Below are 288,358 nucleotides of genomic sequence, written 5' to 3'. Positions count from 1 at the left end.
CAGCACGGCCACGACTCCAGAGCACAGAAACCAATTTCTTAACTATCTGACTTTCAGTAGAAATACTTCCAGGGTCAATAGGTAAAATAACAGAAATCCAAAACCAACATTTAATTCTTGAACCCAGCTGTAGAAAGCAAATCACTTCACAATGCTTTTTCAGCATGTCTGATTTGGGGGGGGGGTAAACTCTAAATAATAGAGGTGAATCTTTTATTGAAACAATGAATCTAATCAAAGCAGATAGAGTGTTAACTAGAATTCATCTGCCTCACAGGGACTGGGAGGGGTGGGGGGTGGGGTTTTATTGGGGTTCTTCATGGTAAAAAATAAGTATTGGTAAAGGGAAATGTGTTTGATATTTGCATGACTGAGACCTAAACCTGAAAGCTTTGTAACCTTTCCCACAGTGATTCAATAGCACAGCGGGTAGGGCGTTCGCCTTACAAGCGGCCAACATGGCCGACCCGAGTTCGATTCCTCCGCCCCTCTCAGAGAGCCTGGCAAGCTACCGAGAGTATTCAATATGCCAGACACAGTAACAACAAAGTCTCCAATGGAGACGTTACTGGGCCCGCTCGAGCAAATCGACGATCAACGGGAGGGCCTTTACTTTACTTTACTTTTAATAATAAAAAAAAAAGAACACTTTGCCAGACTGACACTCCCTGAGGGGCTTGCTTCACACTGGACAAAGATCGCAGATTGCAGTTGGCAGGAAGGTGTTGCTCCTCTCCTAGGGCTCCAAGTCTATGTCCTGCCCTTGGTTTGTTGTTCGCCAGGTATGTACGTGGCGTTCCAACACATTTGCCACTGTGATAGAATCTTTTGGAGGGTAGTTATCACCCCCACCCTTCCCCATTCATGGCTGTGCCTTATTTCTCCTTGCATAGTGTAGAGAGAGTAAGCACTTAATGGCACTTGAGTAATCTCTTTATTTATTCATTTTTTTTGAAAACTAGTTCTAAATGGCATTTCATGATAACATGGAACTAGAAGGGATCATGCTCATTGAAATAAGTCAGAAAGAGATAAGGAAAGACTATACGATCATATTCACATATGTGATCACGATCATGATCACGATCATCCTGTTGTTCGTCGATTGCCTCGAGCAGGCACCAGTAACGTCTCCTTTGCCCTAGCCCTGAGATTTTAAAAAGTGCCATATTCAAGTCTCTTTCAGGGTTATGAGAATGAGACCCATCATAGTTACTGGTATTTGGCATATTGGGCACACCACAGGGAGTTTGCCAGACTCTGCTGTGTGGGCAGGTTACATTCGGTAGCCTGCCAGGTTGTTCAAAGTAAGAATAAAATAATAAGATGTCACGCAGCCGCATTTGTGGCTGCGTGCTTCCGCAGCTGGGTTTTATAGTCTCTGGGTCTTGGCCATTGATGGGATTACATGGTGCCAGGGGGCCAGTTGGTGGGTGTGACCCCTGCCTACTGGAAGATGGAGGATCTGGGTGGAGGATGCTCAGCCCCGATCTGAGCAGGCTTGGAGATCTCAGCCCCGGGACCCGCATGCCTTTGTTCCTCTGCCAGTACCTTCATGCGTGTGGAGAGTAGTCTCAGCACGGTTGTGGCTGACAGCTGAAGACCTTCAAAACCAGTCACAGCCACATGTGTGATATGAGAGATCAAAGGAGGGAAGCAGACAAGTGTGAAGGAGAAAAATAACTCTTAAAACAGATCAACAGAGGGGGTGGGGGAGGTGATGAAAGGGAACCTGGGGACTGGTGCTAGGAAATCTACACTGGTGGAGGGATGGGTGTTGGAACACTGTATAACTGAAATCTAGTCATGAACAGCTTTGTAAGGGTCTATCTCACAGTGTTTCAAAACAAAAATTAAAATAAAACCCAAAACAGATCAAAAGAGGGGTAGCAAGAGGGAGATCTCGGGAGGGGGTGTCCAGTGGATCGTGGTAGAAGGATATTGGCATTTTAGTGGTAGGCACAGTGTGGTAACTTAAAATTAACTGAATTGTCGACCAGAGATGACGTAGGGACAGCAGTGGAGAGCCATGGGCATTTTGGTGGTGGTAGTGGGAGAGGTACATCAATATCAATACTTCAATATCATAAACGTTAACACTTTCATAATCATATTACCTAAACTATAATTAAAAATTTTTATATTGGGGGTGCGGTACCACCAGCAGGTCAACCTGTACCCGTGGGGCAGGTGCATCAGCAGCCGGATGGTGCCTCACACTTCCTTATACCCTAAATTGCCGCTGTGCCACTGGCCGAACCCCAACAACTCAGGAGTAAGTTTTCTGAGAAATTGTAGCACCGTAGCACTGTCATCGTCTTGTTCATTGTCACCGATTTGTTCTCTGTAGCATTGTTCAACGATTTGCTTGAGCAGGCACCAGTAATGTCTCCATTGTGAGACTTCTTGTTACGTGTTTGGCATATCAAATACGTCACAGGTAGCTTGCCAGGCTTTGTGTGTGGGCACGACACTCTCAGTAGCTTGCCAGGCTCTCTGAGAGGGGCGGAGGAATAGAACCTGGGTCGGCCGCGTACAAGGCAAACGCCCTACCACTTTGCTATAGCTCCAGCCCCTCTGAGAAATTAAATGGCCAAAAATTAGGTATTCAGGAGTCACACCTACAAAGCACCTCCAGCTCAGGTGTATAAACTCATTTATTGGCCTTGCTTCAAACACCCACAAATAAGTCTTAAAAGAGAGCAAAGGCTGCAATTATTCTCGGACCTGTGCAGGGCTCAACAGACCAGGGTGAATCAGAATAGGGCAAGTCAGCCCGGTGCCCGCTAATCAGTCAAACAGAGCCCCTGGTATCTGTGTGCTTGCTCCTACAATCCAAAATCACCACCATGCCTCTCACCAGATTCCACCATTTCAGGACAGACCCCAATGAGATAGTAACCTGTTGAAAGTTGGGATATACGGGTTTTGTGACTGAAATCTCCAGGCTTTCTTGGGTCAGGATGGGCTACCTTCCTCCACATCCCTGTACTTCTGGAGCCTTGACAATCACGTCCACATGCCAAGCTGCCAACCAGTTTAAAAAAAGCTACTACAGCTTTACCTTCCTGATGAAAATACTGAACGCCCTGAAAAAAACATGATGACCTCTTCGTACCTCTGTTGCAAACCATAATACACAAAAGGAAAGAGAGAAAGAAGAAAAAGTGCCTGCTATAGAGGCAGGCTGAGGGACGGGGGTGGGGGTGGGGGTGGGGAATGGGGGACATTGGTGATGGGAAATGTATACTGGTAGAGGGATAGGTGTTGGATCATTGTATGAATGAATCCCAATCATGAGCAGCTTTGCAATGATCTATCTCACAGATATTCAATTAAAAATTTTTTTAATAAAAAATTTAAAAATCTTTATGTTCCACAGGTAAGCAAACAAAAGTCAAATACAAATTAAAATGGGTTTCTGCCAGCTTTTCTTTGGTGTTGCAGATACACACCAGAGCTCATACACAGGCATGATGTGTTGTTAACATGCATAGTTGTGCTGGCCAGGGTTGCACACCTTTATTGTGGTGCTCATACATTTGGTGATAGTATGCTACATGCAGAACACTGGGTGGTGACATGGGGATCCCAGACAGCAGTGCCATCTGGATCGCACTCAGTGTGGAGAATGATGCCAGGAATCAAATTTGTGACCTCACACCTGCTAAGCAGATGCTCTCACACTGATATGTCCCTGGACCCACCTGCCAACAGCAGATTTTTTTAGTACGTTATACTCTAGCAGATGCTAATATAGATGTATATATCTAAAAAGACACAAAATGTATAATACCAAAATCAAAGAAGGCCTGGTGGAAGAAGAGAGGAAGAAGAGAAGCTTGAAAGAATGAAGGAGGGCTGGATTGATAGTACACTGGGGAGGGTGTTTATGGTCAACCAGGGTTAGATCCTCAGCATCCCATCTGATCCCCCCAAGCACCACCAGGAGGAATTCCTGAGTGCAGAGCCAGAAGTAACCACTAAGCATCAGTGGGTGTGACCCCAAAAGAAAAAAATAAGGAAGGAAAAGCAAAATAAATATGGTTACTGGTGGGGCCAGAGTAATAGTATAGCAATATGGTGTTTGCCTTGCATACAGCCGACAAGGGTTCAATCCCCGGCATCCCATATGGTCCCCCAGGCACCACCAAGAGTAATTTCTGAGTGCAGAGCCAGAAATAACCCCTGAGCATCGCTGGGTGTGACCCCCCCAAATAATAATAATAATAATGATTACTGGGTGCTGGGGTTATAGCATGAGGGTTTTCATGCATACCTTGCATGCAGTGTGCCCTAGGTTTTGACCCATGGCACTGCATGATCTGCTGAACACAGGCCCAAAATTGAGCCATCCGGCCTGTACAGTTGTCTCAAAATGGCTGGCACTGTCCCTCAGCTCCAGGCACTGCCAAGGAGCACTTCCGCAACACACCCCGCCAGCAAAAACAAGAAAATGAGTACTAGGTAGCTGCAATGATGCAAGTATATTTGGGGCAAGCAGGGGAAGGATGACTGGGGTGTGTATAGTTGGCTGCCAACGGATTCACATTCACAGCAGGTCAAGAAATGGGTGTAGGGGCCTACAAGATGCCTCAAAGGACTGAGCGTGTACTTGTACATAAGGGGTCTGGTTCCATCCACACACAGCTTGATCCCTCGGGCACTATCAGGAGCAATCCCTGAGCAAAAAGTGAGGAGAAACCCCTGAACAACCACTTAGTGAAACCCCCAAACCAAAAATGAATAAACGAAAAGGAAAAAAGAAATTGGTTTGGAGGCTAGAGATATGATAGAGAATGTGTCTTGCATTTTAGAGGCTCTGGGTTCAGTCCCTAGCACCGAATGTCCCTGTGCTTTCCCTCACAGGGGCTGGAGCAATAGTACAGCTGGGAGGGCATTTGCCTTGCACACAGCAAGCCAGGTTCCATCCCCAGCATCCTGTATGGTTCCCCAAGCACTGCTAGGAGTAATTCCTGAGTGTAGAGCCAAGAGTAATCCCTGAGCATCGCATCACTGGGTCTGACCAAAAAAATGCTAAAAAAAAAAAAAAAAAAAAAAAAAGGAAGTGGACCCGCAACACTAAAGAAAATAGTCAAAAGAAACTGGGGCCAAAGAGAAAGTATAGTAGTTAAGGTGTTTGTGCCCCACATGTGGCCAACTCTGGTTCAGTCCCCTGCACCACATAAGATCCCCTGAGCATCTCCAGGAGTAAACCCTGAGCACAGACAGTTATGACCCAAACAATGTTCCACCGCACCCCCTCCACCCCCCCCAACACACACAAAATGAAGTATTAAGACTGAATACTGTATACCGAGACATGATTGTGACTATATACACATAGACCTTGGGATGGTTCAGACAAGAAACTTGCAACACTGTATGACTGAAACCCCATCTCGAAAGCTTTGTAACTGAATCTCCGGGTGACTAATTTAAAAAAAAATTTTTTTTTTGAAAAAGCACATAAAACAAACTTGCAAAAATGTCTCCTGAGGGGCTGGAGCAATTAGTACAGTGGGTAGGGCGTTTGCCTTGCATGTGGCCGACCCAGGTTTGATTCCCAGCATCCCATATGGTCCCCCGAGTACCACCAGGAGTGATTCCTGAGTACATGAACCAGGAGTAATTCCTGTGCATCACCAGGTGTGACTGCCCCCCCCCGTACCCCCAAAAAAGCAAAACAATGTCTCCTGGGAAGGGATTAGGGGTGGGGAATTGAGACGAAAGTGACTTCAGACTGTGCTTTTGTATCATCTACACTTTCTTTGAGGTGGGGTTCCCAAACAGTGCTCTGGGATAGGGCCGGGGGACACTTCTGATACTACTGTCTGCAGGGTTAGAATCTTCTACGCTAAAACCAAAGGACGCAGAGCTCATGCCTTTGGTGCAGGACTGGTCAGTGGACACCAGAGTCAAACCTGGTGTTTTTCAGAGGCTTCAGGGCTGTACCTGGAGATGCTCGAGGGGCCATTTGGTGCTGGCTATGGACCTGGGAGTCATGCACCCCTAACACCTATGCTATCTTTGCAGCCCCTCATTTGCATTTTGATGGATTTATCTACTGAGCATATATGCATAAGCATTAATTTTAAAATATTGATATGAGAGTGATGCTCCTTGCTCTGCACTCAGGAATTACTCCTGGCAGTGTTCGAAGAACCAAATCGGATACCTGGGATTGAACCTAGGCCGGCCACATGCAAGGCAAGTTCCCTACCTGCTGTACTACCTCTCTGGTCCCTTTTTAAAAATATTGATTTTTGACAATAGTGGGAACCTTGGAATATAGATCTAACATATGAAAAGAAACCTCACCAGTTTTTTATTTTGGGGCCACATTGAGCTGTGCTCAGGATGTGGGTGATCAAACCCCAAAAGATTATATGAAAGGCAAGTGCCCTGCCTGCCATCCTATTGCTCTAGTTTATCTCACCAGTTTTCTGCTGCCTGACACACTGGTGTTTTGTCCAGGTTGCCATTTGACCAAGTTAAACATTCCAAAGAAAACGTGTGTGCATATAAGCCGCTTAGAGGAAACCCACAACACCATAGGCGTTTATGAAAACAAGGGGATATTCTGGCCTTTAGCTAACGTGGGAAATACTTTTCAGCTGTCAAAATTCTCCAGATAAGGTTTCAACAAATGCCTACGGCAGTTTCATTTCATACAATAGACACTGTTGAAACAGGTGCCCACAGCTGCATTTGGCTTCAGGGTTTTTGTGTTTCTTGTAGAACTCACTTTTATAGGGTTTTAAACCTGAGTTGATCCACTCTGTAGCAAATATTTGGAATTTGAAACCTGAACTTGGGAGTTTTGTCATAGACTTTTTAAACAGTTGGTGTTTTTTTGGTTCTTTTGTTGCTGTTGTTTCTTAGGTCACAATCAGTGGCGTGTTCAGGGATTACTCCTTGCTCTGTAATCAGGGATCACTCCTAGCCTTGCTTTGGGAACCATATGTAGTGCTGGGGATCAATCACATACAAGGCTCTACCCACTGCACTATCTCTCTGGCCCTGCAGATTCAAAAATCTTTATAGACTCACAGGTAGCTGTCAGACAAAATAGAGCTCTGTATTTTCCCTGCATTAGTGACTGACTTCCTGGGAAACTACATATAGAGCAGTATCACTACAAGGATTCTGACATTGATAGAATCTCATCTCATGGCCAGTGTTCTTAGTGGCCAGTGTTCTTAGTTCTATTAACTCTATCACATGTAGGCTCGTGTACATCTGGCATCCGTCAAGATATTGCAAAGTTCTTTTGGTTTGGTTTTGTGCCACATCAATGGTACTTGCAGGCTGCTCCTAGCTCTCTGCTCAAGGATCATTCCTGGCAGTGCGTGGCCTCATACATGCTTGGCATGCACTCACTCAGTTGAACTAGACCTCTGGCTCCTATCGTAATGTTTTTGCTTGTTTATTTTTGTGCATGGGGTCGGGTGAGCAGGGTTAGGGCCAAGTCCAATGGTGCTGATGTGTCACTCCTGGCTCTGTTCTTAGAAATCACTATCAGCAGCACTAGGGGGACCATGAGCAGTAACAGGGGTTGAACTGGGGTCTACTGCATGCAAGACGAATGTCTGTCTCTGCAAAGTTGTTTTATTTTGCTTTTAGCGATGATCAGGGGTTACTCCTGGCTCTGTATTCAGGAAATACTCCTGGTGGTGTTTTGGGGAACCATATGTAATGATGGGAACAAACCTGAGTTGGCCCTGTGCAAGGCAAAGAAACAGATAAGCAGCAAGAATACTTGTTTGAGGGAGAAGATGGGACTGAAGAACAAGCTGACACGGGGAATTCTGAACAAAGGCAGGATTCTCCTTCCTCTTATTAAATGCCAGCTATAGGCAGTTCTTGATACTTGATACAGTAACTTTTACCATGTAACTACTCCCCAAATTAGCTGTTTAAGCTTAATTTTTCACTTTGTTGCTTCTTAGAGGGTGCTGGGGAGCAATAGCTCAAAAGGCTAATGTGTAGACTTGGCATGTGGGAGGCCTGGTTAGATCCCCAGAACTGCATGGTCCCCTGAGCACAACATGGAATAATGTTCCTGAGCTCTACCAGGTGTGGTTCCCAAAGCAAAAACAGAGTTGGTAGGCTAGAAAGTACAGCAGGTACCCAGCTGCTCTGGGTTTGATATCCTTGGCATCACATATTGGTCCCTTGAGCACTGCGGGTAATTTTTTCTTAAGTGGAGATAGAAGTATGTCCTGGGCGCCACTGGGTGTGGCCCAAAATATGAAAAAAGTAGGTGAGGGAGTGAGAGTGTAGAAAATCTTGGGACACAATCCTGCCCAGTTCTAGAAGAGCAAGGGAAATGTAGTGAGCTAAGAGAACAGGAGAGATACCTGAAGATTAATAATGTAAACTGGCTTGAAACTAAAAAGGGGAACTGGTGAAAGACCCCTTTATTCCCTGACAGAAAGCTCCAGAAACGTGCATGCAGTAGGAGCCATTGGTAACATGCACATGCACATTCTAACCTGGCAAACTGTCAGGAAGTCCAGAGGGACCAAAGAGATAGAGGAAATATGTAACCCTCAGACTACACAACTAAAAACAATCTAGAAATATCTTATCTAGAAAGAAAAAAATACCACTCATTCAGGGGGAAAAGTGGCCAAAAGTATTGCCACAGCCTTAAACAGGAAAACTTATAGCAACTGTTGTCAAAGATAGCCAAATATTTCCAATACTTAACAGAGCTTCAATCCCCAACATGCTCATTCTATTTTTTTTTTGGGGGGGTGGTCATACCCGGCAATGCACAGGGGACCATATGGGATGCAGGAATTGAAAGGCAAACGTCCTACCTGCTGTGCTATCGCTCCAGCCCCTCTTCTAGATATTCTTTAACTTACTGAGAATACCTGACAGGTGTATATATATACCCCCCCCCCCATTTTAATTTTTTTTTTATAAGTGAATGATGGGTCTCATTTCCTAAAGAGCCTTGAATATAATCTCAGGGCTAGGATGAAAGAGACGTTACTGGGGCCTGCTCGAGGCAATCGACGAATAACAGGATGATGAATGAATGAATGAATGAAGTGAAACACCATGAGGTACAGTTGTAGACTTGTTTGGGTTTCAGTCATCCACCAGTGCCCATTCTCCACCACCCATCCTTCCACCAGTGCCCATTCTCCACCACCAATGATCCCAGTAGCCCTCCCACCCTCACCCCACCCCTGTGGCAGGGCATTCTCTTTTGCTCACTCTTTACTTTAGGGTATTGTAGTTTGCAATAGAGGTATTGAGTGGCTATTGTGTTTGGTCTATAGTCTACATTCAGCACGCATCTGGCATCCCGAGCGATTCCTCCAAACATCCTTTACTTGGTGTTCCCTTCTCTATCTGAGCTGCCTTTTCCCCCAACAGGTGAGGCCAGCTTCCAAGCCCTGGAGCAGACCTCCTGGTACTTATCTCAACTATTCTTGGGTGTTCAACTCCCATTCTGTTACTTTATGTTCCCCAAATGAATGCAGTCTATGTCTGACAGGTTTATATTGATTCTGTCATAAACACCACTTACTAAGAACTGCTTCTCTCAGTTAGTGTCCAGATCGGAGATTTGTACTAACTGGGCGTAAGGAAGTTAGTGAAACAGCTTTAGGGTAGTCCTTACGCAACCTATTTTCAACCAAAGGTTGTTCTAGAAAATAGTTGCTGCATTCCAAGCAATACGCTTTTTAAATAAAACCTCAAGACTACCCAGGTGTCTTCTGCATCAGTGTTATCTTTAAGATACGAATACCAGCACACACTTTCTGAACATCCTAATTTAACAGCTCTACCCCCAAATGTCAACCTAAAAATACACCACCTTATTATCATCTCTAGGTACTATTTTTCATAAAATCAAAATGGTATTGGAATTTCATTACTTTTTTATTTTCCAAGTCTTTGAATCTCAATCAGGGTTGATTAAAAAAATGGTTGATTGGGTACACTGAATCTGCTTAGAATACCATGGAATTAAGGATATCCTAATGTTAGTGCAGGCTTTTCTATCTTACAGGATTTCTCTCTCTTGCTGTTTTGAAAAAGATAAAGGTTCATGTTCATTCTATATATTATAGTTGTGACCTCAATACATGCTCCACTATTACCAGGTGTGTTCCACAAAGAGCAAAAAACCCAAAGGAATTAACCTGAAGCCAAACTCAACAAATATGTTGAACTGTAAATTGAGGGTGTGAACTCTCAAGTTTTAGAAGGTATGAGGGGTGTCTTTTTGAGACTACATGGATAGAGATTGCCCAGCTTGTCTGGTCAAACCCAGGCACCTCACTTGTGCTCCCATCCCTGTTGCCCAGCTTGAGCAATGTCACTTTAAACATTTCAGCCCTCAGAAACGGACAGTCCTGTTTTCGTCATAAGATTCCGGTACCAAAACTTCCCAATGAATAGTACCTTAAAAAATGAAACAAATCATATGACCAGGGGAATAAATGCAACATACAAGGAAAAAGCAAAGAAGGGGTTGAACAAAATCTAACACCTATTCATGAGAAAAACTAAAATGCTGTAAAACAAAAGACTGTGTCAAAGGTATCTATCTAGGCACTAGACAATTAAGTATGCAAACTTTTATTGAAGCTTAAATTGTGGTACAGAAATACATTTCAACTGATTTAAGTCCAACACCACGAAGAGAGAATTTATGGCACCAAAAATTTCCCTCCTCTATGTACATAACCATACTAGGATTTAGATTACTATTCAATCTATAGTTTTCATTCTTCTAAGCTTTGTTCCATAAAAATTTGTGTAATCTTAGTATTAGATATAAATCTTAACTCTATTAGAGAAAAAAAAGATCAGACCTCAAAGCCCACAAATGTCATCAATTCAGCTGGGATACTGTTCAAGAACAAAAATCCACTTTCAACATTGGTCCTCAGAACAGTACCAAAACCCTAGGTACCGTGAACTTGTACAAATCAATCTCCCTTATTGATCAAAAGCTTCTTCAATGAAACTTTCCATCAACAACTTTAAAAAAAATGTCCAAAGTGTTCCCACCACTTGATTTCAAACCAAGTAGATTTCATGCTTAGAAACACTCAAAAAAGTGTTTCATTAAAAAATACGGAAGGAACCAAAATACCATTACATCAAATCCAGAAACAAAAATTTTTTTGAGGACAAGATATACAAACTTCAGTCAACCTTGCTATTTTCTCAACTGTTTTTATCTTATTATTTGCAAAAATAGTTAAATGCATATTAAGATCCAGCTCTTGAAACTCTGCATTTCTAGTTATTTCCCATTGAACACTTGGAATTTTTTGTTTTGGTTTATGAATAGCATTTGGGTTCACTGTGTATGTATGAATAACCTCAACAATTCTCATTCACTTAATCCTATGACGACATGGTGAAGATAGGAACAGAAAGTCAGAACACTATCACATGAATCATAAAGTCAGAACAGTCACAAGATGACAAAGACAATGATTCTGCTTTAATCCAAGCTTACACTATGTTACTAATAGAAATTTGTGGAAATGTCTGCTAAGTAATATGGATAATGATCTGAGTTGAATTATTAAATCCAGGTATAACCTCTCTTAATCTCCCTGCTTAATGACAAAAAAAATTTATTACGACTTAGGAAGTCAGAAAGGGAATGGTATCCATGAAAGCTAGTTTCATTTACTGGTGAGCAAAGAATGGCATGTTTCCACACAGCTCTCCCAGTATAAATGAAAATCAAGCACCCTACCCACTGTACTATCACTCCAGCCCCTGTAAGAGCTCGTGCTGATTAATAAGGTCAAAATCTCTCGACCATGAAAATGAAGTCTAGGGTCTGACCCTTCCCCATCCTGGGGTGTAAGATTAGTATAAACCCACAGTGTAATAGTGTATTGCTTTATTGGGGTGGATGGGGTGGGAGGAGGGTAGGAGACAAGGTGGTTGGGAGAACAGTCAATTAAGGGAATACAAATGTAGGAAGCAATGTTAAAATAGTAATACACAACAGACGGCAATCAATTTTCTTAAGAGGACTCGACTCATGGAAGAAAACTTTTAATTGCTGTTGCAAAAACATCTGTATGAAGTAGAAATTGATTTCAATAATATTAGTAGAGAATATGTTTTAGAAAGTGGAGGTAACGGGATGTAAAAATCCTGGCAGCAATTTAATAGAACAGTCCCAGACAGTTAGGCTGAGGCCAACACCTAATGAGGACGAAAGCCTTGTCTGTGGGGGATTTTGGGTGATACCTGGAGAAATATTACGCTGTGCGTAAACCAAATTGAATTGTTTTCACAAGTGTTGTAATGTTTTATATAGTAAAAGTTTTTTTCTACATGCACTTCAATTTCACAGCAAGAGTGGCATAGGATACCTAAACACAGAAGAGAGCATTCATGCAAGATACCTAACTCCTTGATATAATAATGCATACAATTCAAAATGATTACACTATCTTTACATCTAGGGCTTTCTGCAACTATGAGGTGGTGATTATGGAAAGCATGGCCCCCGGTATCAACATCTAAAAAGCAGCTACCACCTTCAATGTGTGTTCTCTTTTTGCGTTTTTTCTTCATTTTTCTTAATCAACTCTGCTGTTGTTGCTGCTTTTTAGCGAAACTGGTAAAAACAAAATTGTAATCATTAAACATAGCACTCTGGCAATCAAGACGTTTAAAACCTTCAATCTTCTGGGGCGAAGAAAGCACTGCACGACATTTAGAACTCTGAAAGAAAATAAACAATGTTTCCAGTATGCAGAAGTAACAAAACAGTCATGACAATAAAGAATTAAAACTACTAATTTAATGGAAACTGGGGTACTTGTATTCTTCAGCTGCTTTGAATATGGGCAAGTTGGAGAGTGAAATTTTACAGATTTCAGACTGTTGTCAGGGGAAAGAGGATAGACAGGATAGAAAAACTCCAAAAGGACATCAGTAAGAGTAATTGCCCAGCACATACATACGAGTCCTGCTTTGACCAACACATAAAAATTTTAAAAACTCATGGGCCAGAGAGGTAGTATAGCAGGTAGGGTGCTTGCCTTGTGTACACAGCCAATTCAGGTTCCCTCCCAAGCATCTCAGATGGTCTCTCTGAGCCCTGCTAGGATTCATCCCTGAGTGATGAAGAGAAAGCTTTGACCACTGCAGGGTGCCCCTGCCCCAAAAGTATTAATAATTTTGGGGCTGTAGATGCTCAAAGGGCTGTAGAGCATGCAGAAATTCTGAGTTCGACCCCCCAGTACAGCATAATCCCAAACACAAGAGTGCAAAACCCCAAAATAAATAATAAATCAGATAATCAATAAAAACATCTAATGGAATATATAAGCTTCTTATTTACCAGTTGCCTCAATAAGCAGCACCTCTGGGTGTCTAAAAGCTAGGTAAGTAGATGTCAGCTTAGAATATATCTCATATTATGACTCATGTTATGATTTTACTTTTAATTTTTTAAAAAAATTACCTGATTTACAAACAGGGTGGTCACAAATTTTCCTGGCTTGAAGACTTCCACCACTTTCCTAATCAGGTCATCATAGGAGGTCTGACTTAAGTTTGTTTCAAAGCTAACATAAGAAAATTCTGGTTCTGGAGTGATGTGAATAGTCCAATAAGTTCCCTGAGAGAAATAATATTGTGTTATTACTGGAAAGGGTCCATTTATTTAAGAATTTTTTAAGAAAAATCTAACTTACATCTGATTTCATTCCATTCATTGAATACCCACAAGGATTGAACAGTGTGGCATCAATGACAGAACCTGGTATCAGGTCACAAATTCCACTCTCCTGGAAGACAAGGGGGGTGGGGGCGCGTGGTGGAGAATTAACAAATTTGGAAAACTGTAGAAGAAGAATGTAGAACTGCTATGGGCAATACTTACACGAGTGACATCCTTTGCAGTAACACCATCTTTCATGTAGAACTGGTCCATAACTGCTGGGTCAAGCTCACTCATCAGAATTTCCAGGGTTTGATCTGGCTGACTGATTACCCGACTCTCTGGGAAATCCAAAGTATATAAGTACCTACATAAAAGGAGAAATTCGTTTGGAAAAATTTTTTTTTTAACTTTGAGTAAAGCTATAATAACAAAGATTCATAAAACTGGGCAGGAATGATAGCACAGTGGGTAGGGTAGTACATTTGCTTTGCTCATGGTAGGCCCAAGTTTAATCCCTTAGTGCAGAGAGCCAAGAGTAAATCCTGAGGTACAGCTCTGTAGAAAAAAAAAAAACAACAAAACACCAAAGATACATAAAGCTGAATCCAACCTACCAACAGTCAGAATTCATGCGTCCCATACAATATGCTGCTCCATCTGTTTGAGGGAAGAGAATGCAATAAATGTTAAGAGGTTCATTTGATAAAGTGTCTTATTTCTACTATTATAGATAGAATGTTACTATCTGACTCCTATCATAAATTAGGAAAAGGATTTTTCTTTTCTCCCCTTATCATCTAAGAAAAGTTTTATTGGCCTATCTTTTATAGCTATTTTAGTCAAGGGGCTGGAGAGATATTACAGAGGGCAGGACACTTGCCTTCCATGTCACAAGGCCAGTACTTGATCCCTGGAACGACATAAGGTTTCCCAAGCCCTCCAGGAGTGATTACTGAGTGCAGAGCCAGGAATAACCCCTGAACACTGTAAAGCATGGTCCAAAAAACAAAAACAAAAAATATAAGGAGCTTGCCTGGCAGGCAGCTATAAGCTGGGTTTAATCCACCCTCCTGTAGTGATCCAAGAGTGCAGAGCATTAAGCCTTGAACACACCTGATGCAACCCAAAAGACAAAATAAAATCACGTAACTTTGCGTCAAGTTACTAAATCATTCTAGGTATCTATAAAATGTTAAGAGGACTTAAAATTTAATCTAAAACACAATGCACTGTAGCACTGTCCTCCCGTTGTTCATCGATTTGCTTGAGCAGGCCCAGAAACGCCTCCGTTGTGAGATTTGTTGTTACTGTGTTTGGCATATCGAATGCGTCATGGGGAGCTTGCCTGTCTTTGCCGTGCCGGCGAGATACTCTTGGTAGCTTGCCGGGCTCTCTGAGAGGGGTGGAGATATAGAACTCAGATTGGCCAAGTTGGCCATGTGCAAGGCAAACGCCCTACCACTGTGCTATTGCTCCAGCACAATGCATTATTAGAAAATATTAGATAACCTCTAGTTCCCTTATCTTGAAGCTCAAAATGTTCTACAATTAGTAAAAAGAAAAATTTTCCAATTTGGTTCAATTGGCACTATGTTGATCACTTTAAAGTTGACTCAATTCTTATATAGAATGTTAGTTCGGATCTTAACACAAGTCTATGAAGTCATGGGCATTTTTCTGAATAAAGGAACCACATCCTTAACAGAAATCAAAATACAAATTAACAGCTGCGATAGCGGCTGCGCGACATCATCTGATTCTTGTAACCAGCTGTAGAAAACAAATTATTTCACAATGCCTTTTCAGCATGTCTGACTTGGGGGTGTAAACTCTAAATAATAATGGTGCATCTTTTGTCGAAACAATGAATCTAATCAAAGTAGATAGAGTGTTAACTAGAATTCATCTGCTTCACAGGCATTAGGAGGGTGGGGGGGGGAGGTTATTGGGTTCTTGGTGGTGAAAAAAAAGTATTGGTGAAGGGAAATGTGTTTGATAATTGCATGACCAAGACTTAAACCTGAAAGCTTTGTAACTTTTCCCACAGTGATTCAATAAATAAATTAAAAAAATATTAACTTGTCAATAGGTTTTACAGTTATAAATAAACTTTGGTTACGTGGGTAAAAAAAAAATAATACAAATTAAAGCAACTGGCTAGATACAGACAAAATCTCCCCTCTGGAAAGTAATCAATTTCTTGCTTTCTCTTATTTATGTGCCACCCTCAAACAAGTTCTGGGCTTCTCCTGGCAGTGGTCAGGCCATATACAGCAGAGTGCAAAGCAAGCACTTTAACCCATCTGCCATTTTTAACTTTTCTGGTAGCAATGACTTGAAGTACAGAAATAATTAAACATTGCAATATGCTACATTTTTACATATGTACATTCATATACATACATATGTACATATACACACCCATACACAGAAAAATAGGTCTCAATCCTGCATAATTTAAGTTGGGAATGGGTCAGAGAGATACAGCTGGTAGGGTGCTTGCCTTGGACGTGGTAACACAGCATAGCATCCATATGGTTCCCTGAGCCCTACCAGGAGTAATTCCTGAGTGCAGAGCCAGAAATAACACCTAACCATTGCCGGGTGTGGACCCAAAACACACGCAAAAAAAAAAACCACAGTAATAACAAGAAAAAGCTTACTTGGGAAAATTGCATTCAGAAACTCTATTTCTTCCTGGAAATTCCGGTGTGGGTACCCTTGGTGAGAAGGCTTCATGAAATTCTTACGAGAATAAAAGAAGCTCTAAAAAAGATGGAGAGTTAACTTAAAAAAAAAAAAAACTCTAAAGTTAACTTCACACATAAAATTTAAAATTTAATCATCTTCCTTAACAATTTTATGCTTATCAAAACTACAACTGTCCGTACAAATATTTCCCCAAAGATATTAACAATGCTTTCACTTTGACATCTTGAGTAGATGTTTTCCTGGCCAAATAAAGCAAAATGAAGGTCACCGTGTGAGAGGGCAAGATTTCTAATTATCTATGAGATGGCCTAAAGAACTACTTTTGTGCTGTAGAGAAGCATATTAAGATGTTTCAGAGGCAGTTCACAAACCTTCTAAGCACTAAATTCAATCCACAGCACTGCTCATGGTGTCTGGAGATAAAAGGGAGGAGGCCCTTGGGGGCAAGGAATTTGCCTCATTGTAGACTCAAACCTCATTTGTGTTTGTGTTTGTGTTTGTGTGTGTGTGTGGGGGGGGGGGGGCCTGCCGGCCAACATAGTACAGCAGGTAAGGTGCTTGCCTCATAAGTGACTGATGCAGATTTGGTTCCTGGCACTCCATAAGATTCCCCAAGTCCACCAGGAGTGATACCCGAGAACAGAGCAAGGAAGGAGCAAGTTGTATGGCCCAAAATATGAAAGTAAATGTTGAGTCCCTTTTGGTTTGAAGCCCAGCATTGTGGACCTGAGAAATACTTTTATGTCATTAAGTTTCATGTCCATGGTTACAGAGATATATTTACTGGGAATAATTCCCAAATACTGCTAGGTGTGACTCAAGATTCAGTAAGGTAAAAACACATTAGCAAAAATGCACATAAAAAACAAAATAAAAAAACAAAAACAAAAAAACAGCCCACTCAATGCCTCTTTTGCAAACCACAACACCCCAAAGGAGAGAACAAAAGGGAATGCCCTGCCACAGAGGCAGGGCGGGAGGGGGTGGGGGGGATACTAAGATCAGTGGTGGTGGAGAATGGGCACTGGTGGAGGAATGGGTACTCGATCACTGTATAACTGAAACCCAAGCACAAAAATTTGTAAGTCTACATACAACTGTACCCCATGGTGTTTCACTAATAAAAATTAAAAAACAAAAATCGTTCAAATAAAATTTGTAAAAATCGTATCTTTAAAAAAAAAAAGTAATTTTTTCCTAGTAGAACATGTGCATTTAGCTTAGAAATGTGGTCTATGGCCAGGGAGCTACCTTAAATGGTATCACACAGTCTCTTCCTTAAAAACACTTGCCACACCCTCCCAAATAAAATACATCATCTGTGGCTCAGAGGTTTGGAGCACATGTTTTGTACAGGGAAGTGCCAGTTTCAGCCCCCAGCCTTGCATGTTCCCCTGCCACTGAGCCCCACTAGATGTGACTACTCACCCACTCAAATAAAAATTGTTGCTCACAAAGACTTTGACATAAACGCTCTAATTCTTATTTCCTGTGACAATTTAGGACAATAGTGCCTTTTTTTTTTTCTTTTTCAACCTTTTTTTTCCTTTTTCTTTTTGCTTTTTGGGTCACACCCGGCAATGCACAGGTGTTATTCCTGGCTCTGCACTAAGGAATTACTCCTGGCAGTGCTCAGGGGACCATATGGGATGCTGGGAATCGAACCCGTGTCGGCCACTTGCAAGGCAAAGGCCCTATCGGTGGTGCTATCGTTCCAGCCCCCAACAATCAACCTTTCTTAAGTGTCTCTACCACTCATAGCAAATAATGAATTAACACAAGGTCTCTAAGTTTCTTCATTTCTTTGTTTCAACCCTACTCAATCCTCTGCTCTTTCCAAATTTTCCACTGTTCTTACGCAAAGGCAGAACATTCTTTCAAATGATAAGCATCCTACATTACCCCCCCAGCCAAAATCAAACCCATAAATTTGTACCTGATAATAAAGATGAGGAAAAAAATATTATACTTACTTGAATTGAGTCAAACCCACTGTAGTCCCTAGCAAGTTTCAACAGGGGAACCAGTGCTTTCAGCAAGAGGGTGGTACCACATGTCTTCAAAATGAAACGTCTCTTGGAGACAAACATGCTACTCTCACTGTGGTTAAAAAAAAAGTTACTCATGTATTATCGGACTATCATTCACAATGCAAACTTTTGTATTATCACTAGATATAAAACACAGCTCATTAAGAAACACACCTCCTTTACTATATTAAACTTTCCTTCCCACTGGTATGCTAGGACACTGTTACTAAATCTACACACTTTGTCCCATATCCTTAGCGCCCACTCACACTCCAGTTTTATAATCATCTTATTCTTTTAGTAAGTTACGTAAGAAATGGAATTGTTGATTTTATATCCCTAGGGCCTCACACATAAACTTCTGATAAACATCTGCATTTGCCAAAAACAGGGTACCATGCACCTTATTCAAAGTAATAGGCCCTTTAGAGTATCTATTATAAAGCACTGCATCTATAGTAGACCCACAAATACTCAACTGGGGAGGTTCACTTTCACCTAGAATTTCTTGTAAACACAACAGTACAGTATCTTATTTCACCACATAATCATAGTCACTGCATAATCATTTGGGGTGGGGGGCACACTTAGCGCTGCTCAGGGGACCACATTTGTGGAACTAGGGTTTTAACCAGTTTTATGGCTACTGGCACAATTTTTTCTTAAATTTCCTGTTTTTGGGGGGATCACACCAAGCAAGACTTACAGGTTACTCCTGGTGGTGCTCAGGGGACTATATTGGAATGCCAGGATCAAACCCAGGTTGGGCATGTGCAAGGCAAATACCCTACCAATTATGCCATCTTTCTGGCCCCTACAGGCACAATTTAAAAATCAAACCCAACTTTCACACAATACCAGCACCCCATATCATTGGAACTCGATACTATTTTTTGGTATAAAACCTGCAACTATCATGGAGTGAAATATAGCACTCTTTTGGAAAAAATGTGCACTACTAAATATTTTCCTGGGCTGAATTAGGGCACGAGGTAGGGCACCTGTTTTGCATGCAGTCAACTCTGGCCTGATCCTGAGCATAGGTGGTATGGCCACAAAAACAAACAAATCAAAACCAAAACCAGTTAGCTAAACAATGCTTGCTTTATAGGACTTACCTGAGTACATAAGCTTCCTGCTTGTCAGTTTTTGTCACACTTATGATTGAACATTGCACATCCTTCAAAAGTATGTCCCATTCGGATCTATTATTTAATAGTGACAACAAAAGATGATTAATTCAAAACAGCACTTGTCTACCCTCAAAAACAAAAACAGAACAAAACACCAAATTTAGTTTTCTTGGTGATTAAGACTGCATTCCTGGGAGCATAGAGATTAACTCAAAAGTTTAAAATGTCAGTCTTTGAAAGGTGAAGCTAAGAGTTGGAATCCCAGTGATGCTGTCCTGGCAAGTCAACTCTCTGGTATCACATGTGCAAAGAAGTTCCAGATACACTGCAGCCTGATGAGCAGTGTGTGCAATCACCTCGTGATCCCTAGCACGCAGTACAACCAAACCTGAGGAACCCCAGGTCACTGTGACAAGAGCAGCCAAGTGAAGGGGAAAAATAAAAAAGCAAACTAGAACAGAAAGCCATACAACTACAATTTACTTAGGGGAAAAAAATGAATAAACCACTTACAGATAACAATCAAAAGTTCTATAAACCAAAGAGAATCATTACTTCTCACTTATAAATGACTAAAGAAATACAAGTTGGGGCCTAAGTGATAGTACAGAGGGCAGTGTGCTTGCTTTGCTCGGGGTGACCCAGCTTTTCAATCCCCAGTAACATGTGGTATGGAGCCAGGAGCAGACCCCTTATTTCCTCTCTTTTCTTTCCTCATATATATCTTTTTATGTAAGTTTAATTAAAGAACTGTGGTCTACCAAGTAACTGTCTGAGTCTTGAGCATACCAATCCCAGACCAATGTGAACTTTCCTTCACCTGAATTCCCATGTCCCCTCCTACCCCCTCTTCTGTCACCTTGACAGGTAGATTGTAAAGTTCAGTGGCTGGGTCTATACTCTGGATATATAGCAATACCACTCACATCCCCCTCTCTTCCTTTTCCCTCACACTAAGTAAATTTTACTCAACAACCACTTTGTTGGACCAGAGTGGTAGTACAGCGGGGAGGGTTTTGCCTTGCACACAGCCAACTGGTGTCCAATCCCAGCATCCCATATGGTAACCCGAGCATTGCCAAGAGCAACTCCTGAAAACAGAGACAGGAGTAATCCCTGAGCATCACCAGATGTGACTAAAAAAAAAAAAAAAACAAACAAACCCTTGCTAAACACACACAGCCATCAAACTAAAAATTCCCACCAAAATCCATTCTCAACAAAGTAAAAATAGTCAGTACAGGCAATAACAAAATGGGAGTCAATGGAATCAATAATACAGCTTTACTGAGATCTAAGAAATTCTTTGGTGTGCCTTTTTAAATAGCTTCAGGGAGTCAGATATAGCATTATGGGTAGGCTGCTTGCTGTGCTTGTGGCAGAACCAGGTTTGATTTCTGAGCAGAGCCAGGAGTAAGCCCTGAGCACCAGCTAGTTGTGATCCAAATAAAACAAACAAAATTTCAGGGGACAGTTTAAATTCACCAGGTTAAAAGATAGTAATGTTTTATTGGGCTGGAGCGATAGCACAGCACGTCCCTCTCGGAGAGCCCGGCAAGCTACCTGAGAATATCCCTCCGCCTGCACAGCAGAGCCTGGCAAGCTCCCTGTGGAGTATTCGATATGCCAAAAACAGCAACAACTCTCACAATGGAGACATTAGTGGTGCCCGCTTGAGCAAATTGATGAACAATGGGACAACAGTGCTACAGTGCCATGTTTTAAGCTCTTGGTATTTGACAGGCAATTCTCTTGTAATACTGACAAAAAGCAGCTTAGATTTTATAAAAACAGTTACTATTTTTAAACCAGGGCTACAGATAGTACAGATAGTACAGAGAAAAGGGCATTTGCCTTGCACATGGCTAGCATGGGTTTAATCCCCAGTACCCCATGTCCTATTTTTCCTTTTAAAGTGTGTTCACCACCAAGTAAAGGATGTTTGGAGGACTCGCTCGGGATGCGAGATGCATGCTGAAAGTAGACTACAGACCAAACACAATGGCCACTCAAAACCTCTATTGCAAACTACAACACCCTAAAGGTAAGAGTGAGCAAAAGGGAATGTCCTGCCACAGAGGCGGGGAGGGGTAGGGGGGGATGGAGTGTGGGGTGGGAGGGCTACTGGGATCACTGGTGGTGGAGAATGGGCGCTGGTGGAGGGATAGGTACTTGATCATCATTTACCGTTCGTGATGCCTTGGACTAAACCGATGATCTCACATATGCAAAGCAACTGCTCTATTACTTAATTACATTCCCTACACCCTGCTCTTTCACTTCTGAGATCATAGCCTCTCTCTTCAAAAAGTATCCTCACCCCGGCCCCAACCCTCTGAATCTTAGTTATAGTTCTGGCTGCTTAACTGCTTGAGTGGAGAGGAATGGTTAAAGGTAAATAAATAAAAATCAGAGGGGACAGAAGAGATATTATAGTGGGCAGGATATTTGCCCTGCATGTGGTTAACCCACGTTCGATTACCAGTATCCCCTGAGCCTGCCAGAAATGATCCCCAAGCCCACCCACTCCCCAAAAGAAGAAAAAAAAATCAGAAACAAAATAAGGATTTCCCCAATATCTCTGACCCAGAGTTACCCTCCCCCCACCTCTTTTTCATCTTTGTACCTAGTGTGCAATTCTGTTTTGTTTTTGTTTTGTAGCATTTGACTTTCTCCAGAAAATACCAGAGGAAAAAATAAAATGGGAAATCACAACGATTTCAGTGGTTTTATTTAATATTAGTTTTTTTTTTTTTTTGCTTTTTGGGTCACACCCGGCGATGCTCAGGGGTTACTCCTGGCTCATGCACTCAGGAATTACTCCTGGCGGTGCTCGGGGGACCATATGGGATGCTGGGAATCGAACCTGGATCGGCCATGTTGGCTGCGTGTAAGGCAAACACCCTACCCGCTGTGCTATTGCTCCAGCCCCAATATTAGTTTTCTTTTCCAACTCACTGAACATTTACTTTTCAGGATTCTCAGGTGTTCCATGCATTGTTTTTGCTATTCCTTAAGAAGAGAGTATGCCTATTCAATGAGATGGAAACCAAGACTAAATTTGCACTCGCTCATTTATACCAAGTCTAGGGTTGCTTTTCACCCCAAGGCAGAATGGAGTAGATGAGTACAGACTTGCAAAAAGATTTTTCCCTCTGGCCCCTGACAAAATATTTGCTAGCTCCCATTTCAATGGAAAGGGTTTCGTTTTGGTGGTTATGCCACACCTGCGGAACTCAGCACAGAGATCCCTGACTAAGGGACCACTTAAGGTGGGGCTTAGGGGACCTAATGTGGTGCAGGGGACTGAACCTTGTCATCCAAGTGCAAGACAAGTGCCTTCCCCACTGTACTTTCTGGTCCCAAGAGGAACAGTTTTGAAGTATCCTACTTTGTTCCTAAACTTAAAGAAAAAGACAAAGACAAACCATTTTCTAAATGATTTGGAAGCGAAACAGCTACAAATTAGAAAGTCAGCAGCAGGCTCAACAATGAGGAAGGTATCTGCTATGTTCTAAAACTAGTAGGGTCTCCGTAAATAATAGTAAAGCAGGTAGGGCACTCGCAAAGCAAACAGCCAACCCAGGTTCTATCTTGGGCACCACATATGTTCCTGAGCCCATCAAACTGACCCTTGAGGACAGAACCAGTAGAAAACCCTGACCAGCAAAGCAGACCTGGCAACCTGGCACCCCAAATATACCAACACCTAGACTGAAAATTACTAGGCAAACAAGACAGACCTGGTAACTGAGGTGGGCTTTTTTTTGTTTTTGTTTTTGTTTTTAAAGGAAATAATGGAACTAAGAAGAAACGGCCTCATCCTAAGTAGCCCAAGGAAATGAGGATCACATCCCTTTGAGATGCTAAGAGTTAAGGCTTCTTAAGAACCTGGCTGGTCACCTGTTTATGATGAAAACTCTCAGCAAAATGGGCATCCAAGGAACTTTCCTCAATATAGTCAAAGCCATCTGCCACAAGCCCATGGCAAGTATCATTCTTAATGGGAAAAACTAAAAGCCTTCCCTCTAAGATCGGGCACAAGACAAGGTTGCCCACTTTCACCACTCTTATTCAATATAGTACTAAAGTCCTGGCCATAGCAGTTAGGTAAGAAAGATATCAAGGGCATAAAGATAGGAAAGGAAGAGGTCAAGCTATCACTATTTGCAGATGATATGATACTATACTTAGAAAACCCTAAAGACTCTACAGAAAAACTTCTAGAAACAATAGGTCGATATAGTAAAGTGGCAGGGTACAAAATCAACACGCGAAAGTCCATGGCTTTCTTATACACAAATAACGAAAGAGAAGAGACATTTAAAAAACAATCCTGTTCACAACTGTACCTCAGAAAATCAAGTATCTTGGAATCAGTCTAACCAAAGAGGTGAAGGACCTATACAAGGAAAACTACAAAACACTTCTTCAAGAAATAAAAAGAGGACACCAGGAAATGGAGACACATCCCCTGCTCATGGATACAGAGGATTAACATTATCAAAATGGCAATACTGCCCAAAGCACTATACAAACTTAATGCGGTCTCTGTCAGGATACCCATGACATTTTTCAAAGAAATAAACAAAACACTCCTGAAATTCATATGGAACCCCCAGTAGAAATGACAGCTGTACCTATGTGTTCATTGCAGCACTGTTCATAATAGCCAAAATCTGGAAACAACCCAAGTGCCCTAGAACAGACGACTGGTTAAAGAAATTTTGTTATATCTACACAATGGAATACTATGCAGCTATTAGCTATCACGAAATTTGCTTATATGTGGATAGACATGGCGAGTATCATGCTAAGTGAAATGAGTCAGAAAGAGGGACAGACGTAGGACTGCACTCATTTGTAGAGTATAGAATAACATAACATTAGGTTGACACCTAAGAACAGTAGACACAAGGGCTGGGAGACTGCCCCATAGCTGGAAGCCTGCCTCATGAGTGGAGGGGAGAATGCAGATGGAAGAGAAGGAATCACTAAGAAAATGATGGCTGGAGGAATCAGTCGGGATGGGAGATGTGTGCCGAAAGTAGATAATGGACCAAACATGATTGATCTCTCAGTGTCTGTATTGCAAACCATAATGCCCAAAAGTAGAGAGTATGGGGAACATTGTCTGTCATGAAGGCACAGGGGGCAGGGGGGTGGAGGTGGGGGAGAGGGCAGAGGGTAGGATGGGGGATATACTGGGGAGACTGGTGGTGGGGAATGTGCACTGGTAGAAGGATGGGGGTGTTCGATCATTGTGTGATTATAACCTAACATGAAAGCTGGTAACTTTCTCAAGAACCTGGCTGATGAGGACCAGTTCTCAAGTGCAGAGTCAGGTGTAGCTTGACAAACTGCCTTATATGGCCCAGTCCGTATCACATAGGTGACTCTAGAAGATTTTACCAGACCTAAACCTTGGTGACTAAGGTGTGTCTTCCTCAGTCCTCAATTCACCCAAGTCATCTATAACTCTTAGGGAGATAGCCAGGAGTCAGGTGATCTATAACACAAATTGCAAGCTGCCCGTGAAACTCTACTTCTCAGTCCCTTCTCACACTTGCACATCAATGTTCATTTTTATTCACAGTGTGTCAGTGGGAGGGGTGGAGGTTAAAGTGACCCAGAAATCCACACCAAGGCATTAATAAAGAATGTGGCATACATCAAATGGATTATGCAGTCTTAAAAAAAAAGCCCAATCACAAGTTACAGTGTAATTGTTATCTTGAGAACATTACATTTCTTAAGTACGTAATTAAATCAAAATAGAAATGCTGTAGGTAAGACTTTATTCACAAGGGTGTTTGCTAAGGATGAGAACAGGTGAAGGAATATTAGTGTCAAGTAGGTGAATGAAAAAGAATGAAAAAGGTCTAGCAATCTGTACCAACAACAGCAAAATTTCAAGGTCAGATTTTTATTCACCACAATTTAACAAAGTAAACGAGAGAATAGAAAACGGCTGGCAGATGGCTGTGTTTCATTCATCACCTTTTTTTGAATTCAGATCTTCAGCATGCAAGGTCTATCTCCCCAGAACGCCATTCTCTGATTTTTGGGTCATACCATCAATGCTGGAAAACTACTGTGTCCCAGAATGCATGGGATTAAACTCAGGAATGTGGATGCAAAGAACGTGCTCCAGCACCTTTGAGCCATCTCCTAGCCATGGGTCTTGGAGACCACCTTTATGGGCTGACATGCATTCTTGGTAAGTCACAGTGTGGTGCAGTGCAGTGGAAGTCCAAAGTCTCTGGGTGAGGAACTGAAGAGACAGTACAGTAGGCAAGGTACCTTATTGTGATCTGGGTTTGATTCCTGGCACTACATATGGCCCCAAATTCCACCAGATATGATCCCTCAGAACAAGAGCCAGGAGTAAACCCACAGTACTGCCTGGTGTGATCCCCAAACAAAAAGAAACAAAAGGCCTCTAAGTGCAGACTGTATCTCTGAGTACACCTTGCATATATAAAACCCACGGTTCCATTCACCCCCACCACCATAAAAAAAAAAGAACCCCACGACCCCAAAACCGAAATTTACCTGCAGTTAATTTAACCTCTAATGGATTGTTTCCTTAAGTAAAAACTTAGTTAGCAATCATTCTATATGAAAAAAACAATACCTCACTCCCAAAGTATCTGCCGTTTGTGACCCTAGCTGATACGCCATCATTTCAGAACTCTTCCTTACTAATTAAAATTACATTACTTCTACACCTCATCCAAGCCTTTAATTCAAAAGTATCTTGGGACTAGAGTGCTGATACAATGTGATATACAATCAGTAGGGTGCTTGCCTTGAATGTTGCTGACCTGTGTTCAATCCCCATCATCCCATATAGTCCCCAATGGCCTTCAAGAGTGAGTTCTGCAGTCCCTGAGCACAGAGCCAGGACTAAGTTCTGAGCACCACTGGGTGCTCAAAAACAAAACAAAACAAAACAAAACAAAAAGTATCTTTAAGGGAAGCCAGAGATAGTACAGGGGTATCTTCTGTTGCATGCAACTGACCCTAGTTTGATGCCTTTGATACACTGATACTGCAAGTCTCAGTTTCAACTGCCCATCTTCTCCCAGCACTGCCAAGAGTAATCTCAGCTAATCTCAACAATCTCCCCTGCCCCTGAAGTCAAGCCCCGAATCCCCCTTTCCCCAATGCACCCCAAAGGTTAAAACCGGAAATTACGGTCTGTCTAGAAGGTAGCTCAAAAAGCTGTAGCACATGCCCTGCATAGTAGAGCCCTGGGTTTGATACTAGGCACTGCATGGAAGGACAATGGAGTTTGGCACAAAAACAACAGGGCCAAAAAGATAGCTCAGAGCTATGTGCACACTTTGCATGCAGGAAGCCTGGGGTGGATCCCTGAGTACAGAGCTGGAAGTAGTTGTGTTCTCTGCCCCCCCCCATGGTAAGTTAGTGTGCCCCTCCCCCCAAAAATTCAATTAAAAAAAATATACAAGAACCACCCAAATAAACCAAGGCTGACTGGAAGTTAAATTCAAAGGACCAGAAGTTAAATTCGGAGTACTTCAAATCCTTCCCAGGGCAATTTAGATGTCCAGAGTTTTTGCCCTTTTTGGGTTCAAATAAGTCAACCTATAATACACTAATTATAATCATAGCATTAAAATTCCATCTTGGGCTTGATATACTTACTTGCCTTGCACAGAGTCCTGGCTCTGTGCTCAGGGACTGCAGAACTCACTCTTGAAGGCCATACCTGATCCAATCCCCAGAACCATACCTGATCCCCCAAACACTGCCGGGAGTGATCCCTGAACACAGAGCCAGGAATGAGTCCTGGGCACCACCGTGTATAAATAAGCCCTGAGCAGTGGGGTGTGACCCAAAAGCAAAAACCACAAATTAAACTTCCATCCCAAATTTTACCCAAAATTTAAGTCATTATCAGTACAACTACGTCTATATCCCCTTTATTATTGTTTTCAATGTGTCCTTAAAATAATGGGTGGTTTGGGGACTGGGGAAATGGCTCAAGGGACAGAGTGTCTCCTGGGAGGCCCAGGTTAGATCCCTGATCCCTGTTAGTAGGCCTCTAAAAATAAAAGAGAAAACTGTTGTGAAGTTGAATTCAATAGGAAGCGTTTCTACTTCAAACTTTAACACTAAAAGGTTTTCTGGCAATGCCTTGTAAATTCCTTCAACGTAAATTACAGATAGCAAAACCTGGCAATGATATAGTCATGGCATGAGTTCCGGGAATACAAGTCTTTTCAAGTGTCCCTAATTCTGTAATGGAAAATTGTATTGTCACTTATAAAACTGAAAAAGTAAGGAAACATTACTAGCACAAATTAACTTCAGAAATTTTAGTTTTGGGGGCGAGAGAGAGAGAGAGAGAGAGAGAGAGAGAGAGAGAGAGAGAGAGAGAGAGAGAGAGAATAGCAGGTAGGGGGCTTGCCTTGCAAGTGGCTGGGTTCAATTCCCAGCATCCTACATACTGCGCGGCCTCACTGAGCACACCAGAGTCATTCCTGAGTGAGAAGCAAAGAGTAACCCTGACCCAAAAACAAAACAAAAAAAATCTAGTTTTTCATATTTTCACATTAACTGTCAATAATATGTCCCTGTCCAGTTAATATTATCAGGTCTACAACTATGGAAAGAAAAAAAAGACAATCTGATCCTGAAAGAGCAAACTTTCAGGCATCTCACTCCGATTTCACTGTTTACTTAGGGGGTGGAGGGCACTGCTGTAGTACTCAGGGATCTACCTAGAGTGAGGAATCAGACCTGGGGCTCAGGCACACAGAATCTAAGCAAAGGATCTACAGAGCACTTAAGCTGTCTCCCTGGCTCCGAAATTTATTTTCTGGTATTTCTAGCAAGATACTCTTGTTTGTTCCAACACTTTGGCAAAGCTATTTTATGTTTATTGATTTTCAGTCAATATACTTCTGAAATCCAGAAATTTAAGGGAAAACTGCAAGTTAGATCGAAGATATCATTCCCTCTGATTTTTCACATTCCAAATTTAAATGCTGGGGTTGTTTTGTTTTGCAGTCACACTTGGCAGGCTCAGAGGACCATATGGGATGCTGGGGATCAAACCTGGGAACCGAACCTGGGTCAACCCAAGGCAAGTGCCCTATCTGCTGTATTATCCCTCAGCTCCGCATTTAAACATTCTGTAAAATATTCTCTTTCAATATACCTGTTATCATTTCTCCAAGATACCAACAATCAGTATTCTTTAACCCAAGCCATACCAGTACAAGGCTACCTTCCAATCTATAGGAAAGCAAAAGCATACTGAGAAATCAGTAAAATCTTCTTTCAGCTCAAAGAGCTGGAACACAAACTTTGTGTAGAACCCCCTGGCACAGCATAGTCTCCTGGGCACTGCTGGGAGGAGCATCCCTAAACTCAGTTGGGAATAACTTCAGGGTGTGGTCATTAACCAGAAACAAAAAACCCAGAGTGAATGTGTTCATGTGGGAGATTCTGGTTCCATCAAGAACACCCCCCCCCCTCCACCAAAGCACTGTCAGGAGTGACACCACACCTCTCAAAGAGCTGAGACGTAATCCCCAAGTGTCATTTGGTGCAAATTAAGTTAAAAACGCAATATACTAAAGAGTTGAAAGAGATGCAAACTCTATAGAAATAAGTTACTGTAGCACTGTTCTCCCGTTGTTTATCGATTTGCTCGGGCAGGCACCAGTAAGGTCTCACAACAAATTGTGAGACTTGCTGTTACTGTTTTTGGCATATGGAATACGTCACAGGGAGATTGCCAGGAGATATGCACCCATCTATTTTCATATCAGTTACAGATCTTAAACTGCTTAAACTGTAATTTTTGTTTTAGGACTACTTACTCTTCCTGGCAGTGACCAGCACAGAGCCCTAAATCTCTCTGGAGTCATCTACCCATCTTCTATATTAGTACTGGCAATTAGTGCATGAGGTCTACTATTACAGTGCTATAGCTATATAGCTATATAATCCTAATCCCTTATTTACATTTCTTGTCTTTGGTTTTGGGGCCCCACCTTGCAGGGCTCAGGGAGCTACTTCTGGCTGTGCTTAACTTCTGGTGGTGTTCCCTAACCCCTTTACACTTTAAAAGATTCTGACATGAGGGCCAAAAAGATAGCATAGGTGCACAGGTCTAATCTTCCTGTGATGTTCCTGGCCTCATAGGATCCGGAGACTGAACTGCCTCTACCTGGATGCCCAAGTACTACCCAAGGAGGCTCTCAGGGTCCCTTGAGAAATGCTAGTGAGGGCCTTGCTCACCAATAAAAGACTTTGATGGGGGTTGGAGAGATATTACAGTAGGTAGGGCACTTGCCAGACACAGCCAATCTGGAGTTCCATCCCAGTATCCTTTATGATTATCCTACCCCCACCGCCAGTACAATTCCTGAGCACAGAGCCAGTAGTAAGCCCTGAGTATCTCCAGGTGAGGCTCAAAAACAAAAAGATTTTGACAAGTACATTAAAATGAACACCAGGGGGGCTGGAGAAATAGCACAGAAGGTAGGACGTGTGCCTTGAATGCCCTGGGTTCAATTGTCAGCATTCCGTACGGTTCCCTGAGCACCGCCAGGAGTAATTCCTGAGTGCATGAATTAGGAGTAGCCCCTGTGCATCGCTGGGTGTGACCCAAAAACAAAAACAAAACAAAACAAAAAAAAATAAGTAAAATGAACACCAGAGATAGACTTCTTCACTTCCAACCAATCCCAAAAGGTCCTTTATGCCTCTGTAATCTACAAAACTCTCAAGCATGCATTTATTTCTCATTTAGAAACGCATAGTTTTTTCATTCTACAACAATTATTGTTAGGTATAACAACTTGGTTTTTATTATTGATAATTATTCTTTTGTAAATCCACTTCACAATTTATCTATTTGCACTCTTTGGGGTCCTTACAAATAAAAGTATTATGGACACTCAGATATGAACAAATATTTCATGTTCTCCAGGGTAAAGGTGCCATCAAACTGACTGGGTCATGTGAAAGACATATTTAAGAAACTGTCAAACCACAGAGATACAGTACAGAGGTTAAGAAGCTCATATTGCAAACCGCAGACACACTGAGGCACCAGGACTGCTTACCTGAGCACTGTTAGGGGTCAATCTTGAGGAGAGCCCTTGAGCACCACTGGGGCTAGAGCCAAGGAAACTATCAAATCACGTAACAACTGAGCAAAATTGACTTCAAGTGTCTTCATTTGTCAAGATTTCTAATCAATTATGTTAATACTGAAATAAGCTGGTTAGTGTCCCCTTTACTAATTATTTCCTGGGCTGAGTGAATGCTCTGTATGTTTGATCACTGGCACATGATCAAGCCCTGCTAAGGCCAGGCGGTTAGCCCAGAACCAAAAAAGGAATCATCTCTTCCTTGTGTGTTCTAGGATATCTGACCCTTGACTGTGTTTTGGAGATGGCAGATATTAACTCAAACGACGTCTCACATATGCAAGGTAAGATCTCTACATCTGACCCTTAGAGTTTTCTTTATGGTATGAATAATGACTAATTCATGATGTGATGGTTTGAGGGTCATTCAGATTTTCTATTTCTAGTATCTGCATCATTTTGGGAAAGGTGTTTTTTTTTTTTGCGTGCTTTGAACCTTGAATCAAATTCATGACCCATGCTTCATCACTGACCCATATTCCCTGGCTCCTAGAAAAAAGCCTTTCCCTTTAACACCTCCAATGGTACCTCTCAGAACACTTGTGTGAAGCATGCACTCTGCCATTGAGCAGCCTCCTCAGTCCCTATGTACCCCCTTTCATGTCCCTACATTATTTAATAAACTGCAATTAACTGATTGAAATACGGTCCTTTTGTTTCTACAACCCTACAGTTATAATTCTACTTAACATTTTCAATAGAATAGACCTATGAGAGAAGGACTATCTAGGCCAGAAGTTCCTAAACTTATTGTCCCACTATCCCCTGGGGAGGTGGGTTGGGGGGAGAGAACACTTAGCACCTGCTCTTAGGGGCAAATATTGACTTCTTTGGGAATCATCGTTGTAGCCTTTTTGTATCAACTAAAAACAAAACCGCTACAAAGTTTTCTACTTTTAAGCAAAAAGATAAAATGAAGCAAGCTAAAATTCCCCGAGGCTTTATCTCCTTTACTTCCCCTTTTGCACTACAATCGGGTACATTTCTTTTTCTGGTTACTGGAAAGAGGAGGAAGAGGGAAGAAAAGTGTCCAAGAGCAAAGACAAAAAGGTTATTAACATCTAATTCAAATAGTAGTTACTATGTCTCAGACACTTTAAACCTATTATCTACTTAATCCTCAACTACCCCAAGAGGTAGGTACCAATGCCTCCATTTCAGAGATGAAGAAACAGAAAGCAGAATTAAATGCTGTTTAAATTAAAATCTAACATTCCAAATCACACAATCAACCATTTTAATTTTGTGTTGAATGAATGATTGAGTATTTCAAGGTATCTGGATCTGGCAACCTTCCTCAGAAAGCAGTATCCACTGGGTCTTCTTGATAGGCTATGGATTTTTAGATGACTTAACATCTATTAATTTTCTAGTTTTTTTTTAAACCCTCAGTAACTAAACTAACATCAGATCCATGTGGCAGGTCACTGAAAATGTTGAGGATGATGAGTAATGGACTTCTCAGTTAAAACCAACTTTTCAGTTCTTACTTGCTGTCAACAGCTTGAATATGCTACCTGTCAAAATAATTTTTAATGAAATTAAGTTTCTACAAAATATATAGTACTAAATCACAGACTTCAAAGATATATTCTGTCCTTCAAAGTTTAACTTTTGACACTGTGGTAGCAATACTATTTTAACCTGATTAAAGAAGAAACGAAAGTGTCGAGGATGTGGCTCAGGCCATAATGGAATCATTAGTCGGCAGACATGTGCAAGGTCTTGGGTTCAATTCCTAGCAACACACACACAGAGCAAAGCTAAAGCTAAGTTGCCCTTACAAGTTTCTCCCTCACCTTCACTCAGGAAACTCAATCTTTAAGAAAGACTTCTTGGTTTAATTCTAGAATTTTGTTCAGGAACTCGAAGTAAAACCCCGCATGCAAAGCAAGCACTTATGCCCTTTGAGCCATCTCTTCGGCCCCTATTAAGATCTTCTAACAAATACGCCTGGTAGCATTTAATGTGCCAGAGTAAAACAATTTGTTATTCACTTAATAAGACAGTTCCTAAGTCATGAGTTCTTCTGTGCCAAGACTTCCTAGATAATGCGATTACAACCGTTCCACCAAAGGCATATTACCCGACACTGGCTAAGTTTTCCCCCTACGAAATGGAGGCAATACTAAGCTTCCCCATTTTTTGCAAGTAACAGCTTCCTATAGTGATTAAAGGGGGAAAAAAGAACCACAAAACAGATTAAAGAAAAAAAAAAAAACACAGAACAGCCGAGCACGATGCTAAGTTAGGCATTAAGCGACACACAAAGGTTGGGGGGTGGGAAAAAAACCAGACCAAGAAGCTGTGATATTTTAGCTAAAGGCATGCTTTTTTTTTTCTAGGCGTGCTTCAAAAGATCTCTGCCTTAAGGTCCCCGGCGAAGCACGTGTCCGCCCAGATTCCCTTCTTCAGTCGTTTTTTTTTTTTTTTTTGGTCGGGGCCAGCAGCGAACGCGGCCCAGCATTCCTGAACCGCCCATTGGCCCACACCCAGGGGCCAGGCGCTCGGTGGGGCCGGGAGAGCTCATTGGCCACCGCGTCTCAATGAAGCGGCCACGCGGGTGCCTCGGCCGCCCCGCCACTCGCACTCCGGGAGCACGCGGGAGCGGGAGAGCCCCGCCGCACAGGCCCCGCTCGCTACCTCCCGCCTGCGTCGGGGGGCTCGACTTTGGGGCGCGACCCCGGGCACCCCGCTCCGGGCCGCAGCGGGCCCCAATCGCCGGCGCCTGCCTGGTGGTGGAGGAGGGGGGGGGAGCGGGACCGGGAGGGGAGGAGGGGGGTCGGAGGTGGGAGGCCGGGCCCCCTCCCCCCCCCCCCCAGATTCCTTCGCAGGCTGCTCCTGCAAGCCTTTCACGGTCCCAGCTCGCGGCCGGGGCCCTCGCTCTCGAGTCCGCCCCGCTCCCCGGACCCCCGCGGCCTGGGAAGCAGGTTACACAACCCAAGGTCAAGGGACGGCTTGGGAGCCGGCTGCGGCCCGGGGCGCTGGGGGGCCGGCCCGAAACGGGGTTTTTGGTGCAGAACCCGCGAGGAGGGCGGCGGCGGCGGCGGTGGTGGCTGGTGGCCCCCCCCCCCCCCGCCACTGCGCCAAGCACCGGCTCCCGCCCAATCCCCGGCGCCCCGTGCTGTCAGCGCGCCCACGGGCCGGGAGGAGGCCTCGCGGGCGAGCTCGGCAGCCCCGGCCCCAGGCCCTGGCCCCGCGCCCTCCTCCACGGCCCCGAGGGGTGGGAACTGGGGGGTGGGGGGAAGACACGCCCGAATTAGCGCCTGACTAAGCCCGCCGAGCCACACCTGCCGGCAGGGAACACGCGCAACCCCCCCTCTCCCCCACCACCACCCGGTCCAGGGCAAACTACCTGGGCAGCATGTGCCGAGGGACCGGTCCCTTCCCCCGGCGGCCCGCAGCCCCGCCGGGGACGTTACCTGAGCACGCGGCGGCCGCCTCCCCTCCCCTCCCCCAGCCGCGGGCAGCGCCCGGTGGCAACGGCGGCGGGACTCGTCGGTTCGGGCCCGGCGGGGACGCGGCCGCCTCCCTCCGCCCGGGGAACCCCCCCCCCCTACTCCTCTCCGGGTGCGGGAACCAGGCCCGCCGGGCTAACTGCACCCCACCACCCACCCACCCACCAACCTGAGACGCCGCGAAGCCGGGGCCCAACCCCCGGCAGCAGCCCTAAGGAGAGGGAAGCGCCGACGGTGGGCGAGCGAGCCCTACCACCCCACCCCACCCCACCCCGGAGCACCCACCTTGGAATGGTGCGAAGATCCCCAGATCCTTGGTTTGCGTCGGCTTGCTGCCGGGAGAACCAAACCTCCAGCAGCTTCTCGGTTCCTTCGAAAAAATGTGCAGCTTCCATCACCGTGAGACGAGCGAACAAACCAACAACCACAGAAAATCAACTAAATTAAAAATTTTTTTTTTCTCTCCCGCCGCTGCTGCCGCCGCCGCCGCTGCGGATTGTTCCAGCTGTGTTACTTAAAAGTTCAGGTTCCTTTTTTTTTTTCTTTTTCTTTTTGCTATAATTTTATATTAACTTTTTTTTTTTAGAAAAAAAGGACTAATAAAATTTCCCCGGCTTTTTTCGTGAGTGTGTTTGTGAGCGAAAGTTGAACGAGTCTGTTGGAAAAGAGGCAGATTAGAGTTCAGTCTCTTGTAGTCCGCTGTTTCCCCGTTAAAGAGAGCAGAGCGAGCGCTAGCTAATGTCGCCGGCCATACTGTGGAAGCGAGAGCACTGCGCGAGCAGCGCCTTTATATACACCGCCGGCGCCCCCCCGCGCCCACCCCCGACGAGACAGGAAGTGACGTCAGGTCCCGCCCCTGCCTCCCATAGCTGCGGCGGGCTGTCCGTCACCCGTCGCCCAGTTGCGGCTGGCTGGCCGCTGGCCTGCTGGGAGCGCGGGGAACTGCCCGCCGCTGTGCGGTTCGGCTTCGCTTTCGCGCTGTCCCCTGGGGGCGGGAGACGGCGCTATCTTCTCCGGCGGGGTACGACGGCTCCGGGGCCGAAGGATGCGGCCCGAGCAGGGGAAGAATGGGCACCGAGTGAGGGAAGGCTTTTTTTTTGGGGGGGGGGGGGGAGCGATGCGTGAAATATCTGGTTAGTTTAGCACAGGCTGGGTCCTTCCCAGGGTGGACGGGGTTCGGTGGGGGCGGTGGCCCCTGCTGGGCTGGCACATTAGTGGCTTTTTTTTTTTTTTTTTTTTTTTTTTGGTCCTGTGCGGTCACCGAGAGGATGGCTTGGGCCATTCTCTGAATTGTGTTTTCTCGGAGGCGCACGCAGCCGGGAATTCAAACTCCAACATTTGTCCGTGACGCACGACGCCGCTCAGGGTCGGATTAGAAGGCGCTTTAATTCTGCTCACGCCGCCTAAGCCCATGTGGGAGCGAACGCCATCCTCGACCCGTTGGGTTTTTTTTTTTTTAACACAATAGCCAGTAGCGTTGTCTCCCGGTTTAAAAAGAGAAAAGCAACGTGGCGGCCAGCCTTGGAAGACTCCCACTCGACCATGTGGCTCGCCGAGCCTGAAAGTTGCATGAGCGCGCAGCTGCGGGGGGAAGCCCTGACAATTGCGTGCTCTCTTGGATCAACTGGTGCGAATTTATCCCGCGAATACTCTTTGTAGAAACCATAATTTTAAATCGATCACATTTTTCTCTGCATTTTCTGAAGCCGATAATTGATTGAAATAGTGTTTTCCCCAACGCCCCCCCCCAATTTACTGATCTGTCGTCTCCTACCTAAGAGAAATCTACATGGAAATTAACAATTCAAAAGAGCCATCAATGTTCAGTAACCAACGTACACTCTGAAATGGATGTCAACTCTTAACAGGTTTAGAACCTCAGGTGGTAAAATTGTGGTAACTAAGTTACAACTTTTCCTCGGTTGTTATAAGGAGGGAAAAAAAATCAGCCTGACACAATAATCACCATAGTCCACCCCCTCCACCACCCATCCTGTGTCAAAATTGAAATAAGATCATCTAAGTGTGAAATATCTACTGGAAACATTAAAAAAAAAAACCTGGTTTGAGTCTGCACTCTAGATTGCTCCGAGGTAATAACGACTTACAGGAAGGTGGATTTGTTTGCTTTGCTCTGTGAAATCTGTTGAAAGAAGCCATGTCCCGTGGTGGTACATAGACTATGTTATTTTGCAATGTCTTAAAAGCATCTAACTCAAACTGGGGATTGGGACAAAAGATAATAATCGTTGCTTATTTTATTATAATAATAATTAATGGAATGTGGTGGTTACTCTTGGAATAAAGATTAAAGAAGTATATGTTTTACAAGCTCTTCAATTATTTGATGGCTGCTTATTGAAGAATCTACTAAACCACCTCAAACACTAATTGTGGTATAAACATAATTTGACTTATAATTGCTTATAATTAGTTGCTTTTCAACTACTATTATGCCTTTTCCCAATGTAATTTATGTTAGTACAAAAGTGTCAAGAATGTTGGCAATGTAAATCCTTGTAATTTGATATAGGATAAATTAAATAGTCTTAACTTGTTCTTTATGAAATCTATTCTTTTTCTTTTTTTAACTTTTACTAAAGTACTGTGATTTACCAAGTTTTTCATAGTTGGGTTTTTGACATACAGTGTTCTAGTCTGTCTAGAATAGCACCAGGGCTTGCAACCAGTGAACTTCCCTCTATCAGTGTTCCTAGGTTCCCTCTCCTACTCTCTACTTGAAAATTTTTGGGGGGAAGTCACACCCAGCGATGCTCAAGGGTTACTCATGTCTCTGTACTCAGGAATCACTGCTGCAGATCCCCCAAGGGATTCTATGGGAAGTCGGAAACTGAACCTGTGTCTGCCACGTCAAGGCAAATGCCCTACCTACTATACTATAGCTCCGGCTCTAATATATTCTTTTTCTTAAGCATTCCTGTTATCTTGAAACTCATAGTCAGTGATCTTATTTTCAGTTGGTTGGTTAATCTGAAGTACTTCAGTATATTTTTATTCCTTTTTTTATCTGCCCCATCATTTTTCCCACATTGCCAGTCTTATAAAAAAGAACGCTTCTTGAACATTTTGCCCTTTGCACCTAAAGAATCACTTAAAGAACTTAAGTAAACTTCTAGACCTTCCTCAGTCTCCTCTGAGTGTACACACATACTTCTTATTTGACCCAACTTCTTCCTTTAGCTAAGATCCAACTGCTCTGCCCTTTCTCATGGCAAAAGTCCCTAAGAGCAGTAGTAAACAGCAGGTAAGGCACTTGCCTTGAACACAGCCAACTCAGGCTCTGTCCCCAGTGTCCAATATGGTCCCACGAGCCCTCCAGGAGTAATACCTGAGTGCAGAGCCAGGAGTAACTCCTGAGCACCGCTGGATGTGACCCCAAAACAAATTTTTTTAAAAAGTCCCTAACAGATAAAATTACATGCTTAGAATTTCAGCTCTCACCTCATCTCTACTTCAGACTATCCAAGCTGAGAATGAAATGACACTTCTCAAGGCCATTTCTTGTCTAAAGCAATGGTTCAGAGAATGGTGTCAGGGCCGGAGATAGAGCTCAGTGGGCTGAGCACATGCTCTCTCTGTGGGAGGCTCATCCCCTGGGATGAAGCACAGAGCTGGGAGGAGCCCTGCACATCACTGCCAGGTGTGGCCCCAGAACAAAACAAAACCAAACAATAGTGTCACCCCTTATTTTACTCAATCATTCAATAGCTTGTGATAGAATTAATTACAGCTTCTGAAAACAATTCTCCAAGTTTTTGTGACACCTCTTTCTTAGTTCTCTTCTCCCTGTCTGGATTCTTCCCAGCTTTGTCCTTTTAAAGTGCACTTTCTCCATAAATAACCTACTTGTCCAATTCAGTCTTTATGATATTCATATGCTAATGATTTCAAATCTATCTCCAGATCAGACTTCTTCATTGTATCCCAGACCTTTGAGACTTTTTGGCCAACGATACTAGCCTTTTTTGTTTGTTTACCTTTTGGGCCATACCTAGCAGTGTTCAGGAATCATTCCTGCCGTGCTCAGGGAACCATATGGAGTATTGGGGATCGAACTCAAGTCTGCCCCATGCAAGGACAGTGCCCTACTATGGCTCTGCTCTTTTAATGCATAACATGCACATCAAAACTAATGTTAAAAAAAATTTATGTGTCTGAAAGAAAACTTTTTTCACTGAGAAATCTGCCTTTCTACAAACAAAACCCAACTGTCCTCAATTCAAGCTTCTGACTAATCTTTCTACTCTTATCTCTGTACAGGCTTTCTTCAGGAGGCAACTCTCCCATTTGATAACAGTTACCCAAGCCCAAAGTCAACTTTTGCCTTGCTCAGCCACATATGCCACTCTTTTCTGGATCCTTTTGCTACTTGAATTTAATCTAGTTCCTACTGTGTGTTGCGGACACGTTTTTGTTTCACTAATTTGATATAGCCGCTACCCCCAATCTATCATTAGTCCTTTGATGACACTTCTAAAACATTTCAATAATTCAGGACTGGAGCAATAGTACTGCAGACAGGGCAGTTGCCCTGTATAGGGCCAACCTGGGTTTGATCCTCAGCATACCATATGGTTGCTCAAGCCTGCCAGGAGTGATCCCTGAGTGTGGAATGAGTAGTAAGCCAGAACAATGCTGGGTGTGTACCAAAAACCCAACAAATAAAAATTTTCAACAATTTGTCCTCTCTGTCTCTCTTTTTTTTTTTTTTTTGCATTTTTGTTTTGTTTTGTTTTGTTTTTAAGCCATACTCAGCGATACTCAGGGGTTACTCCTGGTTCTGCACTCAAAACCCAGTGTGCTTTGGGGACCATATGGGATGCCAAGGATCAAACTCACTTTGGCTGCATGCAAGGCAAATGCCCTACCTACTGTACTATTTCTCTAGCCCCCTTGTTCTCTTTCCTTGCTGTTATTACTATCCTAGTTCAGAGCACAAATTTCTCTGACCATTGCAAGTAGATTTCTAACTAACGATAGCACAGCGGTAGGGTGTTTCCCTTGCACGCAGCCAGCCTGGCCGAGCCGGGTTCGATTCCTCTGCCCCTCTCAGAGCCTGGCAAGCTACTGAGAGTATCTCGCCCACATGGCAAAGCCTGGCAAGCTACCCGTGATGTATTCAATATGCCAAACACAGTAACAACAAGTCTCACAATGGAGATGTTACTGGGCCCACTCAAGCAAATCGATGAACTACAGGAGGACAGTGACCGTGTTCTTTGCCTTCACTTAGACCCTTTCCCATGTTTTATCACAGAGCACCAGTGATTTTTTTTAAGTTCAAATTATGACACTTTTTTTAATCTTTGGGGCTATAATCAGCAGTATTTTGGAGCTGCTACCAGTTTAGCACTCAGAGGATGCACTCAGCAGTACATGAGGGACTATGTGGTATTGGGAATCCAATCCAGGGCCTCACACATGTAATCAAGTGTTTTACCCCTGAGCTACATACCCCATACCCCATGACATTTGTTTTACTATTAAATTACCAAATGTTTTTCTGTCTCGCTTGATTTAAAAATATTCCTGCCTCCCAGGGCTAGAGGGAGAGTACAGTGGTTTCCCTTGTACACAGTCACCCGGGTTCAATCCCTGGCAATGCATTTGGTCCCCTGAGCTCTGCCCCGAGTGATCTCTGAGTACAGAGCCAGAAGTAAGCCCTGAACACTGCCAGATATGACCCAAAATTAAACAAAAATTTACCGCCTTCTAAACATGTCCTTTGGGCTGGGGATGTGGCTCAATTGCAAAAATGTATTCTTTGCACGTGTGAGATCTGGGTTTGATTCTAGGCACTACCATAACCCTCATTTGTGGACACCAGAGATATAGTGCAGGGTAGGGGAGACTGACTCATTTCAATCCCTAGTACTGCATGTGGTCCCCCACAAACTGCCAAGAGTGACTCTTGTGCACTGCCGTTTTTTTAAAACCCTGCCAAAAGATCAAAAACTCATGTCCTTTTTCCTCACCTTCCCTTTTTCTCTTCTTTTCTTTTCTATCATATGATATGTGGCTGACTTTGTTTATTTCTCACTAGGTCTTCTCAAAAGACTTTGAAAATCAAACAATTCCTGGCCAAGAAACAAAAGGAAAAACATTTCATTCCCCAGTGGATTCAGATGAAAATGGATGGTAAAATCAGATACAATTCCAGGAGGAAACATTGGAGAAAAGCCAAGGGGAGTCATGGAGGAGATGGTACACATTTATTCTGTATCTTGATCAGTAGCATCGTGCTACAACATTACGAAAAATCACTATTATTTGGAAATGTTTGCTTTTTATTCTTCTCTCCATATCATCTGCACTAGAAAGTTGGTTCTGTAATAAATATGTGAGACATTTGTTTTTAAAAAAATTATATTGAATCATGGGACTGTGGAGCTAGCACACAGGGCCAGTGTGCATGTTTGCATGTGGGAGGTCTGGGTTGGATCCCCTGGACACTGCCCAGAGCAACCCCATGACAACTGACAGGTGTGTCCCCAGAACAAAAACAAAATCATATTAACTCAAAATTACGTGTCTCAGCCCCAGACCCCACCATGATTTGAACCAGGTCTAATTGTTATTCACTCCTTGTGCCTTGCCATTCTGGCCTTTCTTCTTTTAGGTCCCTTTCATGTCTAAAATATTCTCTTTGTTCCTTTCCTTTTGGCATGTTCTTTCTTGTTATTTATATCTGTTTAAATGTTTCCTTTTAAAAAGAAGTTACCTGTAGTAGTAGGTACAAGGGAAACTATTGTAGTAGAGTTTCCCAAATATAGTAACTAAAAGATTAAAAGTTATTTCTTTCAGATAAACAGAGTTTTTGTTTGTTGTGTTTGGACTTTTGAGCCATACCTGGAAATGCTGAGGAGGTGGGACTGGGGGATGTCAATTTCTGGCTCTGTACTTGGAGGAGGTGCTCAGGGGTTTGACATACTGGGAGTGATTCCTGAGCACGGAACCAGGAGGAATCCCTGAGCATTGCCGGGTGTGGCCCAAAAACAAACCAAAAAAATCTTTCTTAAGACTATTAATCAACAATACATCAAAAGGATCATACACCATGACCAACTAGGATTTTTCCCAGAGATGCAAGGATGGTTTTTTTGGGAAGACCACACCTGGCATTTCTCAGTGTTTATTTCTGACTCTGTTGTCAGGGATCACTCCTGGCAGGGATCAGGAGACCATATAGGGTATGGGGAATGGAACCTGGATTAGTGGATGCAAGGCATGCACCTTACCCGCTGTACTGTTTCTCTCACCCTCATGGACGGTTTAATATACGCAAATCAACCAACATAATATGCAATATCAATACAAGGAAAAATAAAAGCCATGTGATCATATCAGTAGATGCAGAGAAAGCATTTGACAAGATCCAATATTCAGGGTCAGAAAGATAGTATAGTGGGTAGAACATTTGCCTTGCATGTGTCAGACACAAGTTTGATCCCTGGTATCCTGTATTGTCCCCTCAACACTTTCAGATGTAATTGTTGAGGGCAGGACCAGGATTAAACCCTGAGCATCACTGGGTGTGACCCAAAAATGCCAAAATATAAAACAACAATCTCCCCCCCAAGCCTATTCATAATTGTAGCACTGTAGCACTGTCCTCCCATTGTTCATCGATTTACTCAAGTGGGCACCAGTAACATCTTCATTGTGAGACTTGTTGTTACTGTTTTTGGCATATCAAATATGCCATGGGGAGCTTGCCACAAAAAAGAAATACCCAGAATCAACATAGATGAAAGACAAAGAAAACTACAAATCACTATTAAAAGAAATAATAGAAGACCTAAGGAAATCATAACATCTGCTCATGCATTGGAAGGATTAGCAGTCTCAAGATGACAATAGTATCCAAGGCCTTATACAGATTCATAGAAATATCCATGAAAACACCCTTACATTTTTTTAAAAGATAAAGGGCAAACAAGTAAAATTTATATGGAATAACAAAGCACAGCCAAAGCAATCTTAGGGGAAAAGATAGTGGGAAGCTTTTCTCGTCCAACTTTTATATTATAAAGCTATAGCCCTCAAAACAGTGTGGCACTGATGACTCTCCAATGGAATAGAATTGAAAGCTCAGAGATAGACCCTCGGTTTAAGTTAGCTACTCTTTGAAAAAGGAGGTAAGAGCATGAAGTGGATCAAGAGAAGGCTCTCTAACAAATGGTGTTAGGATAATCGGTCAATCACATGTACAAAAATAAATTTAGACCCCGATCTCACACCATGTATAAAAGCAATTCAAAATGAATTAATGTCCTTGATATTGAACCTGTATTTATAAATTTTATTGAAGAAAATACAGGCATACCTACTCATGACATTGAACCTAGAGGTATCTCAGCCATTGGTAAAGCAAATAAAGCAAAAATAAATAAATTGGACTGCAATAAATTAAGAAGCTTCTGCACTATAAAAAGAAATAATAAGCAGAATGAAAAAACAACCCACAGATTGGGAGAAAATATGTTCCCACCAATCGTTTCATAAAGCGTTAATTTCTGGGCTGAAGGGATAGTACAGCAGGTAGGGCATTTGCTTTGCAAGTTGCCAACCTGGGTTCAATTCCTGGCATCCCATCTGGTTCCCAGAGCACCAACAGGAGTAATTTCTGAGTGCAGAGTCAGGAGTATCCAACCCCTGAGCATTGATGGTGTAACCTCCTCTCCCCCCCAAAAAAAGATTATATTTCATGATATATAAAACATTAGTAAAGTGTAACAAGAATATAACAAACAACCCCATCAAAAATATTGGGGAGGTAGGACTGGAGTGGTAGCACAGCGGGTAGGGTATTTGCCTTGCACGCAGCCGACCCAGGTTCGATTCCCAGCATCCCATGTGCTCCCCTGAGCACTGACAAGAATAATTACTGAGTGCAGAGCCAGGAGTAACCCCAGTGCAACGCCGGGTGTGACCCAAAAAGAAAAAAATGAAATAATAATGGGGAGAAGAGCCGTCTTGCCAGCAGAGAAACGGCCCAGCATCATGTCTCCAATGGAACATGGTACTGCTGAATCTTTTTGGTAGATTATTCTGAGAACTCTGGGGCTTCTCATCATGAGCACTGACAGATTTCCCCCTTTTTGCCTGAAGTCACAGCAGCCTACAACTGTACCCAGCCACGTCCAACATAGACTTTGGCCCTGGGGCTGGAGTGATAGCACAGCGGGTAAGGTGTTTGCCTTGCATGCGGCCAACCCGGGCTCAAATCCCAGCATCCCATATGGTGCCCTGAGCACCACCAGGAGTAATTTCTGAGTGCAGAGCCAGGACTAACCCCTGCGCATCGCTGGGTGTGACCCAAAAAGAAAAAATATATAGAAATGGTCCTGTTTCACAGCTGAACCTCATCTAACTGCCAGGACACCAAGTTGTTTAATATCTAAAACTCCTGAAAATTATATAATATTATCAGTCCCTTGGGGCGGGGAGGGCTCTCACCTGCCCAACTCTGGGGCACCTTGAGTGAAAACAGCCACTGCGAAGTCTGGTGGCATGGTTATGGGAGCCTCGTTTTATGCTCCCTTCTGGTGAGTTCTGGAGGGTGGCCAATGAGGAGATTATCTGGTGCCGCAGGGAGTGGCTTATGGGTGTGACCCCTGGATCAGCAGAGAGTGGGGGAAGCAGTCAGAGGATCTCTGCTCCTGGGTCCCGTTGAGCCCAGAGTCTAAGGTCACAAAAAGGACCCAGCCCCGGTAGCCAACCTCCACTACCCAACCACTGCCACGCTCCAGGACACTTTCCAGACACATCATAAGACACTTCCTTCCCAATTTCCATAATTACCACAGTAGGCAATAAATCATAGAGGGGGAAAGGAGGACATATATATATATATATATATATATATATATATATATATATATTTGCCTCTCAGAGAGCCCGGCAAGCTACCAAGAGTATCCTGCCTGCACGGGCAGAACCTGGCAAGCTTCCCGTGACATATTTGATATGCCAAAAACAGTAACGATAACAGGTCTCATTCTCCTGACCCAGAAAGAGACTCCAATCATTGGAAAAGATGAGTAAGGAGAGGCTGCTAACATCTCAGGACTGGGAGGAATAGAGATGTTACTAGTGCTCACTGGAGTAAATTGATGAACAATGGGATGACAGTGATACAGTGATACAGTGATTATCAGCCCAGTAGTATCACAACAAATCTGATTGGAAAGTTGAAAAGACCACCAAACTCAATGAGCCTAAACAATAACACAGAAGACTCAACTAACCAGCACAGTAGGTCCTCAGACAATGACTTTAGTAATATCATCATGAGATATAATAATTACTATAAATTAACACATATTGACCTATGTTTTCAAAATATTTTATAGCAAAAGACACAACTACTTATATAACAAAGCTCCAATATTAAAATTGGTAACTATAAAATTTTTTAAATGTAAAAAGTATTTTATCTCATCACAGGGTTGTTAAGTCCTTATTTAAGAATTTGCTAAGCGGGGCTGGAGCAAGAGTACAATAAGTAGGGAATTTGCCTTGCATGCAGCTGACCCCGGTTCAATCCCCAGCATCCCATATGATCCCCTAAGCAATGCCATGAGTAATTTCTGAGTGCAGAGACAGGACTAACCCCTGAGCATAACTGGGTGTGACCCTAAAAGCTCCCCTCCCCCGAATTTACTAAGCTGTCCGTTGCTAGTTGAGCCTTCTGTGTTATTGTGTGGCCACATATGTAGTGCAAAGTCCAGAAGATTTTAGGATCTATGGTCGGGGCCAATGGTGGTGGCTGTGGGAGGTGGGCATGCTGTCCAGGGCTGCTGAAAGTACAGGTAGGCAGACTGCCCGTCCCCACTCCAAGAAACACCAAAGTTCTCAGTCTAGGCACCACGTACCTGAAATTATGCTTATATTGGTGTCTCTACAGAGAATATTAATGAAGAAGTGGTGGAGTTAAGCCATTGACATGACTGCAGTAGTGGAGTGTAAGGGCGGCTGCCAGGGCTTGGCAGGGTAGTACTAGTCGTGCACCCTCTCAAGGATGCCTCAGTTTTCAATTGCAGGGATCAGTGTGTCCATGAATTTTAGTTGCTTTTTGTTAGCTTGCCAGCCCCTCTTGGAGAGCCCGGCAAGCTACCAAGAGTATCTCACCCCCACGGCAAAGCCTGACAAGCTACCCGTGATGTGTTTGATATGCCAAACACAGTAACAATAAGTCTCACAGTGTTACTGGGCCCGCTCGAGCAAACTGATGAACAATGGGAGGACAGTGGACAATGGACAATCTCGTACCTCCTTGGAAATTTAGTGAATTGGTAAAGAGCCTGGCAAGCTACCGAGAGTATTCAGTATGCCAAACACAGTAATAAGAAGTCTCACAATGGAGACGTTACTGGTAAAGCAGGGCAGATGGGTGAATCAACATGGTGGTGGGTATGGGAGCTGGGCCTGATTTATGCTTTGATGGCTCCATTTGCCTTTGTGTTGTAACAGACAATGTAAACTTAATTGTGCCTGAAAGGGGGCAAGCTGGAGTGATGGGTGGAAAACTGGAGACATTGGTGGAGGGAAGTTCACTCTGGTAGTGGGGTTAGTAGTGGGATTGGTATTTAATGCCTGAAACAACTTCTATTACAGCAACAACAAGTTGTATCATTAAAAGAACAGTATTCCAAACAACTTGGTAAATCAGTGTTATAATAAAAAATAAATAAATGTTTAAATGAGGAGGGACTAGAGAGATAATACAGTGGATAAGGCACTTACCTTGCATGCAGTTGACCGGAGTTTGAGCCATAGCATCCCAGATGTCTGCTGAGCACCACCAGGAGTAATTTCTGAGTAAAGAGCCAGGAATAAACCCTGAGCATTGTCAGGTGTGGCCCCAAAACCAATTTTTAAAATTGTGAGAAGAGATGAACAGAAGCTTCCTCAAATAAGAGATACAGAAAACTAAGAGGTATATGGAAAATGCTCTACACCACTGATAATCAGGGAAATGCAAATTTTTTTTAAAAAATGAGATATTATTTCACACCAGTAAAATTGTCACACACCACAAGAATTGCAAAAACCAGTGTGGGGAAAAATTCTCACAACTAGTGGCAATGTTGACTGGTCCAACCCTCTTGGAAAATAATATGGACATCTTTCAAAAAACTTTGAATTGAGCTTCCATATAACCCAGCAATTTTACTGCTGGGCATCTACCACCAAGGCCCCAAAACTCTACTCGGAAAAGACTTTTGTGCTCCTATGTTCATTGCAGCAGTATCTAAAATAGCCAAAATCTGGAAACAACCTAAATATCCAAGAATATCCAAATTCCCAGATGACTGAATAAAGAAACTATGGCATTTAAACACAATGGAATACTACTTGGCAATAAGAAAAGAAGAAATCACACATTTTTCTGCTACGTGGGTGGAACTGGAGGGTATTATGTTGAGTGAAGTCAACCCGAGGGGGAGAGACAGACACAGAATGATCTCTCTTCAATGTGAAATTAAAAAACCCATAATAAGGGAGCAACAACGGCCCAAAACTACAGACTTTAAGAATTGGTCTACAGAATGGAACTTACCAAGGCAGTGAGACTGGAATAGGATGGAGTGAGGTGGGATGGAGGGGAGTGGAGGGGGGATATTGAAGCAGGTGAGGGGTGAGGCGACCATGAGACAATGGGGGGCGAAGGGGGTACACTGGTGGTGGGTTTGTTGTTGGAATGTTGCATGCATAAAACCAACCATTGACAGCGTTGTAGTATGGTGTATGGTGGTAGCTGAAATAAAGTTAAAGGGAGCTGGAGAGAGATTATTTAGGGATTAAGACTTGCATGCAGCCCTCCCTAGCTCGATCCCCAGCACCCCATATGGTTCCCTAAATTCTGTCAAGAGTGGTCCCTGAGCATAGAGCCAGGAATAAGCCCTGAGCACTGCTGGATGTGGCCACATAATAAATAAATAAATAAATCACGATCGATCACGACCACCCTGTTGTTCGTCGATTGCCTCGAGCAGGTGCCAGTAACGTCTTCTTCGTCCTAGCCCTGAGATTTTTTTTTTTTAAAGTGCCATATTCAAGGCTTTTTCAGGGTTAGGAGAATGAGACCCATCATTGTTACTGGTATTTGGCATATTGGGTATACCACGGGGAGTTTGCCAGACTCTGCCGTGTGGGCATGTTACATTTGGTAGCCTGCCAGTTTGACCGAATTAGGAATGAGATGATAAGATGTCGCGCAGCCGCGAATGCGGCCGCGCGCTTCCAGGAGCTGAGTGTGATGATCTCTGGATCCTGGCCGTTGTTGGAGTTACACGGCAGTTGGTGGGTGTAACTGTCTAGTTACTGGCAGGTCCAGTCCCAAACTGTACAGGCTTGGAGATCTCAGCCCCGGGTCCCACACACCTGGGTTCCTCTGTCAGTTCTTTTATGTGTGAGGCTCATCCAAGTGTGTGGAGAGTGCTCTCAGCAAGGCCTTGGCTGGGCCTCGGTGGTCTTCAGCTGTTGGGCCCTGGTGGAGACAGTCAGGCATAGGGTAGGAGACTCTGTCTTGTTCTCTCCCAGGAGCTGAGTGTGATGATCTCTGGATAAATAAATAAATATATAGATAAAATTTAAATAGTCAAATAAATTAATATTAATGCTTTCCTGGGCTGGAGCGATAGCACAGCGGGTAGGGTGTTTGCCTTGCAAGTGGCCAACATGGCCGACCCGAGTTCGATTCCTCCACCCCTCTCGGAGAACCCAGCAAGCTACCGACAGTATCTCGCCCACACGGCAAAGCCTGCAAGCTGCCTGTGACATATTTGTTCTGCCAAACACAGTAACAATTGTCACAATGGAAGACGTTACTGGGCCTGCTCGAGCAAACAGATGAACAATGGGAGGACAGTGACAGTGAATGCTTTACTAACAGGACCTACTTTTTCACACTAACCTTACCTTACCATTTCCTCAAGTTCCATTTCTCCCATTTCTTATGCTATCAAAATTTATTCAACTTACAGAGGCCAAAGAGATAGTACAGGGGTGAGGCTCCTGTATTCATGCAGCTGACCCTTGTTTGATCCCTGATACCACAGTGTACCGGGCACCACTAGTGATCTTTGAGCAGAGAACTACTCTTTGAGAGTAGCTCCTGAGCACCATCAGCGTGGCCATACACTCCCCAACACCCCCAGCCAATTTCATTCAACTTTCAATCACTTGATCACTTGACATTCCATGACTCATTGATTTGCTCAAGCGGGAACCAGTAATGTCTCCATTCATCCCTGTTGCGTGCTAGTGTAGCCCAATGGTGTCTGCTCACTCCAGGAACACGAAGAGCCTCAAACTGATAGTTCAGGGTCTTGACAAAGAAGTCTGACCATGTCGTAGGTGGGCGGCCATGTGATCTTTCGCTGTCCTGTGGAATCCAGTCGGTAATGGCTCTAGTCCAGCAGTCGTCTCCAAATCTCATTACGTGTCCAGCCCACCTGATTTTTGACGCCTTGGCAAACAACAGAGCGTCCCTGATTTTCGATTGTTGATGGAGGTCGGAACTTTGGATTCTTTCTGTCACTTGAGTGAAGCGTGATACTGAAAGCATAGCTCTTTCGAATCCTCTTTGGAGACCCGAATAGCGCTGTCATCCTGTTTTCGTAGGGCCCAGGTCTCTGAGGCATTTGTTAATGCAGGAAGAACAGTGGAATCAAAGAGATGTGCCCAGAGTCAGAGGTTCTTTGTCCTCATAGCTATTTCTTCGATCCTCTTGAAGGTGTTCCAAGCCGCTCTCTTCCTCCTGTGCAACTCAGGTGCCAGGTCATTAGTCATGTTGACTTCTCAACCTAGGTACACATAACTGTTTCATTTGGAGATGTTCATTCCATTGAGAGTGAATGGAATGTCAGGAATGAGTCTGTTTCTCATGAACACTGTCTTCGTGAGATTCAACTGCAATCCAACCTTTCCACACTCACGGTCGAAGTTGGCTAGCATTTGTGCCACTTGGCTAATGTTTGGTGTTATGAGAACGATATCATCAGCGAAGCGGAGTTGGTGTACTTGCCGACAGTCTATCTTCACTCCCATTCCTTCCCATTCCAGTTGTCACATGATGTTCTCGAGGGTGGCACTGAAGAGTTTTGGTGAAATGGTATCATTCTGCTGAACCCCTCTCTTGACATGAATGATCACTTCCTTCTAGAATGGTGAGATCCTGGTAGTAAATCCATAATACAGCTCACAGAGGATCCTGATGTATTGAGTTTGAATGCCCTGTTTGGCCAGGGCTTCAAGGACTGCTTCAGTATCAACAGAATCAAAGGTCTTCTTTAAACCAATGAACGTTAGAGTGGCATCTTGAACTCCCGAGAAACTTCAGTGAGCTTGGTTACTGTGTGGATATGGTCGATCATGCTGAATCCTTTGCAGAACCCGGCTTGCTTGCATGGTAGTCCTTCATCTAGTGTTCTGCCAATCCTATTCAGGATGACTCAAGTGAACAGCTTGTAGATGATGGACAACAGGCAGATCAGGCGATAGTTGCCAATGTCATGGTTGTCTCCCTTCTTGTACAGTAGGACAGTCCTGCTGGTTTTCCATTGGGACAGAACCTTGCATTTAGACAGGTAGTGTGTGAAGAGCGAGCCAATATATTGATGAGTACTGCCAGCAGATTCTTCAGGTGTTCGGGTCTGACCTTGCCTGGGCCAGGTGCTGTTTGTTTCTTTGCTGACGAAATGGCATGTCGTATTTCGGAAGGGAGAATGTTGGGAACAACATAGCCATCCTGAGGAATTTGGTATGTGGGCAGGTAGATGTGGCTATTGAAGAGATCTGAGTAGAAGTCATGGATAATCTTTTCCATTGCCCTCCTGGAAGATGTGATAGATCCATCAGGACATTGGAGGGCAGTCATCTTGGCCTTGTAGTTGGCAAAAGACAGGTGGGTGTTGCGAATGCTTTTCCCAGCTTCTGCTGCACAGACCAGTACTGCTACTCTTCTCTCTTTTAGGTCTTCCTTTATCGCTTCTCTGCACTGCTTTGTGAGCTCTGACGTTAGCTTGTGGTTGCCTGAGGCTTGCACCAAGCCATGTTGGTGAATGAGCTCGAGAGTTTCTGAAGACAGGCGTCTTTCTGTGACTTTCTCTCTCTCTCAGCGTTCCTCACACAATCATGGAGATGTTGAACCAGTCGATCGTATTCCTCATCAATGTTGTCAACGACAGCATCTTCCCATGTTGCCGCAATAGTGCCAAAGAGCTTCCAGTTGGTGGTCGTTCTGGGAGTTCTCTTCTTAAGCTTTGCAGCCCTTTCTCCCCACTCCGTGAAATAGAATTTTGCACAAAGGAGAAAGTGGTCTGATCCCGTTCGGAATTTTGGGACAACAGCGACATCAGTCAGCAAAGTCATCAATTGAATATGATGTGGTCAGTTTTATTGTGGAACCGTCCACTGGGAGACTCCCAAGTCCAACATTTAGATTTAGCCTTCTTGGAACTGTGAGTTACCATGAATTGTCTTGGTCGACATGATGAACTCAGACAATCTCTCACCCTGTTCGTTCCATTCTAGGCCATGGGTCCCGATGTGGAGTTCTGCTGATCTTCTCAGTCCTATCTTGGCATTAAAATCACCAACAATGATCTTGTAGAAGGTGTGGTCTTCTTTTTAGAACTTCTCCAGCGCCACGTAGAATGTCTTAATTTTTTCTTCATCATAATTGGATGTTGGTGCCTAGATAACAAAGATAGAAACTACTGGCAGTGGGCCACAGCTATTCAAGTATAATCATCTGATTCAGGTTGTTAGGTATTTGAATGAATCAATGCTCATGGCCAAGTTCGTGTTGACAAGGACACCGATACCACTGACACCTCTTTTGTTGCATGAACAGAAGAACAGTTCTTCTCCAGTGTTGAAAATGGCGTGATGTGATTGACACCTTCTCATCTCAGTCAAATCAATGATGTCTTACTTGATCTTTTGCACTTGCACCATCAGGTCCTTGATGGATGCATCCAATGCCAGTGTACATGCATTGAAAGTACAGAGATTCATTTATGTCCTTTTTCATTTTGGCAGCCTAGTTCAGCCTTGAGATTTTATCAGCCTTCCCTTCCTCATCCTTCTTAACGCTGCTGTATTGTTGGCTCTTTCAGGGTCAGGAGAATGAGACCCATTGCACTTACCATTTTTGGCATATCAAATACTCCAAGAACAGTACCTCCACCGCCACGCTCCAGGCTGCTTTCCAGACATCTTAAGACACTTAATACCCATCTTTCAAGATTACCGCACCATATATGATTGGGTTCAAACATGGTTTGAACCAGGGGAACACCTGCAAGGGCGATTAGAGGCTGCCCTAAAAGCCTCTATCCCTCTCAGAAAGCCTGGCAAGCTACTGAGAGTATCCCACCCGCACGGCAGAGCCTGGCAACTTTCAATATTAGCTGAAATTACAATTTCATAAAATGGTCCCTAGGACAATACGGCAGCACATGCTGATGTTATTTATTTGTACACACATTATCTAAATCTAGCGACTTACAACGTGGCAAACTACACACGTGGATTATTTTACTACTTATGTGGATCCTCTCTGCTCAGGGCCTCTAGAAGATGATTAAGTAGGTCAGGTCCCAGCAGCTGTCTCAATCTCAAGGTTTGAATGGGAAAGGATCTGTTTCTAGTTCATACAGTTGTGGGCTGGAGCGATAGCACAGCGGTAGGGCGTTCGCCTTACAAGCGGCCAACATGGCCGACCCAAGTTCGATTCCTCCGCTCCTCTCGGAAAGCTCGGCAAGCTACCGAGAGTATCTCGCCCGCACGGCAGAGCCTGGCAAGCTCCCCGTGACGTATTCGATATGCCAAACACAGTAACAACAAAGCCTCCAATGGAGAATGTTACTGGGCCCGCTAGAGCAAATCGACAATCAACGGGAGGGCCTTTACCTTTACCTTTACAGTTGTGGGCAAAATTCACTTACTTGCAAGCTGAGGTCCTTGGACTATGGACTTCAGTTTCTTGCCGTGTGTACTTCTTCCTTGGCAGCCCATACCATAATAGAAGTTTGCTCTGGCAAAGCCAAAAGCAGAGTCTACTTACAAAACAAATTCAAATCTAGGGCCAGAGATACAGCTGGTAGGGCATTTGCCTCGGTGCAATCAATTAGGATAGATCCCCAATGCTGTATATAGTCTCTTAAGCACTGCCAGGAATGATCTCTGAACATAGCGCCAGGAATAAGCCCTGAGCACAGCTGGGTGTGGCCCCAAAGCAAAACAAAATAAAAAAACCGCTGCTATGCTAGCACAACATATTTAATCAACTAAAATTAGTCATTGCTGGGTGTGGCCCCCCAAACCAAACAAAATTAAAAAAAAAAAGAAAGATAACCAAACAAAATAAAAAAAAAGAAATTATAGTCTTACAAACCATTATCAGGGAAGTGATCTCCAATGTGCTTCCACTTTGGCCTCCTTTTGGCTAAGATTAGCAGATAATCACAAGTTTGTTTATGGTGAAGTGAGAGGGTTCCACTGGGGTATGAATATTGTAAGGAAGCATAGAGGACCAGTTTAGAAATTTCTCTTCATGCTTACATCCTCCTGGGAACTAAAAAAAAAATGTGTAATTAAGATCACAGAACTTATCATTTTTTAATAAATTCATTATGGGGCTGGAGACATAATAGGTAAGTTATTTGCCTTACACGTGGCTGAACTGATTTAGATCCACATATAACCCTCCTCACCCCAAGCCCAGTTCCTGTCAGAAGTGATCCCTGTAAGGCCTGAGCATGGCCAGACTGGTGTGACTCCAAAACAGAAAAACAAAATAGATTTCTTGCTGATTTAACCTGCCAACTACTCTAGTACTAGCATTTCCATCTTTTCTGAGGGGGAAGGTGGGGCTCATTGAACCCAGAACCTCATATATACAAGGCATGTGCTCTTCCACGGAATGATCTCTCCAGACCATATTTTGACTCTTAAAATGAGGCACCTAGATACATTTGTTTGTTTATGATGTGTGTGTGTGTGTGGGGGGGAATCCCATGCAATGCTCAGGCCTTGCTCTTGGTTCTGCTCTCTGGGATCACTACTGGCAGGTTTGGGAGACCACATAGGGTTCTGGGGATAGAAGCCAGGTGGGCTACTTGCAAAGCAAATGCCCTACCCACTGTACTATTGTTCTGGCCCACTGGTATATTTTTATACCCAGATCCCTTTCAATTTTTTTGAGGTGACAGGATACACTTTATTTAACATAATTAATTCAACACATCGAGATTTAAACACAAAAACAATATTAATAGTATTCATAAAATAGTCTATATTTTCTAGGCAAAGTCTTTGAAACATAAAATGTATTTTGCATAATAGGCTACCTGCAGTTCTTCCCTGATATTTGAATGTAAAGTATTCCTCTTTGTTATAATTTGTTAAGTTATTTAATTTTTTTACATTTAAAGCAATTTAAAGAACAGTGATTTACAATAGATGCATCTTAGGTAAACATATTCCAACACTAATCCCATTACCAGTGTCAACTTCCCACCAGCAGAATTCCCATGATCTCTCCTGCCTCTCCCATTTCCCCCCTAGAAACCACCACCTTGCACTCAGGAATCACTCCTGGTGGGCTCAGGTGTCCATCCTGGGTTGATCTTGTGCCAAGTGAAAACCCTATCTGCTCTACTCTCTGCCCCCTGATAACACACACACTTGAAAGTATTGCCAGGTGTGACCCAAAAAAAGCCTCCCCCAAAAAAGAGAAAATAGCAAAATTGCAAAAATAGAAAATAGCAAAATAGAAATTATATTCTAATTTGAGAGTCTCTGGGATCATGGAGAAGAAAAAATATAGATACTTGATTTTATGAAAAGATATTTTATGATACCCCAAATTAGTGCATTCATAAAGAGAGGAATTCATAAATTCATAAATTTTGTCTTTTTTCTTATCTGTTTCAGCTTTTCCAATCCTCTCCACGTTTCAAAGCAAGGTCTTTCTCCTGTGTCAGTAGGAGCATAGAACATAAACCTTTAGGGCATTGCAGCTCCCTTTGGTATTATGGACAGAGGGAAGAGATAAGGAGAAATTTTTCCTGAGGGCATGATTGGTGTTATTTTCCTAGGAGTGGATGTTTATATTGTTGAGTCATAATCTTTCTATGGGAATTCCAAGGAGTAGAAGTTCCTAGGTAATATTTAATAAATTCATTTCTGAATATGTTTGTGGCATCCAAGGATCAAGTTTTCCTCTTGCTTGCTCTAAGATTCCAAAGTTCAGAAAAGCATTATTTCTGGAAAAGCTTCTAATAGCCTTTATCAGTTGTTGCTTAAAGTCCTAACCCCTGATCTTCCCAGATTTGGGGTTGATTTCCCAGATTTCCCAGGTTGATCCAGATTGCTTAGAGATTTTTAATCTTGCAGCTCCTACCAGACCTCCTATCTCAAAATACCTGCCTGATTAAAGTTTTGGAAGTTCACATTTTCTAAACAAATATTTTCAGAAATTCAGTTATTGCCTTCGATAAATTTAAAAATTAAGTTACTAAGGGAAATACTTTTGAATATTGCATTTATATGTTCTTAGGAAAAATTAGTTCTATGTCTCTACCCACAAATCTAAGGTCTAATTTCAGAGGATCAAGTTTGCACCTCTCAGAATTCAGCCTTCTCTACCCTGCAGAAACTGAGTAGCTCTAACTTAAAGACCCTTAGATAGATATTATCTTTTTAGATTCCCTCCAATAAAAAACTCAACTTATCCTTTTGTGGACTGTCCCTAATATTAGACTCCAAGCAGGTATGAGTGTCCTTGGAAAGCCCCCGGGCTTGGTGTCAAAGTCCGTACTTGCCAATTCACCATGTCCATCCTGTCCAAGCTGCAAACCAAGCACCGTGTGACTGAAGCTTTACATCAGCTCAAATTCAAGTTTTCTTTAGGGCAGAACAGCCACATCTACAAGAAGTGGGGCTTTTCCAGATTAATTACGGTTGAGTTTGGAGACATGGTAGCTAAAACGTGGCTTATGGGGCTGGAGGGAATCGTAGAGTGGTTAAGACTTACCTTGCATGCAGCTGACCTGAGTTCAATCCCTGGCATTCCATATGGTCCCCCAGAGTTCACCAAGAGTGGTCCCCCTTTTTTTATTTTTTGTCTTTTTGCGTTACACTCAGCAATGCTCAGGGTTTACTCCTGACCCTGGCTCTACATTCAGAAATTACTCCTGGAGGTGCTCAGGGCCTCATAGGGGATGCCGGCGATCAGGCACAAACACTTGACCTGCTGTACTATTGCCCCAGCCCCACCAGGAGTAATTCTGAGCGCTGAGACAAGAGTAATCCCCGAGCACTGCTGGGTGTAGCACTGTAGCACTGTTCTCCCATTGTTCATTGATTTGCTCGAGCGGGCCCAGTAACGTCTCCATTGTGAGACTTGTTGTTGCTGTGTTTGGCATATTGAATACATCACGGGTAGCTTGCTGGGCTTTGCTGTGTGAGCGAGATATTCTTGGTAGCTTGCCAGGCGTCCGAGAGGGAAGGAGGAATTGAACCTGGTATGCCGGGCCACATGCAAGGCAAAAGCCCTACCCGCTTGGCTACCACCCCAGCCCACTGCTGTGTGTAACCAACAAAATCAGTAACTGCATTTTAAAGGGGTGTGGTCTTCAGGCCTTTGGGCTACTTCAGGGCGTGTGACTTAGTAAATTCTGGCAAGTTATTTCTTGGTTTTATTACTTCCTGAAAAACGTATTGCCAGGGGCCTCTTCTGGTCTATTTGCCTGCAACATCAGGGCTTCAGATACGGGACTTTCCCTTTTAACTTAATGACGGCTCCACTCTGGGATGGCCAGAATCCTGGTGGGGGTGTATCATCTCTTCTTAACAACACTCCACCTTGGAGCTGTTCATGTCCTTCAAGCACAAAATTTCTTTACTTTTTTTTTTTTTTTGGCTATTTTGGTCACACCCAGAGATGCTCAGGAATTATTCCTGGATTTGCACTCAAGAATTACTCAGAACAGTGCTCTAGGGAGCACATGTGATGCTGGGGATAGAACCCAGGTTTGCTGTGCACCAGGCAAACACCCTTCCCACTATACTATCACTACGGCTCCCTTTCTTTACTTTTTTTATACCTCTCTTTCTTTCCACCTACCTATTACAATTCTCCTTATAATTAGCACTCTCCTTCAAAAAAACAAATTTTATTTTAAAACAAATAAGTGCCAAAAGAGTTTTCACAACTTTGTGGCTTCTTCAGAGGTTGGACAAATAATCCAACAGGTATTGGACAGATAGGAGAAAAAAATGAAAACTTTATTGATAGCACTGATATCTCCTGTGTACACAGGAGAGACCCAGAAAAACCAAGTAGCTCACCATGTGGGCTTAGAGGCCATCTTTACATAGCATAGTGACTCAGAGAATTTTGGGAAGTATAGAAAGTTCAATTAGGGAGGTGAGTGAGGAATGCAAGTAAAAACAAGTATAATAAAAGCTGCTGAGATGCTTCACCAGGGGCCTATCCAGGAGATAGCCTAAGAGTTAAGGCCTTTGCCCCAGGTCTGTTTTTGAATCCTCTGCATTGACTTGGGCTCTGAAAAGTCAAAGTCATCATTTTTCTTGCACTCAGAGCGAGGAATAGACCCTTGGGTGTGGTCCCCCCCAAAAGCAAACATATAACAACCAACCCTCCCACCAAGGTATACATAGTTCAGTTCTATTTCAGACCTTAAAAAGAAAGAAATCAGATGTTCTGGTGATTCTGGTGAGAAGCTTTTTTTTGGGGGCGGGGGGGCGGGTCATATCTGGAGATGCTCAGGGGTTATTCTTGACTCTGCACTCAGGAATCTCTCATGGTTGTGCACAGGGGACCATATGGGAAGCCAGGAATCAACCCCGGGTCTTCCATGTGCAAGAACAAATGTCCTATCCACACACTGTACTCGGATAAGACATTTTTAAGAAGGTATTTTTAAGAACATAAATCTTGGGGCTAGAGCAATAGCACAGCAGGTAGGGCATTTACCTTGCACAAGGCCAACCCAGGTTCGATCCCCAGCATTTCATGTGGTCCCCTGAGCACCACCAGGAGTAATTTTTGAGTGCAGAGCCAGGAGTAAAACCTGTACATTGAGAGGTGTGACCCAAAAAAGAAAAAAAAAAACCATAAATCTTGGGGCCCTGACCAATTGTACAGTATGGCAGGAAGGACTCTCTTGCCTTGCACTTGGCCAATCTGGATTCGATCCATATAGTCCCCAGAGGTCACCAGGAGTGATTCCTGAGCACAGAGCCAAAAGTAAGCCCTGAGTATCACACGTTGTGGTACCCTAAAAACAAAACAAAATAAAACAAATATACATACATCTTTCTCAAAAGAGCTTAATCCTGCCATTAGGGCTTTCCCCATGAAATTAGCTAAAGATATATTTTGTGTAAGGGAAGTTGGGGGGGGGGCAGATTTTTGTCACTCTTCAGTATTAATATTTCTATTTGATTCTCTATTTGAGAAAACTGAAAAATTATCAAAATTGATTTCCCCCCAATCATGTACACAGGGGTTGTGAAGGGAATCTATTCATTAATATATCTAGCCCTTCACATTTTTTTCCCATTTTCGTATTTCTTGCTCTAAGTTGATAAGTAGCATCTGTGTATTTAGCACTACATAAAACCATGAGGTCAGGACCCATAAAATATCCTTTCATGAAACTCACAAATCAGAAATTCATGCATTTTAGAATAAAACTAAAGGATTTTATTCTACAGGGGCCAGAAAGATAGCACAATGGATAGGGTACTTGCTTTGCACAAGGTCCACCTGAGTTTGATCCCCAGCACCCCAGTTCCCTGAGCCTGCAAGGAGTGATCTCTGAGCACAGAGCCAGAAATAAGCCCTGAATACTGCCAGGTGTAGCCCCTTCCCCCAAAAGTTCTATTCTACAGAATGTTAAAATTGTAAGATATGATTAGTTATTTTATTGTTAAGAATAGTGTAATAGATAGCTTTTTATATGGGCCAATGTCAGCTAGTTATAAATACTTTAGAAACTTGACACATCACAAGATGTTTTTTTGGGGGTAGAGGGTTAGAGGAGGGTGGATTGTTCCTGGCTCTATACTCAGGAGTAACCCTTCACAGTTCTTAGGAAACTGTGGCACTAGGGATTCAAACCAGGGTGCTGCTGTGGTAGTTGCATACAAGGCAAATGCCTTATTTCCTGTCTACTATCTCTTAGAACCTAAAGCATGCATTTTACTGATTTATTTTGCTTTTGGGTCACATCTGGCAGTGCTCAGAGATTACTCCTGCCTTGCTCAGGGATCACTCCCGGTAGGCCAGGGGTGGGAGGGTGGGGACCATATGAAGTGTTTGGAATTGAGCGTGGGGTGGACATGTACAAGACAAATACCTTACCTACTGTACTATCTCTCTGACCCCAAAGCATATATTTTATTTTATTTTTTATTTTTAGTTAAAAATACACAATCCTTTTATTTTATATAGCAATAAAAGAAAGGAACATCACAGGGGGGAAAAGTGTATATTTTAAATGTAGATTACTTTTATTTTCTTTTATATTTTGGGCTACACCCGGTGGTGCTCATGGACTACTCCTGGCTCTGCACATAGGAATAACTCCTGACAGTGCTCAGAGGACCATACCAGAGATTGAACCCAGGTTGGCCATGTACAAGGCATGCATTCTACCCACTGTACTATCACTCTAGCCCCTAAAGTAGATTTGATTTTAAGTAACTTTCAACTATATTCAGAGATAACAAAAATCACATTTATTTATAAGTCTATGACACTGTTTACAATCATTGTATCTTTACGAAAATAAGGAAGTGTGAAAATTAAAATCATCGCAATTTTGATGAAAAGAAATGTTATGGGCCAAGAAGATGGCTCAAAGGACTGGAGTGTAGGCTTTGCATATAGAAGACTTGAGTCCAATTCTCTCTCTCTCTCTCTATCTCTCTCTCTTTAATCATTCATCAATCATTTTTTAAATCATTTAATCACAATTTTTATTTTTTTGCAATTTTTTATACATTTTCTTCACAAAGTAGTTCACAATAGTTTATTAAAGCACGGTCGGTCCTCCCGTTGTTCATCGATTTGCTTGAGCGGGTCCAGTAACGTCTCCATCATGAGACTTGTTACTGTGTTTGGCATATTGAATACGTCACGGGTAGCTTGCCAGGCTCTGCCGTCTGGGCGAGATACTCTCGGTAGCTTGCCGGGCTCTCCGAGAGGGGCAGAGGAATCGAACTCGGGTCGGCCATGCTGGCCGCTTGTAAGGCAAATGCCCTACCACTGTGCTATCGCTCCAGCCCACAATAGTTTATTACATATAATAATTCAAACACTCACCCAACCATCAAGCATCTTCCCACCACAATAAGAAGGAAGTGTGTAAAGGTTGTTGATTTCATTCTGGGGCCCTTTAAGCCCATATGTAAATGAATACAAGCAAGTACGTTAAAACTGAACACATGTGTGCAGCTTTAGGTACATCAGTGGGCTAGAGTATAAGAGGTCGCACGGCCGTGAGCTCCAGGAAAAACTGCATCACTTGGGAGAAGCATGCTGAAAGTAGACTACAGACCAAACATGATTGCCACTCAATGCCTCTTTTGAAAACCACAATACCCAAAAGGAGAGAGAGAACAAAAGGGAATGCCCTGCCACAGAGGCAGGGTGGGACGGGGAGATGGGGGTGGGAGGGATACTGGGATCCGTGGTAGTGGAAAATGGGCACTGGTGGAGGGATGGGTACTTGATCATTGTATAATTGAAACCCAAGCACAAAAATTTGTACGTCTACAACTGTACCTCATGTTGTTTCACTAATAAAAATTTAAAAAAAAACTGCATCACTTTCTTCTGGGAATTTTGTTGTATAGTCTCTGGATTTTGGCCGTTGATGAGATTGCATGGTGCAGGGGGAAATTTGTGGGTGTGGCTACCCAACTACTGGAAAACTGGGGATCTGCGTGGAGGAGGCCCAGTCCCGATCCAACCAGGCTTGGAGATCTCAGCCATGGGTCTGAGTTCAATTCTCAACAATGTAGGGCCCATGAAAGCAACTCTTGAGCACCAAACTGGAGTAGACTAAAAAGTAGCCTGGAATATCACTACAAATGTGGCCCCTGAACTTAGCTAAACTCACTGAGAATGAAATAAAAAGAAATTATGGGGCCAGAATCAGAGTGGAGTGGGTTGGGCACTTGCCTGGCATGCAGCTAACCCATTTTCAATTTCCAGCACCCCCTTATGATCCTCAGAGTCTAAGAGTGATCTCTGAGCACAGAGCTAAGAGTAAACTCTGAGTACACTCAGGTGTGGTCCAAAAGTAAAAAAAAAAGTAGCAAATAAATAATAAGCTAAAAATATTTCTACCCCTTATTCCCCTCGGCAGCAGCATGGTGACCACCATCTTTCAGAGCCTGTTCGACTGAAGTACAAGCCTGCAGTGACAAGAGACGTGGGGCCTCATGGGTTGGGGGGTAGGACGGCCGCTCTCCCTGCCCAGACAAGACTCCAAGTTGCCGCCCACAAACGGCTCCTCCGACTCCGGAATGGCCATGATCCCAGAGGCACACAAACCAATCTCGGAACCCAGTGGCTTCTGGTAAAAATACCTCTGGATTTAATTTCTAAAATATCAGAAATCCAAAATTGTGTGGCTGCTGTTGCAGTTGCGACATCATAAAGGTAAAGGTAAAGGCCCTCCCGTTGATCGTCGATTTGCTCGAGCGGGCCCAGTAACGTCTCCATTGGAGACTTTGTTGTTACTGTGTCTGGCATATCGAATACTCTCGGTAGCTTGCCGGGCTCTCCGAGAGGGGCAGAGGAATCGAACTCGGGTCGGCCGCGTTGGCCGCTTGTAAGGCGAACGCCCTACCCGCTGTGCTATTGCTCCAGCCCTGCGACATCATATGCTCTTCATTATCAGCAATAGAAAACAAATTATTAAATGATGACGTTTTGGCAGGTCTTATTGTTGGGAGAAAATTCCAAATAATAATGGTGGGTCTTCTGTCAAAAAATTGAATGTAATCAAAGTAGAGAGAGAGAGAGTAAAGTGGAAATCACCTGCCACACAAGTAGGGGGAGGGATGGGATGGGGAGTATACTGGGGTTCTTGGTGGTGGAACACTTGCACTGGTGAAAGGATGGATGTTTGATCATTGTATGACTGAGACTTAAACCTAAAAGTCTTGTAACTGTTCTCACGGTGAATCAATAAAAAAAAATTAAATTAAAAAATATTTCTACCCTTGTTTATTCAAGAAATATATATGTTAATCAAGAAATTTATTTCAGGAAGAAATCACACTCATAAACATGTATGTACCCAATGAGGGATAAGCAAAATGCTTAAAACAATTGCTAGTATATTTCAAGTAGTACGTTGATAACAGCACAATAGTAGATGGAGATTTCAAAACTGCTCTATCACCTTTTGGTAGATCAACCCAACTAAAAATCAGCAAGGGAATATTGGCTTTGAAGGAAGAAATGGAAGAAAGGGAGTTAGTAGATGGATATCGGGTTTTTCTTCCCCCAAAAGCCAAATACACATTCTTCTCCCATGCACGTGGGCCATTCTCCAAGATAAACCACATGCAAAACATAGCTCCATGAAATCAAGAGGATAGAAATTGTATCAACTATCTTCTCAGACTATGATGCATTCAATGATGTGCTGAAAATAGAAGTTAATCATAAAAAGAAACAGAGAATTAAATCAAACACCTGGAAATAAAGCAACTCATTACTGAACTACCAGTGGTTCAGAGAGGAAATCAAAGAGGAACTCAAAATATTACTAGGAACAAAAGAGAACGAGAACATGAGCTACCTGAACTTGTGGAACATGGCAAAAAGCAGTATTAAGGGGAAAGTTTATAGCTCTGCAAGCATTCACCAGGAAGGAAGAAAGGACTCACATAAATAATTTAACAGCATAGCATGAGAAATTGGAAAATAACCAACAAAAGAAGCCCAAAGCAGTCAGGAAGAAGGAAAATAAAAACAGAGCCAAAATTAATGAACTGGAATTCCAAAAACCAATTCAAAAGATCAATGGAACCAAGAACTGTTTTCTTTGAAAACATAAACAAGATTGATAAATCACTAGCAAGGCTCACAAAAAAAAAAGAGAGAAACCTAATAAATCAAATCAGAAATGAGAGAGGGGATGTGACTACAGACACCAGAGAAATTCAAAAGACCATAGATTACTTTTTGAATCTTCATGCGACAAAATGAGAGAAATTGGAAGAAAAAGATAAATTCTTGGATTCCTAGAACCTCCCAAAGCTGGACTAATATGATTTGAAATACTTGAACAGGTCTATATATATCGAGGAAATTGAAATGTAATCAAAAGCCTTCCACAAAAAAATCCCCGGACCCAGATGGATTCACCAGTGAATTCTTTTAAATCTTCAAAGAGGACCTACTGTCAATCCATTCAGGCTCTTCCAGGAACTGAGGAAACAGAAGCACTCCCAGTTTATATGAAGCAAACATCAAACCGATACCAATAGCAGACAGAGACATCACAGAGAGAGAGAGAGAGAGAGAGAGAGAGAGAGAGAGAGAGAGAGAGAGAGAGAGAGAGAACTAAGGGCTGATAAACACAGATGCAAAGATGCTTAACAATATACTACCAAATAGAATTTAACAATTCATCAAAAAGATTATGTACCATAACCAAGTATGTTTCATCCGAGGGATGCAAGAATGGCTCAACAGATGAAAGCCAATCAACATAATAAACCATATTAATAAAAGAAAATAAAAATCAATTGATTATGTCAATAGATGCAGAAAAAGCACTTGCAAGATCCAGCACCCATTCATGATAAAAACACTCAACAAGGGGGCTGGAGTGATAGCACAGTGAGTAGGGCGTTTGCCTTGCATGAGGCCTACCCGGGTTCTATTCCCAGCATCCCATATGGTCCCCCGAGTATCGCCAGGAGTAATTCCTGAGTGCAGAGCCAGAAGTAACCTCTGTGCATCGCCGTGTGACCCAAAAAGAAAAAAAAAACTCTCAACAAAATGGGAATTGAAGTAACTTTCCTCAAGATAGTTAAAACCATTTACCACAAGTTCATGGCAACTATTATGCTCAATGGGGGAAAACTAAAAGCCTTCCATTAGGTACAAGACAAAGTTGTCAGGGGTATGGTGCCAACAGCAGGTCAATCTGTACCTGTGAGGTGAATGCATTAGCATCCTGATGGCGCCTTCAGACTTCCAGATACCCCAAAATTGCTGCTTTGCCTTTGGTCAGGCCCCAAAAACTTGGAGCAAACTTTACCAAGAAAGTAAACGGACAAAAGTTAGGTATGTGGAAGACACACCCACAAACCACCTCCGGCTCAGCTATATAATTGGAGGCAAGGCTTCTCTGGTCCCTGATTTAACTGTGTAATGGCCATGATCCCCGAGACTCAGAAACAAATCTTGAAACCCAGCAGCTTTTGCAGAAATGCGTGTGGATCGCACAGTAGGTTACTGTTGCCAGGCCACCCCAGGTGGAGAAGGGTGTTGTTCCTCTGCCTGCTCCCCCTAGGCAGCTAAGTGGATGCCATCTTCCAGAGGCCACTGGACAGTCAGGTTTGGGCCCTCAGTGGCGAGACACATGGGGCCTCATGGGATGGTGTTGGAGCAGGCCCTTTCCTCCCCATCCCAATGAGACCCTGAGTCACCATCCACGAATGGCCTCTCTGGCTCCTGATCAAGCTGCTTAATGGCCATGATCCCAGAGACTCAAAAACAAATCTTGAAACCCAGCGGCTTTTGGCAGAAAAGCGTCCAGATCGTGCAGTAGGTTGCTGTCACTGGGCCATCCCAGGGGGGAAAGGGTGTTGTCCCTTCGCCTGCTCCCTCTAGGCGGCTCGGTGGCCGCCATCTGCCAGAGGCCATTGGACAGTCAGGTTTGGGCCCGCAGTGACAAGACACTTGGGGCCTCAAGGGATGGTGGTGGAGCCAGCCCTTTACTCCCCATCCAAACGAGACCCCTAGTTGCTGCCCACAAACAGCCTCTCTGGCTCCTCATCAAATTGCTTAAAGGGCATGATCCCAGAGGCTCAGAAACAAATCCAGCGGCTTTTGGCAGAAATGCATCCAGATCGCACAGTAGGTTGCTGTCACTGGGCCATTCCGGGGGGAAAGGGTGCTGTCCCTCCGCCTGCTCCCCCTTGGTGGTTCAGTGGCCGCCATCCGCCAGAAGCCATTGGACAGTCAGGTTTGGGCCCATGGTGATGAGATGTGCGGGGCCTCACAGGATGGGGGTGGAGCCGGTCCTTTTCTCCCCATCCCAACAAGACCCCAAGTCACCGCCCACAAACAGCCTTTCTGGCTCCTGATCAAGCTGCTTAATGGCCATGATCCCAGAGACTCAGGAACAAATCTTGGAACCTAACAGGTTTTGGCAAGAAATCCCTCCAGATTTAATTGTTGAAATTTCGGAATTTCAAAATCATGTGGCCACTACTGCAGCCACACGGCATCATATGTTATTCATAACCAGTAATAGAAAACAAATTGTCTACTGTTGCCTTTTTGGCAGATCTGAGTGTGGGGGTAAAATACCAAATAATAATGGTGGGTGTGGTGTCGAAATGTTGAGTGTAATCAAAGTATAGAGAGAGTAATTTGGAAATCATCTGCCCCACAGATAGGGGGAGGGTATGGGGATTTTGGTGGTGGATAGTGGGCACTGGTGAAGGGATGAGTGTTTCATTGTATGACCGAGAATTAAACCCGAAGCTTTGTAACTGCTCTCACAGTGATTCAATAAACAAAATTATAAAAAATGGGGGGAAAAAGTAAGGTGAAGTTCATGCATAATTCAATCAGCCTAATCAGTGGCTGAATAAATAGTAGTACTCCTACATAAAAAAAAAATGACATAGTTGTCCACTCTTGTCACTTCTGTTCAATAACTGTAGAAACTGTGACAAGTTAGGAATAATGTGTAGCAAGATGAGATGAGTAGGACAAGAGGAAAGGGAAACACATCCCTTGCTCATGGATTGGGAGGATTTATATAACCAAAATGGCAATACTCACTGAGGTCTTAGACAGATTCAGTGAAGTCCCAATAAGAATTTCCATGTCATTTTTAAAAGAAATAGATTCTTATGGAACAATAAAGCACCCCCCACTCCCCCAAGTAACTAAAGTCCATGGGATAAAGAAGATAGGAGACATTACTTTTCCCACCTTTAAACTATACTATAAAACAGTAGGTACTTGAATAAAGAGAGACCTTCAGATCAATGGAATAGAGTTGTACATCCTGAGACAAACTCTCAGTTATATGATCAGGTAATTTTCAAAAAGGGAGCAAAAATTATGTAGTGGAGCAAGGAAATTCTCTTCAACAAGTGGTGTTAGGAACACTGGTCAGCTACATGCATAAAAATGCACACAGACCTCTTTCTAATGCCATACATAAAAATTAAATTAAGATGACTTAAATAACTTGATATCAGACCTGAATCCATAAGGTTCATAGAGGGAAACATAGGCATAACTCCCCATGACTCCCCATTAAAGCTATGGACACACATTAAGGATGAAACACCACTGACAAAGAAAGTGGAAGCAAAGATAAACAAAAGTTACTACATTAATCTAAGAAGTTTCTGTACTTTATAGGAAATGATGACCAGGATTCAAAGACAGCACACAGAATGGGAGAAATTATTTACTTATAACTCATCTAGGGGCAGGAGCACAGCAGGTAGGGTGTTTGCCTTTCATGAGACCACCCTGGGTTCCATTCCCAGCATCCCATATGGTCCCCTGCGCACCGCCAGGAGTAATTCCTTCGTGCATGAGCCAGGAGTAACCCCGTGCATTGCCGGGTGTGACCCAAAAAGAAAAAAAACTCATCTAATAAGGGGTTAATATCCAATATATATAAGACACTGGCAGAACTTTATAAGTAAAAACAGCAACCCTATTAAATAATGGGAAGAAAGACATGAACAGAAACTTCCTCAAAGAAGAAATACAAATGGCCAAAAGGCACATGAAAAATGCCTGTATCACTAATCATCAGGAAGATGCAAATCAAAACAACAATGAGATACCATCTCACACCACAGAGATCGGCACACATGAAAAAGAACAAGAACTACAAGTGCTGGACCAGATGCAGGGAGAAAGGCACTCTTATTCACTGCTGGTAGAAATGTTGACTGGTCCAGCCTTTTTGTAAAACAATATGGACATTCCTCTAAGGCCTAGAAACTGAGCCTCCATATGATCCAGCAATACTGTTCCTGAGAATAAACCCTAGAGGCCCAAAAACACAATGCAGAAAAGCCATCTGTACCCCGATGTTTATTCCAACACTGTTAACAATAGATGGAAGCTGGAAACAACTCCAGTGCCTAAGAAAAAAAGGTGTGAATAAATTATGGTATCTGCATCTACTAATAGAAATCTATAGTCATTAGGAAAAATGAAGTCATGAAGTTTGCTCTATAGATTGACATGGCGAGTGTCATGCTGAATAAAATGATTCATAGGGAGAGGGATAGACATAGAATGATTGCACTCAATTGTAGAATATCAAAAAGCATAGTATGAGAATGATACCCAATGATAGTAGAAAGATGGTCCAGGGGGACTGGCCCATGATAGGAAGCTTGCCACAAGGCAGGGGTAGGGGAGAGTGGTGGATGTGGGCTGGGGATAAGGAGGAATGCAGTAAGGACAGAGAAGGGACCACTATGACAATGATAGTTGGAAATGATTACTGAACAAGAACTGGTTGCTGAATGGAGATAAAATGATATGCATGATACCCTCTCAGTAACAGTATTGCAAGCCATAGTACCTAAAAGGAAAATAAGAGAGAGAGAAGAAAAATGTCTGCCACAGAGGCAGGGTGTGTAGGTGGTGGGGGTGGGAGGGAAACTGGAGACATTGGTGGTGGGAAATGGGCATTGGTGAAGGGACAGATGTTGGAATATTGCATAACTGAAACTCAATAATGAACAAATTAGTAGCTCCATATCTCATAGTGATTAAACAAAAAATTTTTTAAAAATTATATGATAAGCTCATTATGGCAATTTAATTTTCCCCTATTCTGTAAAGGTATATTTCTGTTTCAGTTTCACTAAATGTGAAAGCAAAACCAGTATATAAAATTTCCTTTTTTATTGGTATTTTAAAGTCTTTTTCATATTTGGCAATACTTTCACTTCATCTTTTTTTTGGTGGGGGGGGGTATGCTCAAGACTTACTTCTGGCTCTCTGTTCAGGGATCACTCCTGGTGAGCTCAGGGGACTATTTAGAGTGCTGGGTCAGCTATGTGCAAAGTATATGCCCTACTCTCTGTATATTTTGCTCTGGCCCCGTTTTCACTTCATCTTTAAAAGAATATGTTTTTCCTAACAAAAACAATAGTAAAGGAGGTATAATTAGCTTTATCTAATTATTATTTTAGTTTTCTAGCAGGTATTTTGAAGTTTAGTTTTTAAAAAGTTAGCAATTATATGAACGAAGAACTACAGTCACGTTAGCTTAGTTTCTTCCAAATAGACTGATACTAATGTATAGCTTTTCAGAATTATAGTACCTAAGGAGTTCTACAGAAAGAAGAGCTAGTGGTGCTGGAGTGGATAGCACAGCAGGTAGGGTGCTTGCCTTGCACGCAGCCAACCCAGGTTCTATCTCTGGCATCCCATATGATTGTCACAAGCACCACCAAGATTAATTCCCAAGTGCAGAGATAGGAGAAACCTCTGAGCATTGCTTGGTATGCTCCCTTACCCACCCCAACCTCCCCAAAAACAAAACCAAGAAGCAGAAAAAATGAGGAAGAAATAAAGAAGATATTGTACAGTACATGGGGTCACTATGATAGTACAGAGGTAAAGGCACTTGTCTGGCATGTAGCTGACCTAGATTTGATCCGCAGCACCACAAATAGGTCCCTTGAGCACCATTAGGAGTGATCCTTGAGCACAGAACAAGGAGTAAGTCCTGGGCAGAGCTGGGTGTGGCCCACAAGTGAAGAAGAAGAAAGTATCCTTTTCTCCTTTGTACTCATTTTTTTTTAGACTTAAATTTTTTTTTTATTAGTGAAACACCATGAGGTACAATTATAGACTTACAAATTTTTGTGCTTGGGTTTCAGTTATACAATGATCGAGTACCCATCCCTCCACCAGTGCCCATTCTCCACCTCCAATGCTCCCAGTATCCCTTCCCCCCCACCCCCCTCATCCCACCCCACCCCTGTGGCAGGGCATTCCCTTTTGTTCTCTCTCTCCTTTTGGGTGCTGTGGTTTGCAAAAGAGGCACTGAGTGGCAATCATGTTCGGTCTATGGTCTACTTTCAGCTTGCATCTCCCATCCTGGGAGGATCCTTGTAGTCATATGTTTAACTCTCTTTTCTCTTTTCATTTTTGGTTATTTTGGGGGGCACATTTGACTGTCCTCAGGGGTTACTCCAGTCTTGGTGCTGAGGGGTTACTTGTTGCTGTTAGGCGGACCATGCAGTGCCGGAGAACAAACCTGGTTCTCCCAATTGCAAAGCAGGCCCCAACCTATTGGGACCTCACTGCAGTCTCATATCCCTTCCTACTCATGCACCTTGCTGACCTACATAAAAGTTAGTTGTCACTCATTAAAATTCAGGTCTCCAGTGTGAAGGAGCACATTGCTTAACTCGAAGACCTGTGACCCCCTTCTGTGTGAGCAGGGGAGTGTCAGCATTTCCCAGGTGCAGTGTCTTTAGCAATTAAGGTGTGTCATCCCCTGTGCTAAAAGGAGCCCCATTCCAGTCAAACATGTTTGTGTCCTGCATCTTCCATTGTGCTGTAAATGCTCTAATAGATATGTCCTAATCCTTAAATGAGGGGGAAAAGGTTAGAAAGAAAAACAAAAACCACCATCCAAGTCATCAACAGTCTCTGGAAATTCCTGAACCCAATGCATCAGTCACTGGCCTTGCCTTGACCCGGGCCACGTTCTACAGCCTGAGAGCAGGTTTCCCAGTAGGAGGTGACAGGGTGGCAGGGAGCTGGTGCTAAATGAAACAAGGCACAGCCAACAACACGGGCCTATTAGGTGGCATAACCCTGTGCTTGTTCAAACCATTCCACAATAGAATACTAGCTGCACTCTTATGTCAGTACAGGAAATAAAGAATTCCGAAGGAAATAAAGAGTTCCTTTGGTTAGTTCCAAAGGTCAGGTAATCTAACAACAATTAAGTTTTTTATACCTAGGATATTTTTTCTTGTTCGTCTTATATTTTACCCAGGACACTTTTTTTTTGTTTTTTTTTGGGGTCACACCCGGCAATGCACAGGGTTTACTCCTGGCTCTGTACTCAGAAATTACCCATGGCGGTGCTCAGGGGACCATATGGGATGCTGGGAATTGAACCTGGGTTGGCCTCGTGCAAGGCACATGCCCTACCTGCTGTGCTATTGCTCCAGCCCCCTCCCCAGAACACTCTTTTTTTTTTTTAAAGATAGTAAAATTTTATTAAAATTGACCCCCAACAATTCCATATTTGATATAAATGCAAATTTTTATAAAACCCAGAAACTGGTATGAAATTGTATTTATTTATACCCAAGGTTAGAGTCAATACCCAGAACACTCTTAAGTTTAAGTATTATCTTTTTTTATTCCTGAATTAATTAATAATGTCATTCTTTCAACATGTTGAGTACCAACATATGGCATTGTTTTTAGGGTAGGTTTTAAAAAAAATATTAAAACTGGGTTTGGCACCATAGTGCAGTGGGTTGCACATTTGCCTTGCACACAGCTGACTTGGGTTCAATCCCTGGCATCCCACATGGTTCCCCAAGCACTGCAGGAGTAATTCCCGAATGCAGAGCCAGGAGTAACCCTTGGGCATCGTGGGGTGTGACTCAAAAAAGCCAATAAACAAATAAAAAATAAAATAAGTAAACAAATATTAAAATTGGCTTTGTTTGGTGGTGGGTGGGAGGGAGGAGGGGTTTGTGTCCTACCTGACAGTGCTCAAGGGGTACTTTTGTGTGGTGCTGGAGGTGGAACCCAGGTTTTAAAACAGGAGAATTGGTCTTTAGAGGAAACTTGCCACTGGGGAGGGGGCAGGGAGGGGGATGGGGACATAAGTTAGGGAAGGAAACACTAGGGAAACAGGGGATGAAAAAGGTGCCTGCCATAGAGGTAGCCTCAGGCAGGGGTACAGGGGTGGTGGGAGGGAACATGGTACATTGGCCAAGGGTAGAGAACAGTAGTGAAGGGATTGGAACATTGTACACCAGAAACTCAATCACAAATATTTTTGTAACTTTGTAGTTTACATGATTCAATAATAATAAAAAAAAATTCCAGTGCTTCTGCATAGGAAGCATGCAGTCCAGCCTCTGAGTCCTCTCTCTAATCTTCTGCATAGATTGCCTTTATGGTGACATTATGAGATTTTCGTAAAAAATTTATAAAAATCAAATGCAGGCAACCCAGTTCAATCTTTGGCTTCCCATATGGTTTCCCCAGCACCACCAGGAGTAAATCTTGAGAATAGAGCAAGGAGTAAGCCCTGAACAGAACCAGGTATGTCCTAACGTACTAACAGCAATAACAACAAAACACCTGTAGAAGAAGTCCGAGAACTCAGAGTCAGTAATGTAACATTCCCCGCCTCCCCCCCAAATAAAGTAGGAGCTGGAGCGATAGTGCAGTGGGTAGGGTGTTCGCCATGCATGCTGCTGACCCAGGATTGATTCCTGGTACCCCATGTAGTTCCTTGAGCACTACCAGGAGTGATCCTTGAGCAATTCTGGGTGTGGGCCCAAACCAAAAGCAACAACAACAACATAAAGTAAATAAAAGGAAAATTTGACTGGAGTGAAAGTTCAGGGGTTAAACACTTGCTCTGCATGCAGTCGACCCTAGTTCAGTCCTTGGCACCACACACCAACCAGGAGTGATCTCTGAGTCCAGAGCTAGGAGTAACCCCTGAGTACTGCTGGGTGTAGTCCAAATCCTCTCCCCAAAAGTAGAGAGCACAAAACAAACAATTTCTTGAATTACCAATTATTGTTAGAATTTTTCTTTTACATTTATAACAGTTTCATTTTGTGAAACTATAGACTCACATTGTTAAACTTAATTTATGTTTAGGAGATAGTCTGCAAGACTTTAATTTATTTATTTGGTTATTTGGTCTTGGGGCTATGCCAGGTAATGCTCCAGGCTTACTACTTTGTTTTGTCTGTTTATCAATATTTTTGTTTTTGTTGGGAGGCTGGTGAAGTTCTTCCCTCAGGATGACAGGTTCTCAGGAAGCCAGGTGGCGCCAAGGATTGAACCCAGGACATTATGAATGCTAGGCATGAGCTCCAGCTAACTCCCCAGCCCTGTCATTGATTTTTATTAGATATTTTTAGATCTTTCAAGTGGTTCTCAGGAGTCCTGGGGGACCCTACCTTCATTCTTGGCCTATGGTGGTTCAATATAAGGGTCGGAGAAAATCAATAATATAACTCACTGTCACTGTCACTGTCCTCCCGTTGTTCATCGAGTTGTTCCAATGGGCCCAGTAAGTTAAATAATCCAATACTTGCCTTCTTTATTTCTGACTTTCTCTCTGCAGTAGAGGTGTTTGGATCACACCTGACTGTGCTCAGGGTTTTCTCCAGGCTCTGTGCTCAGTGGGTGACTCCTGGCTGAACACTGAGGGATCGTTAGTGGTACTAGATATATAAACCAGGGTTGACCATGTTCAAAGAAAGTATCTAACCCGTATGCTATCTCTCCAGTAATACTTTTTAATTTTTTTGGCCTCACCTGGTGACCTTGAGGGACTATACCTACCTCTACTTAGGAGGGAACCCTGGCGGTGCTCAGGAACAATTTATGGTGCTTGGGTCTCAAATCAGGATGGCAGGCATGCAGGGAAAAGTGTCCTTCTAACTTATTTTGCTTTACATAATTTACTTGACACCTTCTATTTTGTTGTGAATGGTAAGATTTCATTTTTTCTTTATAGCTGAATAGTATTCTATTATCAAAATATAGCACATCTTAAAAATATATATATAGCACATCTTTATCCAGCCATCTATTGATGGGAATTTTGGTGGGTTCCTGTGGCATTTTAACATTTTTATTTTAAAAATTGGAGAGGGGCCAGAGAGATAGTACAGTGGGTAGGGCATTTGCCTTCACTTGGTTGCCCCGGGTTCAATTCCTGGCATCCTGTATTGTTCCCCAAGCACCACCAGGATTAATTCCTGAGTGCAGAGCCAGGAGTAACCCCTGAGCATTGCTAGGTGTGACCAAAAAAGCCAAAAAGAAAAAAGAAATTGGAGCAAGTTGAGGCCACATACAACTGTCATCAGGGTTTACACCAAGTTCTTCACTCAGAGATCATTCCTGGTGGACTTGGGGAACTACATGTGGTGCTGTGGATCGAAGCTGAATCAGTCATGTGCAAGGCAAAGGCCCTATCAGCTGTACTATTGCTCTGATTCTACTTTTTAAATCATATTGCAGAGATGAGGATCAAACCCCGGGTCTCGCATATAAAGACAAAAGTGCTCTGACCCAGAAATCCTATTAAATGAGCCTGTGGGTGTGGGGAATGAGTCAGAGAGAGCACTCAAAGGACTGAGTGCAAGTTTTGCATGCAGAAGGTTCAGGCTTGGGTCAAACTAGATTGGCTGCGTGCGAAGCAAGTGCATTAACCTTGGTACTAATTCTATGGCCCCTTAATTACATCTACACATAAATATTATTTTATCTGCTCCTTCCAATAACTCTATGTGGTAGGTGTTATTAACCTTTTTGATTTTTGATTAAGGAGAAAATGCAGATTTAGTTTTAAAAAAAAGAATTACTACTTCACAACCTGTTCATTGAGCTCTAGTCAAAAGACTGAAGTTCAGGACTTTGCGAGGTACATTTGTTTCTTTTGTTAGACTAGGTCTGGGCACAAGGAATGCTTCATGAACTATTTGCTGGATATAATTTATATATTTCTTCAGATCCTTGATTGTTCAAATGCCCTAAAAAAATTAAGCACAAAGTCCTTTGAGCTTGTCATTTCATTGCTTTGCCATATTTCACTTCATCTCATTCATCTGATACAACCTCAAACACTCCCTCTGCCAGACAAGTATGTTTCTTGTTTCTGGAACCTTTTTATGACAAACATATCCTCCACATCTGCGCTCGGGCTGTATGCATTTATTTGATCAACAGTCCAACAATGAGCAGAAGAGCGAAGTCAGATTCATCCCAGAAAACTTAGGACATACACATACTCTGGAAGGAGGACCTTCCTTTCTCTCTCAAACTGTGTATTTCTCTTAGAAATGTGCGCAGGATGGAGATAGCCCAAGTGACAAAGGAGGGAGGCCGAGGTTTGAATCCTGACACCACTTGATCTCCTGAGCACAACCAAGTACAGAGCTTGGAGCAATAGTGCAGCAGGTAGGACATTTGAAGAAGCCTCCAGCAATGCTAGAAGTAGCCTCCAAAACAAAACAAAATGCTGAAAAAGTATGTATTTACATTTACATCTTAAAATTTTGATTTGGAAGATGCATGGCAAATGGCTAACAGTGGCTCTTTAAAGAGAATGAATTTGGAAGTATCAATCTGATTTTAATTTTTATGCTATATATCTTTTTAATTAAGTGGTTTTACAGTGCTGGAGAAATGTACAGGGATTAAGGCTATTGCTTTGCATGTCACCAACCCCAGATTGATTCCTGGCACCATTTCTGTGCCCCAAATACTGCCAGAAATGATTCCTCAGCACAGAGTCAGTAGTCAGCCTTGAGCACTGCTGGGTATGGACAAAAGAGAAAAAAAGGTATACAATAATTATGTGTTAAATCCTTATTTAAAAAAAAACACTTCTGAATATTAAAATGTTAATCCCACATGGAACTAAACTCGGGCTGGAGCAATAGCAAAGTGGGTAGGGCATTTGCCTTGCATGCAGCCAACCTGGGTTCAATTCCTCTAACCCTCTCAGAGAGCCCGGCAAGCTACCGAGAGTATCTTGCCTGCACAGCAAAGCCTGGTAAGATACCCATGATGTATTTGATAGGCCAAACACAGTAACAAGTCTCACAATTTGTTGAGACTTGTGAGCAAATCAATGAACAATGGGAGGTCAGTGATACAGGAACTAAGCTCAGAAGTCTTTTCAAGTAATCACCACTGCTCAGTGTAGCTCTCTGTCAGCTCATTAGCAAACAGCTAGAGTCATCCAAGAGCTCCAACTTGAACATTAAATTCAGAACCTCAAGTCAGAGCCTTTATAATGACAAACTTGTGCCCAATTTAAATGGTGTAGAGGGGTTGGAGCAATAGTGCAGCGGGTAGGACATTTGGATTACCCATAACTGACCTGGGTTCAATCTTCAGTATCCCACATGGTCCCCTGAGGCTGCCAGGAGTGATCTCTGAATGCAGAGCCAGGAGTAAGCCCTGAACACTGCCAGGTGTGGCCCCCAAACCAAAACCAAATACATAATGGTGTTTGAGTCTATTCTCTTCGGTCTAACTCTTAGAATCCATCTTCCAAGTTTTCCAGTTCTCTATTAAAGCAAATATGCAAGATTCTTTTATGATTTTGATGCTCAAGTTCTGCGGCAATGGCTTGCAAATGCACTTTTCCTCTTCAGGCATCCAGAAGGTGGCTGGTTTCTGCAGGCAGGAAGGAATGGGTGGAGGATGACTCTTGAGAATAGGCATCATCTAGCAGAGTTCCTGCTAGAGAGGTTGTGGTCTTTAAACAAGGGAAAAAAGCTTCCTCAATCAGGAAAGTGGGTTGTCTTCCATTGCAAGAGAGTTTCAAAAGATTTAATGGTACATGATTTCTAGATTTGTTTGAGTCCTTCTAAATACCCCCAGTTCAAGTCTGAACCAGTAACTGTCTTTAGTATTCCTTTTTATTTTTATTTTTTTGGAGTCACACCCAGCAAAGTAGTTGCTCCTCTAACTGCACTCAGGAATTACTCCTGGCAGTGCTTGGGGGACCATATGGGATGCTGGGCATCGAACCCAGGTTGGCCACATGCAAGGCAAATGTACTACCTGCTGCACTATTGCTCCAGCTGGTCTTTAGTATTCTAGCCTAACTTTCATATAAAACACTTGATGAGTGTTGGAGATATCGTACAGAGCATAAGATGCTTGTCTTTCATGCATCCTACCACAGTTTGGTCCCTGACAACACATATGATTCCCCCAAACACTACCAGGTTTGATTCCTGAGCACAGAACCAGGAGCAAACTGTGAACACTGTTGTGTTGGTCCAGTGAAACAGAGAGAGAGAGAGAGAGAGAGAGAGAGAGAGACTTGATGAGGCTGGAGAGATAGCACAGTGAGTATGGACCTTGCCCTGTGTGCCAGACCTTGATTTAATCCCCAGCATTCCATATGGTTCCCGTGAACACTGCCAGAAGTAATTCCTGAGTGCAGAGCCAGGTGTTACCCCTGTGCTCATCCCCCTCAAAAATAATATTAAAAATATTTGATATCATTCTGTGTGTAACGTAATTTTGTCACCTGGAAAAAATACATTAGGGTCCTGTCTATAAGGCAGCTTCAAGAGATTAATTCTTTTTTTTTTTTGGGGGGGGGAGATTAATTCTTTTTTTTTAAATTTTTTAAATTTTATTTTTTTTTATTAGTGAAACACCATGAGGCACAGTTGTAGATTTACAATTTTTTTGTGCTTGGGTTTGATTATACAATGATCAGATACCCATCCCTCCACCAGTACCCATTTTCCACCACCATGGATATTATCCCCCCACCCCCATCCCCCCATCCCCCCCTGCCTCTGTGGCAGGGCAATCCCCTGTGTTCTCTCTCTCCTTTTGGGTGTTGTGGTCTGCAAAAGAGGCATTGAGTGGCAAACATGTTCAGTCAGATTAATTCTTTTAAGGTTAATTCTCTACCTATTTCTTGAGCCGATAGCTCAATGTCCTAACATTTTCTTATTTTTGCTGAGTATTCTTTTATCCTCAAGACTGCTAAGAGTAATCTTGATAAGGACAGGGGGAACAGGAGGGCGAGACTAGGAATATGGCCCTTAAAAAAGGAATCACTTGGTATGGAAAGTCACAAGAAGCCCAGGAGGTGCCTGATAATCTGGATGACCTAGACCCTGCTGGATTTGGACACCAGAGAATTAACATCTCAGCATCCCCTGCCTTGTTATAATAGTCCACATTTTGGGGGCATAATAGGAAATGCCCACCCACTTTTGTTAAAAAGGTATAAATGCTAAGGGTCTTTTTTTGGATTCCTAACTGACTAAAGGGGTTAGACAGGTGCTCTACCAGCTGTACTATTACTCTGGCTAACTTCTAAATTCTTGAGGCTCTCTTACTATCATACCAGGCTAGCCAGCACTTGAATTCTTAAACAACCTTCATTCCAAACAAACACAGACCAGGTTTTGAGGAATCATGATGCAGTTCTGGGTTTTATATGTTTACTTTGCCAGACTGTAGTAGTCAGTTTTCCAATCAAATACTTACCCAGGTGTTGCTATGGGGAATTTTGCATGTGGGATGGGATTAATTTTACAACCAATAGACTTTAAAGTATAGGATTTTATTCCCTATTATTACTGTTAATTAGATTATTATCCTTTTCCAATCAGTTAAATGGCCTTAAGAGCAAACAGCCTGAGGAAGAAATTCTACCTATTGGACTGGAGCTTCCATTTCTGCCTGAATTTCTAGCCTAAGGCCTGCTCGACAGATTTCAGACTTGCCTGGTCAGCCCCCACAGTTGTTTAATGTAATAATCCCTTGTAAAATGTAATCATATCACCAAAATTTTGTGCAACTGGTGCCTCCATTTCTTATTTTAAAATTCAGAGGAATTCTAGGATTAAGAAAGAAAAAAAACATGGGGGATAGAGCCATAGAACAGTGGGTAGAGCGTTTGCCTTTGACACGACACACCCAGGTTTGATCCCCTGAACCACCTTAAGGTCTCCAGAACCTGCCAGGAATGGTCCTTGAGCTCAGCCAGATGTGGTCCAAAAACTTTAAAAAAGAAAAAAAAAAGAAGAAAAGATGAAATAATGGACCGAGAGATAGTACAGAGAATAGGGTATCTGTCTAACCCCAGTTAGTTCCCATATGGTCCTTTGAATTTCAGGAGAAGTGATCCCTGAGTGCAGAACCAGGAGTAAGCTCTGAGCACCAAAAAGTGTGGTCCCTCAAACCCACTCCACATCATAAAAGAAAAATAGGGATGGGAGACAGCTTCTCATGCTGAAGTGCAGGCTTTGCATGCAGGAGACTCGACGAGCCGTTGGCACTGCCAGGCGTGATCCCGAGGCTGAACTCTGAGTACACCCTGAGGCACTCCAGGTGGACTCCCTCCTTCCCTTGAGAATAAAAAGAAGGAAAAAAAAAACACACTGGCCTAGCATATGATTTGGAATACCGGGACAATCTTCTCTGAGAGCAGTCAGATTGTTCTGTTCTCTCAGTTTGGACCAAACCAAGACAGACTCTTATAACTACCTCTGGATTGCTAAGGAACCCAGAGCTCTCACTGGACAGCAGTGGTCAGTGAAGACTGCAGGATGGAGCCTTCCTATTTATTAAATACCAAAAATCACCCCCTGCAAGCATTGCCCTGCCGATTTATAGAATTAGAGACGTATAGTTTTGTATTTGATGGGGTTCAGACAGTAGGCAACAAATCATAGAGAGAAATATATATATATGCCTCTTGGAGAGCCTGGCAAGCTAATGAGAGTATCCCGCCTACAAGGCAGAGCCTGGCAAGCTAGCTGTGGCATATTCAATATGCCAAAACCAGTAACTTTAAGAGGTCTCATTCCCCTGACCCTGAAAAAGCCTCCAATACTTTGGGAAAGACAAGTAAGGAGAGTCTGCTAAAATCTCAGGGCTGAGACGATTGGAGACATTACTGGTGCCTGCTCGAGTAAACCAACAGGAAGACAGTGATGACGACAGTAATAGTTTTGTAAGTTCATTAAATGTTCCCTAACTGTGCATGCCCACCCTTCCCCATCAAGATCATGCATGATCTCCCTGGAAAACTACAAACATAATGGACTGTTACACCACCCTTACCCTGCTTGGCATAAAACCAGACCCCATTTCCCCTTTTGGAAGTTGGCTTCATAGCCTGTGCTGGCCAGACTAACTTCCCAATCTCTAAGTTTGTCTTTTTGTCTAATAGCCCTTCTTTTCAATTTTCATGGATTTTTGAATGACAAACATGTATAATAATTTTTAAAATTTTCATATTTTTGGTACAACCCCGACTGATATGCATGTCATGGATTCAGGGTGTGTGATTTACTAGACCTAGTGCAAAATGAAAACAGGGGGAACTCATTTTTTTGTTCAGAAAGCGTGAAACAAGACCTAAATTCTAAAATAAGGGCCAGGGATATGACCAGGATTCAATCCCCAGAATCCTATATGGTCGCCCACCAGGAACGATCCCTGAGCACAGAGCCAGTAGAAAGCCCTGAGCACCACTGGGTGTGGCCCAAAAACAACAAACAATTTTTTGGAGGGAGCTGGAGCAATAGTTGTATAGCAGGTAGAGTGCTTGCATTTAGCTGAGCACCCCCAACATCCCACATGGTCCCAAAGCTCCTCCAGGAGTGATTCCTGAATGAAGAGCCATGAGTCAGCCCTGAGCCAGCTGGGTGTGACTCCAAAGGAAACCAAAAATTTTTTTTTTCTTTTTTAGTCACTGTGGTCTATAACTTAACAATACTATCAATGACACAGTTTCATGCATACAGAAGTCCAGCACTACACCCCCACCAGAGTGTGTCTTTCTCTCCACCATCTGCCACACAAATCAGACCTCCCCACAACTCAACACCCCCCTCCGAAATCTTCTTTTTTTCTTTTTTTGCTTTTTGGGTCACACCCAGCAATGCTCAGGGGTTACTCCTGGCTTTGCACTCAGGATTTACTCCTGGCTATGCTTGGGGGACCATATGGGATGCTGGGAATTGAACCCGGGTTGGGGCGTGCAAGGCAAACGCCCTACCCTCTGTGCTATTGCTCCGCCCCCTCCTAAGCCTTCTTTAAGTACTTCTTTTGTGTATTTGTTTTTGGGCCATACCTGGCTGTGCTCAGGACTTACTACTCATGACTCTGTGCTCCGAGATCATTCCTGGCAGGGCTCAGGGATCAAATGGGGTGCCAGGGATTGAGTCCTGGGGAATTGTGTATAAGGTTAGTGCCCTCCCCCCTGTATTATTGCTCTGGCCCATCTTTAAGCGCTTTTAACCTTGTTTTCTTTCATCTCATTTTCCTCTTTTCTTACCATAAAGACCCATGAAATTGAGATACAAAAGAAAAAAAATCCATGTAGAGTTTAAGTTTTCTGGGTATCTCAGCTTGTTTTTTTTTTTTCTTTTTGGGTTACACTAGTCGTTGCACAGGGTTATGCCTGGAGGTGCTTGGGGGACTATATGGAATGCTGGGAATTGAACCCAGGCCCGCAGCATCTAAGTTTAATGCCCTACCCATTGTTGTGCTCTCCTCCAAAACTGAGCTTGCTTTTCTTTTAATCTATTAAGCATGCCTTCCCTTTTTAAAGGCCTTGAACTTTTTTTTTCCCCACTGTTGGTGGTAAACCCAGTGCCTTACATATGCAAAACAAGGGTTTTACTGTTGAGCCACACCCCCAGTCCTGGCCTGAGGAGGAATTTTGTTTTGTTTTATTTGGGGGCCACACCTGAATGTTTTCAGGGTTTACTCCTGGTTCTGAGTTCAGGAATCACTACTGGAAAGTTTAGGGGACAATATGTGGTGCCAGGGATTAAACCCCGGTCAACTATCTCTTGGCCCCATGACATTTTTTAAAATTTAGCACAGCGGGTAGGGCGTTCGCCTTATAAGCGGCCAACATGGCCGACCCGAGTTCGATTCCTCCGCCCCTCTCGGAGAGCCCAGCAAGCTACCGAGAGTATTCGATATGCCAGACACAGTAACAACAAAGTCTCCAATGGAGACGTTACTGGGCCCGCTCGAGCAAATCGACGATCAACGGGAGGGCCTTTACCTTTACCTTTTGTTGATTGAGGTTCTGTGATTTATGACAGTGTTAATGATGGTTTATCATGTTGAATTTTTTTTTCTTTTCGGGTCACACCCAGCGATGCACAGGGGTTACTCCTGGCTTTGCACTCAGGAATTACTCCTGGCAGTGCTCAGGGGACCATATGGGATGCTGGAAATCGAACCCTGGTCACTAGCGTGCAAGGCAAACACCCTACCCTCTGTGCTATTGCTCCAGCCCCTATCATGTATTTTCAAGTTAACAGTTAACCTGGAGCACTGCAATGTTAACATAATTCGGAAATTTGCTACTCAAAGTATAACCCTAAGTCATTAGTATATTATCACTCTGTCACTTGGAAATGCAGATTCTGTTATTCCCTAGTTTCATCACTTAATAGATACGCGTCACAGAGGGGAGAAGGACACAAATTTATTTCATGTGAGGGGCCCAGGAGTCACAATGGGTCATGGAACTCTAACAGATTTGACAAATTAAAAACCGAGGTTGCATTTATACTTTATTTTTATTTATTTATTTTTGTTCTTTGGTTATATCCAGCAGCACTCAGGGATCAGGATCACTCCTGGCAGGGCTCAGGGGCCTTATGGGGTTCCGGGAATCAAAGCGGGTCAGTCATAAGTAAGGCAAGTACCCTACCAGCTCATACTGTTGCTCTACTCCTTGCATTTATACTACATTCCAAATTGTCAATTAAGATCATGCAAGATTAACCACAGTTTTTTACTTATGTTTTAAACAAGATATGGTTTACAGACATGCATCAATAAGGATCAACTTCAGTTACAGCCATACCTCACACAGGAGCAAATGTTTCTTCATAGCGCAGGGTCAGGGCATGCTCTTGGTCACCCCTTATCAGCACAGGCTGTCTCAAATTCCCAGGGTCTGTTTGGGATTCACCCCAGGACCTCTTAGGGATTTACACAGCTTGCACAGATGGTTGCTCTTAAATTTTTAGGGTCTGACTCTTACAAACTTTTAACCCTTCCTTGGTCCAACTATGTGGATGATTTTTTAAAAAATATTATAGCAGATTATAGCATCCTCCACCCAGATCCTCCATCTTCAAGTAGGCAGGGGTCACACCCACCATCTGACCCCCAGCACCGTGTAATCCCATCAACGGCCAAGACCCAGAGACTATAAAACCCAGCTCCCAGACATCTTATTATCTCATTCTTACTTTGGACAACCTGGCAGGTTACCGAATGTTACCTGCCGACACGGCAGAGTCTGGCAAACTCCCCGTGGCGTACCCAATATGCCAAATACCAGTAACAATGATGGGTCTCATTCTCCTAACCCTGAAAGAGCCTTGAATATGGCACTTTTTAAAAATTTCAGGGCTAGGACCAAGGAGACATTACTGGGGCCTGCTCAAGGCAATCAATGAACAACAGGATGATCGTGACTGTGATAGCAGATTATAACAAGTAACTTTAATATGATCATGATCACGATCATCCTGTTGTTCATTGATTGCCTCAACCAGCACCAGTAATGTCTCTTTCTTCCCAGCCCTGAGATTTTAAAAGAGCCATATTCAATACTCTTTCAGGGTTAGGAGAATGAGACCCATCACTGTTACTGGTTTTTGAAGTTTGCCAGACTCTGCCATGCGAGCAGGATACTTTTGGTAGCCTGCCGGGTTCTACAAAGGAAAAATGAGATAAAAAAAATGTTGCGCGGCCACAAATGCGGCTGCGCGCTTCCAGGAGCTGGGTTTTACAGTCTCTGCATCTTGGCTGTTGATAGGACCAACCTGGCACCGGCGGCAGCTGGTGGGTGTGATGCCTACATACTGGAAGATGGGGGATCTGGGTGAGGAAGTCGCAGTCCCAATCCAAGCAGGCTTGGAGGTCTCAGCCCCGGGACCCGCATGCCTGGGTTCCTCTGCCGGTTCCTTCATGAATGAGGCTTGTCCAGACATATGGAGAGTGGTCTCAGTATGGCTGTGGCTGGTTCTGGAGGTCTTCGGCTGCTGGGGCTTTGCTCCGGTTGGGGGGGGGGGGGGAGGGGGGACTCAAACTGCCCCCCTCCAAGGGGGCCTGGTGAGGATAGCCAGGTGCGGGGGCAGGAGATTCTGCTTTAATATGATTAAAGCAAATTTAGCACAAAACATTTCTCAGGTCCTTATCCAGCCCCACTGAAATCAGAATCCGTAACTTTTCAAGGTCTGCAAGTAACTCACTTGTGCATTCATGCTGAGAAGCACTGCCCTAGGAAAAAAATGCCTTGACGAGGTTGCAGTTATTGCTGATGATTCTAGCAGGAATACAATTTGGAGACAGTGTAATACAATTGATAAGCATAGGGTTTTTTTTTTTTCTTTTTGGGTCAAAACTGGTGATGCAGAGGGATTACTCCTTGCTCATGCACTCAGGAATTACTCCTGGCAATGCTTGGGGGACCATATGGGATGCCAGGAATCAAACCTGGGTCCACTGCGTGCAAAGGAAATGCCCTACCCGCTGTGCTATCACTTCAGCCCTGATAAGCATAGTTTTAAGAATAGAATATCTTGACTGAAAAGAGTATAGCCTTGACTGAAAAGATATGGCTGACCTCAGTTCAATTCCCAGTAATCCATATAGATTCCAGAACACTGCTAGGTGTGACCCCAAAACTTACATTATTTTTCTTCTTCTTCATTTCTTTATCTCCTCCTCCTCCTCTTCCTTATTCTTCTCCTCCTCCTCCTCCCCTCCCTCCTCCACATCTCAGGGGCTACTCCTGACGGTGCTGGGGAGTTGCTGCTGGAAGTGTGCAGAGAACTATGCTGTGCTGGGGATAAAACACAGGTCTCCTGCAGGCAAAGCCCTTTGAGCTCTTTCTCTAGACCCTCTGTCCTTTTAGAGTTTTTCTCTAATCCCTCCCTCCCTCTCTCCCTCTCTCCCTCCCTCTCTCCCTCCCTCTCTCCCTCCCTCTCTCCCTCCCTCTCTCCCTCTTTCTTTCTTTCTTTCTTTCTTTCTTTCTTTCTTTCTTTCTTTCTTTCTTTCTTTCTTTCTTTCTTTCTTTCGCTCCTTCCTTCCTTCCTTCCTTCCTTCCTTTCTTCCATCCTCCCTCCCTCCCTTCCCTCCTTCCTTTCCTTTCCTTTCCTTTCTTTTATCTTTGCATCACACCAGACAATACTTAGAGGTTACACCTGATCTACAATCAGGAATCATTCCTGATGATGCTTGGGGATCATACATGATGCTGACGATCAAACCTGGGTTGGCAGCGTGCAAGGCAAGCACCTTACCTGCTGTACTATCTCTCCGATCTCATTTCTTTATCTCTCTTGGACTTGGAATTCAATACAAGTCTTGTGTATGCAAGGCATGCATTTTACACTGAGTCATATCCCTGGCTCCTACATTTCTAAATGAAGTTAACATCTTATTTCACAAGATTGTTTAGGAAAATAAAACAAGATAATGTAATAAGTGCTTATGACAGCTATTATCACATACTAGCTATGCAATAAATGTTTACTTTCCAGCAGGAGGGATAGCTCAACAAATTGAGTGTATGCTCTGCATATGAGAGGCCTAGGTTTGAGCCCTGCCACCATGACCATGTGCTAAGCCTGGAGTAGCCTCTGGGCACTGGTGGGCATGAACCCAAAATAAAAAGTTAGTTTCCTTTTCTTTTTTCATGTATTCTTTTTTTGGGGGGGGTTATACTCGGCGATGCACAGTCAGGGGTTACTCCTGACTCATGCACTCAGGAATTACTCCTGGCAGTGCTCAGGGAACCATATGGGATGCTGGGAATTGAACCCAGGTTGGCTGCTTGCAAGGCAAATGCCCCACCCACTGTGCTGTTGCTCCATCCCCCCTTTTTTTTCTGCAAAAGTTTTATTAATGAAGGTGAGACATGATTATTACCATAATGAGATCCAAGTATAAAAAAATTAATGTAATATACTTTAGATTCCAGAGTTGAAAACGCATATATAAATGAGAATAGACATTTTATTTTATTGTATTAATTATTTTTCCTTTCTTTTTTTAAAAAAGTTTTTATTGAATCACTGTGAGATAGACCCTTATAAAGCTGTTCATGATTGAATTTCAGTCATATAGTATTCCATCACCCATCCCTCTACCAGTGTACATTTCCCAGCACCCGTGTCCCAGGTTCTCTCCCATCACCTCCACCCCCCTTTTCATATATTCTTAATATTTTACTTTAGCTTTACTTTTATTCTTTTGTAGTTTTGGGGCCATATCCTGCAGTTCCCAAGACTTACTTCTGGTGGGCTCAGGGAACCATACGGGGTGCCAGAGATTGAACCCAGGACAGCTATGTGCAAGGCAGGTGCCCTGTCAGCTGTACTATCACTCTGGCCCTATACTTCAGTTTTACTTTATTTTGCTACAGCTGGTGGTGCTCAGGTCCTACTCTTGGGCTCTGTGCTCAGGGATCACTTCTGGCATGCTAGGTATTAAACCAGGGTTGGCTTCATATAAGACAAGCACCTTACCCTTGCATTACATCCTGAACCCATATGGTTTCGGGTTGGAACCCAGAACCTCACACACACAAAATTCTTCCACCTAAGTTACCTCCCCAGCACTTCATTTCTTTAAATAAAATTTTTTTTCATGTCTTCTTAGAAAAAAGTTTATTGCTTTTAGTTTGGGATCACACCCAACTGTTTAGGGAATGTTCCTGGCTGGTGCTCAGGATCATGTTCTAGCCCGCAGGCAAACATGTGCTCAAACTCTTTGAGCCTCCTCCCTGCCCTCAGAATAACTTTCTCCCTTATCATTCAAAACTATTAAAAACAGGGCCAGCAATCTTGGAGGTAGCTCAAAGGTCTGAGATGTATGCCTGGCAGGTAGAGGCTCCAGGATAGATTCTCTAGTTCCTCATTCTAGAGGACCCATGCTCCCCTGAGCCTGGCAAGAGATCCCACCCTCTCATCACACCCCCAAAACCCCTTCAAAAAGTTTGAAATAAGAGTTTTTGTAAATCCACAAGTAATGTCAGATCTTAAAATAATTGTTGGTAAACTTAATGTAGTATATATACATGCTGATTTTCTTTTCATGGGTTGAACCTAGAGTCTCACACCTGCAAGGTAAGTTTTCTACTATTGAGTAACATCACCAGCCCACACGTGCTGATTTTGAATAGTGTACCTCTGAGATTCATATGATGTTATTAATGCAATGTCAGATTTTGGAAGGGAGGACGTTGGGAATGACATATTCATCCTGCAGAATTTGGTATGTGGGCAGTTGGATGTGGCTATTGAAGAGATCCGAGTAGAAGTCATGAGTAACCTTACCATTGCCCTTCTGGAAGATGTGATAGATCCATCAGGACGTCGGAGGGCAGTCATCTTGGTCTTGTAGTTGGCAAAGGACAAGCGGGTATTATGAATGCTTTTCCCGGCTTCTGCCGCATCTGCCAGCACTGCTGCTCTTCTCTCTTTGAGGTGTTCCTTTATTGCTTCTCTGCACTGCTTTGCGAGCTCAGATGTTTGCTTGTGGTTGCCTGAGGCTTGCACCAAGCCACGTTGGTGAATAAGCTCAAGAGTTTTCAAAGACAGTCTTTTTGTGGATATCTCTCTCTTGACATTCTATACACAATCATGGAGGTGCTGAACCATTCAATCGTATTCCTCATCAATATTGTCAACGACGTCATCTTCCCATGTTGCCACAATAGTGCCAAAGAGCTCCCAGTTGGTGGTCGTTCTGAGAGTTCTCTTCTTAAACTTTGCAGCCCTTTCTCCCTGCTTCGTGAAGTAGAATTTTTCAAGAAGGAGACAGTGGTCCAATCCCATTTGGAGTTTTAGGACAACAGTGACATTGGTCAGCAAAACTGTCGATTGAATATGATGTGGTCAATTTTCTTGTGGAACCATCCACCGGGAGATTCTCAAGTCCAATGTTTAGATTCAGCCTTGGGAAAGAAAGATGGCAGCCGCATGGGAGCCCGGTGGAGAGCAGGTCTGAGCCGGGGGTGGGGGCGCGATGGATATCTCATGGGACGGGGGGGCGCTCTGGCCCGTCCTTCACGCCCGACCGAGGTCACCAGTTGCCCCCCACGAGCGGCTCTCTGGCACGGCCACAGCCCCAGAAGCACAGAGACCAATCTCTTAATTATCTGACTCTCAGTAGAAATACTTGCAGGGTTAATAAATAAAATAGCAGAACTCCAAAACCATCATTTAATTCTTGAACCCAGCTGTAGAAAGCAGATCATTTCACAATGCTTTTTCAGCATGGCTGAGTTGGGGGGGGGGGTAAATTCTAAATAATAATGGTGCAACTTTTATCAAAACAATGAAGCTAGTCAAGGTAGACAGAGTGTTAACTAGAATTCATCTACCCCACAGACATTGGGTGGGGGTTGGGGGGTGGGCGTTTATTGGGATTCTTCGGGGTGAAAAATAAGTATTGGTAAAGGGAATTGTGATTGATATTTGCATGACTGAGACCTAAACTCGAAAGCTCTGTAATTTTTCCCACAGCGATTCAATAAATAAATAAATAAATTTAAAAAAAAGATTCAGCCTTCTGGAACTGTGAGTTACCATGGATGGTCTCTTGGTCGACATGATGAACTCAGACAGTCTCTCACCCTGTTCGTTCCATTCTAGGCCATGGGTTCCGATGTGGAGTTCTTTGGCTGATCTTTTTGGTCCTATCTTGGCAGTAAAATCATGAACAATGATCTTGTAGAAGGTGCGGTCTTCTTTATAGAACTTCTCCAGCTCCATGTAGAATGTGTCAATTTCTCCTTCATCATAATTAGATGTTGGTGGGTAGACAATGGAAGATAGAAACTGCCGGCAGTAAGCCTCATCTATTCAAGTGTAATCAGCTGATTTGGGTTGTTAGGCATTCGAATGAATCAATGCTTATGGCCAAGTTCGTGTTGACAAGGACACTGACACCACTGACACCTCTTTTGTCACATGTTCCGAGGAACAGTTCTTCTCCAGTGTCGAAAATGGCGTGATGTGATTGATGGCTTCTGGTCTCGGTCAGACCAATGATGTCATACTTGATCATTTGCACTTGCACCATCAGGTCCTCAATGGATGCATCCAATGCCAGTGTACATGCATTGAAAGTACAGACAGTCATTTTTGTCCTTCTTTGTTTTGGCAGCCTCGTTCAGCCTTGAGATTTTATCAGCTTCCCCTTCCTCATCCTTCTTTATGCTGCTGTATTGTTGGCTTTTTCAGGGTCAGGAGAATGAGACCCATTGCACTTACCATTTTTGGCATATCGAATACGCCACGGATAGCTTGCCAGGCTCTTCCGTGTGGGCGGGATACTCTCGGTAGCTTGCCATGCTCTCCAACAGGGATAGAGGCTTTTAGGGCGGCCTCTAATCACCCTTGCAGGTGTTCCCATGGTTCAAACCATATTTGAACCCTATCAAATATGGTGCTGCAATCCTGCAAGATGGGTATTAAATGTCTTATGATGAAAGCATCCTGGAGCGTGGTGGTGGCTGGGTAGTGGCAGTAGTGGAGGTCTGCTGGTGAGGTATTTATCTGGTACTGGTAGGGTGGGTCTTCTGTGTGGAATCCCTGGGACACGGTTGGTGGAAGCAGACAGGGTAGGGTATGGTGGGGCTCCTGATTTTAATCCCTTGGTCACCTGAGGTTAGTGGGGGCAGGCAGAGGATTTCTGTTCAGTAAAGATGCGAACAGCACCAGGCCCAGACAAGGTCAGACCTGAACACCTGAAGAATCGGCCTTCGGTACTCATCAATACACTGGCTCAGCTCTTCACACGCTACTTGTCTGAATGCAAGGTTCTGTTCCAATGGAAAACCAGCAGGACTGAACTACTGTACAAGAAGGGAGAAAACCATAACATTGGCAACTATCGCCTGATCTGCCTGTTTTCCGTCGTTTACAAGCTGTTCATTCGAGTCATCCTGAATAGGATTGGCAGAACACTAGATGAAGGACAACCATGCAAGCCGGGTTCTGCAAAGGATTCAGCATGATCGACCATATCCACACAGTAACCAAGCTCATTGAGGTTTCTCGGGAGTTCAAGATGCCACTTTGTTTAACATTCATCGTTTTAAAGAAGACCTTTGATTCTGTTGAGACTGAAGCGGTTCTTGAAGCCCTGGCCAAACAGGGCGTTCAAACTCAATACATCAGGATCCATTGTGAGCTGTATTACAGATTCACTACCAGAATCTCACCATTCTAGAAGGAAGTGATCATCCATGTCAAGAGAGGAGTTTGGCAGGGTTGTACTATTTCACCGAAACTCTTCAGTGCCACCCTCGAGAACACCATGTGATGACTGGAATGGGAAGGAATGGGAGTAAAGATAGATGGTCGGCAACTACACCACCTCCGCTATGCTGATGACATTGTTTTAATAACACCAAACATCAGCCAAGTGGCACAAATGCTGGCTGACTTTGACCATGAGTGTGGAAAAGTTGGATTGCAGCTGAATCTCATGAAGACAATGTTCATGAGAAGTGGACTCGTTCCTGACATTCCATTCACTCTCAATGGAACGAACATCTCCAAATGCAACAGTTATGTGTACCTAGGTCAAGAAGTCAACATGACAAATGACCTGGCACCTGAGTTGCACAGGAGGAAGAGAGCGGCTTGGAACGCCTTCAAGAGGATCGAAGAAATAGCTATGAGGACGAAGAATCTCTGGCTCCGGGCACATCTCTTCGATTCCACTGTTCTTCCTGCATTAACAAATGCCTCAGAGACCTGGGCCCTACGAAAACAGGATGACAACGCTATTCGGGTCTCCAAAGAGGAATCGAAAGAGCTATGCTTTCAGTATCACGCTTCATTCAAGTGAGAGAAGAATCCGAAGTTCTGACCTCCATCAACAATCGAAAATCAGGGACGCTTTGTTGTTTGCCAAGGCATCGAAAATCAGATGGGCTGGACATGTAATGAGATTTGGAGACGACCGCTGGACTAGAGCCGTTACCGACTGGATTCCACAGGACATCAAAAGATTACATGGCTGCCCACCTCCGAGATGGTAAGACTTCTTCGTCAAGACCCTGAACGATCGGTTTGAGGCTCTTCATGTTCCTGGAGCGAGCAGACGCCATTGGCTACACTAGCACACGACAGGGACAGATACAGACATTACTGGTGCCTGCTTGAGCAAATTGATGAGTAATGGGAAGTCAAGTGATCAAGTGATAATGCATTGTTATTTTATTTTATTTTTTAAAATTTTTATATTTTTATATTTTTGCTTTTTTGGTCACACCTGACATTGCACAGGGGTTACTCCTGGCTCATGCACTCAGGAATTACTCCTGGCGGTGCTCGGGGGACTATATGGGATGCTGGGAATTGAACCCGGGTCGTCCACATGCAAGGCAAATGCCCTACCTGCTATGCTTTCACCCCAGTACCTGCAATGTTATTTTAATAAAAATTAAAGTAAGGAAAAAAGCTAGAGGAAAAAATAAAGTACCAGTAGTTTATAAATGTGAAGACATATATTATAAAAAATTATGTATATATGAATTAGAATATTATATATATTATATACATATTATATATATAATGTATATGTGATTTAATTTAAGTTAGGAGCTGGAGAAATAGTGCAGGGGGTAAGGCACCAGTCTTACATGTAGCCAACTTCGTTTGGCACCATATATGGCCTCCAAGCATTGGCAGGGGTAATCTCTGAGTGCAGAGTATACTGGACTGCGAACAGCCAAATGTGGCTCCAAGCCCTGAAAACAAACAACAGGAAAAAAATAATGAAATTAAAATAGACATTGGACTGGAGAGATAGTAAGCAGGTAAAGTATTTGTCTCGCACTTAGACAAATTGGGGTCAATCCTGGGCACCCCACATTCCTCAGGCATACTCAGGAATAATTCTTGAGTGCAGAGGTAGGAGCATTAGTGGGTGTGGTCCCCCACCACCCCAAAACAACAACAAAAAAAGCCCAAACAATCCAAAATCAACCAAGCTGACATTAAAATAATTGAAAGTTGAATAGAAAACAAAACAAAACAAATCTACAGACTGCTATGAGTGAGTTGAAATTTATTTATTTATTTTTATTTTGGGGTTCAAGGTCACACCGACCATGCTCAGAATTTCTGGATCAGTGCCCAGAAATCACCACTGGTGGGCTTGGGGAACCACACTGGATGCCAGGGACTGAACTTGGGTTGGCCAAGTGCAAAGCAAGCACCCTACCCGCTGTGCTATCTCTCCATTGCCCCTAAGTTGAAATTTAACACTGAGCTTCCTAGTCGTCAAATACATGGAAAACCAATAAAATACATAAGGAAATTAATTGCATTCTTTGGTATTATAGCAAATGGAATAGGTACATATGTTTTCATCCAAAAACATAAATATAATGGAACACACACACACACACACACGCACACTTTTTTCCCCTTTTTCCTTTAAGGGTTTGGACCACGTCTAGCACTGCTCATGGGCTGCTTCTAGCAGACATTAAGCTACAAGTGGTGCCAGGAATAGAACCTGGGCCCCCCATAAGTAAAATATACACACTAGCTCTTTAAAATATCTTTCCAGAGCCTTAAGTGGGATATGTTTTATTTCATTTAATTTTATTTAGATTTTGGGTTACCCCTGGCACTGCAAGCAGGTATTAATTACTCTTGGTGTTGCTCAGGGGACCATTACAGGATGCCAGGGATCGAATGCAGATTGGGCACATGCAAGGTTAATACCTTACCTACTGTACTGTCCTTCTAGCCCAGGATATATTTTAATGGAGCAATTGAAAATTAGTTGTCAAGGTAATGAAAATATGACTTTTAGGGGATACTTCATCTTTTTACTTGTAGATTAAATACAAATAGAATAAAGGCTGAAATTTTCATCTTCCTCAATTATAAAGAGGAGAGAATGAAAAATATATATTTTTTAGATTTGTATTTTGGGCCACACCTAGTACAGTGTTCAGGAGTCTCTCCTGATGGTGCTTTAGGGATCTTATGGTATTGGGGATTGAATTCAAGTCTCCCTTATGCTTTACAAGTCCTCCAATTCTATGGACCCATCTCTCCAGCCCCTGAAAGAACATTCTTAATAAACTCTCTAAAAATGGATTATCTCTAATTGCTGAAAACGTTAATTCACATAATTACAGGAATATTTCAATTAGGGGCTTTGTCACATTTTATGATATTTTTGTTTTTTTTTGGGGGGGGGGAAACATGCATGGCAGTACTCAGAGGTTACTCCTGGCTCTGCACTCAGGAGTTACTCCTGACAGTGCATTGGGGACCATATGGGATGCTGAAGATCAAACCCACATTGGCCTTGTGCAAGACAAACACCTTATCCGCTGTACTATTGCTCCAATCTCTCAAACTTTATCATCATCATCATCATCATCATCATCATCATCATCATCATTTAGTTTTGGGGTCATACCTGGAAGAACTCAGGGCTTACTCCTGGCTCTGTGCTTGGGGTCATCACTGGTGGACTCAGGAGACCTCAAGGTGTGCTGGGGTTCAAACCTGGGTTGGCCATGTACAAGGCAAGCGTCCTATCCACATACTGTACTATCTCTCCCGCCTCATGAGGTAAAATTCATTTTAACTTGGAACATATATCCAGTCAGGAATGATCAAGTCTGAAAAGCTGGGATCCAGAGAGATGGCTGCATGTGTTGTGCTGCATGCTTCACATACAGGCCCAGATTCAGTCCTGGCATTGTGGAGTTTCCTAAGCACTGATAGGAGTATTCCTTGAGCATAGAGCCAGGGCACCCTGAGCGCCAGGTGTGGCCCCAAAACAAAGCAGAAAAAGTCTGGAAAGCAACCAGTCTAATCCTTACTTATTGCCTATTGGGAAAGAACCACATGATAAGAGTATGAGATAAGGAAAGTGTGAACAGATTTCATAGGACAGTACCAGTTTGATCATTTCTTACTTTTTTTTTATTTTATATATATTTTATTTTCATGAAAGTAGTTCACAATAGTCCATTACAGATAATATTCAGACACCAATCCCACCACCAAGCACCTTCCCACCACAATAAGAGGGAAGTGTGTGAGGGCTGTTGTATTTCATTCTGGAGGCATTTAAGCCTGAATATAAGAGAATACAAACAAGTATGTTTGAAACCAATGTGTGATACTTTTGATAAGTAAGTGAGGTAGAGTATAAGAGGTCTCTGGCCGCAAATGTGGCTGCATGCTTTGGAAATTCTGTGGTGCTCTCTTCCAGGAGCTTTAGTTTATATTCTCTGGGTCTTGACTATTAATGAAATTACATGGTGCCTGGGGTGATTTGTGGGTGTGACTGCCAAATTACTGGAAAACTGGGGAGCTGGGAGGAGGAGGCCCAGTTCCGATCCAAGTGGGCTTGGAGATCTCAGTCACAGTTCCCACATACCTGGGTATTCCAGCCAGTCTGCTCTCCAGTGAGGTTTATTCCGTCTTGGGTGAGGCTTTTCCCCTCTTGGGAGAGGTCGTCTGAGCTGTGGAGAGTGACCTTGAACATGGTGTCAGTTGGGTTTTGGAGTTTTTTCGACTGCCAGGGCTCTGCTTGGAGTGGGGAGGGAGACTCAACCCGCCCTCCTCAGAGGTGCCCCGGTGAAGACAGCCTGGCATGGGGTTAGGAGATTCTGTGATGCTCTCTTCCAGGAATTTTAGGTTATAGTCTCTGGGTCTTGGCAATTGAAGACACTATAAGGCGCCCGGGGGCGGTTTGTGGGTCTGACTATCAAGCTACTGGAAAACTGGGAGCTTGCAGGAGGGGGCCCAGTCCTTTTGATCATTTCTTTCTAAAACTTATGGGCTTTTTTGTTTTTTTGAGTCACACCCAGCCATACTCCGGGCTTACTCCTGATTCTGTGCACAGAGATCAGAGAAGACTTCTTGAATGAGATGCTTCTGAGCTAAGCCTTAAACCAAGAAGCTTTAAAACAGCTATACAAGAAAAATTAGAAAACACTACTTCAAGAAATAAAAGAGGACACTAGGAAATGAAGACACATCCCCTGCTCATGGATAGGGAGGATTAACATTATCAAAATGGCAATACTGCCCAAAGCACTATACAAATTTAATGTGGTCCCTGTCAGGATACCCATGACATTTTTTCAAAGAAATAGACAAAACACTCCTGAAATTCATATGGAACAACAAACCCCCATGAATAGCTAAAGCAATCCTTGGGAAAAAGGAGATGGGTGGCATCACTCTCCCCAACTTCAAACTTTACTACAAAGCAGTAGTAATTAAGACAGCATGGTACTGGGCTAGAAACAGACCTGCAGACCAATGAAATAGAGTTGAATATTCTGTCACAGACCCCCAAATATATGACCACTTAATCTTTGACAAAGGAGCAAGAAATGTGAAATGGAACAAGGAAAGCCTCTTCAACAAGTGATGCTGGAAAAATGGGTAGCTACCTGCAAAAAAATGAACTCTGACCTCTATCTAATGCCAGGTACAAAAGTCAGATCAAAGTGGATTAAAGACCTCAATATCAGACCTGAATCCATAAGATACATGGAGGAGAACGTAGGCAGAGCCCTCCATGACATTGAAGCTAAAAGCATCTTTAAGGATGAAACAGCACTGACCATGCAAGTGGAAGCAAACATAAACAAATGGGACTACATCTAACTAAGAAGCTTCTGCACTAAAAAAGAAACAGTGACCAAAATACAGAAAGAGCCCACAGAATGGGAAAGAATATTTACCCAATACCCATCTGATAAGGGATTAATATCCAGGATATACAAGACTAGTAGAATTGTACAAGAAAAAAAAACCTCCAACCCCATCAAAAAATAGGGAGAAGAAATGAACAGAAGTTTCCTCAAAAAAGAAATACAAATGACCAAAAGCTCATGAAAATATGCTCCACATTGCTAGCCATCAGGGAGATGCAAATCAAAACAACAGTGAAATATCATCTCACACCACAGAGACTGGCACACATTCAAAAAAACAAAAGCAACCAGTGCTGGTGTGGCTCGCACGGCAAAGCCCAACAAGCTTCTCCTGACTTATTCAATATGCCAAAAACAGTAACAAGTGCAGGATAACACTTTTTGTCCTTCCTCAGGTAGCTTAAGTTTATTGGGTCACACCCATCCCAGTGTCCTCAAGTAATTCCCACTCTTTTGTTTATTTGTAACTGCGTCTCTATGCTCTCCTCCCCAGCCAGTTAATCACTTTTTTTCCCTAATCAGATTCTGTTAGCTTGCAAGATCAGATCCTTCTAAGGACACTGAACTTATAAATTATGTCCTTTGCATAGTTCACCTTAAAGCAATGTCCTTTCTGTGTGGACACAGGAAGACAGTTAATATTATGCTTTGTAACTTGGGAGTTGATTGACTTACTACTTACTCCTGGGCATGTGCTTTCTTGACTCAGTTGCCCTTAGTTCCTAGCATCTCAAAAGCAGGGTCCCGACAAGGGACTGAATGTACCCAGGGCAAGCTGTGAGCTACCCTGGACTCGAAATGGGCCAGGCCAAAGCATCACGATACTCAACTGTAATTTGAGGGCATGATCATGGACAGATGCTGTCATGATCCAAAAGAAGGTAACGACAAGACTAGGAACCTGCTGGGGCTAGGAAGACTAACCTGGCCTGAGGACTGCAGAATGTATAGTGAGATGTTCTCAGGAAGAACCAAACTCTAAGTTTAAATCTTTTACTGTGCTCACACAGAATGACATTGCTAGAAATATTAGAAGTAGATTTACTACAATTATTTAAGTGGATTACTATCTGAGGAAAGAACACAGCCTCGTTGGGATCCCACCCTTGAGCAGATCTCCTAGTCACAGTCACGGTCCTCCCATTATTCATCGATTTGCTCGAGCGGGCCCAGTAACGTCTCCATCATGAGACTTATTGTTACTGTGTTTGGCACATCGAATACATCACGGGTAGCTTGCCAGGCTCTGCCGTGCGGGCGAGATACTCTCGGTAGCTTGCCGGGTTCTCCGAGAGGGGCGGAGGAATTGAACTCAGGTCGGCCATGTTAGCTGTGTGCAAGGCAAACGCCCTACCGCTGTGCTATCGCTCCAGCCCAGATCTCCTAGTAATATGCTGTAATCTCTTTAGATGAGATTTTATCCTTGAGTTAATCTGCTGGAGGAGTGGTCTTACCTCTCATTGTTGATTTGTTGATGTTCAACCCACTTTTGTGTCACTTCCTTACGTGATTGCTATATAAACTTATAAACTAAGACTGTAAGCTTGGAAGAGCAGAGTCAGAAGTGAGAGGGCTCGGGCTCCAGAGATCCAGAGTGAGAGCCAGAAGGAGGCAAGTTCCAGATTTGGGCCCAGGAGAGAAGGAGGCAGAGGAGAGACAGGAGAGAAGAGGATTGGAATAAACTATAATTGTTATCGATCAGCCTGGCCCTTGTTTCTTCCTTCATCTGCCTTTGGCCAATAGCCATCCTGATCCAGGCCACACACAGAAGCTCAAGAACACCAAATGCGGGTGGTGAGATACAGCCGTCCAGAGAGCCTGTGAACACACAACCTTCAGCGTGCTAAGATTTTACAAACAAGTCTCACAATTTGTTGTGAGACATTACTGGTGCCTGCTCGAGCAAATCAATGAACAACAGGAGGACAGTGCTGGCGTGGATGTGGGGAAAAAGGGACACTCTTTCACTGTTGGTGGGAATGCCCACTAGTTCAGCCTTTCTGGAAAACAATATGGACAGTCCTTCAAAAACTAGAAATTGAGCTTTCATATGACCCCACAATACCACTTCTCAGGATATATCCCGAGGATGCAAAAAAGCATAGTAGAAATGACATCTGTACTTACGTGTTCATTGCAGCACTGTTCACGATAGCCAAAATCTGGAAACAACCGAAGTGCTCTAGAACAGATGACTGGTTAAAGAAACTTTGGTACATCTACACAGGGGAATACTATGCAGCTGTCAGGAGAGATGAAGTCATGAAATTTGCTTATAAATGGACAGACATGGAGAGTATCTTGCTAAGTAAAGTGAGTCAGAAAGAGAGGGACAGACATAGAAGGACTGCACTCCTTTGTGGAGTATAAAACAACATAACACGAGGCTGACAGGTAGATTGCTCCATAGCTGGAAGTATGCCTAATGAGCAAAGGGGAGAGGGCAGCTGGAATAGAGAGAGGTGATCACTAAGAAAATGATGGTTGGAGATATCAGTCGGGATGGGAGATGTGTGTAGAAAGTAGATAAAGGACCAAACATGATAACCTCTCAGTGTCTGTATTGCAAACCATAATGTCCAAAAGTAGAAAGAGATTATGGAGAATATTGTCTGCCATAGAAGCAGGAGGAGGGTGGGAAAGGGGTGATACACCAGGGATATTTGTGGTGGGGAATGTGTGCTGTGGAGTGATGGGTGTTTGATCATTCTGTGATTGTAACCCAAACATGTAAGCTTGTAACTATCTCACACTGATTCAATAACATTACAAATAAATAAATAAAACAGCTTGGTTAACTCAATCAGCCTAATCAATGGCTGAATAAATAGCAATACTCCTACATTTAAAAAAAAACCAGCTTGGTTAATCCATTTCGTTAGTCATCGGCCTAGATTAGACGTAAGAGAAATTTTATCTTCCTATTTAAATTTGACTTTCATATAATTTATAAACCAGTCATGACTAAGGGCACAAGTAATAAAAAAATAGTCATGATTTTGCTTTCTACTTCTAACTATGCATACTGTGAACCAGACTTGCAAGATTTGTAGTTCAATTTTCATGACTAATCCACTGGTAAATTGGGCACACCTAGCTTCCTTCTGACTCGATTGAAATGAACACTCTTTTCTTTTTTGTGGCTTTCTACGTGTGTTAAATGAACTCAATATTTTGATGTTTTATGGGGTGGTGGGAGGAGGTCACACCTGTCAGTGTTTGGAGTTATTTCTGGCTCTGTGCTTGGGATAGCTCCTGGCATGCTTGGGGGACCACAAAGTGCTGGTAAAGGAATAATATGGATTTCTTGCATGAAAAGCTTGTTCTCTGTTCTTTGAACTATCGTTCCATCATGTGTGTGTGTGTATGTGATGATGATGATGATGATGATGATTTTGCTCTCAATTTCACTAAATTATATTTTATTTTGCTGAATATATATGTGGGCTGGAGTGATAGCACAGTGGTAGGGCGTTTACCTTGCACACTAGCTGGCTCGGCTGAGCCGGGTTCGATTCCTCCGTCCCTCTTGGAGAGCCTGGCAAGCTACTGAGAGTGTCTCGCCCGCATGGCAAAGCCTGGTAAGGTACCCGTGATAAATTCAGTATGCCAAATACAGTAACAATAAGTCTCACGATGGAGACGTTACTGGGTCTGCTCGAGCAAATCGATGAACAATGGGAGGACCGTGACTGTGACCAAATATATGTCCATATCCTTATATAGTGAACATATGTAAAATAAAATAGTTTGGGGGAGGGAGAGATCCAAAAAGTACATATCTTAAGGTTGAGATGAAGGTGGATGACCAGACAGAGAAAGCACCATAGAGAAACACCAAAGAGAGGCACAAAGAAAGTTGCGAGTACACATTTCAGGTTGAAATGAAGTGAATGTCCAGGATAGAGTATGCCTGGCCAAATATTTTGGTGTTTACACCAACCTTACCCAATTCAATACTGGCACGTGATTAGGTCATATTAATTTTTTTCTATCATTTGTTTTTTATTTTATTTATTTGTTTATTTATTTTTGCTTTTTGGGTCACACCCGGCAATGCACAGGCATTACTTCTGGTTCTGCACTGAGGAATCACTCCTGGCGGTGCTCAGGGGACCATACAGGATGCTGGGAATCGAACCCGGGTTGGCTGTGTTCAAGGCAAATGCCCTACCCGCTGTGCTATCTCTTCAGCCCCCATTTGTTTATTTTTAAATACACAACAAGCTGCTTTCTGGTGTCAACAGATGTTGGAAAAAAATTGATTTTTTCTTTTCTGCATGAGAGAAAATGTCCCAAAGTCTCTGATAAGCATAGACCTGAGCATGGGATTTAACACTTTTTTCCCCCAATTGGTTTTTGGGCCTCACCAGGCTGTGCTCAGGGCTTCCTCTTGGCTCTGCACTCAGGAATCACTTCTGGCAGGGCTCAGGACCACATATAGTGTTAAGGAACATACCCCATGGGCCACCTGCAAGGCAAGAGCCTTACCTATTGTACTATCATTCCGGCCACCCCTCTGTAAGGCATGAGCTCTACCTGTTGTACTATCATTCTGGCCTCCCCACCACTCCCTCCCTTCCTTTCCCTCCCTGGGTTCCCCCCCCCCTCTCCTCTTCTTCCCCTCTCCTACCTTCTCTTCTCTGGTTGGCACACCTTTTTCTCTGGGTGTCACACCTGGCTGTGCTCAGGGCTTATTCCTGGCTTGCAATCCTCAGGGACTCAGGGGACCACAACGGGTATCTGGGACTGAACCCTGATCTGAAGTGTGCAGGGCAAGCTCCCTACCCATTGTACTTTTTCTTGGGTCCCTGAGGCCTTTCTTGTTCTGTAGCACACTGACTGTATTAAGTACATATTTGAGGACATCCTATGTCTTCTTGCACATCGTCTACTGAAAATCGACAGGATGGGCTAGGGGAGATAGAGCAAGGCAGTGGAGGGTATGCTTTGCATGCAGGTGATCTGGGCTCCATCCTGGCATCACATTAGCTCCTGAGCATGGGGAATGATGCCCAAGCACAAAACAGGGAGTAGTCCTGGAGCATTGCCAGACATGACCCTCAAACAAAACAAAACAAAATTTACGATAAAATAGCAAAAAATATTTTTATAATTTGTCTACAGAATGTACTAGTTAAATTTTAAAATTTATTTTTGCAGAGGTGGGGGGGGGTTGACCAGAAGTTGTCCTCCAGCACTGTCAGATATGCTCACGGGAGCAAGCATAGGGTGCAGGGGAATCGAACCCAGGCCTCCAGCATGCAAAGCCTACTTTCTAACCCATGAGTCATCTCTGTGGATTTCAGCAATTACGTATATCTTGTTTTGTACCAAACATTGTTATATTATGCACACTTTTGACTTTTTTCCCCTGGGAGATAGTTTTATATCAGTACATAAGCAATTTTCTCACCGGGTCCTTTGATAAAAGCAGATGCTAACATGGGATTAGACATCAACAGATTCACTGGAGGAGGGGCCGGTAAGGAAGCAATAGGAGGGTGCTGCAGCAGTCATCACATCATGATGCAACTCTGACTCTTGTGCAGAAGAGAGGGATGGGAAGAGGGTTGGGTAGACAGTGACTCAGGATGAAGCACAGTTCTGAAGAAACTTAAGCAAGGCTGATGGGGGATTCATAAGCTAAAGTTGCCCAATAGAGAAAAACTGCTTTTTCAAGGAATGGGCCTACCCTAGATCTTGCTATGCTCAGTCTGAGGCTGGGACCAGCTCACTGGGGACTTCGGCCTTATTGAAAATGTGGTAGTGGATTCAGAATTTATTAGTTGGGGGCTGGAGAGATAGTCCAGGGGTTAAGGGGCTTGCTTTGCATGCAGCTGACCCCATTTCTACACGGGAACCACCAGGAGTGATCTCTGAGCATAGATCTCTCAGTTAGTCCCTTAAGATTTCCTAGTGTGGCCCCCAATTCTCCCAAAATAATAATAAAAACAATCCACAGTTTATTAGTTGGGAGAATAAGAGTGGCATATTTTGTTCTTGGGGAGATGTAAAATGCCCTTGCTTGTGATTGGTGTCAGATTTTCTACTTCTTCCAGGTTCCATCTTGGAAAGTTGTATGATTTTAGGAAATTTATGGATTTCGTCTGGATTCTCTAATTTATTGGCATAGAGAGTTGTTCATTGCAACCTCGTATAAATCTTTATGTTTTTGAGGTGTCAGTTGTAATTTCTCCCTTTTCATCTCATTTATCTCCAAAAGTGGCTTCCTTTTATAGCCTTCACACTATGTTTGTAACTACATAATAACCTACTAATATATGTGCCATAATTTATCTATTTCTCTTTGAAATTCCCCCCTCCCCTTTTTTTTTTTGTGTCATAGCCAGTGGTGCTTAGACACTGTGCTCGAAGATCATTCCTAGCAATGCTCAGGATGTGAGGGTGGAACTTGAGATGGTTATGCTAAGTGAAGTAAGACAGAGTAAAAGATGATTACTGAATGGTTTTACTCATGTGGAACACAAATGTATTTGAAACAAAACCTTTTAAGCTTTCCAAATCTGTTTCTGGGTTTCCCACTTTCCTTTCCTTTTGTTGTTGCAATGACCAGAGCTTGGTTGAATGCTTGCACACTTTAGTTGCTGTTCTAGCTCAGGACTCCACTCCTTTAACTGTTTGTGTACCAATGGTGGGGCTTGTGTTGGCCAGGATTTGCTGTGGTACTTCCATGTGCTTGAGAGGAGTCGCATTCCTGGCTGCAGTGTGCACACACCTTTCAGTTTTGTTTGCTTGGGATCTGCACACTTTAGTTTCTCCGCTTGGACCTGCATGGCCATGTGCTCAAGAACACACACTTTATTGTAGTGGTTTGATTCTGGGGGACCTGGGTTTGTGACTGTGCTGTGAGTTGGGGTGGGGTGTTAAGATAGAAGAGCTGCTGGGACACGTGAGTGCCACTGAGAATCACAGAAAGAGGCTCCAGAGAACCCTCTCTGATGTAGTCTTGGTTTACTCCCATTCTCTTTGGGACAAGGGGAGGGGGTTTGGGGCCACACTCAGGGAACCAAACGCGGTTTCTGGGATCAAACGCTAAGCAAGTGCTTTAACCCCTTTAGTATCTTTCCAGACTAAATTACTTCCTTTCAACTCAACAATTAATCACTAGGTCCTGTGAATTTTATTTGTAAATGATTCTGGCTTATACCATTTTATCATAATTAACATTACTGATCCATTTTACAGATCCTTAAAATTTGCAAAATTATTATAATAGTTTCTTCTACTTTAGATTTTTTTTTCTTTTTGGGTCACACCTGGAAATTCTCAGGGGTTACTCCTGGCTCTGCACTCAGGAATTACTCCTGGTGGTGTTTGGGAGACCATATGAGATGCCAGGGATTGAACTCGGGCGGGCCGGGTGCGAGGCAAATGCCCTCCTCAATGTACTATAACTCCAACCCCTTTTTTAAAAACATTTATAACAGCTTAAAAATTTTTAAAAAATCTATACTGTTCTCAGGGGAGAGTTATAGGGGAGGGGTTATTGGAGAGGGTAAAGGGGACGGTTATGGGGGAGGGCTGTGGGGGATTATAGGTGTAGGTTTGTGGGGGAGGGCTATAGGGAGAATGTTTGGGGGGAGGTTACAGGGGAGGGTTATGGGGAGGGTAAAGAGGAGGGTTACAGGGGAGGGGCTGGAGTGATAGCACAGTGGGTAGGGGGTCTGCCTTGCATGTGGCTGACCTGGGTTCGATTCTTCTGTCCCTCTCGGAGAGCCCGGCAAGCTACTGAGAGTATCCCGCCCTCACGGCAGAGCCTGGCAAGCTCCCCATGGCGTATTTGATATCCCCAAAACAGTAACAAGTCTCACAATGGAGACGTTACTGGTGCTGCTTGAGCAAATCAATAAATGACGGGATGACAGTGCTACAGTGCTATTCTATTCTCATCTCCCTCCAATCTATCCCAATCACTTTTTGGGATTTTAGTTTTGGCCCCAAGCAGTGCTCTGGGGCCCCAGACTGATACTTGCAGATTGGTTCAATACTTGGTGATACAATGGCGGGCCCAGAGGTGCTGGGTGGCACCAGGATTATCCAGATGGTGCTGAGAAATAAGGAAGTCTCCAAGGTTACACCCACTTAGTGGTACTGGGGACTAAACTTGCAGAATCACATGCAAGGTATGCACTCCTTCCCTTTGAGCCATCTCTCTGGCGCAGGTTTGTTCTTTTACCTATTTTCACGTTCAACACTGATCACACTACTGTTCAAAAATCTTCAAAGGCTTCCTGTTGGGAAAAGAATGAAATCTAAAATTGCTACTTGACATATCTAATTCTTCATAATTTGGCCTCTGCTTGTTTGCTGTTCTGTCTCAGAGACTTTTATCTTCCCTGATTAAAAAAAAAAGTCAGATCTCTTCTGTGAATAAACATTTTTTGGTTTTTGGGTCATAACCAGCAGTGCGGGCTGGAGCGATAACATAGTGAGTAGGGCATTTGCCTTGCCTGAGGCCGACGTGGGTTCGATTCTTCCGCCCCTCTTGGAGAGTCTGGCAAGCTACTGAGAGTATCTCGACCGCATGGCAAAGCCTGGCAAGCTCCCTGTGATATATTCGATATGCCAAAAACAGTATCAACAAGACTCACAATTTGTTATAAGACATTACTGGTGCCCATTTGAGCAAATCGATGAACAACGGGAGAACAGTGCAGTGCAGTGCTAACCAGCAGTGCAGGGAAGAAGTGGGGTGGTGGGGAAGGGAATGGTGTTATTTCTGGGGCTGCGCAGGGCCCACGTAGCTGGCTTTCAGCATGTGAAGCATGAGCTCAGCCCTCTTGAGCTATCTCTCAGGTTCAGTACTTCCCTGTTTTAATTTGCATTATTTAAACTAGTTGCATTTCTCAGAATATATCGTGTTCTCTGATATGCGTACATGCTGTTCTGCTTGAAATAATCCTCTGCTCTTTTCCTCATTTACCTCTACACAGAGTTCTATTCAATGTTTAATCCCCCCATCACTGCTGTGTTGGGATGAACCCAGGTCTCCGGCCTGCAAGGATCAGGCTTTACTGATGATCCACATTCCATTACCATCCTTTCATTGGTTAAAATTTGGCTCAAGGCTCCTTTCCTTGTGAAGTCTACTCTGACTCTTCTAGAAGTTCTACTGTTCTTCCATTGCTGTGTACCCAGTATTTTTTTTAACTTGTTCATATATTTCTTCAAAGATTTTAGTGTCCTGATGGAAAAAGCCTAATTTTTGATAGATATTTCCAGCATTTACTAAGGAGTCTGGAAATAAAAGACTCAGATTCTTTTTGCTTGACTTTAGGATCTGAGGCCATTTCCAGAAGAGGTTCCTTAAAGATCCTCTGCCTCCTTCCTGCTAGTTTTCAGGTTTCTTTCAAAACCTCTTACAAACTCTCTAGCAGAAATTGGTGAGACAGTACAGCAGGTAAGATGAACACAGACCTGGGTTCTATCCTAGGTACCATAATACCCTGGACCTTTTCTCCCCCCACCTCCCACCCAGCCAAGCCAGGATCCAGGAGTGATCCCTGATTGCAGAGCCAGGAGCAAGCCCTGACCACCATCGGATGTGACCCAAAAACTAAAAGCAAAATACCAAACACTTCTGATCAAACTGGCTGTTTTTTCTTTTCTGTCTCCATTGAATATGGTAGATAAAATGTAATCCTAGCACCGATGACGTTTAGATTTGCGACACAAGCATCTGACACACTACACACACAATTGAATAAAGGGAATGTCTTAATATTTTAGAGGACGTTCATCTTTAAGTACAGACTTAAAACAACAACAACAAAATAAAACCTTACAATTAAAATCCAATTGTCTTAATTTCTCCCCCCTCCCCCCCTTTGGCTTTTGGGTCACATGCAGTGGGACTCAGGATTTATTCCCGGCTCTGTGCTCAGGGATCATTTTTGAAAGTGCTTGGGAACTGTATATGATGCCAGGGATCGAATCCAGGTCTGCCATGTGCAAGGCAAGAACCCTACCCGCTGTGCTATATCACTCCGGTCCTGTCTTAATTTATATTAAAAATTACTTTTTTGTTTTTTAGGCCAGAGCAAGAGTACAGAGGGCAGGGCCTTGCATGCTACCCACCGGGATTCCCAGCATCCTATATGGTCCCCTGGGTACCCCCCAGGAGTTGATTCCTGAGGCAGGCCCAAGAGTAACTCCTGAGCAGCTCCAGGTGTGGCCCTCCAAATAAAACAAAGAGGGGCTGGAGCGATAGCACTGCCGGGAGGGCATCTGCCTAGTATGCTACCAACTTGGGTTCGATCCGCGGCATCCCATATGGTCCCCCAAGAACCACCAGGAGTGATTCCTGAGCACAGAGCCAGGAGTGACCCCTGAACATCGCTGGGTGTGGGCCAAAAACTAAAAAGAAAAAAATTATTTCTTATATTTATTACTTTATTTTACAGGAGTCACACCGGTAATGCTGGGAATCAAAGTCAGGGCCTCACTCATGCAAGCCATGTGCCACAGCACAAGTTCGAATGATTGTTTTAAAAACGCAGGACGTCGCAGACACTTTAATTTTCCTTAAGACAGATGGCCAAAAGCTGTATATGCCAGGAGGACTTCGACAAAAGCGCCCTGAAAAGCATGATTGGTAGTAGAACTCGGAAATTTCAAGTTCTCTACAGTCAGGCGCTGGAACTGGGAAACCGCTGAATGTTCAGCATTTGAAAAACGGTTTTTGCACCGTATAGAAAAAAGACCAACCTATCAGGAAGAACGCAGTACACCCAATTACCAATCAAGAGCGGGAAAGAAGCCAAAGCTTGGGGATACCCACGCACCAACTAGGACGTCACGCCTTAGCTAGCGCCAATGAGCGGCTGGATGGGGGGCGGGGCAACAGGCGGACCAATTGCCATGAAAAATAAACAATCCGCAGTGCAACTGTCCTAATCACTTTTGTCGCGTGGAAAGCCACCGGAGCAAACTCCTGGGCAGGGGGGCTTGATAAATACTTCCCACTCTCCTTCTCTCCTGGGAGGGAAGTGATAGCGGACAGCTTCCCTCACACCAGAAGTCAGGGTTTTTTTCCCCACCAGCTCCCACGGACGCACGGAAAACCCTGCAACTTTGCGCTTTCTGCCTCCCGGGGAACAGGCAACCCAGCGCTACCTGAGGGGGAGGGTGAGCCTAAGTGCGCAGGCGTGCATGCCTCGTGGGGGCGGGGCGGTGGCGGCCCGCGGAATCCTGGGATTTGTAGTCCTTTCGCCGTGGCAATGTCGGCTCTTGGAGGGCCCTCGGGAACTACATTTCCCAGGAGCATCCGCGACGCCGGGGGGCGGGCGGGCTGGTTTGTTAATTAGCTCGAGGAAGCCGCGGCGCGGCCCACCAGGTTCCAAAACAAGGAAATGAAGGGGGGAGGCGGGACTGAGGGTGCCCGCGGGAGCCGCCGCCGCCGCTGCTGCTGCTGCTGCCGCCGCCGCCGCCACCAGCAGCAGCAGCACCACCACCAGCACCGCAGCTGCCGCCGCCGCCGCCGCGGAGAAGGAGGAGGGAAAGGAGGAGGAGGAGGCGGAGGCGGAGGCGGAGGCGGAGGAGGTGGCTGCCGCGGCCGCCGTGGAGTCCCTTGCTGAAGGCGGACCGTGGGGCGGCGGGCGGCGCGCGCGCGCCCGAGAGGCGGCTGTTGGAGAAGTGGAGCGGCGGTCGCGGGGGGAGGAGGAGGAGGGACTGAGCGGCGGCGGCCCCCGCGTCCCGGTGCCTCTATGGGGGAAGCAGACAATGGATTATGATTTCAAGGCGAAGCTGGCGGCGGAGCGGGAGCGGGTGGAGGATTTGTTTGAGTACGAAGGGTGCAAAGTGGGACGCGGCACCTACGGGCACGTCTACAAGGCGAGGCGGAAAGATGGGTAAGAGCAGGGGCGGGCGGGGAGCGGGGAGGGGTGGGGGGGAGCAAGGCTCGCTCGGGTCCTCGCCTTGCCCGCGACCGCGCGCGGGATGGGTGGGTGGGTCGGAGCCTGGTCCGCGCGACGTCGGAGGGGCCAGGCAGACGGCGTTGGGCGGCGGAGGTGGGGGGTGGTGGTGGTCGCGAGAGGACGCGTCCCGGGGCGGACTCTTAAGCGACGCGGGGTTCTCCCGTTCCACCCCTTCCTTCCCCCCCCCCCCCCCCTCCATGCAACCCCGTGCCCAGCACGGCGCGGGCCGCGTTGCGCCCCCTCCAACTCCCCACGGCGCAGCCCTGTCGGGGGCTTTGGACTCCCCATCCGGGTTTGCCCCGAGCGGGCGTGCAAGCGGCCGGCGGCGCTGGAGTTGGGAGCTGGGCTGGCAGTGGAGTTTGTGGGGGGTCTGGTGGTCTCCCCGGGAGACGCGGAGGGCGCTGGGAGAGCTCGGCCGAGGAGTTGCCGCTCTGGCCCCGCGCGGGGGGCGAGGGGGACGGTGGGAGTGGAACTTCCAATCGACGGAGCGCCCTGGGGGCGGCGGTTTGAAACCCAACGGGGAAGCCCGTCGGGCGGCCGAGCGTGGCGGTCTGCGCGCCTGCATCCCCCCCCCCCCCCCCATCCCGTGCCAGCAGTGAGCCGTGGCGGGGGGCGCGGGTGTCCCCTCCCCGCCCTCCTAAGCGCAATTCCTCCCGTCGGTGCCGTCCACCCACCCACCCTGCAGCGTCTTCTCTTGCCTCCGGTTGCGCTTTCTCAACCTTCCCATTCCCCCCAGCCCGCCCCTGGCGTCTCCCGAGCCCCGCGCCGCGTTCTGCCCGGCGGAACTTCAAAGTTCGCCTAGTTCTCCGGGGGACCCCCAGCCTTTATCCCCCTGTCCCTTTCTGGGGCGCTCTGCGCGCCACTCCATCATCTGCCAGTTCACGGCGGCGTTGTTGGGGCTTGGTGGGCATCTAGATGTCCAGCACAGAATGCCTTGGAGTGGGGGGTAGGGGGGAAAGAGGGCAGACAGAGTTGAGTTTGAATCTTTGTTTTCTTGGGAGTTCAGGGAGACGGCAGGAAACTCTCCCCACCCTGCCCCGGTGGTTTTCAGAGGAATTGGAAATGCACCGAGAGCATCTATCTTTGATAGATGTGGTCCAGGAGCGCAGGCGGGGGCGGGGGGTGGTGGTGGTGGTGGTTTGCTGCTAGACAGGTGGACCCGGCTACCCCGCCAGCCTAGGGGAGCCTGAAACCAGCTGTCGCCTTGGTTGGCCCCATCCAGGCAGGACTGCCCCCCACGCCGCGTTGGGGAGTCAGCAGGATCGGCCCCATATCCGTCGCGCTTAGACTTTAAAGAGGGTCAAACTTATTTGAAAGGGCGAATCCAGAATCATAGCGGAACCAACACGTCTCAGTCAATAACTGCCAGGCACAGCGGTAGATTTGAAGCGCTGCTTAGAGCTCGGCGCGCTCGGGATTGATGCGGCTGATTTAGGAACTCAAGGCAGATAGGAAGAGGGAGCGTGTGTGTGTGTGTGTGTGTGTGTGTGTGTGTGTGTGTGCGCTTGCGATTTTTTTTATAGGAGGGCAGTGTTTTGTAAATAATTCTGAAAATTATAAAGTAGCATACAAGAGTAAAGTCTGTTGTTGCAATTTTTTTTAGGGACCTCAGAGTAGATAGGAAGAGTGTGTGTGTGTGTGTGTGTGTGTGTGAGAGAGAGAGAGAGAGAGAGAGAGAGAGAGAGATTGATTTTTTTATAGGAGGGCAGCGTTTTGTAAATAATTCTGCAAATTATAAAGTAGCATACAAGTGTAAAGTCTGTTGTAATTTTTTTTAGGGACCCCAGAGTAGATAGGAAGAGGGAATGTGTGTGTGTGTGTGTGTGTGAGATTTGTTTTTTTATAGGAGGGCAGTGCTTTGTAAATAATTCTGAAAATTGTAAAGTAGTATACAAGTGTAAAGTCTGTTGTTGCAATTTTTTTTAGGGATCCCAGAGTATTCAGTTGTTTGTAAATTTTCTCGTAGTTCTTTTAATTTCCAAGTGCCCTTGCATTTTTGGAATGTGAGGTTATGTAATTGTACTTTTTGAATATCCATTCTATTTGTTGTAGTTGTGATTCTTGGGGAATCTTATGCGATGTATTTGGGGGAAGAACATTAATTTTTTTTACTTGTACAAAACAATCAGAAACTGTTTTTCCCCTTTCTTGATACTTTGTAATAAACTTGATCTGGACCTTTAAAAAATGTATTTAAACATTACTTTTTGCTGACCACTTTTGAGGAAAATTAAACATTCTGCTCTGTATTTAAAGAACATGAACTCCCATAGCAAACAAAAACAAACCCTTACAGCCCATAATTTGTTTTTATTTGTTGCTTTTAAATGTTTTCCCTTATTATAAAGTTCTTGATTCGAATACACTTCCACTCCGAGTGAAATTTGTCTGATAAAAACTATTAAAGCTTTTTTAAAAGAGCAATTTATTTTCAAAATACTAAAATTTTTTAGAATTTTTTTTGTTTGTTTGTTTTTGCTTTCGGGCCACTCTTGGTTGTGCTCAGGGCTTTCTCCTAACCCTGTGCTCAGGAATCACTTCTGGCAAGTGTGGGGAAGCAAATGGGGTGCCATGGATTGAACCTGGGTCAGCTGCATGCAAGGCAAGCAAGCTACCCGTTGTACTATTGCTCCAACCCCAAAACTTTTAGAATCTTAAAGAATGTGTTTAAATTACAATTTGTTTAAATTACATTTGGGCTGTAGCGGTAGTACAGTGGATAAGACGCTTTTCTTGTGAGCCCTGTCAAGAACCAGGAGTAAACGATAAGCTATACTGGGTGTGGGTACCCCCCATCCCAATTTAAATCACTTTATTTAAAAAAATAACTATTACATTACAAAATTAATTTTTTGGGAAAAAACTGTAGTTGAGATTTGAAGTTTTATGGGAGATACCTCTGTTTTTATAGCAGGATTAGTTATATTTTTATCTTTTTGGCTTTTATTGGCCGCACATTTGGCGATGCATTCCTGCTCTGCACTCAGGAGTTACTCCTGGTGGTGCTAAAGGGGCCATTTGGGATGGGGATAAAACCGGGTCAGCCACGCACAAGGCAGGTGCCCTACCCCTGTACAATGAGACCAAGAGCAAAGGTTTTCTAGTGATGGGTCTTAAAACTTAGTTCTTTTTTGGTGGTGGGCTGGATTTTTGAGCCACATTCTGTAAGTGCTTAACTGGCTTTGCTCAGGTATCTCTCTCCTGGTGGTGCCTGGGAAACTACATGTTGGGTCCTGCCTTTTACAAGGCAAGTGTCTTAACCCCTGTACTACTTCTCCAGCCTCTCAAACTTAACACAGATTTGCACAGTAGACAATTATACTCCGATTGTGGTAAATCGCAGAAGCCTATTTCAGCTTTAATTTTGATTACTCAGACAAATGCCTAATGGCTATTTCAGGGTATAAGAAATAACATGGATATGATAAAGAGAAATTGTTCTGGCATATACAATGTATATAACAACAAAATTGCACAGGTCTTTAGGAGGTGAGCATTGGAAGCAATATGACACTGTATCGACCTCTGCTTCATTGTTTCCTTTGAAGTGTGATTTGGTTTTTATGTATCATAATAATTCTGCTATATAAATTTATAATGAAAAATGCAGAATTTATGTACAGGGTTTTCATCTTCAGTAAAAGTGTTATTGTTATTTTTTTTCTGTTTTTTTTTTTTTTTGGCCACACCCAGCAATCTCAGGGTTTGCTCCTGTCTCTGATACACTCAGGGATCTCTCCTGGCTGTGCTTGAGGGACCATATGAGATGCCAGGGATTGAACTCAGGTTTGATGCTTGCAAGAAAAGCACCCTACCTGCTGTAATTTATTATCTTAAATTATTTTATTATCTTTATTATCATAAAACAAAGTTATATAATGGATTGTGAGTATAAATCTCAAGACCATATTAAGTTTAAAAGTTTTTGTTTTGATAAAGGATTGTTGTTAAAAAGGTCTGTCAGAAAGAGGTTAAGATAAACATGGTTTAGTATCTTGTTATCTTAGAACTGTTGTACCTCCACAATATTACTGTTCGGTTTTCTGGCCTTCTTTTAGTCTCTTGGGGCTGTGGTTTGGGCTACATCTTTTGGTACTTTGGTACTCTGAATCTGTGCTGGGAAGGGGGTCACTGAGCACTGAATCATAATTGATTGACTCAGGGAAGATTCCTATCCCTGTACACGCTCTCTGAACCTCATTGAGGTTGAACCATTTTGTAAAAGATGCTTCTTTTATGAACATAGTTTTTGAAAGATTCTTTGTATTTGAGAGTGAAATCGCTAACAGTGACATCTTAATAATTTACATTTTGCCTTACGGTTTCTAATGAGAGTAGTTGTTGACTATATGATATTTACAGCCTTCAAGAGTTTTAGAGGAGTGTTCCCTAAGTGCAGAGCCAGGAATAACTCCTAATCATTCCAGGTGTGGCCCAAAAACCAAAAAGAAAAAGTTTTAGATAGTATAATTTAATTTTGCAGGTGAGAGAGCCAGAGCTGTTAATTTCTGCATCAGTGTATATTGTAATCAAAATTTCTTTTTCTTTTTTTGGTTGTGGAGTGGGGTCGGATAGGTGGTGATTGGGTTGTACCTCACCAGAGCTTCCTGCTGGCTCTGTGCCGTCCTCACCCCTGGTGGTGTGCTTGGGGGATCATATGCATGGTGCCAGAGATCGAACTGGGGTGGCTTCATGAAAGGCAAACTCCTTAATCCCTGTACTATCTCTCTAGCCCCATTCCATATTTTCTGACTCTGAATTCTTACATGTTCTAAGATTTTTTTCCCTTCTTCCTAATACCATGGGAAGAAAACAATAAAAATTTCCACATTTCCTTCAGACATGATAATTCTGTTGTGTGGGAGGAAAACAATTGAAAAAAAACCCTCTCATTGCTTCCAGTTATATTATCTTGCTGTGTGGTAACTTTTTCCATGCAAAAGATAATTCTAGAGCAGGAGCGGTAGCTCAGGGTTTGAGTGCTTGTTGTTTTGTGGGCAGGAAGCCTGGGTTTGTTCCCCAGACTCTGTAGTTCCCTGAGAACTGCTGAAGGAGAACCACTTGGTGTGGCCTGCCTCTCCCTCCCTCGCCGCCCCCCCCCACCCCCCGCCAAAATCTATACCAAAAACTATGAAGAAAGGAAAGCAATGTGTGTGGGACAGTGTTTTAAAAGTAGAGTGCAAGGGGGGCTGGAGTGATAGCACAGCGGGTAGGGCATTTGCCTTGCACGTGGCCGACCCGGGTTCGATTCCCAGCATCCCATATGGTCTCCTGACCACCACCAGGAGTAATTCCTGAGTGCATGAACCAGGAGTAACCCCTGTGCATCGCCAGGTGTGACTCAAAAAGCAAAAAAAAAGAATGCATGGGGGCCCTAGCGATAGTACAGCGGGTAGGGAGTTTGCCTTTCATATGGCCAACCCGAATTCAATCCTTGGCATCCCATATGGTTCCCCAAGCACTGCTAGGAGTAATTCTTCCTGAGTACAGATTCAGGAGTAACCCCTGAGCATCACTGAGTGTAAACCCCCCCCCCCCCAAAAAAAAAAAGAAGTAGAGTACAGGTTTCAAGTTTGACACGTTTGCTTCTCTTCAGTTTCTCTTCATCCTCTCTCATTACATTCCTCTGTCATATCTGATTTGCTCAGCAGCCAGGTTGGTGCTGCCACTAGTCTTTTCTCAGTCCAAGATCCAAGTTCTTGCCAGTGTCATATCTTTTCTTGGGAAACTATTATCCGGGACTTAGCAATCATATCCTTAGTGTGGCATGTGAAGAAATGTGCATTTTCATCCCAGTCCTAATTCGCTACAGCCTTTCCACATGCCACACACTTCCTCCTCACCCCAGCGTATTCAGGTTGTATACTTCTGTAGCATAGAACTGTTTATGTGCGCGAACACACCCACACCCAGACACACTCACTTTATTTTTGGACATACCCCACAGTATTCCAACAGTATTCCAACAGGGATGGTACGGAATCGTCCTCTGGGCCTTGTGCTGCCAGGGGCCTGCAGATCGCAGACCTAAGGGAGGCCAGCAGCAGGGCAGGGAGGAAGGAAGCTGCAGGGAGCTCAGGTGATGATGGAACAACGGTGACAGAAAGAAGTTTGTGGGCAAGCCACTGTGGAAAGCGCGGAGAAATTCAGATACACTTGCGAGCCGAGGGAAAGCAGAAAGGAATGGGCAAAGCCGTCTGCACGGATCCAGGAGTTAACCCGCTCCTGCCTCTGTATGAAAATAGGCTCCGCCACAGCCACTTGGTCTCCAGAAAGATCTCCATCCGTGCCTCCCTCAGGGCCGTCACCGAGGCCTCTCTGGGTGGTGGTGGAGGCAGCCACTGAGGCGGGTGGGAGGATTATGTCTGAGAGGAGCGAAAGTGTATGGAAACACCTCAGAAGGAGTATCCATGCCAAGTCCCGCTGCCACGCGGGAGTGTTGCTTCAGAGTTCATTCTCAGCTAACTGAACTATTAACACCCTTGAGGACCCATCCTTGACCTTGCTGTTAAATACAGTTTGTAGAAAATGTTGCTTAAATCACAGGCAAGACTTGAAACAATAAAGTAAATGCTGAGTCTTGTTGCTAGGAGTTGAGTCCTGCTAATTTTATTCGGTTGAGTTTTTTTTTTTTTTAACCAAAGTCAGGCCATATGTTTTCATTTTTGTGATTACCGTAGCTTGTGTCCAGAGTAATTTCATTCACCGAGTACTGATGACCCGCTTCCCATTCTACATCCAGCTCTTAGGTTAGGTCTACCCAAAACTGTGTTATTGTGCAGAGTTCCATGCATGTGTTAGCGACCCTTGAACAGTCTTCAGTTCTGCAGTGAGTTCAGTGTGAGATCTAGAGCCAGGACTGAAAAGCGACTGCCTGTGAACATCCATGAGACGGAGCAGCTGAGAGGCAGCGACCAGACCTTGTAGGACAGTGTTGATCTGATAGGAAATTTAAATTTTTTTCTATGTGTGTTGGGAAACCTTTGCAGAGTTTTAGATCAGGGTGTGGCACATTTTAAGTTAAAGTCTCAAAGGATCACTCTGGTTGTTACCAGAAAGGGCTGTAAAGTCTGTTTTCTCAAGTGGAGATAAAAATACACCTGTAAAACAACCCCCCCCCCCCCCCCAGGGCTGAGATCTCTAAGTCTGCTGGGATAGGGATTGGGTCTCCTCCACCCAGATCCCCCATTTTCCAGTAGCTAGGCAGCCACACCCACAAACTGCTCCCAGTGCCATGTAGTCCCATCAGTGGCCAAGATCCAGAGACTATAAATCAAAGCTCCCCGAAGCCCACAGCCGCATTTGTGTCTGCGAGACCTCTAGCCCACTGATGTACCTAAAGCAGGACACAAGTGTTTGGTTTTAACATACTTGCTTATATTCTCTTATATACATTCTTCATCCCTCTCAGAGAGCCCAGCAAGCTACCAAGAGTATCCCGCCCTCACAGCAGAGCCTGACAAGCTCCCCGTGGTGTATTTGATATGCCCAAAACAGTAACAATAACGGATCTCATTTTCCTCACCCTGAAAGAGCCTCCAATACAGCACCGTTGGGAAGGACGGGTAAGGAGAGGCTGCTAAAATCTCAGGGCTGTGATGAATGGAGACGTTACTGGCGCCCTCTTGAGCAAAACGGTGAACAATGAAATGACAGTGATACAGTGATACCCCACAGTATCCAGGGTCTACTCCTGGCAGGGTCTACTCCTGGTGGTGATGGGGATCAAAGTCAGACTTCTCACATGCAAAGAGTGAACTGAGCTCACTGAACTATTTATTCCTGCCCTGTTTGTAGTTCTTAGTACTTCCCAATAACCTTTTTTTGTCTCCTCCCCCTTCCCCCCTACATTCAAGCTAGGGTAGTGTTGCCTGCCTTTACCCTCCCAGAAACCTGGTGAACTCCTATGCGTGCTTCAGTGCCCAAGTCAGACAGTTTTTCTTTTAGAAGCCTTTCAAATTTTTTTTACGAAGTTATAAAGATGTTTGTGATTGAGTTTCAGGTGTATATTGTTTCAACGCCAGGCCTTTTACCAGTGCCCACTACCCGCTACCGATGTTCCTAGTTCCCCTCCCACCCTGCATCCTGCCTCTCTGGCAGACACTTTCCCCCTCCTCCGTTGTCTGGTGTTCCCTTCCCTAACTTCTTCCCCTAGAAGCCTTCCTTTATTCACTCAGTATATTCATTAGTGGTGCTGCACTTCCTTGTTTTTTAATGTATGTTATGTCACAGTGATATTAACTTGTTGATAAGCTATTAGCTCCAAGTGGCTCACTAGATTTCCTATCGCTGCATTTTGTACAAGGTTAGCCAGATAAGGTACACTCAAAAATTTACAGGATTTTAAAGAAGGCCATAAATTGGTGAATGTGCTTTATTGATCATGAAAGCAGATCAAAATCCTTTGCAAAAATAGGCTTACTTACTTCTTTTCCTTAAGAGCAATGTTTTCATGGCCCTGGAGAGTAATAGTACAGCAGGTGGAGTTCTTTCCTTGTATATGGCTGGCTGACCTGGGTTCGATCCCCGGCACCCCCTATGGTCACCCAGATGTGCCAGGAGCGATCCCCAAGCACAGAACCGGGAGTAAGCCCTGATCACTGCTGGGTGTGGCCCTCAAACCAAAACAAAAAATGTGTTTTTGGGGACTTGAGCAGGGAAATTGCCTTGGAAACAGCCAACTTAGTTCAGTACTCAGCACCACATATGGTCTATAGTCCTGCAAGTCTGCCAGGAGTCATCCTTGAGCACAGAGACAGGAGTAAGCCCTGAGCACAGCTATTTGTGGCTCAAATACCAAATGATCCAAGTGAAGAAAAGCGAAGTTTTTAGTAATAGTTTTAAAAGCCTGAAACATGCTGATGTTGCATAAGAGAAGTGATGAACTGACTGTTAACTGCAAATATATACATATATATATTTTTCAGTGCTGTGGGTTGAACTCAGGTCCTTTAAATGCAAGGCATGTGCTTTACTACAAAGTCATCAAAGTCATATCCCTGGTCCAGATCCAGATGCAAATTTTTCAGTAGTACTAAGTCTACTGTATGTTTTATCTTTTTTTTTTTTTTTATGGGTCACACCTGGCAATGCACAGGGGTTACTCCTGGCTCATGCACTCAGGAATTACTCCTGGCAGTACTTGGGAGACCATCTGGGGTACTAGGAATCGAACCCAGATCAGCCGTGTGCAAGGCAAACATCCTATCTGCTGTGCTATTGCTCCAGCCCCTTTTGATATTTTTGTTTGCCACACTGGGCAGTGCTCAGGCTCTGTACTCAGGTATTACTCTTGGTGGGCCGTGGGGGACCATATAGAATGCCAAGGATTAAAACCTGGGCAGTCACATGTAAGGCAAGAGTCCTCCCTACCTGCTATACTATCTCTCCAATCAGTGTACTTTTAAAAAAATTGATATTTTAACTTTTTGTGTCACACCTAGCAATGATCAGGGGCTATTCCTGGCACCACACTCAGGAATCATCCTTGGTGGGCATGGGGGACCACATGGGATGCCAGGGATTGAACTTGGGTCAGTAGAGTGCAAGGCAGATGCCCCACCTGCTGTACTATTACTCTGGCCTCTCTGTAGTGTATTTTAAGAACAGAGATACACAGTTTTTTGAGACAGTGGATATATTTCTTTTAATAGCTATTGATAAAGAACAAAGATAGTTGTTTTTGAAATATTAAGCAATTTTTTCTCTTAGGCCAGCTCTTTTAGAATTGCTAGACTATAGTAATCTGTCTTCTATGCTTTTATGCGCTATTTTATATAAAGCTTAGAAAATGTCAGCATTCAAGCAGTTGAGAAAATTTATTGGTATCGGCTTTATGTTAAAAAAAATTAAGTATTGAGCACTTAGTATCTCAAGTGGACATCGGTTTGTATTTAATGGATTCTACATTTCTGCTGTGTAAGCCTTCAAAAACAATTTTTTTTTCCACCGTTGAAGGGCTTGCTCCTGGTGGTACTTGGGGGAGTGTGGCCATTTGGTGAGGGGATTTCACCTAGTGCCATGCCTAGGCTGTATTGCATTGCCTGCTCTATCTGAAAACTTTGTTTTTGTGTCCCAAGAGAAATGTACTTTTCAATAAAGTTGATTGTCTAAAGCAGCATTTCTCAACCTTTTCAATGAAAGTTAATTGTCTAAAGCAGCATTTCTTAACCTTTTTTCCATGGTTCCCTTCTGTCCTTTTTTCTTCCTGACCTACTAGTACTCCTTAGTCTTATGTCATGGTCACCCCTCCGAGCCCTCCTTGATGTCATTTTCACCAGTGGCCCCCTGAGAATATCTTGGTGCCTGCAGAGGGCCATATGGTTGAGAAATGTTGGGCTTAAGCAGTGGTTGACAAAATTTTTCTGTGTTACTGGCATCTGCTATTGTAGTGCTGAGATCTTCAAAGATAGTATATAAAGGAATACAAATAAGAATGACTATTTCTGGTAGAATTTAACTTAAGAAAATGGGTTGTGGATTGGGTTTAATCTGTTAGCTATCCAGTTTGCTGATCTGCTTGGTTGTCATATGCAGGTCTAGATGTTTGAAAGAAGTAATTAGCCACACAATCCTTAAAAATGCCTTTCATTAAGAATTTTGAGTCAGAGTTTGGAAAAGTGATGTAGGAGTGTTCATATTATAAATTGCAGGGAAAAGTTATAAGTTGTAGGACCAAAATAGTTTAATTAAGCAAATCAGTATTGGAATTGTCAACTTGTGAATAGTGTCAAATATTTTTCTAAAGAATTTTTTTTGGGTCAGATAGTACAGGGGTTAAGGCACTTACTTTGCATACAGCCAATCCCAGTTCAGTCCTGGTACTGTATATGGTGTCCTGAGTACCACCAGGAGTAATCTCTGAACACTGAGTCAGGAGTAAGCCCTAAGCATAGCCGGTGTGATCTAAACATCCCCTCTCCAAAAGAAGTATTTTGTAAAACACAAAAAAAGAGAGGCAGAGAGATAAGATAGAGGGTTTAGGTGTTTTCCTTGCACTGGGCTGACAGGGCTTCAATCCCTGGTACCACATATGGACCTCTGAGCACTTCCAGGAGTTATCCTTTTAGCATTGAGCCAGGAGTAATACCGGAGCACTGCCAAGTATAACCTAAACTTAGCCCTTCCCCCCAAAGAAATACTTTGTGAAAAAAGAAAAATAAGCCTGAGACATAGTATAGTGAGTAAGGTGTTTTCCTTGCACTTGGCTGACCTGGGTTCAATCCTTGGTACCACATATGATCCCTTGAGCACTGCCAGGAGTTGTCCCTGAGCATAGAGGCATGAGTAAGTCCAGAACACTGTTGAGTGTGTGCACACAACAAACCCAAAAGAACATGTATATATATAAAGATGCTCAGTGTAATAGAAAGTCATCAATTTCCTTTTCTAGGTAAAGGTAAAGGCCCTCCCGTTGATCATCGATTTGCTTGAGCGGGCCCAGTAATGTCTCCATTGGAGACTTTGTTGTTACTGTGTTTGGCATATCGAATACATCACGGGGAGCTTGCCAGGCTGGAGCCATAGCACAGCGGTAGGGCGTTTGCCTTGCACGCAGCCAACATGGCCGACCCGAGTTTGATTCCTCTGCCCCTCTCGGAGAGCCCGCCAAGCTACCGAGAGTATCTCGCACGCACGGCAGAGCCTGGCAAGCTCCCCGTGACGTATTCGATATGCCAAACACAGTAACAACAAAGTCTCCAATGGAGATGTTACTGGGCCCGCTCGAGCAAATCAATGAACAACGGGAGGACCTTTTCTAGAAGCTACTATTTTTTTTTTCTTTTTTTAGATTGGATTTTGGGCCACCCTCAGAAGTGCTCAGGGATTACTCCTGGCTCAGTGCTCAGGGGTCACTCTTGGCAGTGTTTGGGGAACCATATAGGATACTGAGAATTGAACCTAGGTCAGCTTTGTGCAAAGCAAGCACCATATCCGCTGTACTATCTCTCTGCCCATTGGTTTTTCTTTAAGAAAGATTTGCTCGATATGTGTGTTTGAAGATAGTATGGTAGAGTATTGTATACTTTATTTTTGTGATATTGGAACTGGACATCTACATAAACAGGGCTGGTACTCTACCATGATAAACTATACTCTGAACCTCATCTACCCTACATTTTTAAACCATAAATATAACTGAAAGACTTTTACATTTTTTGGAGGGGAGTTGACTGTCCAGCGGTGTTATGGGTGTCACTTCTGGCTATGCTCAGGGACTCTGCTGTCTTGGGGATCAAACACGGGTCTAATCCTCTCTCTAACCTAATCATTGCCTAAGTGCAGAGAAGCGTAGTTTCTCTTCCTAGTTTAACTATATTCCATCATGTTAATAAACTGAATTTAGTTCTAAATCGCTAGTTAGCTATAGCAAAGACTGTTTTGGAAGCATGGGAAGGAAATGTTCCTGAATTTTCGAGAGGGCCACACCCAACAGTTCTTGAGGCTACTCCAACTCAGGGCTTGGGGGCCATGTTTTAGCCAGTCTTGGCTTCCTGCCGACTGAGCATGGCTCCAGCCTTTGAACTATTTCTCTGGCCCTGTTTGCTTTTCTTTTGATAGGAACCATACCCAGTTGTGCTAGGGGTGGGGGGTACTCAGCAGCGATTCAACTGCGCAGGGTCACCAGGGCTACACCCTGGAGGTGGTGAGGCGGGATGGGTGCTAATGACGGAACCCAGGTCAGGCTTGTGTGCTACCACTTTGAGCTACATCCTTGGTTCTAAGGAAAGATTGTTGGTGTGATCCCAGCTCAGTACTCAGGGGGCATTGTAGTATTTGGAATTGAATCCAAGCTCCTGAAAATACAAGACAAATGCTCAAAGGGTAAGCCACATTCCTGGTCTCTATGTACAAGCTTTTTTGCAAATACATGGATGCCACTATTGACAGGAATTTAAAATTTTATTATATGTTGGGGCCGTCCTGCTCAGGGATCACTCTCGTGTTGCTCAGGGGACCAAGTGCTGCGGATCCAGGTGGGTGAGGTTGCCTGTGTGGAAGGCAAGTATACTTTGTTTTTGAACTAGATGTGCTGACTGAAGTGATGTTTAATTGTGTTTATTTTGCAAAATGCTTACGTAGTAGAGTGAGAGTTAGATATCAATAATTTTTAAAAGTTTAAGGTACTATATAATAATTGAAAATACTCAGGGCTGGAGTGGTAGCACAGCGGTAGGGTGTTTGTCTTGCATGTGGCTGACCCGACTGACCCAACCGACTTGGGTTCAATTCCTCTGCTCCTCTCCGAGAGCCCGGCAAACTACTGAGAGTATCCCGCGCCCGCACGGCAAAGTCTGGCAAGCTCCCTGTGACGTATTCGATATGCTAGACATAGTAACAACAAGTCTTACAATGGAGACGTTACTGGGCCCGCTCGAGCAAATCGATGAACAACAAGAGGAGAGTGACAGTGTCCTACCCGACCGACCCGACGGACCTGGGTTCAATTCCTCTGCTCCTCTCTGAGAGCCTGGCAAACTACTGAGAGTATCCCACCTGCACAGCAAAGCCTGGCAAGCTACCCATGACGTATTCGATTGCCAAACACAGTAACAACAAGTCTCACAATGGAGATGTTACTGGGCCTGCTTGAGCAAATGATGAACAACGGGAGGACAGTGACTCAGTAAAGATTAGTATGTTGTGATGAGACTATATAATATTACTCCTGGTTTTGGTTTCCAAAACAAAGGGATAAGACACATTTATTTATTTATTTATTTTCCAGGGAGCATTTAATAACTTTTTGGTCTGAACCAGCAATAGAATCTAGGGCCTCACACACGCAAAGCAAGTGCTGTTTCTGAAGAGTGTTCTCGATCCCTAGAGAACATTTTTGTACTTTGAAGTACTAACATAACTTGTTCTTTAAGGTACATTTTTAGGTCTAGAGCCTTAAAGAAGTAACTGACAAAGTTATTTAAAGATATTTATTTTTTCTCTTTATAAGTAGCTGGTAGTCTGACATTTCCTGTAGTAGTGCTTTTGATCACACTTTGTGCTGGATAAAAGAGAGTCTCAAGAGAGAAGGCAGGATGTAATTCAGGATACAATTGTGTAACAGTAGTTGTGTTTTGTTTTTGGGTCAGACCCAGCAGTGCTTGGGGCTATTCCCACCTTGGTACTTCCTCCGAAAGTCCTGGGGGGTCATTCTGTGTTGGTTATTCAATCTGGGATTCTAGCTTGCTGAGCATGTGGAAGTTCCCTTTGAACTATCTTTCTGGTCCTAGCAGTATTTTGTTTAGCAGGCGCAAAATAATTTACTTTTTATCACCTGTTACAACAAAATGGAAAATAGAATTAATTAAAACTAGATGATGAATAGAAGTCAACTTGTGATAGTTGTTGTATCTTACAACAGTGTGACTAAAGTCATAGTTTGGTGCTAGTTGTGCGTTCTCTACTGTTTTCAATCATCGAGCTTGGTGGGCTTGTAGGCAACTTTTCCATCTAATTTACTGTGCTCATATTGGGCTATCAGTATTGTGAAGTCAGGAGCTGTGGAACCGGGACGATTCACCAGCTTGGCGTCTCTGTGAGATTAGTAATGTAGCTATGTAGCTGCGCTGTTTGTATGGTTTATATGTCAGAGGATGTCGGATGTGGAGGGTTACTGGGCCTTTGGCATGATGGGGACTTGGCTGGCCTCTTTCCTGAAAAGGCCTGTCTCCTGAGAAGGCTTCAGAGATCTCAGCCTGGAAACTGGCTTACCTGGCATGATTCTGCACCAGCAAGAGTAGTCCTCTAAGTAGTATTTTTTTCCCCTTATATTTATTTATTGAATCATTGTGGGAAAAGTTACGAAGCTTTCAGGTTTAAGTCTCGGTCACACAATGATCAAACACCTCTCCCTTCACCAGTACTCATTTTTTACCACCAAGAACCCCAATATACCCCCCCCACCCCCCCAATGCCTGTGAGGCAGATGATTTCTTTTTTTTTTTTTTTTTTTTTTTTTTTTTTTAATTTATTTATTGAATCACTGTGGGAAAGGTTACAAAGCTTTCAGGTTTATGTCTCAGTCATGCAAATATCAAACACATTTCCCTTTACCAATACTTATTTTTTACCATGAAGAACCCCAATAAAACCCCACCCCCCACCCCTCCCCGTCCCTGTGAAGCAGATGAATTCTAGTTAACACTCTATCTGCTTTGATTAGATTCATTGTTTCAATAAAAGATTCACCACTATTATTTAGAGTTTACCCCCCCCCCCAAATCAGACATGCTGAAAAAGCATTGTGAAGTGATTTGCTTTCTACGGCTGGGTTCAAGAATTAAATGTTGGTTTTGGATTTCTGCTCTTTTACCTATTGACCCTGGAAGTATTTCTACTGAAAGTCAGATAGTTAAGAAATTGGTTTCTGTGTTCTGAAGTCCTGGCCGTGCTGGAGAGCCGCTCGCGGGGGGCAACCGGTGGCCTCGGTAGGGTGTGAAGGGCGGACCGAAACGCCCCCCTTCCCATGAGGTTTTAGTCGCCCCCACACTCCCGGCTCATACCTGCTGTCCACAAGGCTCCCATGTGGCCGCCATCTTTCTTTCCAAAGAGGAGAGGGCGAATGGGGCAACACCCTTTCCCCTCCGGCAGATTTGATGGCCTGGATCAATGCAGAGTCCGTTCACTTTTCTGCTCCAAGCTGCTGGGTTCTGCATTAAGTCCTTGTGCTTCTGGGGCCGTGGCCGTGCTGGAGAGCCGCTCGCGGGGGGCAACTGGTGACCTCGGTAGGGCGTGAAGGACGGACCAGAACGCCCCCCTTCCCATGAGGTTTTAGTCGCCCCCACACCCCCGGCTCATACCTGCTGTCCACAAGGCTCCCATGTGGCCGCCATCTTTCTTTCCAGAGGGAGGAGGGCGGAAGGGAGCAACACCCTTTCCCCTCCGGGCAGAAATGATTGAGGCAGATGATTTCTACTTAACTCTTCTCTACATTGATTACATTCATTATTTTGACAAAAGATGCACCATTATTGTTTAGAATATTCCCCCAACAATCAGAATTGCTGAAAAGGCATTGTGAAATACTTTGCTTTCTATAGCTGGTATGAGAATTATATAATGTTGCGCGACCGCTATTGTGGCCACGCAATTTTGGATTTCTGCAAAGAGCCAGATAATTACGAGATTGGTTTCTGTGTGTCTGGTGTTATGGCTGTGCCGGAGAGCCACTCGTGGAGGGCAACTCATGACCTCGGTAGGGCGTGAAGGACAAGCTGATACTGCCCCTCTTCCCATGAGACTGCGGTTGCCCCGTTACTGCTGGCTCATACCTGACTTTCCAATAAGCTGTGAGGCAGCGGCCACTTGCTGTGGGGGGCAGGGGCGGGGGGGGGTTGGAGGTGGAAGGGAGCAACACCCTTTTCCTCCCGGGGAGGCATGGCGCAGGTAGTTTAACGCATGGTCCATTCACTTTTCTGCCGCAAACTGCCAGGCCCTGGATTAAGTCCTTTTGCCTCTGGAGCCATGGCCATGCCGGAGAGCCGCTCGGGGGCAACTTGTGACCTTGTTAGGGCATGAGCCTGTACCACTCCCCCTTCCCATGAAACTGCAGTTGCCCCATCACCGCCGGGTCATACCTGGCTTTCCAAGAAGCTCTGAGGTGGCGGCCACCTTGTATGCAGTTCAGATGCATTTCTGCCAAAAGCCGCTGGGTTTCAAGATTTGTTTCTGAGTCTCTGGGATCATGGCCATTAAGCAGCTTGATCAGGAGCCAGAGAGGCTGTTTGTAGGCGGCGACTCAGGGTCTTGTAGGGATGGGGAGTATAGGGTCGGTTCCACTCCCATCTGGTGAGGCCCCGTGTGTCTCATCACTGCAGGCCCAACCTGACTGTCCAGTGGCCTCTGGAGGATGGTGATCACCGGGCCACCAGGGGGAACAGGCCAAGGCACGAAACCTATTCCCACCTGGAGTGGCCCAGTGCCCGTAACCTACTGCAGGAACAGGACGCATTTCTGCCAAAATCCTTTGGGTTCCGAGATTTGTTTCTGAGTCTCAGGGAGAGATCATGACCATTAAGCAGTTCAATCAGGAACCAGAGAAGCCTTGCCTCCATATAGCTGAGCCGGAGGTGGTGTGTGGGTGTGTCTGCCACATACCTAACTTTTGGCTGTTTACTTTCTTGGTAAACTTTGCCCCAAGTTGTTGGGGTCTGGCCAAAGGCACAGCAGCAATTTTGGGGTATCTGAAAGTCTGATGGTGCCATCAGGCTAAGTAGTATTTTTTAAATTAAGGATTTAAATTTCATTTTCCCAAAACTTAACAAAATTTGATTATTTTTGCTGAGAACTGCATTGAATGCTCTATGCCCACGTTTACAGGAAAAGTAATGATAACTCATACTAAAGCAAAATATAGTTCTGGTAGCCATTGTATTTGTTCGGGACAGTTTTAAAGGTTTTTTTTTTTTTTGGTCACAAAAACAGGAATGTACCTTATACTAAGGCTCTAAGTAGGCCATCTTTTCAATAAAAGGGCAGTGGAAATTCATACAGGGTTATGAATTTAACATGTAACTAGTTGATACAAATTTAATAGATTTTGTTAAAATAAGTCATATTCAATAATACACCTGAAGTATTCTTGTATAAAATAGAGGATTTGAATTCTTACATGGAAGTGAGAAATAAAAACCTGTGAAGTTTTTAAATAATTGGTGTTATTATAAAATATCCTTAATTGCTAATCCAGTAAGCTGGTAAAAGGAAAAGCACACCTTTTTTCAGGCTTTGAAATGTTGTGTATTTTCTTTAAGGAATTTTTTGGGGGGGCGTTACACGTGCTGATGCTTGTGGCTCACTGCTGGCAGTGCTCAGGTGAACTGAATGGTTCTAGGGATTGAACCTCAGACTCATACGTGCAAAGCCTGCTCAGTCCTTTGAGCCATTTCCCCAGCCCTGTTGTGTAGTTTCTATTTTATTATTATTATTTTTTTTCTTTTTGAGTCACACCCAGCAGTGCTCAGGGGTTACTCCTGGCTCATGCACTCAGAAATTATTCCTCGTGGTGCTTGGGGGACCATTTGGGATGCTGGGAATTGAACCCATGTCGGCTGCATGCAAGGCAAACACCCTGCCTGCTGTACAATCACTTCAGCCCCGAATAGTTTCTGTTTTAAAATATTACTTCAGTGAAGCTTTGTGGTTTGAAAATAATTCATTATTGAATTTTCATATTGAGATCCATGCAAAATTAAATGTAATCCTGTGTTTTAAATAATCATGCATTGAATAATTATCCACGTGTTTAGCCTGATGGATCTTTTGCTTTTGCCTAATTTCAAGTCTTCTGTTTCATACTCAATAGATTATATCTCATGGGTGGTTTTTCTTGTATTCTTGTTATGATTTGGTTGAGGGTATGTTTTGTTGTTGTTGATATTTTGCTCAGGCCTACACACTGTGGTATTAAACATGCTGTAATTGAAAACTGGGCTTCCTGCAGGCAAGGCTGTCCTCTACCATGGAAGCCGCAAGGGCATCTGTTTATTATATTTAAAATTGTTTTTGGGTCACATCCTGCTGTGCTCAGAGCTTACTCCTGGCACTGTGCTTAGGAATTAAGGCTTGGGCGACCATTATCGGGTGCTAGGGATCAAACCCAGGTCCACTGTGTGCAAGGCAACACCATACCTGCTGTAGCCCTAAGAATTTATCTGTCACTGTCACTGTCCTCCCGTTGTTCATCAATTTGCTCGAGTGGGCCCAGTAACGTCTCCATTGTGACAGTTGTTACTGTGTTTGGCATATCAAATACATCACGGGTAACTTGCCAGATTTTGCTTGCAGGCGAGATAACATTTGGTAGCTTGCCGGGAGCTCCGGGAGGGGCGAAGGAATCGAACTCGGGTCGGCCATGTTGGCCACTTGCAAGGCAAACGCACTACCCGCTGTGCTATCAATCCAGCCCAAGAGAATATATATATATATTATATGTATACAGATATATATGTATATAATATAATATATATGTATACAGATATATACATATATACATAATATATATATGTATACAGATATATATATCTGTATACATATATATATACACTCTTGGGATATATATACATATAAATCTGTATACATATATATATATATTTAAATGGAGACCATACTAGACTTAGTTTTGTGGCCCTGGCTGCCATCTCTGGCAAAGCCAGTTCTGTATTCAGGATTTTTTTTTATAGCATATGTAGATTTTCCAAGTGCTTGCATGTCTGATAATGTATTTTCTCCTCAGACTTGATTGATAGTTTGGCTGAATATAGCATTCTATATTAAGATAGCTCTTATTTTTATTTTAATTTTTTTTTGCTTTTTGGATCACATCCGGCGATGTACAGGGGTTACTCCTGGCACTGCACTCAGGAATTACTCCTGGTGGTATAAAGGGTACTGGGAATCGAACCTGAGTTGGCTGCATGCAAGGTAAAAGACCTACCCACAGTGCTATCGCTCCAGCCCCAAGATAGCTCTTTTCTTATGACCCCAGATTATTGTTTCATAGTTTCTGGTATTTCTTTCTTTCTTTCTTTTTTTTTTTTTTGGCCATACCTGGCTGTCTCAGGGCTTACTGTGCTGAGGGGATCACTCCTGGTGGGGCACCATATGGGGTTGTGAAGAATTGAACCTAGGCTGGGCGCATGCAAGGCTAGAACACTGTCCACTGTCCACTATTTTTCTGTGGCTCCAATGTTTGGTGTTTCTTGATCACGGGAAGTTTCTTTACTGAAAATCTCAATTTCCAAGAAAATCAACATTGCATGAGGACTTGCGTAGTTTTACTTTATTTTAAACTTTTCAAGAAATGGTAAAATATTTGTTTTTTTTTTATCTTTGGGCCACAGCTGGCAGTGCTCAGGGTTTACTCCTGGCTTGATGTTTAGGGATCGCCCCTGGTGGTGCTCAGGGGACCATGCATGGTGCTGCGGATTAAACATTGGTCAGCTATATACCCTACCTTAGTAGGTAGCCAAGCACCCTCTCTGCTGTAATATCTCTCTGTTCCAAACATTCCAAAAGTAAATTATGTGTAACTTTTGTTATTGGAAAAGGCAAGTATTTTCTTGTAAAAATTAAGGTTCTTTGAAATTCAATATTCTGTATTGAGGTGCAGACGCATACCTGTCCCAGCTTACTGTGGAGTTATGTCCTTGTGAAATCCCTTAAGTTGAAATAACATTAAGTTGAAAATTCGCTTAATACACTAGCCTGCTAAATACCAAAACTTAGTTTAGCTTATGTTAATGTGCTTAAAATATCTAAATTGGCCTACAGTTGGGCAAAATCATCTAATATAAACTATTTTATAACGGAGTGTTGACTCTCTCATGTGGTTTTTATGAATAACTCTGCACAGTGGTGTATCAGTTGTTTACCCTTGTGAAATAGAGTCGATGAGGAGTTTGTGCTCACACCGAGTGGGTTATGTGGCGCAGAGGATGCCCCTTTTATTTCTGTGCTGGGAATCACAGACAGCAGAGTTGCTAGGATCCCATTCTAGCAAGTGGATCAGTGCCAGGTATCAGTTTTGAGGCCTCACTAGCGTTATGCTTGCATGGCAAGTTCTCTACCGCTGAGCTAGTTCTGTACTCCCTCGAGTTGTATTTTAAGTGCAGAAATTGTTAAAAGAGCATTTGACAAGGTGTCAGTTATGGGGGAGGTAAGAGAACAGATCTAGCTGTCTTTGAAACATGCTGAGATGTGTTTATATGTCATTTGGCACCATGTAGTAGAAAAATCAGTTAACACGCAAGAGTTTTATTTTCTTTGTGTATCAGGTTGTCTAGAGAAAGGAGAGTGCTGGGTGGTTTTTTTTTTTTTTTTTGGAGGGGATACACCCAGTGGTGTCTAGGGCTTACTACCTGAATCTGCACTCAGAAATTACTCCTGTTGGTGTTTGGGGGATTGAATAGAATGCTGGGGATTGAACCCAAGTTTGCTGTGTGCAAGACAAGTATCCTAATTCTCCAGCTCCCGATTTCTTTTTTTTTTTAAGTTTTGGAGTCACACCCAGTAGTGTACAGAGCTTATTCTTGGTTCTGTGCTCAGCGATCATTCCTGGTGGTACTTCGGGAACCACATGGGGTGCAGGAAGTGGAAGCAGGGTTGGTTGCATGCAAGACCAGCACCTTACCCACTCTGTTACCTCTCCATGCCAGTTACTATTGCCAAAAGTCCACCTGCTTCTGTTTTTTTTTCTTTTATCTGTCTTTCGCAGTGCTAGGGATTCAACTCAGAACTTTATACATAACAGGGCGAGTACTCTACCACGGAGCTGTAGCCCTATTTTTCTCTGTTCTCTTGCGCTTGTATACATGATCTCAACTAATTGCAGACACTCCACTTAGTGCATCTAAGCTTTAGGAGAGAAAGAGGTAAAGAGGCAAAGACTGAAAGACAAATAGTGCTGTGTCAACGAAATGGTAAGCAGATAACTTTGGAATTCATTTTTTGGGAGTAGATGAAGGCAGAAGAAAAGCAGGCAGTGAGTAGTTTTTGGTAAGCCATTAAAATAATAATTAGTGCTATGTTGTAGAAAAAGGGTTAAGTTAATTTTAGATTTTGCTGTTACTCAAATGTTTAGTTCATAAATATAATTTATGAGTGATCACCTCCATTTATCACAGTTTGCAAAGACTTTCTATAACAGAGCAAACTTTGTAGACCTTCAAGTCCTTATAAAGCTTTAAAATTTAAATGGAAAAAGATGGCTTTTAAGTAAAATAATAAATTATCTTGGGAGTATTTCATTAAGCTGTTGGTAGGAAAATACAACTGAGAAATTTGGTACTTAGAATAGTCATACTAAATTTTACACATGACCTTTGCTCTAGGGTAACTATTAAGCTTTGTTTGCTTTATGGAGGTTGTAAATTTATTACTTTTGTCACAAAGACATTTCTGTTATGAAGGCATTTGAATTAAAGTATTTTGTGGTCTGAGCTTAAATGAAGCTGATTCTTTCTTAAGGAACTAGAGAAGCATTTCTTAGGGGTTTTTGCCTCTGATCTCAGTAAAAATACATATAAATGAAAAGCATAACTGTGATGTAAGAAAACTTTGGAATTGGAAACCTTTATTTTAAATCTGGGCTAGTACTCGAGTTTTGAGATTTTGTTAAAGTAATGTCTCTGAACAAAAGGGAATGTCCTGCCACAGAGGCAGGGTGGGATGGGGAGGATGGGGGTGGGAGGGATACTGGGATCCATGGTGGTGGAAAATGGGCACTGGTGGAGGGATGGGTATTTGATCATTGTATAATCAAAACCCAAGCACAAAAAATTGTAAGTCTACAACTGTACCTCATGGTGTTTCACTAATAAAAATTAAAAATAGGAATGTCTCTGAACCTATGTTTCTGTACCTGTAAAACTTGTATGATGAGAAATTATCCATGTGCTTGCTGAGAGGAGTAATTAAATTATAATGTATAAATGTCCACAGATAATATCGGTTTATTTATTTTCCAAATATAGTATAGTGAGGTTTCCATAATAAACTTCCCTCTAGGTTGAACTATCGAAAAAGGGCAGGTAGTCATTGAGTAAAAATTGTCACCTCAGTTTTCAGAAAGAGGATTAATAACCTTGTTAGGTTCAGTTGGAAGATAGAACATTTCCCACATTATAATGAATTACTGTAAAGTATTTTATCAGTTAGGAAAGAAAATTGGGTTTCATGATGGGCTTTTATATTAAACCTTCAAAATAAAAGGTAAAAGCGGATTTCTTTTTCCATATGCAATTTTGGTTTTATTTGTTTAAAAAGAATCCTAAATATAGGAAAGCCAGTTTCTTTTATCAAACTAATTGAGTAGCTCTAAGATCTAGAACCCCTTGTTCTAAACTAAAACCCCTTGCTTTAGATACCAAATTGCCAATTATTATACAAATCTCAGGTTTTATTTTAATTTTTATTTTGTTTTTAGTATAGCAAAACAGGTTTGTTTTTTGGTTTTGGACCACACCCCGCAGTGTTCAGGGGTTTCTCCTGGCTCTGTACTCAGGGATCACTTCTGGCAGGCTTTGGGAGCCATATGGGGTGTCAGGGATTGAACTGGGGCCTTCAGCATGCAAGGCAAGGGCCCTACCCCCTGTACTATTGCTCCAGCCCTGCAAAAGTTTTTATTGAAAGAAACTTAGAGAAATGTGAAGGGAGAGAAAGAGAGAGATGCATGTTCAAGAGATAACACAAGCTTTTCCATAACTTTTAGTGGAACCAGGAACCCAAGAGGCAGATTTCATTCCTTATTTGGCCACTCCAGGAAGAGGAGGAGTACCTAGCACCACCTGCCAAATTCTGCTCCACTGGCTGAACTTTGCCCCCTGTGAATGGTCATTCTGACTACAAGTTCCTCCAAAATGATCCCCATCGTGTTTTAAAGGCACAGCTACTTTAAAGAGAAACATTTCCCCCCCATATTAAAAATGTCTTTTCTCGGTATAAAAATAGAATGTCTTTAGAAAAATTTTAAAATATAATAAAGATCAAAAAATTGTAGCTATGACATGATAGAAGTATGGTACCTTATCGTGGTAATTATTCCATAATATATATCAAGTCATTATGTTTTATACCTTAAACAATGTCATATGGCTAATTATATCAATAAAACTAGAAAAAATAAAGATAGGCAAAAAGAACGGAAGTGATTCAGGGCTGGGGCTGGGTCAAGTCCATGCTGTGTGTGTGTGTGTGTGAGACCCTGGGTCCTGTGCCTAGCACTGCCGGGAAGGAAGAAGTCTTGTATCAGAAAGGAACCTTGTCTCAGGCCTCCAGCCCCAGCAGTATTGTTTTAGAGAACTCGACACCATTGCAGGGGTCAAAACTGTTTTCCCTTCTTTCCTTCTATGTTCTTTGGCTGGCCTAATAATTAAATTGACATAGAACAGGAGAAAAATGTAATTTTGTACATATGTGAACTCTAGGACCTGAAACTCAAGTTGGCGTTCAGAACTTAGATTCTGAGCCAGGGAGAGTCAAGGCAGTGGGTAGGGTATAGAATTTCAAAGGAGATGGAGAGGAGCTAATTTATGGGAAAAGAGAAAAAAAATATTTTTGCCACACTCAGAGATGCTCAGGGCCTTGTCTTGGTTCTGTGCTTGGGGATAACTCTTGGCAGTGCTTGGGGAACTACATGCAATGCTAAGGATTTAACCAGGATCAGCTGCTTGCAATGTCAGCGCCTTAAAACCTGTACTATTTCCCCTTAACACCTATATCAAAAAGATTTTTGATATTGGTCCTATTGGTTTTGGGGTCATACCTGGCAATGCTCAAGGGTTGCTGCAGGCTCTGCACTCAGGAATCATTCAGGAATCACTCAGGAATCAGTGCATGGGGGGCCATATGGAATGCAGGGGATTGAACTCGGGTCTGCCTCGTGTAAGTCTCCTGTAAGCAAATGCCCTACCCCATTGTACTACCTCTCCTGCTTGTTGTGCTTGTTGTCTTAATGTCATGGGGCTGGGGTTGGGGGGTGGGGGGAGGGGGACGTTGCCAGGGATGGAGCCTAGTGCTTCATTAACATAAAGCACATGCTTGAATGTTGAGTAAAGTTCCTAGATTCAAAGCAAGATGTTTCAAGTTCATTCGTCAGCCGTTGAGAAAGCTCAACATGTTTTGCGTAGAGGAAGTCCATATTTGGTCCCCAGCACTGTGTGGTCCCCTGAGCACTGCTGGGAACGATCCCTGAGCACCACTAGGTATGACCCCTACGTTACCCCCAAAATCTTTATCCCTGTGGTAGAATCAATATATTATTATTAATATTTTATTATTTTGGGGCCACACCTGGAGATGCTCAGGGGTTACTCCTGGCTCTGCAATCAGGACTTACTTCCTGGCAGACTCTGGGGACTATATAGGGTTGTGGGGGGATTAAACCCAGGTCAGCTGTGTGCAGGGCAGGAGCTCTACCTGCTGTGCTATTTTTATGTGGTTTTTGGGCTATACCTTGGGTTCCACGCTGCTTGGTTCCTGGCTGGTCTTAGGGGTCTATGTCGTGCTGGGATTAAATCTGAGTCTTCTGGGGCTGAAGCATGCGGCCGAACTAGGTTCAGTCCCCAGCATCCCATATGGTTTCCTGAGCACTGCCAGGAATAATACCTGAGCATCACTGGGTGCTATCCAAAAAGGAAAATAAAGAAAGAAAAATCCTGAATCTTTGGTGTATAAGGCATATACTCAGCTCCCATCCAGCACCTGTATTTCTTGCTATACAATGGTTGAAAATATTTCTTTATAAGGATCACTTGTCACCTGCCATCCCGTTGCTCATCAATTTGCTCCAGCGGGCGCCAGTAACATCTCCATTCGTCCCTGTTGTGTGCTAGTGTAGCCCAGTGGCGTCTGCTCGCTCCCGGAACATGAAGAGCTTCAAAGCTTTTGTTCAGGGTTTTAACGAAGAAGTCCCACCATCTTGTAGGTGGGCAGCCATGTGATCTTTTGATGTCTTGTGTAATCCAGTGGGCAACGGCTCTCGTCCAGCGGTCGTCTCCAAATCGCATTACGTGTCTGGCCCATCTGATTTTTGACATTCCCCTTTATAAGGATATTATGTTTATTGATTCATCAGTTGAGGGACATTTGAATTTCTCCCCATTTAGTAGGAGTAGGGGTGGAACATACTCTCTTGTATTTGGGGCTTCTGGCTCTGTGTTCAGGGCACCCACCTGGTGGTGCTCAGGTGCTGAGCTTTAAATCAGAGTTAACTGCATGCAAGGCAAGCGCTTTTACCCCTGTCTATCTGTCTGCTCTCTCCCCACTTTCTTGGCTGTTCTGGATAATGCTGCTATAAATGTTTGTGTGGGAATTTCTGTTGTATGTTTTATTTAATTTGGGGGTGGGAGTTTGGTCACATCGAGGGGATCTTCCTAGCTCTGTATTCAGGGGTGACTCCTAGCTGTTCTCTGGAAATTATAATTGGTGCTGGGAGCCAAGCTAGTGTCAGCTGCATGCAAGGAAAGTGTCTTACCTCCTCTGCTTTCTCTCTGGTCCTGGCCATATGTTTTAAATTGTCATGGGATATATAATTAGACTGGAATTGCTTTCCATTATTTCTAGCATTTGGTTTTGTTTTTTTGATTTTAGCTATCCTAATGGATGTGAAGTGGAATCTCATTGTGGTTTGGATTTTTTTTCTCCCATAAGAATGAATAATACTCATATTTTCATGTGTCTTTTGTCTATTTATATTTCTTAGAAAAAAAGTCTATTGACACCCTTTTCCCAGTTTTTTTTTTTTTTAAATTGAGTTCTCTTTTTACTCATTTTGGTTGTCATTACATTGTGTCAGAGTTCTGTGTGGATTCTGGATATTACAACCCTTTCTGATGCATGACTGGTAAATTATTTTTCTCACTCTGTGATTGCTGTGTCAGTTTGTTGGTGTTGGGGTGAGCACAGTGCCTCATGCTTGCCAGGTGTGTGCACTGTGACTGAGCCATATTCCTGTCCTGTCCTCACTTTCTTGATAGTGATCTTTGAAGCAGAAAGGTGTTAACTTTTTTTTTTCTTTTTGGGTCATACCTGGCAATGCACAGGGGTTACTCCTAGCTTTGCACTCAGGAATTACTCCTGGCGGTGCTCAGGGGACCATATGGGAATCAAACTCAGATTGGCCGCGTGTAAGGCAAATGCCCTACCCTCTGTGCTTTTGCTCCAGCCCTGAAAGGTAAAAAAAACTTTAGGTATCATGATTTACAGTGCTGATAATGGTAGGCTAGAAAGTTGTTTTTGTTTTGTTTTGTTTTTTTTTTTTTTTTGCTTTTTGGGCCACACCTGGCGTTGCTCAGGGGTTAGTTCTGGTTCTGCACTCAGGAATTTTTTTTTTCCATAAATTTATCTCTTATTGAAATACTATAGTTGAGGTCACATGTTTACAATAGTGATGCCATTTTATGATTCTGGTGTACATAATTTTGTTATTTTACCACCACCAAAGTGCCCAAGACCATTCACCAATACCCTTGCATCTAGTCCATTTCATCATTCTCCCTTAGTTTTTGTTCTTGGTTCTGTAATCGAGAACCAAGGATCTGTTATGATTTGATACTGTTCATTCTCTCTTTTTTTTCCTCTATATACCATAGATGAGTGAGATCATCTAGTATTTGTTGTCCTTATCCTTCTGACTGACTTTGCTTAACGAATTCCCTCCGGTTGCATCCATATTGCAGCAAACTACAAGATTACATCTTTTCTGATGAATGCATATAATTTCTTGTGTGATGCCATAACGTTTCTTGTTTGTCTGTGGTTGGACAAATAGTTGGATTGTTTCCTAAATGCTGCAGTAAACTTAGTGTGCATTTACCTTTTTCAGATTAATATTTTTGTGCTTTGGGATAGATGACGAGAAGTGGAATTGCTGGGTCATATGGAAGCCCTATTCTTTTTTTTTTTTTTGAAGTAAATAGATTTTATTTGGAGGATTTTTAGGTATGGAGGGAGGGAGAGAGAGTGAGAGAGTAAAGTTAGACACGAAAGCATGAAAGTACACATCTCAAGAGGGGAGATGCGGGCGACACATGTGCTCGGGCACCACATGTGCTCGGCCACGTGGGCACAAGCAGCACATGGGCTCGGGCAGCAAATGCGCGTGCTTGCCCTATTCTTACTTTTTGGAGAAATCTCTATTCTTTCCACAGAGGCTGAAGCAGACAGTATTCCCATCAACAGTGTGGGAGGGTTTGAAAAAGACTTTATTTATATTTTGCTTTTGGGGCCACAGCTGGTGCTGTTCAGGATCAATCTTGGTGAGGCTCAGGGGATCCTACCGTGGTGCTAAGGATTGAACTCTGTGCTCTCGCTGTGCCCCTGATAACAATTCCTTAGTGTTATACCAACATGATGAGTGTGTGCAAACTCTGTTTCATTGATATGTATCCATACTTATCTGCATTCATGAGAAGTCAAACATTTGTTATAAAATCGTGTACATTTCTAACTTAAAAAAAAAAACCACTTGAAACATAAGCAAAACGGAAAGATTTAGTGTCATGGTACCCTACATATTCATAGTTAGATCAGGAGTTACCAACGCTCTGTAAAGGTTCAGATACATATATATCTGAATTTTTCTGAAGGACTAGCAATCTTTTTAGGCTGCGAAGGCCATATGGTCTCTCTCACAACTACTCAAGTTTGTGTTTGTAGTGAGAAAGCAACCATAAACAACAGGTGAATGAATGGGCATGGCAGTGTTCCAGTAAAAATTTATTTACAAAATGTTAGGCTCAGCTGGATTTGGCCAGGGATGTAGGTTGCCAGTCCCTGATCTGGATTAAACAGTTAACAGATTGCTATATTTGCTTTTCCTGTAATGAGTTTGTATATACATAAATATTTTTTCTGAACCACTTGTAACTAAGTCGCAATCATCTGGGCACTATACCCATTAATATTTCAGCATGCATCGTCTAAAAATAAGCACATTCCCCTGCATAACCACAAGCCATTATTACAGCTAAGAACATTATAATTTTGTTCTTTTTATTAGAACAAGATTATATAACATAGTTCAAATTGTATGAAAACCCTTAGATTTTCTTCTCAACTATTACAACCTCTGAGCTGTCTTTATTCTTGTACCTTCCCCTCGTATCTTGATTCTTTATTTCTTATTTTTGGTGTTGGCCTGTGTGAGTGGGATCTAGGGGACCTTGATTAACTTCTTTAGGAAGAAATTTATTGGGTAACACTATTTGCTGATTTTATTTGACCTACTTACAATGTCAAAGGAAATGAATATTAGATTTTTTTTTTTTTGGCTTTTTGGGTCACACCCAGCGATGCTTAGGGGTTACTCCCAACTCTGCACTCAGGAATTCTCCTGGTGGTGCTGGGGGACCATATGGGATGCTGGAATTGAATCCAGGTTGGCCTCGTGCAAGGCAAATGCCCTCCCTGCTCTACTATCACTCCAGCCTTCCAGTATTAGAATTTGTTCATGATTTTGTTTTGTAGTTTAAAAAGCCTTTTTTTGTTTCTTTACATGATTTGAAAGAGAATTGTGGGGAGTTTATTTTTTATTTTTTGATTTTTGGGTCACACTCGGCGATGCACAGGGGTTACACCTGGCCTTGCACTCAGGAATTACTCCTGGTCATGCTCGAGGGACCATATGGGATGCCTGGAATTGAACCCAGGTTGGCTGTGTGGAAGGCTAATGCCTTACCCCTAGCACTATCGCTCCAGGTCCTGTGGGGAGTTTATAACGAAATGAAGAAATCTCAGTAGAATGCAAACCGTTTGTCTGATTTTAACTGTGTTGATATAACTGTAGAAACTGTAACAAGTTAGGAATAGTATGTAGCAAGGTGAGATGGTAGGACAGGAGGAAATGGAAATACATCCTCTGCTCATGGATTGCAAAGATTAATATCAAAATGGCAATACTCACTGGAGCATTGTATGAAGTCCCAATTTAATTTAGTCCCAATAAGGATACTTATGCCATTTTAATTTATTTATTTACTGGCCTTTTGGGTCACACCTGGCAATACTAAGGGGTTACTCTTGGCTCTGCACTCAGGACCATATGGGCTGGCAGGGAGAGAACCCAGGTTGACCTTCTGCCCTTCCCCCTGGACTATCTCTCTGGCCCCTATGTCATTTTTTTTTTTAATGTAGGAGTACTGCCATTTATTCAGCCACTGATTAGCTGATTGAATTGGACATGAACTCCACCTTACTTTTTTTTTTCCCCCACAGTTTTATTTATTTATTTTTCGTCTTATATTTATTTATTGAGTCACTGTGGGAAACGTTACTAAGCTTTCAGGTTTAAGTCTCAGTCATACAATGATCAAACACCTTTCCCTTGATTACATTCATCATTTCGACAAAAGATGTACCGTTATTGTTTAGAATTTCCCCCCCCACCCCCCAACAATCAGAATTGCTGAAAGGGCATTGTGAAATACTTTGTTTTCTATAGCTGGTTATGAGAATCATATAATGTTGCGCGGCCACTATTGTGACCACGCAATTTTGGATTTCTGCAAAGAGCCAGATAATTTAGAGATTGGTTTTTGTGTGTCTGGATTTATGGTTGTGCCGGAGAGCCGCTCGTGGGGGGTAAGTCAGGACCTCGGTAGGGCGTGAAGGATGAGCTGGTACCCCCCCCCCCCCCCCGCCCGTCCCATTGAGACTGCAGTTGCCTCATCACTGTCTCACTGTCAGCTCATACCTGGCTTTCCTATAAGCTCTGAGGCAGTGGCCACCTTGCTGTGGGGGGTACGGGGGGTGGGGGCGGGGGTGGGGGTGGGGGTGGAGGGGCAGAGAAAAGGCGGAAGGGAGCAACACCCATTCCCTCCCGGGGAGGCTTGGCGCCATAGTTTAACGCATGGTCCATTCACTTTTCTGCCACAAGCTGCCGGGCTCTGAATTAAGTCCTTTTGCCTCTGGAGCCATGGGTGTGCTGGAGAGCCACTTGTGGGGGACAACTTGTGACCTCGGTAGGGCGTGAAGGACGAGCCAGTACCGCCCTCCTTCCCATGAGTCTACAGTTGCCCCGTCACTGCCGGCTTTCCAGTAAGCTCTGAGGCGGCGACCACCTTGCTGCCGGTGGGGAGAAAGGCAGAAGGGAGGCATGGCGTCATAGTATAACGCATGGTCCATTCACTTTTCTGCCACAAGCTGCCGGGCTCTGGATTAAGTCCTTTTGCCTCTGGAGCCATGGGTGTGCCAGAGAGCCGCTCGTGGGGGGCAACTTGTGACCTCGGTAGGGCGTGAAGGACGAGCCGGTATTGTCCCCTTTTCCATGAGACTGCAGTTGCCCCATCACCACCGGCTCATACCTGGCTTTCCAGTAAGCTCTGAGGCGGGTCAGCCACCTTGTTGCCAGGGGGGAGAAAGGCGGAAGGGAGCAACATCCTTTCCCTCCTGGGGAGGCATGGTGCCGTAGTTTAACACATGGTCCATTCACTTTTCTGCTGCAAGCTTTCGGGCTCACTCTGGATTAAGTCCTTTTGCCTCCGGAGCCATGGCTGTGTATGCGGTCCAGATACATTTCTGCCAAAGCTGCTGGGTTTTGATATTTGTTTCTGAGTCTCTGGGATCATGGCCATCAATCAGCTTGATCAGGAGCCAGAGAGGCCATTTGTAGGTGGTGACTCGGGGTCTTGCTGGGATGGGGAGGAAAGGGCCGGTTCCACCCCCTTCTGGTGAGGCCCCACGTGTCTTGTCACTGCAGGCCCAAACCTGACTGTCCAGTGGCCTCTGGAGGATGGCGGTCACCGGGCCGCCAAGGGGAACAGGCCAAGGCACGAAACCTATTCCCACCTCGAGTGGCCCAGCTGCAGTAACCTACTGCAGAAACAGGACGCATTTCTGCCAGAAGCCTTTGGGTTCCGAGATTTGTTTCTGAGTCTCTGGGATCATGGCCGTTAAGCAGTTTGATAGGAACCAGAGAGGCCATGCCTCCACTTATATAGCTGAACCAGAGGTGGTTTGTGGTTGTGTCTCCTACATACTTAACGTTTGGCCGTTTACTTTCTTGGTAAACTTTGCCCCAAGTTTTTGGATCTGGCCAAAGGCACAGCACCAATTTTGGGGTATCTGAAGGCCTGACAGTGCCATCAGGCGGCTGATGCACTCACCTCACAGGTACAGATTGACCTGCTGGCGGCACCGTACCCCCTACCCTATGTCATTTTTAAAAGCAGTAGATACACATGGAACAATAAGGCCCTCCCCTCAACCTCCACCCCCAAATAGCTAAAGCAGTCCTTGGAAAAAGAAGATGGGAAGAATTAATTTCCTCAACTTTATACTACAAGATGGTAGTAATTAAAACAGCATGGTACTATGGTACTTGAATAAAGTGAGACCCTCAGATCAGTGGAGTAGAGTTGAAAATCTTGAGACAGACCTTCAGGTTTATGATCATTTAGTCTTCAATAACGGAGCAAAACATACTAAATAGAGCAAGAAAAACCTCTTCAACAAGTGGTGTTGGGAAAAACGGGTCAGCTATATTTTTTTATTTTATTTTATTTTATTTTATTTTTTTGGCTTTTTGGGTCACACCTGGTGATGCACAGGGGTTACTCCTGGCTCTGCACTCAGGAATTACCCCTGGTGGTGCTCAGGGGACCGTATGGGATGCTGGGAATTGAACCTGGGTCAGCCATGTGCAAGGCAAACCCCTACCTGCTGTGCTATTGCGCCAGCCCCAGGTCAGCTATATTTAAAACAACATATATTCAGACCTCTTTCTTACCCCATGCACAAACATCAAATCCAAATGAATTAAAGAGTTTGATATCAGACCCAAATCCGTAAGGTACATAAAGGAAAATGTAGGCAGAACATGACATTGCAGCTAAAGGTATCTTCAAGGATGAAACACCATTGACCAAGCAAGTAGAGGCAAAGATAAACATAGGGGACTACAGTAAATTAAGAGCATCTGCACTTCAAAGGAAATGATGACCAGGATTCAGAGACAACCCACTTATTCACCCAACAGTCATCTGATAAGGGGTGAATATCTGAGATAGATAAGGCACTGGTAGAAATTTACAAGGAAAAAAAATTCAGCCCCATCAAAAAATGGGGAGGAGAGTTGAACAGAAGAAATACAAATGGCCAAGGGCACAGGAAAAAGTGTCCTATATCACTAATCATCAGGGAGATTCAAATCAAAACAACAGTGAGATTATCATCCCACACCAGAGACTGGCACACATCAAAAAGAAGAACCATTGCTGGCTTGGATGCGAGGAGAAAGGGACCTTCATTCACTGTTGGGGGGAATGTCAACTGATGCAGCCCTTTTGGAAAACAATTTTTGAGGAAGACATTCCTCAAAAAACTAGAAATTGAGCTTCCATATGACCTGCAGTACTTTTCCTTGGAATATACCTCAGAAAAACACCTGCACTTACATGCTTATTGCTACTCTAGTCACAATAGCCAGAATCTGAAAACAACTCAAGTAACTGAGGAAATATATGCGTAAACTATGGTACATCTGTACAATGGAATACTATTGTGTAGCCATTAGGAAAAATGAGGTCATGTCATTTGCTTATAGATGGTTGGGGATGAAGAGTATTATGCTGAGTAAAATGAGTCAGAGGGAGAGGGACAGACATAGAATGATCATACTCAGTTGTGGATATAATAAAAGACACAGTATGAGACTAATACCCAAAGATAATAGAAACAAGGGCCAGGAGGACTGGTCCTTAGTAGGAAGCTTGCTATAAGGTGGGGGGTGGGGTGGGGAGTGTAGTTGGACAAAGAAGGGACCACTGTGACAATGATAGTTAGAAATGATCACTTTGGACAAGAGCTGGTGCTGAAAGGTGGGCTTACTTTTGGCTGTGTGCTCAGGGATCACTCATGGCCAAGCTTGGTGACAATATGTAATGCTGGGATTGAACCCAGGTCAGCAAGGCAAGTTCCCTACCCTCTGTACTATCTTACACCAATAAGTTCATTTTTATGGAAAAAAGATTCTTTTCTAAGAAGGATTCCTTAGGTGATAGAGATGGGCTCAAAGGGCTGAGCACTTATTTTGCATGTGGGAGGTCCGGGATTAATACTTGATATAGTTCATGATTCCCTGAATACTGCCAGAAATGATACCTCCGCCCCCTCCAATACTGACCAGGGACTATCTCCTGGGTATTGCCAGGAATGCCCCCCCCCAAAAAAAAAAAGACAAATTTTTTTTCTCAACTTCATTTTGCCTAACATTTTGGTTCTTTTTTGGGGAGCAGGGTGGGAGAGAGGCACACTCTGTGGTCCACAGGGATTACTTCTGACTCTCTGCCTAGGAATCACTCCTTGTGGTTATGCCTGGCGGGACCATGTTGGGGAATCGAGCAGAAAAAGGATATTTTTGGGGGTGAGACCTGGTAGTGTTTGGGACTACTCTGACTATGCGCTCAGAGATCACTCCTGATGGAACTCCAGGGACCACAAGAGTTCATTCTTGCATTGTTAAATTTTATTTTTATTTTATTGAATTACTGTGAGATAGAGCATTGCAAAGCTGTTCATGATTGGGTTTCAGTCAGTGTTCCAGCACCCATCCCTCCTCCAGTGTAATTTCCCAGCACCAGTGTTCCCAGTTTCCCTCCCACCCATCCAGACCAGCCCCATACCCGCCTGCCTCTGTGGCAGGCACCTCTCTTTTTTTTCTCTCTCTCTCTTTCTCTTTCTCTCTCATTTTAGACATCATTGTTTGCATTACAGATGCTGAAAGATTATGTATATCCCTTTGCCTACTTTCAATGCTCAGTTCTTGTCCAGAGTGATCATTTTCAACTAATATTGTCATAAAGGACTTCCATTGTCTAATATTTTAAGACTATGAACCAAATCTCTTGCAAGATGTACTAAATGGGTCTCCCTACCTCCTTTCTCAGTCTTCTTTTTGGCATATAAGTCAAGCAACCGATCATATACCTATTTTCTCTGTCTTCCTTTAACAGATCCTGGTTTGATTTCTTTTTTTCTCAGCCAGTTCTCTGGGTCAGCCATTCAGGGTCAGCCATTCAACTGAAGGGCCTCAGGATGCCCTGCTGCTTGTACCGTAGGGTGTTAGGGATTACCCGGGCTGGCCTGGCAGTGCTTGGGGTCTCTTCCAAAGCCAAACTCAATATTATTAAAGGCCTCTGGGGCTGCATCCAGCATTGCTCAGGGGACCAGGTAGTGCCAGGGATCAGAGGTCAGCTGCATTCAAGGAATGAGCCTTATCCTCTGTACTCTCTCCAGTCCCAGGCCCTAGTTTTAGTTTTATTTTGGGCAGCACACAGCAAGACAAAGTATACACTCTCCAGCCTTCCTCGCTACTAATGAGCAGCCGGCTGGTCAGCGAGCTGGAAGCAGAAATCAATGGATGAGACTTCTAGGAAAGCTAATTACAGCAGACTGATTTAAGTCACAAAAAGGGAATAGATACAGCAGGGAGCATGTAATCTGAACATGGTGGATGGCAGTCCAGCAGTCATTTTGGGCTGTACGTTATAGAAGCTTATGCCAAAGGAGAGTGAAGCAGATGAGAGGAACTCGGGTCCTTAATGATCCTCAAATCATCAGCAAAACCAGTACTTAAGTTAGAAACATACCCCTGTTTCACTGAGACCATGTGTTTTGTAGTCTTACAAGGAAGATTTTTGTAGTCCTATAAAAACCTAATAGGAATAGACCAATATTTCCTTTGCCATCATTGAAAATGCAAGTAAGAGTTGTCAAAATCCTTAGCTTGGCACACAAACCCTCTCATAATTTCTTTATCTTTGCTCATTGCTCAAGTATATCTTAGCTTTAAATTCCATCCATAAAGAACCAGAAGGGTTCTTATACAATCTCACCTTTGCAAAACTGCTTGGAACGCCTAAATCTTTATCCTTCATTCAAATCTCACTTCCTTCAAAATCCTTTTTCTGGGAACCAGAGTTATGGTATACTAGGGAAGGCACTTGCTTTGCACACAGATGACCTGGGTTCAATCCCTAGTAGAGTGGAGAAGCAGCTCTACTGAAATTGTTTAGTTATCTCTTGTTTTTCTTCTTGCTGAGGCAGGGATCCAGCTTTGGTCCTCATAAATGCAAAGAAGTGCTCTGTGACTGAACTTTATCCCCATCCCTGTTACTTTTGAGACATTAGAGCAAAAAAATAGGCTTTTGTTATTTTAACCTTTGATTTTTAAAAATCCTTTCCAGTCAAACTTCCCCTAAAACTAAACGTTTTAATATATTAAAGAGGATCAACATTGGTGGGCAGGGCATAGCTATAAATTGCTCTGATATTGCAGTTCATGGAGGTTGCATGGCTGGTTGTGTGTGTTGCTTACACATACTTTTTTGGTGATTCTCTGCAGGCCACGACAGCAGTACCGGGGATCTTACTTGATGTGGGGACAGTGCTGGGGAGAGAGCTCTTGACCTTATGCAGTCAAGGCAGAGAGCTCTTCATTGAGCAATGTCCCTGGCTTAGGATTGCATTAAAAACAAACAACTATGTAGATTCAGAGAGATAGTACAGGAGGGAAGGCACTTGTCTTGTGTGTGGCTGTATTAACTACAACCCTGGTTCAATCCTTGGCATCTCCTAAGGAAGGTCTCCTGAGCACTGCCAGTGGTCACTGCTGAGCATAGAGCCAGGAGTAGCCCCCCTGCTCTGCTTTTGGGTTTGGGCCCTCCCCTTCTACCCCCAAAAGTACACAGTATGATTTTTTTTTCCTTTTTGGGTCACACCCAGCAATGCACAGGGGTTATTCCTGGCTTATGCACTCGCGAATCACCCCCTGGCAGTGCTCAGGGGACCATATAGGATGCTGGGAATTGAACCTGGGTTGGCTGCATTCCCGCTGTGCTATCGTTCCAGTCCCCACACAGTATATTTTTCAAACAAGTGAAAGACACATCTTTTCTGTAAGATGAAATAATAATTTTCTTTTCTTATACTTTCCAGATTTTATTTGATTATATATATATATATATATATATATATATATATATATATATATAGTCTTTTGGTCTTTTGGCCACACCTGGCAGTGCTCAGTGCTCAGGGCTTATTCCTACCTCTGTGTTCAGGGATAATTTCCTGGCAGGTTTGAGGGACCATATGGGGTGCCAGGGATGGAGCTGTGAGCCATACGTGTTCACCCAGTGTACTACCATTCTGACCCTCTAATTTTCTATATTAATTAATTGTTTCATGAATTGGGTAGCATCCTGTTTAGCAAGTTCAGGGGCCTTTGAGGAGCTGTACAAAATGGAAGATTTTTGTTATTTGGATTTTGGTTTTGGGGCCACACCTGTCTGTGCTCGGGGCTTACTTTCTGGTACTGTACTCTGGGATCACTTCTCCAGGGCCTTAGAGGACCCTGTGGCGTGTTTGTGGTTGAACTTGGAGATTGGCCTTGTGCAAGGCAAGCATCCTACCTGGTGTACTATCTCTCTAGCCCCAGATCTTTTGGTTTGTTTTTTAAATTCCCCCCATTCTTATTGATGTATCATGGTTTACAGTACTGTTGATGATAGTGTTTGCAGACATTGTTCTAGCATCCATCATCAGAGTGTCCTTTTCTCTCCACCAATGTCCCAGGGACCCTTCCAGCTCCCAGGTAAGCTCATTTCTGTGCATCTCCTTTACAATTCTGTTCTCATTGGCCGTTCATTACTCCCTTACTCTTTCTTCACATCCCACTTATGGGAGAGATCATTGGAGGAGATAGGATACAAACAGATGAAATTATTTCAGGTTGGGTTACCCTTAATCACTTTTCTGTAGATGGTGTTGAACGGACCTGTTAGGCATATTAACTTGTAATGCTGACCAGGAAATTCCAAATTGCCTGGTTAAAGTATACATACCTTGGAGAAGCTGAAACTGCAATTAAGTTAGTTAGGTATTAAGTCCTAATTTGGTGATGTGGCCCTTAGCCCAAGTGACTCCATTTTGGGCTAGTAGTCTTCATAACTTTAAAGCATATAGTACTTTATTACTTTATTTATATTTTGGTTTTGGGTCACATCCAGTGGTACTCAGAGGTTGGAATTACTCCTGACCAGATGGACAGTAGGGGGCCACAGGGATGCCAGTGTTCAAACCTTGATTGGCCTCATGCAAAGCAAGCACCCAACCCACTGAACTATCTCTCTTGGTCCCTAAAGAACATAGTACTTTAGATCTGCATACCACAACAAAATTGTGAGTCCAGTTAAGTCCCCAGGTTTATGGGCTGATAATCTATGACAAAGAAGCTAAATATAATATATGAAATCAGGTGAAGAAAATCTCTTCAGCAAATGGTGTTGAGAAAACTGGATAGCCACATTAAAAAAATATCAAAAAATTAGAATTGTACCTTGCACCATTCACAAAAGAAAATTCAAAATTGCATTAAATATCTAGAGATGAGACCAGAATCTGTAACATAGATGGAAATAAAACATCTGCAAGAACTTTCCAGAAAATTGACTATAAAGGAGTCTTTAATGAGATGCACAGCAGCAAAGATAACAAAAATAAAAATAGGGACTAACATCAAATAGATTACATCAGATTACAAAGCTTCACACAGTAAAAGAAATTCAAGCTCTAATAAAAAAAGACACTATTTGATGGGGCTGGAGTGATAGCACAGCGAGTAGGGCATTTGCCTTATACGCAGCCAACCCAGGTTCGAGTCCCATATGGTCCCTTGAGCACCGCCAGGAGTAATTCCTGAGTGTGTGAACCAGGAGTAACCCCTGTGCATCACCAGGTGGGACCCAAAAAGCAAAAAAAAAAAAAAAAAGAAAAGAAAAAAGACACTATTTGGGAGAAAATACTCTCACGTAACACATCAGATAAAGGGTTGATATCCTTTGTACTCACAAAACTCAACAACAGCAACAATTCAGTGACAACATTCACAAATGGAGGTGAACAGACACTTTTCATTTTTCTTTTTTTTTTTGGCTTTTTGGGTCACACCCGCCGATGCACAGGGGTTACTCCTGGCTCTGCACTCAGGAGTTACTCCTGGCGGTGCTCAGGGGACCATATGGGATGCTGGAAATCGAACCCGGGTCGGCCATGTGCAAGGCAAACGCTCTACCCGCTGTGCTATCTCTCCAGCCCGAAAAGACACCAAAGAAGACATATTGATGGCATATGACAAAGTACTCATCACTCATCATCAATTCTGATTAGAAAGATGCAATCAACACAACATTGAAATATTACCTCATGTCAATAAGAGAATGGCACGTTTCAAAAAGAAACTGGGAGTTGTCTCAGGGTTGTGGTAAGAAAGAAACCCTCATCCACTGTTGGTGGGAATATTTTCTGGTTCAGTATCTCTAGAAAGCAGAATAAAGATCTCTTAAAAAAAATAGAATTTCCATACTACCCAGCATTAGCCATTTCTTGGCATTTACCCCTCAAATACAAAAACATTAATTCAAAAGGGTATAAGGTACAACTGTGTTCATTGCCACACTTAGTACAATAGTCAGGAAATGAGTTGGTGGTGATAGTGCGATTTGAAAGGGAGGGGATTTGGGGTTCTTGAGGGAGGGAGGTGGGTAGATAAAGTGGTGATGGGTATTGTGTTGGCATTATGTAGGTGATAGGGCATTGTTAACAGTATTGTAAACCACAGAATCTCAATTAAAAGCACTTTAAAAAAGCACATAATACTTTTATTGGTTTTTGGACCACACCAGTGGTGTTCAGGGCTGAAACTCCTGGCTCTGAGCTCAGGGATCACTTCTGGCGGCTGTGGAGACCATATGGCATGCCAGGGATCAAGTCCAGGTCAGCTACGTCCAGGGCAAAGTATTGGGTGCTCTGATCCAAAAGTATCCAGTACTTCAGTGTTCTCGACTGCTTTTCCTACCAAGGCCTCATTCTGACATTGTTTTTTTTTTCTGTGGCTTTTCTGTTCTGCCGATTGGTCCCCTAGTCTTTTGTCATGGCTTCTCATTTAGAGTTTTCATCATGACCAAAGGGGGACCAACAAGGGAACCATATGGGCCCCAGTTGAGAAAGGCTGCTTTAAACCAATGATAATAAAATACACAAGACAAATTTATAACAAATTTAAATTTGTCATGGCTGCCAAGGGGGCAGGCTGGAGGGTGGCAGGGAACCTGAGGACACTGGTGGAGGGAAGGGGATGTTGGTGGTAGGATTGGTGTTGAACATTGTATGCCTAAAACAACTCTGTTATGAATCATAGCACCTTAATAAAATTAAAATTAAAAATTAAAATTAAAAATTAAAAAATACATAGTATAGAAGAACTACCATTTAAGTTACAGTTCAGTGGTATTAAGTACATTCGTACTGTTTTGTATTTTGTTTGGGAGGCTACACGCAGTGATGCTCAGGGTTATTCCTGACTCTGTACTCAGGAATTACTCCTGGTGATGCTCATATCAGATGCTGGGGATCAAACCTGGGTTTGCTGCATGCAAGACAAATGCTCTACCCATTGTACTATCAATGGCTCCTGGATGTTCATATTGTTCTAACCACCGCACCATCTGTCTACAGAGCTTTCTTTATCTTGTGATTTTGAAACCTGTAAATATTTGTTTTTGTTGTTTTGTTTGTTTTGGACTATACCTGGTGATACTTGGGGGTTACTCCTGGCTCTGCACTAGGGAGTTACTCCTGGCTATGCTTGGGGGATCATATGGGATGCCAGGAATTGAACTCTGTTGGCCATGTGCAAGGCAAGTACCTTCCCTGCTGTCGTTTTTGTTTTTGTTGTTGTTGTTGTTTTTTAATGTAGGGGGCTGGAGCTATAGCACAATGGTAGGACGTTTTCCTTGCAAGAAGCCAGCCCAGCCGAGCCAAGTTCAATTCCTCTGCCCCTTTTGGAGAGCCTGGCAAGCTACCGAGAGTATCTCTCCCACACGGCAAGGCCTGGCAAGCTACCCGTGATGTATTCCAATATGCCAAACACAGTAACAACAAGTTTCAAAATGGAGATGTTACTGGGCCCATTCGAGCAAATCAATGAACAACGGGAGGGCAGCTTTTTAATGTAGGAGTACTGCTCTTTATTCAGCCACTGATTAGTCATGCCCAATTGAATTGGGCATGAGCACCACCTTTTTTTCCCCCCAATTTTTATAATTTTATTTATTGAATCACTGTGAGAGCAGTTCCAAAGCTTTCGGGTTTAAGTCTTGGTCATACAATGACACACCCGTACCTTAACCGGTGCCCACTATCCACCACCAAGATCCCCAGTATACCCCTATCCCACACCCTCCCCCTACATGTGGGGCAGATGATTTCCACATTACTGTCTCTCTACTTTAATTACATTCAGTATTTGGACACCAGACCTACCATTATTATTTGTGATTTTACCCCAATACTCGGATCTGCCAAAAAGGCAACAGTAGACAATTTGTTTTCTATTGCTTGTTATGAATAACATATGATGTCGCACGGCTGCAGTAGTAGCAGTGTGATTTTGAAATTCCAAAATTTTAACAATTAAATCTGGAGGGATTTCTTCCAAAACCTGCTGGGTTCCAAGATTTGTTCCTGAATCTCTGGGATCATGGTCCTTTAGCAGCTTGGTCAGGAGCCAGAGAGGCCGTTTGTGGGCTGCGACTCGGGGTCTTATTGGGATAGGGAGGAAAGGGTCGGCTTCACCCCCATTCTGTGAGGCCCCACATGTCTGGTCACTGTGGGCTCAAATCTGAAGGTCCAGTGACCTCTAGAGGATGGTGGCCACTGGGCCGCCAGGGTGACAAGGCAGGAAACCTATTTATTCCCACCTGGGGTGGCCCAGTGCCATTAACCTACTGCAGGGACCGGACAGGGACCGGACGCAGTTCTTCCAAAAGCCGCTGGGTTTCAAGATTTGTTTCTGAGTCTCTGGGATCATGGCCGTTAAGCAGTTCAATCAGGAACCAGAGAGGCCAGGCCTCCAATTATATAGCTGAGCCGGAGGTGGTTTTTGGGTGTGTCTCCCACATACCTAACTTTTGGGCTGTTTACTTTCTTGGTAAAGCAGCAATTTTGGGGTATCTGGAAGTCTGAAGGCACCATCAGGCTGCAGATGCACTCGCCTCACAGGTACAGATTGATCTGCTGGCAGCACCATAGTCCCTGTCCTTTCTAGCATGAGAAAGGTGTAATTGTTAGAGAAAAACTTCTTGTTTCCCTTTTGCAAACCTTGGCTACCGTTAACTTTTTATCTCAGAGAATTTTACTGCACTAGGTAGATGCTTTGCATAGTTGGAATCATACAGGATTTTGCCTTTTGTGATTGCCTAGCATAGTATCTTCAAGATTAACTCCAGGTTATAGCATGTTAGAGATTCCTTTTTTTTTTTGAGGGCTGAATAAAATTTCTTTGTATTTTATGTATTAGATTTTATTTATTCATTGAGACTTGGGTTGCTTTTGACTTTTGGCTCTTGGTACGGATATGTTTTGAGAATCAGTGCTTTTTTTTTTTTGGTGGTTACAGTTTATTTTTTTATTCCTTAAATTTTTATTAGTGAAACACCATGAGGTATAGTTGTAGACTTACAAATTTTTGTGCTTGGGTTTCAGTTATACAGTGATCGAATACCCATCCTTCCACCAGTGCTCATTCTCCACCATCACCAGTCCCAGTATCCTTCCTTCCCACCCCCATCTCCCCATCCCTCTGTGGCAGGGCATTCACTTTTGTTATCTCTCTCCTTTTGAGTGCTGTGGTTTGCAAAAGAGACATTGAGTGGTAATCTTGTTCGGTTTATAGTCTGAGAATCATTGTTTTTTGGGATCAGAGGGATGGTACAGTGGGTCGGGCACTTGCCCTACCTGCATCAAATCTGGGTTCAATCACCGGCATCCCATATGGTTTCTTGAGCACTCCCAGAAGTGACTCCTGAGTGCCCAGCTAGGAGTAACCCCTGAGTACCACTGGTTGTGGCCTCAACACAAAACAAGATCAAAGGAAAAAAAAAGAAGAGAATTACTGGTTTCAACACTGGCTATATACCCATCACTAGAAAGTCTGTTAATTCTATTTTTCAAAATTTTGAAAAACTCATACTATTTTCCTTAGCAACTGTTGCATTTTACTTTCTCACCACTGGTACGTCGAAATTTCCATTATTTTCTTCCATTAAAAAAAATTTTTTTTAGGGCTAAGAGAGATAGTATGGGGATTAAGGCACTTGCCTTTCATGTGGTCAACCTGGATTTGATCCTCAGTGCCACATATGGTTCTCAGAACACAGCCGGAAGTACATCCTGAGCACTGCAGATTGTAAATTACCCTCTACCTCCCACCATTTTTTTTTTAATATAGTAACCATCCGAATGGGTATATGGGATTATCTTATTGTGCTTAATTTATATATATTTGTAGTGCCTGGGCTTGAACCTAGAGCTTCATACATGCAAGACAAATGCATATGTGAATCTCTGGGACTATATGGGATGCCAGGGATTGAACCCGAGTCAGCCACATACAAGGTTACTATACTTTCTGGCTGTTTTTTTCTTTTATTTTACTTTCTACTCTGCTTCCCCCCACTCCCCTACTTTCTGAGATTTCACTCTTTCGTTGGGGTCTTACCCATATTTTTGTTGTATTTCCTGTTGGAGGCCACATTCCTGACCTTGGTGATTGCACAGTCTTCTTTTGATGTGTTGCTTGTTTTGCTTCAGGTCTACCCCTAGCAGTCTAGGGGCACCATGCGTTGCCTGAAGTCATCTGGGCTTCTGTATGCAAAGCATGAACTCTAGCGCTCTGTCTCTATAGCCTTAGGAGGTTTCTTTTTCTCTTCCTTCCCCTTCCCCCTCTCCCATCTCTTCCTTTCTCTTCCCTTTCTCATTTTTTGGACCATGCCTCACAATGCTGAGGGGTTACGCCTGTTTTTGTGCTCAGGAATAATTCCTAGTGTGCTCAGGGATTGAACCCGGGTCAGGCACATGTAAGGCAAGTGCTCTACCCACTGTACTATTGCTCTGTCCCTCTTTTTTCAGTTTTGCAGGGTGGGGTTTTTTGAGCCACATGAGGTGATGCTTGGGTATTCCTTGGCTCGGTGCTTGGATGCTTCCATTGGTGCTTGGGCACCTTAAGTCAAGGATAGAACTGTTTGGCTGCAGGCAGGGGCCAGCTCCTTAAACCTTGTATCATTTCTTTAGCCCCTAGAAAGCTTTCCCTGGCTCCTGTGTCTTGTGAGGATAAAAATGTAATTGTAATAAGAGCTATGAGGACCCAAAGTATTTCATAATACTTGTAGAGCCCATAGTAATGTATATGGCACATTACGTTTCCTAGTTTAGTAAAAGCACACTTCACTGCCATCACCCCTTTTTTAGGTGAGGGTTTAAGCACTTGATTTTTAGAAAGAAATGAAATAATGTAAGTAATTTTTTTTTACCTTTTAGATATTTTGTATGTCACAAGCACCACTTTAGAGGAGAGTATGAACTCAAGATTGTCTTGATTATTAAGAGAAGATATATTTAAAGTAGATCATGCTGGGAAAATTGCTAAATTAATTATACGGTCTTCTGATCTTTTGGGCGCTATAACTTTATGGCTGCCATTTAGCCCTGACAGTACTCTGTATACATTTGGCCAGCTCAGCCTTTTTACTTTGCTTCTTTGGGATTCTCAACATAGAATCCTAAATTCTTTGGCTTGGCACTCTATATTCCCTCTAGTTCTTAGTTAACAACTTTTATCAAGTGAGTATTTGCATCAAATGTACTGTTTTAGATTTTTGTAAGACAGCAATCTGTGACATAGAATTTTAAATAACCTTATTTCACTGTAAACCTAAGAGGTGATGGAGTCATCATTACATGACCTGATAGAGCTAAAATTTGAACTTAAGCAACCTTATTATAACTAGGGCAATCTTTGTTCGATTTTTGTTTTTGGGCCACACCAGGAAGTACTCAGGGCATACTCCTGGCTCTACACTCAGGGATCACTCCTGGCGGTCTCCTGGGATTGTATGATGTGCTGGAGATAGATCCGGGGTCAATCGCAAACAAGGCAATCACCCTACCCTCTTTACTATTGCTTCAGTTTTTAGGGCTACTGTTTTGCAATACTTAAAAAAATTAACATCATATTTGAAAATAGTGCTTTATTCTTGTTTGTGATGATTTTAAGAATTTCTAAATGCATAAATTAACATTACCCTTTTCAAATTTCATTGGATAATTTTTTTTTTGTGTGTGTGTTTCATGGGTCACCCCGAATGTGGGTTTACTCTCCTGGCTACCCTAAGCTCACTCCAGCTCACTCCAGCTTAGGGTACGGGTACCAGGGTACTAGCTTAGGGTACCATATGAGCGTGCTGGGGATTAAATCAGTTTGGCTACATGCAGAGCAAACATCTTCCCCTCTTTGGCTCTTGGGTAATAAATTTTATCTTACAAGCTCCCCGTGATGTATTCTATATGCCAAACACAGTAACAAGTCTCACAGTGTTACTGGGCCCGCTCGAGCAAATCGACGAACAACGGGAGGACCATGACCGTGACCGTTTTCTTCATACAACAGCTACATTCTGTAGTCTTTTACCTTTGTCAGCAGAAAAGAATGAAATAAAAATAGAGATCTAAGAATTTACTTGACAAAATCCTTAGATTTTTTTATGAATGCATTCTGGAAAAATTGTTTCCGTTTCTTGCTTAATTTTATAGTATTGGGACTAAGGGAAAGGGTGGAAGGAAGAGGAGGACTAGAAATGACATGGGACAGGGGCTGGAGTGATAGTATAGCAGGTAGGGTGTTTGCCTCTCATGCAGCCAACTCGGATTTGATTCTGGCATCTTGTATGATGCCCTGAGTCAACCAGGAGTGATTCCTGAGCACAGAGCTAGGAGTAAACCCTGAGCATTTCTAGGTGTAGCCCCAAATGTTAAAAAAAAACCATTTTTTTAAAATAAAGAATTTATGTAAGGACAGTGTATGGTGGGAGTAAGGGGAGAGGGTCTTGGGATTTGGGAGATTGTGAAGCTGCAGTAATTTTGTACATCCAAACCATAAGTGTAGGATCAGGGACTTGTTTTGCATGCGACCTACCTGGGTTTGAACCCCAGAACCCCAAATGGTCCCCTGAGAGGCACAGCTGGATGTGACTGTCCCCTAGCCCCCAAACACAAAAATATAGGGCCAGAGATATAATAGAGGCATTAAGGTAATTGCTTTGCTTTCTGGTGGTTGATCCCGGTTTGATCAGCAGCACCACATATGGTCCCCAGCGCAGAGCCAGATTAGCTCTTGCTAGGTACCTAGCACTGCCAGATTGGGCCTCAACAAACAGCAACAACACCAGCCCATCAGCTTTGTCATTTTGTTACCTAAAATAGAAATACTTTTCTGAGATATATATGTATATATAAATATTTACCCTATACTGCCTAGGATATGTAGTACTTTGCTTATTTCAATATTAATGTCAGAGTTAAATTAAATCTTGTCATCAGATTATCTTTACTGTTCTAGTTTTCCCTATTCTCTTGTCTCATTTGTTTTCCTCTGTATTTCCAGTAATTTCTAGTCTTGACAAAGAATCTACCACAAACTACAGGGCTTATTATACTGTTTTATGAAATACGTTTATAAAAGTTATTTTCTTTTATATTCCTCATATGTGTTGGCTCTCTGACAGGACTTAAAAAATTTAGATGTTCTATTTGGCATATGTGATTTCATATTCTGTTGCTCTTTTAAGTATTTTTGGTAGTATAAATCACTTCTTTTAGTGAGAATATAAATCAGTTTAGGTTTAAGTTTTGCTTCTTTTGTATAATTAGTTGCATAATATAAAATGAACTTTGAAGGTTGGGGAGGGGTGGTAACTTGAAGGGCTGGAGACCTGGGTTTGATTCTCTGAGCACTGCTGGGATCAACTTTTGAGCACCAAACTAGGGGTAATCCACAGCACTGCTGGGTATGGACCAAAAACCAAAAAAAACATTTTTTTAAAAATATTTTTTAAAAAAGAAAAGGAGCTTTGAATGTTATCAATATATTGTTGATTTGCTCATTGCCAAATGTAAAATCAGATTTCCTTGGCAGATATGTAGATTTGTGATAGGCATTTGGCATTTTATGTTTTGGGCAGTGTAACTGTAAATCTACATAAATTTCTCTGCCTTTTGCCTCTGCTGTGTTCATAGATTCCAGGAGGGCTTCGTGTATGGACGGCAAGCGTTGGAGGTAGCAGACTTTTCAACAGAAGGTAAAGCAGTGTTGCCTTCTGGTGTCGTTGTATGTGTGTGCTGGGTTGGTTATTCAATAGGTGAGAGTTTTTCACAAATGTTATCACAAAATAATTTATACAGTGATGCAGCAGATCATTAACTTTTACCAAATTCAGTGCCCAGTTAACTTGTGTAATTTTATTCAGTACTACTGAAATCCATTAAAAATAAAAAAGAGAAAACTCTACGCTGAACTTGGATCTTAATTTCACAGTCTTTGCGGTTAACTGAAGAGGAGTGATTAGGGAAAGAGAGCATTAGTGGAATGTATAGTGTATAGTATCAGACTTTCTCAGACCCATCTTAACTGTGATTTCTTCCCGGGAAGGTGTCCAAGTCATTATTCATAGGCTGTGTTCCTTCTGCTGCTCCTTTTACTGAAAGACTGCTTGACAATACACACAGAGGCAGCTCGCTCGGTGACTCATGGCTTGAGGACAGACATTCTTGCTCTGGGTCTCATGTGCCAGAAATGTTGAGTTTCCAATATGCTAATTACCTCCATCTTCAGAACTTATTAATATGCTCTTCTCTAAACAAGTTAGTTCTTGTTTCCATAGAGAAATAAACACATCCCACATACTCGTAAAATGTGTTTTTATAGACTTTCTTAATGAGTTGCTTTTAAAGAAAATAATGGGACTAGGCATAAGAATTCTGACATACCTTTCCCCAGAAGTGCTTCTTTGTTTTGTTTCTTAATAATAATAATAATAATTATAATAAAAATTTCCTTCCTTCTTTTCTTTGTTGTTGTTAATGTTAATTGAGGTGGGGGGGGCACCATACACCCTCCTAGCTGAGGCGCTTGCATGCTCTGCTCTTAGCCACAGTACTCACAGGGGGTCGAGCAGCAGGTCACCGCTGCACACACTCAGCTGCAGTACTCATGGGGCTTTGTTTTGTGGTCCTCTACCTTTGATGCTTGTGTCTGTGCAAGATGGAGGTTGCTCGTCCAGGCTGTGGTATTTGCACATCTCTCTCTCTCTCTTTTTTTTTTCCTGTGTGGGGGGGAGGGAGGTAGAGTGGGCATTTGGGTTACACCCAGAAATGCCCTCCATTCCAGAATAATGCTTGGTGGTACCTGGGGGACTATATAGGGTACCAGGGAATCGAATCTGGACCAACCGCACTCAAGGCAAGTGCCTTAGATGCTGTACTATCTCTCTGGCCCCTGCACATCTCTTTAGTTGCAGTGCTGACCAGGGCATGTAGCCCTTCCTGTGCTTTCACATGCCTGGCTGTGCTGTGGCTAGAATTTGCTTGTAGGGCTGGATATGACAGAAGGCAGATGGCAGGCGGCCAACCTCAAACAGCAGAGTTTCCAGGATTGTATTTTTAAGTAAAGGGAAGGATAAAGATAATTTCTTTTTAAAAAACATTTTTCTACTTGTTTATACAAGATTCAGAGTCACACACTTGTGCTCACTGTGGCACCTGGGGCATCCTACCAGCACACTGTGGGATTGCACTTGATGGTGCCGGGATCAACCTGGAAGCCTAAGGCATGCTGGGCAGGCACTCCGCCACAGAGCACATCGCTGGGCCCCTGACACGTACTTTCTGTGTTGTATTTTGTGTTGACAGTGTACAATGATATGGAGCCACCATTGCAATAGCATACAGAATAGTTTCACTACATTAAGCAAACTGTGGGCTTTACCTGTTCATCTCTGGCTCTCCCTCCTTTGAGCCCCCAGCATCCTGAGACCTTTTAAAAAAATCCCTGTAATTTTATCATTTTTAGTTTGTCGTAGCTGAAATTATATAGTTTGTAGCCTTTTCAAGAGTGATTTTTCACTCAGTTACCAGTGTTTAAGATTCTTCCCAGCCCTTTGATAGCTTGGCTATTCATTTCTTTGTAGCTGTAAATAATATCCCATTGTCTGGATGTACCACAGCTAATTTTTCCATTTGACTCTTGGTCACCTCCAAATTTTGGCAGTTGGGAGTAAAGCTGTTGTCAGCATTTGTGTGCGAAGTGTTGCTTGGGCATAAGCTTTCAATTCACTTTTTAGTTTATTTCTTCTTGCTGTTCTTGGGCCACACCAGCTTGCTCAGGGCTTACTCCTGGCTCTGTGCTCAAGGATCACTCCGGCACGCTCAGGGGATCATATGGGGTGTTGGGAATTGAATCTGGGTCGGCCGAGTGCAAGGCCCTGTGTGCTGTACTATTTCTCAGGCTCCATCAATTCACTTAGTTAAATACCAGCACCGAGGTGTATTTCACACCCACTACACAACTTCAGCAGCTTTCAGTGTTCTCAGTGGTTTTGGATTTTAGCTGTTCTAGTAGTGTTTAGTAGTATCTGATTATTGTTTTACTTTGAAATCCTCTAATGATATATGATGTTGAATGTTTTTGCTTTATGCATATTATCTACCTATCTTTGGTGAGGTCTTCAGATTTTTGGTTATCTTCATTTTTTATTTAAAATTTTTAGTTATGTTTTATTTTCACAGTCTTGGGATTTTTATCGGGGGAGTGAGTATGCAGCATTCCTCATGCTGCTGTTCCAGAAGTGGGGTCTGCTTTTTTTTTTCTTTTAATAGTTTAGAAAATAGTGTTGAAGGGTCAAAGTCACAGTACTTTTGCCTTGCACATGGCCAACCAATTTTGATCCCTGGCATCCCATATGGTCCCCGAGTACCACCAGGAGTAATTCCTGAGTGCAGAGCCAGCAGTAACCCCTGAGCATCAGGGGTGTGACCCAAAAACAAACAAACAAAAAAAAGAAATTGCAGTGTTGCATTTTTACTTTGCAGAGGTTCATATTTATTCTTTCTGAATAATAGTACAAAGACCTCAACTTGAAGATTTTTTCCTTTATCATCATCAAATTGGCTATTTTGATTTTTTTTTATTAGTGAGACACCATGAGGTACAGTTGTAGACTTACAAATTTTTGTGCTTGGGTTACAGTTATACAATGATCAAGTACCCATCCCTCCACCAGTGCCCATTTCCCACCACCACGGATCCCAGTATCCCTCCCACCCCCCATCCCTCCCATCCCACCCTCCCTCTGTGGCAGGGCATTCCCTTTTGTTCTCTCTGTCCTTTTGGGTGTTGTGGTTTGCAAAAGAGGCAATGGGTGACAATCATGTTTGGTCTATAGCCTACTTTCAGCATGTTTCTCCCATCCTGGGAGGATCCTCCCAACACCTTTATTTGGTGTTCCCTTCTTTATCTGAGCTCCCTTTTCCCCCAGTATGTGTGGTTGGCCTCCAAGCCATGGAGTAAAATTCCTGGTACTAATCTCTTGGGTGTTAGCCATTCTTGGGTGTTAGTCTCCTATTTTGTTACTTTATGTTCCCCAGATGAATGCAGTCTTTCTATGTCTATCCCTTTCTTTCTGAGTCATTTTGCTTAACATGATACTTTCCATGTAATACCACTTGTATGTAAATTTCATGACTTCATCTTTTCTAACAGCTACATAGTACTCCATTGTGTAAATGTACCAAAGTTTCTTTAACCAGTTGCCTGTTCTCGGGCACTCAGGTTTTTTCCACATTCTGGCTGTTGTAAAGAGTGCTGCAATGAACATACAATTGCAGATGTCATTTCGACTATACATTTTTGCCTCTCTGGGATATATTCCCAGGAGTGGTATTGCTGGGTCAAATGGGAGCTCAGTTTCTAATTTGTTGAGAATCGCCCATACTGTTTTTCAAAAGGACTGAACCAGTCGGCATTCCCACCAGCAGTGAAGGAGGGTCCCTTTCTCGCCACATTCGTGCCAGCACGGGTTGCTTTTGTTCTTGTGGATATGGGCCAGTCTCTGTGGTGTGAAATGATATCTCATTGTGGTTTTGATCTGCATCTCCCTGATGATTAATGATGTGGAACATTTTCTCATGTGAAATTGGCTATTTTTAAATTGGGTCATCTGTTCTCATATTGGCTGGAACGATAGCACAAGCGGGTAGGGCGTTTGCCTTGCACGCAGCCAACATGGCCAACCCGAGTTCTATTCCTCCGCCCCTCTCCGAGAGCCTAACAAGCTACTGAGAGTATCTCACCCACATGGCAAAGCCTGGCAAGCTCCCTGTGACGTATTCAATATGCCAAGCACATTAACAACAAAGTCTCACAATGGAGACGTTACTGGGCCTTCTCAAGAAAATCTATGAACAACGGGAGGACAGTGACGGTTCTCATATGCTGAGGTTTGTTTTGGAGCCACACTTGTTGGATACTAGGTGCAGGAGGGCTGCTCCTGGCTCTGCTTAGGAATGTTCCTGAAGTGCTCATGGACCATGTGGTGCTGGGGGTGCCACATGTCAAGTTCTTTTCATGTGCTCAGCTGTTTCAGTTATTTCTCTGACCCTTGGTTATTGAGGTTATTGAACTTTGTGCTATTTTGGGGTCACACTGGTATTGCTCAGGGATTATTGCTGGCTGTGCACTCAGGAATTACTCAGGGTGATGCTTGGAGTGATGCCAGTTAGTTACATGCAGGGCAAGCACACTGCCTAGTGTACTATCTTTCCAACAGAGTTTTAACTATTAAGGGCTGGCACCACTTAGTCTGCCGGAACTCCACTGGGCACAACCCTAAACTACCACAATCAGGAAGAGATCTCTGAGGCACAATCAGGTGTCACCAGAAAACACAACACTAAAAAGAGGTGCTGGAGAAATAGTACAGGGTTAAAATACTGCATTGTATGTGGCAGACCGTAGTTCAGTTCTTGGAATTGCCTCTAGTCCTCTGAACATGGCTGGAAGCAGCCCTGAGCACTCCTGGGTTTGGCCCCCAAGACCTCTTCCCGCAAGTAAAAGAGAGGTGACTCGGCTTTGTTATGTTTCTTGAAGTAGGGTCGTATTAATCTTCCAACTTTTTTCTTTAATATTATATTGGCTATTTGGGGTCTTTGCTTCTCTATGTAAAATTATGGAGTGTGTCAATGTCTGCAAAATAACAGGCTGGAATTTCGATTGGTTTTGTTTTAGGGCCACATTCAGCGGTGCTCAGGGCTTACTGTTGGTTCTCTGTTCAGTGATCACTTCTGCCAGCGCTTGAGGGCCCATATGTGGTGTTGGAGATCAAACTTGGATTTGCTACATGCATTGCAAGTGCCTTACCCTTGTACTGTATCTCTGGCCCCTGATTGTGGTGAGTGTGCAGATCAAGTTTGGTGCTCTGACTTCTTGACAGTGTTGAGTTTCTTTAGGAATATACATAGAGTATCTCTCAATTTATATCTTAGAATTTTACCAGGCTTTTTAGCTTTCTGTGTGTGAATCTTCACATTATTTAAAAAAATTTTTTTCATTCGTGAAACACCATGAGGTATAGTTGTAGACTTACAAATTTTTGTGCTTGGGTTTCAGTTATACAATGATCCAGTACCCATCCCTCCACCAGTGCCCATTTTCCATCATTTACATTTTTTTAAAAAAAACTTTTGTTAGTGAAACACCATGAGGTACAGTTGTAGATTTACAAATTTTTGTGCTTGGATTTCAACTGTACAATGATCAAACACCCATCTCTCTACCAGTGCCCATTTTCCACCACCACGGGTCACAGTATCCCTCTCACCCCCCACCCTCCCATCCCACCCAGCCTCTGTGGCAGGGTATTCCCTTTTGTTCTCTCTCTCATTTTTGGTGTCGGGTTTGCAAAAGAGGCATTGAGTGGCAATCATGTTTGGTCTATAGTCTACTTTCTTTTTATTTATTTATTTATTTATTTTTATTTATTGAATCACTGTGGGAAAAGTTACAAAGCTTTCAGGTTTAAGTCTCGGTCATGCAATCATCAAACACATTTCCCTTAACCAATGCTTATTTTTCACCACCAAGAACCTCAATAAACTCCCCCCCCCACCCCAGCCCTCCCAATGCCTGTGAGGCAGATGAATTCTAGTTAACACTCTATCTACTTTGATTAGATTCATTGTTTCGACAAAAGATGCACCATTATTATTTAGAGTTTACACCCCCAAATCAGACATGCTGAAAAGGCATTGTGAAATAATTTGTTTTCTACAGCTGGTTACAAGAATCAAATGATGTTGATAGCGGCCGCGCGATTTTGGATTTCTGGTATTTTACTTATTAAGCCTGGAAGTATTTCTGCTGATAGTCAGATAATTATGAGATTGGTTTCTGTGCTCTGGAGCCATGGCCGAGCCGGAGAGCCACTCGCGGGGGGGGGGGGGGGGGGGGGCCACTTGTGACCTCAGTAGTATGTGAAGGACGATTTGGGAACGCCCCCCTTCCCATGAGGTTTCAGTCTCCCCGTCATGACCGGCTCATACCTGGCTTTCCATAAAGCTCCGACACGGCTGCCATCTTTCTTTCCAGAGGGAAAAAGCTCTATAGTCTACTTTCAGCATTGACATTTTTTTTTAGATTTGCATCTTGGTATTTCATTTTTGAGTGTATTCTAGATGTTAAGTATTTTTAAATTTTCATACCCAATCTTTCATTGCTGGTCTATAAAAAAGCTTTTTCCAGGAGTATTATATTGGTTCTTTGGAATTTTCTCTCCACAGACAGGCATATTATCTGAATATAGTTTTATTTCTTCCCTTTTAATCTGTATGCTTTAATTTCCTTTACTTTCTATGTTAATTAGGACTTCTAGAATGATGTTTAATAGACATTTTAAAAAGGAATGTCATTGCCTTGCTCCTGATCTCAGTGGGAAATGTACTCTTTCTTAAAGAAGTGTGATAATCTAAGTAGATAATTGTAATCAGTAGTATAAAAGGTGATCATAGTAAGTGTGAAGATGATTCTTTGCCTCTCCAATCAGTTCCTTCCCTCCCACACCTTAACTCTTGTGAGAAAAATACTATTAAATTGATGGTTCTAAAAATATTTTAAGTGGTAGGATTCCCATTTTTTAAAATATATTATATTTGTGTAAGTAAGTAAGTAAAGGCCCTCCCGTTGATCATCGATTTGCTCGAGCGGGCCCAGTAACGTCTCCATTGGAGACTTTGTTGTTACTGTGTCTGGCATATCGAATACTCTCGGTAGCTTGCCGGGCTCTCCGAGAGGGGCGGAGGAATCGAACTCGGGTCGGCCATGTTGGCTGCCCTACCCGCTGTGCCATTATACAAATGTACATTACTTAGTTCCAGTATCATCTTTTCTGTAGGGCAAAGACTGTATTGTAACTTCTATTGTTCACTATGTATTATATGGTTCACTATGAATAACAGTAGGTTTAATTATTTATTGAATGAAATTTGTAAATTCTTTTGTAATTGTTTCATTATTTCATTTGTACTTCATTGCAAATGAGATTATTTGTAATGAAATATGTTATTATTTTATTATTGCATTTCTGTTTTTTTTTAAATATAGGAGTGCTACTTATTCAGTCACTTATTAAGCTGACTGAAACTGGTATGAACTCCATGCCAGTTTTAAAAAATTTTAGAAAAATTTTTTATTGAATATCCTTGAGATGAGCCATTATAAAACCGTTCATGATTGGGTTTCAGTCATACAATGATCCAACATCCATCCCTCCACCAGTGTACATTTTCCCACAACCAATCTCCACCATTTCCTTCCCACCATCCCCCAACACCCCACCCTGACCCCAACCCTCCCTCTATTTTTGTGCATTATGGTTTGCAATATAGGTACTAAGAGGTACTAAGAGGTCATTGTGTTTGTTCAGGTCGTTCAGTATTTTTGTCAGAACAGTAAGGCTGGAGTAGCTTTTTTAACAGGGTGGCAGCTTTGGGGTGTGGATGTGACTGCTAAGGCTTCCAGAAGTACAGGGATGTTGGGGCGGGGGGGAAGAGCTAGCCTATCCTGACCCCGAGAAAACCTGGAGATTCAGTCACAAAATCCGTATATTCAAATTTTTACCAGATTATATCTCGATGAGGTAGGTCTTGAGACAGTGAAGTCAGGCTGAGGGCATGGTGGTGCTTTTGGATTGTGGAAGCCAGTGACTGCTGGAGACTCTGTTTGGGCAAGCACCAAGCTGACCTGCCACTCTCCAATTTACCCCAGTCTGTTCAGCCTTGCGTGGGTCTAAGGATAACTGAGGCTTCTGATCTCTTTTGAGGTTTATTTATGCATCTCTGAAGCAAGGCTGATAGAAGATGATGGCACTGGAGTTGGATCGTGGGGGTGATTGCCAGTGCTTCTAGGAGTATAGGAAAGTGAGGGGAGGTAGCCCATCCCCATTCAGAGAAAGCCTGGAGGTTTCAGTCACAAAACCCGCATACCAGAATTTTCAACAGGCTAATATTTTGGTGAGGTCTGTCCTGAGACGATGGAGTCTGGAGTGGCTTCCAGGGGCTCTGCTTGGCACCAGGCTGCCCCCTGCCCCCTTCACCCCCACCCTCTGATTTACCCTGGTCTGCTTAACCTTGAGAGAGTCCGAGTTTAATTGTGACTTTTGATCTCTTTTGAGACTTATTTATGGGTCTCTGAAGCAAGGCCAATAAATGAGCTTGTATAACTGAGCCAGAGGTGGTTTGTGGGTGTGGGTCCCACATACTCAACTTTTGGCTGTTTAATTTCTCAGAAAACTTGGTCCCAAGTTTTGTTGGGGTCCGGCCAGAGGCACAGTGGCAGTTTTTGTAGGTGTCAGGAATCCTGAAGGCACCATCAGGCTGCTGATGCACTGGCTCCACGGGTCAAGGTTGACTGCTGGCAGCACCACACCCCTTCATTTGTAATTCTCATAGAAAACTTCATTTTATTGGAAAAAAAGCAGATAGGCAGTTAGGTAATTTGATTGTTATTTGAATTGTATTTTGATGACTATAAAGAGAGATATATATATGTATATAGCAATTATATTATCTCTTAGGAAACTTATTATTGATGTTAAAAATGTTCACTTAAAGTCATGTGTTCCATATATATTTGTCAAAAACTTATGTTCTCATGTCTCTTCCTAAGCATTCAAGTTGAAATGTCTATTCATGATGTATTTCACTTTCTCTTAAGAAAAGTTACAACTTTAATGCAAGAACTGACATTTGCTGAGTGTATAGAAGGTGTCGAACACTGTGCTGGGTATTTGATTGAAATATTTTAGGGGGTCATATCTGATGGTGCTCAGGGGGCCTTGTGGTGCAGATGATCGAATCTGTAGCCGAATATGCAAAGCGTGTGCTCCAGCCCTTTGAGTACCTCTCTGACTGTCCTTTCTTTTTCAGCAAGTTAATGATGGTTTTCTAGGTGTCATTTCAACATACCCAACATACCATACCCAACATACCATACCCAACACAGAAGTACCAGTATCCTTCACCATAGCCCGTAAGACCCCTTCCCTTCCCAGTTTGCTTTTCCCCACCCCTTCCCCCTCTGTTAACCCCAGTTCCCTTGCTTTGTTTCTTTATATCTGTCTTGTATACAAACAAAATAAAAACAAACAAAAATATATTTGTTTTAAAAATATATATTATTTATTTATATATAAGCTGTCACTGTCCTCCCGCTGTTCATCGATTTGCTTGAGCGGGCCCAGTAAAGTCTCCATTGTGAGCCTTGTTCCTTTTTTTTTTTTTCTTTTTGGGTCACACCCGGCGATGCACACAGGTTACTCCTGGCTCTGCACTCAGGAATTACTCCTGGCGGTGCTCAGGGGACCATATGGGATGCTGGGAATCAAACCCAGGTTGGACGCGTGCAAGACTAACGCTCTACCCACTGTGCTATCACTCCAGCCCCGTGAGCCTTGTTCTTACTGTGTTTGGCATATTGAATATGTCACGGGTAGCTTTCCAGGCTCTGCGATGTGGGCGAGATACTCTCAGTAGCTTGCGGGTCTCTCAGAGAGTATGAACGGAGGAATTGAACCCGGTTAGGTCAGGTCAGCCTCATGCAAGGGAAACGCCCTACTGCTGTGCTATCGCTCTAGCCCATTTATATATTTATATATAAATTTTTATATAAAATATAAAATATAAAACAAATAAATATTATATTTATATAAAATATATAAATCTATTATATATAAATATACATTTATATGTAAATCTATATATTTTTTGTTTGTTTTTTTCCTGGGACTACACACTGCAGTGCTCAGGGCTTACTCCTGGCTCTGCACTCAGTTCTTCTGGTGGTGCTCGCTGGACCATATGGGATGTGGGGGATTGAACTGAGGTCATCTGCGTGCTAGGCACGTGCCCTACCTGTCATGCTATAGCTCCAGCCTGTTTCTGTATATTTCCTCTACTAGTGAGATTATTGTTATTGGTGGTGAGCTATTTGGTATTTATCTTTTTCTTCTGACATATTTTGCTCATCATGACCTCTTCTTCATCTATGTCATTGCAAAGGCAAGATCTTATCTTATAGCTAACTAGTGTTACGGTGCATATATACTGCATATTTATTCTTTGATCAGTAGTTGGGCACTGGGTTTGTTTTCATTATCTTGGCTATTCTGCAGTGAACACAGCGTGTACATATCTTTTCAAATTAGAGTTATTGTGTTCTTTGGATATGCCTAGAAGTGAAATTGCTGGATGATCTATTAGGTTTAATTTTGCTATCTTGGTAATTCTTCATATTTTTTGGATTGACAACGGATTTATATTTTCACCAACCATGTTATGAGGGTTCCTTTTTCTCCATACCTCTGCCATGTGCAAGGTACTTTATGCCATTTATTATCCAAAACTGTAATGTAAAATTATAAGAAAAAGTTTAATAATGTTGACCCCCAAATAGTGTAGTATATTCTATAAATATTATAGTATTTCTATGAGTGGGATTCAGGATTCTGTTTTCTCCCTTGTTCGTCTGATGGAGGAGCTTTTTTCTTTTTGTGCACACTTTTTTTTTCCCCGCACTGTGAGTAAACACTCACAGGTGTGGCAGGGGTTACCCCTGACCCTGCACTCAGGAATCACTCCTGGTGGTGCTTGGGGGACTTTATGGGTTGCCAGGGATCAAACCTGGTCAGTTGCAGACAAGGCAAACACTCTACCCAGTCTGGCCCCTGATGTCTACTTTATGTATGTTTATATCTCTGTCCCTGTTCTGCTTTCTTCACCCTTCTAAACCAGAGATCCATCCAGATACCTTTTGGTATTCATTTAGATAGTACCACAATTCTTTAAATTTATACTACAAGTTTGTTCTTACTTATTGAGTGTCATCACTATTATCACCCAGTTATTCAAGGCAGAAGCATTGTTTTTTCATTTTTCTTTGAAATGTTGGAGATCAACCCGGAGCATCACACATGTGAAGCATATACGGTGTTGCTGAGCCCTATTTTGCGCCCTGTCTTTTGTTTCTTAACCACAGGTTCTGTTGATAATTACTTCCTAGTCCACCTACATTCTTCTTTCTTTTTCTGTTTCCACTGTCCTAATATAGACTGGTAGTCACTTCTTAAATTACTGCATAGGCCTTTAAACTACTCCCCTTGTGCCACCTTCATCTCTAAACTATGCACAAAGACATAGATTGTCCTTGCCCTGGGACTGACTTGGGTTCTATCCCTGGCACCTCTTATGGTCCCTTGAATCTCACCAGGAGTGATTCTGGAGCTCAGAGACAGGAGTAAGCCCTGAGCACCGTTAGGTGTGACCCCGAACCCCAACCCCCCTCCCCACAAAGAACAAAAACATACGTTGCTTAAAATTCTTAAAAAAAAAAAAATCTTGGGATGAAGCTTCCTCAATGTGGCCTATTCTACTTCTTCACCTTTAATTTATTTCCCTCAATTCTAAACTGGCTTCATTGAACTTCAAACACATTGTGGTTTATTGCTTCTGAGCCTTGACACAAGCTGTTCCTATTTTGAAGTAGGGGAATAAGAGAAAAATGAAGTTGTAGTGATGAAAAGCACAGAGTCTGGAACTAGACTAGATTTAGGTAAATTCTGAGTATACCACATAACTCGCTGTATGATGTAGACTAAGTCTCTTAATTTCTTTGCTTTTAGAATAGAATCTGTATCCTAATCCTAAAAGGATGATATTGGAACCTAGTTTTATAAGGCATGTTTTGAAAATTGGACTGGAGTTGGACCCGGGATGATAGTACAATGGGTAGGACATTTGCCTTGCATGCAGCCCACCCAAGTTCAATCCCTGGCATCCCATATGGTCCCTCGAGCATCGCCAGGAGTAATTCCTGAGTACAGAGCCAGGAGTAACTCCTGAGCATTGTTGGGTGTGACCCAAAAAGAAAAAAAAATTAAGGGAGAAAGTTCAGAAGGCTAGTTTACATGCTATGCGTGGAGGAGATCTGGATTTGATCCCTTGCTTCTGTGGTTACTGAATTTGGAGTAATTTAAATCAACTCATGTGAAAACTTTTGATTTTTTTTTTTTTTGATTAGGCCACACCTGGCTGTGTTCAGGGCTTAGTCCTGACTCTGTGCTCAGGGATCACTTCTGGCAGGGCTCAGGGGACCTTTGTGGTGCCAGGCATTGAACCCGAGTCAGTGATGTGCAAGGCAAGCACCTTATCTGCTATACTTCCAGCCCCATATGAAAGTTTTTGGAGGAAAGTTTTTCTTCATACTTCATAGTTAACTTTTTTACTTTATGATTTTTTCCCCTGTCATTATCAACACCTCAATTAAGATTCTTTAAAGGAATTAATTTTTCTCTTGAAGTGTATTTCTAAGATTATAGATTATACATGGTTCATATTATAATGGCTAGTTTGGGTTCTAGCAGGAATACATTTTTATTGTTTGTTGGAGGTTTTGGGGGGGTCATATTTGATGATGCCTTGGTGGACTTTTAGTTCTGTTCTTGAGAATTACTACTGAAAGTGCTCAGGGGTACTGTGAGTGCCAGTGACTGCATTGGGATCAGCCATGTGCAAGGCTTGAATGCCTGTACTTTCTCTCCAGCCCATACTTAACTGTTCTAGGAAAACAGACTTTCTGAAAGGCAAAACTTTTTCTCTCTGTTTACAACACTCCTGATTCTTGTTTTTATTCTTACGCTTTGATTTTGATTTTTGGTTCATACCCGATGGAACTCCGATTACTCTTGGCTATATGTGCAGAGATCACTCCTGGTCATGCTCAGGGGCCCATATGGAGTGCCAGGGATTGAACCAGGGTTGGCAGCCTACAAGGCAGCTGCTTTAGCTACCCCCATACTATTTCTCTAGCCTACAACTTTACTTATTATTTCTACCTCAAATTTCCCAGGATAGGCGTGAACCTCCATGTTGATCAATTCTCTGATACTATAGTTACCTTACAATTTAACTCAATTTTGATGTTAAGTACTTGTAGTTGACACAGATCACAGAGGAAGGACTCACAAAACCTCCTACAGTGCTTAAGACACCAGTCTCAAGTGGTAGGTTCCAGGTAACCTACAACTTCTGTCAGTTTCTGAAGGTTTCCATGATCTCCTTCTCAGGTTCAATCATTTGCTCGTGTTGCCTACAGAATCTCAGAAATCTGTTTATCTAGTCAATTATTAGTTTAATATGATAGATATATTAAATAATGCAAATAAGTAGTGAAATGCAAAATTTATTGGGTCTAGCTCTGGAAGGGACTTAAGCACAAGTACTTCTGTTCTCATGGAGTTTTGGGGTGGAGATAGCTCACAGGGCCTTAGTGCAAGGCTTGGGGACATCCTGAGTGTGAACCACAGCACCACATGGGGCATCCCCCAGCATTGCTGCTCGAGGCCCTGGTGACCCCATAGCACCTCTGGGCCTGACTGTGTCAGGCTGAACGTTGAAAGTCTAGCCTTGTTCATCAGGTAATCTCTGTTCATCTAGTAATCTCTTTGCCCTGAGTGCTGCTTGAGAGATAACCCCCTATGCTTAATTTTTTTTCATTTTTATTAACTCTGGAACTATACTGGAAGTAAATGAAGTATTATAAACAAAGATATTCTATACTCTAATCACTGAGGAAATTTCTGGAGCTATACTGGGAGTAAATGAAGTATTATAAACAAAGATATTCTATACTCTAATCACTGAGGAAATTACAGTGGTTTTAGGAGCTGTGAGTTAGGAGCCATAAATGACCAAAAATATCTCTTACTATATCACAGTATCACATTCTCTATTTTAAGATCAGCTGGAAGAACATGCAAATCCATTTTTTATTGAAAGAACAGCCCTCAGTGGTCTAGATTTGGCAGTCTCTAGCCGTATGGTGAAAAGCGATATATATTTAAATATTCAATGTTTTAGATATCTGAATGATTAAATTCTCTTTAGAATACTTCTTTTCTTTTTCTCTTTTGATGTTTTGGGCCACATCTTGTGGTGCTCCGGACTTACTCCTGGCTTTGTCTTCAGGGATCACTCCCTGGTGGAGCTCAGGAGACCATTACGCGGTGCCAGAGATCAAACCCAGGTTGACCCTGTGCAAAGCAAGTGCTTTACCTGCTCTTCTATTTCTATAAAGTTCCATAATTGGAGATTTTTGTTTTCATTATTGCATATGATTTAAAATTATCCTGTGAAGACTGACATCTAAAAATTTACCAAACAGAGCAGGTTGTTGATCTGGTCTGATTTTGCTAGATTTGAGAATCTAAGGAGATAGTTGTTTTCTTGTGAATATTTAGATGCCATTTATTTCCCATTAAATTAGTATTTGATTGATATGAGCCTCACTGAAACAATACTCTGACTAAAAACTTCCATCATCATTTAAAAAAATTAATTTATTTTATTTTGGGGGGCTTTTGATCCATACCTGGCAGTGCTCAAGGCTTACTTCTGGCTCTGTTTTTAGGAATCACTCCTGGCGGTGCTCAGAGATCACCTGTGGTTCTGGGTATCCACCCGGGTTGGTATGTGCAAGGAAAGTGCCTTGTACTGTCCTGTCAAGTCATCTATAATTATGCCTCTGACTGTAGCTTACCTCTGTGTGCATATGAACACATTCACACAGAGATAAGCTGTATGTATTTACCTGGATGTGTGTATTCTGTGTACCTCCCTAAACATGAAGGCACACATTTATTTGTCAGTATTTCTTTTGTTTTGTTTTGGAGTCATACCTGGCAGTGCTCTGGGGATGATTTCGTTCTGGGAATCCAAACCTGTCCTCCTGCATGCAAATCATGTGCTTTATTAGCCTATTAAGATATTGCTCTGGCCCTCATCAAGTATTCCTTTAAAGTTTATAGTGGCCTCTGTGTGTGTGTGTGTGTGTGTGTGTGTGTGTATGTGTATGTGTGTGTAGTCACAACATCTGTGGATTGTCTTCCTGGTACATTATATTGACCCTAACTTTGGTCCTCATCATTCCTCCGAAGTACTACAGTGATCGCCCTACTCTGATATTAGTTGATCTTACTCATCCTATAAACTCTCCACTTACTAAGTATGTCTCAAAATTGTTTTTCCCTTTTTTGTGTGTGTGTGTGTGTGTGTGTGTGTGTGTGTGGGAGGGGTGGGGTGTTGGGATGCATATCTAGTAGTGCTCAAGACTTACACTTGACTCTGTGCTTTGGGATTACTTCCTGGCAGGACTCAGGTCTCAGGGGACCTTTTGACATGCTGGGGATTGAACCTGAGTCTGGCTTTCTGGTCCCTCAATATATTTTCATATTTTTTTCATGTTTGTCTTGCTTGAAGCAACTATTACGGGTTTCTGTTACATGGATGGAAGCCAGCTTTTGTTTGTGTTTGGAGCTGTCCCTGGTGATGCCCAGGAGTTACTCCTGGCTTTGCACTCAGGAATTACTTGTGGTGGGCTCTAGAGACCATATGGGATGCTGGGTATCAATCCCTGCATCCTACCCACTGTAGTATACCTTTGGCCCAGCTTTGTTTGTTTTCATTTTAGGACTGTACCTTGTGGAGCTAAGGGAGTTCTTCTAACAGTGCTCTGGGGTCACTCCCAGCAGCGTTTGGGATATCATGTGCCAGGATCAACTGTGGGCCTCCTGCTTGCAAAGCATGATCTTCAGCATTGAGCCTTCTTCCTGGCCCCAAGGATGCCAACTTTTTTCTTTGTGGGGTGGGGGGCAGGGGTTGCCAAACCTGGCTATACTCTGGGGTTACTCCTGGCTCTGTGCTCAGGAATCATTCCTGGCGTGCTCAGGGCACCAGATGAGATGCCTGGGATCAGCTGCATGGAAGGCAAACAGCCTGCCCGTTGTACGATCACTCTGGCCCCAGAATACCAGCTTTAAAAGAGTACTATGCAAGACTGGTAATTCCATCTTTATTTGTATATATTCCTTCATCTCTTGAGTCCTAGTGTGCTTGTCTTCCAGGTATTTTGTTTATTTAATTTTTTGGAGGTCATCCCAAGTCATGCTTTGGGACTCTCCCTGCACACTTGGTCAACTGGGCCAGCCAGGTCAAAGCTCCAGCTGTCCTGTGATGGTGCTTAGGCCCAATGGTTCTCAGGGCCACTAGGGACCCTCTGACAATACTCAGGTGACCACATCCAGCAGAGTTTAGGGAACATGTAGCATCAGAGATTGAACTTGGGGCTTTGTGCATGCAGTGTATGAGTTCTAGACCTTTGAGCTTTTTCCCTGGTCCCTATTCCAGACATCTTGGAAGGATAAACATTTCCAGTTCCTTCTCTTTACTTGATGAAATCTTCATCTCTCAAGGTCAGCTGTTCCCTTTGGCAGTTACTTACCTGTTGGCTTTGTCTACCTAACCCTGCTACCAGAACTAACCTCTTTTTCCATTCTTTATCTGATACACTTTGCACTTACATGATTTGCTGGTGTTGCAGCCTTGCTATGTGTCTCTCTTTGTAAATATTTAAGGTGAAAAGGACTCATTTGTATTGTTCTTAGAACTCAGTACAGTGTGTGGCATAGACTTAATAAATATTTCTCAAATGAACAGGTTGACATTACAGCATTGCTTTCTGTATTAAGCGAAGTCTGATTTGAGAGGTAGCAGGTAATATTATTTTGAGGCTCAGAAGCTGTTCTTTGCTCTGTGCTCAGGAGTGACCCTGACCATCCATGTTGGATAGACTTTCTGTGGTGCCAGGAGGTCAAATGAAGGTCAGTGGGATGCAAGGCTAGTGCTTGAACCTCTGCGCTATGAGATTCATTAATTTTTTTTTTGTTTGGGCTCATACCCAGCAATGCTCAGGTCTGTGCTCAGAGTTCACTCCTGACAGTGCTCAAGGGGCCATATGCAAGTCCAGGGATCAAACTGGGCTTGGCCAGATGCAAGGCAAGAGACTTAACCTCTCTACTATCTTTATCTTCCTGGATTCATGGATTCCTTAAATACAATGATTTGAAAAAATAAATAAGTGCATCTTTCTCAGTGCAGGGGATGGGGACACTCTGGGACATTCTCAGCCTGGGAGTAAAGGCTTCAAAATTTGGTGCTAGGGGTGTTTGTGTTGCTGGGGTTGGAGAGGGCCACCGTGGCATTGGTTGGTAGCCACTGGACCTATCCTTTGTGGGGCTGTTGTCAGGGATCAAATTCAGGCTCGCATACGCAAGACACATACACTCTCCTTTTCAGCTTTCTCCTCTACCCCAAGGTGATGTCTTGGATTTTATGCTTTTTGGTTTACATGAAGTATTTGCTAATGACTACTTTCTGTGCAATAGAGTTCTAGTTATTTAAGTTTGAAACATGACTTTTTTTGTTGTTTTGAGGTGCTGGGATTCAGGGCCCACACCCCAGGCTCAGCATCATGATTTTGATGCTTGATAGATCTGTCCTATATATGTTTAATTATCTATCAGCTGCTTATTAGTTATTAATTAATTAATTTGGTTTTGGGGCCATAGCCTTGGTGTTCAGGAGCTAGTTTTGGCATTGTGCTTAGGAGTGACCCATTCGGGGCCACTTGTGGTGTCAGGATAGAAACCTGGGTTGATTGTATGCAAGACACCTGCCATAATAATTTGAATAATAATAATTTGCAGTGATACCAATGTTTAACGGAATAATCTTTGTTAGTTTTTGTTTTTCAGAGTTTTTTCTATTTTTCCTTTTCTTTTTTTCCTGCAATCAAATGCTCTACCCCTGAGCTATGCCCCCAGGGCCGGAGCTATAGCACATTGGGTAGGGCGTTTGCCTTGCACCCGGCTAACAGGTTTTGATTCCTCTGTTCCTCTCAGGGAGCCGGGCAAGCTACTGAGAGAGTAGCCCGCCTGCACCACAGAGCTTGGCAAGCTCCCTGTGGCACATTCAGTATGCCAAAAACATTAACAACAAATCTCACAAATGGAGATGTTACTGTTGCCGGCTTGAGCAAATCAATGAACAATGGGAGGACAGTGCTATAGTGCTTTTTTCCTGCATGATGCGGAAGCCTTTTAGTTTGCTAAATGGAATAATCACACATTAATGATAAGAAAAAATGTTGGCAGGATTTAGGTGTCATGTTGTTGAAGAACGTTATTATCTTTTGATTACATTTGTAGTACTTGGAGTTACTCTTGGCTCTGTGTGCAGCGATGACTCCTGGCAGTGCTTGGGGAACCTTATGCAGTGGGAGCACTGAATCTGAGTCTGTGACGTGCAAGGCACCTTAATGTATCTCTGGTCCCTGAAGAATGTGTGTGTGTGTGTGTGTGTGTGTGTGTGTGTGTGTGTGTGTTGTATTCACTTCTGCTTTTATTTTATTTTATTTATTATTTAAAATTTTTATTAGTTAAACACCATGAGGTACAGTTGTAGACTTACAAGTTTTTGTGCTTGGGTTTCAGTTATACAATGATCGAGTACCCATCCCTCCACCAGTGCCCATTCTCCACCACCACTAATCCCAGTATAAAAATATGGAACACTTCACGAATTTGCGTGTCATCCTTGCGCAGGAGCCATGCTAATCTTTTCTGATCTTCCAATTTTAGTATATGTGCTGCCGAAGCGAGCACCCTGAAGAATGTCTTATTGGGAACACCTGCTTATAAAAAACTGCTAATAATGTACCACCTGTATATTATATATCTGATGATACCATGATTTCAGTTTAAGTGGAAATAAGTTTTGGAATTCCCAAAAACAAAAAAAAATTGTTTTTGCTTTTGGTCCAAACATCCAGCTCTGATTAGGGGTTATTTTTGGCTCTGTGCTTGGGGACTTTGTGGTGCTAGAGACCTAAATGACATACATATGCCCTTGCCTTTTGTGCTCTCTTCCCTGATGCTAGGATTACCCTCTTAAGAGATGTGAGAGACATGGCCCTACTGCAGCCATGCGACATCATATGTTATTCATAACCAGCAATAGAACACAAATTGTCTACTGTTGCCTTTTCAGCAGATCTGAGTGTTGGGGTAAAATCTCAAATAATTATGGTGGGTCTGGTGTTGAAATATTGAATGTGATCAAAGTAGAGAAAGAGTAATGTGGAAATCATCTGTTCCACAGGTAGGGGGAGGGTGTGGGATGGGGGCATACTGGGGTTTTTGGTGGTGGAGAATGGGCACTGGTGAAGGTATGGGTGTTTCATTGTATGACCAAGATTTAAACCCGAAAGCTTTGTAACTGCTCTCACAGTGATTCAATAAATAAAATTATAAAAAATGTAAAAAAAAAGTGAGAGAGAAGTACTCAGAAGTTCTTTCTTTCCCTTTCTTTGTCTAAATCGTTTTGATCTGAATTTTAGAGCCTCATTTTGGAATTTTAGAGCCTTACTTTAAATATTTAGAGTAAAAATCTTTAGGGCTTTTCCTTTTTGAACTTCACAGATATTCTTACTTGGTTTGTTTTTTGGACCACACTCAGTAATTCTGGGAACTACTCAAAGCACGATGTTTGGGGGCCACTGTCAGGTGTGCTCGAGGGAAATGTGGTGTTGGAGACTTGAACTAGAATTCCTGCATGCAGAGCATATGCTTCAACCCAGTTCAGCCATATCTTATACTTTGGTTGAAAAATTGTTTCATTTTATTTTGGGGGGTAGTGGTGGTATAGGTGGTGGCAGTGGTGTGGGGTTTGGGCTACATCCTGCGGTGCTCAGGGACTATTTTTGGCTATGGCTCTCTGCTCAGAAGTGACCCTTGATGGTGCTTGGGAGGCAATATCTGGTGCTGGGGGGTGCTTGGGGGACAATATATGGTGCTGCAGATTCGATCTGGGGTCGATAGCATGCAAGACAAATGCATTGCCTCCTATATTATCTATCTCTCTGATCCTAGAATTTCTTTCTTCCTTTAAGATAATTTTTGAACCAAAGAATCTTTTGAGATCTGATTCAAGTTTTTCTCTAAATACCATTTTTCACCCCCATCAGCCAAGCTAAGACCCTTGATTAAGTCTTTACAATCTTCACAATTTCTTCATTTGGTCAGCCTCTTTTTAAATGACTATCCCAAATTGTTCTTTTTTTGTCTCCAGTCTTAACTTACTCTTGTTATAGAGAATGTTGAGTTTAGTTTGGGAAGATTTGGTCTCCACTGTGACTCTACGAAGCTGCCCTAGTTTCTTCCTCTTTAAAGTGAAGAGAATGTACCAGGATTGTCTTAAGTTCCTTACATTGCACTTTAGTACATTGCCCTATACTTACCTCTGTCCTTACACTTGTTTTGCAATAACCTTGTTTTTTTCAATTCTAAATCTCATTTTCTTTCTAGTAAGATTGACCTTCATACCTAACTTTCATTGCCTTAAGAATAGAATCCTGTACTTTCTGGTCTCCATTTACGTCGTGATTTCTCTGATTAATGGTGATATCATTCACACAATTAGACAAAATGAAAATTTCATCTTCACAGTCATGTATTTCACTTACAGAATCAAATTAGTTACTAAATTATTGTCAACGCTGACTCAGAAATGTCTTTTGAATCCATATTTGTTCTCTGCTGCTATTCTAATCTTTTATCTGGATGGTTGATACAGCCTACCAAATGCTTGCTTTGTCACCGGTTTTTCTCTATAGTCACTGCAGTTATTTTTCAGAACAAAAATCTGTTAGTGTTCGTGTTCTGTTTTAAAAACCCTTTAAATGGTTTGCTTATGAACCAAGAGCTTCTTCTCAGAAGAAGATGTTCCCTTCATTTTTCTCTTACCTCATCACTTGCCACTTACTATCATGTCCCTAGTTTCCAACTATTCCGAATACCAGCCATTTTCTGAATGTACTTTTGTTTTCTTTCCTATTTTGGGTCAAACTCAGCAATCCTCAGGGATTACTGCTGGCTCTGCACTCAGGAATTACACCCAGTGGTGCTCAGGAGACGATACGGGATGCTGGGGATCAAAACTGGGTTGACTGTGTGCAAGGCAGGCACCTTACCTGCTACATTCTCTCCAGCTCATGCTTTTGTTATCTCTTAGGTCATGCTTCTCCCTGGATTCTCTGGTCCCTTCATCCCTTCTTTTCTCAGGCAGCCCCTCACTTCAAGGGATCAGTCATAGATTTCTTCCTTGAAGTTCTGAAAGAATTTTCAGTCTCATTCTTTTGTGCATACCTATTATGCATACTGCTCTGAAACAGAGGGGCTCATCAGAGTTACTCATTTTACCCACTTACCAGGAATTCAAGTTAATTGTTCACTCCATGCTTGTGAGGGTAGTCTCTGATATTGTGCATTCTTTGCATTTGACAGTGTTGAGATATTTATTTACTCAGTAGTTGTTGGTCAGTATAAGACAATAAGGTAAGGTCGTTCTGTTTCCTGTGAAAGCAAGAGATTTTTATTTTTTGGGGGGTGGGGCCCATCCAGTGGTGGTGCTCAGGGCATACTTCTGGCTATGCACTCAGGAATTACTCCTGGTGGTGCTTGGGGGACCATAGGGGATGCCTGTCATTGAACCTGGATCAGCTGCGTTCCAGGCTAATGTCCTACCTGCTGTACGATCTCTGACCCTGAGATTTTTAATTTTGCACACGAATTTTTTCCCTCCACTTTGCTTAAGTTTTATTTTCTCATCTTTTCTCAAAAGTTCCTTATAATTTTTTTTGTCCCTAGGTTTTTGGTATCAAAAATGGACTGAGACTGACCTGGATATCTACTGGTCTTATTGATGAGTCAGAATATCTTGGACTTGATTCATTCTGATTATAACAAGGGGGTTTAGACAGACCTTAACTACTCTTATGCATACAGTACAAGTGAACAGTGTTTTACATTGCTCTAAGTAATTGGAATATATTTTTATTTTTATTTATGTACTTATTTATTTTAATTTTTTTATTAGTGAATCCCAGGTGTGTGGGACCCGGGACTGAGATCTCTAAGCCTGCACGGTTTGGGACTGGACCTGTCAGTAGCTAAACAGTTACACCCTCCAACTGCCGTGTAACCCCAACAAAGGCCAGGATCCAAAGATTATCACAACAAGCTCCCGGGAGCGTGCGGCCGCATTCGCGGCCGCGCGACTATTTATTTAATAATTTTCCGGATACCTTAAATATCCTTAAATATCCAACCCACACGGCAGAGCCTGGCAAGCTATCCGTGATCTATGCCAAATAGACCAAATTGATATGCCAAATCCAGTAATAAATGGATCTCATTCCCCTAGCCCTGATTATGCAGAGTTGAGAAGGATATGGAAGGAGAAGCTGATAAAACACCAAGGCAGACATGGGCTGCCAAAACGCAGAAAAACAAAAATGATTGTCTGTACTTTTAATGCTCGTACGCTGGCATCTGCTGCATCCATTGAAGACCTTATGGTACAAGCACGAAAGATCAAGTACGACATCATTGGTCTGACCGAAACGAGAAGACATCAATCCCATCATGCTGTTTTCGACACTGGAGAAGAACTGTTCCTTGGAACATGTGATAAAAGAGGCGTCGGTGGTGTCGGTATCCTTGTCAACACAAACTTAGTCACAAGCATTGATTCATTTGAATGCCTAACAACCCGAATCGGACGATTACACTTGAATAAATGTGGCTCACTACCGGCAGTTTCTATCTTTGTTGTCTACGCACCAACATCCAGTTATGGTGAAAAAGAAACTGAGAAATTCTACATGGAGCTGGAGAAATTCTATAAAGAAGATCACACCTTCTACAAGATCATTGTTGGTGATTTTAATGCCAAGATAGGACCAAGAAGATCAGTCGATGAACTCCACATCGGAACCCATTGCCTGGAATGGAACGAACAAGGTGACAGACTGTCTGAGTTCATCATGTCAACCAAAACCTTCCATGGTAACTCACAATTCCAAAAGGCTGAATCTAAACGTTGGACATGGGAGTCTCCCGATGGACGGTTCCACAATGAAATAGACCACATCATATTCAATCGGCGGTTTTGCCTAACAGATGTTGCTGTTGTCCCAAAATTCCAAACGGGATCAGACCACCGTCTTCTTCGTGCAAAATTCTACCTCACAGAACGAGGAGAAAAGAATGCAAGGTTTAAGAAGAAGACTCCCAGAACAACCACCAACTGGGAACTCTTTGGCTCTGTTGCAGCAACATGGGAAGATGCCGTCATTGACAACATTGATGAGGAATACGATCGAATGATTCAGCACCTCCATGATTGTGCAAGGAATGCCAAGAGAGAGATAACCACAAAAAACCGTCTTTCTTCGAACACTCTTGAACTTATTCGCCAACGTGGCGTGGCACGTGCCTCAGGCAACCACAAGCAAACGTCCGAACTGGCAAAACAGTGCAGAAAAGCCATCAAGGATGACCTCAAAAACAGGAGAGCAGCAGTACTGGTAGATGCAGCAGAAGCTGGGAAAAACATTCGTAATGCCCGCCTGTCCTTCACCAACTACAAAACCAAGATGACTGCCCTCCGACATCATGATGGATCTATCACATCTTCCAGAAGGGCAATGGAGAAGATTATTCATGAATTCTACTCAGATCTCTTTAATAGCCACATCCACTTGCCCACATACCACATACCACATGATGGATATGTCGTTCCCAATGTTCTCCCTTCCGAAATTCAACATGCCATCTCGTCGGTAAAGAAACAAAAAGCACCTGGCCCAGACAAGATCAGACCTGAACACCTGAAGAACTTACCATCAGTACTCATCAATACATTAGCTCGACTCTTCACACGCTACCTGTCTGAATGCAAGGTTCCATCCCAATGGAAAACCAGCAAGACTGTACTACTATACAAGAAAGGAGACATCCACGACATTGGCAACTATCGCCCAATCTGCCTATTGTCTGTCATCTACAAACTATTCACTCGAGTCATCCTGAATAGGATTAGCAGAACACTAGATGAAGGACAACCATGTGAACAAGCTGGATTCCGAAAAGGATTCAGTACCATCGACCATATCCACACAATAACCAAGCTCATTGAGGTATCTCGGGAGTTCAAGATGCCGCTCTGTCTAACGTTCATTGATTTAAAGAAGGCCTTTGATTCTGTTGAGACGGAAGCGGTCATGGAAGCCCTAGCCAATCAGGGCGTACAAACTCAATACATCAGGATCCTTCGTGAGCTCTATTGCGGATTCACTACCAAGATCTCACCATTCTACAAAGAAGTAATCATCCATATCAAGAGAGGGGTTCGGCAGGGTGATACCATTTCACCAAAACTCTTCAGTGCCACCCTCGAGAACATCATGCGACAACTAGAATGGGAAAACATGGGAGTGAAGATAGATGGTCGGCAACTACACCACCTCCGCTTTGCTGATGACATAGTTCTAATAACACCAAACATCAGCCAAGCAGCACAAATGCTTGTGGACTTTGACCGTGAGTGTGGAAAGGTTGGACTACAGCTGAATCTTACGAAAACAATGTTTATGAGAAACAGCCTTGTTCCTGACGCTCCATTCGCTCTCAACGGAACCACCATCTCCGAATGCAACAGTTATATATACTTAGGTCGAGAAATCAACATGATGAATGACCTGGCACCTGAGTTACGCAGGAGGAAGAGAGCGGCTTGGAATGCCTTCAAGAGCATTGAAGAAATAACTAAAAGGACAAAGAACCTCCAACTACGAGCACATCTCTTTGATTCCACTATTCTTCCTGCATTAACATATGCCTCAGAGACCTGGACCCTACGAAAACAGGATGAGAACACTATTCGGGTCTCTCAAAGAGGAATCGAAAGAACTATGCTTGGAATATCACGATTCACTCAAATGAGAGATAGAATCCGGAGTTCTGATCTTCGTCAACGCTCAAGAATCAGAGACGCTGTCTCATTTGCCAAGACATCAAAAATCAGATGGGCTGGACATGTAATGAGGTTTACAGACAACCGCTGGACTAGAGCCATTACTGATTGGATTCCACGAGACATCAAAAGATCACGTGGACGCCCACCTATAAGATGGTCAGACTTCTTCGTCAAGACCCTAAATGATCGGTTTGAGGCTCTACATGTTCCTAAAACGAACAGATACCATTGGGCTACGCTAGCACGCAACCGTGAGGAATGGAGACGTTACTGGCACCCGCTCGAATAAATCGATGAATAACGGGGATTAAGTGATTAAGTGATTAAGTGATTAGTGAATCACCGTGAGGTACAGTTACGGGCGTACAAACTTTCATGCATGCGTTCCAGTCATACAGTGATCGAGTACCCATCCCTCCACCAGTACCCATTTTCCACCACCAGTGGTCCCAGCATCCCTCCCACCACCCCCACCTCGTTCCCCTCCACCCCACCCTGCCTCTGTGGCAGGGCATTCCCTTTTGCTCTCTTTCTCTTTATGGGTGTTGTGGTTTGCAATAGAGGTATTAAGTGGCCATCATACTCGGTCTATAGTCTACTTTCAGCTTGCATCTCCCATCCCGAGTGGGTCCTCCTAGCACCCTTTACTTGATGGTGCCTTCTCTATCTGAACTGCCTTTTCCTCCAACATGTGAGGCCAGCTTTAAGCTGTGGAGTAATCCTTCTGGTACTTATCTCTACTATTCTTGGGTGTTAGTCTCCCATTCTGTTACTTTATATGGAGTATATATTTAAAAGTATGAATTTTTTTACTTTTTTGAGGGGTAAGGAATCTCCCAAGTGGTTCTCAGTAGATCTGGACACCTCTTTTCAGCCATGCTTTGCCATTTGTACCAGTGGTTTAGTGCTAGGCACCAAGGTTGCTTGGGTTCTGCAGTGCTGGGAATCCCTAGGGCCATTCTGGTGATGCTAAGAGCCTCCAGGACTATACCAGGCGTTGCATGTGGGTCCCTGGGTTGCCTGGGATTGAATCCAGGCTGACCTTCACCTTTGTACAATGTCCCTAGTTTCTGGAAGTTATTTTCCATTAAACTCGTTCTTGATATCTCACACTTTCCTCTGGAATTTGTTTATTTGTGCTTGAGATATTCGTCTCTCTGAATTGCACTCAAATTCCATAACTAAGACGGCTTTTCTGTCTGGAATGAAGCTTTCAATTTAAAGCAGTGATTTCTGTACTTTGCCACAAATATGTGCTTCCTAAATTTTCTACTATCTATAGAATCTCTTGTGTCGAGAGTTTCCCAGCATGTTGAGTTTTAGACAGAAAATGGGAAAGAATCAGTTTCTTGCCAAATTCATTTTTCTGTTTTGTTGTTATATAATGCTCCTATTGAACAATATTTTCTCTTGAGGTTGAGTGTGAAGCTTGAATATTTTTAAAATTAATTTTTTTTGAAAACACCGTGATTTACAAAGTTGTTCATTATACAGTTGTTTCAGGCGTTCAGTGTTCTAACACCACCAATGTGACTTTCCCTCCATCAATATCTCTAGTTTCCCTCCCAATCCCAAATTGCCCCCTTAGGCACAAAGTAAATTTGCTTTATATTGCTTATTCCATCAAAACTCTTAAGAAATGGTATATAAAATGATCACAAAATAAACCGGTAAGAGCCAATTTGTGATTACTGTATGATTTTTAACCTATGAAAATGAGAAAATTAAAACCATTTAGTACAATATAATAAAATGCCTATTATTTAAATATGTAAGTTTTCAACTCTGGAGTCTAAAGTATGTAGCACTGCACTGTCTTCCTGTTCATCGATTTGCTCAAGTGGGCACCAGTAACGTCTCCATTGTGAGACTTATTGTTACTGCTTTTGGCATATCGAATACACCACGGGGAGCTTGCCAGGCTCTGCCGTGCGGGCGGGATACTCTTCGTAGCTTGCTGGGCTCTCTGAGAGGGGCAGAGGAATCGAACCTGGGTCGACCACGTGCAAGGCAAATGCCTTACCCGCTGTGCTATCGCTTTAATCCCTGCTCCCCCCTTTCCGTTAAATTTTATTTTATACTTGTATCTCATCCTGTCTCTCTAGTCATTAATAACACTTTCAAAGCAATTATATTAATATATTGTGGAGCTCACATGAAATAGTTAAGGACTACAATACTTTATGTACACACTGTGGTTTACAAAGTTGTTCATGATGATTTGTTACAGACATTCAATACTCTAGCATCAATTCCACCACCTTCACATTTTTCTTCTACCATTGTCTTCAATTTTCCCAACCATCCCTTAGGCCTGCCCTCATAGCTGGCTCTCAATAATTTATTTTATGTACTTGTTACCAATAATTTGCTAACAGAATATCAAAAAATGTTTTCCTTAGAAGAAAATTAGTGTAACTTGCTGTATCCCACCATGGAGACATTAAGTTCTCATATGAGAGATTACGAAGATGTTGTTACTGTTTAAGCCTTCTGTGATTGTTTTGTTAATTGAGATTGGTTGTCTTCTAAGTTATATTCCATACAATCTGGAATGCTATTACCAACTTATCAGTGTTGTAGAGTTGGAGATGTTGGGCAGCTGTGCGTTCCAGGAAGTTCTGAATTTTTAATCGGGTGGTACAGTTGGAGTAAAATTTTTAACTGGTGTGGCTTTGGGGTGGGGGGGGTCGGGGGGTTGAGGGAGGGAGAGAGGGGTGGGGGGGAGAGAGAGAGCACACAGAACAGATGGACAGGATAGGACAGGAACACAGGACAGGACGTAACAGTCACACAGGACAAGACAGACACACAGCACACAGGACAGATACACAAGACAGACACACAGGACAGAGACACGGACAGGACAGGACAGGACAGGGACAGGACAGACTACTGGGACTTGCAGAAGTATGAGAAGGTGGGGGGAGGTAACCCATCCCGAGAAAATAATGGAGATTGCCTGAATGTTTTGATACACATTACAGATAGATGGGAGAAATATGTTTAAATGAAAAAACTTTATTATATCCATTTGTACTACAAATAGACCTAAAAAAATTCAGTTATGCTATAGATCCTTTGATTATTTTCAAAAGTATTTGCAATAATCATAGTATCTAATATATACTAAAATATAAAAAGCAGTTTTCCTGAGGGCCTTGGAATTGCTTTTTGTCTGTCTTTACTGTTGCAAATAATACACTTTATTTATAAATACAATAGTCTTAAGAACCAAGCTGCTTCTAAAAGCCAGACTAGCAGATCAGATTAGGTTCACCTACTTTTCCGCCATATAGTGGAACATCACAAAGTTTGCAAAACAAAGTACCTTCATGATGCTTAATTTTGGGAGGGCAGGTCACATCTAGAACTGGTGCTCAGGGGCAGTTTCTGGCTCAGTGCTCAGGGTTCCAGCCGGTGGTGCTTGGAGGGACCATGCAGTGCTGGCGATCCAACCTGAACCTCTTGCATGCAAGACATGTGCTCCAGTCCCTTGAACTATCTCTCTGGCCCCTGTGGTACTTAAAATTACGAGTCCTGAAGAGATACCAGCTGGGGTGTGAATTGGCATTAGCCTTAGGAGGAACTTCTGAAGAGGGACGCTCACAGGGGACAATAGTGGTAAAAGCTTCCATTCCCCAGGTGCCAGTCACTGAGGTGTTTATGGACACTGTGGGAAAGAACATTCCCTTCTCAAAGCCATTGGCATCTGATGAAGGATTAGCAGTGACACGGTTCAGTGGGGAAAGTGAGTCCCATATGTCCTCTGGGGTTTTGCCATTTTTTCGTACGGTGAAAGTGCAGAGGTGCAACATCGTCACTTACTGTCTGACAGTTAATACACAGGAGGAATGGTAAGGATAAGTGCTTTGATTCTCATTTTAAAGGCGACAAATAGGCCTCAAGTTGTAGATCTTTGAATATTTTATTAATTCAGCAGATGGAAGATATATTTAAACTTATTAAGTGAAATAATTACTGGGTTTCTCTCTGGGTTCTTATCTATATAATTCAGAATAAGGGCCGATGCTTCACTCCATTCTGTTCAAGCTTTCAACTTCCTTTGACAGCCTGGATGTGAAATTCAAAAGTCATTAATGTGATGTGTTAATTTTGCACTTTTTGACTTACTGCAAAAATCTTATAGTTTCCATGGCAACGATAACCTATCCAGATTGTGTAATATTCTTTACAGTATTAAAAATAAAACTGCAATTGCATGAGCTTCTGGAATGCTTCATTTAGGGAAACTGGGGATTGAAATATTTCTTTAAAAAAAATAAAACTTTATTTTTTACAAATCTTGTCAAAAAGCTTATCTAATTATTAAGAATGTATTAAATTTAACCAGTTCTGGATCCCCAGTCGTTGATTATTTTATTGAATGTTTGGAATTTAGATGTAAGCATTCTGACACAAGTGCTCTCATACTTGCACATGTGTTTAAGTTGCATGGGAAGTGATTTTTAACTTGAATTACATTGTAATTCTAAGTGATAATGTGTGAGTTTGGAGAAAACAAAAAGATCACTTAAAATTTCCCCCTCTTGAGCTGGAGCAATATCACAGCGGGTAGGGCATTTGCCTTGCACGCAGTGGACCTAGGTTCAATTCCCAGCATCCTATATGGTCCCCCGAGCACCGCCAAGAGTAATTCCTGAGTGCATGAACCAGGAGTAACCTCTGTGCATCGCCGGGTGTGACCCAAAAAGAAAAAAAAATGTTCCCCCTCTTTTTTACCTTTCACCTTATAATAGTATCACTCTGGATCACTCTGGGGGGGGGGGCAAGAGACATAGTACTAGAAGTAAGGTGCTTGCTTTGCATGTACTAACCCCCCCCCTTGTTTGATCCCTGGCACTATTATATGAATCTTCCCACTCTTCCTCTGTCCCCAGCACCACCTGGAGGGATCTCTGAGCATGGAACTAGGAGTAAGCCCTGAGCACAGCTGGGTGTTGCCCCCAAACAAAACAAAATAGACAAAATAGTAACACTTTGAAAATAGATTGTTTTAGTTGTTGTCTACAGTGTTGAATTATTTTGGTTTTTATCTCTTTTTCATTTCATTTCATTTCATTTCATTTCATTTCATCATCCTGTTATTCGTCGATTGCCTCGAGCAGGCCCCAGTAACGTCTCTTTCATCCTAGCCCTGAGATTATATTCAAGGCTCTGTAGGAGAATGAGACCCATCATTGTTACTGGTATTTGGCATATTGGGTACGCCACGGGGAGTTTGCCAGACTCTGCCCTGTGGGCAGGCTACATTCGATAGCCTGCAAGTTTGTCCAAAGTAGGAATGAGATAATAAGATGTCATAAAAAGATGTCCTGATAAGATGTCGTGCGGCCACAAATGCGGCCGCGCGGTTCTGGGAGCTGAATTTTATAGTCTCTGAGTCTTGGCCGTTTATGGGATTACACGGCGCCAGGGGGCCAGGTGGTGGGTGTGACCTCCGCCTACTGGAATTTGGAAGATCTGGGTGGAGGATGCTTGACTCCAATCCGAGTAGGCTGGGAGATCTCGGCCCTGGAACCCGCGTGAATTTGTCCCTCTGCCAGTACCTTCATCTCTTTAATCCTAATTTAAAAGACACAACAACACTGAAGTTAATATAACTTCTCACCTGGACACACTTTTTTTCATTTATTATACTGCCTTCAATGAAAGTCAAGATGTGTATTTTATTTTGATTTTGTTTGGGGGTGGGGGTCATACCCAGTGGTACTCTGCTCAGTCTTAGGCTACCATAACCAGAGGTTGAACCTTGGTTCAGCCCATGGAGGACAGGTGCCTTACCTGCTGTACTATCTCTGCCTTAAATACATACATTTTATATGGTGTAATTTATGGATCTTCTTAGTATCTAGTGAGCATTTTTTCATGTTTCTAATGTTATTCATGGTTGTCATTTTAGTAATGTGTAATAGTCTATCCTGTTGGCATATCTGATGTTTTTTCTGTGAATCAAAAATGCTATTTAGTTGTTTCCCAGTGCATGTATTAGAAGAAAAATGGGTATAATTTTCAAGTTGATTGGGTAGAAAATAACCGTAATTCTATTTTATTCCCCCCAAAGTAGGTGATTGTGATTTTGTTCACAAGACATGTAAATGGTTATGAACAACCTCTTCAATTTCTTTAGCTGCTAGTAAATATAACTAGTAAATATGGCCCATCATGACTTGTTGATACATTACTAAGGCTTTAAGTGTTTCCCAAAATGGGTGATAATTGTCTCCCCTCCTGGAGCTAGGGATGATTCAGGTGGATTTAGGAGCCTGGGTTGCATTTGGGGTGGGGGTTGTGCACTTAAGTTTGTTCACTTAAAGAAGGTAGACTTCTGGAGGAGCCCTGATAAGCCCTTCCCCAGGCCCCCATCCCCCTCCCAAAAAGAGAGGTGAGGAAGCTGAATAAGCTTGTGACTCTGACAAAAGACAAAATTTGGATGTTGTATATTATATTCATTTAATTAGAACCACCCGTGATATAAACCACATTTCTGCCTTTCAGCTGGCATCTTGGTGTGGCTAGATCTGTCAGTATCCTGAGGATATTGTCCTGCGCAAGCCACAATCTGCTACTTATTATGAGTTGCACAAACCAGAACTTTTTCTTTTTTCTGGACCTTACACTTTACTGCTCAGAGGTTGCGCTTGGCCGTGCAGTGCCAGGGATTGAATCCAGGCCTCCTGCATATAAAACATGCACTCCGGCCCCATGGCTATCCCCACAGCTCTCACACTCACGCTGTTTTTATGGACCCTGTTACTACTGTTGAACTGATCTCACTCTTTGGTTAAGCATTGTAGTAAGTCAGTGTGGTTTCCAGAATTTCTTATCCTACATCAACATCTGTTGTTTTGGGGCATGTACTGTATACGTACGCACACGAAGTTTCTAATTCTATACCTTTTATTTTGGAACACATGTACGCACACTATACACTGTTCGTCCGATCCACCCCCCCACCCCGCCCCAGTGCCAGGGCTGCTACCTCCATTGTTTAGAAAACTCTGATCAAATACTGGAATTTTCTAGAGTTCTGAGGAATGAGATGTTTGTGAGGGTTTGGGACTTTGAGTATTTCTTATTCTGGGTGAGAACTAGGGTTTCCCAGAGGATCAAAGGTTCCACAGTAGCTCTTCCTGTTCTTATACTCTGAACTTACTTTATATAAATATAGGCATTTACATTTATCATTTGTTTTTGTAGTTTATGATCATAAAGTAGAGTGCTTTCATAGATTCTAGATATTTAAGACAGGAGTAGAATTGTCTTGCAATGTACTTGCGTATATATTCATGCTTGTTTACTCTTTGAAGCTTGTAGTGTGTTTCATATCTTGTTCTGTTTTCATTTTGAACTCCACTTTTGGGTCTGTCTGGTGTTTTCATTGTCACAAGTTTCTTTTGGTATTTCTGATCTTTGTCGGTGAAATATTATCAGAAATGATAAGGAGTGCATGCATAATGAGAATCATGACACATCATTAAAAGAATACTAAATTTGCACTGTTTTTATAGTTTCTACTTTTGAGTTTTAAGATAATATATAGAAATAATAATATTTTTGTTTTCTTGCAGAAAAGATGAAAAGGAGTATGCATTGAAGCAAATTGAAGGCACAGGAATTTCCATGTCGGCTTGTAGAGAGATTGCAGTAAGTGGACATAAATATAGCTGCTTATTTTGTTATGGATAGTAGATGATTATTATTAATATGGCACTGTAGCACTGTCCTCCTGTTGTTCATCGATTTTTTTTTTTTTTTGGCTTTTTTGGTCACACTCGGCGATGCACAGGGGTTACTCCTGGCTCTGCATTCAGGAATTACCGCTGGCAGTGCGCAGGGGACCATATGGGATGCTGGGAATCGAACCTGGGTCGGCTGTGTGCAAGGCAAATGCTCTACCCATTGTGCTATTGCTCCAGCCCCTATTGTTCATCAATTTGCTCGAGCGATCATCAGTAACACTTCCATTGTGAGACTTGTTACTGTTTTTGGCGTATTGAATTTGCCATGGGGAGCTTGCCAGGCTCTGCCTTGTGGACGGGATACTCTTGGTAGCTTGCCGGGCTCTCTGGCAAGGAGAGGGACAGAGGAATCGAACCCGGGTGGTGGAGCCCTACCTGTTGTGCTATGACTCCAGCCATTATTAATATAGTTTTTATTAATATGCATTTATATTTATATATAACATAAATGTGTATTTATATACATATTAAATATATAAATTATATATATATATAGGGCTGGAGCGATAGCACAACAGTAGGGCGTTTGCCTTGCGTGAAGCCAGCCCGGACGAGCCGGGTTCAATTCCTCAGCCCTTCTCGGAGAGCGCGGCAAGCTACTGAGAGTATCTCGCCCGTGTGGCAAAGCCTGGCAAGCTCCCCATGATGTATTCAATATGCCAAACACAGTAACAATAAGTCTCAAAATGGAGACATTACTGGGCCCGCTCGAGCTTATTGATGAACAACAGGAGGACAGTGCTTTTGTTTTTCAATATATATAGTGTATGGTTGCAATATTTGTTTAAAATATTTTGGGGTTGGAGAGATAGTACAGTGGGTAGGGCATTTGCCTTGCATGAGGCTGACCTGGGTTCCATCCCCGGCATCCCATATGGTCCCCCAAGCACCTCTAGGAGTAATTCCTGAGCACAGAGCCAGCACTAAACCTTGAGCATCATTGGGTGTGACCTAGAAATAAACTTTTTTATGTAGAGCCTGGGGGTGGGGACTATAGCTAAGTGGCAAGTCACCCCTAGCACTGTAGCAGCAACATAGCAGTGGCAGCAACAAACAGCAGAAGAGAAGAGGTGCATACGATGTTTCATTGCTCACAAGTCATTTTTATTTTTTAATTTTTATTAGTGAAACACCATAAGGTACAGTTGTAGACTTACAAATTTTCGTGCTTGGGTTTCAGTTATACAATGATCAAGTACCCATCCCTCCACCAGTGCCCATTTTCCACCACCACGGGTCCCAGTATCCCTCCCACCTCCCATCCCCCCCATCCCACCCTGCCTCTGTGGCAGGGCATTCCCCTCTGTTCTCTCTCTCCTTTTGGGTGTTGTGGTTTGCAGAAGAGGCATTGAGTGGCAGTCATGTTCGGTCTATAGTGTACTTTCAGCATGCTTCTCCCATTCTGGGAGGATCCTCCCAACACTCTTTATTTGGTGCTCCCTTCTCTATCTGAGCTCCCTTTTACCCTAGCACGTGTGGCTGGCCTCCAACCATGGAGCAAAATTCCTGGTACTAATCTCGGCCACTCTTGGGTGTTAGTTTCTTATTTTGTTACTTTATGTTCCCCAGATGAATGCAATCTTTCTATGTCTATCCCTCGCTTTCTGACTCATTTCATCACAAGCCATTTTTGAATGAACATTTTCTTAATAACGTCTATAATTTTATTTTATTTTTTTGGCTTTTTGGGTCACATCTGGTGATGCACAAGGGTTACTCCTGGCTCTACACTTAGGAATTACACCTGGCGGTGCTTGGGGCACCATCTGGGATGCTAGGGATTGAACCTGGGTCACACATGTGCAAGGCACGGTACTCTTGCTCCAGGTCCAATAATATCTAGAATTTCTATGCTTAGGAATTTTATGCTAACATAATATTCTAAATCATTAATGTCTGTTCCCTTCTTAAGCTTAGGATATGTTTAAAGAGAAAAGGGGAATAACACTATTAGAGATTATGAATATTGCTTTTCCCCTAATGTACTAGTTGCTAGAAAAATAATACCATCATAATAATAGGATAATTTTTAAAAGAAATGTAATTTTTTTTCCAGTGCTCAGAGGTTATTCCTAGCTCTGCACTCAGGAATTACTCCTGGTGGTGCTCTGGGGATCTCTGAGATGTTGGGGATTGAACTTGGGTCGGCCGCATCCAAGGCAAATGCTCTGCTCAGTGTATTTTATGCTCTGGTTCCTTCTTTTTAAATTTTTTTTAATCATACACTTAAGCATTTAAGAAGTAATTGTGCATATGGCTCACATTTACTGGCTGTTTACTTGGTGCCCAACTAAGTGCTTTCAAATGTTAGTTTTTATGACCATTATGTGGATTAACTACTCTTAATCTCATTTCATAGATCAGAAAGTAGAGGGAAAACCATTATGGCTTAGAAGTCATGTTACTGTATAACCTTATTTTAGTTCTTCAATCAAGGTCTCTGATTCGGACACCATTATGTTATCACATCTGTTAGATATTTCTGTTTCTAAATTGTTATTTACCTATATTACTATTTCATTAGATAGTTCTGTCTTTAATTTGAAAATTGCATAAATTGTTTACAATTTCAAGCTGTCTTCCTAAGTGATTATGCCAGTTTTTATTTCCAGTAGCTTAAATGAGATTTCCGATTATTTCATAGACTTGCTAACATTAAATTGTCAGCATTTACTAATAGGTGTATAGTGGCATTTTAATTATTTAATCAGTTAATTTTTAGTGAAGCGAGATAGTTTTGTTTTGGGGCTACATGCAGCAGTGCTCAGGGATTATTCCTGGCTCTATACTCAGAGATCACTCCTGGTGGGCTTGGGGGCCCATATGAGATGCTGGGGATCGAACCCAAGTCAGCCGCGTGCAAGGCAAGCTCCTTATCCACTGTGCTATGCCTTTGACCCAGGATAGTTTTTATTGAATGGAACTTATTTAGAAAGATGTGAGGGGAGAGAATGGGAGGAAGTATGAGTTTGAGAGAGAACACATGATTCTCCAGAATGAAATAACAAACAAGCAAAGATACACAGAGACAAGCATGATACGTGTTCAAGGGAGAACACAGGCGTGAAGAGAAAACCAGTCTAGTGGCATTTTGTTGTTGTTATTAGTAGTGTATTATGATCATCATCATTTTGTGGGCCACACCCAGCTATGCTCATGGCTTGCTCCTCGCTCTGCACTCAGATATCACTCCTGGTGGTGCTCAGGGACCATATGGGTGCCAGGGGTCGAACCCCAATCTGCCGCATGCAAGGCAAGTGCCTTACTTGCTGTACTGTTGTTCCAGCCTCAGCACTAAAGTGTTTCTGATTGATGTGATGGAAGTATGGAGTGGAATGGAGCTGAGAAATTGACTGAGTCAGGTAGACTGGGGGAATAGAGACAGCACTGTAAATAATTCAGAGTCAGATTGTTTTTTTTTTTTTTATATATTCTACAATACTATACAGCACTTGGTATTTTCTAGTTTATGAAAATAGACGAGGCTTTTATTTATTTTTTTGCTGGTTTTTGGGCCATACTAGCTGTGTTCAGGACTTACTCCTGTCTCTGCACTCCTGTCTCTCTTACTCCTGTATCATTCGTGGTGGTGCTCGGGGGACCATATGGGATGCTGGGGATTGAACCTGGGTTGGCCACATGCAATGCAAGTGTCCTAGCCACTGTGCTATGCTTTAGCCCCATAGGTGAGACTTTTGATATGAAGAAAATTAGAACCACGTCACTCATTACACTAGATTGGAGACATTCTGATTGCAGAGAAGTTCTGAGAATAGAGGTGGAATGGGGTGGATGATGAGAAAAGTTATCAAAGAACTGGTAGCCTTGGAATGAATTTGGCAGAATGTGTACAGAGTGGGAAGAAGTTTAAGAATTAAACCCTGGGGCTGGAGAGATTGTGGCTAAGGCTCTCGCCTTGTATGTGGCTGACCCGGGTTTGATTCCTAACATCAGGGTGTTTTTTTTTTTTTTGGTTTGTTTTTACAAATAATTTTTTTAGGCACCATGAAATGACAAAAAGTTATTCATGATTAAGGTTGAGGCCTACAATGTTTCAACAATAATCCCTTCACTGGTGTCCATTTCTTGGCACAATTATGATCCTCTGAGCACCTCTAGGAGTGATCCCTGAGCTCAGAGCCATGAGTAAGACCCTGTGTGTGGCCAAAAACAATAACAAAATTAAGTTAAAAAACTAAAGTATGTTATCTCACATTTTATTTAAGTTTTTTTTTATAGCACTGTGATTTACTAAGTTGTTCATACTACAGTTGTTTCAGGCCTTAAATGTTCCAGCTCTAATCCCACTACCAATATGCCCTTCCCTCCACCAATGTCAGAAGTTTCCCACCGGCCCAGCCTGTCCTTGTGGAGGCACAAATAAATTTAGTTCGTATTGTTTGTTACAACAGAAAGGCTAATGGAATCATCAAACCCTATAACTCAGTAAGAGTTTGTGGGAATTGTTCTATCTCACAGTGATGTGACTGAAGTCATTGTCTGAGGATCTGCTGTGCTGGTTAGTGCTAGTTGAGGCTTCTGTGTTATTGTTTAGGCTTACTGAGCTAGGTGATTTTCTATGCAACCTTCCCATCAGATTTGCTGTGATCCTAGTGGGCTGACAGTACTGTGAAATTTTCAGGAGCTCTAGATGTAGAGTAATTTGGTGTCTAGGCAGTTTGATGAGGTTCAGATGTGGAGCTGGACTTTTTCTATGTCTGAGGGTGTCGGGCACGGCTGTGGGCTGCTGTGCCTTTAGGCAGAAAGGGGTAATCTGCCTATCCTCTTTTCGAGAAGGCCCCAGAATTCTCAGACTGGGATGGTTGACCTGGGTTTTCAGATTTTATTTAAAAGTGTATCACATCATCCTTTAAAATTATTTATTCAGGGGCTGGAGCAATAGCACAGCAGGTAGGGCATTTGCTTGCATGCGGCCGACCCGGGTTCGATTCCCAGCATCCCATATGGTCCTCTGAGCACTGCCAGGAGTGATTCCTGAGTGCAAAGCCAGGAGTGACCCCTGAACATTGCCAGGTGTGACATAAAAAGCAAAAATAAATAAATAAAATAAAATAATTTATTCAGGCACTGTGATTTACAGAGCTGATGATAAAATGTTTCAGGCATTCAATATATCAACTCCAGATCCACAACAAGTGTCAGCATCTATCTCTCCACCAGTGTCCCACGGTAGCCTTTCCCTCATCCCCACCTCTTTAGCAAACTCATCACATTTTAATTTTATTCAAAACTTACTCACTGAAGGTAAATTGTGACCCTGAATCTTTGTTTCCCTGGATCTTCACTTTAGTTTTTGATATGTCTTAACAGGGCATAATTGGGTAATGAACATGCAGATAACGTGAGCATGCACATTTTTTGAGATTATAGGGAAGTTTAACTTAAAATTTTTAAAAATTATTTTTATTTTTTAAAATTGAGGGAGTGGTTTGCCACAGCCGGCAGTGCTTAGAGCTTACTCCTTGCTCTGTACTCAGAATCACTGGTGGTGGTATGTGGTACCAGGGATGGAATAGATTATAGGGAAGTCTTAATTGAAAATTTATATAAAGCTGCTATGTTGAATGTGTGGTAAATACCATTAATTCAGATCCTACAGTTTATTTCTTGGTAACGGAATTAAAATGTTGTTAATTCTTAGACAAGGTGGTAAAAGATTGTAAAAGCACCCATTATAGCAATACCTTACAGTTATAAGTATTTTCCATCTATATGAGTCTATACTCTTTTTCCCCTGTAATACTTGCCATGTGAAGCTATAGCAGGTTCTTATGTAAACTTCAGTGGGGTACTTGGAAATTTTCCCTTAGGATAAAGGAAAATGCTTTTGCTTTCTTGAATTTATGAAGTGAAATTGATATAATGTTTGTTTGCTGCAGCATTTTTTTTAAATGGTTTTCTAAACAGAATTTTATTTGACATTAGAAAGTATGCTCCCCAGTTTGTCTGAGTTATAACATGTAGATGGTTTTTAATAGTTTTTTGATGGTCTACCATGCTGAGCAAGATTTTCAAAGTTCAAAAGACTCAGCATTTCATGTCAGTTCACAAGTGTGTTTTTCATTTTGCTGCAGTGTCCTTGAAAGAACTTTAAAATAGGCCATGAGAAAAAAAGCTAATCCTCTATAATGTATTAATTTTTGTTAATCTTGGGGGCTGAAGAGATAGCACAGTGAGTAGGGAGCTTGCCTTGCGTGCGCTGACCTGGATTTGATCTCCAGCATCCCATTTGGTCCGCTGAGCACCTTCAGGAGCAATTTCTGAGTGTGGAGCCAGGAATAATCCCTGAGCATTGATGGGTGTGACCCAGAAACAAATAAAAAATATTAAAATTATTCTTGGGGCTGGAGAGATTGTACAGTGGGTAGGGTGTTCTCCTTCCACACAGCTGAACCTGGTTTGATCCTTGGCTTGTGAGTATGGTACCCTAATCCTTGCCAGGAGTGATTCTGAGTGCAGTGCCAGTAGTAAGCCCCGAGCATACCTGGTTTTGATCCCCAAACCAAAAAACAAAACTGGACTCATTCTGTTTAATTTCTTTTATTAATTTAAGAAACATTGGTCTATATTAATGTATTTTTGTTTTGTTTTAGGGCCACACCTGGCAGTGCTCAGGGATTACCCCTCGCTCTAAGCTGAGGAATCACTCCCTGAGCACCAAGCAGTAGTGATCCCTAAGAGCAGAACTCTTAGGGATCTAAGAACTCAGATTTGTGGCTGATTTTTGCATTTCTTTTCTCTGTATTCTTCGGAGAATTTATTTATTTATTCTGATTTATTTTTTCTATTTTTTGTTTGTTTGTTTGTTTCTTTTGGGCCGGTGGTGTTCAGGGCTTTATGCCTGGCTCAGGGATCACTCATGGAAGGGTTTGTGGGAGTATATGAGATGCCAAGGATCAAACCTGGGTTAGCTACATGCAGGACAAATGCCTTACTTACTGTACTATCGCTCTGGCTGCATAATAAAAATTATTAGCACTCTAAACCTGCATTTCTTAACTCAGGGACACATAATTCCCTGTAGGTTCTTAGGATATTCCAGAGGGGGTCCGAGGTGACTGTGTCATAAATGGCGGGGGAGGGGGAAACACAGCATGAGTCGTGGGACCATCTGGTGGGACAGGGAGCCCAGAAAGAAAACAAGGTCAGAAGAGGCATGGTCAGGAAAGGGTTGAGAAACACTGCTTTATAACTACCAATATATCTGATTTCTGTGAACTTTGTTTTTCTCTTGTCCAAATGGGGTGAGTAGTATTTAATCTCATAATTGTACTAAGGAGGAAACATGTGAACTGTTCGTTGTTGTTTTGTTTGGGGCCTGCACCTGCAGTGCTCAGGCTTTCTGTGGGCTTTGTGCTCCGGGATCATTCTTGGCTGTGCTTTGGGGCATTGTAGGTTGTGCTGGGGATTGAACGGGCCAGCTGCGTGCAAGGAAAGTCCCTTACCCAGCTTGCTGTCTCTGGGCTGGTACATCCCCTTCAAGAATCCAATTACTTTGTTGTTTAGTTTATTTTTAAATTAAAGTGTATGTATGGTGACAGGGACAGAAATTAGGTTTCACGGATGCAAAGCTGGTGCTTCACCACTGAGCCACATGGCCCCTTGTTTGTGTTTGCATGCTCAGTTATATTTAAAGTGTGCTATAGCAACAGATAAATTTGTGCCCCCTTCATGTCAGCAAACAGACCAATTAGATATTGATCACTAAATTTTTGTAACACATAGTGTTTGTCTCTTGCTGATAGAATACCAAGAAACATGTTTTCAGGAAGGTAGAAAGGATCTTTTTTTTAAAAAAAAAAAATCAGTCGTTTAAATGGCAAAATGTCTTTTTCCTCAGGGAAGACTGATCCCCAGGTTACTAGTCTACCCCACCAAGATGAGTTTAGCCTTTAGGTTGAATTGTGATACTCCATTGTATTGTGTTATGATAGTTCAGTATATAACATTGTTATGTGCAGAGGGCTATTTATAACATTGTTTCTTATTAAAATTTTGTAATGCCAGATACTTAGGTACATAAATAATCAGAGAAATATAAAGTCAAATCATAATCAGATGTACTTTTTGCCCACAGGATTATCAAGTATTTATAATTATTTGAAATAGTGGGATTTTTACACATAGAGTTATAAATAATTTATGTATAATTATAAATTATTATGACCCTGAGGAAGACAAATTGTTTATTTTGAAACGTTGACACACATAGCTCATTACCCATTAACTTACTTATCTCTTTACTGTAGCAGTACTTCTCAGCCTCAGTTGATCTAATTCCTTTACCCTTTGGGGGATTGGGGTGGGGCTTTTGTTGAGGTGCTGGGGGACTGTGCAGTATAGTGATTAAACTCTGGGTCCTCACATCCCAAGCATGCGTTCTGTCCCTTTGAGCTATTTAATGTGTAGTCAAAATTAATTATATCTCTTTATTTTATTCTTTAAAAAGGAAGTAATTAGAAGTGAGTGAGGCCCCTTTGCACTCTGTTCTTAAAGTTTCATAGGAAAGGGTATAGTTAATATGGTCGTTTTAGGCAGGGATGAAAGAGGGATGGGGAAACCATTTTAACAGCAAAGAAGTGAAAGGTAGTTTGTTGAAAGGAAGAGGTTGGCGAAGGTCGAGATGGTGAGTTACTAGTCAAGAAACAACATCCAGTTTAATTTAGAAAGACTTTGTTATCTTTATGGAATTATAAAGTTGCCAAAGTGCTGCATCCATTATCCCGTGTGTATATTTCATGTTCAAGGGAGTACATGGGCTTTACTCTTTAGAACCCAAAGTAAATATTCTTTGCTTTACAGCAAAAGGACTGTAATCAGTGTACATTTTTACCTTCTGAGTCTTATGCTGGGGTCTGGACAAGCTGCATTTCTGTAGACAGAGTTAGTTTTGGAAAATTTTGTGTTGTTTGGGCTGCATTTGGTGGTGCCCAGTGTCTACTGACTATGTGCGAGGGTTATTCCTGGCAAAGGTTAGGGGTACCATAAAGTGCTAGGTTTTGACCTTGGAACAAATGCTACTAAAGTTTATATGGAACCATAAAACTCCCTGAATAGTCAAAGCAATTCTAAAGGGGTGGGGGGGGTGGGGAAAGAGAGGAGTTGCATTCACACAACTCTGAACTATACTACGAAGCTATAATAATCAAAACTATATGGTACTGGAATAAAGATAGACCTGCAGGTGAGTGAACAGAACTAAGAGTTCTGAGTTAAATCACCAGATTTATGGACAGTTAATCAATGACAAAAGAGCTAAATATATGAAGTGTGGCAAAGACAATCTCTTCAGCAAATGGTGCTGGGAAGACAGGATAGTTTTCACGTGTTAAAAAAAAATGAAATTCAAATCGTGCCTCATCCCATTCACAGAAGTAAACTGAAAGTACATTAAACGACCTCGAGATTAGACAAGACTCCATAAAATAAATTGAAGAAAATATTGGCAGAACTTTCCAGAAAATTGACCGCAGAAGTGTTTTCAACCAGATGGCCACAGTGGCAGAGATAGCAGACACAAAAATAAACAAGTGGGACTATGTCAGATTATAAAATTCTGCACAACAAAATAAACTAAAACTGTTATTAAATGACACCCTACCGAGTGGGAGTAAATATTTTCACATAATATATCAGATAAAGGACTAATATCCAAGATTTATACAACTCACAAAAGTCAACAAACAAGTGAGATGCATATTCAAGGGAGAAGATGGGCTGAAAGAGCAAGTCAGGGATAGATTAATTAAGCAAAAGTTCATTAAGAAAGCAAGCAAGCAGATTTTAGCAACATACAACCTAAACCTATTAGAACCATCAACCTAATGACAGAAGAACTTGAAACTATATCAGGTTTTTAAGACACCGCTTTTCAGATAGGTCATTTCATTCTCTGTCTGTGGAGGTCAAGCTAGTGTAGCAGTATAAATAAAAATATTGCTAAGCAAAAAATTGCTGAGGAAAAGAACTGAACCTCACGATAGTACTTTCTTTCAAAGTATTTAATTTCTTTTTTTTGGGGGGGAGTACTAAACCCAGCAGTACTCAGGGCTTACTCCTGGCTCTGTGCCCAGGGATCATTCCTGGCGGGCTTGGGGGGACCATCAGTGGTGCAGGCGTTTAGGTCAGCCATACGCAAGGAAGCACTTTACCTGCTGTTTTATCTCTCTGTTCCCTACAGATGATTATATTTTATTTAGAAAACCCCAGGTAATTCATGAAGAGAATTTTGAGTGGAAAGTACCTTGAAAATGATAGAGACCTGTACAGTGAAAACACTGATCAGAGAATACACAGAGCAAAGAGATGGAAAGAAAGTCCCTGCTCCAGGCTGGGAAGAATGAGCCCTAAGTGTTCAAATTAACCAGCCAGTACTTCATGAAGTGTTTCTTCCACATCACATTTAAGAAAAAAAACAATCCTGCTTAGGAATCTCTAATTTGGTATAACACATGTTTAGACCTTACCTGATATTGAATCCCCATTTTACTTTCTCCAAGCCTGGGTTGAAAGAATACACTTTTGTTTCTAAACGTTTCCCAGGATTATGAACAAGGATGATTGCCCTAAGTAGTTATCCTTTGCGCTGGAGTGCTTGCCTTTCTTTCCCTCTTGGGAGAAGGACCTGATTACATCTGTTTATTCTGACTCAGAATAGCTGATATTAATTTGCCTTTGCTAATACTCTCCTATGATCTCCGAAAATCTTCTAATATCTCCCAAGAACAAAATAAAAACTTTATGAAGCTCTGTGGCAGAATAATTATGATTGTTTTATAAAATAACTAGTGCTATCTTTTCCCTCTTTTTTTTTTAACCCTTCTTTTACCTCATTGTTCTTAGAAGGTATGGGTATTTAAAAATGATACTAAAATGTTAAATATTTTAATTTTTTATTTTATCATCTCATTTTATCATCTCATTCCTACTTTGGACAAACTGGCAGGCTACCGAATGTAACCTGCCCACACGGCAGAGTCTGGCAAACTCCCCGTGGCGTACCCAATATGCCAAATACCAGTAACAATGATGGGTCTCATTCTCCTAACCCTGAAAGAGCCTTGAATATGGCACTTTAAAAAAAAAATCTCAGGGCTAGGACGAAGGAGACGTTACTGGGACCTGCTCGAGGCAATCGACGAACAACAGGATGGTCGTGATCGTGGTCGTGATTAAAATGTTGTTCCCATCACAACATCTGACCATTTTCTTACGACAAACACTACATCTTTTACAGGTTGGGTTGAAAAAGAGAAATGCTTTCTGAAAAAGTTTGTTTATGAAATCAAGTCGAGAGAACATAACTGCTTATTTTATAAAATCATTTCAAGTAGACTGTAGCAGACAATTTACTCATTGATGTAAAGTGAGCTTTCCAGGGAGGTTTTTGGTTATGTAAAGTTTATCTTTGTATAAATAAACATTTTTTTACTCTTAAATGACTTAACAAGTTTTCACTGCTAAATTTAAGTTAAGTAATTTTTAAGTTCTGTTTGAAGGTACTTATTACCTGTGCCTGAAGTTTGTAAACTGTTCGGAGACTATTAGAACAATGTCATAATGTAATGGTTTTGCGCTATGTAGTGGTTTGCTAAGACTATGTAATGGATTTTGTTAGGATTTGTTTCTCAGACTTGGACTCCCCCCCCCCCCCCCCCCCCCCCCACTTCTGGCAGTGCTTAGGGTTTACTCACGGCTCAGGGATTATTCTTGTTGGGCTTAAGGGACCATATAGGATGCTGGGGATTGAACCTGAGTCGGCCTCATGCAAGGCAAATCCCCTGCCTGTGCTGGCCCTTTTTCTGAATTGGTTTTGTTATTGTTGTTATTGTACTAATTTTATAAAATAGGTGTCAAAATATTTTAAATGTTTTTACATTTAGGGGGCTGGAGGGATAGCACAGCGGGTAGAGCTTTTGCCTTGCACATGACCGACCCGGGTTCGATTCCCAGCATCCCATCTGGTCTCCTGAGCACTGCCAGGATTAATTCCTGAGTGCAGAGCCAGGAGTAACCTCTGTGCACCGCTGGGTGTGACGCCCCCCCCCCCCCCAAAAATTTTTTACATTTAAATTTTATACATTTGGGCCTTGGATGTAACTCAACAAAAGTGCACTTGACATGTGTATGTGAGACCCTGAGTTTGATCGCTGGCACCACACACACACACACACACACACACACACACACACACACACTACATGTATATGTTATGTTAGCCATTTTCATTGGTATTTCATCCTTGAAAGATGCCTTTAGAACTGCAGACCAATGGAACAGAGTTGAATACACTGACATCTCCCCTCAATCATGTGATCATCTAATCTTTGATAAAGGTGCAAGAAATGTGAAGTGGAGTAAGGAAAGCCTCTTTAACTAATTGTGCTGGCATCACTGGACGGCTACATGCAAAAAGATGGGCTCAGAATTCTGCCTAACACCATGTACAAAGGTAAGATCAAAATGGATTAAAGACCTCAACATCAGACCAGAAACCATAAGGTACATTGAAGACAAAGTTGGCAAAACCCTCCATGACATTGAGGCTAATGGTATTTTCAAAGATGACACACCACTGGCTGAGCAAGTGAAAACAGAGATAGATAAATGGGACTATCTTAAACTAAGAAGCTTCTGTACCTCCAAAGAAACAGTGACCAAAATACAAAGACAGTCTACAGAATGGGAAAGAATATTCGCCGAATACACATCTGGCAAGGGGTTGATATCAAGGATATACAAAATACTGGTTGAACTCCACAAGAAGAAAACATCCAACCCCATCCAAAAATGGGGCAATGAAATGAACAGAAACTTTCTCAAAGAAGAAATCCGAATGGCAAAAAAGCACATGAGAAAATGCTCTACATCATTAATCATCAGGGAGATGCAGATCAAAACCACAATGAGATACCATCTCACACCTCAGAGACTGGCCCACATTCAAAAGAACAAAAGCAACCAATGCTGGCGCGGATGTGGCGAGAAAGGGACACTCCTTCACTGTTGGTGGGAATGCCGACTAGTTCAGCCCTTTTGGAAAACAGTATGGACGTTCCCCTCAAAAAATTAGAAATTGAGCTCCCATTTGACCCAGCAATACCACTCCTGGGAATATACCCCAGAGAGGCAAAAATGTGTAGCCGAAGTGACATCTGCACTTGTTTGTTCATTGCAGCACTCTTTACAGTAGCCAGAAACTGGAAGAGACCTGAGTACCCAAGAACAGATGACTGGTTAAAGAAACTTTGGTACATCTACACAATGGAGTACTATGTAGCTCTTAGCAAAGATGAAGTCATGAACTTTACATACAAGTGGTACAATATGGAAAGTATCATGCTAAGCGAAATGAGTCAGAAAGAGAGGGATAGACATAGAAAGATTGCATTCATCTGGGGGATATAAAGTAACAAAATATGAGATTAATACCCAAGAATAGCTGAGATCAACACCAGGATGATTACTCCATAACTTAGAGGCCAGCCGGGTATTCTAGGGGAAAGGACAATTCAGATAGAAAGGGGAACACCAAGTGGAGGGTGTTTGGAGGATCCTCCCAGGAGGGGAGATGCAGGTTGAAAGTAGACTGGACTGAACATGTTCGCCACTCAATGCCTCTTTTGCTGATCACAACACCCAAAAGGAGAGAGAGAACAAAAGGGAATGCCCTGCCACAGTGGCAGGGGGGATGGGGGGATGGGGGGAGGGATATTATCCTGGTGGTGGAAAATGGGCACTGGTGGAGGGATGGGTATTTGATCGTGGTATGACCGAGATCCAAGCACAAAAATTTGTAAATCTACAACTGTACTTCATGGTGTTTCACTAATAATAATAAAAAAAGAAAGATGCCTTTAGCTTCAGTGTAATGGAGAATTCTGCCAGTGTATTCCTTTATGTGCCTAATGGATTCTGGTCTGATGTCAAGGCCTTTAATCCATTTTGATTTGACTTTTGTGTATGCTGTTAAAGAGGTGTGAGTCCATTTATTTATTTTTGCGTGAGCCTGATCAGTTTTCCTATCACCAGTTTTCCTATCAGTTGAAGAGGCATTCTTTTTTTTAATTTTTTTAAAATTTTTTTTTAATTTATTGAATCACTGTGGGAAAGGTTACAAAGCTTTCAGGTTTAGGTCTCAGTCATGCAAATATCAAATACATTTCCCTTTACCAATACTTATTTTTTACCATGAAGAACCCCAATAAAACCCCACCCCCCACCCCTCCCCATCCCTGTGAGGCAGATGAATTCTAGTTAACAATCTATCTGCTTTGATTAGATTCATTGTTTCAATAAAAGATTCACCACTATTATTTAGAGTTTACCCCCCCCCCCCCAAATCAGACATGCTGAAAAAGCATTGTGAAGTGATTTGCTTTCTACAGCTGGGTTCAAGAATTAAATGTTGGTTTTGGATTTCTGTTATTTTACCTATTGACCCTGGAAGTATTTCTACTGAAAGTCAGGTAGTTAAGAAATTGGTTTCTGTGTTCTGTGTTCTGTGGCCGTGCTGGAGAGCTGCTCATGGGGGGCAACTGGTGGCCTCAGTAGGGCGTGAAGGACGGACCGGAACGCCCCCCTTCCCATGAGGTTTTAGTCGCCCCCCACACTCCCGGCTCATACCTGCTGTCCACAAGACTCCCATGTGGCCGCCATCTTTCTTTCCAGAGAGGAGAGGGCGAATGGGGCAACACCCTTTCCCCTCCGGCAGACTTGATGGCCTGGATTAACGCATAGTCCGTTCACTTTTCTGCTCCAAGCTGCCAGGTTCTGCATTAAGTCCTTGTGCTTCTGGGGCCGTGGCTGTGCTGGAGAGCCGCTCATGGGGGGCGACTGGTGACCTCGGTAGGGCGTGAAGGACGGACCGGAACGCCCCCCGACCCATGAGGTTTTAGTCACCCCCACACCCCCGGCTCATACCTGCTGTCCACAAGGCTCCCATGTGGCCGCCATCTTTCTTTCCAGAGGGAGGAGGGCGGAAGGGAGCAACACCCTTTCCCCTCTGGGCAGACATGATTGTGAAGAGGCATTCTGTGCTCCATTTCATTTTTTTTTGCTTCTTTATTGAACATTAGTTGATAATATACCTGTGAATATATCTCTGACTTTTCTGTTCTGTCCCATTGATCTAAGGTCAATCATTTTTTCCAGTACCATTTAAAGAATTCTTATCTAGTATCTTGAAAGTCACAGTCATTGATACTGAACTTTGTCAATAGCTTCTTGTCAGTTGACCAATTATCTTGTCAATAATTGGGAATATAATATAACAACATATTTTCTTTTTTTAAATTTTTTAAATGAATCATCTTGAGATACAGTTACAGACTTACAAACTTTCGTGTTTACGTTTCAGTCATACAATGATCAAGTACTCATCCCTCCACCAGTGCCTATTCTTCACCAACAGTGTTCCCAGTATCCCTCCCACATCTCCCCCTCTCCCCGCCTCTGTGGCAGGTGGATCCTCTTTTTACTCTCTCTTTCCTTTAGGGTGTTGTGGTCTGCAGTGCAGGTGTTATGTGGCCATCATGTTTGGTCTATCGTCTTTCAGCATACATCTCCCATCTGTAGCGGGTCCTCCAAGCATCCTTTACTTGGTGGTCCTTTCTCTATCTGAACTGCCTTTTCCCCCCAGCAGGTGAGGCCAGTTTCCAAGCTGTGGAGCAATCCTCCTGTTCCTTGTCTCTACTATCTTTGGGTGTTAGTTTCCCATTTTGTTACTTGATATTCTACAAATGAGTGCAGTCTTCCTAAAAATGTATTTTCTATTGCAGAGAATTTTATTTTTTCTTCAAAAAGTTAGTCTCAAAACATTGGGGATTATGATTCCATTTTCTTCTGTATAGTCAGGGTTTTCAGGTCACTTGTGGCAATTTGAATTGTCAAAACCATTTATTTTGAAAACCATTAGTAAAAACCATACTACTTGTTATTCTTGTTATTCAAGAAAAACAGAGCCACCCTTCCAATTGAAATTCACTTTTATGGAATTAATTTAATTTTCTTTAAAATTTTGGAGGCCAGAGAGATAATACTTAGGTGAGGTGCTTGCATTGCATGTGGCTGAGCAGAATTCAATCCCTGGCATCCCATATGGTCCCCTGGGCACCGCCAGGATTGATTCCGGAGTGCAGAGCCAGAAGTAACCCCTGAGTATCAGTGAGTATGACCCCAAAATTTTTAAAAAATTTTGTGCCCTTTTAAATCTAAGCAGCCTTTTAAAGTTGGGAGAGTTTGATTTATTCACACTGAAATTGTTTAGTGATTTTTTTTTTTTGGTATGATGTAAAGTAGTTTTATTTAGGAAGTAGAGAGAGAGAAGAGAACTCTGTAATGAAATAACACATACTGAGAATGTGTGGGTGACTTCAGAATAGTGCTGTAGTGTTTATATACCTATATCTATATATAGGGACTGGAATGATAGCACAGCGGTAGGGCATTTGCCTTGCACGCAGCCAACATGGCCGACCCGAGTTCGATTCCTCTGCCCCTCTCGGAGATCCCAGCAAGCTACCGAGAGTATCTCGCCCGCACGACAGAGCCTGGCAAGCTACCCATGACGTATTCAATATACCAAACACAGTAACAACAAAAGTCTCCAATGGAGATGTTACTGGGCCCGCTCGAGCAAATTGATGAACAGTGGGAGGACAGTGCTAGACAGTGCATCTATATATATACACATATGTAGATTTATTTCTATTATTCTGTTTTCTTTAATGTATCATGCTTTGATTTTCAGCTTCCCTTCCCCCACCTCCGTTTTTAAGCCAATAACTTTTTTTAATTGAATCAATGTGAGATACAGTTACAAGCTTTCATGTTTGAATTTCTATCATACAGTGATCAAACACCCATCCCTCCACCAGTGTACAATCTCCACCACCAGTGTCCCCAGTATCCCCCCCCCCCTTTTCCAACCCTCCCACTGCCTCCATGGCAGACAATTTCCCCCATACTCTCTGTAATTTTGGGCATTATGGTTTGCAATACAGATACTGAGAGGTTATCATGTTTGGTCCTTTATCTACTTTCAGTACATTTCCCATCCCAAGTGATTCCTCCAACCATCATTGTCTTAGTTCCCTTCTCTATTCCAGCTGCCTTTTTCCCCAGCTCATGAGGCAGGCTTTTATCTATGAGGCAATATTCCTGGCCTTTGTGTCTACTGTCCTTGGGTGTCAGTCTCATATTAGTTTATATTCCACAAATGAATGCAGTACTTTTATGCCTGTTCCTCTTCCTGACTCATTTTACTTAGTATGATACTCTCCATGTCGATCCACTTACAGGCAAATTTCATGACTTCATTTCTCTTAACAACTGCATACTATTCTATTGTGTTAACTTTTACTCTCACTCCGATTTCATAGTACAGAAAAGGGGGTCAAGAACAGGTCAAGGTCTCACAGGAATGGGCAGTTTTCTGCACGTGGCCTTATTTACACCTAGGAGCACGCTTGAACTCCATCCCCAAACTTCAGTTGCAGCAGCTCTTCTTGTTTGATGCCCTTTGAAGGCACATCCTTGGGCACACTTGGTTCAGTCTGGATGGCAGCAAGTTCTGCACCTTTTCTTGGAGAAGGTCCATCTGCAGTCTTCACTCTGGCAGGGGCCCGCCAGGTGCTGGTGGCCTGTCAGTGCCACAAGAGCATGTGGGGTTCATTTGGCAGTGCAGAGAGGATGGAAGTGTGTCCGGTGCTGGTGGTGAGGGTACACTTGGCATCGGAAGGCCCACCCTATCCCCTTTCCTTACTACTGAAGTTTTGATCAAGTTTTCTTTATTTTCCCCGCCTAAATTTCTGGTTTGGAAATAACATTCTATCTAATTTGATAATCTTACATTTTTATCTTTTAAATTCGCAAGTTTATCTAGATTCTTCTGAATAGAACAGGGCATTTTTGGTTTTGGGTCCACACCTGACTGCATGCACCAAGAATCATTCCTGGCAGGGTCTCTGGGGATCATATGGGATCAAACCCAGGTCCATTGCGTGCGAGGCAAGTGTCCTGTCCTTTAGACTATTGCTCCTGCCCCTCTCATTTATTCTTGTTTCATTTTGTACCTGGGCCACACTCGATGATGCTCAGGGGTTACTCCTGGCACTGTGCTCTGGGATTTTTCCTGGCAGTGTTTGGGTGGGGCCAAGAAGTGTTGGGAAGTTTATGGTCCATAAAATGTCGATGTGACCTCGCTTTTGAAATATTACTTAACTGGATATAGAGTCAGAAATTCTTTTTCCAGACTTTGAAATGATCATTATAATAATGCTTTCCTAGGTGGTCTGTTTTCTCTCTGTTTGACTCTAAGGTGTTTGCCTCGGTGAGTTTTGCACACTGTAAAACATGAGGTTCCTGCCATGGAGCCTACTGACTTCTCTGGCCATGGATGGCAGATTTCTAGTTTTCTTTAATTTACACCTCACTGTTGCCTTTCCTCAGTGCTCGACTCTGTGGAGTGGAGTTATTCTAGTACCTCAGATTTACACATGGAGGACTCCATTCTATTTGTTTGTATGGAAATTAGAACCCCTGTTTCTATAACTTGAATTTAGACCTCACATTTCCATGGGTTAATCAGCTGATTTTATTTCCTTCTTTGTTATTGCAATCACGGAGTATTGCTTTTTTACCTTTTCAATTCCCTTCTCAAAAAATTTGTTTTTTGGGCCACATCTGGCAATACTGAGGGGTTACTCCTGCTTCTGCTTCCAGTAATCACTCTTGGCAGTGCTTGGGGGACCATATGTGTTGCCAGTGATTGAACCCAAGTCAGCTGCATGCAAGGCAAGCACTTTATTAACTGTACTAGCTCTCTGGCCCTAGATTCACTTTTTAAAAATTCTGTTTGTTTTTCTTTGGGGCCTTACTCAGTGGTGCTCAGGGTTTACTCCTGGCTCTGTCCTCAGGGATCTCTCCTGGTGGGCTTGGGAAAACATATTGGTGTTAGGGATCAAATCCAGGTCAGGTTTGTGCAAGGCAAGCACTCTACCTTCTGTACTATCACTCCAGCCTCCGATGCATTTTTTAAAATATGCTTAGTGGGAGGAAGAATAGAATCAAAGACCTTTGGAACAATGATATTTATTTCTCCACCTTAGGCCATTTATAGAATGCTGTTACAGATGTTAAGTGTATCTTCATGGTTCTAAAGTTAATCTTAAAAAATTTATTTGGCTTTGGGTCACACGTTGCAGTGCTCAAGGGTTATTCCTGGTACTGTGCATCTCAGACAATGCTCAGAGGAATTGTATGCAGTGCTGGGTATATAACAGGATCAGCTGCTTTCAAGCCTTATGCCCTGTATTAGCTCTCTGGTCCCTTAAAGTGTGAACACTAAATCCTTTCTACCTGCATTACCTGGGATCATACAGTATATCATTTCCACGAGGCTCACAGGTATTCTTTTTTGTCATGAGTTTTAAGTTAAAGTTGATAAAATATTGTAACTTATAGGTGGTACAGTGAGGGTGCTTTTAAAATATCTGAAGTGTGAGTTATTTTGCTCTAGAGTACTTACTCTATAGTTTAACGTATTACTTTGATAAAGATGATACATTCATAAGCAGATTTATGATTTCCTTATGCTGGAACATCCTTCATTTTTACAAGAAATGCTCTTTTTTTGGTGTGGGTTTGCCTCCCCAATGATGTTTTGAGACCAATAGAAGTACACTCTCTGGTGGTTGGGGGCTCATGTATGCTGGGGATTAAACCTCAAATCTTGTGCACGACTAGGAATGTGCTCCAGTCCTTTGAGCTATCATCCTGACCTATAAAAGAAATGTTCTGAAAGTTAAATATTAGAGGTGAAATTAAGAAAAAGTAAGATTCGCAAGTAATCACCAGGGTTCCCCTGTTTTTCTTGGTAATCTGCCTACCCTCAATCTCAGAAGAAAACTTGGAGTATTATTTATATAACTCCTTTTAGTTATCCCCATGGATTTAAAACACAATTAGTATTGTCATGCTTCCTTCCAGAGAGGAAGAAAACGTACAACTTCTTAATCTAGTATGTTTTTTGTTCATGAAGAATGTCAGTGGGTAGTGCCAACTATTTTGGGATGCCAATATAAAAATGTTTACAGTGCAAAAAAGCTTCTAAATTATTCTTAAAAATCATGTTTCATTGTTTTCAGTTTATTACTTCATTGTTCAAAAGAGAAAAGCAAGTTGCTTGACATTTTAGGGTTCGGAGATTTAATAAGCATTCAAGTAAAGTTTTGCCAAAGAACTGACACATAAAATGAATGATATCATCATTGTGTGACATTAGAGACTCATTAGGTCTTTAGTTAAGTACTTCTTAAGAAACCCACATATGGGTCAGGTGCTTGCCTTGCATGGGCTTGGCCCCCTTTCATCCCTGGTACTGCATACGGTCCCCTGAGCACCACCAGGAATAGCCACTGAGCACCACGAGGTGCGGATCCCCATCTGCTTCTCCCCACAGAAAGCTCATAGAATCCCTTCTACAGAGGAGTATTAAGAAATTGTTGACTGAGTGAAAACAAACAAACAAAAAGTTATTTTGACCCTGTTAACCCACTAGGTGTATAATGTTGTCTTTTCCAATTAGTGATTAAGCTATTAGATATACTTGCTATTGTCTCCTGGGCCTCAGTGCCCCAGCAGGTGTTGTAAAATATAAATTGGGAGAAGGCTGAGGAAAATATTAGAGAAAAATGGGAATATTTTCCTAAAACATTGGTAAAACCACTTTGGAAAACACTTTGAAAATTGCTCAAAAGATTAAAGCAGATTACCATAAGACCCAATATATTTCTTTGCTAGGTATTTACTCAAGAGAACTGAAAACAGGTGTTCAAAGAAAGAGTTGTACACAGATATTTATATGAACATTATTCACAATAGATGAAATATGAAAGTGACCCACTTTCTGTCATCTGATAAATGACTATAAATAAAATGTGGTGTATCCATGTAGCAGAATATTCATACAAAGGAGTAAAGTACTATTTTTTGCTATATTACAGATAAACCTTAATAACATAAAGTAAAAGAAGTTGAGGTACAAAAAAGCCATATATTGCATGAGTTCATTTCTGTGAACTACTCAAAGTAGGCAGATTAATAGGGAGAAAGTAGATTAATGGTTCCCAGGATCTGGGATAAAGCAAAAATGGGGAGTTACTGCTTCATGAGTATGGAATTTCCTTCTTGGGTTTGATGTGAAATAAGTGGTGATGGAATTAGTGGTGATGATTGTAGTTTTTAGTTTTATTTCAAGTTAATTTGAGCCATCTTTGGTCTGCACATGACAGTGTGAATATATGCAAAGGCACTGTGATTTACTCTGGTAAACTCTATGTTACACAATATTTAACTTAGTAAAAAATAGATGTCTAATTTTCAAAGTGAAATATTGTCAAAAATAAAACATTCCAAAGGAGATTTTATTCCAATGTTGTGTTTGTGTGCGTAAAAAAATTACAAAACATTGGTGGAAATATATATGAAGTCAAATAATAATGCCTTAGAGCAAATTGCAGTAAAAGGTATTTGGGCTTCACTCAAAAGAGGTTTTCTAGTTACAAAGGACCTAGTCTCTTAGGGCGTTGTGCCTTAAACAATGCTTTTTAACTGCCTAAGCATCTTCAGTCATGAGCTGTATGCAATCTTGCCTTCCTATTTTATTCTATATTTGCCTGTTTTACTGTTCTGGGTGCCACACAGACCTTTCTAATGTGAAACTGTATTCTGTTGCATTGACACTAATCTGGTTCCCTTTCTGTGACTAATCTTAAACCTTTAGTGACACTGTTTTCAGCATCTGTGTGGTGAAACATGGTGTCTCTTCCATCCCTATGATCCTGTTCCTTTGCTAGATTCTTTTGTTTCAGCATGGGAGCTTCTGCTTTGCTAAGGAACATGGCCATCAAGGACCAAGAGTCAGCAATCAGAAGTGGAAAGACTATGCTGGTTTCTTTATCCCCAAGCCAATTTAATTCCCTTGCAACCTATATTCTTATATTTTATAGCCTTTGTGGAGTCGTGCAAACCACACATTTACTCCATAAAATTTATTGTAGATTAGTTTCTTATCTTGTCAGTAGTCACCTGTAATGGATTTTTTTAATTCTAGTTTTAGCTGTTTACTAACTTCGCTCTTACCATCAAATGAACTTTTACATTTGGGAGGTTTTTTATTATTTTTGTAAAAATAAGTTCTGTTGTAGTTTGCTTTTTATGTGCCTCAAACCTCTACCATTGGAAATGTTTTTTTTATGAGACCCAATGATCTCATTGCAAAAGTTTTTGTACACATGAAAAAATAAAAGTTAGACTTAAAAAAAAAAAGTGGAAAGAATTGTAGTTAATAAGACCAAGGCACTGTGTACTTGGGAAAATCTGTTAGAAATTGTCCATAGATGTGAGCACTGTGTGACCTATTTTTCTATCTCTCATCTATCTGCTATCTGAAAAATTAAAGCATTTAAGAATATTTATTATATAACTTTGGTAAGTGTATGGATTCTATTCAAAATAGATCATGTAGGCTATCTTGAGTAGTAATTCTTTCCCAAACTGTATTCTACAGAGAACTGGAGATATTAATAGGAGCTGGAAATATTAATAGATGCTTTGCTTCATAAGGGACAGGATTCCACAACTAAATATAATTTAGGAAAGGCTATTTACCCCTTCTTGGAAGTCTCTAGCACAATTTAACCTATTAAAGACTGAGACGTATTCAAGATTTCAGCGTTTCACTTAGCATTTCGAAACTGGTTTTAGCCCAGAACATTTTGGGGAGGAGAGAGGAACCAGCTGTATAATTAATCTAGCTATTAATATGTGATGTATCAATTGGGCAAGCATCATAAAATTGTACACCTGTTGGCAAAAAAAAAAAAAGTAGCTATTCTTCCTGGTGAGAACTTTACTTATCAGCTAGAATCAAAAATTTTCTGGGTCATACACTTTATTTAATATACATAGTTAGATTTTAATTCTTCTTGTAGGATAGGAGAGATAGCTCAGTGGACTGAGCTCATGTGCATTGCCTATGGAAAGGCCTGGGCTCAGTTTCCTGTACCATGTAGCCCCCTGAGTACTGCTGGGAGTGAGCTCTGAGCACAGAATCTGAAATATTCCCTGAACGCTGCCAGGCGTGGGCCCCTCCCAAATATTCTCCATCAAAGTAGACCTTGTTTCCTCACTTCTTGGGAAGTTTAAAGTTGTCTTTCAGTGATTTCTTGGTTCTTCTTAATCATATAAAAGTATATTAGTGGGAGTGGGCATCATACATGGCTGTGTTTGGAGTCCAAATAGTGCTGGGGCCTAAGCCTGGGGCTTTTCTGGGTAAAGTATGTACTCCAACCTTTTGAACCACCTGGCCCCCAAGTATTTTTTGAGTGGTGAATAAAGGTCCTTCTAGGATACTTAAGATTTTAATTGATGTGTGTAAATATTCTTTCTTTTTTTCCTTTTTCTTTTCTTTTTTTGGTTTTGGGGTCACATTCTGCTCTGGTCAGGGCTTATTTCTGGTTCTGTGCTTAGGGATCACTCCTGGCTGGCTGGTCTTGGGTGCTGGGGACTGAACCCGGGCCAGCTGCATATAAGGCAGGTGCCTTATCCACTGTTTTTGGTGAGTAAATTTATCTACCTCTGTTAAAAAGAGAGAGAGGGTGTGTGTGTGTGTGTGTGTGTGTGTGTGTGTGTGTGTGTGTGTGTGTGTGTTAGTGAGTAAATTTATCCACCTGGGGGGGAGGAGAGAGAGAGAGAGAGAGAACTTAAATATATTTTAGGACCTGAAACAACTTCAGGGTTAAAGATTTATCTTAGTTCTTGTTCCGTGGTATATTAACTATGTGCATACTAGCTATTGCATTGTGTAAATTGCTTGACCTTTTAGCCTCCTAATCCTTTTTCCTTTTTGCTTTGTAAAAGAGAGATTAAAGCCATACCTAGAGTCTGCAGAGGACTTGGGCCTGGAGGGGTCCTGGTGGCCACCAGCACTGCTGTGCCTGACAGCACTGGACTGAGTTACTGGAAATGGCCCCAAAGCCCTTAATCTCTATTTGGGAGATGTCAGTACTTTTATTATTACTCCTCCAAACAGTACGCTTACTATCTGGGAATGGTGCGGTTTGTGATGGTATATTTTAAGATTTAAATTTGCTTCCTCTAATGGTAGTGTGGATTGTTGGCAAATCAGGGTTTTTTGGTTTGTTTTTACCAGCAGTCTATTTCACAGTGCTCAAAGTATATATTATACTTCAAATCCCTTTATCGGCTTTGGAGAAGATGAATGAAAAGAAGATTCTAGTGTGGAGCAGTTGCAGGTGATAGTCTGGACCTGTAGCAAATTAACAATAGGGGCCAGAGAGACTGCACATGGCATTGGCCTCACCAACTCAGATTTGATCCCTGGCATCGTTTTTGGTCCCCTGAGTCCTGCCAGGAATGATCCCTGAGTACAGAGCCAGCCCTGAGCACATCTCGGTGAGACCCACTCCCCCACCCCACTCCAACAAAATTGACAATAAGATGTCACAAGCGATATGACAGAAGTAAGTGTGTCCAATGAGGTCCCAGTGGAGGAGAGGTTCAGTGTATTTGGAAGAGAGAGAGGTGGAGGTCGCCAGGAAAAGACTTCATAAAGGAAAAGGTGCTAGAGTCTGACTTGAGTGTGTGAATATTTGCAGACTGGAGGAAGAGCCTTTCTGGCAGCTGGATATGTGGCCTGGTGCACCACAGAGTGTAAAGGTGATTTCATGAGGCTGGAGGTAGGAAGTAAATAGAGAAATAGAGACCAACCAGTAAGAAAGCTAGAAAATTAGGTCAAGGGACTTTGGTCCAGATATTTTTACCCCCCCCCTTTTTTTAGAGTAAGAAAAAAATGTTTATAATTTTTGTCTGATAATTTTTTTAAAAAGAAATGTTTACAATAAATGTTCAAAATTCCATAGATTTTGAACCAGGCGTCCTAGACCATGTTTAAGTGAGATTATGTATGCCTTCCTTTTTTCTTATGATGATGGTGAAATTTATCATATCACTGTGTGAACAACTGATATCACCTTTATAGTTTCTAATTCTGTATTTTTCAGTACTCTAGTGTTACCAAACTCTGACTCTCCCCCAAAAAAGTGGTCTGATGGCCACTGTTTTTGTTCTTGGGCCAGTCTGGTTGTACTTAGGAGTTAACGTTCCTCGATACTCAGATCACTCCTGGTGGAGCTTGGGGAAACCATATAGGATGCCAGAGACCAATTCTGGGTTAGCCACACACAAGGCAGACGCCCTACCCATTGTATTCTTTGGTCCCCTGGTTGCCAGTTTTATAGGGATATTTTTAAAGATTTGTTAGTTTAGAAGTCAAAGAAGGAAGGAAACTGGGAAAAGTGAATTACTGGCTTGAAAGGAGACCATTCTGTTGTGCATCATAATCCTATGTTGCTTGATTTTGATTTTCCTATAGTTTTTTTGGGGTAGAGTAGCATGCTCAGGAGACCCTGGACCCTCACGGCAGATTCTTGCCACCCTCGCTGTTTACGCAGCATAAGGATCTGAGGATGAGGTGCTGCTGGAGTCCAGCGGTGCCAGGGCCAGAGATACCTGGACCACAGTGGGGGCCTTCAGGACTGCACCTGGGTATGCTTGGGAGACTTTGTGGTGCTGTGAATTGAATTTAGATCAGTGATCATATCACTGCTGTGTAACAACTTTACTGTCTCCCAGCCCTCATGCACATTACAAAAGAAAAATCATTTTTCAATCTTCAACCATAGTCATTTGGACTACATTTAGCCAATAATTCTGGGAAGGGTCATATGTGAAATCTGAGCAAATGCTTGCATTCTCCTTTATGGATTCTTGATTTTATCTCTTCATATTTAAAAATATTGAAGGTTGGGGCCATAGTGATAGTACAGTGAGTAAGGTGCTTGCTTTGTGTGACTGACTGGGTTCGATCCCCGGGATCACAGATGATCCCCCAAGCTCTCCAGGAATGATCCCTGAGCACCAAGGATCCCTCACCTTTATGCCTGCCTGCCTGCCTGCCTGCCTGCCTACCTTCCCTCCCTCCCTCCCTCCCTCCCTCCCTCCCTTAATGTGCTATTTGCAGTCATCCATGTTAGGTACTCTATACTCTTCCTCCCTCCCTCCCTCCTTCCCTCCCTCCCTCCCTCCCTCCCTCCCTCCCTTAATGTGCTATTTGCAGTCATCCATGTTAGGTACTCTATACTCTCCCTCCCTCCCTCCCTCCCTCCCTCTCTGTTAGACTTACTGCACTGATTACTTCTAAAATTAGCCATGGTCTATGGTCTGGTAATCTTGGAAGCATATGTAGATGTCTTGGATATGTTTATTCATAGAATCCCCATGCCCTGAAAAACTTTGGACTTCACAGTTATATGAGAATTTATAAAATGTAACTTAGAAGAATTTATTAAATGAAATGGAATGTCCGTATAGTTACCAAATACTTAATATAAGTACACTGTATATCTGTTATAAATCATTAGGGATTTAATTTTTAAAATTCTCAGTAATGCAAGTGATTATTTGTTAAATTGTAAATGATTGTTCCATCTTATTGCCACTGGAACAAAGGAAGTAGAAAGCTAGCAAGTGTTGGTGGCAGGTGGGGGCTTAATGAAAGGGATAAAAGGAAATCTAGGTGATAAAGATTGAAGAATTGGAGGCTAATGAAACGAAAAGTAAGCATACTCTGATTGCATAATATACATGGTTTAGTTACCTTCTTTTAGTGAAAACAGTCTTCATTGTGTTTCCTGTAGTTCTTTAATTTTTTACTTTACTCACTGAACTCTTTGTTAATCCCGGGTACTCATGGTTATCTCCTCTGATCAAACAGAAATAGGTGATTGGGTAATAAATTGTGTTTGTAACCAGAACTAGCATATCATTTGATTCCCCCAGACAACTGAAAACAGAGGTCTTCGTGATTATCTGTTGGTTATGTATTTGATCTGTGTAGTATTAGTCAATATTCTCAGATAGTCTAGTCATTTAAAAACCAATTATTTTAGTGGTCTCTCTAATGATTAAAAATATTGTGTGTGTGTATGGGGGGGGGGGGGGGTTGTTGTAGTGTTTTAGAGCCTCACCTAGTGGTGCTAAGGGCTTACTTTCGTCTCTGAGCTCAGGGATCACTCCTGGCAGGCTCTGAGGGCGTATGAGATGCCAGGGATTGAACTGCTACTTGCAAGACATGTGCCCTGCCTGCTGTATTATGGCTCCAGCCCAGATTAAAAAAGCTTAAGTAAATCACTTTAATTTTAATTTTATCGATTCCATAGATTATTGTATGAATTACAATACAGGGCTATCCCAAATATAACTATGAAGGTTTAGGCCTTAGAATTCATGACTGTGTCACAGTATATATCTTTTTTAGAGAATTCCTGTGAACTTTCAGAACTTAATTTTTCTTTCATTATATCAATTAAAAGTGGCCTTTTTTTTAAAGTTTTGTGGAACTGACAATGTTTATTTATTTATTTGCTTTATGGGTTGTACCCAGCGATGCACAGGGGTTACTCCTGGCTTCGCACTCAGGAATTAATCCTGGCGGTGCTCTGGAGACCATATGGAATGCTGGGAATCGAACCCAGGTCGGCTGCGTGCAAAACAAACACCCTACTCGCTGTACTATCGCTCCAGTCCCAACAACGTTTAGTCTAAATTAAAATCAGTCTTGTTTTGAAGCATATAATATTTTAAACATTTTCCCTGAGTACTCTGTTAAAAAAAATATACTGGTATAATATTCCAGCATAGTGGTCTTCAACTTTTTAAACCTACAGTGCACTTTTTTTGGGTTGGGTCACACCTAGCTGTGCTGCTCGGGAGGCCATGTGTGATCAAACCTGGGCACCCCGGCCCTGTGAGCCTCTCCCCGGCCTCTGCCATCCATCCTCACCCGGACTTTCTTGCTCAGAACCTAGAGAAACACAAGCTGCTGTTGTCAATGATTATTCTAGTCCAGTTCAGGTACTTCATGTGGGAGGAGAGGTGGGATGCTGTTGTAACCCTGTAAACAGATTTCATCATCTACAAATGGGTCATAAACTGCAGATTTTTGCAAAACAAAATTTTTGAATAGGTTTCATGGGGTGGGGCCATGGTATTCGACCACATGCAGTGGAGTTCAGGGCTACTTCTGGGGTACTCAGGGAACCATATGTGGTGCTGGGGATGGAACTAGGTTAGCCATGCAAGTGCCCTAGTTCGTTTCCTTTCTCTCCAGCCCTGAGTAGATTTTTCAGAAAAATTAATTTTAAAGATGCAGAACAATATAAGGTAGCAGATATAGTTGTTGTCACTGTCCTCCCGTGGTTCATCGATTTGCTCGAGCGGGCCCAGTAACGTCTCCATTGGAGACTTTGTTGTTCCTGTGTCTGGCATATCGAATACGTCACGGGGAGCTTGCCAGGCTCTGCCGTGCGTGCGAGATACTCTCGGTAGCTTGCCGGGCTCTCCCAGAGGGGCGGAGGAATCGAACTCGGGTCGGCCATGTTGGCTGCGTGCAAGGCAAACGCCCTACCGCTGTGCTATCACTAAATCACTAATTATTTCTCCGGGTTACTAAAGAAAATATGCACAGGAGTTTAAACAATCTAAGTGAAAAAAATGGAAAGATGGAAGGTGAGAACTTTTCAACTTCTGCCTTTCTCAAGCTACTTGTTCTGCACAAATGTAACTCGTCAGTGTCTTTATTTTCCCAGTGCTTTATAAAAATAACAAGGCCCTGGGGGAGAGTTCAAAGTGCCGGAGTGCAGGCTTCACTTTCAGGGGCCCTGGCTCAGTCCCTGCCACTGCATGGTCCCCCGGGTCCACCTAAGCGAGGTGGCAACCCCTGAGCACTGCTGGGCATGGGTCCAAACACCAGAATGAGACAGAACAAACCAACCAACACAGCTCTGCATTCTCACTTACGTTTTTGTCTTTCTTACTTAACATTAGATGTGTATTATATATTCTTTTCTCCTCCTCCCTTCATTGTCGTCATGCACTGGGGGTACGGTGGGGAGTGGGGGGAGGGCACAGCAGTCACACTGCTTGAGGAGAGATGTGTTTGGTGGTGGTGCTCGCACTCTTGGTTGTGGGTCTGAGGATCGCACACACAGAGCCAGAGATGGTGCTCAGGGTGGTTGTGTGGGTAGTGCCAGGCACATTACTTGAGGCCTTACTCGTGCAAAGTAGGTGTTCTCTTACTGAGACACATCCCCAGGCCTCAAAGTTCTATTTTTATTAACCATGGAGAGAGGATTCCCAAGCAGTCCTCTTCCCTGCGATTCTCAGCCTAACAGGCAGCTAAATGCAAGGGCCTGAGGTTGTTGGTGCTGCCTGGGCCCTGCAGTGTTAGGGATTATCCAGGCACCCCCCCCCCCCCCCCCCCCCGTCTCCTTCCCCCCTCCCCCAACCCCCACTGGTGCTTGGGAGCCTCCAGAATCATACCCTGCAATGCTGGAGGATAGTTTCATAGTGATTAAAATATCTATTTCCTATGAAGCTTGGAGCGATAGCACAGCGGGTAGGGCGTTCGCCTTACAAGCGGCCAACATGGCCGACCCGAGTTCGATTCCTCCGCCCCTCTCGGAGAGCCCGGCAAGCTACTGAGAGTATTGGATATGCCAGACACAGTAACAACCAAGTCTCCAATGGAGACGTTACTGGGCCCGCTCGAGCAAATCGACGATCAACGGGAGGGCCTTTACCTTTACCTTTACCTTAATTAAAAAAAATTTTGGGGGGGTATGCCACCCCCAGCAATGCTTAAGGGTTACTCCTGGCTCTGCACTCCGAAAGTCCTGGCAGTGTGTAAGGGATCATATGGAATTCCAGCGATCAAACCCAGGTTGGTTACATCTCTCCAGCCTCTGCAGTTTATTTTAAATAAGCTCTCTTCATTTAACTTGTGTTTGTTTAAAGTGTATTCAGGGATGTGAGAGATAGTACAGCAGGTAGGATGTTTGCCTTGTGCATACTGCCCCAGGTTTGATCCCTGGCATCCATGTTACCCCTGAGCACCATCAGGAGTAATTCCTGAATGCAAAGCCAGGAATAACCCCTGAACATCTCCATGTGTGCCTTCCCTCTCCCACCAAAAAAAAAAAAAAAGTGTATTGAAGGATGTTAATAGAACTTACATGGAAGAAGAACATTTTAAAGAGAAAAATCTAGTGGAATTTGACACTTCGTATGCATTTTTCAGCTTGTTTTGAATAGATACAAAATATCAAATCTTCTAAACCAATGGACGCTTATATTTTTTTAAATTATTATTTTTGGCACCAAGTATGTCACCTTGGGCCTCATATATACAAAACCATATCTTCTACACTGAGCCCAAATATCCTGGCCCAAATAAAGCTTACTTTAAACTTAATGTTCTTCGTGAACATACGCTCTGCAAAAAAGAAAAATTACTGAAAATTATAGTCAAATAATTCACAAATTATCAAAAGTCATGGTCAAATAATTCACAGATAATTGTGAATTAATTGTCATTAATATAATTTAGTGATTCTTGATCCCCTCAACCCCCGATCAGTTTGCTATGTTTTCATGAATGCCACATACGGCGCGGTGTAACTCTGGAAGAAAACAAACCAGATGATTAAAGTTAAGGCTTCTGCACTCCGCCCCTGTGAGGGTCATGGTAGGCTGTGCCCAGGTGCTTTAGGCTTGGGACAGGAGGTTGGCATCACCCTTCTTATTTTACTGTGGGGTGCATGGAGGGTGGAAGGTGCGGAGAAATCCTTCCTCTGCAGCTCACTTTATGTTGAGATTGTCTTAAAGCAGGTGTTTCGAACTTGTTTTCACCTGTGGTCCTCACAGTGGTCAGTGGCTAGGCAGTCAGTAAGCTCTGTGGTAGACAGTTGCTTTCGCCCTTTTGTGCCTATGGACCGACAGCTCTGCGTAGATGGGTGGTTGAAAACCACTGGTCCCAAGTCATGGAAAATGGAATCTGCTCCATAGCCCTTGTCAGGAAGTGCAGTTCATGGCTGTGCTTCCAGACTGGCTTCCCTTATACTTGACCTGTTGACTTCAAAAATACTAGCAAGAGGGCTAGAGCAATAGTTCAGCAGGTAGGGCATTTGCCTTACTTAATTCTAACACACCAAACCTGGGTTGGCTCCTCAGCACCCATATGGTCCCCCAAGCCCTGCCAGGAGTGATCCCTGAGTGCAGAGCCAGGAGTAAGCCCCGAGCACTACCAGGTGTGGCCCTCGTATAATAATATAGACATATAATAATATATACATATAACATATAATATTATATGGGCTGGAGCGATAGCACAGTGGTAGGGCAGTTGCCTTGCACGCAGCCAACATGGCCAACCTGAGTTTGATACCTCCGCCCCTCTCGGAGAGCCCGGCAAGCTACCGAGAGTATCTCGCCCGCACGGCAGAGCCTGGCAAGCTCCCTGTGACGTATTCGATATGCCAGACACAGTAACAACAAAGTCTCCAATGGAGACGTTACTGGGCCCGCTCGAGCAAATCGATGAATAACAGGAGGACAGTGACAGTGAATATTATATATAATAATACACATATGTATATCTATCTCTCTCTATACAGATATCTCTCAGACCACCGGTGGTCTGAGAAGTATTACAAGGGCAAAGGCACTTTCCTTGCACTCAGCCATCCCCATTTTTTTATAATAATTCTTCAGTATTCTTTATTTTTTTTCCTATATATATCATCTATTTTATTTGGATTTTTATTTATTTATTTTTTAAATTTTTATTAGTGAAGCACCATGAGGTACAGTGTAGACTTACAAACTTTTGTGCTTGGGTTTCAGTTATACAATGATCGAGTACCCATCCCTCCACCTGTTCCCATTCTCTACCACCACTAATCTCAGTATCCCTCCCACCCCCCGTCCCCCAATCTCACCCTGCCTCTGTGGCACTCAGTTCCTCTTTCGCAAACCACAGCACCCCAAAGGAGAGAGAGCCATCCCCATTTTAATCACCAGCACCACATATGGTTCCTGCACAGCCCTGCCAGGAGTGAACACAGATCATCAGTACCTAAACCCTGAGGGTATGCCTCCCAAACAAAACAAACCAACCAAACAAGGAGATGGTTGTTTCCCTGCCTGCATTCTTATTACTATCATCTAGTCAGTTAGGTACTCTTTTCTTCTGTTGTTTGTATTTTTATTTTGTTTTGTTAAGTTTGTGGTGATGCTTGAACTATTATTCCTGGCTGTACTTGGGGGTTCATGTATTGCCTGGGGATAGAATTCCCGTCTCCCTTGCGCAAAGTCTCCCCCTCGCAAAACACACACTCCAGCACTATGAACTATCTCAGGAGCCCCTGTACTCTTATTTAGAGTGAGCATAATGGGTATGTCTCCACTTCAAACCATTGACATAATCACAGAGAACTATGCTAAAAACCAAAGCAAGAACTACCAAGAAGCCCTTGTATCACTGAGAGATATTCCTATCGGTGAATTTAAAAGCTTCTTTTTGCAGCCAATGAACTGTATACTAGAAATTGAATTGTACGTAGACTAATATCACCAGGAATTTGCTATGATTTTGTTTATTTTGGTTTTGAGACCACATCCGACAGTATTTGGGGGCTGTTAACTAGGTTGGTGTAGGGGGACCATGGGGCTCTAGCACACAAAGTTTGTGCCTTTCCCCTCTGAGCTATCCCCTTTTTCTATATTTTGCTATTATTTTTGGACACAATTATTTTGACCATAATTATTTTTATTTTATCATTTTGAAGTGTAAAAGTATATGGTGGAATAATCAGATTACATTCTTTAATATTATAAAAATAAGCTTACAGTAGGCATATTTAGGATCTATTGATTATATCTAGTAGATGTTTAGTATGAAAAGAATCATTTATTTCATATTCAAAATACATTCTTCTTTTGCGTTTTCTCATAATGTATGTGAAGGTTTCTAAAGTGGGAGAAATTGAGGTTTTCTGTTTAATGGAAACAGTGCAGTAGACATTTCCTGTATTGCAGTTTGGCTGGATCATTTAATAGCTTTCCATATTGCTATTGTTAAAATTCCATTGGGGTGTTGAGGAATAAATGATTAACAAATGGTTAGTTTAATTGAGCATTGACGTCACTGTTTATCTTCTCTAGAAGCTTAGTGATTTTGAAATAACATTGTCTTATTGGCACGGTAACTTACATTTTAGTAATTCATCAGGAGCATGTAGCTTAGTGGTACAGCATATGACGCACACGTATAAAGTCCTGGGATTTGCTCTCTAACATCGCAAGCAAAAACTTAACCAAGGTTCTTTGAGATAAGTTGCAAATTGTTATTACAGTTTCTTAAGAGGATCTGGGAGTGAGATACTACGAGATAGTGCCAGTGACTCTACAAAGTGAAACATCCTACATTAGATATGTTCCGTTAGAAAGCAAAACACTTCCCCCTCTCTGCACTCTCTGCAGATTCTAACCAGCATTGTCTTGAAGTTGGGAGTAGAAAATGAATTCCATGGGTTTGGAGTGAGTACAGTGGGTACTTGCCTTGCGCACAACCAATCTGAGTTCAATCCCCTGCATCCCATATGGTCTCCCTAACCCCACCACGAGTGTCCTTTGAGTGCAGAGCCAGGAGTAAGTCCTGAGCACTGCTGAGTAGGACCCCCAAACCAAATATATATATATGTGTGTGTGTGTGTGTGTGTGTGTGTGTATACATATATATAAAGAAAAATAAATGAATGGCTGATTCTGCTTGGTTGACTGTTTTTACTAATTAAAACTAATATTTGAATGTGATCAGAGTACATTTATAGTTATATGATGTCATATTGACCAAATATTAGTGTGACAAAAGATTTAAGTCAGTTGGTCATATAATATCACCAGTAATTAAGGCACCATATTCGTCTATCTGTGTCCTTTCTCAGATCAACCAGGTAAGAAGTTTCAATAGTATGATACTATCTTAGCAGGTGGATTTCTAGTCTTTTCAAATGTGGATATTTCTAAATTATAAGATTAATGCTCATTGTAGAAAACTCACAGATGAAAATTATTTAAAATTACATATTTCACCTAAGGTAATGATAACAATATTTTGGTTTATTTTTTTTCTGTTTTATGAATATTTTTGTAGGTCAATGTGGTTCTGGGGATTGAGTTCAAATCCTAACACTTGCCAGGCAGGAGTTCATCCCTGACCTGCATCCCTGGCCCAGTTGTTGATTTCTTGACATGCTATTCACACCAAGCAGATAGATGCCTCGCATAGATTTATTGTATGTAGCACTGTAACACTGTCCTCCCATTGTTCATCGATTTGCTCGAGCAGGCCCAGTAACGTCTCCATTGTGAGACTTGTTACTGTGTTTGGCATATTGAATATGTCACTGGGAGCTTGCCAGGCTTTGCTGTGCGGGCAAGATACTATCGGTAGCTTACCAGGCTCTCTGAGAGGGGCGGAGAAATCGAACCCGGGTTGGCCAGGCAGGTTGCATGCAAGGGAAATGCCCTACCACTGTGCTATCGCTCCAGCCCGATTGTATGTAATAGTTTCTTTTATTTATAAAGAAATACACATTCAGGTGTATGGTGCCGCCAGCAGGTCAATCTGTACGAGTGCATCAGCAGCCTGATAGCACCTTCAGACTTCCAGATATCCCAAAATTGCTGCTGTGCCTTTGGCCAGACCCCAAAAACTTGGGGCAAAGTTTACCAAGAAAGTAAATGGCCAAAAGTTAGGTATGTGGGAGACACACCCACAAACCACCTCCAGCTCAGCTATATATTTGGAGGCATGGCCTCTCTGGTTCCTGATCAAACTGCTTAACGGCCATGATCCCAGAGACTTGGAAACTAATCTCGAAACCCAACAGCTTTTGGCAGAAATGCGTCCAGTCCCTGCAGTAGGTTACTGGCGCTGGGCCACCCCAGGTGGGAATAGGTTTCGTGCCTTGGCCTGTTCCCCTTGGTGGCCCACTGGCCGCCATCCTCCAGAAGTCACTGTGGTCAGGTTTGGCCCACAGTGACGAGACACATGGGGCCTCACTGGATGGGGGTGGAGCCAGCCCTTTCCTCCTCGTCCCAATGAGACCTCGACTTGCCCGCCCATGAACAGCTTCTCTGGCTCCTGATCAAGCTGCTTAATGGCCATGATCCCAGAGACTCAGAAACAAATCTTGAAACCCAGTGGCTTTTGGCAGAAATGCGCCTGGACTGTGCAGTAGGTTTCTGTTGGTGGGCCACCCCAGGGGGGAAAGGGTGCTGTCCCTCCACCTGCTCCCCCTTGGCGGCCTAGTGGCCGCCATCCACCAGATGCCACTGAATAGTCACAGTCAGGTTTGGGCCCACAGTGACAAGACACGTGGGGCCTCACGGGATGGGTGTGGAGCCGGCCCTTTCCTCCCCGTCCCGACGAGACCCTGAGTCGCCGCCCACAAACGGCCTTTCTGGCTCCTGATCAAGCTGCTTAACGGCAATGATCTAAGAGACTCAGGAGCAAATCCTTGGAACCCAGCAGGTTTTGGCAGAAATTCCTCCAGATTTAATTGTTAAAATTTTGGAATTTCAAAATCACGCAGCCACTATTGCAGCCACGCAACATATGTTATTCATAATCAGGAATAGAAAATAAATTGTCTACTGTTGCCTTTTCAGCAGATCTAAGTGTTGGGGTAAAATCCCATATAATAATGGTGGGTCTGGTATAAAAATATTGAATATAATCACAGTAGAGTGAGAGTAATGTGGAAATCATCTGCCCCACAGGTAGGGGGAGGGTGTGGAATGGGGGGCATACTGGGGTTTTTGGTGGTGGAGAATGGGCACTGGTGACGGTACGGGTGTTGCATTGTATGACCAAGACTTAAACCCGAAAGCTTTGTAACTGCTCTCACGGTGATTCAATAAATAACATTATAAAAAATGGAAAAAAAAAGTAAGGTGGAGTTCATGCCCAATTCAATCAGCTAATCAATGGCTGAATAAATAGCAGTACTACTACATTAAAAAACAAAACAAAAAGAACATACACATTCAAGGCTATAGGAGGTTTGTGTTCTTGGTTGTTTCTGTTTCTTTAGTAAATAACTGTAGAGAAGGGGGCTTTTGTTTTGTTTTAGTGAATGGGGATATGTGTCATTTGTTTAAGGCTTAGCTTTTTGTCATTAAACCTGTCTTTATCATAAGGGTGATTAGATTTTTTTTTCTTTTTGGGTCACACCTGGCGATGCACAGGGATTATTCCTGGCTCTGCACTCAGGAATTACTCCTGGCGGTGCTCAGAGGACCATATGGGATGCTGGGTATTGAACCCGGGTCGGCTGCGTGCAAGGCAAATGCCCTACCCACTGTGCTATCACTCCAGCCCCGGGTGATTAGATTTATATTTGCTTTATTTTCTTGGTTTTTTTTTTTCCTGTGCTTTTATGTAATTTTCTTTAGGATTTTAAAGCGCATTATGCCTTCACTGCTCTTGCATGAAACACCTTTGTACAGATGCTCTTCACTAGCAGCATCCCAGCCCTAGGCCTGCATTCTTAGACTTCTGCTAGCAAAAATGCTACTTGAAAAAAGCATTACTTTTTAAATTTTTTCAATGTTTGGGTCATATTCAATGGTGCTTGGGTCTCAGTGCTAAGGGGACTGCTTCCAGTGGTACTCACGGGACCATGCTGTGCTGGGGATTGAATCCAGGGCCCCTACATGCCAAAGAATGTACTCTGGGCCAGAGAAATAGATCTAAACACTGGACTCATGCTTTGCATGTTGTAGCCTTAGGTTATTTTTATTTTTTAATTTTTAATCAATGTGAGATACAGTTATAGACTTATAAACTTTTGTGATTACGTTTTAGTCGTACAATGATCGAGTACCCATCCCTCCACCAGTGCCCATTCTCCACCACCAATGTTCCCAGTATCCCTCCCACCACCCCCACCCCAGTAGCTTTAGGTTTGATCCCCATTAACACTTGGTACTCCAAGAACCAGTGGAAGTTATTTCCCGTCAACTGAGATTGGAGTCTGTCTCCTTCCCCGAGCACCTTCAGGTCTGGCAGCAAGAACAAAAATAAAACCATTCAAAAACATCTTTTGAAAAGATAGGAAAGTCCTATTTTTGTGATATCACAAGCTGTTTACTATTTATCTTGTAAGAACAAGGTAAGTTCTGTAAATTTGATTCTTATGGGATGGTGCCCAGAAGGCAAGGATCCCTCCTAGTTCAGGGGACCACATGGTGCTGGGGATTGAATGGGGGTCCTCTACAAGTAAGTCAAAGCTTATTCCCTGTACTATCTCTATGAACCCCAATTTAATTCTTTTGTTTGTGTTTTTTTGTTTTGATTTTTGGATCTACACCTGGCAATGCTCTCGAAATTACTCTTGGCGATGCTCAGGGGACCATATGGGATGCTGGGGATTGAACCCAGGTCTGCTGTATGCAAGGCAAACACGCTACCTGCTGGATTGTCTCTCTGGCCTCACTTGTAACTATTGAGTGCTGACTTTCTTCTTGGTACCATTTTAAGCAATGGAGCTATGAAACCAACAAAAGATTGTCTTTTTGGAGCTTTTTTACTAGTTAGAAAAAAAAAGACTATTAGATTTATAAAAAAAAAAAAAAAGCAAACACATAATGCTTAAGCCCACAGTTCTTTAAATGAAGCCATAGGAACAGACATGTTTTGGATTCAAATGGTTTTGTTGTTGTTGTTGTTGAATTGTAGAATGATAACATGGTGTATGTATTGTCTGTTTCTGTTTTATATGGGGGATACTCCTGCCTGTGCTCAGAACTTACTTCTGACTTTGCTCACAGATCACTCTTGATGGGACTGTGGGAATGTATGTGGTGCCAGAGATTGAACCAGGATTGGTTGTATTCAGGGCAAGCAACTTGAACCTCTATCTCATCTATCTGACTTTTGGTGTGATACAAATATTTTCTTTTCTTTCCTTCTTTCTTTCTTTCTTTCTTAAAATCAATTTTGAAATTGAATCACAGTGAGATACACAGTTACAAAGTTGTTCATGGTTGGGTTTCAGTCATATAATGTTTCAATACCCATTTCTTCACCAGTGTACATTTCCCACCACTAATATCCTCAGTTTCCCTCCTTCCCCCCACTCCCCATACCCTGCCTGACTCTACAGCAGGGGCTTTTCTTCTCTCCCTGTCTCTCTCGCTCGCTCTTGCTTCTCTCTTTTTTTGAGTCTTCTGGTTTGTAGTACACATACTGAAAGGTTATCAGGTATATCTCTTTATCTACTTTCACTACTCAGTCCCATCCAAAATGATCATTTCCATCTATCATTGTCATACTGATTCCTTCTTTGTCCTAACTGCCCTTCGCCCCTAGGCACTTTTGTGGCAAATTTCCAGCCATTGATATATGTTTGTAATATGAGGGTGGGAAGTATGAATACTCAGACACAGCAGCTGGTAGGTAAAACTGTGATAATACTATTTGTACAGATAAAATGTGCACATTTTATGCACATTTTACAGATAAATGAAGACACCAAGAAAATGCTATATTATCAGAGGAGACTGTTTTGAAAAGACACATTCAGAGACCAGAATTATTAAAATGATGTGCAAATTGAGATAAAACTGTCTTCTTCTAGCATGAGAGTGAAGTCAATGACTTTACTGGTCCGGGCAAAATTTACATGTGGATAAGTAAAGATTTCACTATATCACTGTCATCCTGTTGTTCATTGATTTCCTCGAGCAGGCACCAGTAACGTCTCCTTCATCCTAGCCCTGAGATTTTAGAAAGTGCCACATTCGAGGCTCTTTCAGGGTCAGGAGAATGAGACCCATCTTTGTTACTGGTTTTTGGCATATTGAATACCCACGGGGAGTTTGCCAGACTCTGCCGTGTGGGCAGGATACTTTCGGTAGCCTGCCAGGTTCTCCAGAGTAAGGTAAAGGTAAAGGTAAAGGCCCTCCTGTTGTTCATCGATTTGCTCGAGTGGGCCCAGTAACGTCTCCATTGGAGATTTTGTTGTTACTGTGTTTGGCATATCGAATACATCACGGGTGGCTTGCCAGGCTCTGCTGTGTGGGCGAGATAACTCTCAGTAGCTTGCCGGACTCTCTGACAGGGGCGGAGGAATCGAACTCAGGTCGGCCATGTTGGCTGTGTGCAAGGCAAGCGCCCTACCGCTGTGCTATCGCTCCAGCCCAGGTTCTCCAGAGTAAGAACTAGATAATAAGATGTTGTGTGGCCGCATTTGCGGCCGCATGCTTCCGGAGGCTGGGTTTTATAGTCTCTGGGTCTTGGCCATTGATGGGATAACACGATGCTGGGGGCAGTTGGTGGGGGCAAGGCCTACATACTGGAAGATGGGAGATCTGGGTGGAGGAGGCCCAGTCCCGGTCCGGGCAGGCTTGGAGATCTAAACCCCAGGTCCCGCAGAGTAAAGATTTATTCTGCATTTATTATTTTTGGATCTATCACATGCAGAGTTGTAAACTTCCACAGAATCAGAACCAGATTACCTGAAAAAAATCTGCCACTGACAGTGCTCCTCGCACCCTTTGAAACATGTTTATATTTTTTCCCCTACTGGAGTCACTAGAAAACTTTTTTTTTTAACTCCTTAGTATTACTTTGCAGAAAAATAAAGGTACAGAAGGATGGTGATGGTTTGCAGAAGGTAGGGAAGACCCACTGAGAGGAGGATGCTATTGAAAACTGCGCTCAAGTAGACGAGACTTCTTGCTGATTAACTAGAAGCATCCACTAAGCGACCCTCACCCTTGCTTTTCCCTCTCTTCCCAGGGGTCAGAATTTGTTTTCCCTCTTCTTCTCCCTTCCAGCTCTTCTTTTCTGACGTAGATCCAAAGGGACATAGAATCCTGAGACTGGCAGAAAGGTAGAAGGCTCAATAGCAGTAAGCCCAGCTCATCCTCTCTTGCGTCTTTGTGTCGGGAGCGTATGGATGCGAAAAGACCAGGGAGCCATATCTGGGAATGATGCCCCGTGTATTACAGCTGACAGCACGTCCCAGCAGCCTTGTAGGGGAGAAAAAGCTGAGCTACAGAACCAGAGTGAGAGAGTTGAGGAGCCAGGTAATAAATCTTTGAAAGTAATTAAGCAGTCAGCTAGGATGTGTTCTATAAAAGTTGTTGAGATGGAGTTTGTTTTTACATGGTTCCAGCAATACATTCAAAGTACACCTTACTCATTTAAACTTTCTAGCACGGCTCAGCAGTTTATTTCTCGCCCTGTCTGTTTCCCGCACTGCTTTGTGAGCATTGAAGACAAAAACTGCAACTAGTAGAAAAGTACAGGCTTTGGAGTCAGGTACATCTCTTTAAATCTAGAGTTCTTTTTCTAGCTATTAAACTTTGTTCATCACTTTTATTACACTAAACCGTAGATTCTGTGTGTTTCATTGGGTTATAAGGATTAAAAGAGAGTAAAGTGCTTGGGGGCCAGAGTGATAGTAGAGCAGGCAGGGCACTGGCCTTGCTTGCATACAGTTGACCAGGTTTCATGCCCGGCATCCCATATGGTCTCCAAGCACCACAGAAATAACAATTGAGTGCAGAGTCAGGAGTAACCCCTGACCATCGCCAGGTGTGCCCTCTCTGCCTCCCCCTCAAGTAAAAAAAAAAAGTGGTTGTAATTGTCATGCACATAGAAATTATTCAACAGAAATTTTACTTTGAGTAAAATAGACTCCAAGTATTTATTCAGTTGATAAATGCTTATCAGATTCATCCAGTGTATGTCTCTCTCTTATCTGTTTAGTCTGAAGCCTGGCTGAGGATGGCCGGTGGGGCTTGTTTAAAATAGCTTCCATCCTGAGCAGTTTCTCTTAGAGTTCCTAACTATTGGATCCAGCGACTCACTGTTAGGTGCCAGTTCTGCTTTCACCTGCTGGTCTGGTCTACCTGTATTTCCTTCCGAGGCCAGCTTAAAGTTCCTATTTTGAAAAGGTCTAGTTCTTTCCTCTATTTTATAGAATTCTCCACCACACTATTTTTTTTTTTTAATCAGTGGGTAAAAATAAGCTATTTCCTTGTACTCACTATTCTGAAAAAAATTCTAAAAAGAAAATTTCAACTAAAATATTTAGGTATAGATAAATGTAGAGTTTGTTAAAATAACTGTTCTCTTTTTCCTTTTTCTTTGTTTTTGGACCACCACCCTGCAGTGCTCAGCACCTACTGCTGCCACTTAGCATACCATGATGACCAGGAGATATTTCCTGTCTGACTCGAGGGCCCAGAGCTCAAACCTGGACTTTTTTTTACATGCAAAGCATGGATTCTGGCCCTTTGTGCTATCCCCCTTAGTACTGAATGTTCTTTCTTTCTGGTTTTTTTTTTTAATCAAATATTTCTTCTTCTTCTTCTTTTTTTTTTCCTTTTTGGGTCACACCTGGTGATGCACAGGGGTTAGTCCTAGCTCTGCACACAGGAATTACTCCTGGACTCAGGAATTACTCCTGGCAGTGATTGGGGAACCATCTGGGATGCTGGGAATTGAACCCCGGGTCAGCCGCATGCAAGGCAAACGCCCTAACCGCTGTGCTATTGCTCCAGCCCCATATATTAAATATTTCTTGAGCACGTGCTATGCTTGGGTGGTTATAAATAGTATCAGTATATTGTTGTTGCCTGCCAGTAAGCTTTCCTCTAGTGAAAAAGATACACACATACTAACATACATTTATTCAATGTTGTGTTCCTTCTGTTTACCATTTAAAATGATCTTATCCATGGCAGCCAGAGAGGTGGCACAGAAGATAAGGCACTTGCTTTGCATGCAGCTGAATTGATCCCCAGCACCAAATACAATTCCCTAAGAGTAATACTCCACTGTCTGCACTGCTGAGTATGGCTCCAAAGCCCCACTCCCAGCCACTACCCCACTCCCGAATGGAAAAACACCACATCTCATTTACAGGATGGGGGAATAGTTCAGGGGGCTAGAGTATATGCTGGTTGTACATTTGTTTGATCCCAGTATCCCAGTTCCTGGTTCTTCAAATACTACAGGGGTATCAGCCCCCAAGTGTCAGCTGAAGGAGTGGTCTGCGGATCAGAACCAAACCAAACAGTGTCATTTAAAATACCGCACACAGGGGCTGGAACGATAGTACAGCGGGTAGGGTGTTTGCCCTGCACACAGTCGACCCAGGTTCGATTCCCAGCATCCCATATGGTCCCCTGAGCACCGCCAATAGTAATTCCTGAATGCAAAGCCAAGAGTAAGCCCTGTGCATCACTGGGTGTGACCCAAAAATTAGTAAAATAAAATAAAATACCGAGCACCACCAGGAGTAATTCTTGAGTGCATGAGCCAGGAGTAATCCCTGTGCGTTGTGGGGTGTGACCCAAAGAGAGGAAAAAAAAAAATACTCCATGATGTTGACAGAGCTAGTCCCTGAAAAGTGGTGTTTGGGGCAACAGTTTTTCTTTTCGCTTCTCTGGATTGTGCATGTTTTTTCATTTTGAAGCTACAGGAAGTTCCACACCTGCATAGAGGAGTGACCCCTCTCTCCCTCTTGTCTTTAGCTTTTGCGAGAGTTGAAGCATCCGAATGTGATCGCCCTGCAGAAAGTTTTCCTGTCTCACAGCGACAGGAAGGTGTGGCTGCTGTTTGACTATGCAGAACATGACTTGTGGGTAAGTTGAAATATGCTTTTGGGGATATTTTATGTGTAGTTATGGAGAAATGGATGTACTAAGTGCATGACTAATATGTGTGTGACTAATAATGCACAGGAAGCTGGACCAGTTCTAAAACTATAATAAATGTAACTGTTGAATTAGAAGAGTTTGAGCCCTAAACATTAAAAACCTTACTTTAAGGGAGGCTGGTATTTGTAATGTCTGACAGTCAGAAATTTCTCTTCAGAATGTAGTGCGGGGGAGATTTTCAGTTTATGCAGAAATTAGTGGCAGTTTACTAATAGGTGTAGCGGAAACTACTTTCTTTAATTGTATGCTCTGCAGTTCCAATTGAACAAGTTATATGCTTATGAGTGGTTTTTCTGTCATTTGGTCACTAAAGTAACTTCTATCAAATCGAGTACATGTAAAATTTTGCAAATTCAAGGCTGTCTTATCAATATATAAAGAAGCCAAAAATTCTAATTCTAACATATTCCAACCTGCTTCCTTAATTGTGTTATATTGACATATCTATTAACAAAGACTATATATTATTGTAGTTTTCTTTTATTCATTGTTTTTGCTTTTATGTGGAGGGCCACGCCCAGCAAGGCTGCTTCCACCTTGTTGCTCTCTGGGGGAGCTGCTCTCAGTGGTACCCAGGTCTTCCTCCAGTGGGGTTTGGGTCCACAGGATTTTGAACTGAGTGCTTCTGCATTCTCCAGCCCTTTGGGCTATCTCCCCAGACCTAATTCCAACTTTTTAAACTGGGCATTTAGGGGTTGGAGAGATTGTATAGCTGGTAGGGTGCTTGCCTTGCAAGCTGCTGACCCAGTTTTGACCCCTGGCATCCCATATGGTCCTCTGAGCCCCACCAGGAGTGATCCCTGAATGCAGAGCCAGGAGTGAGCTTTGAACACCACTGGGTATGGCCCCCAAAACTAAACAAACAAAAAACTGAAATTGGCCTTTTAAGATTTTTATGTGAGGAGTTGATTGAATTTAAAAAAAAAAATTGCAATCTTGACCGTAAGTTTAAATGTTGGACAATTAAATTGGAATTCAGTTTTATGTAGTTCATCCTCGATGTAAATAATAAACGTATCGAGGAATAACTTTAACCAGCTTCTAGGTCTAGAAGGAACTTTCAGGAAATAAATCAGTTATGTCAAGAGCCTGCAGTGTTTTTTTCTCTTTTTTATTTTATTTTTTATAGATATTTGGTACTCAGTCTGGCATGTTTTACACAGAGGTGGTGGAAGTAGAGGTAGTTGTGAAGGGTGGGCAAGTGGTGTGTCTTCCCTTACTTTACATTGTTTTTATAACCCACAAATTTAAATATGGTGGTTCAGTTGTATTTCAAGAAGACCAAATACCTCATTGTTTATCTTACATGCTTCTAATGACTTCATACTTAATATTAACTACTAGGAATATATCCTAATTTGTTTTGTGCTAAAATAAAGTTAAAACTAATTATAAATTCAAGTATACACAGTCTGTGATTTCCCCCAAATGTACAAGTGCTGACTTTTATATTAATATTTAAAATTTTTTTAAAAAATCTTTTATTCTGTCAGAATACAATTAGAGCTATGTTTCAGCAGCCTTTCAAGTAACACTTTCACCTCTTTTGGTCTTATCTATTGAAAATTTTAATAGTTCATTAAATCTAGTCATTATTCACCTATTAACTCTACCATGTTTACCTAACATATGGTTCCATTTTGGTTAACATTATTATTCAGATCATATTTATTTGTCATTATTGACCTTTAATAAGCAATTTTAAGATGCAGAAAATGTATTGCTTCCTTAATTGTTGTATATTGACATATCTATTAACAAAGACTATATATTATTATAGTTTTCTTTTTAACTTTTAGCATATTATTAAGTTTCACCGTGCATCAAAAGCAAATAAAAAGCCAATGCAGTTGCCAAGATCCATGGTTAAATCATTACTTTACCAGATTCTTGATGGTATTCATTACCTCCATGCAAATTGGGTGCTTCACAGAGATCTGGTAAGTTTGTTCTTCTGAATTGGTCAGTATCTTTTCTTTCCCTCTCATTAAAATTACTTTTCTTTCCCAATCTTTAAAAATGGCTCTTGGTACAATTTTAATAAACATTCATTGTAGGAAATTTTGAAAATATGCATGTGGAAATAAAAAATCATCCGTAAACTTACAATAAAAAAGTTACAGTTATTGACATTTGGTGTACATTCTTCCATCATATTTTTGCATAGCTATAAAATGTCAGTGTGGGTTTCAGCAATGATTGGTACAATCTGAATGAAATAGTTATATGTATTATTGCTCATTACTTTAAAAAAATGCTTGATTATAGAAGACCGAGATTTTTTCTTAAGTAAAAAACCAAAAATATTACACACAGTAAATACAATGCTGTTACCAGTATTAACAATAAGTCTTATATGTGGAATATACTTATTTAGCAAATTATCTGCAATTTGAATATTTTTCAATACATGTACTGAAAACATTTATTCATTTTCAAATTATATGCTATTCATCTTCCCTTTGTGTAGGTGAAATTTTGCAAAAGAAAATACGGGTACTGAATAGTTGTAATAATTATAAATCTATAATTGAAAGTTTCATTTTGCACCAAATTAATCCCTCTCGTTAATTTATCAGTCAGGTTTCAGTCATCTGATTTGAGAATTTCATGCTGTGCCTTTGAAAATGGGGCTAAATTACAGTAACCACAAAGGGTATTTACAAAAGTATTTGACCTCATAATTTAAAGCTGTAAACTCTTCAAAGATGTCCACTCATCCTTATTACTGTTAATCACAAATCAGCACATTAAAATTGATTCTTGGGTTATGTGAGGTTGTTATAGATTGAAATGTCTATTATAAATAATTTTAGTTTTTAATTTATTATAAACTCTGGAAATTCTGTGAATTTTATTTTTGGAGTCATAAAATATTTTTATTAAGGATTAACTAATTCAACTGTTCTTTTTCCCCCAAATTATGTATTTTTGACCTAAATGACATAAATTCACACATTTTATCTGTGATGTCATCAGGTGACTGTTCATTAGTGTACTCAAACTCAGTATGACCAGCACTTTGTTTTCTCCCATCTAAAGTTGTTGCTGCTTTAGTGTCTTTTATTCTGGTTGATTTGTACCACCCTCCTACTCGCCTCAAAAGTTATTTTACCCCCGCAAGACCCTTCTCTGCATTCCATATCCAGAACATATTAATCTTTTCAGCTTTACCTTTAAAATATCTATCTGGAGTCAACAGGCTGAGCGCACACTTTGCATACAGGAATCTCAGGTTTGATCGCTGGCATTCGTATGCTTCCTCAAGCACTGCTCAGGAGTGACACTTAAGCATCGAACGTGGCCCAGACACTAAAACTAATAAGAATAAGTTTATATATTTCATGGTTTTCTTCATTAATTTATATTCCTAGAGCCTCATTCCTAGTTCCAGCTGTATTCTCTCTTTCTTCTCTTGCTCTCTGTTATATAGTACCAGCCTCTTGTCTCCTTTTCCACAATCTTTTTCGTTTCAGTCTACTTCAGGCTTTCAGAATATTACTCAGCTCCTGCTCAAGGCTTTGAAAAAATTCCTCCAACAAAAGATGAAATTGAAGCTTATAGATTGCAGGTCTAGTTCCTTATTTGGCTTTTCAAGTCTTTTCAGACATACTTCCAATGGCTTTTAACTTTTTTCTCTAGCTTTATTATCTTTCACTTTATTTTTAACTTTGTTTGCTGATGCTTCCCAAGATGTCCTGCCTCATATGCCTTTATTTCTTCCTTCCTAAAACTCCTGTTTCACTTACTCATGCTCACCTGTCTCTGAGGAATTGTACAAACATTAACACTTTCTGTTATACTCATCTCTACTTGGAAATGATTTCTCTGTTTGTGGCTGTACTTAATTTTATTTCTTTTATGACACATATCAATACTCTCTTCATGTAGATGTCTTAAAGCATTTTGGAACCCATAAGCTTTTGAGAGAGCAGAATCTGTGATTTGTTTTTATATGCTACTGTAATTCAGCAGTTGGTACTAAGTACGTATGTTTTCAGTGAATGTATATTGGTTAGAATATTGATTATCATTTCTTTTTATGGTAAAACCTAGAGGGATGGAGAAGTATAAATATTACTGCATCTAGGAGTATAGTTGAAGAAAGAAATTGGGCATATATGCAAGTAATTATAAGATAAATAAGAGCCAATGAGATTGTGTCTGTGTAAAGGGTATAGCTGTTCAAAAGAGATTCTGGGGAAATGAAATAAGGGAAAGATTTAGAAAAGTACTTTTTTTTTGCTTTTTGGGTCTCACCCTGTGATTCACAGGGGTTACTCCTGACTCTACACTCAGGAGTTACTCCTGGCGGTGCTCAGGGGACCATATGGGATGCTGGAAATCGAACCTGGGTCAGCCGCGTGCAGGGCAAATGCCCTACCTTTTGTGCTACCTCTCCAGCCCCCTAGAAAAGTACTTTTTGAGTACTTCCCTTCTTTCCTTTTCCTCCTTCCCTCCCTCCCTCCCTCCCTTCCATCCTTCCTTCCCTCCCTCCTTCCCTCCCTCCCTCCCTCCCTCCCTCCTTTTGGCATTATGGTTTGCACTACAGATACTGAAAGATTGTTATTATTATTATTTTTATTTTACTTTTAACTTTCTTTCCACCCTCAGTTGTTGTCCAGAGATCGTTTCCAACTAACCTTGCTGTAGTGATCCCTTCTCTGCAGTCCCCACCCACCAGTGTGGCAAGCTTCCATTGAGTTGAACTTTCAAGACTGAATAGACTTTAAAGATTTGAGGCATGAGGGTAAACCTAAGGGTGTGTTGTATATAAAACTTTTAAGGTAGGAAAGCCTTGCATTATCCCAGAAAGGGTATGTAGTTCTGTCTGACTCAAAGACGGACAGTATGCTATGAGGTAAGACCAAAAGACCACGAGTTGGAGTCTGAAGGAGGAGGCCCTAAATATCAAGGTGGGTGTGGCTGCTCATAATACAGTGGTTTCAGGCATCGAGTATTCCGACACCAATCTCATCATCAGTGTGACCTTCTTTCCACCAGTGTCCCCAGTTTCCCGCCCAGCCCCCAAACCAGCATAAGCAAATTTGCTTCGTATTGCTTCTTACAACAAAACGGCAAATGAAATTATCAGAAAATAGAAAAATTCAGTTTCTGGTATTGTTATAGCTCACAAGATTTTACTAAAATTATTATCTAAGGATGTTTACTTTTAAGTACTAAAATAGTAAATAAGAGCTGGAGCGATCATACAGCAGGGATGGCTGACCTGGATTTGATCTCAGGCACTCCGTAGAGTCCCCCAGCACTGCGAGAGTGACCCCTAAGACAGAATCAGGAGTGAACCCTGAGCATCTCTGGGTGTTGTCCCCAAAATGAAAATAAGCCAGTGCTTTGGACTTTGTGCACAGAACCATTGCATCATCAGAGTCTTTAGGGTTCCTTTTTTTTATTGACTTCATATTTGAAGCAGTATTTTTTATTAATATTGTTCAGATCCTAGAATTTATGGTAAACTAGAGAATATAAATAAAGTCATCAGAAAGATTACTTATATTGAGGAATCGCTTTACCAGGAAAGAAGAAAAGGAACTAAATATATTTATCTTGGCTGAGACAGTCGAGTAGAGACATAACTCTATAAATATTTGGAACTTGTAAACAACACCACGGGAGAAAAGACGTATTTTAATTTTATAGCAGGATATGGCTAAGAGTAAGAAAATGAAATATAGGATGACTCATTTTTATGGGATTACTATTCTGGTAGATTGGAAGAATTCCAAGATACAGTTTATCTCCTTTTCAAAACTATGGGTTTCTTGAGAGCAAGGATTATGTTTCAGTAATTTTTCTATTCCTGGTGTTGGCATATTGTTTGTGATCATAAGTTACTTAAATTGAATTTCACAAAGCATCTGGGAATTACACATTATTCTTTAGTAAAGGTAGAAAAATGCTTGCTAAAGAATAGTATTGTTAAATGGATTTATGTTCTGAGTCACAGAACTTTGCTACTGAATCCATAGCATAAATTGAACTCTAGGTGAAACTGTCTCTTTTTCTTTTTTGTATCTCAGTACCTAGCACATGATAAATACAAGTCTTTATCTAAAGAAGGATTTGAATAAGTTCCTTAGGGTCCCAGACCCAATCGTTTTTTTTTTAATTTTATAAGTTTCATTCAAATTCTAATAAATTCTAATGATAATTAGATAACAGGTGAATTAGTGGTCTTTGAGAGGTTCAGATGACTATATAGTGTGCAATATGATACATGAAATTTTGTCAAATCCACTGAGAGAAAGAAATTGTAGCTAGCAGTCTTTTGGGTTATGTTATTAGCTAATAACTAAAAATTTTGAATTGTCAAAAAGTCACTTCTGTCACAGAACTACAGACATTTTATGAGTTTATTAGTAAAAAAATAACAGTAATAAATATTACTAATAAAATGAGATGGAAAGAAAGGAAAAAATAAAAGATATTCTAGCTATAAAGAAATATATATATAATATGTATATAATATATATGGGTGCTTGTTACACTAAAATGACAGAAGAATATAGTTTGAGGTGGTTCATTTTTTATTTTCAGTGACACCTTGTTCAGCTCTCTGGTCACTCTGATAGGTGCGGTCATCTCAGGTCTTGACTGGGAAGAATCTGCTTCTTCCCTCCTGGTGGGTACATGCCTTCATATTCCTTTGCCGCATGGTCTCTCTAGAGAGCATCTAATGCCAGGGCGGTCTTCTTCAGCAGAGCAAGTAAACAAGGGTCCACAAAAGTGGGTGTTAGAAAGTCACAGTCTTTTTTTGAGTGGGGGGTTACTCCTGGCTCTACACTCAGGAATTACTCCTAACAGTGCTCAGGAAACCATATGGGATGCTGAAAATTGAACCCGGGTTGGTCGCGTGCAAGGCAAACACCCTACCCACTGTGCTATTGCTCCAGCCCCAGAAAGTCACAGTCTCAACAATGAGATACCATCACACACCGGTGAGAATGTCATATATCAAAAATAGCAGGAACAATCCGGGTTGGCAGGGATGTGGTGAAAAAGGAACTCTCATCCACTGCTGGTGGGAATGTCATCTGGTACAACCCTGTGGAAAAGAGTATGGAGAGTTCTCAATAAATTTAGAATTGAACTGGCATATGATCTAACAATTCCACTTCAGGGCATAAAAACATTCTCTCAAAAGGAAATTCGCTGCATTATTCATTGCTGCTTTCAGGACAATAGTTAAGATATAGAATCAACTTGGGCATTCAATGACAGATGAATGGATTATGAAGATGTTATATATATATATATATATATATATATATATATATATATATCAATCATTGTGGAATACTATGCAGCTGCAAGGAATGATAAAATCATGCAATTTGCTGCAGCCTGGTTGGAACTAGAAGTTATATTGAGTGAAATGAATCAGAAGAAGAAACAAACACAGGATGATCTCACTTATCTGTGGAATATAGAATACTGGGTGAGGAAATATATTGCAAAAAAGAGATACTTAAGTCATCCTTGCCCCCAGTGTTTAGAGAGGAGACAGACAGAGAAGGAAGGAAATCAAGGGGGGAAGAAGAGAACAAGAAGTAATGGGCTAATGGGCATCAGGGCTTCAGTTACGCCAGTGTTATTATGAATGAGGGGTATAGCCATATACCCAACACACAGATTCAACAGAACTGAAAACATGAGCTCTAAGTTCAGCAAAACTGAGAACATAAGATTCAGTGGCAACCACTGAAACTTTGTAATGTGCCTGTCACATTGACAGGCAGGGGTGGAGAGTAGGGGTTGGGATGGGGAGGGACTCTGGGAACACTGGTGGAAGGAAGCTGACACAGTGGGAGGGATTGGTGTTGAATTATTGTATGCCTAAAACTCAACTATCAGAAACTTTGTAAATCATGGCTCTTTAATAAAACTTTAAAATGGGGAAAAAAAGTCGTCCGTAAGTTAATCACGGGAGTAATGTCCCAGCTTTTTTGGTGGCAGTCTGCTTTACTCAGTTTGGCTCACGATAAAGAAAAGGCTCTGCACAGAGTATATGCAGCGTGGGCAGGCGTAGAAACCATGTCCAAAGCTGCCTGCCATCATCTAAGCTTGTAAATATTTAGCTGCTGTTATTGACCTTTTTATATGACAGAAAGACAAGAAAGAAAATGCAACAAGTTCCTTCCTTCCATAAATATTTTCTCCATGCATAAAAGTTGTACGTTCGATAAAGGTTCGGAGGTAGTATTTTCTAGTTTTAGAGGACTAACAAATTATTATAAGGGATCATTTATCCCTTTTGTGAACATTATCCCTTTTGCAAACATTCTCCAATGAGTTATGACCAGGATTCAGTATATACTCCTCTGTTCTCGCCTCCTCCTCTCCTCTCTCTTCCACTTCATAACTGCTCTGCTCTTGAATCATAAGTTTAATCTACATAAATCTAGAGAGAATCAGACTTTATCACTGTGAACATAAGAGGCGTGTTCAAATTTGAGAATCAGGATTTATCACTTTGAACATGCGTGTCTTGGCATCCTTTTTATAGGGAGTACACTCGTGGTTCCTGGGAGAGAGGAGAGCAGTATAGGGTCATCTTGCCCTCTGCTCTGCTCAGTGGCAGGGCAGCAGCACTGCGGGCCAGATGGATTCATGCCTGGGCCCAGCCACCATGGCTACACGTGGAGGTGCCATGGGCCATGCAGTTTGGCACCTCACACACGTGCTCGGCATATGCTCTACCCCTTGAACCACATCCCTGACTCCTAGAGATTCCTGTCTTATCATGCGGTCTGCGACTTACATATTATCACTGGGATTATATTTGTTTCTGATTTGTATTTTTCACTTGCAAAAACCAAAGGCAGAAGTGCAAAGCGAAATTTAAGTAACGGCAAAAACGTTGTCTTATCGGTTGGTAATACTGCTGAGTTGTAAAGGCTTACTGACAAGCTGTAAAAGGATACCATGAGGAAGCATGAATACAGTCATTTAGCTAATGAGAGCATTTGAAGACACTAGAAATATCATTGTATGAAAATTCAGGATCTGAATGTCAAAAATGGCCCTTTGTTTCTCAGCTGGTACTGAAAGTGCTGTATTGTTGATCCTTGTGAAAGTGTGATTGAAATTATTGCTTCATTGGAGAATTGTCTTGAAATCTCTGTGTGCAGTAAAACTTCTCTTCATACCTTGTCTGATGAGGAGGTATATAAGGAGTCTTTAACTTATCTATGCATACTAAGTCTGATAAGGCAAATGTGTTATACCTCAAAGAAACCCTTGAAGTCTTACTGTAGTCAACGTGCCTAAAATGGCTAAAAATGCACTTTGTAAGCATTTTGATACTCCTTCAGAGGCCTACCCCTGCTTTTATTTCTGTGATAAGGGAGTTTGAAGATAACTATATAGTAAATCTCATTTCTAAAGAGAGCTAAAATTTGATCTTTCAGTTTCAGTTTACACATTTGTGAAATGAGGATATGGTTATTTACTCCTCTAAACTTCAGAATTCCTCCGAAATTTTTCTTCTGTCCATCTGTTCTGGATCCCATCAAAAACCCAGCGATGCCCACCTTTTAACCTCTTCCTCAGAATTTCTTTGTTTTTAATATTTTAAAAATATTTCTACGATTAGCAGTGCTGAGCAGGTCTCACACAATCTCTTTCCTCCGTTGTGCCTGGCAGAGCCACTCATGTCTGTAGGCTGATGGCCTCTGTGAGAGGAGTAAGGCCATTTGTGTGCAGTGACTCCTCCTTGTGTGCAGTGTCTTGCCTTCTTACATAAGACTGTGACAGTCTCCCGTGCTCTGGACCCTGGCATTGAGACCTTACAGATAGAAGATATTCTAGATAAGGCCTCTGACTTTTCATCATGGTAGTTTTTGTGTCACCAGTACCCATAACTGGAGCTCTCGGCAGGGTCCTGTTCACATAGAATTTTGAGTTCAAGCATAACACACTACCCTTGGCAGGTGATACACACTAGAAGAAGAGTTCCAATATGATCGACTTCAAAGGGGAACTCCTTTGCTTTAGAGAGGCCTATGCGCCTCTGAGGTGCATCTCTGGCCCCCAGTTCTTGATGATCTCGGACTTTTACATAAAGTTTTCATCCTTTTACTGACAAAAAAACTTGTATCTAGAAATCTATTTGCCAAACTTAATTCAGCATCACCAGGAGGCAATAGTGATGATAAATTCCTCAGTGGTGATAGCAGGGGTTAGGAATCAGAGTCTATAGACAGGAAGTCCCCACCCCCAAGTACTTTGAGTCTTACATTTAAAATTGACAGGTCAACTAATTTTATTGAGGTGGGGTTTTTATAATATAGATGTTTGGACAGGTGTATACTCACCACCAGACAAGGCATTCTGTTTGATGATTCACTGGCCCTTTCAGGTGGTAAATATCTTCATCAAGGGATCTTGCATCTCAGACTATTGATTCAGTTCACTAAGAGAATACATGAGATGGTTATTTTGAATAATTATAGTTTTAAACCAAGTATACATCTAGGTAGACGTCTTCTAGAATTGAGGACCATATTGTATATTTTTTAAATAGCTTTTGTTAGGTTTTGGTTTTAGAGCCACACCCTGTGATGTTCAGGGCTTACTCTTGGCTCTGTACTCTGAAGTTTCTCCCTGTGGTGCTTGGGGAACCATATGGGATGCTGGGGATCAAATCCAGTTTGACCGTATGCAAGGCGAATGCCCTATCCGCTATACTGTCTCTCTGGCCCTTAAAATATGCATTTGTTTTCCTATCCCTGGTTTGGATTGCTCCTCTGAGAGACTTGGGATTTCATCCAGGGTTTGCCATTGTTTATGGTTTATTTCACTGTTTCTGACAGTCTTGGCTGTGGCTGTAGACCTTTCACCTCTCTTTATGGGTAAATCAAGAGGTCTCCATTTGATAAGTTCTTCCTTGAGTATCTTCAGTTTCTCATGATTTATTTGACTTACTATTTGACTTGAATGTGAATGTCACAAATGTAAATAGAAAACTATTTTCTGCTAGTGCTGTTTCTCTGAGAATGAATTGTATCAACTAATGAACAACATAGACTCTGAACATCTTTGTTGCAGTATCCCTGGCATTGCTCTCGATGTGGAATATATCTTAATTATACTTAGTGACCTTGAAGTTACTTAGGTAAATAGCCTTCTAGATAAACATGTTAGTCTGGCATTAAGCATTTTTTATAATGGCTTCTTTTTTTTAATTGGCTCTTAGAGAAAGGAAAACCTTATCTCTGCTGCTCAGGCCTGTAACCACCCCACAAAGGCCAAGACAAAGAAGTGCATTGTTAACTGTTATGTAGTGCTGGCTTGGCAAACTTTGTTTATTGTGAATACTAAAGTTTCATTAACATAGGTGCCATGTCACAGATGCCTCTGTAAAACACAACAAATCACATGTTTAATATCATAGAATGCTATGGATTCATAGATAACCTGCATCTAGTTGTAACTACATAATTTCTATCTGGAAATTCCTGTTTTTCTATCATAGAGCATTTTTGAAATGTTAGGTTCTCTGAGTACCATAATGTGCTGATTTAACACTCATTATTTCTCAATCTATGATATAAATTTAATATATAAATATATATATATTGAAACCCATTTACAGCTTTTACTAATTGTTGGCTTCTAACTGGATTTTTATAGGGGAAGGTATTGATTTACAGACTTAGAATATTTGTTTTAAAAACATATTTCAACACTGATATTTATCAGACATTGTTTTGGCACTGGGAATATAGGGACAAATAAAATACAGCCCTATCTTTACTGAAGGCATAGTGGCAAAGATACACAAAAACTGATTGTCATAAAATGACAAGTTCTTACACATAAATTATGGTGCCGGAGAGATAAGGGACTAGGACACGTGCCTGACGTACACGGGCCCTGGGTTCAATACTTACCACTTTTGGCCTCCTCAGCATTTCTGGGTGTAGTCCCAGTGTCCCCTCGCTCTGCTTGGGAGAGCCCCTCTCATAACATCCGACAAACAGCAACCAAATTAGGAGGCATATTCTGGGATCAGCTATGGTATAAGGCTGTGAGGACACAGAAGGCTAATACCAAAGTTGTTGGGTTGGGGATTCCCCTGGAGGAGATGAGTGGAAATGCATGCGCTGAAAGGGAGAGATGAATGGGAAAGCAGTCCTCTGTGGAAAGGGAGAGGAATCTGTAGGCACTGCCAGGCCAGACAGTAAAGATCCCAGTGCTACTAGGGCATAGCTCGAAGTGGTTAAAGAAGAGGCGGGCAAGAAGAAGAGTCCAGATTGGGGTGGATATTGTTTGTCAGATTTAGAGCAGGTATTTTTCCTGTTGTCATTCAGAGGCGAATTAACCAGGTTTTATTTGCCCAAGGTAGACAACTCTGGCAGGAATATAAAGAATTGGCTTGGGGCTGGAGTGATAGCACAGCGGATAGGGCATTTGCCTTGCACACAGCCAACATGGCTGACCTAGGTTCAATTCCCAGCATCTCATATGGTCCCCCGAGCACCACCAGGAGTAATTCCTGAGTGCATGAGCCAGGAGTAACCCCTGAGCGTCACTGGGTGTGATCCAAAAAGAAAAAAAAAAAAGGAACAACTTGTTTCAAGATAAGAGTTTATTCTAATTTGGTTTGATTTTTGTATGTGTGCTTGTTTTTCTTTTTAAGAACCAAAGCCGAACTCTTGTTGCTGAGCCACACTTTTGGCCCTAGTTTGTTAAAACTTTTAAAACTGAGAACTTGGGTTAGAGAAATAATACAATGGGTAAAGTGATTGCCTTGCAGGTTGCTGACCTGGATTCGATTCCTTGTGCTGCATAGGATCCCCTGAATCCCACCAGGTGTAAGTTCTGAGCAAAAACAGGTTTTCTGGCCCAAAAACCAAAAAAGAAAATGTTAATAGTAAAATTGAGGACTTAGTATTTGATACTTGCAATTTTATTCATTTATTTATTTAAACTACAAATAGTAATTTTTGAAAATAATTATTAGTAATTATTAACAAATTGACCTATCAACAGACAGGTGCCTGGATTTCAGTAGATGCCTAAAGTGGTAATGGAAGTATCTTTCTTGCTTTTTAAGAGGTTGCAGTTAAAATGATTTGATTCAAATTTTCAAGTCCTCTCTTATTCAGTAAGGTTATTTTGAAAGGGAACAGTTATGAAAGACTGATGCTTTTAGCAAATGACCATTGTATTTGCTGAGAGAAAAAAGTCACATTTTTTACTCTTAGTTCTTTGCCCTATTTGTTACAAGACAGAATCTTACTTGTTCAAGGTGAACAATGAACAGTGTGAAGAAAGGAACATAAAACTGAGGGTTTTTCTCCTGGGAATGTGCTTCTGTATCAAATGTTAGGAGAGTTGTGTTGTACTGTCTTTAAGAGAAGAGTGGTAGCCATTAATATTAGGCCAGCACTGTTCATTGTTTCAGAAACTAGTCTGGTTAGTATTATTACTGGCTTTGTTCCTGCTACTCAGGATTTTAGACAGTTGTGTTTGTGTTTATTCGTGCTGATAAGAGTCATCTTGTGGATTTTATATTTTTGTTCCAAATGTCCTGGGGTAGGGAGAGCAACGCAGATGTAGTTGGATAATTGTGTGTCTTTCGGCTGGTTCTATTTATGATGTACCAATTAACTGAAGCAGTTTAACCCTGTGAGGGGAAATTGATTCTTAAAAAGGAGAAAGCAGATCTGGAGTTCATGTAAAGCATCATGAATGTAAATTCAAGAATTCACTAAATTCTGCTAAAATGCAGATATTTCAAGAATAGTTTCCGAGTAATCATATTGTTTAATCACATTATTTTCTTTAAAATTCAATTTAATGAAAATGAGTCCTGCAACCTTGATTTGTCTATCCAGTTTTATTGCTGATAACTTAAATGTGAGGCATCCAACTCCTGCCATTTCAACTGTTTCTATGGTAACCAAAGTGTGCAAACCCAGCAGTATCACTTTCTTTCACAGCTGGCATTTTGTGTTCACAGTAAGAAGAGGAGTTTTAGTAAAGCGTGGTCTGTGTTAATTGGGATGTAACTAGGTCAGAACAATTTTGGTATCCTTTATTCTTTTAGGTCTGGGGGGTTGGGGGTGTGGGTCCTTGTGCATGAGCCGTGGTCTTTTTTTTTTTTCTACTTTCCTTCTAAAGCACATAAATTCACTGACATTCATTGCTGTTAAAGTGAGTCTTCTGGAAATTAAGCATGTTATCTGTAAACAGAACTCTGGAATGTGAAGGATCAGGAGTTCTGTACTTGCCTTTAGCCCTACAGGCCCTGGAGTAATTTCCTTTGAGGAAAAGGAAACAGTGGATGTGAAAATGCTTTGAAACGTCAAACACATTTTGATGTTGATTAAATTATTTATTTTGTTGCTATCTTTGTTATTTTGAAACGTGAAATTTCTTGTACTCTTAACATTTATTTTATTGACTTATTCTTGAGGGGACAGCTAGTCCCAGTTCAGGGATGCTCAGTTAAGAATAACTGCTTTGCAATTCTAGATCTTAACTTGGCTATTGTACTCCCCTGTGGAAATAGTTCGAGCTCAGGATTTCTTCTCAAACTACACATAACAGCTCAGAGCCACTCCCCCCTCCCTCCCCCCACTATAAACTAAGTCACAGCCTCAGCCCTCATCTCAAGATTGCATGCAGACTCCTCTTTTAGAGCCATTCATAGACTTTAAGTATGTTGGATTGGAAGTGATCTATAGGAACTTCAAAAATCAGCCAAATTCTCTCTTCTCTGTGTGCATGTCCTCGTTCCATTGTTACCTTTAACCTAAGTCCGTGCAGTTTCTGTGACCGTAGGAACTTCCAGTAAGATTTACAGTGATCTAGTTTATTTGACTGTCGGGAACTTCCAAGCAGTGCTCAGGGGGTACAAGGTCCTCTCCTGCTTCCTTGTTACTCTTAGCCAGCCAGGTCTGCCAGGTCAGTGCTCAGCTTCAGTAGTGCCAGGAGCCTCTGAACTCATCCCGGCATTGCTTACGCAGCCAAGTGGTGTGTGCCAGGCATCAAACTCAAGACCTCATTATGCGAGGCATGAACTTCAGCCCTTTCAGTTATCACCCTACTTTTTATTTTCATTCCTGATATGAAAAAAATTGCTGTTCTATCTCAGGCTATGTCTTACATCTTTTATTTAAATGTTACGTAGATGGTTTTTTTAATGGATTTTAACAATTAAACATCGCATCCTAGAATCTCATTTTAAAAGTGTACTCTAGGGGAGGGAGAGATAGTACAGGTAGGGTTTGCCTTGCATGCATCTGACTCAGGTTTGATCCCAGGCACCACATACGGTTCACCGAGCCCTACCAAGCTCAGAGCCAGGAGTAAGCCCTGAACACAGAGAGGTGTGGCCCCCAAATTAAAAATAAATGCAAAGCATACTTTTAATATGTCTTTTATCTTTTTATTTCTGTGGAACTTACTTTAGCTTTTGTAAATGCTTTTTTTTTTTTAAATCTGAAATTACCAATGGCCTTCTCATTGTCCAGTTTGCCTTTTGTCAGCCCTCATTTGTATTGCATTTGAAGGCAACTTCTTTCTTCTCAAACTATCTTGACTTCTAGAACCCTTTGCTGTTTGTGTTTCCGTACCTTTGATAGTCCCTTCCAGGTTCTTTCCTTATTTCTTTTCCCCATTAATTCTTTCAACATTACTTATTTTGTGTTATATTTTTAATACATTAATTATAATCTGTTAAAAATTCAACCAAGTTAATTTAACAGATCTAATTGGCTTTATTAAATGATTCATGAATCTTGAATTGGGCAGCATTTCATATGGAGCAAGCAGAAAAGAGTTTGAAAAGAAAAGCTATTCAAAATAGAAGATTTTTATAGGTTGAAAGAATAAGGCTGTGGTCAATTAAGAGAGAGTTATTTCAGACTTAGGTAACCTCTCTGAAGAATGGATAAAGGTTTTGTGAGAGGTTAATCATCTTTCAGGGAATGGCTGGCACAGTTGACCTCATTGGAGCTAACCATAAAACTCTTCATTGATCAGTTGATGATACTTATTCTTTGGGAAGGTTGAAAACTACGTTAGATAGGAAGGCTTGTAGACAAAGCACAGATTCCTCCAGTTGGGGCCCATTGTTTTCTTTTTAACAAAACAATATCATAATATACACAGACATTATAGATATGTGTGACATAGTAGGAAATGACAGTCTCCATAAACCCTGTTGTCAGGGATTGGGCAGAATCCCAAATCTGTCTGCTGTTCTGTCTCAATTGCTCAGTAATCTATCTTTCTTTCTTTCTTTCTCTCTCTCTCTCTCTCTCTCTCTCTCTCTCTCTCTCTCTTTCTCCTCCTCCTCCCTCTCCCCTCTCCTTCCCCCATAAGAAAAGATAATGTAACAAAGTGATGCTAATTCTAGTCCTGTAACACCTGAAATCTCTCGAAGTTCATTCTTTATTCTGGTTCTTGACTGACAACTGCATTGGTCCCCACTTGTCTTTCTCCCAACTGTTTTTCATAACTCTTAGTCTCTTAGCTCTCCTGTTGACTTCAGCCTCCTTGACCGCTCTGCTCTTTCTGCAGTTAGTCAGCTAACTGGCTGACTTGGTTTTTCCCAACTGCCCACAGCACCAAGATCACACCCTCACCAACTCTCAGAGCACAGTGTTTGAGAACCTGTCAAATTCTAGTACTCAGAGGACTGTACCAATAGCAGAATGTTGAAAAAGGCAAGCAAGTGCTCCCATGGGCCTCGCTTTCTCTCCCCAGTATTTCCTCTGTATTTCCCATAGTTCTCTCTAGTCTTGTCCAACATTCACTTGGCAAACTCTTGCCTCGGGTATTTTGACCTGCTCTTTCTTCCCTTTACCCAGTATAATTTATTACTGTACTTTCTTCAGGTCCTATCCCAAATGCTACCTGCTCAAGGTAGTGCTCTCTAAGTAATTAAAGTCTTAAATAATGATGAGAAGAATAACCTCCAACCTATTCCTAATGCCTATTGTTATTTCTTTTGTTATTTTTTCTTTATAATGTGTGATATATGTGAAATAATTTTGAGAACACATCTGTCATATGAAGCATCAAAATCCCATGAGGGGTTAAGAAGCTGGGACTCAACCCAGTAGCCTTTCGCTTTATTATGTAGTGGTGGGGGGAGGCGGAATGGACTGGAGCACAGGGTGGGGAGGGTTTTGGGGAGGGGTTGCATCCAGTCATGCTCAGAAACTCAGGAGCCACTCTTGGTGACACTTGATCTATCTTTGTGGGCTTGACAGTCCAGTGCTCTGGCCAGATGCTGCTGGAGACCTGCTAGGGCCACACCCAGCTGTGTCCATGTACCACAAAGCCTTACAATAAACCTGGCAGGGCTGGAGGGGCCATCAGGTGCCAGGATTGAACTTTGGCATAAAAGTCCTGGACTCCAGCCCTGAAACTATCTCAGGTCCCCAAATCCACCCTACCTTCCTGTCTTTTCTCAAAAGTAACAACTGTCCTGAATTTTTAATCTGTTACATGCATTTAATTTATTCCCTTTCTTTCTCTTTGTTATTTCAAAGTCCAGGGTGTCTCCCACACTTGATGTTGGTGTGCCAGGCACTGCACATGTTGTGATGGTGCTGGGGATTACAAACTGTCACTGCCAGTAGGATTGCATATGACATGTGAGATAGCACTAGGGATGGAACTCGCAGCCTCACTCCTGTAAGGCAGATGCTCTACAATAAGATATTCCTGGGCTCCCTCGCTGCTTTATTAAAATAAGGTTCACTGAGTGCCCGAGAACAGATCATTGGTTAAAGAAACTTTGGTACATTACACAATGGAGTACTATGTAGCTGTTAGAAAAGATAAAGTCATGAAATTTACATACAAGTGGTACTACATGGAAAGTATCATGCTAAGCGAAATGAGTCAGAAAGAGAGGGACAGACATAGAAAGATTGCATTTATCTGGGGAACATAAAGTAACAAAATAGGAGACTAACAACCAAGAATAGCTGAGATAAGTACCAGGAGGATTACTCCATGGCTTTGAGGCCAGCTGCACACGCTAGGGGAAAAGGCAGCTCAGATAGAGAAGGGAGCACCAAATAAAGGTGTTGGGAGGATCCTCCCAGGATGGAAGAAGCATGCTGAAAGTAGACTATAGACCAAACATGATTGCCACTCAATGCCTCTTTTGCAGACCACAGCACCCAAAAGGAGAGAACAAAAGGGAATGCCCTGCCACAGAGGCAGGGGGGGATGGGGACGTGGGAGGGATACTGGGATTAGTGGTGGTGGAGAATGGGCACTGGTGGAGGGTTGGGTTCTCGATCATTGTATAACTGAAACCCAAGCACAAAAATTTGTAAGTCTGCAACTGTACCTCATGGTATTTCACTAATAAAATTTTTTTTTTAAATAGGGTTCATGGGGATAGGATCTGTAGTATAGTGAGTAGAGCTCTTACCTTGTATGTGGTTGACCTGGACTTACTTCCTGTCACCACACATAGTCCCTTGAGCCCACAGGATTGATCCTTGAGCATAGAACCAGGAGTAAGCCCTGAGTACAACTAGGTGTGACCCAAAAATCAAAAGGAAAAAAAAAAAGCAGGGTTAGTACATTTGCATATATGCACAAGAAAGTAGATTCTTTAGCAATTGCTTGGCTTTGTTTTGTGAAAATGATATCATGCTGGTCTTCTAAACTTGCTTTTGTTTTTTCACTAAAAGTAATGCCCCCGAGATTCAAAAATGTTTTTATATTTATTTGAATTTTAAGCATTTTGCTGTTGTTTAAAAGTTTATTGTGTGTGGAGCCACCCCGGCCCCCAGGCAACCTCTGATTTCGGAAGTCACGCCCACAACTCACCCCCAGCGCCATCTTACAGCACACAGCAGCAAAGAAGAAAACCAGCTGGAGAGCCCCACAGCTCCCGGAGAATACTCTGGGCCCCAAACAGAGCTGATATCATCAGGAGGTCCCAGGGGTAGGTGCTGTCTCCCCGCCTTCTCCAGATGAAATTCTGGTGACCATGAGCTTCTACAAGCATGGCTCTGGCATGCGGGTACCAGTACAATTTTTCTAAACCACGCAGCCGCACGACATTTCCTGATATGCAAAGTGATCAATGGAAAGTAAATCATCTAGCATTTCTCCCTGAAAATCGGGCTTGAATGGTGGTGGGAAAATCTGAGCAAAAGATAATGCTCAACTGAAATACATCTGGACTGTGTATTTAACTATGGTGCTATGCCGCCCTGGGAGGGGAAGAACGTCTGTCCCTCTGCCTGTCCCCCTCTGCGGCAGTGACATGGTGGCCTGCATTTTTTAGAGCCTGATGAACAGCCAGGAATGTGACTGCATTGACGAGGCACGTGGGGCTTTATGGGGTGGGGGGCGGAATCGGCCCTCCTCCCCACCATGACAATGCTCTGGGTTGCCACCCTCAAATGCCTCCTCTGACTTCTGAACGACCATGAACCCAGAGGCACACATACCAGTCTCGGAACCCAGGGGCTTCTGGTAGTAATCCCTCTAGGTTTATTACTAAAATATTAGAAATCCAAATTCATGTGGCCACTATTGTGGCCACACAACATCATATGCTCTTCATAATCAACAATAGAAAACAAATTTTCTAATGATGTCTTTGTGGCAGGTCTGAATGTTGGGGAAAATTCCAAATAACAATGGTGGGTCTTTTGTCGTAATATTAAATGTGATCAACGTAGAGAGAGAGAGACAGACAGACAGACAGACTGTAAAGTGGAAATCTGCCACACAGGCAGGGGCTGGGTATGAGGGGGTTATACTGGGGTTCTTGGTGGTGGAAAATGTGCACTGGTGAAGGGACAGGTGTTTGATCACTGTATGACTGACCGAGACTTGAACTGAAAGGCTTTGTTACTGTTCTCACGGTGATTCAACAAATAAATAAAAAATTTTAAAAAAATAAAATAAAAGTTTATTGTGTGACAGTATCAAATTAATTTCTTCTTTTTCCTATTAGCTAGAAATTTGGATTGTGTCCAGATTTTTTTTTAAATATTGAAAACTACTGCTATCAACATTCTCTGGTGCATCTGAAAATAAAATTACCAGATCGAAGGGTATGCAGCTGTTCAATTTTGCAAGATAATGCCACAGATTGTTTTAAAAAGAAGTTGTACCAATTTATTTTCCTACAAGCAATGTATTGGAGTTTCTGCTGACTTATGCAATAGTTCTTAAGTTTTAGCCAATCTTATATAGTTCTGGCCCAGACAGGTAGTACAGGGTTAAGATACTTGCCTTACACATGCAGCCATGTGTTTAATCCGTAGCATCTAATAGTGTTTTACATTTTACATTTAAAATTTATGATATTAAAGATTGTCTCTACCAGGAGAGATCCCTGAATTCAGAGTCAGGAGTTAAATCCTGAGCAGCATTGGGTATGGCCCAAGCTCTGCAACCCACAAATGTACTTGATGTAAAATTTATATGTGACATTAATGTATATTTCCCTCATTAGAGATGAGGTTGTGCATCTTTCAGTATGTTTAGTTGTCAAGCAAATTTTGTTCTTTGTTAAATGCTGATCATTTTGCCAATTTTTCTTTTAGGTTGTTTTCTATATGGATTTGTGGGAAATACTTATTCTGGATACTAGATTTGTTATGTATATTATTCTGCCAGTTTGTATTTTGTTCTTTTATTTTCCTTATCTTTTATGACTGGAAATTATTTTTAAATAGCCAATTGTTTCTCTGAAAATGTTTGAATAAGATTGAAACAGTCCTTTAATTGAAAATGTGGAGTGCTTGCGTCATTATCTGGGGTCCTGTGTTCTCAGCTCATTTCAATTTTTTTATCACTTCTTGATTTCTTCAAGTTTCCTAATTCATTTTGAGCCAATTTATAGGTTATATTTCCTTGCCTTAGTCTGTGTTTTAAAATAACAGATATAAAATTTTTATAGTTTTTTTATTGAATCTAGTTATATTACTTCTTTTATTTTGCAGTTTGTAATGTTTATTACATTGCATCTTCACTTCTCGTTCTAGTTGTCAAATGGGCTTCATAAATCCTCTCCAGTTCATAGACCCTGCCTTCAACATTTTTTTCTTTTTAAACTTTTGCTTCCTTTTGGTTTACTCTATTGAATTCATTTTTTTTACTTCTTAACTTGGAGACATAAATTTTATTATTTTCAACCTTTTTCCTTCTAATTATTTGGGAGGGCGGGGTTATCTGGAGTGCTCAGGAGACATTCCCAGCAGTTCTCAGGGTATAGCATAGTGCCGGGAAATCAAACCTGGGCCTCCCATGTACAAAGTAAGCACTCAGCCCTTTGAGTTCTCTGAGGCACTATAGCACTGTTCTCCCGTTGTTCATCGATTTGCTTGAGTGGGCACCAGTAACGTCTTCATTGTGAGACTTGTTACTGCTTTTGGCATATTGAATATGTCACAGTTAACTTGCCAGACTTTGCCGTGTGGGCGAGATACTCTCAGTAGCTTGCTGGGCTCTCCGAAATGGGTGGAGGAATCGAACCTGGGTCGGCTTGAGTGCAAGGCGAGCCCCATCCCTGCTGTGCTATCGCTCCAGCCCATTTGAGTTTTCAGACCCCCTAAATAGCTAAGACTGTGCCCTGCAGTAATAAAATAATAACTTCAGTACTACTGTTAACTCTGACATCTGGGATGCCAGAGGTCAGCCCTGTGCAAGGCAAGCACCCTACCCAGCGTACTACCCTTGCACATGTCTTTTTTTCTCATTTGGTAGAATCTCATTTAATTTTATAATTTTTAATTTTTTGGCTTTGGGGTCACACCTGGCAGTGTTCAGAGCTTGCTTCTGACTCTGTGCTGAGGAATCACTACCGACAGTACTGATACTTGTGCCAGGGATCAAAGCTGGATCAACCATGTGCAAGACAAACACCCTACTTACTGTATCGTGGTTCTGGCACCCCTTATTTAACCCCAGTTTCTTTTGCCACATGAAAAAGTTTTAGTTTGTTACAGCCTTTTGTGTTATATATATGTTTTATATATATTTGTTATATATATGTGTGTATGTATATATATATACACATATGCATACACTTCCCTCCACCAATGCCCTCCTCCCCATTTGCTTTCCAACCTGTGTCTATGAGAGACATTTAAAAAAATACACATTTTTGCAATGTGATTTATAGTATTGTTGCAGATAGGGTTCCTACACAACACTTTAGCATCTTTCAGCACCACCTCCTCCTCCTGGTCCGACGCTTCACTCCAGCATAGACATTGTCCCTTCCCTGTCCAGTCCCTCAGTCCTTCCCCCCCTCCCCCCAGGTGGCATGCTTCCTCCTGAACCCCATTTCTCATGTTTTCATTTCCATTGCCTCTGAGTATTCATTATTCCACCATTATGTTTTTTAAGTCCTGCATATGAGAGAAACCACTCTGTGTTGGAGATACAGCCTCTTTTGAGATTTTTTTGTTTTGTTTTGGGCCACACCTAGTGATGATCAGAGCTTACTGCTAGCTCTGCTCTCAGGGATCACACCTGGCAGTGCTTGGGGGACCATCTGGGTTGTTAGGGATCAAATCCGGTTCAGCCATATGCCTTACCCCTTGTAACTATTGCTCTGGTCCCTCGTTTATTTTTATTTGTTTCCTTTACCAGTGGAATCACATCATTGAAGACATCCCTGGGGTCCATGTTCCGGAAGTTCCATTTATCTATACTCTTAATAATGCTGTTGTCTTAAAAACTATTTGGCCTATTGCTGTAGTTGATCCTGCTTTCTTTTTTTTATCTTTTCATACTCATTTACTTCTTGCCTTTCACTTCTAAGTAAGACATGAATAGATCTTGTGTTAAATTTAATATGGAAATGATCTACTGTTATCTGGAAAATGCCAGGCTTTAGTTCTTAGGCTTAAGGTAGTTACTGTAGAGAGTTTGCTTTTGTTTTTACTGGTTGCATCTAGATTTGCGTTAGCTGTCTTGAGGGACTTGGCCAAATTACAGGTGGTAGGTTCAGCTTCCTCACCTGATTAGTGACCCTTGCTTAGTGTCCTCACTCATGTATACTATAGGTTCCTGCTTTCTGTCCCATTCAAGTTCGTTACTCTCCAGCCAAAGAGATAATTTATTTGGGATGAGACAAGAGGTTGTTGTAGCTATCTCTGATATTAGAGATCGGGGATTCTTTAAGGGGGTTCTATTTTTATTGCTGCTTTTGGTTGTTCTGTAATGGCAAGGTTCCTCTGAATTCCTAGGCAACCTTGATACCAGATATGGAAACCTATTATCTGTTGTTCCCCCCGCCCCCGGCCTCCAGAGAATTTTTCAGTATTTGATGTACTCTCCATTTGTTTATTAATACTTTTCTCATCCTACCAGAAGGAAAACTACATGAAGGAAAGGGGGTTTTATTTGTTTGCTGCCGGCTGAATCTGTAGCATCTAGCCTGCTGCTATGTGCAGTTTCGTGTTTTTCTATATGCAAACCAAGATTTGTTGAATGACTGGGGCGAGTGAAAGAGAAGTATGAAAATCATCGCACAAAGTCTGAACTTCCACCTTGAAATGCTCTCATAGCTTTCTTCATGACTGTTGTACCAAATTGAGAGTTCCTTTCTTTCCCCTCAGACTATTGTAGCTCACTTCCAGATTGTCTCTGTGTCTACTTTGTAGCTCATCCATCCTTTGCATTGCTACCAGTGTTGTCCTAAATATAGATGTGATGATCTCACTGTTCCCTCTCAGCTTTGCCTGTAGAATAAATTTCAGTTTTTAAAATATGGCAGTTTTTTCCCAACATAGTTTCTAGTCTTATTTCTACAGCCAGCATTCTGGGCTTGAGTCGTATGAAAATACGTCTAATCTCTCTCTCCTCTTGAGCCAAGTCTGCTCTAAAGTGACAATGCTCTTACTTAGAGGGTTCTCAAAGCCTGAATACCGTTTTTTAAATGTTTATCAAAAGTTTAGTTATCCTCAAATTCATCCAGTCATTTTTCTAGAAACTCTCCTGCTCTTTACTGAAAAGAATGTTCCATTCCTGACATTTTCTCTTTCTGGCTTATGTACATTTTGTTGTCTACTTTGCATTCTAAAAACTTTCTTTCCCTACTGGATTTTAAACTCCTCAAAGTCGGGGGCTTCTTGTTTTATTTTTCTATTTTCTGATAGTTCACAATTACAGTGTTTTCATACATAGGGAGCTTTGAGAAATAGTTGTCAAGCTTGGATTGTATAGGTTCATTTCTAAAATTTTTTTCCTTGCTGAGGGGTGGGGGTCGGTGAGATGGGGAAACACACCCAGCAGTGTCCAGGGCTTACTCCTGGCTCTGTGGTCAAAGATCACTCCTGGCAGTGCTTTGGGGACCATATGCCATGCAAAGGATCAAACTCCGGGTCAAGGATTAAACCCAGGTTGGCTGCCTAAGTGGCAAGTGCCCACCTGTTGTACTCTCTCTCTTCTCAAAGGTTCCTTTTTGTCTGATGCTATTTCTCTCTACGATGGTAAACTAATTTTGCCTTGAGTCTTCAGTCATCTAGAATAATGTTCAAATCCAAGTTGCCTTTTTTTCCTTCTCCCCCAGGTAGTAATATGACTTAAGGCCTCTCCCATTATTCTGCTGGCTCTTTCTTTGTCTTCTCTTTCTCACCTGAATATCTCTTACAGCTCTTCTATGTAAAAGTCACTGTCTCCACTATTATAAACCCAAACCCTAAAACTCTTGCTCAGTCTTTGTCTTCTTCCTTCCCCCCTAATCTTCTGACTTCTGTCACTGTCCTCCCGTTGTTCATCGATTTGCTCGGGCGGGCCCAGTAACATTGTGAGACTCGTTACAGTGTTTGGCATATTGAATACATCACGAGGAGCTTGCGAGGCTTTACTGTGTGGGCGAGATACTCTCGGTAGCTTGCCGGGCTCTCCGAGAGGGGTGGAAGAATCGAATTCGGGTTAGCCGTGTTGGCCTCATGCAAGGCAAACACCCTACGCACTGTGCTATTGCTTTTGACTTCAGCTAGCCATAAAGTTCTGTCATTTTGTCCTTTAAAATGTTACCCAGCTATATACCTCCCTCTTTGTGTAGCTGAGAAGAACTGACTGAACCCTTGTTTCCTTATACTTAAAATACTTTCTATTGACCGGTAGCATCTTTTGCCTATTATTTAAATTGTCTATTGCTTCTCCTGACATTTAGTGCTATCCGGAGTCTAGGTTTCTCCTACCCTTTTCCTGTAGTTTTTGTTGCTGTCCTCAGATGTCTTACTTTCTCCTGAGCAGTCTTCATTCATATCCTTTCCCCCCTCCTGCAATGACTCTATGTTCTTCAACTCTTCCATGCTAGGGGTCAGGATATAGCTCAGCAGTGGTGTTTACTTTGCCTGTGCGGGGCCCTGGGTTCCATCATTGACAGTGTGGGCTGATGGGGGGTGGGAGGCTCTTCCATGCTAGTTCCCGTTCATTTTTCAGTATCTGGATAATAGATACCAACCTTACCTCCACTACCGGTAAAGGATTTCCCCAACAATCACAACTGTAGGTAACTGTTTCCTCTTTTGAACAATTTTTAAATCTTTTATTATTTTATATTATTTATTTATATCAATATCTATTTCTTTATTTTGCTTGGGGCCACACCCAGTGATGCTCAGGGGTTACTCTTGGCTCTGCAGTCAGGAAATATTCCTGACCAGCTGGGGAGACCATATGGGACACTGGGGATCGAATATGTGTCGTGCAAATGCCCTACCTCCAGCCCTCATTGTTTTTATTTTTTTAAAAATCCAATAAACTGGAATATTAAAGGTAGTATCACTGTATCACTGTCATCCCGTTGCTCGGCAATTTACTCAAGCGGGTGCCAGTAACATCGCTATTTCTCCCAGCCCTGAGATTTTTTAGCAGGCTCTTCTTACTCGTCTTTTCCCAATGATTCGAGGCTCTTTCAGGGTCAGGGGAATGAGACCTGTTGTTACTGGTTTTGGCATATAACTAAAAAGTTACTCATTGATTGAACGAATGAGTGAATTCAAGACACTTTTTTTTCTCCAAAGAGTTTATAGAGGAGACTTGCCCAAAAAGAGAGGAAAAAAGCCAGTTTTTATATTTTTTCTGTTTCCAAATGTCTAAAAATGAGAATGCCTTAAAAGCTGGTGGATACATTTCCAACCTACTCTTTTCTCTATTTAGCTCTGTATTAGTTGTGGCTTTTATTTTTCTACATCTTGAAGTTATATTCAGAATTTCTCACTTTTGCATGAATTGCAGCTGGAAAAGGGTATGAATTTGAATGTGGTTTGTTGAATGGTGGTTATGTCTCCTACACAATCTAGAAATATTTAGGAGGGAATATTCCTCCTGATTAAATGAAGGGAATTATGATTTGAAATTTTATTTATAATTTTTCAACTGAAGAACTCTTGGATAGCAGTGTACAGTTTGTAATATGTGAAAGTTCTTTATTATTATTGTTACTTCTGTGAAATAAATAGAAAATATAATATTAATTCCTTTGTAATTATTTATATGGCATAATTTTGAAAATAAGGTATGTTCCAGAGCAAAGATGTTTATATTTAGTATCAAGTTTAAGTATGTCAAATTATTTAACTATGTAGAGGGTGCATAATATTTGGTTATCATTTTGATGAAAATATAGAAGTGATATTTTCATATTATAAGAACTTTTTTCTATTTTAGAGCATTGCAAAAGAATAAACACAGTAACTTGAATGCTCTATTTTTATTTCTAGAAACCAGCCAATATCCTAGTAATGGGAGAAGGTCCTGAGAGGGGGAGAGTCAAAATAGGTAGGTAATTATCTTAAAATAATTTAAGAAACTGAAGTAATTACCAAGATGGTTTCCCTCTTTTAATACTCTTATTTAAATAGTAAACTTTAAAATTGCTTCCTCATTTTCTCAGAAAGGACACTTGGGCAATATAGATTATAAAGCCCCTCAGGTTTATCCCCAAGATAAGATTCTATATTCTAAGCTGCAACACCAGTGAGAATTGATAAGGCAATAAAAATCAATTTGCATATAATATCCTAAGCATCTATTTATGCCACAACTGTTGTCTACACAGCCACCACATAATACCCTAGACCTTGGGGGGTTTCTTGTGGTTTTGTTTTATCTGGGTTTTTTTTTTAATGGGTGATGTGCATGGAATGGAGCCCAAGGCTTCGAATATGCAAGGCACGCACCATGCCACTGAATACATCCCCAACCTTATATCTTACTTCAGCTTTACCAAATTTTTTTGTTTTGCTTTTTGGGTCACACCCAGCGATGCTCAGGGGTCACTCCAGGCTCTGCACTCAGGAATTACTCCTGGCAGTGCTTTGGGGACCATATGGGATGCCGGGGATCGAACCCGGGTTGGCTGCGTGCAAGGCAAACACCCTACCCACTGTGCTCTCGCTCTGGCCCCCACTTTACCAAATTTTAATTCCCTTACTTAATACATACAGATTTTAACCACTCCTTTACTAGGTACCATTATCTCTTTTCCAAATGTTTATAGACCCTCCTACTTGCCTGGCTTAGATTAAAGCACTGGCAGGAGCGGGAAGACAGAGACTCCGGATTAGTACCCCACAGAGTAAATGGTATTCTGCTGGCTCTTCTGTTCTTTTCCTCAATGTCTAGCACAAAGGCACTCCATAAATGCCTGGAAGGTCGAGAGTGAAAAATTTTCTTTGTAACCATAATGATTGTACAAGAAAGCCAGCATACCCATAACATAATAGGGAAAATGAACTAATGCTTTATTCTGAGTGTGTATAATAGAAATGCCTCTTATTGAATAGCAATGAATTTTTGAAGGGCTTAAAAAGAAATTTTGTTGGCCAGCAAGATAATGCAGTGGGTAAGGTACTTGCCTTGCACATGGCCAACCCAGGTCCAATCCCAGCACCATATATGGTCCCTCGAGCCCTACCAGGAATGATCCTTGAGCACAGGGATAAGGACTAAGCGCAGATAACCACTGGGTGTGCCCCTTCAAAGCAAACAAACCCAAATAAATAAAAAATAAACAATTTTGTTGATTCAATCTGTATCCTTTGCCTTTAGAGGATGTATCATGCCAGAGAGATAATGAGCTCATGGTTTGCAAGCAGGAGGCCCGGGTTCGATCCTCAGCAGCACATGGTCCCCAGAGCACCTCAGGGAATGACCCCTGAGCATAGAGCCAGAAGTACTTCTGAGCAACCCTAAGTGTGGCTCCAAACAAACAGATGCTAGGGGTGTTGCAAAATTTTGCTAACTTGATTTACTACAAATTCATTTGTGCTGTTTCATCCCAACCACCAGTCTTGGTTACGTCAATTAATTCTCTAGCCCAGTTCCTGAAGAGGCTGCCCTGCCAAAACGCACTTTTTTTTCTTATTGAGGTAACATTTATATATAACTTAGAATAAAGTTTTAGTTTTTGCATTCCTGGAAGTGCTCAGGGGACCATATGGGATGCTGGGGATTGAACCAGGGTCAGCCGCATGCAAGTTACACCTTACCTCTGTCCTGTCTCTCTGACTCCAAAGGGGTTTTAGTTTTTTTTTGTTTGTTTAGTTTTTTTTTTTTTTTTTGCTTTTTTGGGTCACACCCGGCAATGCCCAGGGGTTACTCCTGGTTCTGCACTCAGGAAATAACCCTGGAAATGCTCAGGGGACCACATGGGATGCTGGGAATCGAACCCGGGTCGGCTGCGTGCAAGGCAAACACCCTACCCGCTGTGCTATCACTCCAGCCCCCAAAGGGGGTTTTAGTTTTAAAAGCTATTCTTGGGCTGGAGCAATAGTACAGGGGTTAAAGGGCTTGCATTGCATGCAGCTGACCATAGTTCAAATCCCTGGCAACACCTGTGGTCCCTGAAGCATCACAATTGCTCACTCCTGAGCACAGAGCCAGGAATAGTCCTTGACCTCTACACGGCATAGCCAAGCTGATACACCCCCCCACCCCACCCCCCCAAAAAGGCTATTCTAAATGAACTTTTTTTTTTTTTAATCTCCAGTCTGAGTTTAGTGGGATTGGCAATCATTAAAACATGTTGTTGGGTGGTATCTGGAACCTAAATAAATTTCCTTTGCTCTCCCCTCAACCATGCACCATTCCATCCTCTTCTCTACCCATTCTTTCCCACTATTCCTCACTTGTTTCTGTTTCACTCACACTTTTAGTTGTAGGCATTTATTGAGTACCTTTCTGCTAGACACTGGGAGAAGGGTAAGGGATGCAAACAGTGGTCCCTCCCTGTGAGAGTCAGTGAAATACACTGGTTACCATGTGGTGTGATAGAAGCATGGAGATGCTACTGCATTCATTTCACACGGGCCTCCTCCACTGCAGATGTTACAGACAAGCAAAGGTGGATGTAGAGCAGTTGTAGCTTGCTCAGCTTTCCAAAGGTAGGTAGGGATTTGAATTCCAAGCTCAGAATCTCTTTCCCTACAAATATTACTGTTGAAGTTGTCTGCAGGGATCTCGTTGACCATTTTTTGTCAGTACAGCTGTGCTTTAAAATAACCTTGAGAAAGAGTGACTAGCTTCAAAAATCTTATCTTTCCTAGCCTCTGAAACTCCTCCTGCTGTATTCTCACCTTCCCAAGTTTCTTCTTTAAGCCATTAAACCTTCAGTCTTACCAATTTTAAAATCAACCTTTTTTGTATCTGTTGTGTTTCCCTTACCTGTTCTTCCCCTAACCCCTGACCCATCCCTGTTTCTTCTAGAACACATGGTGTTTACCCATTGGTTCTGACCACCCTGCTTTGTTGTGATCTCTCCTCTAATTGAAACTGTTCTCTCAAATGACTCCTGTGGGATTGCTCTTCAAGCCTGTCTTCTCCCTGGAACACATATCTTACTTGCTTGTTCTATGTTTATTTGATTGCTTATTTCCCCTCTGGGTCAGCTTGCACTATCTCTTGAACACATATTTCCCCTCACATCTTCCGACGCAAATTTCTTTCAATAAAAACTATTTTGCTTCAATAGAACATAGTAAATAAAATGACTCCTCTGACCTCTGTCTTACCAAGTCCAGTTACCCTTTTCCCTTACTACCTTTGTCACTTGTTCTGCTGATCAATATGCTCTTAGGATTGTCTTTTCCCTTTGTATACACCATATCACTGTATTTTCCTGTTTACTCTTTTGCTGTTGCCATCTGTACTACAGTTACTGTTTTCTCTTGTATCAGTTCGTCTTTTGTTTAAAGATGCCCTTGGCACTGACATGACCTCCCTTTCACAATTACTCCCATAGGAAATTGATAAATGGTGGTCTCAAAATGGATTCTCTTGTGTTCTATGAAAATCACTCTGAGATCTTGACCTCAGGCTCTGTTTCTCACCTTTGCTGAAATTTCCTTGTACTTGGTTGTCTTAATTCTGTGTTGTTCTAATCAAATTGATCATCAGACGTTCTCCCTTGCTTGTAACAGATATCAGATAGATACCAGCCACTTAAACTTAATTTCTTTTTTCTCACTACTTCCAAACATCTATACCAATATCAATTCAGTTAGCTCTCTAACTATTAAAGATTGTTTGATTTTTAATGCTATACAAGACTGGATAACACAGGACTCAAAGTAAGCAATAATTTTTAAAATCAAGCTCATTCAGTCTAGTCGATTACATTGTTTTAAAATATTCAATAATAGCATGCTATTTTTATAAAAATTAGTAGTAGTGTGATACCTATATGTAATAATATAATACAGTTCTTTCATTAACCAAGCAGTGTTCAGGGGCCCAGTGGTGTCTCTTTTGTTCTGCCTTCTGAATTATCTTCATTATTGTGTCTCACACATATTAAACTTTTGTTTCAAGATACCCTCCCTAGGTACCCTTTTTTGTTTGTTTTTTGTTTGGGGGCCACACCCGACGGTGCTTAGGACTTTCTCCTTTCTCTGCACTCAGTGGTCACTCCTGGCAGTGCTCAGGGGTCCATATGGGGTGCCGGGGACTGAACCTGGATCGGAGCATGCATGACAAATGCCCTGCCCATTGTGCTATCACTCCGGCCCCACAACCTAGATGTGTCACACTATGGGCTGATTAGTGCTAGAACCCCAAGGACGTGGAGTGCTCCTCAAGGGTGTGTGCCCTGCAGTGGGGTAGACTACCATGGCCACCCCACTGGTGCTTGGGCACCTCGAGGGCTACAACTAATGGAATATGTGCCAGGGTTCAAACTGGTGTTCAGAGTAGCACTGACTATCTGAGCCCTGAACTGTTTCCCTGTTCCCTGGTCCAGTTCTTTTCTAACTAAAAAGAAAGCCGTAGTTGATAGAACTTGGTGCCCTTCACTTGGTGCCCTTCCCTGCCTTTTCCTCGCTGGCAATCTTGAAGATTTCCCAGCCTCACCTGAAATACTCGTGGCCTTCTTTACTGTTGACAATGAATCATATGAATCATCCTTCAGAATCCAGCTCATTGCACTTTTGTTCTCCTTTGCAGTTCACCTTTACAAAGATGTACCAAACATTGTTCCAGATCAAACCATGAAGAAGGCATTTCCTTCTCTCAGGGGCCTTAGTCTAGAAAAAAATCCATAAGCAACCTGCCTTTATCCTTAAATTACTTAGCCCCTTTTATTTTTGTTTGCTCCGTGTATCTTATCATCTCACCTGTATTTGATGACACTTTCCTTTTTTGGTTGCTTTTGTCTCATTTGGCTCTTCCTAATTTAGCATCCACACCAGAATTTTGCTACTGCTATTCATTGAATTGAACTATTTCACTCATTTAATTTTAGGAAAACAGCTGTCAGTAATACTTAAACTTGTGTTTAAGTATTATGTTTGAAGTAGTACTTAATTGAAAAATGGTTTGAAATTCCTTCCAAGTTCATGCAACAGATAGGAATTTTTTTGTTTGTTTGTTTTGTTTTGCTTTTTGGGTCACACCTGGTGATGCACAGGGGTTCCTCCTGGCTCTGCACGCAGGAATCACTCCTAGTGGTGCTCAGGGGACCATATGGGATTCTGGGGATTGAACCTGGGTTGGTCACATGCAAGGCAAACGCCTTACCTGCTGTGCTATTGCTCCAGCCCCAGATAGGAATTCTTTTGAAGATTATATTCTGTCCTCTAACCTTGATATTAACTGACAGTGAATGCATTTGACTTAAAATTGAGGGGACAAGTACTAACTTTAGTCTTTGCTTAAAAATAAAATGCTTTTCAGTGGGTTAAAGAAACCATATTTCCTGTCCATCAACAATAATCAACAACTACTAAGTGTATAAAGCTTTGGAGTAGGTGAAGTATTCATAGAATGATTTTGAAGTTTTTTGGTTTACTGTAGGGAATTTAATTGATGCCTAAAAAATAGGTATCAGCATAGTCTTCCTTGTTGAACTTTTTTCTTTTGGGGCCAGTTGGGTAGTACTCAGGGGTCATATCCAGCTCTGTGATCAGTTGTTGCTAGGAACGGCCAGGCCTCCTGCAAGCAAAACACATGCTCAGCCCTTTGAGCTTTTGCTCCGACCTGATACAACTTCATTTTTTTTAAACCTGGAATTTTCAGAACACTTTCATAAAATCTTGCAAATTACTGTGATTCTGCAATTGAATCACTATAAGTGTATATTATTTTGTACCACATTGGTTTTAGATCAAATGATTCTTTATATTTGATATTTTGTGTAATGCATGGGCATGTTGCAGTACATTCAGGCCCCTATACAATCAAAATATTCTGTGTATGCTATATATTTCAAATTATAGTGATTTATCATCTTGTGATTATACGTTGTAACTTGCAATTATCTTATGTGTAATTTATTTGATCTAAGATCACAGATTAAGAATGTAGCTGCTAAATTGTAACATGAGTTTTGCCTGAATTCTGACATCTGGCTTCTTTATTTATTGTCCCTGTGACCTTGGACAGGTCATTTACTACTTGAGCTTTAAATTCTTCATCTCAGAGTCGGGAAAAAATATGTATTAAACCAGAGTTTTATGAGGATTAGATGAAATGGAATGTGATGTATGTGAAAACTATCAGGTGTTTCTTATTTATGAATTCTTAAGAAAATTATATTGTCTCCAATATCTTGCTATATTTTGCCATATAATTGTCACAGATTATGACTTTTTTGCAAAAAATATGGGATGTGATTGTTATGTGAATTTTAAACCTATATATACATTTCAACATATATACTGATATTATTAAAAACAAGATGCAACAATTACGTAGTAAAGTGATACTTAGCAATACTTGTTCTTTTTCCTACCTTTGTTCACATCTGATATTTAAACCTAACTTATTTAAAGTTAGGTGTGGCGTTAATCTTTATTAAATGCTAACTTGCAACGAATTATCTCTAGTGTTTGTACATGTTCTTGAAAAATGTATATGATATGCTGTGACTGTACACTAGCTGGCTCTGTATGTGTTTGGGGTTGGAAGCTCCAGTTTGTACCATTTGCTGTTTCCGTGATAGAAGGGGAATGGTGTATGGTTCGAAGAAGGGGGAGGTTTGTTTTATAAGGCTAGTGACTATTACCAGTCTTACATGGTTCTAATAATATGCTGGACTGAGTTTTACATTTATTTTATTTTTTAGCTGACATGGGTTTTGCCAGATTATTCAATTCCCCTCTAAAGCCACTAGCAGATTTGGATCCTGTAGTTGTGACATTTTGGTATCGGGCTCCAGAACTTTTGCTTGGTGCGAGACATTATACAAAGGCAATTGGTAAGTTAGTCTAAAATTATTCATTGTCTTGACATTGAATTTTCCTATAAAACTTAAGTTATAAAAACAGCTCTACGTTTCTTGTAAAAGTCATGGTGTCTTCTAGATTTTACATTCTGGTGGACATAGACTTCAACTACAATAATAAAGATTTTTTTTTTCAAGAAGAAAGCATTTTCTTTTGGAAGATAGAGATATCTGATTTTGCTGAGTTGCTATAGAAACAGTAACATGCTAATTCTACTTTGTGCTTACCTCATATTGATCAGAAGAGTTTGGGAGAGAGGGTTAGAATTTTTTTTTTTTTACAAAGGGGAAGAAAAATAACCAGAAAAACTAGAGTAATGTGGTGGTGGCATTTCCCTTAGCTGTTTGGGGAAAAGTTTATCTTTTCCTAAGAAAGATAATATGACTGTTCTTTCTTTTTTGCCATTACAGTTATCAGAATGGCAGTTTTGCCACTAAGGGAGAAAATAGACCAAGTCTGGGTAGGTTCACTATACTCAGCATTTTTCCATCTCACCAAGTTGAAAAACTGAGTAAGAAAATCTTTTTTTTTTTTTTTTAAATATACAGTGTTTGACTGAAGTCGGCTTGCACACAGAGCTTTCAGAGATTTGCTGCCTGGTCACTTTAGTGTCCTTAGGAGATCCCACTGCAAATTGAGAGAGTTGAGAAGGGATCCCTTCTCAAATTTAGAGATTTCTATGAAGGTTGTAAAGAGAATCAGTAGGGTGGGGGTGAATGGTAATATTAATGTGAAGGGTCAGTTCTAGAAGGTACTTAAGTTTGCTAAGTGTTACTTTAAAATTTACTTTATTGCATTTTCTTGTTGAATTTTTCTTAACTTCTTTTTTTTTGTGTGTGTGTAGTTTTTGAGCCATATTTAGCGCTCAGACATTACTTCTGGCTCTGTGCTCAGGAATTAGTCCTGGTGGTACTGGGTGCACCATATCGGATGCCATTGAATGAACCCAGGTCAACTGTATGTAAACCGAGCACCTTGTCCACTATATGATCAGTCTGGCTCTTGTTGAATTTTCTCTTTACTTATGTTAGACTAATATCAGTTTTGACTACAGTTAGTTGCCTTTGTTGTTCTATTTACTAAAGGCGCTAAAGGAATAAAATGATTAGAATAGATAAGGTAAGCACAACATGTTCTCTTTTAAGTTTATGAAAAACCTGGTGGCACCCGAAGAAGTACAAAGGAAGCTTTTTCATTTAGTAAGATTAGACTGATAATTAGCCCGTTCGTGGGTAAAAAGAGAAACAAAAATAATCTCCTCTTCAGGAGGTCTGACTCCTCAAAACTCAGACACCCAGAACATTTTGTCCAGGATTGAGATGCTAGCTTGGTGCTGGAATGTTGTTAGAATTCATGAATATTGCTGAAGGGTTTTTCCAGATTAATGAATAGACTTGTGAGTAGCCTTGGAACTGTGAGAAGTGCTAGTATATGACATAGAGGCATGTGAGAACTACATCAGACCTTTAGCAGTAAGACTTGACATCAAAGGCGACCAAGCCCACACTATAGTGGCCATGGGCAACTGTGAGAAGAAAGACCCCACAAAAAGTGAATGGAAGAAATGGAGTGGCCCTCACAATGGGGACTTCAGATCAGAGCCAGACTCTGTGTGCCCCAGTGAGTGACTTACTGTAGAGTTGTGTCTGTGAAACTTTCAGAATTAAGTTTCCTTTTCCTGTTATTATGGCTGAGCAGAGTAAAACTCCTGAGATATGACTAGGAGGCCCCAGGATCTAGGAAAGGATTGCAAGTAAACCGGGGAAAGGGAGAGATTTAGTTGGAAGCTGCATAGGATACCTTAGAACAGATTGGTGGTGAGATAACCAGGAGGCTGGAGGTGGTGTAATGGAAATTTATACCCATTGGGTTATTAACCAAGCACAGGTACACTTTAGAAGGGTAATAAGAAATGAAAGTTCAGTCAAAGCCTTCTGTTCAACTGAATGACTTCCTGCCTAAGTCTGTTCCACTCTCTCGAGAATTTTATACAGCAATTCTATGGTGGCAAGACCCATTTTTTGACATATACCCTTGGGTGATTCTATTCTGGTTAGTCTACACAGCTTTATGACTTTTTTAATTAATTGCTTTCATGTTAAAATTGCTTTCTATTTAAGTGCTTTAGTGTTAAAATATAAAGATGTTGATTTGGGAAATAAACACTTGAAACAGTTCTTCAGGGTATGGAAGTTGAATTTTAACCAACTTGTAGTTTACTTGATCAGTAAATAACTTTTGCCACTTTAAAGATAAATTTGTTGTTGTTAATTTTTTTTGAGGGGGGCATATGTACTGATATACACAAAGGTTTACTCCTGGCTCTATGCTCAGAATCTCCAGGCTAGTGGAGCTTGGGCATTTGTGGTGCCAGGGATTGAACTTGTGTTGGCTGTGTTCAAGGCAAGTGCCCTGCTCACTGCACTATCATTCCAGACCCCTTATTTTTAAATTTTAGTTGTTTCAGTTATCAGTTTTGGATAAAAATTAGAAGAAAAGTCAAAAGACACAGCAAAAATAGAATTACCACAATTCAGTTTCCATTATACTTGAAATATATTGTTCACTCACTGTTACTCTTCACTGTTCCTTTTTCAGGACATAAATGCTAGAAAAGATAGTTTGACAATTTGATATCAATGAAGGTGATAGTGGAGAGTGGCAGTGGTGGTATGTATATGGGAAAGGGAAAGAGAGAAGAGAGATGTCATTGGCAGCAGAAAGAAATGCTGAGAAATGGGAATAGGTGGTGTAGGAACTAGATGATCATTTGAAACTGAGTGTTATGAGGGAGGAAATCTAGAATTTGACTCAGTTATACTGAGAATGCTTCGTTTAACCATCACAGGGAAATGTAGACCCTGCTCTTGTCCTCTGAGTAGAGAACACAGCAGGGATTGGGATCGCCAACAGCAGACAGTATCTGTTCCAGGCGACTACAGAGTAGAGGAGTCCAACAGGAAGTTGCACCATCAGGGGCAGTTACCTTAGGATGAGCAGCCTGATGTGGAAGAGGGGGAAAAAACTAAAAAGTAGACATTGAATAGTAGTAGTATTCTATTATTTTGCTATGGATGTTCATGTTGTTGATGACCCTTTGTGTCATTAAGTAAGATTAGACCTTATAGACTCTTAAGATGGCAGGTGAGCTGTGATCAGGAATGGTTGTTGAAGGATTTTTTTCCCTATTCTCTAAAGTGGAGCCACAACTTTGAGACCTTTTCATTTGTGTATTGTCATTTGGCCATTTGTTTTACAAAATAGCATACCCACTCTAATTCTAGTCATTGGATTTAATTAGATATTTTTTGCTTACTTAGCATGTCTACAGAATATGATTTTCACATTTGGTAGACTACTGAATACTACCCTATGCCATAGAGTATCTTGGTAACTAAAACAAAACCAAACCTTAACAGTCTTTACTTAAATAGATTAGTGTCACTATAGCACTATACCACTGTAGCACAGTCCCCTCTTTGTTCATCGATTTGCTGGAGCGGGCACCAGTAATGAGTGACAAGTCTCCATTGTAAGACTTGTTACTGTTTTTGGCATTTAGATACGTCACAGGGAGCTTGCCAGGCTCTGCTGTGTGGGTGGGATACTTTCGGTAGCTTGCCGGGCTCTCCGAGAGGGACAGAGGAATCAAACCCAGGTTGGCCATGTGCAAGGCAAATGCCCTACCCACTATGCTGTTGCTCCAGCCACTATACATCTCAAAAATTAACGTATCACACAAAGGATTTTGAATGAAATATTGGATTCTCAGAATCTATATAATCTTCTGTAGAGTAAAATCAAAATTAAATACAGTTGACCTGAACAACATGAGTTTGAGCATGGATTTTTCTTGTAAACAGATAATGTAAACTTATAGCATCATGCTATAATTTTTTCTCTTTTTGTTTTTTTCTTAATAACTTTTTCTTTTCCCTATCTTTTTTATTGTAAGTATGCAATATAATTTAAACAACTTACAAAATTTTATTTCATTATCAGTAGGCTTTTGGAGGGACTCAAAAGTTAACTGCCTATTTTAAGTCTCCATAGGGTAAACAACTCCCTAACCCTTGTGTTGTTTGGGGTCCACTGTATTTTATATAGGTGATTTGAAAAACAGCTAATCAAAACCTATAAAGCTGCCTAACTCTATATCCTAGGGTACTGGAAGGTAGTGTGGCTGCTAATCATCTAAGTGAGTATGATTACATAATGGCCTTCTGTCCTGGTGTTGTAGAATGCCTGTCCATACTAGTACTTATTAGCTTACAAACCTAACAGTTTGCTAGCCTTTCAGGTGAAAATTGAGGTGTTTTTTATAATTGTTGTGTGTTTGTTGTTGTTGTTGTTGTTCTGGGGCCATACCCAGCGATGCTTAGGGGTTACCCTGGCTCTGCACCCAGGGCATATGGGATGCTAGAGTGTTATGTGCAAGGCAAACTCCCTACCCACTGTCTTATCTCTCTGGCCCTGAAAATTGAGTTTTCCTAACACATTTTATGTGTTCTGTACAGTTTGGACCCACAACTCAGTATTTTATAGTTACCATTGATTGTTTGACTGCTTTAAAGGAATTGCCATCACCATATCTGATCATGATGTCATTTTAGTCTATTTAGATCTTGGGTTTATAATCTGTACAAGATTATTAAGTGAATGTTTTGGTGATCAAGTTGTGCATAGTGTTTAGAAAGGCACCATGGGTGGCTATGCTCAGGGTCGATACCTGGATTTGCTCAGGAATGACTCCTAGAGGTGCTCAGGGAACCATTTGTGGTGCAAGGGATTATACTGGGGTCAGTACATGCAAGGCAAGTACCTTACCACTATACTGTCGCTCTGCCCCAATATATGTTTTCTTAATACACTTATACTTTGTATATTTTGTCATTGAAAAATATTTATATAGGTTATAATTATACCTAGAAATTATAACCAAAGAAATTCGATAAATGTAAAAAAAACCTTATTTTTCTTCCTTTATAGATATATGGGCAATAGGTTGCATATTTGCTGAATTGTTGACTTCAGAACCCATTTTTCATTGTCGTCAGGAAGATATAAAAACAAGCAATCCTTTTCATCATGATCAACTTGATCGGATATTTAGTGTCATGGGGTTTCCTGCAGGTAATTTATTTCCCTTTTCAAAATAATATTTGAGTCATATTTCAAAATCATTCCTTTTCAAAAGCATATTTTAGTATTGCTTAAGCTAAAATAACTAGGAGAAGTTGGATAAAAGTAACACATTGTTTTCTATAACAATATTCTTTTTTTTTTATAAGATAAAGACTGGGAAGATATTAGAAAGATGCCGGAGTACCCCACACTTCAGAAAGACTTTAGAAGAACAACGTAAGTAATTATAAGTTAAATATAAGCAGTAACTTCAGTGGTGATTTTTTTTTTTTAATTTTATTAGTGAAACACCATGAGGTACAGTTGTAGACTTACAAGTTTTTGTGCTTGGGTTTCAGTTATACAATGATCAAGTACCCATCCCTCCACCAGTGCCCATTCTCCACCACAGTGGTGAAATTTAAATTAATTCTTCCAATAACCAAATAGGGGGTATTATTTAGACCAAAAGCTTAGATCTTATTATATTTATGATTTAAAGATGATATTCTAGAAGTGGTTAACATAAATGCCAGGCTTAGATTTAAAAACTTAAGAATTTGAGGGATGGGGTAACTATCTCTTCCATTTCAGCACAATAAAGGGCTCCATTGAAGGCTACAACTGAACTGGGATTTGATTCTTATCTGAGTAATGCCGGGTGACTGATATACTGGGCCATGCAACCTGGAAGGGTGGCAGAAGGGAAAACATGCCTGGCATCTGAGTAAAATAAAATCATGGATCATGGACATTGAGAAGAAACTAAAGGAGGCTTCTAGCAATAAGTGTGTCCAAAAGAAAATGGGGGAGGGGGGACAGGCTCTATTTTAAGCAGTCTAACATGATTGTCAGTCAGGGTGTCTTGTAGGAATAGAAACATAGAAACATATACCATAAAGAGAAGAAAATAGCACAGAAAATTTTTTAAAGCTCTTTTTTTTTTTCTTTTTGGGTCACACCCAGTGATGCACAGGGGTTACTCCTGGCTTTGCACTTAGGAATTACTCCTGGTGGCGCTCGGGGGACCCTATGGGATGCTGGGAATCAAACTTGGGTTGACTACGTGCAAGGCAAACACTCTACCTGCTGTGCTATGGCTCCAGCCCCTTAAAGCTCCTTTTTTAAAGGTAGAATTAAAAAATATACATAGGGTTCTTTGTGCTCTTGGCCTCGAAAAAAAAAAAAAAAACAGAAAAATCCCACCAGGGCTGGATGCCTATTATTAGGCCTGAAGGTCATTTTCATCCTTTTCATTGTCAAGGGGAGCACTGAGCTCCTTTGAATAACCCGAGAGTGTCCAAGTCCCTGTGGACTCTCTCCTTACTCTCTGCCTTTTCTCTTCCTGGCAGTCTCCATGATTTCCGGGGCCAGAGTTTACCATCAGTTATACTGGCAACTTGTATCCTAGAGCCTTCTCTGATTATCTTATAAAATGTACCATAAATATTCCAAATGGTATTTCTCACATTGAACTTAAACATTCTCCTAAACCCCTCCTGCTTTAGTTCCTATCTTAGGAAACCAACTTCATGATTCCCCTAAGCATTTGAGCCAAAGACTTGTGCACGAGTCGATGCCCATCTTTCATCTCACTCTCTTCCACTTTAAGGGCAGCTCACACCACACCCTCCACCCCAGGCACTGACTTCAAACAATTCTTAAATCTAGTCAGTTCTTTGTGCTAAATACCCTTAGAATCTCTGTGTTTTCTTTTCACTTCACGATCACGATCATCCTGTTGTCCGTCGATTGCCTTGAGCAGGCACCAGTAACGTCTCCTTCGTCCTAGCCCTGAGATTTGAAAGTGCCATATTCAAGGCTCTTTCAGGGTTAGGAGAATGAGACCCATCATTGTTACTGGTATTTGGCATATTGGGTACACCATGGGGAGTTTGCCAGACTCTGCCGTGTGGGCAGGTTACATTCGGTAGCCTGCCAGGTTGTCCAAAGTAAGAATGAGATAATAAGATGTTGCGTGACTGCCAATGCATGCTGAATACTTCCCGAATGCTTTCGGGAGCCGGGTTTTGTAGTCTCTGGGTCTTGGCTGTTGATGGGATTACACGGTGCCAGGGGGTCAGTTGGTGCCTGCCTACTGGAAGATGGAGGATCTGGGTGGAGGATGCTCAGCCCCGATCCGAGCAGGCTTGGAGATCTCAGCCCTGGGACCCGCATGCCTTTGTTCCTCTGCCGGTACCTTCATGCGTGTGGAGAATGGTCTCAGCATGGTTCTGGCTGGTTCTGGAGGTCTTCGGCTGCCAGAACTCTGCTCGGGGCAGGGAGGGAACCCAACCCACCCCCTCCAAGGAGCCCTGGCGAGGAGAGCCAGGCGCGGGGGCAGGAGACTCTTTCCACTTACCATTCTAAAGTTGCAGTTCTGCGCACCATGGATTCTCCCCTAGAACTGTGCGGAGGTCTCCTGCATGATGTTACTACCTCCAGCCCTTACGTCCTATCACTGCCTATTACTGTCAAGAACAAATTTGATCATACTGGCTTGCTTGCTTTTTTTCTTTCTTTTTTTTTTAAATTTTTTTTTTTTTTTGCTTTTTCGGGTGCCATAGCACAGTGGTAGGGCGTTTGCCTTGCACACAGCCAGCCCGGCCGAGCCGGGTTCGATTCCTCCACCCCTCTCGAAGAGCCCGGCAAGCTACCTAGAGTATCTCGCCCACACGGCAAAGCCTGGCAAGCTACCCATGACATATTTAATATGCCAAACACAGTAACAACAAGTCTCAAAATGGAGATGTTACTGGGTCTGTTCGAGCAAATCGATGAACAACGGGAGAATAGTGACAGTAACAGCTTTTGGATCACATCTGGTGATGCACAGGGATTACTCCTGGTTTGCACTCAGGAATTACTCCTGGCAGTGCTCAGGGGACCATATGGGATGCTGGGAATTGAACCTGAGTCAGCCGCGTGCAAGGCAAATACCCTACCCACTGTACTGTCACTCCAACCCCTCATACTGGCTTTCTAATTGCTCTTAAATCACCATTGATTTCAAATTCTTAGAATGACTTAAGTACAATATTTGGCTTGTACCCCTCTGAGATCTTCTCCTAAAGCCCTGGTGTAACTATCACTGGTTCAGAGAACCTTGAGTATCCTGAGCTTTCTTTGACCTCTGCATTTTTATACATGCTCTTCACTGAGTCATTAAATTAACTCCTGTATTTCCTTTCAATTTATCCTTTGGGTCTTGGCTTAGGCTTCTCTTGCCTGGTGAGGCATCTCTTGGCATGCCAGGTTCTGAATTAGGTGTTCCCTTCCGTGTTCCTTTAGCATCCCACTCAGCACTTCTCACTATGTTTAACTTTCTTCCTAGCTAATATGGATCTTGTCTATTTTATACACTTAAATTCACCCTCAGGTAGTACTTCTCATTAGCTGCTTGTCAAATGGATATTAAATGAAAATGGTACAGGTAATTGAAGATATCAGGTAATTGAAGTTATCTTAGGAATATAAAGGGAATATAAAAAAAGGGTGGGGGAAATGAATGAAGGCACATAATATCCAATATAGTATTTAAAGATGGTGCATAATATCCAATATAGTAGTTAAAGACCCAGAAATTTAAATATGAAGCAACAGTGCTGAAAAGCAATTCTTTAAATAGGAGTGAAATGATAAAAGAGGATTGAAAGTTCAGTTAGCGAAGTAACTGATAGGGGGGCTGGGGAAAGAGCTTAATGGGCTGAAGAGGGAGCTCAGGGTTTGATCCCTGGCAGTGGATAGTTCCCAGCACATTCCCAGGAACTACCCCTGAGCATCGCCGGGCATGGCCCAAAGGCCAAAAAGAAAACATGAGGTTTATTTCTCCTCTTCAAGCCTGACTTCAACATTGAACATGTATCTCACTTGCTTGTGTGTGTCTCTCTTTGCTTGGTGTGCCCACCTGCCTGCCTTCTTTCCTCCCTCCCTCCTGTGAAATACACAACATTGTTCAGGTTGGGTTTCAATCATACAGTGTTCCAACACCCATCCCTCCATCTGTATACGTTTCCCGTCACCAGTGTCACCAGTTTCCCTCCTGCCACCCCCTACCTCCTGAGGGTCATTTCCCTCTTTTCCATTTTAAGCAAAACTTACGCCACACCCCTATGGCAGTCACTCCCCCCAACCCCCCATTCTTTCTCTCATGTTGTCTCCTGAACATTTGTTCAATTTTTTTTCTCCCCCTTCCTCCTCATCTTTCTAAATAAGTTTTGTTCAACAAAAATGCTTCCTGAAATTAAAAAATAATAATAAAAATAAAAAAGTAAGAAAAGCTCAGAGTCCACACTTCTAATAGGTAATCTCCTCTTCTCACAAAAAGAATATTAAAATGAGACCGAAAAAGGATTTATTGAAAGTTAGCTAAACTCAGTACAACACATACATGTTACTAAAGTAAAATATAATGAAAAATATTCTGGAAAATCATTTTTCAGATAATATGGAAAGTGTAACAGTTTTTTCAGGTGATAATAACTTGTTTTCATTGTGGTACATTAAAAAAAATGACGAATTCACCAGATTACTCTCAAGTAAATTAGGAAGGATAGCAGTCAAAAATTTCTCTAATTTTTCCAAATGGTCAGCTCTAATTTGCTCATTAGAAGGCAATGTAAAAATATAATAAAAAGAAAGTCACTGGGTCTGGAGCAATAGCACAGCGGGTAGGGCATTTGCCTTGCATGCAGCCGACCAGAGTTCGATTCCCAGCATCCCATATGGTCCCCTGAGCACCGCCAGGAGTGATTCCTGAGTGCAAAGCCAGGAGTAACCCCTGAGCATCGCCGGGTGTGACCCAAAACAAAAAAAAAAAGAAAGAAAGAAAGAAAGAAAGTGACTGTTGACTTTAAGATTTAGATTTTTAAATGAACATGGCCTGTTTATTTTACAGTGTTTCATAATATATAAATGTTTCATAATACATAAAAAGAGTTTGAATTACTTTGAAAATGGTTTATCTCCTAAAGTGTAGCAAATCTGGAAGAGGGTAGAATTCAGAAAATGACAAAACAATTCTATTTAGCTTTAATACTGAGAAGCTGTGAAGAAACCACAATGGAAATTGAGCAATAGAATTTCTCAAGCGCAAGACCTTTAATACTATTATATAAACGAATAGCTTAGAATCAAGGTTACCCACAAAATCAGTTTTTCAACCAAAGACATGTAGCTTGCAGTCCTGCATCAACTTTCAAGTTCCTTCCAATTACAAAACTTAGTGGTTACATTGCCGATAAAAATGTTCCTGGTACTGGAAGAGTATCTTTTAATTAATACATATGACAAAGATTTTTAAAATAAAAACACCCAAAAATTGCAAGGGTATAGTAAAAGAGACACTTTTATTTGCATGCTTACTTTTACTTTTTACTTACTCATGGCAAGCTACCTGTGGCATATACAATATGCCACAAACAGTAACAATAACGGGTCTCATTCCCCATCCCTGAAAAGAGCCTCCAATATGGCAGTGTTGGGAAAGACAAGTAAGGAGAGGCGCTAAAATCTCAGGGCTGGGATGAATATAGACATTACTGGCGCCTGCTCAAGTAAAATGATGATCAACGGGATGAGAGTGATACAGTGATACAGTGATATGTTCACTTACTAGTGAAAATAAGTTCTTAAAAGAATTTTTTTATTACAAAACTGTGATTACCAAGTTGTTTATAATACTGTTGTTTCGAGCATTAAATGTTTCACCACCAGCCCACCACCAGTGTGACCTTCCCCCACCGGTATCCCCAGTTTCCCTCCCACTACCCCAGCCTGTGATATTTGCTTCATATTTGTTACAACACTAAGGCAAATGGAATTATTAAAACATAGATCAGTAAGAATCAATTTGTGATCATTGTTATATCTCACAATGATGTTACTGAAGTCATTGTCTGAGGATCTGCTGTGCTGGTTAGTGCTAGTTGAACCTTCTGTATTATTGTTTAGACTCACTGAGTTGAGTGATCTTCTATGCAACCCTCCCATCAGGTTAGTTGTAATCCAACTGAACTGACAGTAGTAAGAAATTTCCAGGAGCTCTAGATCTGGAACAGTGGCTTGACAGTTTGATGAGGTTCAGTTGTGGAGCTGGACCAGTGTCGGGTACGGCTGTGGGCTGCTGTGCCTTCAGGCAAGAAGGGGGAAATCTGCTTGCCCCCTTTCCGAGACAATCCCAGGGTTCTCAGCCCAGACCAGTCAGCCTGGGAAGGTCCAGCACTATCCTATTCTTTTGGAGATGAGACACTGGGCCTTTTCTCTTGCCGTTTCTCTTCTGGCAAGATGACATGTGTGAACAGGGCCTCCTGTGTTTTCCAGTGTTGGGGATTTGGTCCTCCCCCATTCCAGGAATACCCCAGAGTTGAAAATGAGTTCTTTTCAAACTTTAATGAACCTACAAATTACTTGAATATTAAAAAATGCTGGGTTTTTTTTTTTATATTCAGAGCTAATCAATGGGCTGGGGCACTAGTTTGCATGCTGAAAGCCTACGTTCAGTCATAATCTTTGCCTGTGTACACACTTTGCATGAGGTCTGGCATCACATGGTCCCTAGGACACTGCCTGGTGTAGCCTCGGAGCCCTGCCAGGTATTCCCCATAAGCGAAGTAAATACAGTTTCTAATTCAGAATCTGAGATGTGTCCTGGGAGCCTGCATTTCTAGTATGGGCTCTTGGTTGATGCCCACGTTGCTGACGTGAGAGCCAGGCATGTGTAGTGAAGTTGTAGAGCATCCCGAAAGGGTTTCAGAATGAATACCAGTACCCTTTGACCCAAGAGTTTCAAGAATTTATCCCATGGAAGCAATTCAAGCAGCCACATAACAAGGACTTCTTATGTGCCCTGTAGCACTGTCCTCCCGTTATTCATTGATTAGCTTGAGTGGGCACCAGTAACGTCTCCATTGTGAGACTTGTTACTGTTTTTGGCATATTGAATACGCCAAGGGGAGCTTGCCAGGCTCTGCCGTGCAGGCGGGATACTCTCGGTAGCTTGCTAGGCTCTTCGAGAGGTATGGAGGAATCGAACCTGGGTCGGCCGTGTGCAAGGCAAACACCCTACCCACTGTGCTATTGCTCCAGCCCTGTATGATACTAAGTCCTTTCTTAGGCTTTCTTATATAATGGTTGCTCTCAACAGTTCTGTGAGTTAGGCATAATTATGATCCACGTTTTTCACATTAGGAGCCTCAGGCTTTCATCCAGGTTAACTACTTGCCTTCAAGCATGTAACTGGTAAACAGCTGTGTGGGGATCCGGAGGGAGGAGGCTTTTCATCTTCTGGGTGGGGTTGTGTATCTAGGATATATACCAGATTGACTTAGGAGTGTCAGCATTTCATAATCAGTGTAAAACAAACAGCCTTAGTATCAGCAGGAAATATACAACCACTGCATGTGATAAATAAGTTTAAAGTACATTTGAGAAAGGAAAATGTTTATAAAAATATATATAATATTAAGTGAAAAAAGTTATAACAATGTATATCTTATGATTTTAGTTTTTTATGATCTTTTTTTCTATTTTTGGAGTGGGAGGCCATACCTGGTGGTACTCGGGCTATTCCCAGCTCTGTGCTGGGGTGCTGTTCCTGAAGGTATTTGAGGGGAGGCAGGCAGGGATCAAACTAATCCTTCTGTGTGCAGAGCATGTATTCTAGCCCAGTGAGCTGCTATATCTCCCTGGTTCCTTATGGTCCCTAAATTTTCTTTGGTAAACATAGAGTACTTCCCCTATTCCCTCCCCCCCCCCCCAAATTACTGCTCCCCTCCCAGCCTTCTTTTTTCTTTTTTTTTTGTTTTTGTTTTTTGTTTTTCTTTTTGTCTTGGACCTTACCTGAAAGTGGTTGGGGCTTACTCCTGACTCTGCTCAGGAATCATTCATTGCAGGGCTCAGAAGACCATGTGTGGTACTGGGAGTTGAACCCTGGTCAGCCACATGTAAGGCAAGTGTCCTACCCACTGTACTCTTTCTAGCCCTTTTGACCCTTTTAATTTTAAATATTTAATATACAATAAAGAATATGTATGTTGAAAGTTTGGCATGAACGGCATGAAGTCTGCTCAGGATAAAAAATGAGTACAATTTACTCACCTATTAACCTAAGAAATATAATAAGATTAGATTAAGGGAGGAGGATAATCTGTATCCTCCCTTCCTGTTTTCATCCCCTCTAAAGTATAGTGATTATTCTGAATTGTATTTATGGGTCTATATTTTTCAATACAGTTTTACAACATGTATCTCAAGTTTATTGTTTAGTCTAGCTTTATATAAATGTGTATACAGTACTGTGTATTTTCTTTTGAAATTTGTATCTCCCTTCTGTTCATCCTTTTTTTAAAAAAAAAAAGTAGGAGTACTGCTAATTATTCAGCCACTGATTAAGCCATGTATTTATTTTTACTGTTATATAACATTCTTTTCTGGAGTATCCATTCTTTAAGTAATGTACAGTTTATTCATTTTTCAGCTAATGTACATTTGGGTTTGTTTTCATTTTGTTTTGGTGCCACACCCACCTATGCCCAGGGCTTTCTCCTGGCTCTTTGCTCAGGGAGGCTCGGAGGACCATCTAGGGTGCCAGGGATCAAACCTGGGTCTGCTGCGTGAAGGGCAAGCCCCTGCCTGCTGAACTACCCAGCCACATTTGGGCTTTCTGTTAGAGATTTTTTTCTTCCTGTTATAAAAATGCTTCTATTGTCTGTTTCCTTGGGGCAGGGGTCTGTGCCTGTCAGTGTGTGGGAGGCTGCTCCTGGGACTTTCCTGGCGGTGCTAGGGGACCACGTGGTATCTAGATTGAACTCTGGGCTCCTTCAACCACTGCAGTCCTTTGAGCCATTCCCCCACACCCCAAAACACACATGTGCAGAGTTTGTCTTGGATTAGTTTGTGTACCTAGGCGAGGAATTAACGCATCATAGAATATTCATATTTTCAACTCTATTGCTTAATGCCTACTTTTCCAGATTAACAATATAAACCCTACTTGCAGTATGTAATGGTGTGTTTTTCTTCACACATTTATCAGTATTTGGTTTTGTGATCCTTTGGATTCAGAAAAAAATATTGCATAAATATACCTTATAGAAAAGATATTATTGGAGCTTTCTGTTTAACAGTATAAATTGTTGGGGCTAGAGATGCAATTCACTGGTAATATGCATGTTTGGGGAAAAAAATGAATAAAAAAATTTAAAAAAACAAAAATAAATTTTTTTTTTAAAAAACCATGTTTGGCATATCTGATGCCCTAGGTTCAATCCCCAGCATAAAAAAGTAATAAAAATAAGTAAATAAAAAGATTCTGTGAGTATTCCCAGTAAAGTGTGATGTTCCATCCTTGCAGGTATGCCAACAGTAGCCTCATAAAGTACATGGAGAAACACAAGGTCAAGCCCGACAGCAAAGTGTTCCTCTTGGTAGGTGCAACTCGCCCTGGGGAGTTAGAGCCCTGGCAGAGCCCTCATCTCACCCCACTTACCACAGAACTGTCCCAGTTCTCTTACTTCTTCTTTATTTTATTCTGTTGTAGTTCATTTTATTTTATTTTCTGATCTGGGAGCCACTCCTGGTGGGACTTGGTGGCTACTCTCAGCTCTGTGCTCATAGGTCCCTCCTGACAGTACTTGGGCTGGCTGCCACACAGTGCTAGGAGTTGAACCCAGTGCTCTGGCCCATTGGGCTTTCTTTCCTGCCTTCTACCTCTTAAGAAAGAAAAAGAAATGTAGTGGACATTGGGGGAAAATAAAACATTTTGTTGTTGCAATGTTACCCCCCTTGGCTTCTTGACCTAATTTTTTCAGTGAGGTGTATGAATCATGCAACCAGCTATACAAAACTGTGTTAATATTAACCCTGCTAGATATTAATACAAATGCCAGAATATTGACCTTTTCACGTGCTATTTCTTTTGTATCACTCTAGCTTCAGAAACTGCTTACAATGGATCCAACCAAGAGAATTACCTCAGAGCAGGCCCTGCAAGACCCCTATTTTCAGGAGGACCCTTTGCCAACGTTAGAGTATGTGTTCTACCTTTTCTGTGTCTGTTACTCCAAGTTGAAGATATTGGATGGTGGCTAAAAGGAAGAGAAACTTACTGAAATGTTTTTTTACTTTCCTCACTAGTACTTCTTCAGAGAAAAACAACTCAAAAGAAAGAACCTTTATTTTGAATTGGCAAAACTGTAGAAAGGTGTGAATGAAAATAAGTATTTTAGGAAGGATGATTAATAGTGACGCAGAGAACAGATGGGACATTTTTTAATAGATCAATAAACTGTTTTAAGTTTTAATCTAATGAGTAAGGAACTGAGAATTTAAAGCTCTGTGTCCAATAACTAGCAAATTCCTCTTTCCGCATACTTATTATACCCATTTCTTTATATTGTGCATAGAATTATTAGAGGTAAAACATTTTGTGAGCAAAAAATTATTTTTACTGTCAAAGCAAATGCGAATTGTTATTTTTGTGCCAGTGAAGTTTTATGGAGAAATATCTGTGTCATAAATATGAACTAGCCAATAGCAGTTAAGATTTGTTATTGAAAGTGGCAATTAGTGTAAAATTCTGGACAGTCATCTCTGTTGATTAAATTAAATTTTGGTAGGTGATATTCAGAAAACAGCACAGTTGAAAAATAAGACATAAACATTTTAAAGTGAGTTTTAAATTAGCAACAACAATGGCATTGAAGGTTTTAGGTCACTTTCTCTCTCTTTTCTCTTTTTTTTAAAAATGATTTTTAGTGTGTTTGCTGGCTGCCAGATTCCTTACCCCAAACGAGAATTTCTTAATGAAGATGAACCTGAAGAGAAAGGTGACAAGGTAATAACTGCCTAGCACTTTAATTTCCAGGTAGAAAGAGAGGCAACTGAGAATTTAGACAAGTATAATAATTCTTATACATGTAGCTGCCATTTATCTAATAACATATTTTTTGTATTCTCAAATCTATAGGGACTAGAACAATAGTACAACCGGTAGGGCACTTGCCCTTGCACGCAGCCAACCCAGCTTTGATCCTCAGCATTCCCCAAACCCGGAGTAACCCCTGAGCAGCACTGGGTGTGATTTACTGCCCCCAAAACAAAACAAAACAAACCCAACCAAATCTGAACTACAAGAAGCAGATAGATAAATTAATTTTTGACATGTTTGCAAACCTATGCCTGTTCCCTGTTCTGTTTTGTTTGGGGGCCACACCTGGTGGTGTTCAGGGCTTACTTCTGGCTGTAAACTCAGGGGCCACTCCTGGCAGGGCTCCGGAACCATCATTGGTGCTGAGGACAGCCTGGCTTGGCTCCCTTACCCCACAGTACTATCACCTCGGCCTCAATATTCCAATTCTTAATTCTAACTTTTTTTGTGGTCTTGGTGTCATGTCTGTCTTGCTGGGTGCAGGCTGTTCTCCCAAGCTTATGGCACTCTGCCCTCTGATGATAATTGGGTGTATCATCATTTCCCCTGCTGCTTTCCTTTTTCCAAAGTCATGATCAAGCAGACCATTAGATGCTACGGGAGCGTTGGGCTCTTAGCTCCCGAACCCCCGGTAGTTTCTCAGTGGCTGGGCTGTGACCGCTTTAGAGGAGTACTGTGTGATAGAAGTGAGTTTAAGAGGACAGTTCCTGCGGTTCCTGCTGAGGGGAGGGGGGAGGGGACTCGGTCCTTTGACCCTCGGGGATGGATGCGGCCTGCCTGGCCACGCCCCCCTCCTTTCACTCTTTGGTGCCCGGCAAAAGTCGCCCCTTCCCTTACCTATCACCGAATGCATCTATCAGCTAATGAGGTTTCTGTTCATGTAGTTTCCACACTAAGCCTGCTTTTCCCTCCCCTCTTCAAGAATCAGCAACAGCAGCAGAACCAGCATCAGCAGCCCCCCGCGCCCCCCCAGCAGGCCGCCGCCCCGCCGCCAGCACCCCCACCGCCGCAGAACAGCACGCAGACCAACGGGACTGCGGGAGCGGCGGGCACAGCGACCGGGGCCGCGGGGCCCGGGCTGCAGCACAGTCAGGACTCGGGCCTCACCCAGGTGCCTCCCAACAAGAAGCCGCGGCTGGGAGCCTCAGGCGCCAACTCCGGCGGGCCCGTTCTGTCTTCAGATTATCAGGTGCGCGCCTGATTCTTTTTTCTTTTTTTTTCTTTCCTTTTTTTTTTAAAATGTGCGTTTGTAGTGTGGAACGGAAACTCTTTTAACAGGTCCTTTTAGAATTAAATTACTTCTCGGCTTATTTTCTGAAATCGAAGACTGGTTTTATTTCCTGCGATTGCAATATAATTTTGTTTCTTGACTTGTTGCTCCTTGGCAAGAGGTGTGGGCAGTCACACCCCCCACCTCCTCCCAGGAAAATTCTCCTTTTACCTTTCCTTCTTCTGCCTGTCTGGTCCGGGTCAGAAAAAGAGAGCTAGATAAGTCATTGCAAAGCGTGAGAGGCCCAGGGTCACTCAGTGGCTTAAGTGCTCCTGTAAGGGTCAGGTCCCAGCCTCCTGAGCTTGATCTTAGCTCTGATCACTGACCATTCCCCCACCCCCATGCCTCTAGTGGGTTCCCATCACAGCACTGCCAGTGTTGTGAGCACCCCAGTTAAAGGAGTTCAACCCCTAGTGGACAGACACCACTAAAAAGTGTGCAAGCACCATGGCCAGTAAACGCCATGGTAAGAACATGCATGAGCACTGCAGGGAGCACTGTGGCCAGAGTATGCACAAGCATGACAACCCTGGGTGAACACAACTGCAGGCAACACAGGCAGCCCCTGGTCACTACCTGGAAGGATCAGGGAGGAAAGGGAATGAATGAATGAGAAATGAATGAATGAATGAATGAGAAAAAGGAAATGGAAAGGGCTGATAACTTTATTCATGAAAAACATTTGTTCTCCCTGGGAGGGAAAAAAATAAACACAAAAATGTATGGGGATTAAGATAGATGCTTTTCAGAAATATGGTTAAATCTTTCCATAAGATACAAAGAAAACTGCAATTTTGATTCAGGAAATTAGGTGAATAAGGGTTGGTATTTGTAGAGAAAAATACTCTGGGGAATGTTGTGAAAAATCAAGAGAGGTTTTTTTTTTTTTTTTGGCAGGGGGCGGGGGCAGCTCCCTAATGGTGTTCAGGTCCCAGATGCTCTCCTGGCCATTCTGGTGATGCTCAGAAGACATGAGCAGTGCTAGGAATGAGCTGTGGTCAGCCACAGCAAGGCACACGCCTTTACCAGGTAGCTAAGACTATTTTCAAGGTAGTAACAAGTTCCTATTTCAAGGCAGTAACAAGGTATTTCAAGATATTATTTCAAAATATTAAAGCAGCAAGTATTTCAAGGTATCATCTCAAGGTAGTAACAGTTGTTTTAAAAGAGGCAGGGAAAGTGTATTTGAAAGATTTCCCCTAAAGAAGATCCATTAAAGATCCATTAGTTCTTGACTCTGCTCAAGAAACCTGGAGCACAGAGCTGGGGTAGGCCCCATCCACCCTGGCTGTGTCCTCTCCCCAACGTTTTAAAACCATAATACCTCCCTCCCAAAACTAGTTTGGGTGGGGGGTGGGGGAGCATGAAGGATAGAGATCATAGGAAAAGTAACCAAAGGCAAGGAAGTGATCAACTCTGTGGTAAAAAAACTCAAAGTTAGACAGTCAAGAGAAGCATTAGCAAAGGCACGATAAGGAACCCATTATCTCCATGGTAGTCTTCTGATGTGGAAGAGAAGCTATACCAGACTGACCTGACAACTCACAAGTTGTCAGACTTGTGAGTGAAAAGAACTTTTTTTTATCTCCCCTCTCCCCCATAATAAATTTCAAAATAAAGCACATAGTTATAATTTGGAGTTAGGGAACGCTGCTTGGATCAACACCTCCAGTCAGAAGGAGGTGAGGGAATAAAAAGCAGAGTAGAGTTGTTTTCAGCTGAGACTCTGATTGTCTTAGAGCAGATGTTGCCAGTCCAGCTTGGCAGCGGTTGTGTACCCAGTAGGGAGACGGTGCCAGTTTGGCCTTCTGTAAACCCCAAGTGCCACCTCATGGCCATTCACAGTTTAACTGCAAGGGAATAGCCTTATTACATCTTGATATATCAACTAGATTAAAGCTTAGCAAGGAACACTTTATTTGAAGAAAGAAATGGACGAGAGGGAGTCACGAGATAAAATATAGGGCCTCTCAACCTCAGAAGGCCGAATATACATTCTTCTCCAATGCACATGGGACATTCTCCAAGATAGACCACATGCTGGAACATAAAACATGCCTCCACAAAAACAAGACCATAAAAATCATATCAACTATATCTGAGACCATGATGCACTGAAGTAGAAGTTAATCACAAACAAATTGAGAAACAACTTATAAAATACTTGGAAATTAAATAGTCAATAACTGAACAACCAGTGGGTCAGAGAGGAAATGAAAAGATTCATAAAATGAGAATGAGCCCTTTCTGTGCCTTCACCACCACTAGAACCTACCAGAACTGTGGGATACAGGGAAAGCAGTGTTAAGAGGAAAATTCATTGCTATGAAAGCATTCCTCGGAAGAAAAAAAAAGACCCACATAAGTAACTTGGCGTCACAACTTTAGATACTGGAAAGTGACCAACAAAAGGAGCCTAAAGCATGCAGGAAGAAAGAAGTAATAAAACAAAGAGCAGAAACTAATGAATTGGAATCTCAAGAAACTAACCAAGATTAATGAAACCAAGAGCCAGTTCTTTGAAAAAATAAATAAGATCGATAAACTGCTAGCAAGACTTACAAAGAAAGATTAAAAAACCCTAATAAACCGGAAAGGAAATGGGGGACATCACAACAGACACCACAGAAATTCAAAAGATCATCAGGGCTTACTTTGAGAATCTTTATGCCATGAAATGAGCGTGCCTTATTCTGTATTTGCTTGTCCATTTAGCTTACAAAGTCTTTTGAGCATCATCAGACACTGGTTCTTAGTGCTGCTTGTATTCAGCCAAGCACCTTGTTCCTATTCCACAGATGAATTCCACAGATGTCATCCACAGATGACATGTTTTCACACTTGTGCCCTTGTTACTCCAAAGTTGAGTGCTTTGTTTAAAGTAATAAAATGTTTTGAGTTGAAATATAGCTGACCGTGCCCTCCCTTGAGGGTGTTTTCAGGTATGATGTGTTTTGATTTTTTGTATTTAAATTTTCCATATTTAAATAGACCTTCTTTAAATTTTATAACGCTTTAGTACCACTCTATCCAGCTTTTTTTCACTTGGCCATGGTGGTACCCTGCTGATACCAGTCAAGTGTCTGCCTGCATAAACTTTTCTTTTTTTTTTTTTTTAAGATTCCTATGTCTCATGGGACTAGTTTGTTTTATTTTTAAATTTGTATTTATTGTAGCTTAGATAACATGTTGACAGTGTTAGCGTTTCTGGTTTTGATGTACAGACTCTCTGTGCCTTCACCACCACCAGAGTGCAACCCCAGTCAACCCCACCCCCATTATCCTTGAGTCCTGTCTAATCCTCCTCTTCCCCACTCACAGCTTGGCAACCTCAGTTTTGTCAGAAGTTTGAGCATTTGTCTTGTCTTCATCGTTTGATCCTATCTGTCCCCTTGTTTTGTTTCTCAGCATACCACAAAAGAGAGAGATCACTGTGAAAGCTCTTTTCTCTAAAAATGCTTCCTTAATTACAGCTTTGTTATTTATAATGAGAACTTGAGAGAGTGTGTCAGTATGCATTATGAGTGCTCCTGATTCATTTGATTATTCTTGTTTACGAAACACCATCTGCAGAGAATCACCAAAGTTATTTAGTACAAAGAACAGTGGGGTCAGCTGCTAAAAGTTTTCCTCCTGTCATTGCACCGGGTCCCCCCAGAGAAACCTAGCTAAACTGGGTGCCAAACAAGCAAAACATGTAAAGAGCAGAGTTAGCCATCAGCTACCTCGTCTCTGGCCCTGAAGCCTCCGATAATGCAGATCCCTCGCTTCTCTGGCCTGGCCATGACTAACCTATTGGGCCGTTCACTTCCTCCATCAGTAATTGTCTTCCTCTCCACCCCCCCTTCTTTCTCCTAGCACTCCAGTTCCCGCCTGAATTACCAAAGCAGCGTTCAGGGGTCCTCTCAGTCCCAGGCCACACTAGGCTACTCCTCCTCCTCCCAGCAGAGCACCCAGTACCACCCATCTCACCGCTACTGACCAGCCGCTGTCCAGAGTACAGACTAGAACAATGCATCTGCCCGGAGAAGCTGCCGGAAATGCCAGCTGTGGTGCCATGTAGAACTCATCCGGCTGAGAGGAGAGCTACACATGCTGAGCATTTGGCAGGACCGACCGGTGACGTTTCTTCTTTACTGACTGAAAGAAGATGCTTGTGAAGTTTCCCCAAGACCCTTCCCCTGCATGTACTTCCATTGTGACTTTTCTGATAAAACATCAGATCTAATCCCAGCACTTAACTCTGTAACCTTCAGCATTTTTTTTGAAGGACTTCCTGGTGCACCTTTCTCATGCTGTAGCAATCACTATGATTTATCTTTTCAAAGCTCTTTTAATAGGATTTTAATGTTTTAGGAACAGGACTCCAGTGGTGTATAGTTTTCTACTCAGTAAACGGACTTAGCAACACAGGTTAAAAAAAATGCACCTTTTAAAGCACTACGTTGTTTCCACAGTGTAGGACTGTTTGCTCATGGAAATCTTAAAGAGAAACTGTTACTGTCCCAAAGTACTTTACTATTATGTTTTTATTTATCTAGATTCAGGGAAGGTCTAATAAAAAGACACGTGGTGGGACAGAGGACACCTACAACCAAAAACAGCCTAGATCCTTGCAGTTACTATGCTTTAGTTTTTGAAGAACGTGGTAATTTTCATAGAGCCATCATCGTGGAACTGAGTTCTCTTTCTCATTTTATTCCGAATAGTATTTAGTAATTAAGATGTATGATTTTTAACCTTCTTGTAGCGGGGTCTACCTTAAAAAGGGTTGCAGAGCTTTGATGAAATACAGCCCTCTGGCGACTTGCACCAGAAAGCTGAATAGAATATTAACTGCACTAGGATTTTTTTTGAAGGAGTAATATTCATCAAAGGATGTGTTACTTCCCTTTGAAGGAAAAGTTTTTAGTGTGTATTGTACATAAAATTGGCTTCTTTACATCTGGGTCAGCTGCCATAATCTGAGGTACTCAAATTAGAAGCCTGCAAATTTATCTGCTTTTAAAATAGAGAGCAGTGTTCTCCATATCACATTAGACATAAAGTGACTATTTTTTAAAGCATGTTAAAAATTTAGGTTTTATTCATGTTTGAAGTGTGTATAATTTTACTGTTGTTACTGAAACTTAATTCTATCAAGAATCTTTTCATTGCACTGAATGCTTTCTTTTGCCCCTCAGTGAAATTTTGATAATTGTGCCTAAAAAAATATGGGCAGATAGTATAAGGCTATACTAGAGAAAGTGCATTTTTGCATCTCCATGATCTATGAATTAGAGGCTGAGTTCTTTCTTAGCCAGTGTAGGGAACCGCCTCATCTCCCCGAGTCACAAGGAAGTGCAGCAACTTAAGCTCGCATTGTGATATTAGGGGCAAGAAATTTGTGTTCTTCCGACTTGTAAATGCTACTAGCAGCACCAGCCTTGTTTTAAATGTTTTTATTGATCTAGAAGTAATAGCTGATTGTTGTATATGCAAGCTATATGCATTATTTTTATTTTTATTATTCTTTGTGAACTTATCTACCTGGTTATGATACTCTTTGTCCATACACAAGTAAAGTAAAATTTTAGAAGCCAGTATACATTTTGCACTATTGATGTGATCCTGTAGCCAGCAAGGGCCTTACTGAATCTCAGCTTAATAATAATACTTAACTAATATCATAGACTCTACTATGATACTCAGTGACACCGGGTATGAAACAGGTGATGTGCTCCCATGAAAGGAATTTCTCGTTGTTCCCATAGTGTTATTCCCTTCTATTTAAAAAACAAAAAGACTAAGAGTTCCTCCATGATGTAATGATTTATATAAAGTTTTGTCCTGAGACCTCACTGTCTAGGTGCTCACTACATCCTCACCATGTGCCCAATTTCATGTTGGGTCACAGACACAAAAGGTAAGATGTACTTCCTATCCTTACAGCACGGTGAGTGACCTGAAGTTCTCTAGGGATGTCTGTGCCATGTAATTGGCTTCCAAGTGAAACTGCCTTAGACTCTGAGGGTCCTTTTGTTTATCTCCAAGCCCACTAAATTATTCCTTATTCTTCTCTATAATGAACAGTTCTGGAGAGATTTTTTTTTTTATGTATTTATACTTTCAAGGAAGTTGGTAACTAAATATCACAACAGGAATCAATGTTAAAGTGTTCATAGGAACTCTTAACAGCAATTGGGTAGTAGAACTTTTAACAACAACTAGCTATTCTACCCTTATAGTAGAATGTGCTAGGTGGTTATGGGACTTAAACAGTATAAACAGGATAAAATTCTTCCCCTCCAGAAGAACTTAGATTTAATAAAGACAAGCCCAAATATCTGCATAAACCAAAATACCATTCTTCTTAATACTTTCTAAGCAATTTTGATAAACAGTTTGTAGGCTGCTTACATTGTATATAGTGAATTTTACTGGGAGAACTGATACAGAAACTGTAAGGAGGTTTTATTAGTTACTCCCAGTACACACTGTTCTCTAGGATAAAGCCAACCAGAATCCCCATCACACTCACGACTGTTTCTGCTCACCATGCTGGTACTGGTCTTTTCCTCCTGTTTTCTTGCCTGAGAGCTGGTGATGCCCATTATCAAATAAATTTTTTGGGGTTGCTAATTTTCTTTCCTCGGTGAAGGGGAACCAAACCTTTAAAACACTCAAGGGTCCTAAAACTACAGGACTTCAAAGGAAACCTTTGAAACTCCTTGAGGTTAAGATGTACCTTTGCGCAGATAACCACATTCCTCTTTGAAAATTGATGGCTGAGTCAGGGATCTGGCTCAGGGGCAAAGCACCGACCCTGCACGTGTGAGAACAGTCTTTGGCATACACCCACTCCCCCCTGCAAAAAAGGAAGACTGATGGCTGTCATGTTCCCCAAGAATGTTGGGGCACACCCCTTGACAAATGGAAATACCCAAATCGGGGGAGATGATTGAAAGGAGGGAAGGAGTCGATGTGCAGGTTTTCTGCTCTCCAGAGAACAGCTTTACAAATCAGTTCTTATTTTGTTAGCTTTCTGGTGAGACGCGTGTTTGGAAAAGGGGTTCTACATGTACAGGAGAGCTGAGTTCAAGGGTAAGGTAAACCTGGCAGCAGGGCTAACACTGAGGCTGGAACAATCCTTGTGATGAAGTAGATCGTGCAGTGACATACAGAAACCAAGGACATGTATATTTTTATATCTGTGTGGTTTTAAAACTTTAGTACTTAGGATTTTGACCTTCTGCACTACTCTTTTGCTCTTATAAATGTAATTTACTCATAAGATTGGAAAGGGATGACATTTACTTACATGCTCACTGCCTCCTTCCTGGGGATGCAAGTGCTAGTTATATGCCTCTAAAATGATGCAGTTTTCTCTGCTCAATGTAAAAGAAAAGGAAGAATAGTTGGTGAATGAAACTTGAAGCTTAATCTGCTTTGAATATATGTTTTGTAGCAGAAACTATACGGTGAAGGAAGAATACAGTGAAAGTTTCGAATCATCAACTATGGCCATCGTGTTCCTTGGGAATGGAGAAAAGCAGTGAAGTGGTAGTTAGACTAAGGAGACTTGAAGGGTTCAACTTTAAGTAATATTTTATAAAATCATAGCAGTTTAGGTCCTCATAAACGTCAAGAATAGTCACAGATACCATAAAGCAAAGTTCATTGTTTTAGGATTTTTTAAAAAATGTGTTGTACCTAAGGCCATACTTACTCTTCTATGCTGTCACTGCAAAGGAGTGATATGTATGTATTATATGAAAAAAAAAATCCTTAATGCACTGTTATCTCCTAAATATTTAGTAAATTAATGCTATTTAATTTTTTTAAAGATTTGTCTGTGTAGACACTAAAGTATTACACAAAATCTGGACTGAAAAATGTCCTTTTTAACAACAATTTAAAGTACTTTTTATATGTTATGTAGTATATTCTTTCTAAACGGCCTAGTTTGTATTCCCATATTTCCTATTTGTGAAGTGTGCCTGTCTTTTGTCTCTCTTTCCAGCCATGTTCTGCACGCATCCTTCTTTATATTATTATAGAGATGATCATGTATGCTTTCCACACACTCTCAGAGGTGTGTTCTCAGAGCCACCTGCACCCCCACGCTTTCTGCTCCGTGGGGTGCAGGACAAGCTGCCGCTTTGGAGCTGAGTGTCTCGCTTTTGAGGTGTCCTGATATCCTTCTTGAAATGACTGTTAAAACTAAAATAAATTACATTGCATTTATTTTATATTCTTGGTTGTAATAAAATTTAATTGAATTTGTTTCTGTGTTGGTCTTTTAAGACTAGGAATATTTTCCATATAAATATATTATTTAATTTATTTATTTTGCAGTGCAGGAGGTGGAACCCAGGGCCTCACGCAGGCCAGGCAAATGCTCCACCACTGAGCTACATCTCCACTCCCTCCCACCCTCACTTTCCCTTCAGTTTAAATTTCAGTGCTCACATTTTATCTGTGTGCCTGGAAGCTTTTTTTACAGATTCTACTTGTCCTGCAGAGATGTAAAATCTTCCCAGTGAGCTGCAATATGTCACTTTATTCAAAATGCTCATGATACCACAAAACCACAGAAGCAAGGCTTACAAACATTTTCAGTAGCAAGAGGAGAGTTTTTTTTAAACATCTCTAGGGGACATTTAAAAAAATAAGAATAGAATATTTTCGAGAAAACAAATAGGCATCATTTTGTGGGTAAAGTGGCATTGAGAGTTTCTCATTTTATTAAAACATTCTGTTGCATATGGTAGCCAGGAGTACGCCCTGAGCACTACTGGATAAGACCCAACCCCCCCACCCCTCCAAGAAAAAAGAAAAAGATATGGAGTAGTAAATTGGATGTTTCTGTGGCATAAATACAAATTTTCCATTTCTTTAAAAACAAGTACTGTAAATACCTAGGAATAAATTTAACAGAGACAAAAGACCTATGTAACAGATGCTACAAGACTCTCTTAAAAGACATGGAGAAGAGATGGAAAGACAAAACTACGCCTGGGTGGGGAGAATAATAGGACCTTCATTCTGCCAGAAGCAATATACAAGGTACCTGGCTGCTCAGGGTTTACTCCTGGCTCTGCACTCAGAGCCTGGTGGTTTGGGTGGACCATTTGGGTACCATAGATTTAACCTGGATATGCACATTAAGACAAGTGCTTT

The 288,358-nt window shown here is 42.2% G+C and overlaps 2 protein-coding genes and 1 non-coding gene across 4 annotated transcripts; 1 reads left to right on the top strand and 2 right to left on the bottom strand.

Annotated features, from left to right (window-relative positions):
- Nucleotides 1-10,592: 10,592 nt before the first annotated feature.
- Nucleotides 10,593-34,980, bottom strand: AMD1 (adenosylmethionine decarboxylase 1). Its single transcript, XM_056125307.1, has 9 exons — nt 34,492-34,980; nt 19,539-19,625; nt 18,364-18,490; nt 16,342-16,444; nt 14,293-14,335; nt 13,898-14,042; nt 13,710-13,802; nt 13,478-13,633; nt 10,593-12,732 (listed from the first exon to the last, which is right to left on the bottom strand). The coding sequence occupies exons 1-9, from the start codon at nt 34,599-34,601 to the stop codon at nt 12,592-12,594; spliced, it is 1,005 nt and encodes a 334-aa protein (XP_055981282.1). The 5' UTR covers nt 34,602-34,980; the 3' UTR covers nt 10,593-12,591.
- Nucleotides 34,981-105,555: 70,575 nt separating this feature from the next.
- On the top strand, nt 105,556-287,461 carry CDK19 (cyclin dependent kinase 19). Of its 2 annotated transcripts, XM_056125306.1 has the most exons (14): nt 105,764-105,889; nt 152,582-152,643; nt 185,251-185,326; nt 227,980-228,090; nt 229,965-230,105; nt 254,877-254,934; nt 261,716-261,847; nt 266,865-267,008; nt 267,167-267,236; nt 276,352-276,424; nt 276,930-277,027; nt 277,755-277,833; nt 278,849-279,115; nt 283,055-287,461. In XM_056125306.1, exons 3-14 carry the CDS (start codon nt 185,303-185,305, stop codon nt 283,175-283,177), a joined length of 1,320 nt encoding a protein of 439 aa, XP_055981281.1. In that variant the 5' UTR covers nt 105,764-105,889; nt 152,582-152,643; nt 185,251-185,302; the 3' UTR covers nt 283,178-287,461. The 2 variants fall into 2 exon arrangements, with proteins under 2 accessions (XP_055981280.1, XP_055981281.1); XM_056125305.1 differs by lacking the exon at nt 152,582-152,643 and having other exon boundaries at nt 105,556-105,889.
- Nucleotides 171,340-171,444, bottom strand: LOC130033920 (U6 spliceosomal RNA). The gene has a single exon (XR_008794023.1). It is a non-coding gene; the product is annotated as a U6 spliceosomal RNA (small nuclear RNA).
- Nucleotides 287,462-288,358: the final 897 nt, after the last annotated feature.

The sequence above is a fragment of the Sorex fumeus genome, unplaced genomic scaffold, assembly GCF_029834395.1.
Source record: "Sorex fumeus unplaced genomic scaffold, SorFum_2.1 ptg000054l, whole genome shotgun sequence".
NCBI classification, from domain to species: Eukaryota; Metazoa; Chordata; class Mammalia; order Eulipotyphla; family Soricidae; genus Sorex; species Sorex fumeus.
Note: the sequence above shows the minus strand (reverse complement) of the source record. Positions and strands in the feature narration are given on the sequence as shown.

Bases quoted from the DNA above. Each gene is read 5' to 3' on its own strand.
- CDK19 (XM_056125305.1), top strand. From the start codon at position 105,762: ATGGATTATGATTTCAAGGCGAAGCTGGCGGCGGAGCGGGAGCGGGTG. The intron at 228,091-229,964 runs GTAAGTTGAAAT...TTTAACTTTTAG, and splicing joins ATGCAGAACATGACTTGTGG to CATATTATTAAGTTTCACCG. The intron at 261,848-266,864 runs GTAAGTTAGTCT...CTTCCTTTATAG, and splicing joins ACATTATACAAAGGCAATTG to ATATATGGGCAATAGGTTGC.
- AMD1 (XM_056125307.1), bottom strand. From the start codon at position 34,601: ATGGAAGCTGCACATTTTTTCGAAGGAACCGAGAAGCTGCTGGAGGTT. The intron at 18,491-19,538 runs GTAAGTCCTATA...TTTTAACCACAG, and splicing joins CAGGAAGCTTATGTACTCAG to TGAGAGTAGCATGTTTGTCT. The intron at 14,336-16,341 runs GTAAGCTTTTTC...TCCCTCAAACAG, and splicing joins TCTGAATGCAATTTTCCCAA to ATGGAGCAGCATATTGTATG.